This window comes from Pinus tabuliformis, chromosome Q, assembly GCF_031772625.1.
Source record: "Pinus tabuliformis cultivar Carrire ecotype Pingquan chromosome Q, CPIR1, whole genome shotgun sequence".
Taxonomy (NCBI): domain Eukaryota; kingdom Viridiplantae; phylum Streptophyta; class Pinopsida; order Pinales; family Pinaceae; genus Pinus; species Pinus tabuliformis.
The window spans coordinates 1132150249-1132438606 of record NC_142296.1 but is presented as its reverse complement, the minus strand read 5'-3'; the positions used below and the strand labels follow the sequence as shown (position 1 = coordinate 1132438606).

Genomic DNA, 288358 nt, shown 5'->3' with positions numbered 1-288358 from the left:
ATCTTCTCAGGTTCCTTTGGTAGGACTTCATGTTGAATAAAATATTTCACCCATCTAAACACCACATCATGGCTGTACACAACCTTCCTTGTTTCTGGGTTCTAAAGCTTATAACCTTTTAAACTACCTCAACTTCAACAGTAATTTTTGTGCCCCTAGTTCGATTTGCAGGTTACTCAAAATCCCACATGGAGTATATGTTCTTCCATCAAAAGCTTTCAACGTGGTTGGTGATCGTGACAACGGCGGTGAACCAAGTATTTTCCAGCAACTCATGGACATAATGCAAGTAGATGCCCCCTCATCAATAATAGTCCAGTGAACATTCTTATTGAGAGCTTTTACTTGAATTAGGAAAGCTAACTGCCCTAATAACTGTGGTGTATATCCCGCATGGTTAAAAACCACAAGATTTGAATCTGTAGGTTCTATTCTACCTATTGTTGAAATCCTTGTTGGTTGCCACTCATCGTCAAATGGTTATGAGTTGCAAGGTAGAAGGATCAGTTTGTATTGGTTGAGATACAACAGTTTGAACTTGTGACTGTGCTACAGTAGTAACAACAGGTGTAGTAGGAATAGCTGACACAGTTTGCATTGGTTTTGTTGGATACAGAAGCCTTGGTTGAACTGGCATTGTTGGTTTCCATTGACAAACTCTAATTCGGGATTGACCTGAATACTGTGATATATTACCATATGGTAGTCCTCCGGAATAAGGAGGATACGGTGAATAAGCATATTGCTCTCCATATGGTGGCAATCCAGTATTTAATGGATACATAGGTCTTTGTTGACCAGATTGCCCAGCTTGATACTAATACAGAGGATCAAATTATTGAGTTCCCATTAGAGAAGAACTAGGTAAAATTCTGGTTGAGGACATGGGTGATGACCATGGTGTAGAAGCAACCCCTGAGTGGGTTCCAGACAATGATTTGTAACCAATTGGGATGGACGATTCACCATACAGGTGCGACTCAAGTGTGGTAGAAAACATCGAAGAGGTTGCAACAAAAGATTCTATTGCAGCTGCATCAGATGATACAGTCTAAGATGTTGACAGTTGTTCAGCCATAGTTAACTGACCCAAAAGTTGTCCTAAAGAATTGACGGGTACTTGAAAAGAAGCAGGATCAAATGGAGCGGAAAAATCAGGAGTATGAGGGTAAAGATAAAGCCCAGTTCCAAAGTGAAACGGGGTTCCAGGTGTGGAATCTTCTTCCAATTCCTCCTCTATAGCAATTAAACTTGGTGGAAGAACTTCACCGTCAGGTCCGTAAAATATTTCTAGTGTTGATAAAGTTGAAGTTTCAATAGTTACTGATGTTTGAGGGGTAACCAGTTGATCATCTTCCAGTAAAGTAACAACTTCTGAATGTTCAAATTCGAAGTCCAGATGTTCAGGTAAATGAACAACAGTTTCAGAAAGAGGTTCCTGAACAACTTCAGGTTCAGATGTAACTTCTGTTTGAACTGGGATAGATTCTGGATTAACTTCTAGTTGAACTGATTCAAGTTTAGAAGTACTTTCTTGTTGAGCAATTTCAAGTTGAGGATCAACTTGTTGTTGAACAACCTCGGTTACTGTTTCACTAGGATCAATGCTAATGTCCTCAAGTAATTGTGAAACTTCTTCTTCAGAAACAAATGGGCCAGAAATAGTTGGAGTAACTGGAGTCTCAGTACTTACCGAAATAGATGATTCAGGTAATTCAAATGAAGAACTAGGAGTTCTTGATGTACTAGACTCAGTTAAGCGAGACCGCTTTACCCGAATTGGTGTCACTTCGAGAGGCAAAGGCGGTTTGCTCGTTGTTCTCCACGAATGACGAGGTAGGGGTTGATGTTCCTCCACGATTGTTGATTAATTTTATTATCAAAAAAGAAATAAACAAAAAGGGGTATACTAGGCAAAAGGTTTACCAAGCAACTGTGAACTGCAGAATACCTCCTGGAGAACCAAGAAGTACAGGCAGGCAATCTCCCTGAATGTTGTGTTCGATGTATCACAATTTACAAGGCCGCTGACTTAGTTACTTAAGGATGGATAGTAACCTAGAGTTGTCCTCCCGTATATACCCGAAGGTAAATGGAGGCCCAGTCTGTATAAGTGTTGTCTAATGCAAAACTGCACAGTGAGAGCATTCCCATATACTTTACGTATTGTAACACTGCCCTATATACCCAAAGGTACGTGGATGAGCTACGATATACTCATGTACGTGGAATGAGGTATCACACTCGGGATGTATTACAGACAAGTTAGCGACAACTACTTTGTTTTACGATGTCGGAACACGTCTCTAGCCTAGAACCACTAAATGTTCTCGTTAATGACAATGCTCCATTAGGTAAATTGATGTTTATTTTAAGTTGATCTTGCTTAGGAATTTTCCTTTCAATTTCACCACGTGATGTATTATGAAATTCCTAGGAATGTAACTCTCATGATAAGCATTCTTTCCATTCAATTTAACGATGAAAATCCTAGCTACTTAGGGATAGAGCAATCAGATTTCTTTTGATCAAAGAACAAAGAGCACAATCTAAATGCAATTTCCCTACACTATTCCTATCAGCGCACACAAACTTTTTCAATGCAACATGCATGTATTTCTTTTCGATTCCCTTAATGTGAATATGAACAAAAATGAAATATGCACATACAATCAATCAATCTTTCATATGAACGAAGACTTTTACAATTGCTCAAATTCGAAGGAAGAGAAGACTTTATGACACTTTATGAAGATTAATCAATTATATTCTAACTTTGTCTATTGATCGATAATGACAAAGAAAACATGAAGAAAAATTAATCATTCCTATCAAAGTTGGGCTAGATCATGAGATAAACACCCTTTTTTTGAGACATAGCATTCATTGATCAATCAGCAAACAATCAAACAGAGAAAATTTGGCAAAAACTCTTTCCAAAGGTGGGAAACTGATCCTAGGAGGATCAGCACAGCCCAGAGTGGGAGACAGTGTGCTTCAGAGCACTATCCCTAAGCCAGGGATGCTCTGCAGTGCACTATGTCCCTCACAAGCCTGCACTAGTGGCAATAAGCCATTTCAAGAGGCAATTTGACACAGTTTTGACCAATTTTTCAATGTAAACAGCTGAATTACAATCGATGAACACAAATAAAGTCTACAAGGATGTCTTAGGAGGTGGATAAGCTACTAGGAAAGAGGATTCATCCCTAGTATGGTCATCAATTTGTTTTGGAGAATTTAGCATCTATGGATAAACACTAATTCACTAGACAAGTAATTGTGCCTAGAACAATAGTTTAAAGTGTTTTAGTCTTTTCCTATAAGAAATAGATAAGAAGAGAGGATAGAAGGCCTACCTGTAGTTCCGCTTTCCTCTCGTCTCCCTTGTATTGATTTTTCGCTTGAGAAGTACCCTATAAACACAATAGAAGATGAAAACTGATCAACGCATATGATCCATTGAATACAAATGAAATTAATCATAAGCAATTCACACATATAAGCATTATGAAAGAACACAACATATGGAAAAAGGTTCAAACACTTTATTAGATAGAATAAGGAATTACAACCATCAGTGTCTGATTCAAAGTCATTCCTCCAGCTTGGATCCCATCCACATCACATCAAAAGAAAGACAAGCTTGTGGCATCACATAATTTGCTCCAAAGTCAAGTCTCATAGCAGCATTATCTCCTTAGAATTCAACATAATCTAGCCCCTGATTACCTAGATGAGTAGTCAATTTATAGGAAGATGAAGGAGGTTTTGTCATTAATGGTGACATTGAATGGCCTTCCATACTTAGAATTAGTTCCATGGAGGAAGGGATGAGAGGATAGGATGCTCCTTAACTCATTCCTCATCCATTTTTGAGCTCATAGGAGTTGATAAGACAGGGAAACTTCTAGATGACTCCAAAAGATAAGAATATTCCCCAAACCCTATGTGAATTTCTCTCATTCTCGCCTAGCACAGGTGAAAGGAAGCCTAAGTGCTCTGCAAAGCACCCTAGCAGTGGACTCAACTGCTCTGCAGCACACCTTCATAAGGGCTTACCTGCGCTGGTCCCTCTAGAGGCAATTTTTGGATGTCTTCAAGTCATGAAACTGTCTGGGAAGGAGGAATTCAAAGGATTGACTTGTTTAGGGCATGAAACAACTAAATTTAGTGTTTGATGAACCATAAAACACTTATCTAAATGTTGGGATTTGATGTGCCCAAACGGATCTGTAACACACCTTAGTCGAACGTGGCTAGGAGGTTCTCTCGAGTATTGTTTTCTTCCTTTTTGGGCTTGAGGGACAACTTTACGAAAAGGGGCCTTTTGGAGTTTTCTTTTCTGTGTATTTTTCAAACTCTCTAAAGAATAAAAAATATTCTGAGTTTCACCTTTGTCAGACTCGTTAAAAGATTAAATGACATAGGACTTGTCATTATGATGAGACCAAGCTTATCCTTCCTAAGGCTCATTAAAATTTACTAGGTAGGATCCATCCAAAGGATGGGCTTATATTACAAGCATATGATATCCCCTTCAAGCTTGTGTTTCAAAAATAACTGGGGTACTCGCCAAAAATGGGGGGGGAATTGGAAGTATTTCATCAGTTGTATTCTTCAATTGAGGTAGCATGTCACTCTTGAACATTGACACTCATCTGTTGTTCGTGTCAGGTTTTGGGACATCCTCACTCTGTCACTTGCCTCCCTTGGTTTTGGGTTATCCATTTTAAACCTCTCATATGATCTCTGCCACGTCACCATGACCTTTGATCCTATGATGTAAAATGTTACCAAACTTCGAAGTCGTGTCATCCACATGTTCAAGAAAATTCTTCCTACATGTACATTGTCTGGTCATATGTCAACATCTTGGATTTCTCTCATTCATTATGTTTCCCATTTTGTGTCGATTATGACCTTCCTTCGACAGATCACTTTTTTCAACTTCATCTCATTATCCAGGAAGTTGATCTAGAAACTCCCTTCCAGTACCTTAGATCTTGCATGCCTCAATGGCAAGTTCTTCGCACTCGACGACAGGTTCTCATCATTGGCCTTCAATCGAATGATTTCACAGGTGTTTGACTTCAGTTCCTTATTCACACTTCGTGAATTGTATTGATAGTACCTTGAGAGCCAATGTCACAGTTCATATCCTTAGCCGGTAATCAAGTGATTTTCTAGCATGTTCGATTTCAGCACGTCTATTCAAATGTTAGAATTTGTACTTTTATCGGGTCTTGTTGGAGCGCAAAACCCTGGGCTTAGATCACAAAAGTCTAGGTTGCGAGGAGTGATGAGTCATTATGATTATATACATGATTTTTTTAGACGGATGGTTGCGACCATGCCATGGATATAATTTTTTATCCCCTCAGTCGGATGGCTGCATCCATCCCGAGGATTCATGCACATGATCCTTTTCTTGATGGATAGGCTCGCCTATGCCATGGATTCATGTATTTTTATATGCCTCTCTGGTTTATCAGACATGACTATGTGTTCGGATATGTGTACATATGTTTGACTTGCAGGTTTTCTGATGACTATATCTGATTCCTTGCATCTACTCGTAAAACATTTCATCCCTCACTCTTGTTTGACCTTCATGCTTTAGGGGGCATATATTACATAATAATTTGTCACTGTCCTTGTACTCCCTGTTCCTTGATCTTGTAAGACCTCTATAGTAAACATTGTGTACTTCCCTATCATGAAGAACATCTCTCTGAGTCACTTTCCATCTGGAAAACATTTTCCCTTTAATCATTTCCAGAGACACTTCCTTTAAACCTAGTGTTAAAGGCTGACGCTATCCCTCAGTTTATTCCCCACGCCAATTTGCTGAGAATAAAACTGAGCCCCGCACTGATCAATGTTATTATCCCTTTATTACTCGCGTCGATCCTCTTTTAGAAAGTATTTAAAAATGGAGTCGAAGCTTCCAGGTCTAGAAGCTTCGTGAACGGAAGTCTGGTAAATGGTTAGTCAAGATAGAGCCAAGAGAGACTGTTTGGGCTCCTTTCCCCTATTAAAAGGGAACTAACCCAAGAGATAAGGCTTCTTCCCATCATAAGAGGAACCACATCCCCTCTATCATGCCTATATAATCCCCTGTTATTTCAACGTCAACTAGTCTAGAATGGAAGGGCTGGAATAATCTGCAAAAGCTTGCTAGTCTTAGCTCTTAGTTTATGCTTGTTAAGAGCTTGTTAAAGGGAGAATAGCTTGTAGAATGTTTTGGTGTGAACAAGGAGAAAGAGACCTTAAACTCCCATGATTGAGGTGTTTGAGGAGATGTTAGAGTGATGCTTGGGATCCGGACCCATCGAAGGAAACCTGCAACGCTAAGGCGAAGGTTGTACTTTCCTTTTTGTCATATTAATACAACTGATATTTTGTTTCCTATATCAATTGCAATATTGTATTTGGTAGCTTAAGACTCCTTAGCCTCTTAAGTAGATTGAACTCTATTGTATGCTATCATGTGTGCATTGGTTTCTTGTCTATTTGTTTCAGGTGTTTGATTAACAAGTAAGGAGCTGATCATTGGAGCAAAAACACAAGGACATCATCGAACAAGGATAAGCGATACAAGAGGTAGGATTTTATCCATTCTCAATCTAAGGGAACTTATGTTAGATTGTCTTGTTTGTGGCTAGACCCACTCTCTTGGGCTAGAGGGATCATCTCTGCCCGCAGAACCACATACCTCTGTAAGTTATAATGAAATTGTTCCACATAATCTTCCATGCTCTTGTCCTCTTTCTGAGTAATTTTGAACAACTCCTCCTTCAAGTTTCTCATCTAGCAATAATCTATGTTATTTTTCCAAGAATGTATTTTTCATGTCCCCCATGTCCGGATAGTGACAAATCCAAGTCCCATAAACCATCTCAATGCTACACCTTTCAGCGTTGCAAGAAACAGTTTTAATTTCTGAGCGTCTAAAGTGTAATCATAACTTCTACACAGAACATCAAATTCAAACAGAAAAGTGTTAGGATCTTCTACAGTTAATCCTTGAAAAGATGGAAGAACTGATAAAGGGATATTTTTCATGGGGGCTTCTCCCCTTATGTCACCTATTGGAAATTCAAAGGTGGTAATAGTGTCATCTGTCTTATTGTTATTGTCCCCCATTGATTTTTCTCCTAATTCTTCTTTTGGTGAAGGTTCTTCTAGAGATTGTTCAGATTGATGGTCCACGGATAAATATTCTTGTGATGATTTCTCAGAGTGTTCAAGGGCTGGTTGTTTTACTGCACTTCCTAAATCAGGGTATTGGAAAGTGAAAGAATGTTGTTCTGATTCTGACTCCTGGTAATTCCCATTGGTTTCCCCTTGTCCTTCTAATCCAAAGTCTTGAGTACTAGTCTCTCCTTGTTGTTCCTGAATTGCAGTATTGGGAGATTGTAGACTGGTTTGAGGAGGATGGGGTCCTAGAATAGAGGAACCAAAGATTCCTGATTTTGATACAGATGTAGTAGCTTTTTGTGGCCCTGTTTTCCTTACGTCTCTATGTGATGTTGATTGTTCCTTCTCTGCTTTTGAGATCAATTCTTGAATGTATGTAGTCCTCCCTTGATCAATATTTTTCTTATTCTTAGGTCGACCCCTCTTTCCTGTAGGTTTATTGTTATCTCTATGGGTTGCTTCTTTTCCACTCATACATCCTATACATGGACCCAATGTATAATTATTTTCACTCTCTAAGTGTCCTAATTATTGTAGGGGTGAGCCCACTCAAGTATGTTAGAGCGATGCGCAGGTTCTTACCTCTCGTCTTACCACCCAACACCTGCAAAATTAGAGACACACTGTGAAAAAAAAAAAAAAAAACTCACTAACACACCCTAAGTGTCCTAATTATTACAAGGGTGATCCCACTCAAGTATATTAGAGTGATGTGTGGATTCTTACCTCTCGTCTTACCGCCCAACACTTGTAAAATTAGGAAACACAAAAAAACTCAAAAGAAAAGCGTTGGATGATTGTATCGCTACAACCTTCCCCGACAACGACACCAAAATGTTCAGATCATTTAATCGCTTTTTAATTTGATTGAACCACAATCATTTAATTGTCAACCAGGGTAAGTCTTTTTATTTCAAAGGTGTATGCATTGTTTGTGCCGAGACATAACAGCCAGAGAAAGAAATGTCGTTGAACACAATTGTATAACTTAAAGCACTCATGCAGAAATTAAAAAAACACACTACAGGAATGAAACCCACTCATCACACTTTGTGTTTTTCTCACAGAATAGGCACACCACACATTACTTATGAAAGTGTATCAACTGATTAAATATTGTAGTTCTAGCCGATCATGTGTAACAACAAATAACGAAATTGAAAACAAAAGTGCATATGTGCTACAATTTATAAAACGACAATAATAAATCCACGATAAAATAAAGAAAATAAATTAATCTACTACTGTTGCAATCCTTACTAAAGAGGAGGGCCCTTCCTCCCTAGCAAGGTGCAGGGATAGAACGAAAACTAGTTAAAAACTCAACACGAGATCTGTGTGAACATCACCAGATGTGTTTTGTATTAGAAATGACTGAAAGTTACAAGATAAAAATGTCGATATTGTTCCTGTGTTGTAGTTCCATTTTTATGGGACCAAACCCCTTTTTATAAAGTTTTACAAGTCCCAAAAATTAGGAAATAGATCAGTCTTGAGAATCTCACGATTCCCATGTTGATCAATATTAAGAGTAAAATAGAAATCGTTACAAACAGTTTCCAAATAAAAGACCTATCAAAGTTACACCATCTTCTACAATCATAACTGCTCAGATCCTTTAACCGCCCGTAGATAATTTCATCATTCTCAACAACTGTCTTTTAAGACAACAATCACGGCCCTTGGCAATTGCGGTGCAACAACATCCTCATGGTGCAACAACAACTTCAAGGTGTAACAACAAAACTTCAAAATGTAACAACAAATCTTCGGAGTGTAACAACAAGTAACAACAATAGTTGTTCATCCCTTAGTCCTTAGTATATGGGCAACACCTGAAAGAAAAATAACCAAAAGACCTCTTCCACAATTACCCTAGTTAGTCATCCCAAAAAGACATCACTTCATTCAATATTTAACAAAAAATGGAAAAATAACATGTTGGAGAAAATATTGCTCTTATAACTAGGGAAAGTGGCATTTGTGACATAAATTTCATAAGTTTAAAGAAAGAAAATTATCAAAAATAGGGAAAGAGGTGTCTAAGATATGCAAGTACACCTATTCTCCGGTCTAAAATTCCTTAAACAACATGTTCTGATCTGCATAACTCTTTGTTCTATCATGTTCTGCTTTCAAATTTTTCTTGATTACCTGCATTTCTTGTTCCGTCTCTGCCAACATGTTTGGTCCAATCAACACCCTATTCATAGCATCACTCCAATTAATGGGAGTATTACAACTCCGCCCATAAAATGCCTCAAACAGACTCATCCTCAATTACTCCTGCTACCCATTGTTATAAACAAACTCAACCAACAGAAGGTACTCCTCCCATCTCCTCTCCTAGTGCATCACATACATCCTCAACATGTCCTCCAATATACTATTGATGTTATCTATCTATCCATCTCTATGCAGATGATATGTTGTGTTGAATACCAACTCTATCCCTAAACCTGCAAACAACTCCTTCCAAAACTTGGAAATGAACTTAGCATCCATGTCTAACACAATCTTTCTTGGAACACCATGCAACCTCACTACATCTCTAATGAATACCTGTGCCACATCACTAGTTGAATACGTAGACTTCACTGGAATGAAGTGCGCTACCTTTGTCAACCTGTCTACCACAACCATGATGGAATCATGTTGTCTAGATGTCTTTGGAAAACTTGTGATGAAATCCATGGAAATGACCTCCCACTTCCACTCAAAAATCAAAATCTATTGTAGCAGTCCACCTGGATGCTTACACTTTGCCTTCACCTGCTGATAGTCCAAACACCTAGCCACAAACTCTGCCACTTCCTTCTTCAAATTCAGTGAATGATAAAACTTCTTCATTGTTCAATGTCTTATGGTATCCTAGGTGAGCTGAATATGGTTTTGCATGAAATTCTCACAAGATAGTCTTCTTGAGTTCACTATTGTCTGGCACATATATCCTGCCCTTAAATATAATGAAACCATTTGTTGTAAGACGATAGTCTACATCCTGACCACTTGTACCCTATTGTAATTTGTGCATAATCTCTATATACCTGTCATCTTATTGACCTGCCTATAGGATTTGATCCTATAAATCGTCCCATAGGAGCTCATAAATGTTATATGATTCACCTATACTCTCCTGGTAAGAGCATCTGCAACCCTGTTTTCCTTACCCGTGATGTACCTGATCTCAAAGTCGAACTCACTAATCATGGTCAACCATCTAGCTTGCCTGGCATTCAGATTTGGTTGGTCAAACAAGTATCTCAATCCACTATGATCACTCATCAATACGAACCTCCTGCCAAGAAGATAGTGCATCCACATCTTCAATGAATGGATGATAACTACCAACTCAAGATCATGTGTCAGATAATTCTGCTCGTGCTCGTTCAGTTTTTATGACTCATAGCACACTACCTGTCCTTCTTACATAAGCACTACACCAAGTATTCTCTTGCAAGCATCTATGCACACCACAAATTCTTTGTCTAGATCTACAATCTTTAACACTGGAGCATGAATTAACAACTGCTTCAATTGCTCAAAACTTGTTGCACATTCCTTGTCCATTCAAATTTCTTACCTTGCCTCTGCAGTGACGTAATAGGATATGCAATGTGAGAGAAGTTCCTAATGAACCTCCTATAATACCCTTCTAGACTCACAAATGATCTTACTTCATCGACATTTCTAGGAGCTACCCACTCCATGATAGTCCTTATCTTCTCTGGATCCACTGTTGTGCCTTCCTTGGAGACAAAATGTCTCAAGTAATGTACCTTTGTCTGAAAGAAACTGCATTTACTAAGCGTAGCATACAACTAATGCTCTCTCAGCAATCTCAATAATGTTGCTAAGTGCTCGTCATGCTCTTCCTCATTTTTAGAATATATCAAGATGTCATGAATGAATACAATAACAAACTTGTCCAGATAAGGACACAACACACTATTCATCAAGCACATAAAGGTATTTGGAGCATTAGTCAAACCAAATGGAACCACAACAAAATCATAATGCCCGTACCTGGTCCAGAAATCAGTCTTATATATGTCCTCTTCCTTAATGTATACGTCATGATATCCTTATATCAACTCAATCTTCGAGAACATTGTTGCTCCCTTCAACAGATCGAACAAGTCATCAATCCTCGACAATAGATACATGTTCTTGATGGTCAGTTTGTTAAACTGGCTATAATTAATGCATAGCCTAAGAGTACCATCCTTCTTCTTCACAAACAATACCCGTGCACTCGAACGTGATACACTTGGCCTAATGTATCCCTTGTCAGGCATTTCCTTCAAATGTAACTTCAACTCTACTAACTTTGATGTGCTCATCATGTATGGTGCCTTTGATGTTGGTGATGCCCTTGGTACCAACTCAATGGAAAAGTTCACTTCTCTGTGAGGCGACAACTCTAAAATATTTGTTGGAAACACATCTTGAAACTGCTGCAAGATCGAGTACTTGCTCATTACCTCTGCATCCTCAACATCCTTACCTTTATCACTAGAAATATGCACTACAAATAACACACACCCTTTTCTACGACAATGCTTTGCCTGCATAGTTGTCAACATTCTAATTTAGGTTGCCTCCTTCTTACCCTATAATATCCTTTGTTCTCCATTGTCATACAAACACTCAATGGCCTTGTCATAACAATCCACTTTGGTCGTATGGAGATACAATTAGTCCATACCCAGAAGCATACTATGTGATCCCAACTGTGACACATTCAAATGTGCTAAGGTAGGCATACCATTAAAATCAAATGCTCAAGCTATTACCTAGTGATACACTCTCTTCTTTGTACATGTAGCCAACTTCATTAAACAAGATTCTACATGCACTTCTTTATTTAAACCACACTTATACACCAGGTAAGGACTAACATAACTATAATTAGATCTAGGGTCAATCAAAATGGAAACAACTTGATCAAAAAGCTTACCATCCATATCGATAACAGTTGCCTAGTGGTTTTCCTGCCTGTTATCCAGTGCTACATAAATCCATGGAGTGTTCTTCCCAACATCCCCAACTGTCTGTGCTTATTGTGCATTGTAAATTTGAGGCCTACCACCTTGATTATGTGGACAATCCCTCTTAAGATGCTCCTTACCATATGTCCAACACTACAATTGTCCTATACCATCACCTTTATTTTGCTTCCCTTCATGTTGTGACCCATTAAACTTCTCGTAAGGTGCAACATTTTCTTTCTCACCTGCATCCTGAGGCCTTGTTCTTTTAGGTTGCCATCTACCATTAGACTTTTCCTTCCCTTTCCAACCTTGTTGATATTTTTTCTTGCATTTTGACTGCTCGTAACAATGCTTCAATTTCCCAATAACTTCCTCAAGCGACCAAGGCTCATCATACTCAATCCGATCTCTAAATGCTAATGGAAATCCACTAACAAGTATCTAAACTTTGGCCTTCTCATCTTTAAGATACAATACATACCTCAACAACTCTAAGAACTTGGTCATGTACTCCTCATATGTCATTGTTCCCATCTTTAGCTCTTAGAACTTTTTGGCTTTGCTTTCGTAGTACCTCTCTGACAAGTACTTCTTCCTGAAAAGTCTCTTGAATTCATGCCAACTCAACCTTTTTGTTCTAATGTCTCTAACCCACTTCACATCTTCCCACGAGATGTTTGCTTTCCCCTTGAGGTTGAAGATAGTTATTCTAGCCTTCATATTCTCTGTGTATTCATGCAACTCAAAGAATTTCTTCATCCCAAGTAGCCATGCCTCTACATACTCTGGCTTCTTCAAATACCCATCAAAGGTAGGTGCCTTTGCTTTCTTGAACTCATCTAAAAAATATCTATTGTCACTCCTCCTATAAGGATGATAACAATGACAATCATAGTGCCTATCGAAACCAAAACTAGAATATAACTTGTGTCCATCACCCGTCTTATCTAAAGTATACAAGAACCTGTCATCTATGATCATGTCATCTCTATCTGACATGTTCCCACCATGAGACTTACTTCCATATGCCCCACTAGTCCTATCCTCCTGCCCATGGTTGATCCGAAGTGGTCCCTGCCTCTGCAATTCTAACAAACTTTGAAGGATTACTGCACTAAATTTTTCTTGTTTCTCATGTGCCTGAATGATTATGTCATTCTATGCCTTACAAATTCTTATTTTTGCCTTCTTGCTTCTCAATGTGTCTAATAAGTTAGAAGAATACCAAACACCATGTTGCTCATCTGATCCATAGGGAGATCCTCGTGAACTGTAGTCTACCATCTTGGTAGTCATATTTGATCTCCTTCCTGCAAGTATACCATGTCATCTAAACTAGAACATATTATAATCGACATACCTCAGTATAGTTCAAGGGAGGATATCCCGTCTGCAAGATCAAACATATTAGCACGATAGATGTATAATCATAATCACATCAATATAAACATCATTTCAAACATTATCAATGCATGACCATATCAACCACATACCATGACCTCATGCATGACAACTATCACCATGTCAATGTATGCAAAATCAACATATGTAAGACATACATGCATACACAATACATACAAACACGGACATGCATAACCAGTGCATAACCGACATATACTCATGATAAGCACATCCAACATCAACACCATCAAATTTCACATGGCGACACAAATGCAACCATGACCACCACCATGCATACATAACAAGTACATAGACCACAACATAAGGATCACATATGCAACTGAGATGTATGCATGACCATCACATCGCCCATCCAGTCCAAAGGGTGAACCATGCTCTGATACCACTCTGTAACACCCTCCTCCCACATTTACCCAAGTTAACTGGTTCGTTGGGGTAAAAGTGTGATGAGAAGCTACTATGATCTGATTCAACTACCCGTGTATATTTAAGGAAGTGGAACCGACAAACACAACCTATCTAACTTTCTACACATGTTATAGAACCTTCAGGAGCCAACCAACCCTTCCAGGTGACCAAACCATGAGGTAACTTGACATTTACTGACCTAGAGCCTCATTTGCTCCCATGACATGGGAATGCATGTGACTGGGACCCTCTAGTCGCTCCCACAACAAGGACATGCCAACAACTGTGAACTTTTTCAGCTAGTTCTGAGCTAGAAACCCCAGATTTTGTGCCACTTTTTCAGGGCTAGGTCTCAGGCCACTGCCCAGAACTTCATGAAACTTCCAGAAATGAAAATTAGCATCGGAACAATGATACTAATGCAAATAATTAAACAAATACTTGATCTAACTCCTACTATCCATGACAAACATGTCACAAATATAGAATCTACATGTCATATCAACAGATCTGAGCATAGGGGTCTCATACTTATCTGAAAATCAATAAGAAGCATTGATGCAATATCACAATAGTTGCATTATCATCTAATAGGTCATGTATTCATTTTACATTCCTTTACTGATCAAAACATGATGAGAGACATACATCATCATTGTCATAAAACATACTCATAACCAACATATAACCAACAAAGTTATCAAGGATATAACAACCATAAAATCCACATATAAGCCAATACATTTATGCATGAAATACCAAGGAGAAAGAGATCTTATTAATGAGTGTAAAATCCAACTAAGTATGGGACTTCCACGAACCACCCAACCATAGATTAGTTGAACCAAATCTTTCTTTCATCCAATCACCCCTGTGCCATATTCCAAGCATGAATGTAGGACTCATAACCAAAATCAACTAGGACTTCCCAAGGCTACACTGCCTAACCCTCATCAAGAGAACCAAGCTTTACCGCAATCCCCATCAGATCACTAAGCCCTAAACAAGCATGGATGCCACCAAATTTCTCCACGTATATCATGAGGAATTCACTTATCTCCTAGTCTCTAGGCTTTACCGTACATCCCGCCATACAACGATCGAGGATCCCTAGGCATAATTGATACTCCAACCTCTAGGATTTATCATATATTTTGCCATTTACCGGCCAAGGATTCCTAGGCTTGACCAAGGGCACCCACCTCTATACTTTACCGTATATCCTGCCATTCACCGTAAGATGATTCCTAAGTCCACCGAGGTAACACAAATCTGGCTTTACTACAACCCACAGTTCGGTTCAGGGGTTACTAGGCCATGTGTTCTTTCTTTCAAAGACCACCTCACTCAATTTCGAAACCATCCGACAATCTAGCTCAAACAAATACAAGAGAACTCATTACACCATGACTACCCAGAAATGGCAAGGCAAGGTTGAAGAACATTGTCACACCTAGAAAAATCCATGCCAATGACAGCAAGAGAACCAAATATACATAAGCATGTACCATGCATGCCAAATCTAGCAAGGAAATCACACATATAAATTGATACCTGCAAATAATCCCGATGTAGCTGCTTGATCCTTCTCTTCCTTGCTTGATCTTTGCTTTCCTTTGCCTTCTTGGTCCTTCCTTTGCTTTCCTTGATCCAATGATAGAGTGTTCCAAGAAAAAATCTAAGTGTCCAAGAGTGAGAGAGAGAGAATAGAGAGAGAGCTCCAAAACTAATTTGAAAAAAAAGGTTACAAACTGATCCTTGGAAGTCTTTTTATTAATGCAGCCTCTATTTTCTTCATTTTTCCACTATTTTCCTTCATTTTCCTCTTACATGCAACTTGTGACCTTTCACCTTCCTTTTCTCCTCATTTCCATTATTTTCATCAATGAAATGCCAATTAATTCCACTTTTCCTTTCCAAAGCCTTTGCCAATTTCCTTATCCATAATAAAGCAAATGAACACCCACACTAGGATGTTTTGCCCAACACTCAGCTTGGAATACGTGTCCCATGACCTTGGTCATTATTTTTCCTTTATTAACTTTATTTACATGGAATTTTGACCAAGGTTGTTACAATATCCAACATGTACATAGCACCATCTATACCCAGCACTGCATATGCAATATACACACAACACCATATGTACAACATGCACATACTATCATATGTACACAATACTACATATGCTACATGTACACAACACTAGTACTGCACATCCTAAGGCCACACTGTCCTTACCAAATGACCTTGCTTCTAGTGTCTTATCCATGCTTGTCCCAGTATGCTGCAAAGCACACTTCTTTCATTCCGCTGATGTATCCCTCAGCATAGCTTGTCCATAACATAGACATAGTATAATCACATAATATCAATTCATAACCACATGATATTGACCTCGTAGGTTTTTCAGGACTACTCTGCCCACTTGATTCCTCATAGCCAGGAACCTATTCATGCCATTCACCTACATAAGCAATCATTCCTCCAAAAGAATGACCCCTGACAACCCTATCAGTCAGTGACATAGATACATACATACATACATATATATAAACGTTAGCATACAACAATCATGATCTTGTCAGACAATGACATACATACATACATACATATGTACATATAAACATTAGCATAAAAACAATCATGATCCATGACGACCCTATCAAACATGACATACATACATACATACATGTATACATATATAGACATCAGCATAATCATGATCACAACATAATTACTAGATATCATAAGGTCAAGGTTAAGAGAACTCCCTTTATCCATGCACAACATTGAGAACAACAATTCCCAACATAGCCAAGGCATCTGACGCCTCAAATCCATTTACTCTACCTTTCATATTACCTTTCTCATGATTGCTCTGCCATTGTCCATTTACCCCAATGGAACCAACCAATCCAACTGACTATCATACTCTTGCCTTCAATTGCCCTTATACATGCACCAAGCTTCATCTAAGCCTTACATCACCTGTTGGGTTTCATTCAACTCTTCCCAAGCTCCATTAACTTCCTCCTTCCCAATCAATTCCCAAGACCCTCAAAACATAAAGGCAATAATAAGAAACAAACAAGGAGAAAACCATGAAAAACCAATAGCAATACGACACCACAAACAAAGTGGTATGGCCATACACTATACATAATCAAAACTACAAATCAAGTGAAAACAAAGCACAAAGCACCAAAATCACAAGACTCTCAACAGAAACCATGACTCAATTCCCATGGTTCCCAAGCTTCCAAGGGAAAGCTCAACCTGAGCCTTCTTCAGGATTTCATAGCAATCTCTTTTGCCATACAATTCCCTGCATCATATTTCCATACACACATAACTGTGAGCGTATAAATAAATATTGCAATATACCAATTATCTTACCTTGTTGTGCCAATCATGTTGCCTTGTAACCGAACATATCCATGTCATCTCTCAAGGGACTCCAATTCCCTTGACGAATCCAACCATAGCTAAAAACCATCTTAATATATCTGTCAAATACATGTTTAGGAATATAACATATATCCACATAATATCAGACAAAATCTTATTTAGGAAGACTTCCTGTATTCAAAGTATTCATTCATTTGGAATTGTGGTTTCCAAGCATAGCCAAAGGAATTCTCACCCAATTCCTTTCTTTTACCCTTTTCTTGTTGCAATCAAGTCTTACTATGTATTGTCACATCACCCAACTGTTAGTTATATAAACACATCAACTATTACCTTGTCACACTAATATCAACCATGTTGCCTTACAACTATTCACATAATTCAATCGCACGTTCCAAAAAACAAGAAATCATGTCTATTAATTTGAAATCAACTTTTACCAATACTAACAACCATGTCATAATCAACTAACAGTCATTAATCATAATACTACAACTAACACCTGCTTGCACTCAAATACATATCATCTATCTCACCACATAATGTGTTAGTATAACCGTCTTGAAACAAGATCATTCCTTCAAGCAATATTATAAACACATGCTCATATCATGCAATTAATCAAACATTCAAACAACTTGCAAACATACTATGTTAAATAAATCAACTAGATGACATAATCAAACTCATACCTTAATGTATCTCAGGGGAGGCTATCTTGTTTGCACAATCAATCTAGATTAACATGATATAACTTCACAACACATCAAATCAAACATAAATAAAATCATGATAGCCATGACAGTAACTAGCTAACATGTTCACATCATAAGCTCATAAAAAATTGTCATTCATGCATAACAATCACATATGCACAATTAGTCTAGAATATTACAACACAATATCACAAATATGTCAGCTCATACCTGAATACCATAACCATAACCACTTGTACAGGCCAATCCGGATCAACATGATACATATAACTTCAAGATCTCAAATTCAATAACCATACTCATCATGCATATGACCACAATGCATACAACAAGAAGTTACTATCATTCATGACTATACAACACATCTTCATATGACTATATTGATCAACTAACATTTATCATACATGTAACCATAACAACAATATAAAGAAAAGAATATAAGTAACTGTAATTCTTATAAAAACCATTAACCACATACCTGCATGTCAAACATACAAACCTATATGATGATATGCTCTTACCCCGAGGTCCAGTGATGCAACCTCGCTTTGATGATTTGCATCTCTTACTTCATCTAAGCCAACACGTCAACATCATAACATACCAATAGTATCACGATGACACAAAACCATAACAATGATCATCACAATGTATCTCTTACCTACTGTGCATGCATAACCATGACCATGACCATGACAATGTATGCCTAACAACATATAGACATTGACATGCATAACAAATGCATACACAACCGACATGCATTCATGACAAACACATCCTAACAACAACTTCATCAACTCCTAAATGTCAACACAACTGTAAAAATGACCACTACCATGCATCCATAACAAGCACATAGACAACCTTCATGCATGCATGACAACCACGTTTCACCCATCTAGTCCAAGAGTTGAACCATGATTTGATACCACTATGTAACACCCTCCTCCCACATTTACCCAAGTTAATCAGTCTGCTTGGGTAAACATGTGAAGAGAGGCTACTATGATGTGATTCAACTCCCCATGTAGAGTTAAGGAAGTGGAACTGACAAAATAAAACCATTATGGCCTTCCACACATGCTACAAAACCTTCAAGAGCCAACCAACATTTCTAGGTGACCAACCCCTGAGACAACTTGACATTTTACCGATCTTGACCCTCATTCACTCCCATGAAAATCCATGCATGCGACTGAGGCCTTCCATTCGCTCCCACAACAAGGCATGCCAGCGATTGTGGAAATTTTCAGCTAGTTTTGAGCCAGCGACCCCAAATTTTGAGCCACTTTTTCAAGGCTAAGACTCAGGCCATTGCCCAAAACTTCATGAAACTTTCAGAAATGATAAATAACAATGGAATAAGGATACTAATGCAATCATTGGTACAAGTACTTAATCTAACCCTTATTAACGATGACAGGCATTTCATCAAACATGTCACCAATATGTAATTTTCGGGTCATAACAACAGATCTGAGCATAGGGATCTCATACTTATATGAGATTCATAAAGAAACATTGTTGCCATATCACAATGGTTGCATTATCATCTATTAGGTCATATATTCATTGTACATTTATTTGCAAATAAAAACATGATGAGATCCATACATCAAGTCTGTCATAAAACATACTCATAACCAACATAAACAACAAGTATATAACAAACATAAAATCCACATATAAGCCAATACATTTACACATGAAATACGAAGGAGAAATAGATCTTATTAATGAATGAAAAATTCAATCAGGTTTGGGACTTCCACGAACCACCTAACCATAGATTAGTTGAACCAAATCTTTCTTTTAGCCAATCATCGTCATGCCATATTCCAAGCATGAATGTGGGACTCACAACAAAACCAACCAGGGCTTCCTCAGGCTTTACTACAATCCCCACTAGATCACTAGGCCCGAACCCTCATCAATACAACCAGGATTTACTGCAATCACCACCATATCACTAGGCCTTAAACAAGCATGGATGCCTCCGGATCTCTCCACCTACACCATGAGGAATGTGGATGCCTCTTAGTCTCTAGGTTTTACCGTATATCCCACCATTCATTGGTTGAGGATTCCTAGGCCTACTCGAGACTCCAGTCTCCAGGCTTTACCATATATCCTACCATTCACTGGTTGAGGATTCCTAGGCCCGATCAAGTTGTTGGAATCACGATTGTCGTTAGACCAAAACCCACAGGTATTATTCAACGATTACATCACCAAAGATAAGGATCCATGAGAGGCGGTTAGTCCATGTCACAAAACACAAGGGGAGCGTTGATTTATCCAATGCCCAGCAATCTTCCCCCAAATGAGAGCCGGGTGTGTATCGAACTCGTGACCTATGCTCTGATACCACTTGTTGGGAATCACGATTTTCGTTAGACCAAAACCCGTAGGTATTAGTCAACGATCGCATCACCAGAGAGAAGGATCCATGAGAGGTGGTTAGTCCATGTCGCAAAACACATAAGGAGCATTGGTTTATCCAATGCCCAACATGATACTCCACCCTCCAGGCTTTATCATATATCCCGCCATTCATTGATCGAGGACTCTTAGGCCCACCGAGGTACACAAAATTTGGCTTTACCGCAATCCCACCTTCTCCAGTCCAAGGATTCCTAGGCCTTGTGTTTTTTTTCAAAGACCACCTCCCTTAGCTTCGACACCATCCAACAATCCAGCTCAACCAAATAAGAGAAACCACTATCACACCATGGCTATCCGAAAATGGCAAGGAAAGGTTTAAGATCATTATCACACCTAGCAAAATCCATGCTAATGACAACAAGATAACCAAATACACACATGAATGTACCATGAATTCCAAATCTAGCAAGGAAATCACATATGTAAATTGATACCTGCAAGTAATCTCGTTGTAGTTGCTTGATCCTGCTCTTCCTTGCTTGATCTTTGCTTCCCTTTTCCTTCTTTGTCATTCCTTTGATTTTCTTGATCCAATGTTGAAGTCCTCCAAGAAAACTCTAAGCGTCCAAGAGTGTGAGAGATAGAGAATAGAGAGATAGCTCCACCATAGAACTGTCAAAAGCTTGTGAACTGATCCTCATAAGCCTTTTCTATCGATAAGGCCTCTATTTTCTTCATTTTCTATTATTTTCCTTCATTTTCCTCCTCACATGCAACCTGTGACCTTTCACCTTCCTTTCTCCTAATTTCCATTATTTCCATAAATAAAATGCCAATTAATGTCTCATGCCTTTTCAAAGCCTTTTCCATTGACTTTGCTAATTTCCTTTAGCTAGAATAACCGAAATGAACACCCACTAGGACGTTTTTCACAACATTCAACTTGGAATAGGTGTCCCATGACCTTGGTCTTATATTTTTTTTTAAATTAACCAGGGTTGTTACAAAGATAACATGCACGAACATCCTTTCAAACTTCTAAACTCGACAAACATTAAAAAAAAAAAGCTGAAAAACTTACGGTTCGTGAATGAGCTTGTTAGGTATGATTCCTCCAATGATTGAGTGATAACATTGTGTAAAACAGATGGAGGGTGCGAAGGTTGTTGAAAACATTGATTTTCAATTTGCACGGTCAAATGATGTGGATCCTTGAAAGATAAAGGACTATCTTGATCATGATTGAGACTAGCCTCAAGGCTGCGAGAACTTGACATAACCGTCAATGCGAGCTGAAGTGCCTCGACAACTTGTCGTAGTTTCAAGACATCGGATGGTAGATCATTAAAAACTGGTGGCTTAGAAATATTGTTTAAAATAGCAACAAGAAATGATAAAAATATAAATGCTAAAAAAAGCATTTCAATATATACTCCAACTCTGTTGAAAATAGCAAAAAATAGAAATGCTAAAAATTGCATTGCTATAAATAACATTTCGATATATATTCCAATTTTGATTTGTCCTTGAATCAAAATTGAGAATTAAAATTCGAATTTAGTCTTACTAGCTGTTTGAAAAATAATTAATTAATTCATCTTGAGTTAACTAGTTGGAGAAATTCAAACATGAAGCCTTTGTGAAGACATGCAACAGTTATCCCTTTGATTGAGGAAGTTATCCCTTAATTAAGGAGATAACGATGAGTTGTAATTAGTTAGCTCAGTTAACTGAGTTAAGTCCAATTAAATTAGTTCCAAACTGTTTGTGGAACTAATTGTGAGTTCAGTCAATTAAAGCATGCATGCATGCAACTAGTGTTCTCCAAATAACTGAATAATCTCTTATAAATAACTCATGCATGTCAGTTCAGACAAAGACCCAGTTGAGATTAAAGACAGGGACATTGTACTACCAGTTGGAGGAATTTTCCTATAAAGGAAACTCATCCATGCAGAAGGAATTCATTCCTTCAGGATTGCGCAGTTTCTACAGAGGTTAAAGCAGTGTGTGAGGTGAGAATCACACAGGTTACCGCTGGAGGACCTAGGAGAAACTGCGCAAGGAAATAGGAGGCTTGGAAGACTGAAGGAAGGCATATGTGTTGTCTATTTTGTCTATGAGCAGCAGTGAGGGATTGTACTGAGAGATGGATAGCTTGAGAGCTAAAGCTTTGTGTAATCCTGAGATATTTCCACTTGTATGATAATACAGATAGTGAGGTTTTTAGCTGAGGCTTTCCCCAGAGTATTCTTCTGTGTTTCATGTGTGATTGAATCTTCTTCTTTGTTATATGTGTTCTGTTTGATCTTGCTCAAAATCGATTAAGCTTCCACAAGTTTGATTGTAGAAGTAGATTAAGTATTTTGCTTTAGTACATTTCATAATCAGTTTAATCTACAGTGAGAATTTCTAAATGGTATCGGAGCAAAGGTGATCAAAGCAGAGAATAATATACAAAGAAGTTCGAAGTTCTTGATTGTAGGTACAAAATCGATCTCTTATCACATCTCAAAGTTCACCAATGGCGTTCAGTGGCTTGAGACTGGAGTATGCCCTAGATGGCAGCTCGAATTACATAACATGGAAGGATCGCATGGAAGCAGTATTAGAGGATAATGGTTTGAAGGACTTCATTGATCAAGAAGTCCCCAAGCCAGCAACAGTTAATGACCAAGAATTGGCGGAATGGAAGAAATGTGTGGCGAGAGCGAGGAGGATTCTTCTGGAGGGAGTTCGAGACCATATTGTCTCGAGTCTCCATGGAAGGAGACTCCATTTTCAATGTGGAAGACATTGAAGGACCCATATCAGAACAACAACGACCAGAGGAAGTTGGCACTGAAGGACAAGCTTCGGAAAATCAAGTGTGAAAATGGCAACACGATCTCTACATATCTGAACAAGCTCACCACTTGTAGAGATGAGCTTGGAAGTGTAGGAATCACAACAGCTGATAATGATATGGTGAGTCTTGCTCTCCTTGGTCTTCCTAAGAGTTGGCATAGCTACCAGGACTCAATGAATGGAAGAGAGAAACTGTCGGATTAGGAACGATTGTGGTCAGATCTCATGCAGGAGGAGATCAGAAGGAGCACCAGAGATGGTTCTTCATCCAGGAGGATGAAGAAAATCTGGCCTTAGAGAGTAAGGAAAGGAAAGGGAAAGAGAAGGATTCTCATCCCAAATCGAGTTCTTCTCATGGAGGGAAGAAGATTGACAAATCTAAAGTGAGATGCTTTAATTGTCATGAGGTGGGCCATTATGCAACTAATTTTCCATTGAAGAAATCCAAGAAGGGATCCTCAGAAGGATCTGAAGGTGAGGCATTGGCCTCTCAGTTTGAATTGGATTTTACCCTCATCGCATGCATGGTTTCATCGATGATGGGTTGTGGTTGGTTTCTTGACAGTGGAGCCTCATTCCACATGACCAACGATAAGAGTTTATTCAGTACCTTGGAGGAGAAGGACCTCCAGATGCGCATAGAGATGGGCAATGATGGAAAGTATTGTGTTTCAGGTGAAGGTATGGTTGTGTTTCAGAGGGAGCATGGAGCTCCTCTCACCCTGACTGATGTGAAGTATGTGCTTGGACTGAAGAAAAACTTGGTATTGATCGCGATGGTGGAGGACAAAGGCTATGATGTTGTCTTCAATAAGGGAAAGGTTTTCCTTAGACACATCACCACAGGTTAGGTGAAATAGATCAGTTCATGGATACAGAACCTGTATGCTCTTGAGGTTCAAGATGCATGCAAAGCCTTGAGGAGCAAGGCAAATGTTAGAGACTTGGTGGTTGAGAGGGAGAGTACATTACCTCTCAACATGCAGCGCCAGAAGAAGTCTCAGAAAATTGTGGAGGAGCCACAATTGGAGAAGTCAGCAGAGGGATAACATGCAACCATACCTCCAGGTGTGAGGTGGGGCAATGTGAAGTGATAGTCCCAAGAAGGCTGAAATAAGGGCAAGATTCTTGAGGTACCCAGCCTCTTTGATTACACCTTGCTACCGAAGCCCCGACGAGGAGTAGCGGGATTAGCTGAGTGGGTAGAGACAGATGTGGATGGAGTGACAATGGGAGCTTCAGCATCAAAGGGTGTTTCTAGCCCAATAGGGAGGTCAGTTGGGAGATCAATTACTTACTTCTTAGTAACTGAGTTGCAGTGCAGCAGTGGGCAGCATGATGCAACATGATGAGAGGAGGTGCAGTGCGGATGTAGTGCTGGGAGAAAGGACCTGCAACAGCACAGATGCAATAGGAGGAATCAGTGTGATTGGTGCAGTCAGAGATCAAAGTGACAAAGGCTAGAGCAATCAGATACTAAAAAGCATAGAGGTGCAGAGTTTTCAGTTGACAGAGGCAATAACAGTCAGAGACTTTGATGACAGAGGCATCATTCTGATTCAGGTTGGATATTTTTTTGTTTCTAGAGTTGAGCAACAACACTTGAGAGAAGTGTTGCATGCAGAACATTCCAAAGGTTCAGGATCGGGATCGAGTTGAATACCTTTCTTGTTGAGAGGGAGTGTTGAAAATAGCAACAAGAAATGATAAAAATAGAAATGCTCAAAATAGCATTGCTATAAATAGCATTTCGAGATATATTCCAATTTTGATTTGTCCTTGAATCAAAATTGAGAATTAAAATTCGAATACGGTCTCACTAGTTGTTTGAAAAATAATTAATTAATTCATCTTGAGTTAATTAGTTGGAGAAATTCAAACATGAAGTCTTTGTGAAGACATGCAACAGTTATCCCTTTGATTGAGGAAGTTATCCCTTAATTAAGGAGACAAGGATGAGTTGTATTTGAGTTGTAATTAGTTAGCTCAATTAACTGAGTTAAGTCCAGTTAAATTAGTTCCAAACAGTTTGTGGAACTAATTGTGAGTTCCGTCAGTTAATGCATGCATGCATGCAACTAGTGTTCTCCAGAAATCTACATATGCTCTCATAAATAACTCGTGCATGTTAGTTCAGACAAAGACCCAGTTGAGATTAAAGACAGGGACATTGTACTATCAGTTGGAAGAATTTTCCAATAAAGGAAACTCATCCATGCAGAAGGAATTCATTCCTTCAGGATTGTGTAGTTTCTACAGAGGTTAGAGCAATGTGTGAGTTGAGAATCACACAGGTTACAGCTCGAGGACCCAGGAGAAACTGCGCAAGGAAATAGGAGGCTTGGAGGACTGAAGGAAGGCATATGTGTTGTCTATTCTATCTATGAGCAGCAGTGAGGGATTGTACTGAGCACTGGATAGCTTGAGAGCTAAAGCTTTGTGTAATCCTGAGATATTTCCACTTGTATGATAATACAGATAGTGGGGTTTTTAGCTGAGGCTTTCCCCAGAGTATTCTTTTGTGTTTCATGTGTGATTGAATATTCTTCTCTGTTATATGTGTTCTGTTTGATCTTGCTCAAAATTGATTAAGCTTCCGCAAGTTTGATTGTAGAAGTAGATTAAGTATTTTGCTTTAGTACATTGCATAATCAGTTTCATCTACAGTGAGTATTTCTACAAATATGCATAGCAAGAAAATCAGAGTCGTGACCAGATGATTTGAAGAAAAGATCACAACAACCATGATCAGAAAGTTGAACATTGAAAACAAAGGCATCCTCTTGATTTGATGAATTGTAGAGGGGAAGATTGAAAACAAGAAATTTCACCCTTTTTCTCTTCAGAATGATCATATGATTGATAGGAAAGACCTGGAAAAGAAGATTCTTCCTCTCCATGTTCAAATGTAAAACTTACATTCCACGAGTTCTGAGTATGATCATAATTAACATCGCCATAAAATGTTTCTTCAAAATATTCAACAGGTACGACATAATCGTGGAAAATGTCAGGATAATGAGGGAGAGGTGAACAAGGAGAAACATCAACTTTGCATCACAAATTCTTGTTCAGGGATAGAGTCTCACAAATAATCATTGTAAAAGATATGCAAGTTGGTTGGTCAACACTAACTCCATCGTGAGTTTGATTCTCATGAACATCATACAACATGATTGAAATGGTGAACACAGCAACTCACAATCGGGACAACCAAAGGAACAAGTAGATGGAGGGCGAGGAGAATAAACATCACCAGAAATATCATATCCACAATCCAAACTTGCGTTTAAATTATATGTGAGGTGGGAGATCAACAACGAACTCTTAAGTTCTCCAACCTCAACCTACGTAAATGTAGTTGTTTGATGAGAGGAAGACGAAGATTCACTTGGAACAACAACTTCCTTCGTCACAAATTTAGGAGATCCATAACAAGTATAAGTTGGGATACTTCAAAAATATTCATATTCTTTCGAATTCATTGAAATATGAACAAGAAATTTGAACTTCTCTTTCATTAAATTCCAATCAATACCATCTTCAGAAAATTCAAAACATAAATGAATAAAGCTATTGTGAAAATCATTAAGAGATTCATGAGGCGATTTTCTTAAATGCATGATTTTCTTGAAAACATATTTGTAATTGTGGGTTTCAACCCTGTACAAAAATTACCTGCATACGAATTCTAAAACAAAAAACAAATAATGGAAAGAACATAAAACATAAAATAGATATACACAGAGATTTTCCATGGATCCCAAAACTGATACTACCAGATTGATTTTTGATTATATTCCTTTCAATGTTACAATACATATATATACATGTCGAAGCATCCACAAACCCCAATCTATTAACCCTGGATTAGAACATAATCGTAGTTCCCTTGACCGGATCTACAAAAATACCATGGAAAGAAAACCATCATGCCCAAAACCACATGTGAAAACCATGCACAAAACCGTAGGTAGGTTCACCCACCTAATATAGGGTCCAAAAAAAAATTCCCTAGGGCTTTGCCCCAGACCCCATAGAAGGGGGCTACATCCCCCCTCAAACCCCCGTGTAACCCGTGCGCACGTGGGGCTAGTCGTGGAAAGAATATAACACACAGCCAACATTCTCCCACGTGTTGTTTTCTTTCCACAAGGGGCCAACAAGAGAGCTTACTCATTGGTCCAACCCTACAACACCCATTGTTTCTCTACACCAAGAGAACTTCTCAATGCTCACAGACTTTGTCAATGCATCTGTCGTATTCTTAAAATTGTCCACCTTTTCCAACAACACCTTTTTGTCCTCAACCATATCCCTTACAAAGTGATATTGAACATCAATGTGCTTTGTCTTTGAATGATAAGTGGTGTTTATTGCCAAGAAAATTGCACTTTGGCTGTCACAATCTATCCTTATAGTTCGTTGTACTAACCCCATACTTGAACACAATCTATGCAACCAAATTGCTTCCTTTCTTGCATGAGTGGCTGCCATGTATTCTGCCTTTGTAGTTGAAAGTGCCACTACAAACTATCTCTTGCTCATCCAACTGACTGCACCTCCAAATAGGTTAAACACATACCCAATTGTAGATCTTCTCTGATCTAGATCCCCGGCCCAATCTGCATCAACAAAGCCACAAATGTCCAATACTTTGTCCAATCTTCGTCTTCCTTGGGAGAACACACCATAATCACTAATGCCACGCAAATACCTGAAAACCCACTTCATTGTTGTCCAATGCCCCTTCCCTGGTTTTGACATAAACATGCTCAATACTTCCACTGCATGTACAATGTATGGTCTAGTATAGACCATTGCATACATCAGGTTACTGACTGCACTTGCGTATGGAACACGGGACATGTCCTCTTCCTTTTCTTATTTCTTGGGACATCGTTCAGCAGATAACTTTACACTGACGGGAATAGGAACCTTCAATGGTTTATTATCCTGCATATTAAACCTCTGCAATATTGTCTTCACGTACTTCCTTTAGTTTAACCAAAGCTTCGTTTTTTCCTGTTCTTGTTTAATTCCCATGCCTAAAATATAGTTTTCAACACCAAGTTCTTTCATGTCGAATTTGGAGGACAATTGGGTCTTCAATTCCTGGATAATTTCTTTGTTATTTCCAAACACCAACATATCATCCACATACAAGACCAAATAAATAACATGGTCACCAATTAATTTAAAATACACAGAATGATATACTTTTCTTTTGGTGAAGCCAAGTCCCCGTATATATGTATCAAATTTCTGATACCACATCCTTTGTGGCTATTTTAACCCACACAGAGACTTTTTTAACCTACATACCAATTCTTTATTACCCTTCACCGCAAAGCCTTCAAGTTACTTCATGTAGATCTCTTCTTCTAGATCCCCGTGAAGAAATGTTGTCTTCACATCCATTTGTTCTACACCAAAATCAAAAGCAACAACAATAGATAAAAGTAATCTAATAGAAGCTACCTTTGCAACAAAAGAAAAAATATCACCAAAATCAATTCCTGGCACCTGGGAATAGCTTTTTGCTACCAACCAAACTTTGTATTTCTCCACCTTGCTTTCTGCATTCATCTTCTTCTTAAACACCCATTTGTTGCCAATGGGTTTCCTTCCAGTGGGTAACTCCACCAGATCCCAAGCCTCATTTTTGTGCAAAGATGTCATTTCATCAACCATGGCCTCTTTCTAGAGTTTTCCATCCTCTGAATCTACTGCTTCCCTGACAGTTTTGGGATCATCATATGTAATAGATAAAGCAAAATTTGAACAGAAAGTAGATGGACTACACCTTTCTGGCTCCCTTCTTTCTCGAACTGATATTCTCACAGCTCGAGTTTGTGGCTCTTCATCTTTTGATTCCTCTTTTGTTGTAGAGTCTGATTCCTCCTCCTTTAGCTCAAACTCTATCTTCTCGGGTTCCTTTGGTAGGACTTCATGTTGAATAAAATATTTCACCCATCTAAACACCACATCATGGCTGTACACAACCTTCCTTGTTTCTGGGTTCTAAAGCTTATAACCTTTTAAACTATCATTATACCCAATAAGGATGCACCTTTCAGATTTACTATCCAACTTGGTTCTTTTCTCCTTTGGAACATGTACATATGCATCACATCCAAATACCCTCAGATGTGAAAGAGAGGTTTTTCTTACCAGTCCATACCTCTTGTGGAGTCTTATCCTCCAATGTTGATGAAGTGATCTGTTGACCAGGTAACATGCAGTCTCCACTGCCTCTACCCATAATTCTTGTCCTAACCCGGTACCACTGAGCATTCTTCTTGCCTTTTCCATAAACGTCCTATTCATTCTTTCTGCAACTCCATTTTGCTGAGGTGTGTATGGAGTAGTCTTCTGTCATGCTATACCACACTTCTCACAGAAATCTTCAAATTCCTTCCTGTGAAACTCTCCACTATTATCTGTCCTCAACACCTTTATCTTCTTCTCTGTCTAGTTTTCCACCAGAGCCTTAAATTCTTTAAACCTATCAAAGACGTCATATTTCTTCCTGAGGAAATATATCCATGTATTCCTTGAGAAGTCATCTATAATGATACATAGTACATAGACTTACCCAGTGATGGAACCGACACAGGTCCAAACACATCACTGTGCACAAGCTCTGATATTTGTTTCACCCTCTTAGCACCAGAGGGGAAACTCACCCGATTTTGCTTCCCATATACACAATTTTCAAAGAAATCAAAATCCAGAGAGAAATTAGACATGTCTTCTACCATACCATTACGATGAAGTATTTGAAGGCCCTTCTCTCTAATATGTTCAAGCCTTTGATGCCATAACATGGTCTTTTCTCTAGAGACTACTATATTTTCTTCTCCACTTTCAAGGACCATAGAACTGTTGCACCCATCAATAACAATGCTACCCTGAATCGTATACAAAGTTTCAATCCATACTCCCCGCATCAATTCCAGTGCTCCCTGAACCATCTTGCAGGTATCTTTCTCGAACACTATTTTTACACCTTCATCATCCATCTTGCTTATAGAAATCAAATTTCTAGCCAATGCAGGAATATGCAAAACACTTGGAAGTGTTATAACCCTTCCACCTTGCAACTTCAACTTGACTTTTCTGTCACTGATGATTCTAGCTTTCCTATCATCCCCTAAGAAGACATCACCGCCATCATATTTATCATACTCGCAGAAAAAGTCCCTATGGTGAGCGATGTGAAAGGATGCACCTGAGTCAATCAACCATGTCTCGTGATCTACATGTGTACTTGAAGAAGAAGCCAAGTACACATCCCCACCTTCATCTAAGGTGGTTTTCACCTATGCTGAATGAGAATCATCAAATCCCCTTCCTTTCTCAGGAGCTTTAGATCTACAGTCCTTTTTGAAGTGCCCCTCCTTTCTGCATTTCCAGCACACCTTTACATGCTTTCCTGGAGATTTAGATCTCCCACTCAAGGATTTATTTTTGCTTCTGTTCTGGGATAGTCCTCGTACAGACAAGGCATCACCATTATGTCCCTCCATATTTTTCCATCTCATCACCTCCGACAGCAAGGATGAGACTATTTCATCAAACTGCAAGGCAGTCGGATTGCTACCTATTGCAACAACTAGACTATCCCACGAATCTGGTAGAGAACACAACAAACTGATGCACTTATCTTCATCTAAAATTTTTATATCAATAGATAACACCTATCTTACTACATTATTAAAGGCATTCAAATGCTCTGTCGTCGAGTATCCATCCTTCATCCTCAGGATATACAGCTTTTTCTGTTAATTCACCAGAGACTTAGATTGGTACAAAGTCCCTAACTTGTCCTACAAATCCTTCGCCGAAGCTTCCCTTGATACATTCAATAATACTAAATCTGAGATACACAACTATATTGTGCTCTTTTCCTTTTGATCCAACTTCTTCCAGTCTTCATCGGACATTGTTGTTGGTTTAGTACTCGGATCTACCGCGATCCACTGATCTTTATCCACCAACAAATCCTGCATCTTTAGTTTCCACAACTCAAAAATCTGGCCATTAATTTTTTTGATCTCTATCTTTCCACTGCTCATCATCTTCTTTCACCACAAGAATTGATCTCGTAGATCTCCCATTAACAAGTTCTACCATAGACCTGACCAAAACCCCTCAGCAACAAAGGCGTCTCATTGAAGCCAAAACAATTATGATACCAAATGTAGGTTTTAACCCTATACAAAAATTACTTGCATACGAATTCTAAAAACAAAAAATAAAAAATGGCGAGAGCATAAAACATAAAACATATATACACAAAGATTTTCCTTAGATCCCAAAACCAGGACTACCAAATTGATTTTTCATTATATTCCTTTCAATGTTACAATACATATATATACATGAAAAAGCATCCATAAACCCCAATCTATTAACCCTAGATTAGAACATAACTGTAGTTCCCTTGATCGGATCTACAAAAATACCATGGACAGAAAACCATCATGCCCAAACCCATGTATGAAAACCATGCACAAAACCATAGGTAGGTTATTCCACCTAATATAGGATCAAAAACAAGAATTCCCTCGGGCGCTGACTTCGACCCCATAGAAGGGGGCTACCACCCTCCCCCCCCCACCCCGTTGCGCCTGGCGCAACGAACAAGGGGGGATGTCGCCCCCCTTGTGAACCCCACGCGCATGGGGCTAGTCATGGAAAGAATATAACACACACCCAACAGTAATCATACTTTTCAAAGGTGTGGTAGATCTCTTTAACAATATGTTTGAAAGAATGTATAGAAGCTGTTGGAAATGTGTAACATCATTCCTTAACATGCGCTTTGAATGCAAGAATGAACAACCTATAAGTAGTATCTTCACAATGAATATTGTGTCAAGTGCAAAATTTAAGAAAGTGAGCAATGTGCTTGATAATGGTTGTTCCACCCTCGCCATCAAACTTAAAATTTGACAAGTCATTAATTATCCCCCATGGGCACATTCAGATTTGCAATTTTGGAAAAACATGTCGGGGTTAAGATATGGGAAGAAGCCATTAAAAGATAAGGAAATTTCAAAAAGACTTCATGGGCTCAACTTGTCATCTGGCCCTCCTTCTAGCGCCATAAATGTTGACAGTGCTGGACCCGCCAACACTCAGGTGGTATCCTCGATATGAAGTCCCAATAAGATCTCACACCATTTGGAGTAGGAGCTCCATCCGAAATATGGCTTGGTTGTCGTAGTAGTGGGTTTGAATGATGTGGCTGCAATAACGTTTAGAATTGTCTATTAATGACTTGGGGAAATAAGTGTGTGAATATACGGAACGTTAAGTGTGATTTATGAAAGATTCTAACACAATGAGGGGAAAATGAGTGAGCCTCTTAGAAGCCTGTAATAGTACGTAGCTTGAAAGGAACATACAAGCATAAATCGACATCATGAGTTAGCCTACAAAATAGGTCACAAGTTAACCATGACGGACATAAACTACAACACACATTCAACGAGATTCTTACTAGTGCAAACGAAATAGTTCATAGTGTTAGCATAAGTAAAACAACATACATTGCAAACATTACAAGAATAGTCCTACTATATTCATAACATAAGCATGAAAACGTGCCAAATCTAAGCTTTTATTAAAGTGAAAGTTCCAAGCATAAATATACCATTGAGGAACCGCTAGTCCCTATAGTGGAACATGAAGTCTACACCTGCTCCTCCAAAGAAAGATACTCCCCCTATGCTACGAAGAAGTCAAGGCTCTCAACAAAACTCCCAAGCTCCTAATCCTAAGCTAAAAGCTTGGCTCCCAAAATCCTTATACATGAGTTATGAGGACATATTTATAACGAAAGGGGCGATTATTCATCTCCCTTTCATGACTCTTGGGCTTCTCTCATGACTCTTCAACTTCATTACAAAATGACTCTTCACATTCCACAATTGACACTTGGAATTCCACTTACAAACTAATTACAAAAGAATATTACAATATACTCGTACCCATACATGACAAAATTGGGTAGAGACAACTAGATAGCGTAAAGATACAACTAAGTCAAGCTTGAGTTTGGGGAAACTCCAGCTCAACAACTTCGACTTGTAGATTCTCAGTCACATGACGGTGCTAAGCTTTGTACTACGCAATGACTTCCCCAAACTATGCGATGGGATTAAGCTGGAAGCAGACTCTAGCCTCCATGGCATTTAGGTACACTAATTTGGAATTGTTCTAAGTTTCCTTCTTTAGTAGGAGTAACATGGTATTAATCTAAACAGGGCCACCAATGTACTTTTTCATGTTCCGCCTGTTCACTTCAAGATCTTCTTTGGCAGCGATCTGTATGAACTGATCTAAGTATTCTTCAACCTCCTGCCTGACTTGATTCCTATGTTTGGCTTAAGTGAGTGAGCCAACTAATGGGATCTTACGCGATTTCACCATGAAATCCACGTTTTTATACAATAATGCATATGAGGTCTAAATATTGGCGATGAACGAGGCGGGTTGTTTGTTACTCTGAGTGATCATCTGCACTTGTCCTTTCTCTAGCTCTTCTTGTTGCCTTGTTTTCTTTGCCAGTTCAGATGGTGCCCCTTTGTATTGCGTTGACCACTCATGCACGGTAGCGATGGCTATATGGACAACCTTGAGGGCTTTAGCATTATCCTTACCCTTCTACTACATGTCATACAAGCTGACAACTTCTTTATGCATGGTGACAAGCTCCTCATAAAGGCTTCGAATGGTTTCTTCCAATGTCGATATTGCATGAATCTTCAGTTGTTGATCCAATAAGTCTAACCAATTGAATGGTTTTCCTTCATTCACAATATGATTCAGCAAGAATGGCCACCTTTCGGGGAAGGTCTCAGTACTCTGTTGACCATTGATCCTGCAACATAGAACTATCAAGTATTGATAAGCCTTCCTAAGAGATTTTGTCTTGTAGGTGTTGGTGGGTGTCTGACAGAACTTTGTTTGATTTTTCACCCAGCCTTTGACAAACTCCTTTTTGCTCAAGTAGTTGGTGGATACATAGAAGTAAGAGTCCATGAGTGATTTTGACTCCAAAAAATGATACATGAGATGGTAATCCGATGCAAGAAAAGAAGCAAGCCTTTGCATGTTGTAATTGTTAAGAGTCATAGTATTGGAATCTATCTGAGAAATTATCACACATGGGAAAGCCAAGTACCTGCATGCAACTTTGTATAACCCTAACCTTTGGAATTGATATACACCTGTCGATCTTCAAGATACGCTTTGAAGCTTCTTGCTAAGAATGCCTCATTCACTTTGTTCCATGTGATGTATGACTCTTTCTCTATAAACAGTTGAGTATCTGAGAAAGCTGACAAGTTCACTGGAGTACTCTCAATTGCCTCCCCAGTGTTGCTTTTTGTAGTCTCCTTTAAGGCAGATCTCTTAGGGGCCATAATAATAGTGGTTGATGAAGAGAAGTGCTCAAAAACTACAATACCTGTAGGAGGAAAATGCACTCATGGAAAACATGAATTAGCTTGAGCAAAATTACTCACAAAGCAAGATTAAGGCAATAACCATAAGACTGAAGGGGACAATTGTGCAATTCCTGAGTTGGGGGTAGGGACTCGCTCCAAGAACTCTGGATTCAATAGCCAGGGGAGAAACTTGAGGTTTGAGACTACACAATGCATAGTCTCAGCCTGGGCAAACTAAGGAAGAGACTATGCATTATGCAGTCTCAATGGCCAAGGGTGAGGCTTGAGCCTTGGAACTGCGTAATGTACAATTGGGCAAGCTAGGGACTGCACATTGCATAGTCTCAGAGGCCAAGCACGAGGCTTAAGCCTTGGACTTGCGTAATGTCCAGTTGAGTAAGACAATTATTGGCCAAGTGAAGGGCAGATCTGCCTGGAAAGAGGATGGGAAAGTAGTAGATCTGAGTGATAGTGTAAGTTGGAGTGTAGTTCTAACTAAGGAAAGATAGATTAGTGAACATCAAGTGCAAAATATCAATATGCAAAGGGAAAAAAACATGCATAGGGAGTCGTTGAAATGATGATCACTAATGGGCATAACAAGAAAGCTTATGTGACACTTGTAAAAGGTGAATGACGGACTAAACCAACACTTGTACAAGCTAATATAAGTTAAAACAACAGTAACCATGACAAGAAATAAACAAAACAACACTCATATAAGTGAAACGAAAAAAAAGAAACAGAAAAAAAGACGACAAAAGCTAAACTCACCTAGAAAAGTGCAGCAAACACTACTGAAGGCTCCTTGATCTCCTTGGGAAGACTAGAGATCCAAGATCAAATGTGAAAAATGAGCTCTAGGAGCATATATTATATAGATCTAGGTTGGTTAGGGTTTATGATGTGCATGCCTAAAATGAAGGAAAAAGTGACACTTGGCAAAAGTCCAAAAATAACAACTTGTGTCATCCTTCGGGAAACTAATTATCCACTCCCTATTTTCTAGGGATTGCTTTTGCTTTTTTCTTTTTTGGGAAACCAATCATTCACATTGAAAAGAAGGATTGCACAATTCCCAACCACAAGGGACTGGGAAACTCCTTGACTCAATGAATTGCGCAGTTTTTGAGCTCAAGGGAAGCTTTACACAGTTTCTCAACTCAAGGTCGGATTGTCTCCCAAAATTGTGCAGTTTCATAGCTCAAGGCTGGCCTACATGTCTAGATTGTGCAATTCAAATCCTCAAGGTTGGTCAAAGCCACTCAGCCTAGGAATTGCGCAGAAGTATTCCCTCAATTGTTGTCGGATGCATGTACCGGTGAGATGCCCAGTTCTCCCCAAAACTACGCAATTTCTCCATGCATTCATGGCAACGTTTTCCGAGAAAAAAAAAAGGTGAAAAATAATCCCTAAAAAATGGGGAACTATTTTTAGCAGTTGGAGTTACACTTGAGTTAATTTAAGAAATTGTCACCATGTGTCACTTTTTCCTAGATTTATGGCCTTCGTGTCATAAAACCTCAATCAATCAAATCTATTTAATGGACGCCGTGAGAGCTCATTTTCACATTTGATCTTGGAGCTCTGGCATTCCCAAGGCATCTAGGAACCTTCAACACAATCGATGAACCTTTTTTAGGTAAGTCTTGCTTTTCTTGTCTTTCGCTGCTTTTTCTGATGCTTTTGTTTCCTTAGCTTGTGAGAGTGTTGTTTACCCATTTTATTCAATGACCGTTGGCATTTTGATTTGTTTTAGTTTGCAAAAGTTTTGTTTAAATTTTTGCATTACCTTTCCTAAGTGTCGCATGCATAACCCATTTTTTGCACTAACGGTCATTGTTGCGACGACTCTCCCCACAAGCTTCGTTGTTCTTTTGTTTGACTAATTCCTGCATTTGTTTTGATTTCATGCATCACCATTCACTCAGATCTACACCAACCTACACTCACGCATTCAAATCTGCTCGTTTTCATGTTGCCCTTGGGCATATATGGTTGCCTTGGCCTAGATCTAGCTCTTCTCCGCATGCACTATGCATTTCTGGATTTCAAGGCTCTGCCTTGGCTCCAAGAATTGCACAGAGGTTGCCAGTGACTAACTCCACTACAAAATGTGCAGTTCCAGGAGCCAGTCCTAGAGTCTTGCCCACTGGGATTGCGCAATACACAGTCCCAGCCAGCATCAAAGCCAGACTGAACTCTGCATTCAACAGTTCCAGTCATCAGCAAGCCACACTAGACTGCACATTGTGTAGTTCCAACCATCATCACCTCTCACTGGCAGCTGGGACTACACAATGTGAAGGTCCAGCTGACAATCCCTCACCTCTGAGACCCATATTTGTGCAATCTTGCCCAGAAGTTACCAAGTTTGTTGCACGGTCTATGTTGAAGTTCTTTTTTATTTTAAGCTAACATTTTCATGCCATGAGTGTCCTCTTTGTCTCTGGGTACATAAGTTGTTGAGAAAAGTACATGTAGCATGGCTTAAAAGAGAGCTGAATCAAAGGATACCGTTGAGAGTAGTACTGGAAATGTAGTTGAACAGGTTTTAAGGAACTTTCCAGTCTATGCAGACACACAACTATTTATAGAGAAGGACATGAAGATAACATGGCAGGAAATTAAGGACATATTTGCAGGCAACTTCAAGGAAGATCTGGAAGATCGAGAAGTCTATGTTAACACCCACAAGTCAGGTTTGTATAAGGTTGCTTGCAGGTACCCTGCCTTCCCATGTGCGGACATCATTCACTGGATTGTCTCACATACCAATCCCAGGACGATGACATTTAGCAGTGCGAGTGGAAAACAGTTTCCTACCTCCAGGATGGAAAACTATCATCAAATGTATCACTTACCATAACTGGTGAACCGCATGGATGCGCTCTTCTATACCCCCAACAATAATGTGAATACTAGAGACATCATGAAGCATTGGGTGAAAGATCCATCGAAGTTCAAGTCGACACCCAATCGGGTCTACAAGAATAAGTCACTCAGGAAGGCCTAGCAACTCTTGAGAATCTTTGCATGTCACTTGTATGGTCAAGAGAGCACGAAGACATTTCCACATAATTGGGTGGTTGTTTTGGATCAGTTGGCAAATGAAGGAAGTCCAATCAACTTGTCGGATATGTTGTCTCTTCAGCTGAAAATGCATGTGACTAATTCTCAGAATTCGCCTAAGGATGAGCAAGCGAGATTCTATATGTTTGCATACCTACTTGATGCAATTTGTGCCCAGCATCAATTTCCTGGCATGGGTTGGATATCGACACCATCAGAGAATGTTGTGAACATTTATTGCAAGTTTCTTTTTTAGTGCAGTTACTGAGGAGTTATGGCGAGGCTATCTGACCATTTCATCATCCTAGTTTATAAGTTGGTCTTTGAGAAGAATCTGTTAGAGTCGGTCTAGTAGCCCTCCATCAGCGATCAAAGCTCTTTGCATTTGCATAGGTAGGTGTCTCATCAGTGTCTTGCATTCCATTAGGCATGCCATAACCCTGATGGAGGAGCTGATGTCTTTATTCCCCTTTGGGCACTGCTGGATCAAAGTCATTTCAGTCCTTAATCTCTTTCAGGCTTGTCTTGTCTTGTCTTGAAGTCAAAATTCTAGGTCTAGGGTTTTGGTCAAGTTTGTCTTCAAGGTCATGTCTCTGAAGGTCAATAAGTGCTCAACAAGCCAGAGGGATGATTTTAAAGGTGTTTCTTCGCAAATTTCTATCTTGTACAGTTAATTTTCACCTTGGATTTAAAAACTTTGTTTTTAAAGCCAAGGTCATTTTTCAAAATTTTGTAAAAAATGGTAAAAATTCACAAGGCTTCAAAGGACAGCATGTAACCTTGGCTCCCTTGCCAAGATCCCTCAGATTCTATCCCTGCAAAAATTATCAAAGAAAAGCATCAAATCAATCAGTTTCAGGACAAAAGGAAACCAAAAAGTCAAGTTTATAAAGTGTCAAGGAAAAACATTATAAAATGGGTTTGGGCATGAAATTAATTCAAATAAGGTTATAAAAGTCCCAATCTCCCTCCATCGAGCCTCATTGTGCATCTAAGTCATAGAGCAAGCGATTGCAAGAGAGATTGGGCGAAATTTGTGAGCTGGACAGGCGCGCGACCCGTCAGTGGCGCGCGACCCGTTGAGCGCCCTCCACCAGTGCAAAATTATAACGGGCGCGACCCGTCAGAGGCGCGCGACCCGTTGGGTGAGGCGCGCGACCCGTCAGCGCCCTCTTTGTAAAACCGCCTGCAAATTCACCAAGGAGCCACAAATCGCCAAACTTCGTAAGGTAGGCCCTCAATCTTAAACAATTCTTGCTTGCCATGGTTAAAGGAAATCATGATTGCATTCTCAAAGGCCTTCATTTGCAAATGAAAAGCTCCACTTTGCTTTGGTTTAAAGTTGTAAAAATGGCTTGGGTTTATATGCTGTTTTAAGGTATCCCCTTGTTATCATTTTCTCCCCATTTCCCATTTCTTATTCCTTGTCATTCCATGTAAATTTCCTTTCCAAATTTGTGAAAGAAACCTAAACTCTACCCCTTTTCCCTAAGAAATAAAAATCAAACCCTAAACCCTACCTTCCATAACATCCTTGCAAATGAAATTGTATGATGATGTTGATGTCATGATTCCTCTCTTTAACCCCTGTTTCATATATTTTTCCCAATTTCCCTTCCAAGTCTCCCTTCCCTAAAATTTCCCTTGTGCTACTTGTCCCCTTGAAACAGCATTTCAAAACAGTTAAAACAACAGATTTCAAAGCAGAAGCAGCAGTACATTTCAGCCACTTTGCCCCTGAAACCATGTCAGAAACCGAAACCGACTATGAGCAAAGTGATGACCGTGAGTCAACACCAGAAGTTGAGCCTGCTCCGGAACATGAAAAACCACTATTGAGCCCGAATGCACGTATGCAAGGCAAAGATGAAAGTGCTCCAAAGGCGGTTGGCCAAAGCACAAAAAACGAAGAAAAAGGTCCGACCCCCTCCACATCTTGGCCGAGGCTTCCTTGAAGGAGCATGGCACTAAATAGCTCAGCCACAGCACAAATCCCAAGAAATTTTGAGCATTTTGGGTAAATTTTGGTTTTTTCAGGCAATTACAGGTTTTCTCCATTAACGGGTCTCACCCCCCGCGCGACCCTTCATCCTGGCAACTCCATTTTGCAAAAACTCAGCATTTATAGATTTTTCATGAAAAGTTACACATGCTCACCCATTGCCAAGAGATTTTATGAAGTTTTGGGCCTCCAGAAAGTCAAAAAACAAGCAAAAAATGACTTTCTGCCACATTTTTGACACACAGAAAGCAGTCTTGGGAGATTGCAATTGTGGAGGGGCAAATGACAACCAAATTCAGAAATTCCAGTTGGGTTGGAAAGTAGACTCATAGACCTTTCCAACAAGCCTACTCTTGCCTCATTTGGACACCTGGAAGTGCCCCAAAAGTGCTCTCAAAGGCGCACGACCCGTCAGGATTTGGCGCGCGACCCGTCAAGCAAATTTCTCCAAATTTCAATGTACAGCTCAGAAAAAACGCAGTTTTGTCTATGTTTGACTTTTTGGAGTTGATTTTTATCCTCCTTGTTGTAAATGATGTGATTTTATGACACTTTTACACTTATGTATCTCTTCTAGAAGATTCATTCATGAGATAGGTGAAAATTAAATGAATGAATTGGTTTCCTAGCTTATAGAGGCAAGTTGTTTTGACTGCCTAGATTTTAGTGCTCAGTTTAGAATTGGTTGAAACAGCTCCTAGAAGGATAAGCTCGACCCCTAGAGGCAAGGAAAGGTGTTAGCTTGCCTATATTATGATTTTTCTTAGTCATTTTCAGGGGTTGGAAGGTTGGACTCTTGAGGGAGAAGCTATCATTGTATTATTCACTGTATCTCTGCAATTTTTGGCTAAGGAAGACCAGGGTTTTGCAGTCCTTTTTGGGATTCTTGTGGTTACATGTATTGATGGTGTGTTTCTCTATGTACTTGTAAGTGTGTTATGTGAATCATTTCCTTTCTTTTCCTTCTGCACATTAAACAAATGAAGTGTTAAAGTAGAATTCATGACTGTCATGCTCTGCTTTTAAGTTTGTTTAATTTCAATGTTTTCTACTGTTTAAGGAGAATTCAAAGTTATTGTTTGCTCTCCTTAGCTCCTCACCTGTCTTTCTCATCCATTCACCTTAATCTAAGGCATCAATATTGTATCCTATCTCGCCCCAAAGAACCCCCTGCAGAAACTGTGTCCTATCCCCGCACCCAAAATTGCCATCTCCTCAATTTGCCACCAAAAACCCTAAAAATCCCAAATCAACCCTTTTGATCAGTTTAATAGCCTAAAATCAGTGTTACCCTATTGGTTATCTCGCCCATTGAAGATCTTTATCGAGATAGACCGGAGAGAGCCCTCTCCTGCCCCGTAGGGCTAGCTACGAGGCTAAGTGGTTTGATGTTGCCTTGAGGTTTACCTTTCTCAGCCTGAGGTGAAATTTCAAGCGCTAACAGAATCCACCTTGCATGTCCCAAGAAGCGATGCAAGCATTACTTAACATTGTAGATTGGTATGCCTCACCCAATAGCACCCTCATCAGGATGTTTGGTAGAGAGAAGCCTCCGCATGTGCTACCAAGGTTTTTCTACGAATAAGTTGGTCTTGCAAGAGGTTGCATATCACATCTCCACAGGGTTATCAGCAGGACTGCAAGGGAGGAAGAAGGAACAATGGCCTGCTTTTCCTTTACGGATTGGGTTGTACGAGATCTGGAGCTTGAAGGATGCATATGTCGAGGAAAAGGACTTAGAGAAGTTTGAGTTTGGCACCAAGGATTTCAATTCGTACGATCCCCACTGCATATGAAAGAACCATTGTGTGAAGGTGTATTATCCATGGTTCCATGGGGCATGTCATTGGGCAGAGGAAGATCCCTGGAGGTATTGTTACAATTCCTCTAAGATTAATGAACCGGTCAGCATGGCTATAGAATGGAAAGTAGCTCTGCAAGAAGCAGCAACATTGGAAGTAGTAACAACAACAACAGTGAGCAGCAAACTAGCGCAGGACAAAGGTAAGAGGAATATTTTTTAGAACCCAGAGGCTGAGCAAAGCTACAAGTTCAGAGAAGATCCTCTTGTATAAGGAGAGTAGAATGGAGGAAGAGGGAGAAGAAAAGGCTGGAGGACGTAGAGAGGAAGTTGCAGGAAATAGAGAAGAAGCTGAAAGAAGAGCGGGAACTAATAAAGAGAGAGAGAGAGAGAGAGAGAGAGAGGAGAAGTAGAAATAGGAACAGGAAGAAAGGCAAGGCGTAATGACATAGAAAATTGTGCCTATACAGGTTGAGATGACAAAGCAGCTAGCAGGTGAAGAAGAGGTTAAGCAGGTGAAGGTTCAGGAACTTGCTCAATATATTGAGCAGATGGTTGAAGCAACAGACATGGAGTTGGAATAGGAGCCATATGACCAAGGTACCGACCTCATATCAAGAACATCTGAGGTCACACCTCAGTCTCCGCCACCTCCAGAATCAAAACCAATCCTAAGCAAGCAAGGAGAGGTTGTTCTCCTTGATGATGATCTCGTGATGGATGTGTATAATCTATCATTTGATGAGTCACAACAAACAGGCATGAAGAAAGCAACTATCGAATGATCATGCGTCACCTGCACACATAGAGGAAAGGGTGATTATGTCAGATGTTAGAAGACATCCAACTGCCATGGACGATGCTTTTAAGGCTTATGCAGAAGCCACAAGTTCAATTGTCAAGTTATTTTTAGCAGAGAATGATTGGATGGCAAAGGACTTGTAGGAGGCCAGACAGAGAACAGAACAGTCCACAGGATCCATTATGGCAGAAATGAGAAAAGCGATACTTGTTGAAGTATCGACTCTTGAGACCACCATGCAGAAACTATATCACAAATTTGTCACCGTGCACAAGGCGGTTTTCCATCTATATGGTTTTCAGTAACAATGCATGAAGATTGTCCAAACTCTCAAAGACATACACGTTGCTATTACGCATGTACAGGAATGGACAATGAGGTACAAGGGAGCCTCACTTTACTTGCATAAGATAATGAAGCTGCAGGAAGAGCTAGACAAAGCATGGATTCAAATGTTGATCCAGAACTATGAACAACTCCCTCCACTCATCACTAGCATTGAGGCTTCCTATACACGGTTGTTCAAGAGTCTAGATATCATAGTGAGGACACACAAGATCCCTTCAATTGGATCACTCACTCAAGCCATGAAGAAGAACCAAGTCCTGCAGAAGGTCAACAGGTACATGGAGTAGTTATTGCAAGAGGCCACCAATGATGACTTGCAGATGAGCGCAGAAAACATGTAGAAGTACATCAGTGGGCCAACCACACTCAGGACAATGTTGTGCATGCTCAAAGATGAGTTGGACAGGGGTTCCAGAACCATATACTTAGAAGCCATGGAGGCAAGAGTCTGTTTCCAGAAAGACATCACCAAACAGTACGGGGACAAAATAGCGCAATACCAAGCTTGGTATCAGTTCATCATCGAAGACCATCAAGAGGATGTTGTCGAGTTGGTCTTTCCCCAAGCTTCCGAGTGATGATGTTTGTCTTGTTAGGCTGACTCAAGCCTATTTTGTCCCACATGGGTATATGTGGAAATTGTATTACTATTTGTAAACATATTGTAAGTGAAATTACAAGTGTCATTAGTGGAATGTGAACAATCACTATGTAATGTGAAGAGTTATTTGTAAAGGAGTTGAAGAGTCATGAGGGTAGTCAAAGAGTCAAAGGGGAATGTCAAGGGTCACCCCACCTTTTGCTATATATAGAACCTCATAAATCATAGTAAGGGCTTTTGGGAGCCAAGCTTTTGGCTAGGAATTGCTTAAAGAAGGCTTGGAGAGTATTATGATGAGCCTTGGCTTCTCCACAACATAGAGTGAGTAAATCTCTTTGGAGTAGGCGGTGTGGACTATAATGTTCCACTATTGGCACTAGTGGTTGTCAATGGTGTATGTATGGATGGAACTTTCACTTAATAATATAACTGAGCCATCACATTTTCATGCATATGTTGTTATTATAGTTGGACTATTCTGGTTGCTTTAGCAATGTATGTTATTTAACTTACATATTTGTGTATGAACTATTTTGTATGCATGAATCATGTTGAAGACATGTTGTTGTATTAACCCGTCACTTTGGTTTGTGGACTATTATGCTTTCCAACTTGTGATATCATTCCGCTCGTGTGTTGTTGAGGCTACGTACTATTACAAGCTTCTGAGGGGCACACTTCATTTTCCCCTCTGTGTGTTAGAACCCCATGCATCTCACTTGACTCATTGCAAGGTGTCACACTTGCTTCTAACAAAGTTATCATACCTACCTCTGCGTGCTACCACGTTCAAGGCACTACTTTACTACCCACTGTTGGGACTCATACTCCAAACAGTCTAAGGACTAGTTGGGACTTCTTACCAGGGAGATCCCTTGACATGTTGGTGGGTCCAACACCGTCAACATTTCTGGCACTAGAAGGAGGGCCAGATGACAAGTTGAGCCCTCAAAGTCTGTTTTGAATCTCTGCACGTCATTCATGACTTACATTACAATCTCAAATTCGACATGTTTTTCCCATGCACATGATTTCTAAGTGTCGAAGGATGTCATTGATGACTTGTCACAAATTAAATACAACGGTGAAGGCGGAATAACACTGTTAGGACACGAAGTTGCCTTATTAGGTTTTTGTGATAGGAATGAATTCCCCTCGAACGACATTGCCTGTGGGTTGTTCGCTTATACGTTCGAAGGGCATGTTAAGCAATGGTGTCTCACATTTCCCGTAGCCTCTATTCACTATTTTAATCATATGATTAGAGAGTTAAGCAGTGTTTTATTCCGTTATGTGCGTAAAGCACTTAATAAAAAAATTCTGGAATTACGAAAAGCACCTCATGAATCTATTGTGCAATTTTGGGATTGCTTCTATAATATTCCTTTTCAAATCCCGAAAGATGAAATTGATTGGAAATTTCTCAAAGAAAGATTTCAGTATCTTCTTCATGTATCTGAAAATCCACATGAGTTAGAATCATTCAAACCCCTCCTATCATACCTCGATGTTAGAGCTTTCAAATCTAAGATGGAAAAGGTTGCTGTCACTAGTGACTCTTCATCCTCTTCTAATCAAACAAATCTAGCTCCGCAGGACGAGGTGGGAGAAGTTGCGAACCAATCTGTTGAACTATCACTTCCTCCCACCCCACCTCCTCTATATATCTGCGCATATTTGGACTGCAACCCTAATGGTTGTCATGTGATCTCCTCCTCTCAACCTTTGTCCTCTAGTTCTCATGATCCTCTGGATTTTATTGTGTTGTGTTCACTCATTCCAGACTCCACATCTAATGTTCACGACGATCAAGTTGTCGATGGAGTTAGTGTTGAGAAGCCAACCTGTGTTGTTATTTTTGATGAGTATGTGAGGGAATTTGAAGAAGAACCTGCGATGAAGGATGACCTCCTTCTGTCTGCACCTCATCCACTCTATCCTGACATCTTTTGTGATCATGTTATTTATGATTTTTCTTGTGAAAATTCATACACCGATGTTTCTACTTCCAAACATTCACAAGACACACAGGATGTCAGTCCATTAATTAATTGCAGAGAGGATGAATATTTATTTCCAAATCCATCCAATCTGCCATATTTCATTTCTGGAAATTCAGAGGGTGAAAGATTATGTTTCTCATCAACCCCTTTGCATAATTCATCAAATCATGAGGATGTCGATGCACATCTCGAATTTTTTGATCATGGCTATCGTGATCTTTTTACTCAGTCATTTGATCACGATTATGATTCACTTATTGTTGATCTTTCTAAGCCACCAGTCTTTGATGAAACATCTGTTGATGAAGTTGAAACCCCTCAAACTGTCAAGGCACTTCAACCCGAGCTGATGGTTATGTCAGGTTCTCGCAGTCCTGAGATCAGTTCCATTTCTGATCAAAAAACTGTTGAATCACCTTAGGCTCCTCATCACCCTCTCATGCACATTGAAAATCAACTTGATCTACGGATTCCACATCCTCCACTAGAATCACACGATCCTATCACTCATGCATTGGAGGAATCATACGTAGCAAGTCATGTTGCGAAATGAAAGTTTTCTTCTTTCTGCATGTTTGCTCGTTTGTCAAGGTTGAAAGAGTGTACATGCTTGTTGTCTGCGCACAATGTGATGCCACACCATGGTACGTCTACAAAGTGTTTATCATGTGCTTTTACTCTTTTCTTTTCTGTGGATGCATTCAAACTTTGAGCATGTTGGTTTTCATTGTTTTATCTTTCTTGCTTGCTGGTTTGCCTAAATATCTTTCTTGTCAACCATGCCTTCACCTACATGGGCCAACCAATGTGTCGATGGTTGCATTGGAAATATCACTTCACGTGAGTAGGCCCATGCACTATTTAGCTTAGGAGTAGGAGTAGTGTTTGCTTTCCTATTTTCTTTTTCTTTCTCATTTTTCTTTTGCTTTCATGTTACTGCTTCCCTTTGCTTGTTTGTTTATTTGTCTGTTATGCACCCGTAGGATTAGCTTCCTATGAAATCATGTTTGGCTTCTTAAGACAAGCAGGGTGAAATACAAGAGGACTTGTACGACTATCAACTTTTGGTTATCTATATATTCCCTCTCCTTATGAAGATCTTGATTTCTTTAGTCGATGATACCTTGATGGAAAATACGTTCCTTTCAGAGTGACTCTTGGTGAAGTCAAAACGCTTGCACTTTTAACTAGTACCGCCTACTCTAATCAATTTTCTATTTTCGGTTAACCCTTGTCAACTTAGTAAAGTAGATTAAGGTGGGGGGGGAATTCAAAAAGTATGTCAAAGGTATATATAACATCCTTCTGTGAAGGGACAACCTCTTATGCTCTCAATAAGTTAGGATCCCTCTTCTACCTCATGAATTAAATAAGTGCTTATGCATAATTCTTTGAAAAATGAAAATGAAAAAAATAAAATAAAGGCGAAAGAAGAGAAAGGCTTCATGTGCAAAGAGGTGAGGCAAGTAACTCAAATGGGGTACTATCTAGGCTCATTGGCAGTAGAGCAATGCTTGTGTTCTTAAGTGACTCTATCGTGGCACTGTCCAAGCGTGCTGGAAGCGAAGCAACACCGCAGATGAAACTTGAACTCTGACAGTCTATATTACTTGTGCATCAATATACCCCTCATCCTAAATCGAAACAACTCAGTTGACTTGGCTTGGTATGTGTGCTAATCGATCAAGAGAATGGTAGGATATGTATGTTTAACTCAAGCTAGTGAAAGAACCATGACGATCAAGGAATTGAACAATAATTTTGGAAGAGTTAAACTTTCTTTACACGAGACAAGGCCGATATAGAGAATTGGAATTCTACCAGTGTATCGCCAATGTTGTAGCAGCTACAATCACCCTCCAAAATTTGCCTATGCTTAGTTTTGGAGCCTCCCTACTCAAATCTTAGCAGCTTGTCTTACACCACCCAGGTACTTGTGCCTTCATTTGAATTTTATCTTTCGCTTTACAGCTTATGTTTGCTCGCTTACTTTGTTGTCTAACCACAACCTAAACATGTGACTTGGTTGCAATTCGGTTCTAGCATTGCCTTGACGATCTGCACAATCTTGGAGGGCAACCAACCTTGCTCTCACTAAGTGCGCAGTTCAACCTAGTAGTGAGCTTCGGCTCCAAAATTGCGCAGAACCAGCTGGTAGCTTGTCTTCAACTGGGAAATTAAATTTTAAAAAAAGGAAAAAAAAAAAGAAGAAGCATCCCTAAAAAATAGGGATCTAGTTTTAGCAATTGGAGTTACACTTGAGTTAATTTTAGAAACTACTGCCATGTGTCTCTTTTTCCTAAATTTTTGGCCTTCGCATCATAAATCCTAAATCAATCAAATATATTTAATGGACACTGCTAGAGCTCATTTGCACATTCGATATTGGAGCTATGGCATTCTGAGGCATCTAGGAACCTTCGGCACAGTCAGCGCAACTTTTCTGGGTAAGTCTTGCTTTTCTTGTCTTTTGATACTTTTTTTGTCGCTTTTGTTTCCTTGGCTTGTGAGAGTGTTGTTTTACCTATTTTATTGAATGACTGATGGCACTTTGATTTATTTTAGCATGTAGAAGTATTGTTTTAAGTTTTGCATTGCCTTTCCTAAGTGTCGTATGCATAACCTAGTTTTTTCACTAACGGTCATCGTTTTAGCAACTCTCGCCACAAGCTTAGTTGTTCTTCTGCTTGACTAATTCTTGCATTTTTTTTTATTGCATGCATCACCATTCACTCAGATCTGAACCAACCTACACTCATACATTCAAATCTAATCATTTTCATGTTGCCCTTGGGCAGATTTGGGCTACCTTGGCCCGGATCTAACTCTTCTCGACATGCATTGTGCATTTCTAGATTTCAACGCTCTGCCTTGGCTCCAGGAATTACGCAGAGGCTGCCAGTGACTGGCTCCAACTGCGCACTGTGTAGTTCCAAGACCCAAACCCAAAGTCTTGCCCACTGGGATTTCGCAACATGTAGTCCCAGCCAGCATCAAAGCCAGACTGAACTATGCATTGGGTAGTTCCAGTCATCAGCAAGCCACACTAGAATGCACATTCCACAGTTTGAGCCATAATCATCTATCACTGGCAACTAGGACTGCGCCATGCACAGATCCAGCTGATAGTCCCTCACCTTTGAGACCCATATTTGCGCAATCTTGCCCAACAATGTCCTAATTTGTTGCATGGTCTGTCTTGAAGTGATTTTTAATTTTAAGCTAGCATTTGCATTCCATGAGTGTCCTCTCTATCTCCAAGTACATCAGTTGTTTAGCAGATATTCACCAGTATAGGAAGCATGGATTCCAAGAGAGCTGGACCAAAGGATACCGTCGAGAGTAGTATTAGAGATGTAGTTGAACAGGTGTCAATGAACTTGCCAATCTATGCAGACACACAATTATTCATAGAGAAGGACATGAAGACAACATGGTAGGAAATTAAGGACATGTTTGCAGGTAGCTTCAAGGAAGATCTGGAAGATTGATAGGTCTATGTCAACATCCACAAGTTAGGCTTGTATAAGGTTGCATGCAGGTACCCTGCCTTCCCATGTGCGGGCATCATTCACTAGATTGTCTCACATACCGATCCCGAGACGATGACATAGAGCAGTGCTAGTGGAACACAACTTGCTACCTTCAAGGCATAAAACTATCATCAGATGTATCACTTACCACAACCAATGAACCACATGGATGCACTCTTCTATACCCCCAAAAACAACGTGAATACTAGAGAAATCATGAAGTGTTGGGTAAAAGAGCCATCGAAGTTTAGGTCGATACCCAATCAGGTCTACAAGACTAGGTCACTCAGGAAGGCCTACCAACTCTTGATCATCTTTGCATGTCACTTGTGTGGTAAAGAGAGCACAGAGGCCTTTCCACAAAATTGGGTGGTTGTTTTAGATCAGTTGGAAAATCAAGGAAGGCCATTCAACTGGTCGGATATGTTGGCTCTTGAGCTAAAAGTGCATGTGGCTAATGCCCAGAATTCACCTAAGGATGAGCAAGTGAGATTCTATATGTTCGTGTACCTGCTTGATGCAATCTATGCCTAGCATCAGTTTCCTGGCATAAGTTAGACATGGACACCATCAGAGAATGTTGTGAACATTTATTGCAAGTTGTTTTCTGAGTGCAGTTACCGTGGAGTCATGGTGAGGTTATCTGACCATTTCATCATCCTAGTTTATAAGATGATCTTTGAGCAGGATCCACCTTGCATGTCCCAAGAAGCGATGCAGGCATTGCTTAACATTTCATATTGGTATGCCTCACCCGATGGCACCTTCATAAGGATGTTTAGTGGAGAGAAGCCTCTGAATGTGCTACCAAGGTTTGCCATGGATAAGTTGGTCATGAAAAAGGTTGCATGTCACATCTCCACAAGGTTATCAACAGGACTGCACAGGAGGAAGAAGGCACCATGGCCTGCTCTTCCTTTGCGGATTGGGTTGTCTGAGATCTAGAGCTTGAAGTATGTGGATGTCGAGGCTAAGGAATTATAGAAGTTTGAGTTTGACACCAAGGATTTCAATCCGTACAATCCCCACTACATATGCAAGAACCATTGTGCGAAGGTGTATTATCCATGGATCAACGGGGCATGTCATTGGGCAAAGGAATATCCTTAGAGGTATGGTTACAACTCCTCTAAGATTAATGAACCGGTCAGCATGGCTATAGAATGGAAAGCAGCTCTGTAGGCAACAACACTACAGGAAGCAGCAACAACAACAAAAATGAGCAGTAAACCAGTGCAGGACAAAGGCAAGGGGAAGGTTGTCGAGAACCCTGAGGCTTAGCAAAGTTACAAGTTCAGAGAAGATCCTCTTGTTGAGAGAGTATCTTTGGAAATAGAGGCAAAGAGGCAACAACACATAAGGAGAGTAGAATGGAGGAAGAGAGAGAAGCAAAGGTTGGAGGATGCAGAGAGGAAGTTGCAGGAAACAGAGAAGAAGTTGAAAGAAGAGCAGGGGCTAAGAAGGAGAGAGAGAGAGAGAGAGAAGCAGAAACATGAACATGAAGAAAGACAAGGTGCAATGATAGAGAAAATTGTGCATATACGGGTTGAGATGACAGAACAACCAGCAGGTGAAGAAGAGGGTGAGCATGTGCAGGTTTGGGAACTTGCTCAGCAGGTTGAGCAGATGGTTGAAGCAACAAACATGGAGTTGGAATGGGAGCCACAGGACCGAGATATAGACCTCATACTGAGAACATCTGAGGTCGTACCTCAGTCTCCGTCACCTCCAGAATCAGAACCAGTCCCAAGCAATGAAGGAGAGGTTGTTCTCCTTGATGATGATTCGGTGATGGATGTGTACAATCTGTCATTTGATGAGTCACAACAAAGGATTGTACAAGCACGAAGAAAGTAGCTCTCGAATGATCACGCGTCACCTGCACACATAGAGGAAAGGGTGATTATGTCAGATGTTAGAAGATATCTAACTTCCATGGTTGATGCTTCTAAGGCTTATGCAGAAGCCATGAGTTCAACTGTCAAGTTCTTGTTAGAAGAGAATGATCAGATGGAAAAGGACTTGCAAGAGGGCAGACAGAGGACAAAATAGTCCGCAGGATCCGCTATGGAAAAAATGAGAAAAGTGATACTTGCTAAAGTATATACTCTTGAGACCACCATGTGGAAATTGTATGATAGATTTGTCACCACGCACAAGGTGGTTGTCCATCTATATGGTTTTTACCAGCAGTGCGTGAAGATTGTCCAAACTCTCAAAGTCGTACACGCTGCTATTATGTATGTACTGTAATGGACAATGAGGTATAAGGGAGCGCCATTTTACTTGCATAAGATAATGAAGTCGCAAGCAGAGATAGACAAAGCACAGATTCAGATGTCGATCCAGAACTATGAGAAACTCCCTCTGCTCATCACTAGCATTGAGGCTTCCTATGCACGGTTGTTCAAGACTCTGGATGTCTTAGTGAGGACACACAATATCCCTTCAATTATATCCCTCACTCGAGCCATGAAGAAGAACCAAGTCCTGCTAGAGGTCGACAGGTACATGGAGCAGTTGATGCGAGAGAGCACTAGCGATGACTTGCACCTGAGCGCAAAAAACATGCATAAGTACATCAGTGGGCCAGTCACACTCAAGACAATGTTGCACGTGCTCCAAGATGAGTTGGACAGAGGTTCCAAAACCATATACCCAGAAGCCATGGAGGCAAGAGTCTGTTTCCAGAAAGACTTCACCAAACAGTATGGGGACACAATAGCGCAGTACCAAGCTTGGAATTAGTTCATCATCGAAGACCATCAAGAGGATGTTGCCAAGTTGGTCTTTCCCCAAGCTTCCGAGTGATGGTGTTTGTCTTGTTAGGATGAATCAAGCCTATTTTGTCCCACACGGGTATATGTAGAAATTGTATTATTATTTGTAAACATAATGTAAGTGAAATTCCAAACTCTGAAAGACATACACGTTGCTATTACGCATGTACAGGAATGGACAATGAGGTACAAGGGAGCCTCACTTTACTTGCATAAGATAATGAAACTGCAGGAACAGCTAGACAAAGCATGGATTCAAATGTTGATCCAGAACTATGAACAACTCCCTCCACTCATCACTAGCATTGAGGCTTCCTATACACGGTTGTTCAAGAGTCTAGATATCATAGTGAGGACACACAAGATCCCTTCAATCGGATCACTCACTCAAGCCATGAAGAAGAACCAAGTCCTGTTGAAGGTCAACAGGTACATGGAGTAGTTATTGCGAGAGGCCACCAATGATGACTTGCAGATGAGCACAGAAAACATGTAGAAGTACATCAGTGGGCCAACCACACTCAGGACAATGTTGTGCATGCTCAAAGATGAGTTGGACAGAGGTTCCAGAACCATATACTTAGAAGCCATGGAGGCAAGAGTCTGTTTCCAGAAAGACATCACCAAACAGTACGGGGACAAAATAGCGCAATACCAAGCTTGGTATCAGTTCATCATCGAAGACCATCAAGAGGATGTTGTCGAGTTGGTCTTTCCCCAAGCTTCCGAGTGATGATGTTTGTCTTGTTAGGCTGACTCAAGCCTATTTTGTCCCACATGGGTATATGTGGAAATTGTATTATTATTTGTAAACATATTGTAAGTGAAATTACAAGTGTCATTAGTGGAATGTGAACAATCACTATGTAATGTGAAGAGTTATTTGTAAAGGAGTTGAAGAGTCATGAGGGTAGTCAAAGAGTCAAAGGGGAATGTCAAGTGTCACTCCACCCTTTGTTATATAAAGAACCTTATAACTCATAGTAAGGGATTTTCGCTAGGCATTGCTTAGAGAAGGCTTGGAGAGTATTGTGATGAGCCTTGGCTTCTCCACAACATAGAGTGAGTACATCTCTTTGGAGGAGGAGGTGGTGTTGACTGTAATGTTCCACTATTTGGGTTAGTGGCTATAAATAATATATGTATGGATGGAACTTTCGCTTAATAATATAACTGAGCCAACATGTCTTCATGCATATGTTGTTATTGTAGTTGGACTATTCTGGTTGCTTTAGGAATGTATGTTATTTAACTTATGCATTTGTCTATGAACTATTTTTTATGCAATTGTATGAATCTTGTTGAAGACGTGTTGTTGTATTAACCTATCACTTTGGTTTGTGGACTATTCTCCTTTCCAGCTTGTGATGTCATTCCACTCATGTGTTCCTTTCAGGCTGCATACTATTACATGCTTCTAAGGGGCACACTTCCTTTTCCCCTCTATGTGTTAGAACCCCCATGCATCTCACTTGACTCGTTGTAAGGTCACACACTTGCTTCCGATAAAGTTATCATACTTACCTTTGCGTGCTATCATGGTCAAGGCACTACTTTACTACCCACTACTGGGACTCCTACTCAAAATGGTTTGAGGTCTAGTTGGGACTTCTTACCAGGGAGATACCTTGACATGTTAGTGGGTCCAACACCTTCAACACCTGCCTTCAAAGATTGCATAGTTTCTGGAGGGAAGACCGACAATGTTGCAAAGTCAAGTCAAGAGATATCTTCTGTCTGAAAGGTATCAAGCTGGGATCAAAACAACACATCACAAGCACGACATGAAAACATAAGCCCTGATCATAGCATGAATACTTAACATCAGTAAATGATAAGTTCCTGTGGATATAAGGGAGGCTCCAAAATCAAAGCATGGGCAAAATTTTGGAGGGTGGTTGTAGTAGCTACAATAGATTATTAAACCACAAACAACACACCTTCAAAGAGATAAGTACCAATGCCACCGAAATAGTTCAATTTCCTTAGTACATATGATTGAAACATACATAACAAACATCTAAAGAATAGTCCTAAGACGTTCACAATACATACATCAAAATTTGTTGTCTCATTGAGCTTAAATTATAAGGTGAAAGATCTAACTACACAGTTACAATGGTGAGGCACTAGTTCTAGTGGTATAACATTAAGTCACTTCTTGCTTCTCCAAAAAATAGTTTTCTCTCCTATGCCAAGTAAAGAAGCCAAGACTAGTTTTCTAAAGCTTAAGTCTCCAAAAGCTCTTTGCTTGAGTTATGAGGTTGCTTTTATAGCAAGGGGGATGACCTTTCATATCCCTATAACTCTTGAATTACCCTCATGACTCTTAGACTTCTAATGTTCCATTTGGACTTCTAAACAACTCTTGAACTTCTAATGACTTTTGGACTTCTCCTAAAGACATTTTGTCCATATATGACTAAGTGACTTTTCATATTCCACATATGACTCTTGGACTTCCACACATTACATTTTGTCCTTTTCTTGAGAATACATCATTACATTCCACATGATGATGTGGCATGACACATGGACACATATTGACCATTATGATGACACTTAGATAAATTACAAGTCGATAATGATGACATGGACTTCATGATGAGGTGGCAATGCCAAGTTGTCTTCCTTGCTGCTTCATATTGCATTCTTGATGATAGATATGATTTATGCTTCATCTTCATGAAGGATCCACTTTGTTCTTCTCCTTCACCCTCTAAATGGTCTTTGATCAATATTAGAATCTCCTGAGTCATCATGCAATGTCTTCTTTCTGTCTCGGTCCATGATCTGCTTCATGTCTCCATGATAACTTTCTTTTGTTCTTCTTCTTCGTAAGTGTTTCTTTATGCTTTCTCCTTGCTATCTTCTCTTGAGCATCACCTTTTCATGCTAGGAAGGTAATCCTGCCAATGAAAATAATTCATGACGAGGAAAAATCAGTCTAAAAACATATATTCTATCACTACCTAGCTCATGGAATGATCTGCTCATGATAGGCCTGTGAGAGGGTTAAAAGAAGAAGGCTTGATTAGGAGGGCGCAATCAAACTCATCAAGGCTCACAAGAGGCCTTCAAGGTGCACTTGTGCACTCAAGGAGGAGAGAGAAAACTTAAGGGTGAAGGGCACAGGTCCGAATCATGAAGGAGAATCATTCACTGGTTCAAGATGCGATCATGCGCTCAAGGAAGCTAAGGAGGGCGAAAGGGCGCACACTGAGGGATGAAGGGGTCAGGATTCAATCCTTCCAAGTGTGGTCATGCACTCAAGAGGAACAAGCAGGGCGCACACTAAAGGGATGAAAGGGTAAGGTTTTGAGTCTTCGCAGTGAACTTGTGTGCTCAAGAGGAACTAGGAGGGTGTAGTTCTTCAAGTCGAAGGAGTGCGCTCAAATGAAGGCTTCAGGCTTCATGATTGCGCCGTGCGCTCTTTAAGAGAAGGATGAAGGCTTCGTGATTCAAGAGTGTGCCATGCACTCAAAAGGAAGGATGAAGGCTTCATGCTTCAAGAATGTGCCATGCGCTCAAAGGCTTCAAGTTTTGTGAGTGTGCCATGCACTCTAAGGGAAGGATTCGTGCTTTGTGAGTGTGCCATGAGCTCTAAGGGAAGGCTTCATGCTTTGTGAGTGTGCCATGCGCTCTAAGGGAAGGCTTCATGTTTCATGAGTGTGCCATGTGCTTTAAGGCTTCGTGCTTTGTGAGTGCACAATTTGATTTTTAAGAGACAAAGGATCCTTCGTTGTTTCGAAGTGCGCTTCCTTGTTCTGAAGTGCGCTCAAAGGGTCCTTGTTGTTATGAAGTGCACTTTTTCACTGAGAATTTGAAGTGAGATTTGTTGTTTTGAAGTTCACTTCATTGTTTCGAAGTGCACTCAAGATTGGGAGGGCACAATTATCTCCAACAAAGGTTGTTTGTTCATTTGGAATGCACTTTTCACCGAGGGAGGCAACACAAGGCTAGGTGACTTATCCTTAGGAAGTAATAATGCACTATGAGAGGGAGGAGACCTTAGAAAAGACTTAGTGCACAAGTATGGGAGGAAATATACATCAATGAGGCTCATGAATAAGTTGTGCTCATCACCTAGTAAGAGGGTTAATGCCTTTAGAACTTGCACTGGGCTGAAGGACGAAGAAGAGCTCTCAAAATGGCTAAGTGTGGGATCATCAGAGTAGGAGAAATAAATGCATCCTAATACGACTCCAGCAGATTGCACACATAAATGCCATCAATACAAACCGACAGAATGCATAAGATGCATGAACAATAGTCACACCTTAAAACAAGAACAAAGAGACACCTATTTCTAAGTGCGACAGTTGAAATGACACATCACAACACTTAGAACACAAGTTACGATAAAAGTGACGACCATATCCAAAAGGTGCGCTAAGCTGTAGGAATGTGTCTAGTGCATATTCCAATGATATGTAAGAACATATAATGCAAAAGAGTGCATCAAAACTAACTTCGGTGATACATAAAGGTGTGACACATGCAAGAGTGAAAACACAAAAGCGACACCCAGGACAGGAGGAAAACATGAAGACGACACTTGCAAAATGTGAACAACCTTAAAATATACACATGCGAGAGCGAAGAGAACATGAAAATGACACTTGTTAAAGTAAAATCAAGTCAAAATGACAACTACGAATGTGAAAGCGAAAATGTGTAAAAGAGGACAGTTGAGAAAACTCACCAAAATAGAAGTACAAACGTAACAAAGTTAGGGAGTCTGTCAATAAAAGTGTGGACTAACTATCGACATGAATTGAACATCACACATGCATTGTCTTCATGGATGGTGCTATACTTGTCAAAGCTTGCATAAAGAAATTGTTCTCATGATCTCACCAAAGACTGTACATGTGTGTGAAAGTGACTTGATAGTTTAAAACGAGGAAGAAGACTTAAACGCTTTTCAAAACATCAAACGACCATGGAGTAACCATAGAGTGACAGATCGTACGATGCTCAGTCGGCTCCAAAATTCAAGTGTCAGAAAATTTTTGGAGGTTGTTGATCATAGCAACAACATGAATGTTGCCCTCATCTACCTAAACTATGGTCTGCATCGTGTTCTGAGTGACGACTCCCCCTTGATGGGAGCTCCCTTCTACATGTCCATATCTTGGAAAGAGATGCTCAACTCTCGGAGGCGATAAGTGAGAAGTGCCTAATATGGTCTCTACCCAAGGAGGAATTACTTGATTTGTTATGATTTCTTCCTCATCGACATTAATTTCTCCTTCCTCGTGCTCTTCCATATTTGTTTTCGCATTTGGAGCCCCTTGATCCTAGTTATTATTACCTTGTTCATTTTCTTGTAAATTTAGCAAAGCATTAAACTAATTAGTTGAAGTAGAGGATCCATTTTTGTTTTGAGAGGGTTGCTGCTTATTCACATTAGCTTTGCCCTTGTTGTTGCCTCTTCTTTGTACCTTTCAGTTTTCTCCTTGATATGTAGGTGGATCCGGTCCTTTGCTGGCCGGGGCATGCAATCTTTGGCGAAGTGTCTGTATTCATGGCAGTAACGATACTTGAAGGGGATATGTTCATAATCCATTGTTTGGTAGGCTGTCCACCCTCCTAGGGTTATATTTATCTTTGAAGGCAACCCTTTTTCTAAATCTACTTCTACACAATTTTTTTCACACATGAACTACGAGCCCTTTGGTTCGGCTTGATCAAGATATTTCCCAACCCCATTTCCTATTGCTCTTAAACAATCATAACTCCAAAGGGACAAAAGGAGATGAGGAAGCTTAACCCATATAGGGATCACTGTTGGAATATCTTCATTTGGGTTAAAATATAGATACCATTGATTCAGATACATTCCCTTGGATCCGAAAAAATATGGCCCGTTTTGTAAAGATTACATCCCTATCCTCCTTGAATTCAAATAAAAACGCAAAAAATCCATTACCACAAGTGTAGAATCAGATACCGCCTTTCATTTTCGGCTTCCAAGATTTCTCTATCCAGTATTCCATTGATCGGGGAGACGACCACAACCCCATGAATTTCCCTACCAAGGCTCGATGCGAAAAGGCGAGGGTCATTTTGATTGCTCCATTAGGGACAACTATGAAAGGGATTGCTTCAACCCGCTTAACAAATTTTGACTAAGCGTCCTTAGGCTTGGGACGATTCGCCAGAGTAGAGATTTGAAGGCCTACACCTCATCCTGTGTAGAGGAAGGAGGGGAAGGAGGAGGGGGAGCGACCCCTCCAGGGATGTCATTGCAACGCAAATCAAAGTGTTATGAAGCCAACTATCAAAATAGAAGAAGAGATAGATCAACGACTTCAAAATTAGTGTCTTTGAGGTGGAAACCTCTTTTATATTACACAAATGAACAATTCTTTGATGATTCAAATGACAAAACCTCCTTTCTATATATAGGAGTCTAAGGGGTCACAATATAATTAGAGATGACATAATAATAATAATATAAGGGCACAATGATAACAATAGTGGGCTTCTATAGGGTATAATAATAACAATATGGGGACTACATGAGCACAACAATAACAATAAGGGGGCTACACTGACAATAACAATGAGGGAATACACTAGGATTATAGGGACCTAACATGCCCCTCTCCTTCAAAAAAGTGTTGTCCTCAACACTTGAGTAGTTATGGATGTTTATGTATAAAATTATCATCCTCCCATGTGGAATCTTCAACGGGTAAGTTCTTCCACTTGATGAGATACTCTGAAATTGATCGATTTTGTAGCTGTCAAGTTCTTGTTTCCGTGAATGCTTTAGGTTCCAATATGATTTTTCCTTCTTCGTCAAGTTTTGGCAATATTGTTTGAACTGGGAGCTTGTCACATATAACCTTCTTTAAGCATGAAACATGGAAAACTGGGTGCACTCGGGGAGATGCAAGAAGCTCCAATTTGTATGCCATAGTACCAACCTTTTGCAACACCTTGTAAGGACCATAATACTTTGGTGATATTTTATTATCCTTCTTAGCTTGCTTGAGGGACATTTTTTGTATGTTTGTAGCCATAAAAAATCCAAGTCGCCTACATCAAAACTTTTTTCACTGCAATGTTGATCTATATGTTGTTTCGTTCTATTTAGTGCCAAAGTGAGGTCATCCTTTAAGAGTAGGAGAACTTATTGTTGATGCTCGATGTGATATTCCAGTCCTTGAAGCTTAGAATTTTCTCTTAAAGATGATGTGATGGACAGATTCATTTATTCTTTCTATGGGGTTGGTTCCTAGTGTATATCCTCTTCTTTTGACGTTTCTTGTTCCTTTTCTTCCTCCTCTTCACAATCTATGTAAAATAATTTCTTCTCAGCACACTTATGACCTTTAGTGTATTTGCTATCACAACTGTAACAAAGCCCTTTTGCTCTTTTTTCTTCCAGTTTTTTCGGTGTCAACGTTGTAGGTTGTGGAAGGCTAGGAGCAACAACACCTCCATCTTTATAGCTAGGAGCAACAATGATACATATGCTTCAATATGCCCCTTGAATCACTTCAAACTTATTTTTCAAACAAAAGTTATGCAAAAAATATACACATTTTTCTTGCGTTTTAGGAGCTCGATATTACAGCTGTTGTATCTCTGTAATTGAAAATCTCCAAGATTTTAAATTTCTTCCCGTGGTAGCTCTCTGAGTCCTCTTTCGAACTCCAAAAGTCTGATTGAGATTAGATTCTTCAAGAAAGAGTTATGCTAAATCTCCCACGATGACCTGATTATGGACTATTTTAGTAGAGCGATGTTGTACAGGATGCCACGTGTCACTGTTTCAACCTTCGGCCTTGAAATTACTACATGAAAAACTATACTCAGTGCATTTTCAAACACTTTTTACAGAATTCAAATCCGATGTCTGAAACAAAAGTTATGATGATTTTCCCTAGGCCACCTTTTTGAGATAGAATTTTGGAGCCCGCACAAACCCTAAGTTCCTCATAACATATCTCTGAAAATATAGCAAACCAAGATCTAAAATTTTTAAACGAAGTTCTCTGAGATTTTGGCTCCACGTGGTAAATTTTTTAGCTCCCGAAGCCTCGTAGAAAAAAAAATATAGCGAAAATTCCAATATGACCTGTTTGAAGGAGCGAAACCCTAGAATCCAAAGCTCTCACACCAAATGTTATGCAACCAACTCACAAAACAGAAGAAGAGATAAATCAACGAATTCAAAATTAGCTTCTTCGAGGGGGCAGCCTCCTTTACATTATAAAAATGAAATTATTTGATGATTCAAATGACAAAATCTTCTTTCTATATATAGGAGTCTAAGAGGTCACAATATAATCAAAGTCGACATAACAATAATAATGTAAGGGCACAACAATAACAATAGTGGGCTTCTATGAGGCATAATAATAACAATGTGGGGACTACATGGGCACACCAATAACAACAAGGGGCTACACTGACAATAACAATGAAGGGAATACACTAGGATTATAGGGACCTAACACAAAGGCACACGCGATCTCAGAGCATTTTTTAAAAAGAAATATTAATAATGAAAAAAAAAAAAAATATTTCAATTTCATCAACTTTATATATACAAAGATAAAAAATTGAAAATAAACAGACCCTTTATATTTTTATATTTCTACAAGATTGATATTAATGTATGAGAAATGATAAACTTCTTTTTTTTTTTGTTAGTCGAAGGTCTTCAATTATATTCTTATCAAAATAGGTAGTACAATCTGTGTCTTTATGGCTCCCCTAGCCTCATTCTGACCATACTTGTTGGCGAGGGGAGCCAGAGTATTCAAATATATTTCCATTTAACCATTATTTATGCCAGGCTGATGCGCCTTAAAAAGGAGGCAAAATGAACATAAAAACTGAAAGCAACATATCACGGAGGTGGCTAGGGAGGAATCACAGGGGTGCAACAAGAAATTCAACTCTTTCATGCATGTGAAAGTCAATATGTTTTATACAAGCTTCTAGGCTGTGAAGGCGATCATTGGTACAATGTTGGCTTTGACAAATGTTGTCCAAACTCTTTATTATACATGTCACGGGTATGGTATTACACATTCAGTTTTGCCTTTGACTGCATATTAGTTTGTCTTTGACAAAAAATTTATGTCGCTTATCCATAGTTTAACATTAGGAATTCAATTTTTGTTATTTTTTATTATTATTTAAATTTATTTATTTTTAAGATGACTTTTTTTAAAGGGTGGTTCACAGACATTGGGTGACCGCTCCATCCGCGGGAAAATCCAGGCAAAACAACCCGAAGGGATCTACCCGTCAACCAAACAAGCAAGGCCTAGTCCTAAGGGTGTCGAGGAGATTTGACCCTGTGACCTCCCAATTGGCGAGGTACTTAGCAATGGGAACTCGACCAACTGAGCTAATCCATGGGGCTATTTCCAATTTAAGATGACTTATTATTATATTAAAAACATATTTTAATAAATTTAATTAATTATATATATACAAAATAAAACACATAAATATATAATAAAAAATAAACATATATATGTTAATATAAACAATATTAGTTAATCATATTTCTCATCTTTTAATGATGATATTCAATAATACAATATTTATTAAGCAAAGTCTTTCGGTAGAAATCACATAAGAGAAATTTTTGGCCGACGCGTTTCGAACAAACAAGTGTGGTTCATCATTAGGACCAAATGAAGAGGGAGACCATGGCAACGACTTAAATAAAGAGCAATGTAGAGACATAATTTCATGTAATGACTATATTTGAACAATAATATTTAAATTAATTTATTAATATATTAAAAACAAATATTTTTGGCCGACGCCTTTCGAACAAACAAGTGTGGTTCATCATCAGGACCAAAGGAAGAGGGAGACCATAGCAATGACTTAAATAGAGAGCAATGTAGAGACATAATTTCATGTAATAACTATATTTGAACAATAATTTCTAAATTAATTTATTAATATATTAAAAACAAATATTATTAAGTGACTATTATATTAAATGGCTAGTTTTTGAAAAATAATATTTAAATAATGATATTAATTTATTAAAAAATATTAATAAATAATGATTAATTTTTGAAAAATAATATATATATATATATATATATATATATATATATATAATCAAACTCTAAACAAAGAAAAAAATCAAAAATTATAAAAACGAGTCAAAACCTTAATCGAGACAAGATCATTTAACAAATAAAATAATTAATAAAAATAAAATAAACAAAAATAAAAATAATTAATAAAAAAATAAAAAAATATAACAAAAATATATATATATATATATATAATTTTTTAATTTAATTAAACTATATTTAAATTAAAATAAATACCAAGTAACTCTGGTTTATTATTATTATTTTTTAATATTTTGATTTATCTTAAAATCATTTTGCCTTTTGAATATTAAAATATTGAATCCAAGACCATCTTCCCAAAAACAATTAGGAATGTCTAATTTAAAATAATCACGACTTAAAAAAAAAGTTAATATTAAACCATTATTCCCAATGTTTAAACTTCTGTCCATGTGAGTTCAGAAGTGTTTGTAAGGTGTCTCGGACAAACAACGGTTTTTGGAAATACTTATCAGGCTATCCTACTAGGTATTCATTCACGCGTCCACTGTATTTTGGAACGCCATACTTGTGAGCTTTTTTGGGACAGAAACAACGAACCCGAGAGAAGATAAAAATCTATTCTTTGAAGATTGAAGGCTAGCGAGGGATACTGTTCTTGATTCCAAGGTAAACAATGTATTTTTACTGAATATTCAAAACCCTGGTATTCCGAAGCACGATTGACGCGTTTTCTGAATGAAGATTCCCTTTTGAAAATTCAGAACTTTAGTTTTTCTTTGCGTTTGGTGTTGATCCACTCCTCCTGCTTTGGCAATTAGGTTTAAGTTGCAGAGTGTTTGGTATTCATTACGCTTCTACAAAGCATACACAGTGAACCATCAAGGTTCTATCAGTCAATACGTTAGTTGGCATATATTAAAGGCACAGGAGGTATTATAACATGAAAAAAGGGAAATATGGACGATAGGTCAAGAAATATTCTTAATAAAATAAAAAAAGATCACGAAGATGGACTGAGATCTCTGTTGGTTTGTGGGTTATTGAGATCATCGTTGCCAAATCAATAACTTACCTTCAAACCAATTCGGGCATAGAGTGTTGGATATAAATTGGCCCTATAAGACATAAAACATTAATTCAAATGGGTTGATATTTCTTTCTCGACGAGTGGAATAAGTGATATCCAGTTACTTGAATTCGCTCAGCCTTATAGAGATGAATTCCGAACGTATAATCTTCAGCTAGGACAAGGTTATTCGAAAAATATATTGACTCTTGATATTGGTGTCAAATTGAAAATGCTAGCCATAGTCGGCTATGTAGGGAGGGGTAATCCCCTGTGTGTGCCAGCTGATATATGATCATTGATTATACTACGTATTTCATGTGTTATAATGATATACAAGATAGATTAGAAAAGCCCCAATGTGAAAAACAAGAAATTGCACCTTAACACAAAGATAAATTGCAAAGGTTGAAGTTTACTTTTCAGATTAAGGGAAACAGAGGTAAAAGCAGAAATTCCTGCTGAAGATAGAAATCGTACTTGTGACATGAAATGAAATGATATTTGATATTTTAAGGTCCACGAGACTAAAAATAGTCTATGAGACCATTAGCTCTCTGTTTTTCGCTTTTTGCAATTCAATCCTTTTCCGATTCAAATTGATGATGAGCTGTCCCAACCTTCCAACAATCATTTCACTAAAAAGACAATGCCAAGAAACTGATGGTAACATGTTCTCATAACTTTCTCTGATGTCTTTAAATGCATCGCATTCCAAAATGAAATGTTTTTCCGATTCCACAGCCCCATACGAACAAAATGTACACACCCGTTCTTCCCAACCTTCTTTAGGCCTTTTCCACTGTCTTGATTCACACCGAAGTTGATGTGAGTTGGTCCTTAATTGAGCAATAAGAACCTTTGCCCTCCACGAAATGCTAGCTCCAATGAACTCTTTTTGTTGTAGATCACACGTAGGGTTGAATTCCTTAATGTAATATTTCTTCTTTCTACCCAACTCTTTTCCCCATACCTTTTTACGAAACTTTTCCATAACAAAATCCTTTAGCTCCTTGCTATTTGTGGGACAGGCATTGAGGTAGATATTCCATTTTTTGCATCCATGTGTAGTTTTGTTTCATCCATGTTTTCTTTCTTCCAGTCATGCCTTCATTGAAGATAATATTAGGCCATCTACCTGCTCTCATTTGCTCAATTCTTTTTAGATATCTTATGAGCCGCACCATAGCAATTGAAATTGTTGAACTAGTTCACGGAGATTAAGTTCAGGAACTAAATCAATTATAAACCTTTCCCTGGGTCATGTCTAATTGTCATTGATTACGAATGGCTCAATGAGGAACATGCAGGGCTTGTCGATTCTAAGTCTGAATAGTCCATTACATAGGTTTCTCACTTTTGGCTTTGAAAAACATGCAGGATTCTTGTGCCTTTGATCTAACCACTGAACTGATGATATACCTTTACATGCCTAGATATTGCAATATACAAAGTCATCAATAAACTATAGCTTTTTCTTTCACATTTCATGGTCAAGTTTTGTGCTTTTTTATATCGATTGGATCTCTTTAGTCGGAATACTGATATTCTTTGATTCTCTCTGCCCACATATTTTTTATTATTGTTATGCTTTTAATCGATTTGCTTGAATTTGGTGAGCTAATTTTGAATTTTTTTAATAATTTCCTTCTAATTGCATATGTATTCTGGCTAGCCATTCTTGCTTATTTCCCTCTTCACTCAATGTATCAAGCTTGTGGCCGAATCCTGTCACTGGCAGTTATGCCTGCAAGCAAATATGGAAGCATTCGTAGTAAACAATGTTTGCTTCTTTACAGGGCTTTAGTATGTAATCATTGGAATTTTGGCTATCGTTCATGTCCGTTTGACAAGTGATATTAGTGTTTACATGTTAAAATGCTTGGAAGTGAAAAATGCTTGATATTATTTCCTGTTTTACTATCATATGCAGGTGTCTCATTTGCTTCCCGTACTTTACAACTTTGTGGTAACTTATATTTATCACAGTTTATGCCAGCTTCGTCTGAAGCAAGGCAAGTGTCTTTATCCAGCATTTAAGATATTTCAATGCCACTTGAATAATCTAGATTTCTAGTAAGTTTGTATGATGGGATGTTTCACATCAATTTCTATATCATTACATTATATTTGAATTTGACTGACTTACCACAGTTAAACTCTGAATATATATCCTTTTTAATATATGCTGAAATAGATCGGTCTTGAAGTGCGTTGGTCAAAATGGATGGATCAGCAGCTGATGGGGGCGAATCCACTTTAGTTTGTGTCCGTTGCAGCAAACCTGCTCGGCTTCAGTATGTATATATTGTGTGGGATTCCGTAAGGGTGCATTTTCTAAATTGCATTCATAATTTGTGTGGACTCATAATACACATTTCATGTTTGAACTATAATTTGACACAGTGAATGTACTAGGTTGATTATGATCTGTTTGCTGTATCATCCTGGATAGAAATTGTTAAAAAGAGGTTTTTGAAGCTGTGAATCTGTTTGGAAAGAAAATTGTATCGAAGTGCTTATATCTGCATGGTCAGGCCAATTAAATTTGCATGTTTTGGGCTATTGCTTTGGGTATTCATCTCTAAGTATTGTGAATGGCATGCCCTCTTCTATTCAGTCTGCCTTAGATATATACGAGGAATTTATTGCGTTTTTGATCTGTTTTAAATTAAGTTTTCTTTTCCGTGGATACAGACACAAACTTTCGTATTCACTTTTTCTTCTAGGGCATGTAGTGCAATGCCAAACTCTTTTCCAAATCACCATATTTATTGCCTTTCTCTTTCTCAAATTTATTTTTAATTTCTTTCAACCCATTATTTATCTATATTGAGTTTACAATAGAGAATACAAATAGCGAAAAAATGAGATAGAAACTTTTTGGAAATTTTATAAATATGGTTATGAGTTCCAAGCACAATCATTATTTTTTGTCCATTGTTATTTCATAAAAAAATAAATGTATTTATATATTTCTATCAATGCTCCCCTCCTTTGGTGTTGGAATATTCTCACGTGCCTCTTTGGTAATTCGTGAAATAAACATCCTGAGGAAACCCACTGGGCACTTCCCTTTATTTCGAGGATGTTACCTAGGGTAAACTGGATTATGCATAAGTTCAAGGCTTTGTCAACACAGGTTTCAAGGCTGTTACAACAATATACTCATTAAGAGCTTAACATGTCGTTGGGGAATTGAATCTCTGGGTGGGGAGGATAACACTCCTTACAACCACCTGGGTTAGACACAATTGACCTTTGTTTGTCAATTGGCCAAAGAAAGAAATGCAGTGCTTGATTGATGATTTTATTAATTGCGAAATTCTTGCATAATGGAGCCAATGGTTGTCCTAGTTATTGATCTAATCACTAGTAATCAACATAACTTGAATATAGTAACACATCATCAGATTGATGTTACATTATCCAACTTTATATTCTAATTCTGAATACCCAAAACTAAATGTTCATTAGCTCGAACAACACACTTAATGGTCATTTGATTGGCCTTTACATTGAGCGGATTCGAAAGTTTTACAAATTTATCTCTGCTGGGAGGTTTATTGAAGATATCAGCAATAACATGATCTTTAGATGGACAACACACAGATTCAATTTGGTTGTAAACACCATTGTCTGATTAAATGATGTTGAAATTCTACGTTTGGCATGTGCACGAAAAAACTGGGTTCTTGGCCAGGTTTATCACACTCTGTTTGTCACATTAAAATTACCTTGCTTCCTTCTACTGAACCTGCAAGTCCCTAAGTAGCCTTCTTAGCCAAATCACTTCCTAAGCTGCACTGACTGCAACTTTGTATTCAATCTTATGAATGAAAGTGCAACTATGGGCTGCTTTCATCCTAACCCATGAAACTTTTCCTAAATCAATACTAAATCCTTTTTGTTGCATTTCAATGGACCCTTTAAAGTGCGCAATCATCATAACTGCAAATATGGGATACATTTTGATGTTGATAAGATAAACTAAACTACCAACTGGCGTCTTATGTAAGTTGGCATCCATAGATGATATGTTACTTTCAGCGGACAATTTCAAATGTCTTCTGAGGGAGGGGGTAGAAGAATCCTTACAGTCCACCATTCTGAACTTCTCTAGAAGTTTTCTCACTTGCCTGTGAAAAAAATCAGTTTTGTCTGCAAAATTTTAGTTCCAGAGTCCAGGCAACAATATTGAAGCAAACCAAGATCTTTCAGCTCAAAAGCCCTATTCAATTGATTTTTCACTTGATTAATTGGACCTAACTGCCAATTATAGTCAAACCATTAACATACACTGACAACAATTTCACCATCTTTTACCTTTATATGCAAATCTGAGTATGGACTCCTTAAAGCTATCATTTTGAAGATGGTAATCAATCTTGATATACCAAGCCCTTGGAGCTTGCTTCAAATCACGCAAGTTCTTGATGAGCTTGCAAACATGTCTTTCTTTACCTTTACAACAAAATCTCCTGGTGGCTACTTTCATCTAGCTTGTGGTGGCTGTTTATGGTGCACTTTTTTGGGTAAAAATGCCTTAATTGTACATATTAATAATTAAAAGAAGCGTTTTTGATCAAAAAACTTTGTGGTCATCGCATATACAACTTTTCAACAAGATTTCCATTCAAGACGACATTCTTAACATCCATCAGATGAAATTTTCAGCCAAATTATGCTGCAAGAATTAGAACTAACCTTATTGTAATTAGTTTGGTTGTTGGTCCAGATGTCTCCTTATAGTTGATCCTTCTTGTTGAGAATAACCTTTGGAAAACACTCTTGCCTCGTGTTTATCAATGCTACCATGATGTTTTCTTTATTTATTATTTTTTTAACACTGAAAACCCATTTGCAGCCAATTTGCCGTGCTCCTTTTGGCAAAATCGCCAATTCCCAGGTGTTTTTTTTGCATCAAGGTATCATAATTAACTTGCATTGGTCCTACTTTCTTTCATTTTTCATCTGCTCCAACAAAACATGTGGATTCTTGAGTATTCACTACCTCTCCCATTAATGCAATATTTTACCTGGAGAAAATCTCTTGGCTTGGGAGACCTCTTTGGTCTAACTTTATCTACTTGAGTCACTACCTTTTCTTTGGCTTCTATATTATTATGATGATATCAGTTGGGATATTTCTTACTAGTTCTTGCCTCTCCAACATGCTGTGAAGCACTAGGTCTTTCTTTTGACAATACTCAATCACCATTAACATCTTCATAATTCTTGGGAGCATATATCCCATCATATTTCTATACTAGTAGACAAACACGTAGTAGGTGACTGAACAAAACTAACATCTCTCCTTTTCACAAGCTTCTTTGCCATTGGATCAAATATACTTGGGAGTTGACTTTGGGAGAAAAGGGATAATTTTCTGTAAAAATTCTTCCTTTAACTATTACTATTTGCAAAGTATGTTACTATGTACACATAGGATATTGTAAGGGCCACTTGGATGGCCACCACAAACTAGAGTAATGTAGGGGTAAGGGTCGTAAAAACTACCAAAATTACCCTAGATTATCTAAGAAAATTTATTACAACACAAGTGGAGTGTCCCCAATAAGATTGCCATTAGGGCACAAAAAGGAATAATATCAAATATTATGAAGATTTATTTAAGCCGTTGCCAAAATTAGCCCTACATTTGGAGTAGGATCATCCTTAACATTTTTGGAGGCCCCCCTCCCATGTTCTGTTAGCTCCACATGAGGTATAACATCATCTTGACCATCATTTTCATGTTGTTTCTCTTTCTTACAAAATGCTAGCACTAGAGTCAAGAATTTGTCATTTAATGTTTGTTTAAGAAGGCTACGTGGTCAACCTTAACAAAATACTCTCCTCTCCCCCACAACTCGATCAAATATGCATTCATGCCTCCCTTCACTCCATAGGGAATGTCTAGATAAAATAAAAGGGGTTTGGAAATTAGTGAGAGGCTTTTTGCTTATGGTGCATGGCACCTCTCCCTAGTGTTATAGCCGTTACAAAATCTAAATCTCTCCCTTAGTTTAGGCTAAGGGAGCTAGTATCTTTTATGAGAGTGAGATGTTGAGTATAGTTCTCATTCCTCTTTTGAAGAATCTCCGGGCTGGGAACCATGATGATTTGACCAAAGTCTTGTCTTTGCATAAGAGGATAATGACTACCAGATTGAATACTTATTTGAAGAGAGGCCAATTCTAAATCCCTAGCCATTCCAATTTAGGAAGGATTGAATAGCTTCCTGAGCCTTGTTTGTGCTTTGAGCAACAAAAATTGCTTTATTTGGTCAGCAACTAAAGTTTGTAGATTTAAAGATGAACATGATGTTAATTTCTAGCCTCAACAATCTAGTTAATTACTTCCTAGCAGATCATATCTACTGAATAAACAACACGACTGAGATTTTAAAATGTAAAATATAACAGCGGAAGCAAAAACAATACACCAATCTCAAAAACATGCACACACAAGATTTTTAGTCTTCAAATCCGCTGTTTAAGTCTACAACATTCAAGGGATCCCTTTTTGGGATAATGGGCCTCTGAGGGAAAATACACATAACAAGAAGTTGGAATTCATTCAGCTGATCAAACTCTTAAATTGTCCTTTGATCTGCTGGTTGATCTGGATCCTTCCCTTGCTGTCCCTTGCACTCTTACTTGAACCCTGCACACTTGAATGAAAGTCCTCCACCCAATCACTGAATTCTCAATCTCATTGCATCTTGTGGTCAAGATGTGTCATCTTCCTTAGCCTAGCCTTCCTTTTATTAGTTTGAGTTATTGATCAAATCCATAACCCTAGTTTCCAAAGTGATTGGCAATTGAGATTAGATCTCAACATCACTTGAGATCAATAGTGGAGATTCATTTAATTCACTAATGCAAATAACCTTTGCATTTCATTAGATTAACTCACTTTGTCTTATAAAAGTCGATTACTTAAATAATTAAGGTAATTGCTAAGTTTAAGGGTCAATTAGGTGACTTCCACATGCCTAGACACTTAGGTTTGTGTGGAAGTACTTGCTCGAGTTACTGTCATAAACACTGTTGTACTTGTTTTTCGTAGGCAGTTCTTGGCTGCAAAAAATACGCTGAGAAACCAACTCGACCAGTCTTTAGGTTCAAGCTGGCCTTTGAACATGAGGGGGCGCCTTCAATTGTTACGAGGCTTTGTTTAACGCTGTTCGCTATCACTGGACAACAACCTATGAAGCACAATAGCCAGATTTATGATTTATTTTGTGTGGTTGCTAATGATTGTCCAATTTTTGTTTAATCTTTGTTTATGAATAAATCCCTCTCTTGTAGAGTCCTTGGTCAAAGTTCCAACATCCAATTTGACAAAAAAAACATGATTTTTAAAGGATTTGATAGAAGAATATAAGGGAATTCATGATAATTAAGCAGTCATATTGAATACTTAATCAACCAGATAGAATGGATACGTGTAGAAGATTTCTACAGCCAAACAAAACACATTCAAGAGATGACAAATGACAACAGTTAAGAAATGTAGAGGAATTAACCAAGACAAACAGTCTAGTTAATTAATCTCTTTAAATGATTATAACTTTGCAGGGGATTTCAGAGAGATTGACACTCAATCTATTCTTACCCAGATCTCCTATGTTACTTTGAACATGTGCATAAATAAGGTATGAAAGCACTAGAAAAATATACAGGAAACACAATTTTTGTCAAGAACTAGAGCTAGAATACTTCAATTAGGATATCTATAATATTAGCTTTACAAAGTGATAGGGTTTTGGCATCAAAAGCCAACCCCTTTACATTACAATTAAAATAATATATAGAACATTACATTAAGCTGACTGTGTCTAGCTTTTGGAATAAAAATCTGAACAATAAACTAAAAATAAAAAGAATCTCTGAAAAACTGCAGGAAATTTGGAGTTGTTTGCAAGTCTTCTGCCTTGAACTCTTGAGCTGCTTAAACTGTCTGTTGGAAAATTGCACTTTGATCCCAGTTTGTTGATCTTTTGCTGCTAGGTGTCCTTTGAATGCTGATATCTCTGCCTCTAAATCTGAATAAGAATGACTGCTGATCTTCCTCCTTCAAATGCTAAAATCATGTCTATAATCTGGTTGACTGATATTTTTTGCTAGGTGTCCTTTGAATCTCCAATGCTTGAATTGACCAATGATTTTATGTCACTTTTTAAAGTGCTTCACCATTGTCGTAAAATATTTGGGAAGAAAATATTTTCCAAATATTTTGATAAATATTTTCCAAATATTTTGCTTAAACCTTTTAATTTATATTTCTCTTCTTTCATGAATTTCATAAATGAAATTCTCAAAATATTTGCTCAAATAATTGCATCCCTTAAATCCATCCATTGTTTGAAATCCATGTCTTGTTTTGAAATCTATCTTGTTTTGCCTTGAATTTATATATTTATGAATAAATAAAATTCATAAACATATTTTTTAAACCATCAACTGATTTCCTTCCCATAGATTTTAAAAACCATGTCTTGTTTCTCCTTCCCATGGATTTTAAAAACCATGTCTTGTTTTGCCATGGTTGGTAAAATATTTTTACTTTACCCTTTTACTCTTGTAAATTTTTTTGGATAAGTATTTATCCAAATTTCATTTCCTGTGAATTTATCCTCTTTATACCATAGCAAAAACATTTCTTTCTTCTCTGTCAAAATTTCGTTTTTACTCACCCTCCTTTTGTTTTCACCTGTAACCTCATTTGCATAAATATATGACCTGTAAAAATCCTTTCACCTTAGTGGCATTTTACTCAACATCCCATCTGTAAACTCATTTCATAAACATATGAAATTTCCCTTATTTCCTTTCCTGCCACATTTTATAAAATTTGAATGAATATGAATAATGGTTTTCGGGGGGTGGGGTAGGTAGTAAGTGGTTTAGGAGGGGGGTGGTCCGAAATGAATGAGAGGAGGACAACTGTAAAAAGCAGTAAAGGTGAAACGACTTAAACGACTTTTCGGGGGGGAGGGGGTAGGTTAAAAGTCGAATAGGCAACGCCCTCCGAAAACTATAGATTTGCTATTGATTTGACATTGCACACATCTCGAGGCATTTAAATTACGGTGGTTTAATGTTTGAAGTGCGGGGTGGGACATAGGCTTATTTTGACTTTTTGACTTGGCTGACGTATATAATAAGGTTTTTAAATATGGTTTCTATAGTTTAGAGGTTGGGTTTGTTATTTTTTAACTAAGTTTTAATATTTTAAATAAATAATTTTATAAAAAATATACTTATATATATTTTATAAAATTGAATTTTATTTAAAATAAAAACTATTAAAAATAACTCGGAGACATCTATAAAAACCTCATTCACTTCATGCTTTAGCAATGGAAAGTGTTAGATGGAATGATATTTAAAGGAAGGTATTTGTCAAGGTAAGGATAAAATTGAAGGAAGGTGACAAATAAATATTAAATTTTTTGTAACTTCTAGGGTATCAAAGCAAGTTACAACAGACACTCCTTACTGAGAAAGGCACTTCCTGAAGAATCACATAGAAATGACTTTCCCTTCCCCTTCTCCTTTTTCTTCTCTAGGCACTATGATGCATAGTGCCCATTCTTGTGGCAAATGAAACATTTGAGCTTGCTCAAGTCCTCTTTCTTCTCTGGTTGAGAGGTTGCACCCTTACTGTAATCTTTGGAACCCTTCTTGGCCATATTGACCAGGGCCAAGTTCTTCTCTCCATCTCCTTGCTTGTTGGCCTTAGATTCCTTGAGCCTCTTCATGGATGGAATCATCCCAAAGCATCTCATAAGTTGGAAGTTTATCCCAAGCGTAAATTCCCTTGACAAATGGTTCCAATGACTTGGGAAAAACATTTAGTACCACATTTACGAGCTCTAAATCCTCCACTTTCCCCCTAATAGCTGTAAGCTGATCCCATGCCTGGGTGATCCTCATGAAGTAACTGGTAATGCTTTTAGACCTTGATATCTAGATGGATCTGAGCTTATTTCACAAGATCATCTTCTTGTTCATGTTGTCACTCTGGAATAGGCCCATTAGAGCCTTGGACATCTCCTTGTTTGCCTTCTTCTTTGCCAAGTGAGGGATCAAATTATCCTTCATGACATTGATGATGATCTGCTAGGCTTTAATGTCTGTTTTGTGGGCTTTCAACTGCGTTGGATTTGTTGGCTATTGAATCTCCTTGTCAACAATCTTCCGAAGGGTCATTTTCTTTTATTAGCAAGGTAACCCTTGCCTTCCGGGGTAAGAAGTTAAATGTTAAATCCAACCTAACCTCAAATCTCAAATTGGTTGTTGCCATTTCTAGATTTGATAATTATTGCCTTGAGCTAAGTCCTTCTAGCACCCACAAGAATAAAAATGAGTTTGCTAGTTTACAAATATGTTAAGATCTCCTCATGGATTTGTGTTTCAGTCCTTTGAAACACCCACCAAATTATTTTCTGATCGGTATAGTCTTCTCTCCCTTTCAAGAGTGACCTTTGCCAATCTTGCTAGCTGCAATCTAACACTATCCTTCGTACATGCTATCACCATGTTGTTACAACGCTTGTAAAAACTAGTATGACTATTAGGTGATGGTTCTGGTGCTGTACATACCACTCTGTACACTGTGCAGTTGTGCAAATCTTTGTAGCACTTCCTAGTTACGTATGGCCTTGTTCAACTAGCCTTGAATTGTTCCTGTGTTGTAGGCGGCTTGTACTATGTACCTTTTCATGTACAATGGTTGCCCTAATCCGGTTGTGGCCAATGGCTTAAACTTTAGAGTATAACTACTGTGGCTCTGACAAATGGTTGTTGTAGCTATATGGTTTCCCGGTGGCTCCTTTTTTTGGTATCCCCCACATCCCATATCACTGCGTTCCCTTGTGCAACTCTAGCGGCTCAATCCCTTTTCTTTTTCGAACAATGACTAAAACATTTGCGAACTGTGTTGAAATTTTTCTTGCCCTTCACAACACTTTATATATTTTTATTTTTTACCTATAGGCCACAAATTGCTGTACAACTTGGCCTATTTATTTTTCGTTTTGTCTTTACCTTTGCTGTGTACACCGTTGCATTGCTATATGACTGTTTTTTTGGTTGCCTCATAAGATCATTGGCTCGTGTCTAGATGAACTTGTCCCGTGCGACTCTTGTATAAATTTGGCTTTTGTGCTTGTGTGCAATGTTTAGTCTTTAGAGACTATGCTCTAATACCATGCTAATTTCTAACTCCAACAACCTAGTTAATTACTTCCTAGCAAATCCAATCTACTAGATAAAAAGCATGGCTAATATTTTAACGTGTAAAATATAACAACGAAAGCAAAAACAATATAGTGTACACCAATCTCATACACATGCACACATAATATCTTTTCCCTTCAAATTTGTTGTTTTGTTAAATAAAGTCTACAACATACAAGGAATTCCTTCTTGGAATAATGGCCCTCTAAGGAAAAATACATACAACAAGAACGTGCAATTGATCTAGTTGATCAAACCCTTGATTTGTCCTTCGATCTACTAGCTGATATGCATCCTTCCCTCACTATCCCTGCCAGTGTTGCACGAAGCGCCCCCCCCGGTTCCAAGCCCCGAAACGCGTCCCGTACGGAAGCACCTAGGAAGCTTGGCCGGAAGCGGCGCTTCTGAATTCGGAAGTGCCGCTTCGGCTTTTTTAGCCGCTTCCTGGAAATTTGGAAGCGCTGTACGGAAGCGCCACTTCCGAAGCGCCGAAGCGCGCTTCGGGTGTCGGAAGCGTGGCGCTTCGGAGGAGGAAGCGTACGCTTCCCAGACGCTTCCGTACGCTTCCCAGACGCTTCCAGAAAAGCTTCCGGAAAAGCGTTTAGAAAATCGTTTTTTTTTTCAATTTTTTTTTAAATTTTAGGTGAGTTTGCTTGTTGGGGGTGGGTCCACCTTGGGTTAGGGTGACGAATGAAGGCAAAAAAAATATAAATATAGCAGATGCTCCCTCATGGTAATGTTAAATTCTTAAAGTAAAAGTGACATTCTCCTTTATTTTTCATTTTCATCCTTTTACTTAAATTTTTAACATTACCATGAAATGACTCTAGGATGTTTGAGAGTGGTTCCAGCCTCATTGGACTTCATATGGAGAAAATAGAATTTCATATCCTATTCAAAATTCAGCAGACTTAACAGTTTTCAAGTATTCAGGATCAATGGGATTGTGGCATTTCATTAGATTATATCAAGTATGAAGGTATGCGATTAGCATTTAATCAAGAGCACCAAGCCCTATATGTACCCTGGTGTTGGTGGTGTTAATTGTTGAACTCCTTTGTCACGCGGCACGCCCTTAGCAAAAAATTACCTTTCAATCAAGTCAAAATCATCGATCAAACATGTTAAGCTTTTTCTACCATATTTTAAGTCTTGAATTAGGTAGTTTGATCAAAATTGGGCAATGTTGACTAATATCCCTAGACAATCGAGGTAGAGGCAAAGGCTAGACAAGAGGAGAAGAATCTAGATTCTAGATCATTAATGTACAATGGATGTTATATCTATCTTGATTTATGCAAAAATATGCATGTTTTCATGTCTTCTACAATTAATTTGGTATTTGGGATGTTTGTTTTGAGTATAAATGCAAAAAAATATAAAATATATATATATATATATATATAGCAGACGCTTCCGCGGACGCTTCGCTTCCTAGATTTTTGGAAAATGACGCTTCGGCGTCCCCGCTTCCAAAAAACGCTTCCGCTTCGCTTCCGCTTCGTGCAACATTGATCCCTGCGCTCTTCCTCTAACCCTAAACACTTATGGAAGTCCTTCTCTACCCAGTCACTCAGATCTCACTCTCATTGTGTTTTCTGGTAAAGATGTGTCTTCTCCCTTAGCCTAGCCTTCCTTTTATAAGTTTGAGTTATTGATCGAATCCACAACCCTAATCTCTAAAGTGATTGATGGTTGAGATTAGATCTCAACATCACTTGAGATCAACAATTGAGATTCATCTAATTCACTAATGCAAATAACCTTTGCATTTCATTAGATTAACTCACTTTATTTTATAAAAGTCAATTATTTTAATAATAAAGTAATTGTTAAGGTTAAGGGTCAATTAGGTCACTTCCATATGCCTGAACACTCAGGCCTTTGGAGAGGCACTTGCATGAGCTACTCTCATCAACACACAACTTCTTTCTAGAAAAAGTTCCTTGACTAATACACTTATTCAAAAGTAGATTTGAGGCATCAATTCCTTTTAGGGTTTGGATTATCCATTTGGAACCTAAAGCTACAACTCGAGTATGAGTTTTGAAGATCCCCATCGCACCCTTATATATAGGACTGAAATGATTCCAATTAACTCGATGAAAGCTATTACTTCCTTTGATATTTGCTGAAAGAAAGCACTAGATTGATGTTTCCGTTCTTTGATATGCCCTAGTAGGAGTAAAGATGAGTTGCAACCAAAATTTTGTTGCATATTTGAAACTTGTTTCATTTCTAAGGGTTTAGTTAGCCATTTTCCATTAATTTTCCCACTCTTTGAATAAGCATTTTCCATAAATATTTAAGCAAAGCATGATAAGCAAAATGGATTACTATAAACTTGAAAATTGACTTGGTTGAAGCCAACACTGCACTTGGGCTGATAACGAATTAACGGATGTCATAGCGACTTTGCTTGTAGCATTGAGTTTTTGCCCATTGAATTTGAGATTAGAAGTTATATAAAAAGTTTGAGGGCATTCCATGGTATTTTCCACATTTTTTTCTCCTCAAGGATGGTCAGGAAGGAGTTATCTACAAAGTGCCCATTACAATTTCCCCAATTTTTGGCTGGTTAGGGGATACCCTTGATGGATCCTTTTCTTACTTTGTGGGCAAGCAAATATGCTAGAGCTTTAACTGTGATCACATAAAGGTAGGGCACCACAAGACATCTTAATAAGATTGAAGAAAAAGGTGCTCCTCTTATGAACTTGCATTTGTTAATGGATAAGCAGGCCAATGCTTATGTAAATATAGTTTCAATTGCAACTAGAAAGAAGGGCCCGAAGCACTCATGGCAATTTGAAGGGCTGTTCGACCTTTTCATAAGTCTTTTCAAAGACGATTTTTATAAAAGATGTCAAGGCCTAGGAAACTGGTTCACTCCATGCCTTCCCGAATCTGTATGATGTTATTTGAAATACATCATCCTGTTAGAATTAGTGTACCAAGGACAAGTGTTCCTAAGGCTTGGTGTCTAGCCTAGGAAAAAGTGTCCAACATGACCCCCTTGACTTAACTTTATGAGAAATAAAGTTAAAGTGACTTTATGAGACATAAAGTCATAAAGTGGCTTCATGAGACATAAAGTCATAAAGTGACTTTTTGGGATAATTAATGAAAAGAGAATGACTTATGGGTCAATGAGAGATTAAATCCCCACCTTGATCTCAATGGCTAAGATCTAATATCAACCGTTACGTCTTAGGGTTAGGTCTCTCTTCATTATGAGTGAACAAAAAGGAAACTCAAGGGAGGAAAAGGCACTATTTACATGCATTCTTCATGAGCTTTGGAGAAGAGGAGAAAAGGAGGCTGAGAAAGCAAGTACAGCAGGAGAAGAGCACATACAGCAGCAGGTACAACAAGGAGAGGGCACACATTTATAGGCTGAGCAGAGCACTGAAATCGATGTTGGGGGCAGTCTGGACCACATTAATTGCTGTCAGAAGCAGCATGGGTTTCGAGGAGCCTGGGTGTGAAATTTGAGGAAGTCTGACAGCATTTATTGCAGCCTGTCAGTCAGCAAACCAGTGCAAAAATTAAGGGAGACCAGTGCGATTTTTGAGGAGATTCATACTGCTGGCACAAATTTCAAAGGGGCTGTCAGGCATTAATTTCTAAGCAGATCTGCGCACAGAAATCGAGATTGCCAGGCACAGAATTCAAGGAGGCATCTACAGCACCAAAATCATGGAAATCTGGGCACGATTTCCTAAAATAAGTCTGCATTAATTGCTGTAAAAAATTCTCTGACAGAAATAAGAATCCCCTCTCTCACTGGTTTTCCCTTCATGGTTTTTCCTGGGTCTGTTGACCAAAATCTCGAGTAAATTTTTTTGTGGGTTACTTGTATCAGTGTTGCAAACATCTCTATTTTATCACAATAAAATCCCAAAATCGCAATATTTTGGCCTAGTCGTTTTTGTCAATTTTTACCGATATTTTGGTGGTATCTTAATTTTGCCGATGTTTGCCGATTTTTACTGATATTTTCCCTATTTTTACGATATTTTGGTTTTCTGGACCCTTGCTGATTTAATCCCCATGCTGATATTTGCAACACTGGTTTGTGTGTTGTCTCAGGCAAAGTTAAAAAGTAGAGTAGGTTCACGTGTTTCAATTTTGTAATATTCATGTTTATTACAGCAGTGAGCAAAACATGTGGTTTGGACATTAAACATGATGTGACTACACTAAACTTGAAACTCGATTGGGTCTTATGTCAAAAATTTCTTACACTTCCTCTAATAAATCCATTTTGTTCTAGGTGAATAATCTTGGGTAGAATGGCTTCACTCCCAAGGCCAATGCTTTGGCCAAGATTTTGTAAGATACATTTAAGAAGCCCATTGGTCCTCAATTGGTGTTAAGCTCGGGGATGGAACAATGAATTTCCTTGTTGATATTGGTCCCTAATGATTGCCCCTTGCAGCTTGCTTGTAAAACTGGAGCAGGTCTAGGCTAACAAAATTACTAGTTACCTTGTAGAATTTAAATGAAAAGCCATATACAAAATTGCAACTGTGAACTCATTCAAAGTCAACGACTACTTGCACAACCTTGTGTAGGCTTTTGAAAGTTTACCTAGGTCCATATCTAAGACATGTTTGCATGGCCACCCTATGTTCTTTGGTAAGGTCATGTGATTGAAACTATTTTGTACTAGGTGATATTCTATTCTTGTGACTGAAACCATTTTGTCAATATCCTCTTGTTTGGTATATATCCCATTTGGTGTTTTGATAGAATACATTTTCTGTATAGCTATGGTTTGTTCAGCCTAGGGAGGAATAGAGACTTAGAAAAGTTTTAAGATGTTCTAGGGGAGATGATAAGATATAGAGGACTGGTAAACAGAGAAAAGGGTTAACCATTCTAGGGGACAACGTAATAAGGCTAGTTTTGGGAAAAAGAGAAAAGGTCTAGTTCTTGTAGGAAAAGGAGGAAGAGGTCTAGGTCTAGTTCATAGCATTGTTTTAAAAAACGGTTGAGTTGACTCCGACTCGGCCGAGTCAGACCGAGCCAATTCCTGGCCGAGTCAGCTCGGTGGCCGAAACGGATCGGCTGGCCGGGTTGTTACTGAGCCAGTCATTGACTCGGTCAACTTGGTAACAACTCGGCCGACTTAGTAACAACTCGGCCTGCTCGGCTCTTTGACAAAAATCCTGAAGCACATTTGTCAAAAGTTGTTTCGCCTCCTACATATCAATGGTTGGGTTGTCGTTTATTGCATATTTATAGCCCTAAAGTAATCTATCACTTACAAGGCTGAAGTATGGTTATCCTAGTGGCATGAATTAGAAAACTGAAACAATGCATTGAGCCATACAATGTTTTTAAAAAGGCAAACATTCTGGCAATGGACTAATAAATACATATTTACCTCTGATTGTTCTGGAGCTTGACCAGAATTAAATCAAGGGTTTTGAGACTTCATTAGGGCCAAAGAATTGGTATTATTGTTGTTGTAGTCTAGTAATTGTCTTAGGTTGAGGCAGAAAAGGATCCTGGCATTGGTGGCTAAGTATGAACTTTGTATTGGACAGTGCACTGGGGGCCATTTTGATATAATGGATATATTCATGAGCCTACTTTGATCATATGTTGTCTTCTCTCTATATTCTAAAGCTTTGTGTTTGGAAATATGAATGAAAATCTTTAAAATTTTGTTTTTTGTTTTTTTGGTTTTTTGGTTTTTTTGTTTTTTGTTTTTTTGTTTTTGTTTTTTGTTATGTTTTTTTGTTTTTGTTTTGTTTTTTGTTTTTGTTTTTGTTTTTTTTGTTTTTTTGTTTTTAATAAAAAAATAAATATTTATGTATTTTTTACAACGACCGAGTCATTGAAATCAAATCGGTCGAGTCAATACCGAGTCGGAGCCGGAGCCGACCCTCGGCCGTTTCCGAACCGGAGTCTGAGTTTTATAACATTGGTTCATAGTATGCGGTCTATTCATGCAAGATATGCTTATTTTCTGTTACGTGTATAGTGCGTGTGATTTCTGCAACTAATGAAAGGTCATGGCTTATGGGGACCTAGACTCCATGTTAGGGAAATTTGAATTGGGGTATTGACTATTTGCATGCTTGTTAACAATGAGAGACTGTGGGTTAAACATTCTAGGTGGAGCTGTATTTCTTTTGAAGAGTTTTGGCGCAAGGGTTGTTCAGTTTGGTGGAGGAATATGGGCTTGGAGAAGTTTTAAGACATTCTAGGGGAGATGATAGAGGATTGGTAAGCAGGGAAAGGGGTTAACCATTCCAGGAGACAATGTTTTAAGACTGGTGTTGGAACAAGAGCAAAGGTCTAGTTATTGCAGGAAAAGGAGAACAAAACATAGGATGCATTGTCTTCATGCAAGACATATTTATATTCTCTCACATGCATGGTGTGTGTGATTCATGCAACAAATGGAAGGTCACAACTTATAGGGAGCTACGGTATATGTGGGTGAAATCTGAATTGGGGTATTGACTGTTTCCATGCTTGCCTAATTTGACTAAATTACTCTTAAAATTTCTTGCTTCTTTGAAGATATATACTTGCACAAGATGTGGAGAGATATATGTAATTGTTGATAAATGATGTTGAGGTGTTGGAACAAGAGAAAAGGTTTAGTTATTGCAGGAAAAGGAGAATAAAACATAGGATGCATTGTCTTCATGCAAGACATGTTTATATTCTCTTAAATGCATGGTGTGCATGATTCATGCAACAAATGGAAGGTCATGGCTTATAGGGAGCTACAGTATATGTGGGGGAAATCTGAATCTTATTGACTGTTTGCATGCATGCCTAGTTCGACTAAATTACTCTTAAAATTTCTTGCTTCTTTGAAGATATACTTGCACAAGATGTGGAGAGATATATGTAATTGTTGATAAATGATGTTGAGAAGGTGATGGCATACTGTAGCATGTGACGTTGTATAACTCATTGTTATAAATATCTCCGATCTCTCCCAATTTTTGCTTTCTCTTCTGATTTTTTTAGGCTGCTGATATACTGAATTTTCCTGGCTTGCTGATATTTCTTCTATAAGCTTCTTTCCAGACCCTCAGTGATATATTCCGTAAAATGATATTTGCAACATTGATATAAATATACATTGAATAGTCATATGACTTGTATAAATTTATTTATGTATTTATTATTGTCTATTTTTTATATATTATTATGTGATTTAGCACAGCGGCTTATTAGAATTTAACGTTAAACATTGTACTTGGTTAGTGTGTGTGATTTTTGCAACAAATGAAAATTACTTTTAAACTTGTATTTTTTAAGATTTAGGTGGCCTTCGTTTAAATTATTCAGCCATTCTGTGTTCAGTTTAATGTCTTGTTTTACTTGAGTATCTTCATTGAATTGAAATCAATCCAGAACTCTGTTATGTCTGATATGCTGACAATGTGCTATGTGATTGGATTTTTTGCAGGTGTCCTAAATGCGTTGAACTAAAACTACCACGTGCAAATGCTGCTTTCTGGTTCGTATTTCCATTTGATTTGTTGACTCTTTGGACATTCATCATTTTAATGTATTGTTTTCTTAAGTATTAACATTTATTTTCTGAAAAAAGAACTCTATATTCTGATAAATTCAAATTAGAGATAAAAATATACATCAGCATAACCTCTTGGTTCTTGTCGGAAATTCAGAAAGTCTGTGGTCATTACAGTCATCCAGGAAACAGGACAGGTCGAAATGTAAGACTTCATCTCTCAGTTTCTGAGAACAACTAAAAAGACCCATATTGACACATGGAAACACACTCAACAATCCACTGCTTTAGTTAAATCATCCTTTAACAGATCAAAAGATAGATATGGCAGATTCAGAAGAGAGATCCCCCCCATCCCTCAGTTTCTGAGAACAACTAAAAAGACCCATATTGACACATGGAAACACACTCAACAATCCATTGCTTTAGAGCAAGCATCCTATAACCGATCAAAAGATAGATATGACAGATTCAGAAGAGAGCTCCCCCACCTGGCACCCTTGAATTTTCACACAACCAGTGATCCTTCGTGCAAAGAGAGAGCAGCCTTAGAAAAGAGTCCGCTTTTGAGTTGAGTTCCCTCAAAATTCGAGTGAAGGTGATTAATTCAAACTGGTTTTTGATCTCCAGAGCTCTATTCATGATAGGTCCTAGAGCCATATTTGTGATCTGACACTTGCCATTAGCCCAGTCCATTAGCAATTTGGAGGCACCGAGCACTTGTGAGTTCTTGATTCCTTTATCTGAAGCTGATTTCATCAAAATTAACAAATCTTAAAACTCAGCTCTATTATTATTATTAATTTTTGTTGGCTGGACCCACAGGGTTTTGAACCAGTGACCCCTTCACATAAGGAGTGCCTTAACAGTACAATCCATCACCAACTGTTCTGCATCACATTGGTAAAACTCAACGCTATTATTATTTCAAAGGACAGCGCCATAAATCCAGAAAGAAAATGACATTTGTCCAGATGAAGATAACCCCTGCTCCACATATACCTGGAGTTCCTTGACAGGCACCATCAAAGAAATCCCAGGCTATAGAAAAATCACTGACAGATTCCTTTAAAATCCTGGATATCTTTTGTTTTGGAGCCTTCCAATTGTCTCTATAAGACAGTGACCAGTCTAATTTTATGGGACACCAGATCCATAGACATTTCTTTTCCTTGGAAGATTATTTTATTTCTGAATAACCATAAGCTCTACAGAACAAGGCATGGCTCTACGGGCCAAAACAGATTTGTCTAAAGTCCAGCCTTCAAAACATTCCAGCCAATTATTGTTATCCCATGTGATGTTTCCATTAGTGATCTGCAGCACCTCTTTCCAAATAGATTTTGACGATTCAAGTGACTGTCCTTGTCACATTTGTATGCTAGTCCTTCACTATCTAAATACTGTTGAAAACACAAATTTCAGTTTTATTATTGTAGGATGTGTGTAATGGTTAAGCTGGATATGAAAATATTGGAAATATCAGTATTGTTAACTCGGACACAGTATTTTATATGCAAGAATTATCAGTTCCAACAAGATAATTTCAAATATGAAAGGAAAATTATGCTTTTAAGACTATTTGCAAGAATAATATGTTGTGTGTAGGAATACAAACTTGTCCCTTGTAAATTCTAACATTATAATTCCCAAATGCTTTGAACTTTTCTATAATTAAAGTACAATAGTGAAATACCATTTAGAAGGAAAAAATTCTAAACAGTTTATTAAATATTTTCCTAAATAACATTTAATATATAATTTAATTTAACTGAACTGGTGATTTGGTTTTACAGTTCTCAGGATTGTTTTAAGGTGATGTGGAGCTCTCATAAATCTGTGCATACAGAGGTGAGATTTCCAGCACTTAGGGAAGATAGCCCAGAAGAGCAGATATCTGCAGCACTTAGTAGAGGCTGGTTATATTGCTTAAAAAAAGGCCAGACTCGAACTGCTCGACTTCCATATTTTGACTGGCCAGGGTGTGTATATGAGTAATACTATGCTGTTTTGTCAATTGACAATGGTTTTTAATTTTATATTTAAGTTGTATTTGAAATTGATTGTGGCTACACTAAAATGCAGTCCAAGTATCTGAATAGAAGAGTTTGACTTCCATATTTTGACTGGCCAGGCTGTGTATATGAGTAATACTATGCTGTTTTGTCAATTGACAATGGTTTTTAATTTTATGTTTAAGTTGTATTTGAAATTGATTGTGGCTACACTAAAATGAAGTCCAAGTATCTGAATAGAAGAGTTTGACTTCCATATTTTGACTGGCCAGGGTGTGTATATGAGTAATACTATGCTGTTTTGTCAATTGACAATGGTTTTTAATTTTATATTTAAGTTGTATTTGAAATTGATTGTGGCTACACTAAAATGCAGTCCAAGTATCTGAAATTTGAATAGAAGAGTTTGTCATCTCAACTCTGGTCCCGAGTAAAGTGTATAGCCAGGTTTTTTGGAATCAAAGATATGTCATTGTCCCGAGGGATATTATGCCTAAAATACAGTTCAAATTGAATACTGAAAGTCTGAATTTCGTTCCAATTGCTTAAAGATATAAAATTTTATAATTGTTGAATACCTTTTAGACATGTTTTCTGTAATCTTCTGTCTGTACAAGTTTACAAAACGTGGAGTTTTGTTCTTCACAATCAGTTTTTAAATGTCGATTTAAGAGTTCTATGAATGATGAACAGCTGGTATATAAGCGTAATTATTATTTCTGGAAATATCTCAGCTATATTTTTTTGAAAATGCATCATATATTACATTAAAAACTGAGATACATTTACATAAGGTTTGTTGCATCCAGAAGACAAGCAGCAGTTTCACAAGAACTCACAGTCTATATAAACAAGGAGAGCTAGCTTCCCCGCTTTGGCCCTGTTACCGCTCAAACTAGCAGGGGTCCTAGGAGGGGACCCTATAGGGCAACTACTAGGTCAAGGGCAACAATGGAGCGATAGCCCACTGTCACCTCAGTTAAGGCTCCCTGCTCTTTACAGACTTTCACCAGAGACCTGTTCTATGAGGAATCACAAGATGAATGGATCAATGGAGAGATGATGGGAGATTCTGAAGGCCTATTCACAAGAGAGACTCTATAGTATAGCTTGCTTGCTTTGGAAGCAAGGTGATGGGCTCTCTAGGAAGGGCTAAGAGGGCTTTTGAGGATAGGGTTTTGGAGTATACTTTGTTAAGGAAGCCCCTAGTTTGAAAAGGCCTTGTGAATGCTTGGATTCTAAGTTCTAAGTGATCTTTGTGGAATTGGAGTCAACAAGTTGCGGGACCACCAAGGGCCAAGTGGACTTGAAATTAGGTCAAGGATATGGAGCTGATCAATCAAGGATGTACTTGACCTAATTGGGGAAAGGAAGAGGATCAAAGAAGAAAGCTTGCTTTGATGATTTAGTGCTATGATCCCAATGAGTTTACTAGCCAATGGGAAACCAAGGGCAAGAATTGATCTTCGAGCTAGGGCTTGAAATATCTCAAGATCCCACTGTCGGAATCTCGTGAAATTTGGAGGGCTTCTTGAGGATACACCAGTTTAGTTGTGGGCAAGAGATTGAACTCTTTTGATGGCTAAATCGTGAGAAACATGATGCCCTAGGTGACCTATGGAGGCTAGACCTAGACAAAGAGGGGAAGGTGAGAAGAATTCTCTTTGAAAATGAACACCTACGGAAGGATCAGTGCCTAGTCCTTTGGGGAAGATGGAGTCAAGATGAAATTTGTGATTTAGAGGAACTACACCAAATCAAGGAGCCTCCTAGACAACTTCTCATGGCAATTAGGGCATGAGAGTAGTTGTTAGAAGAATTTATACTTCAATTTGCAATATTTGATGACTTATCAAGACATGTTTAATAAAAACAATCTCTAGGAACATTTACCTTTTCACACATGATACATAAGACGATGCAACACTACAAAAGATTAAAGTTCCACAATTTCGCATAAGAAAAGAAACAAATTTCAGATCTAGTATAGTGAAAATCCCAACAACATCAATGTTTTAAAGCAAATAACAAGAATAGACATGAAAATATTACTTACATGTGCAAAGAGTATATCCAATCACCAAAATTATGCCAATAATGAAGCTCCAAGACAAGAGAGAGATATCCAAACATCAAAATTCATCCATTACATCCAAAATCCTCCTCCAAAAGGGATAGCGAAAATCTCACAAGAGATAAGAACCCAATCCAAGTGATGATGATGAAAGTGAATCATCTCACTTCTATTTATACACGCTCTAATGAATTCATTTTAGTTAAATTGGCCTAATTGAGCCCCTAAAATAAAATAATGTGCATAATAACAATACTTTTGGTGACAAGCCCACCAAATAGCTCAATAACATAATAAGAAGCCTCTCAAGAGGGTTGAATGATGAACAAAGTGAGTCGTTGGGCCTTTGAGGAGGCCTAATGAAGTCCAAGGGGTGCCATGATGTAGAAATGGACTCCAAACATAGTGGACAAGGGGTTGGCCCCTTGTTTTCCAAACAAGAACTTGTGGTGCTCCCAAGTGGGTGTGGGGGCACAAGGATGTCCTCATGGGTCTCCAAATGGATCAAATATGCCTGTAGACCATCTGTAAGGGTTGGAGTAATGACATAAGCCCTCCTTCTACAGCGGGAGGCATCTTGGAACATTTGCAAAGTGTATGGTGCAATTGTGGGGCCGGTTGGGCATGGTGAACCAAGTGCATCATCCTCATGCCAAAGGTGGAACACGAGCAATCGATGAGTGCTGCTAGGGATCCATGAAATAATATCTGCTATGGTGGAGGCCCATGGCTCTCAACGCTCACCCTACAAGTGCCAATGTGGCCCTTTGGAGGGCTAGGACCCCGTATAGGGAGACCAAGCCCCAAATGGAGATTCACTTGCAATCTTGCATAAGATCCAATGCGTCCCCTTGCCCTCCAATACAACTAATCATTAGAATAATCAAGTAAAAGAGCTTACAAATCTTGGAATCAATGGAGCACTTCATGGTGGCATGCCTTTCCATAGTGGGCTTTGGCTTGTACATGAGTTACCCCGGCCTTTGTTTTTCCATCCTTCTTCATATGCCTTTTGCCTTTTATTGATTTTTATGAGAGCATGATGTGTAATATGTAGCAGTGGATACCCCTTTAAGGTGGGGCGGTTCATCGTCCATCGGGGGTTGGGACAATCATGGGTTCCTTAATGGTAGAGGGGGCTCATCTAGGGCCCGTAGGAACCAGTGTGATGGCCATGGATAAGGTGTAGAGCTCATGTTTTGCTTTTGCCCACATACTAAATTTGTATGTCTCGACCATCTTTTGCATTTTGTGGTACATTTCCTGTTGAGAGTGGCCAAATTATTCTTTTTCTTTTATTTTTAGCTGCATTAACCTTCGGGGCATCCTTCTAGACCCAACTTAAGGTGTGGACAAGGGCGAGGGAGAGGGGGAGGCTAAACCTGTGGACCCAATGGAAACATGTGGACCTGGATGGGAAAATAGATGAATGGGGCTAAAATGAGTGGAAGGGGAGTGATGTAGGTGGTATCGAGAAGCGGGACCACACAACCAAAATCGGGATTTCCCATGTAGTGCCAACCCTAAAGCCAATGGTCAGTAAAGGAGATCCCACAGGACTAGGATACAAGGGTAACCACGAAATCGGGTAGTGGAGACAAGAATACAAGCCTAACCCACTCTTTCTGCCAAATCCCCCCACCAATCCATGCCCAAAAGTGTCCATGACAAGTAAGGAAAATTACTCAATTATACTAATGAAAAGCCATACCTTTGGGGTCGGGAGGCCCACCTTCAAACATACATTCATGACAAGTGGTCGAGGGACCACATAGCTGGCTTAGGTGGTGGAGACGATGGCACATTGAGCTATCTGGTGGTTGTAAGGGGTTGTTGGTTGCCAGCTGAGGACTATTAAATTTAGGTATGTTCTATGCTTAGAGCAATTTGTTTCAATTTTCATAGTTAGCTCAATATCTTTTCCAGATTAGCAATCACATCAACATCAAAGTAAACTGTAGATAGAACATAAACATAAATTGCAGAAGACAAGCCAAGACAAGAGGACACAAGATGTGGCGCTAGCCAGAGACAAACCCCAATGTGGGGAAACCCTTGATCAATTCTTCTTCTATGTTCTTCAGTAGTTCAACAGAGAGAGAGAGAGAGAGAGAGAGAGAGAGAGTACATTTACAACACAAGTCAACACTTTGACTTTGTATATCTACATGAGATCAGTTGAAGACGTGCTACTTCAACTGATTCTCCAAGGTGACTCCTTCACCTATCATAGTGTAGCATCTTGTCAACTTACTGCACCTCTCCGTGTTGCACCATGCTGCACTTATCATCACAGTGTTGGACCTAATGACCATGCTATGCACTTCATGTTGCTGCTCCTGTCACTGTGCTGCTCCAATCATTGAGCTGCTCTTATCACGGATCTACACCCAATGTTGTACTCATCGCTGATTTGCACTCAATGACTGCTATGCTGCACTTCATCATTAGTTGCACCTATCACTGTGTTTCACCCGATCATACACTCAAGGCATACTCAATACATCATCATCATCATGCTGCAATACTTTAGTTGCTCTTATCAAACAATGTCCACTTTGCTGCAAATGTATATCAGCCTTAACTGCTTGCTATGGCTTGCAGCGTAGCAGGGAAACTAGGCTATAGCTATTTAAGACTGCCTTATTTATCTTGCTGTTACCAAAGATATCACTGCTGTCCATCTAGACTTTTATACGCTATGATGAGGGCTCCTCTTGCTGCGGCTAGGGCTTTATTGACTAGCTGAGATAGGGCTGCACAAACAGCTACATTTGTCCTTCATGTGCTGCGGATTATGGCTGCACTTTACAATGGCTTGATAGCAGATTAGGGCTCCTCCTTGGACAACAGATTAGAGCTCTTCTTGGCTGCGGATCGAGCTTCCTCAAATGCGGATTAGAGCCTTCCTCCAAATAGTGGATAGGGCACATCCCAATTGTGGCTAGGGCATGAACTGCTGCTTGATGTCTCCTCCTAGGACTGTGGCTAGGGTTCTTTAGGACTTCTTTTGTAGCGTATAGATGTTCCCTTAGACAACTGATAGATCTCTTATCAAACTGCGGCTAGGCATCTCCTTTACCTGTGGATAAGGAGATTCCTTTGATCAGCGGATTAGGGCTCTTTTGTAGAGTGGTTAGAACCCTTTTAGGACAACGTATAGGTCACAATTAGGCTCCTTCCTTCACTGCGTCTAGGGCTTCTCTGTGACTGTAATTTAGGGCAGCGTATAAATTTCTCCATGGCTGAAGCTTGATCTTCATTGGGGCAGCGTAGACTTTATTTCCATGCCAGTGTAGGCGTTTCTTCATGATAACAGAAGGGATTCTTCCATGGCTGCATTAGGTCTTCTCCATTAGAGCAACGTAGAGCCTATTCTCCCATGACTGCATTTAGATCTAGGGCATGTTATCTTAGGGCAGCGTATATGCTAGGGCACTCCCTCTCATCAAACCCAAAACAGGATGAAGAGGGATCACAAGAGTGAGTGAGTATCAAATGACTTAAAGTCCTCTTCTATTTATACTAAAACGTTGAGCACAAGTGGGGTTTATTTGGTAGCTGGCCGACCTTGACGAATTGTCCCATAACACAAATAAATTCATATCTCCATGAATACTTATCGGAATTGGATGATCGTTAGATAAATCCTACACCTCTCGATGAGAGGGATCCAAGAAAAATATCAGCTTCCATTAATAAGATGACCCACATGGAGTTTGGCCCTAGTTGCCAATTTTAACAAGGACCGATTAGGAAAATTTTTCTCCTATATACACTACCCACAGGCAGTGGGTAACATGCCCCAACTTGAAGACTATCTACATCTTTCTAAGAAATGGAAATTTTGGCTGACATTTGGATAGCCAAATCCAGTAAATCCAGATTTCTCTTTTCAGCTGAATGGAGTGTTCTTTTCATGAAAAGTTGCTCGATGGCATCTTTTCCAAAAGAAAGAAATACCTATTGGTTGGATAATATTCCACACTCCCACGTGACTTAGGCTCTTCAAATTCATCTTCATGGAATTTGGCATACGACTCAAATGGTGCAACTACCAATTCATGATCACTTATGTACAAGTTGCTTTCATATAAGTTACTAGGATTCCGTATATTCGGATACATATCTGGATTTGGATCTCGACCTGGATATGGATCCACTAGTTTTTGGAAAAACCAAGATCTGGATACAGCAAGAAACGACAAGTACAATCAATATATATTTTCTGAGTTTAGGCTTCTGTGACTCATAATGCTTTAATTAAGTTCTTCCAGAGTAATCACATTGAACAATTTTGGGTCGATGTTTCGAACCAGCCAGTGTGGTTCATCATGGTCCTGATGATGAACCACACTAGCTGGTTTAAAACATCGACCCAAAATTGTTCAATGTGATTAATTCGGAAGAACTTAATTTAATTAAAAAAATATATTTTTATATTTAAAAAAATTAAAATTTACATAAAAATAAAAATATACATGAATTTTTAAATAATAAAATATATAACTATTATCTATAATATTTATAATACTTACCATTAATAATACATAACTTCTCTCTCTCTCTCTCTCTATATATATATATATATATATATATATATAAGATTTTTTTTAATAATTCTAATTCTAATTATATATATTTTCTATGTGGTTCACAAACCTTGGAGATTAGTGACTGCTATGTCCACAGGATATTTGTACTGGGCAGATCCACCCAAAGGGATCACTTCTTGACCACTCAACCATGGAGTGATCCTGAGGGTGTCGACTCTCGAGAGAATTGAAACCACGACTCAACCATGGAGTGATCCTGAGGGTGTTGACTCTCGAGAGAATTGAAACCACGACCTCTCAATAGCAAAGGTGCTTTAATAATGAGGACGTGACCAATTGAACTAACCCTCGGGGCTTCTATATATATATATAATAATTTTAATATATTAATTTATAATATTATAATTGTAATTAATAATATATAATAATTATAATATACAATATATAACTTAATTATAATGCATACAAATCATAATACGTAATATTTAAATTAATTAATATTATAGTAGTTAATAACTTATAAGAGGTAATAATCAATGCTGACTGGGATAGGGCTTGCATCACTATTGCGTCTTGCAAACTTGGGATCCCATGCCCTGCAACTCATATTCCTGTGTGGATAATGCTATTCAACCCTTGATTTCAATATTCAAGAAAGTGGAATTCATCCTTGTAACTATTTCTTCAACCCACATGCGGAATAAAAAATAGCTCTGGTTGGCACTTGGCCTTACTTATTACATTGGCGACATTTGAGAACTGTTAAAACATGGGCAGGAAATCAATCATTTAGAGAGCAGATTTGTCTTCATGTTCTCTTGGTTCTTGCTAAGCATCAAATAATGAAGTCTTTGAAGAACCTAGAGTGCAAATTCCCCACCCAAAATCACTCTATGTGTTTCTGAGACATGTAATTCCTCAACCAATTGTAATTTCATGCCCTAACTACCCTTGCAGTGTTCTGTAATTGTGAACTCTCTATGTATATGTGGAAAATAGTATATGTTGAAATTATTGTTGAAAATAGTGGGTCAACACACGTCATTCTCATGGATGGATCTTGGCTTGATTGTCATGGATCCAAATCTATATCTGATCCGAGGATCTGCGGATCTAGTCCCCAGGCTTGACGTGTCCGTTTGCATAGGCTTTCATCTTGTTTATTGTTGGAAGCTTGATAAGATGCAAGGTTTTGATTATTATGCTCTTTTTCAAGAGGAAGAAGTTCTTGCACTCTTTGGGTGGCCAAGAAACCTTGCTCTAAATTTCATGGGTTTTGACTTAAAAGAGGTAACAAAACTCTCAATTAAAAGCCAAGGCGTAATTTACCAAAAGATTTCTTGGTTAGAATAAAGGATTGGCCTTATCATATTCATTGATAAATCTAACATGAAACTTGAGAATAGTTTTATCTTCTCTCTTCTTGATGCATCAAAACTCCAAAAAAATCATCTTGCACCAGTTGTAGGTATTCAACATCCATGATCAATCATGATCTTTCTTCAATGGAGTCGTCAATGGATGTTGTTAGGTGGTGATCCGCTCTTGTGTTCTGGAATAAATGTTCAGGTTCCTTAAGGCATGGAACAATGCCTTGTGGGTGACTAAATCTTAGAGAAATTTTCTTATAAGTATGATTCAATTGGAGTTGCTAGGTGAGTAAAAATAAAATATAACAATTAAACAAAAACTCACCAATGTTGTTGGAATAACCAAGGATTGACAATGATCCTTGTCAACGACGCCAAATTGTAATCACTAGAAATTGCACCCTTGCAGCTGGTATTATTGAATGATAACTAATAGACAGATAGCCCAAAGGTCATGAGTCGATTGTCTCTCTGTTTGGATTTGGTGCTTTTCCAATCTTAGGGGGCCATCCCTAGTTTCTCTTGCACTAAAATCATCTAAAAATATGCATGTTAGTATAACAAATTCACACATGTAATTAAACAACCAGGGATTTAGAAGATTCATAATTGAAAATATATGCGAGAATTTCAACATGTAATCAACAAAATAGCAGAGAAAAGTGAGGAGTGAATGCACTCTAGGTGATTAATAAAATCAAAATAGAGGCAAGAGACTAACTACACCACTTGAAACATGAGATATATCATCAAGTTGAAGAGCTGCGAGAAGAGCATTGTCAAACTTTGCCTTTGTATTGATCAAAAGACTAGTTGCATCATGGAGATGGAATACAATATGGATCACAATAACATGCCTTGCACAAAGTATAGATAAAGAAAATAAGAAGAGAAGATACAAAGATGAAGCATTGTTGATTGCTCTTAAAGAAATTGTGCTAAAAATGACCGTTTTCCCTCACTTTATAGATCTTTGATCGTCCTAAAGGAGGTGCCTAACTCATAAAATGTGCCTTCCCTAAGTTCTAACTCCCGATGAAGTAAAGTGAAGTGAAGCAAAGGCCATGCGACTTGCTCATGTAAGAGCCATGCTTCCTTTATGAAGTGAAATGGAGTGAAGTGATCCCATTCACTGTAATGTCCCCATTTTCAGTTTCCCTTATGATGTAGCTAGGATGGATTTCTAGGGTTGGTGACAGCTTGGTCATGGGAGCGAAATTTCGTTATTAATGGGCTTGGAGGGTTTTGGAGGAGTTTTATGGCATTGGGTGGGGATCACTCGCAACACTTCATCATCAGGGCCAATTCCGCACAATTTATTCTTGGTTCTGCTTCATTTTGACAATTTCTGTAAAACAGGGTTATTATTGAACATATTTTAATTAAATACACTTAAGGGCTTATTTTGGGAAAAATATTTGATGAAACACCTTAGTGTAATAGCTCATTGGAACTGAAATGAAGAGATCTGCAGATGGTGAAAAGTGACTTTTAGTGGCCAGTGAGATTGTAAAGGCGGATTAAGGAAACAGGGAAACTAAAAAGGGGAAAATGCTTAATTGAGGAAAAAGGCCAAGTGACTAAAATAAAATTAAGTCACTTAAGATAAGGGTAAGAAGAGAAGCTTCTAGAGCGGGAAATAAAATAATTAAAAAATGCTTCGAAAAAGCAAGAGAATGATCCATCAAGCCTTTAAAAGGAGGGGAAGCAAATCATTTGGCATATCTTGGAGTTGTGATACTTTCTTGTTGGAAAGGTTATGGGAACGTGGTTTTCAACTTTGGTAAGCCCTAGTACAAAAACCCTTGGGTTTCCTATTGTGAGATGGACGCAAACCCAACCCGCTATTGAGGATATATTATCCAGAAATCTCAAGGAGCTTTAACAACATTATTGGAGATCAGATTTGGAGTAGATCTGAAAATTGGAGTGAGGATCATCCAGATTCTCTATTTGGGCATTCTTTCCAGTTGCAGTTTATAGTGGGAGGCTAGCATTGCAGCAGAATTTTGGAGGCCATCTTAGCTATTTCCCAGCTCAACGAATTGCAAATGTACTGGCATATATTGTAGTTAATATAATAAAGCTGACATTTCCTGCATGTGTTTCTTGTTTATTTTGAGTTGCAACGTTTTCTGGGTTTATTATGTCATAAAACTTATTTAGTTTTGTGGCATAAATTTTGCAAATTGAACGGTTTTTAATTGAAGAAATTTATGGCGTAATTTATGAAGAAAAATTCTTGAAGTCTATGACAAAATTATTTCCGGGATATTACAGTGGTATCAGAGCTGGTTTTCCTGCCAGCCCTATGGTTTCAAGAACAGTTTTAGTCTATTATCAGTGCTAGTGTTGTGCCACCAGGAATCCGATTTGTTTGTGCAGGCTAAATTCTTAATTTACGAAGGCCACAATTTTATTTGATAGTAGCCAGATTCTCCAACTAAAGGGGCCAAGTTAATTATTTTTACGAAGGCTAAATTTAGCGTATAACTGAAGGAAAAAGCGACCAAATCTCAAAGATGACGAATACAGTAATTGACAGAGGCCAAGTCTGTTCATGAGAAAGCCACTTTCAAAACCAAGATTGTTGCTAAACTCTAGCTGCTAGATCAATCGTCATTGAGCCTGCACAGATCAAACTTATTCTTATCATCAATTGCAGATCATGTTCACGTATGGGCCACATTGAATATTCGAACTGCCAACCAGGAAGGGGGCCGTGTTAGTACATATCAGAGGAATGACGAGATCGAAAACAGAGCCAGCCTGAATTCTCAAGTCTGTATTTTGCGGAGGCGCATCCCTATCACAATGTTGGGCCAAATTTAATATTGTTGAGCTGTATTCATAATTGGATTGGGTCTGAGATTCAATCGAGTTCATGCAACCAAACCAACATTCCATTGAAGCTGAGTTATTACAAGCCAAGCCATATTGAAATTCCATGTAGAAGAATTAGGGTATGCAGGACGTTCAGAATCATCTGGTCGCTGAATTGGGATCTTTTGTGGATGTAATTGCTACCTGTGCATTCAACTGCAAAAGTTTAGGAGTACGATCTGGAGGTTGAGTATGCCTGTGTGTTAGAACAGATACTTGACCTGTGTGGCCGTATTTAATCAGTGCGATTTGATTCGCTCAGGGTACCATGGGCCAAGGCCGAGTTTATTACTCGATCGGGGCCGGATTCAATTTATTGTTTGTCAGAGGCTGAGTCCAAGGCTATGTTCGTGGTCTCTATTAGGAGCAAGGCAATCAATTTTGTGGTCGAGCCGCCATTTCAGAAGCTGAGTTGGAGACTGTGCACGTGATCCCTACTGGGGCAATCACTTTGTGGATGAGTTGCCAAATTTCGTTGTTGGCGTTGAGGTTTGAATGAAATGTGAGCCGATGAGTTTATGATGTTGGTCATGGTCAAGGCTAGTGTGCGTTGCTGTATCAATAGGATCTAACCTTGCAGAGTGTGAATGGTTGTAGCAGAATGGCCTTGATTGTATGGAGGCCGAGTGCGATGGCAACTTTGATGTACAAGTGATGGCCATATGTCAAGTGGCTGTGCGTTAGGCAGAGTGAGGCAGTGCAATTTGAAATCTGAATTATACACCTATGCATAGAGGAATCCTTGTACCTGCAACAGAGTGATCTACTGTGCGCATAACGAAGACCATATGTTTTGACTAAGTTATGAACAGAGAAAATACCAGTGCGCTTAGTAGAAATGGCTATGGTGCAAATGAATGGTGCGCATTGAACCTTATTTGAGTGCTGGTTGATCAGAGTGTGATCTGGTGTGTTTTCAATGTGTTGTGGACTCAAATAAGCATAGTGCGTTAACAATGTTGCAAGATGCATTTGCTGTTGGTTGCTGTGCATACCTGTAGCATGAACAAAATTTGATGGCTGAGTATTGGTTGGGTGTTAAATTTGAATAGTGCTGTTGCAGGGTTTCATTGAAGAATACATTGTTGTAGTTGTGTAATGCATAGTATGATTGATGTGTGGCTGTTGTAGTTACAGGAGTCTGTTCAGTGATGTCATTGGAGGCCGAATTCTGTACCTTGGCAGGCCCAATTTGGTGTCAACTTTAGCAAAACTAATTATGGAGTTGAACTGTTAGCAAATTACTGAATTGCATAGACGAATTTGGTTGGAGGAGTCCATGAGCCATACCTATTTAGGAGGTTCAAGTTTATACTGGAGGATGAGATTGCTGTAGCTACAACTTCTCTGTCTAGCTAAGATTATTTCTCCCTATGGGCTGAATTGATAATGAGGTTCATCTTGTATCCATGTATTGATTTTTGTCTTAATGCATGTTGCTGGGTTATTTAAAGCTTAGCATCAAAACCATTAACAAAACAAAGAACCAATCAATGAGAAAGCCCTACAGAAGGTTGTCAATTGTGGACACGTATATGCGAAGTTAATATTTGTAAGGCTGTGTTTATGGGTATTGAAATCAGAATAGTGTCCAAGGATGTATATAGTGCTAAATAATGGATGAAAAAAATGAAACAGGCCTTAGAAGGCTTCATAAATATCATAAATAGCACGAGTAACTTAGAAAGAAGATTGAATCAGCGCCGCAATGCATCACTTGGTTCTTTATGTTGCAGTGCTTCTTTGGACTAAAGAACAAAACATAACAACATACCCTTTTCAAAGGGGGTACATTCTATCCTACAACTGGAGCAGATAAGGGATTTGCAGAAAGAACTGGAGGTAGGGAATTAGCTTTTTGCACTTGGGTCAGATTTGAAGAGCATGAAGGCGACTGAGGAAATTCTCCTTAATCTGGGGAAATTAGATTCAGACCTTTCTAAGGTGAGCCAATTAGATTTGAGGGTTCTAAATTGGGCACTAAAACCCACAATGCTCACCTTGATCCAACAAAGATTCTTGGAACACACTTCTGAAGGGTTCAGACTTACAGTTGTCTCCTGTCCCACTGTGATTACCAGAATAACTTCACTTATGCTCCCTTATAATGATGACATGATGAGGGATATTTTCCAGCTGATAGAAGAAAGTTTTTAGGGACCGCATGACATCGCGAGTCATACCTTTGGAAAGGGGTTCAAGATTTTAGAGATCATGGTTGGAGTTATGGGTGATCATGAGGCCATCTACAAGCTGCTGCAGTCCAGGTCGTTGGACATTTGGAGGAAGGAGCATACTATCTCACTTGCTGCTCATGAATTAACAAAAGGTTGGCTGAGCAAAATATGAGACTCTTTAAAGGGCAGTTGACCAAGGAGGAGCTAAGGAGGAAGCGAGTTTGTGCGTCTAACCACTCGAGCGAAGATGACAAGGATGTGAAGGTTCAAGCCAACAACAAGAATGAGCTAAGGAGGAAAGGTCTTTGCTTTATCTGTAAGGGACCATGGGGGCCAACCACACATGCTTGAGTGATATAGAGGAGAAGATGGAAATAGATCAGGAGGAGATTCTTTCTAACCCTTTTGATGAAGATTCTTCTTCTATAGACGAGTCCATTGATTTTCACGAGGATACCTTTGAGGAGCATGAGCAATCATGTGAAGATATTGATAGCAACTCACCTATACATCCATGTTTGATGGTTGAGAATGATGAGAAACAGATTGATCCCATGTGTGAAGAAGGCCAAGGAAAGGACACTCAGGAAGACTTGAGGAATGAACTGCTATTGATAGTCCAACATGGAGAACATGTAGAGGAACATGAGACAAAGGAGGAGTACGACATTCATAGTGTGCATGATGAGTCACCTTTGAGGAGCCAGTTGGAGGCTCAAGTTGAGACTGTGGTTGCGGCGGAGGTTGAGTATCCATCTTTAGGGCCGACCCTTGATGAGGTGCAAGTGGACATAGAGGCATTCAACAAGGTTTTAGAACTTTCAAATGGTAGCCACCAGGAGAAGATTGAGAATTTCAGGGTCAATCTTGTGGCATTGAAACAAAAGATATAGGAAGTCTGAGGCACCCTCTTACAATAGAATAGTAAAATTTGGGAGCTTAGAGTGGTATGGGCCGAGTCAATAGTCAAGCTGTCTCGCATTGAGGGGCAACTAAAGTCCCTAGCAAGGCAGTAAGAGGAGTTTACTTGGGAGTTTTAGAGTAGCCCTCTTCAGGAGTATATCGATAGTGCTTGTAGTGTTACCAACCCACCTCTGTATATTAGAGAAAGGGGCAAAGTATTTTAGATGCATTTATTGGTCGATCGGTAGTGCAACGAGAGTTGACCTTGGAGCAACATCAACATAGTGGACTTATTCCATATGCAGGTATTCATGCATTTGATCCTTCCCACGGGATGGATTGGTAGGAGATTATGAGTTGGTATCCTATTGATGGGGTGATTCTTGGGAGAATATTTTTGGCCAAGGGTATAGCACAATAGGAGCCCTTAGGTATGGGTGATGATGATTGGCCATGGTGGCATTGAGATCCAGGTGGATCTATTGATAGCAGGATGAGTCAGAGATTGGTTTGGGATCCAAGCATTGAGGGATCCATTCATGGTTGGTTGGCACAAAGGCATGATGTCGTACAATGGTTTGTATGGGTTTTTGGTATCAGTGTGGAGATGCATCCATATTGTTCAAATGTGGATTGCTTGAGGGCAAGCAATCTTGGGGCGGGTGTTGTACATTGGATAAACCGACGCTCCCCGTGTGTTTCGTGGCATGGATTAACTGCCTCGTGGATCCTCATCTCTGGTGATGCAGTTGTTGACTAATACCTGCAGGTCTTAGTTTAATGGCAATCGTGATTCCCAACAAGTGGTATTAGAGCATAGGTCACGAGTTCGATACGCACTCGGCTCGCGTTGCGAGGGAGATTGTCGGACATTAGATAAACCAACGCTCCCCATGTGTTTCGTGACATGGAATAACTGCTTCTTGTGGATCCTTACCTCTGGGGATGTGGTCGTTGACTAATACGTGTAGGTTTCGGTCTAACGACAATCGTGATTCCCAACAGCTGTAGGATTTGTAATGTCCCCATTTTTATTTTCCCTTATGATGCAACTAGGATGGATTTCTAGGGTCGGTAACAACTTGATTATGGGAATGAGATTACGTTATTAGTGGGTCTAGAGGGTTTTGGAGGAGTTTTATGGGGTTTAACAAGGATTGCTCGCAACACTTCATTATGAGGGTCAATTCTGCATAATTTATTTTTGGTTCTGTTGAATTTTGACAATTCATGTAAGACAAGGTTATTATTGAGCATATCTTAATTAAATATGCTAAAGGTGTCATTTTGGGAAAAATATTTGATGAAACACCTTAGCGTAATGTTGAAAATTTGGCAGCTCATGGATGAATATCTAAAAATAGAAAGCCTAAAGTATGACTTTCCAAAAGTAATAGATCGTCTTGCATCAATTGGTAATCAAGTATTGTTGATGGAATATTCCTTCTAACCATCAATCAGTCCTAGTAGTTCAATTTCGACTTAATCATCAATATTATCATTAATATTATTATTATTATTATTATGATACTATTATATTATTATTAAAAAAAATTCAAGTCACTTAACCATGGCTCTCAATAATGTTCTCTTACACTCTCATTATTGGCATGGCATATTCCTCTTACACTCTCATTAATGCTCTTACACTCTCTTACACTCAATAAAAACAAGTCATAAAAGATTCTTTATACACTCTTTTACGCTCTCATTAAAGCATGTCATGAAAGATTCCTCTTACGCACTCTTTAATGCATATGTTACACTTTCCTTCTTAATTGCATAAGTGCCAAAGGCATGCGTACCTTCTTAATGACATGACATTTCCTAAATGGGCATATGTTACTCTCCTCTTGGCATGCGAGTTACCCCTCCTTAATGGCATGGATTCGTTGCTCCTATATTTGCCTCATTCTTTCTCCCCTCACTACTTGTGCATTGTGAAAGAAGAATTTGAACTTGAGGGAGAGTTGGAAAGAGTTGAAGAAGATTGTGAGAGAAAGACTTGGAGAGTAAGAGTAGAACTTGGTAAGCCAAGGTTGATTCAGTGTGTGCATCTCTTGCTGCTACCATTGATCTTCATGCTACAACTTATTAAAATTTGGGTGAACTTACTCATTCTCTTGATCTCTCATTATATCTTATATCTCTATTGAACAATTGATTTCTAATAAAAGAAGAATTCGGTTGGCTTTTCCTCGGAGGTTGGTGCAACTAAAAAGAAAAGAAAAAGCATAATTGGCCACATTCAATAGCAAAATGTACCACAAAATGCAAAATATGGCTAGGACAAACACATTTAGCACGTGGGCAAAAGCCAATACATGAGCTCTACTCCATCATCATGGCCATAACCATAGTTCTTACAGGCTCTATGAGCCTCTTTCATCATATGGGAACCCATGATTGTCCCAACCCCTGGTGGGCAATGAATCACCCTACCTTAAAAAGGGGTATCCACTGCTATATCTCACACATCATGCTCTTACCCCTTGAGCCCCAACTAGTTAATTAAATAAAAATCATAAAAAGGCAAAATGCATATAAAGTATGTTGAAAAGTGTAACTAGGTTCAGTGTTCATAATGACATGTAATTATGATTTTATGTAATGAGATGTAAAGAAGAAAAATAAAATTATTGTATTGCTTTCCTCATGGGTTTCATGAGCAAGGGATTTTATTTTTGAGTCAAGACTCCCATTGAGAGTCTTTAGGAATTATTTGTCAACTAGTCATAAAATATTAGAGTCATTGTCATGTAATGAAGTCACGTTACACTTTGTAAAAGGTCAAACTTGTCTATGTAAAGTATCCTCCAAGACCTTGTCAGTTATCACTTATCCTCTTCAAGTCGGCCTACAACGATGGAAGAACTTGCTAGAAGAAGTCAAACTAACCACTAGTAATCATGTCGGCCTAAAAGGACATGTTGAGGTGTATATATAGCCACACTCGGCCTCACTTAGAGGCAAGCAAATCGACAAGCATTCGATCAAGAAGAAGTGCAAAGATGAGGCCAACAATAGAAGTGTGAAGAAGATATAACAAAAGAAGGTTTCTTCTAGGGATAATGAAGCAAGGATTCTTTTGGGTATAGCAAAGAAGAGATTCTTCTGGGTATAACGAAGAAGAGATTCTTTTGGGTATATCAAGGAAGGTTTCTTCTGGGGTCATCAAAGGAAGTATTCTTCTGGGGTACTCGTTTTGGGTACAAAAGAAGGACCAAAGGCATCAAGAGAAGATCGAAGGAGAACTTATTGCTGCATAGAAGGAGGTCGAAGAGAAGCAATATAGAGACTAGGGTTTCTGATCTAGAGACAAAGATTCTCTAGAGATAGCCGAGTAGAGTAGTGTGAAGTCTAGAGACCGAGATTCTCTATTGGAAGCTGAAAAGAAGCAGTGTGAAGGATAAAGACTGATTTTCTCTAGAGGAAGCCAAGAAGAGCAGTTTAAGATCAAGAAGAAAGTTGAGGAAGGGAAGAGGCAGAGCATCAAGGTTAGTGACAAGGTTCTTGGGAGGATACTTGAGTCAAGGGTCTTTTTCATGGTCTTGGTACTCACCAATTGAATATTTAGAAGAAGAATTTTGATTGAGTTTCGTCTCAAAAGGTGACAGGTTTTGGCCCTGGCTGACAAGCCTACATACTGTGTCACTTGTCTTTTATTGTGCATATTGTTAATTGTCTTGATGAAAAGAACACAATAATAACATAATGAAAAAGACTATAAGCTAAAAAGTAAAAGTATATCACAAGCAATTGTCAAGTAGAGAAATCTTTTAACTATTCATACTCTAGATTTCTCAACATTGTATCGGAGCTAAGGTGTTGAAGTCAAAGGAAGGGCATCTAATCAAAGAAGACACTCAAGAATCGAGTGTCAAGAAAGACATCAAAGCAAGTTGAAGGTTATCAAAGCAAAAGATCAAGATATACATTAAAGAATCAAACCCTAGATTGAAGAAATCTACACCAACAAGAGTTTAGAAACCATCTTCAAGAAAGAAGGAAGTTGAAAACATTCAAGAAGGATCGTGAATCAAGCTCTCTCTCATCAATCTCTCAAGAAGCAAATCCTCTATCAACATCAAGATAAAGGAGGAAGCAAGTATCAATTTCTCAAGTAAGTCTATGACTATATTCATAATAACAATATGTCTTTTTGCAGGGAAAGCAATAAATTGGTTGGGGCTACAAATTTCCTTGCATGGAAGAAAATGACGGACCTAAATATCATTGAGAATAAGGTATCACATCAAGGGATCAATAACCCAGCCTCCAAAGGAAGATACTCAAGCACATGCTAGATTTATGAAGGGACAAGTGAGAGGCCAGAGGATTCTTATAGAATCTATAAAAGGCTCTCTAATCCCATATGTATCAAAGTTGGAGATTGCAAAAGCTATATATGAAAAATTGGTAGAATTGTTTTCTGTAAGTACTACAGGAGAAGTAATCTCATTAAAGAAAGAACTCTACAAACTAAAGATGTCCAAGGAAGATGGAATAGCCTCATACTTCATGAGGATATTAGAAATTCGAGATCAACTACAAGAGCTAGGAGAAGTCATGTTTGATAGAGAGATGACCATAGTGGTACTGAATGCACTGCCGGAAGAATGGGGTAACTTCACTTCAAGTTTATATGGGAAGAAAGGGACTACTACTCCATTTCAAGATCTATGGTCACTTTGTAAGATTGAAGAAACCAGACTGAAGGCAAAGGTTGATGTTGGACCAAATGAGCAGAATCAAGCATATGCTGCTATGGCAAGAAGAAAAGGGAAATTTGGAAAGTTTGGTCCTCAAAAGAAAAGGAAGAACATTGCTAAGATAAGATGCTATGGATATCAGGAACTTGGGCACTATAGAAGAGATTGTCCTAAATGTATAAAGGACAAAAGGGATAGGGAAGAAGCCCATATTACTGAGGAAGTGAAAGAACCTGAGACAAAGAAACTAAGAAGGAAGAAGTGAAAGATCTCTACTATGACTGAGATGATTTTCTTCAAGGTACTTTCCACTTGTAATTTATAGATAGGAAGCAATGTAAATAAGATAGGATGCATCAGATTATAGCATCATGGTAGAAGCATTAGAAGTAAGAGCTCTTGACATGAGAAGAAGAAAGAATCTCTGGAATAAATTCTATTGATTACAAAGAATGAGGGCTCTTGGAGACCTCACTGAAATCTCAAGTATAGAAAGAAGTAAAGGTCATCATCGACTGGGATGATCATACAATAGTTAGGAAATATGTGCTGGGTGAGGATATGAAAGATCCTCAAGTTTCTCCGATGGAATCCTTATCAAAGGATTCTCCGATCTAGAAAGAAAGCAAGTGTTTCATCAGGAATTCCAACTCATGGGATTCAAGGAATGATGGTATGCTGACATAACAGTGAAGCAGGGTAAAACTTGTTCGTTCAAAGGAAGCTACTACACTAAGTTTGGATGACCCAAAGGAAAGATGAGGTATGTATGCTTACATAGATTATTATGAAAGTCATGTCATATGGTTGCAAATAATATGGATCACTATTTCCATCTTGGGAAATATGATCAAAGAAAAAGGGGATCTCCTCCTTCGAAAGATTGCAAAAAAGCATAAGTCACACTAGATGAAATCAACATAATATGTTCTCATATGAATCATGAGGAAGCTGACTACAATTAAGGAACTCTAATTGGAAGCTCCTGGGAATGAAGTGTGTGAAAAGAAAGGAAGAGATCGTAAAATATGCAACAATTCAACATTCGAGACCAAAAAGAGTTGACTAGAATATCTCCCAGAAAGATATGAAGACTCGGATAAGATGGAGACCCTTGACAATGAATATCTTTGGAGATGTGTCAACATGCATACATGATGCTGATACCTACATGAAGATGTCATGATAAGAGACCATCACAAAGGTAATTTTGATTTAAGTGTTCATTTTGTATTTTTAAACTAATATTTGGATGGGATTATGTAGGACTGCCAAAGGGAAGATCTGTGGATGACTTCTAGGAAGACCATATAGAAGGATGTAAGATCCTTTCGAAAATATGACATGAAAAAAGCAGCATGACATGAAGCAAAGCCAGATGGAAAAACTGATGAATCACTTTCTGATGAAAGGAATGAGGACATGACTGACTCATGAACGAAAGTGATGGATGGTCTGTGCCCTATGAAGAAGTCCCAAAAGATGAAGACTCCATAACGAAGAATAAATTCGTGACATCAAAGGAAGGAGCTTTTCAAGCAGCTGGTTGTTCCATGATCTCCACATGAGAAGCTGTTGTAGGTCCCTAGTTAAGAGGGAGCCTGAAAAGAAGTTTCTTACTTGGAAGAAACTTGGAAATTCCTAAGCCAAGAGGGAGATTAGGTCCTTTCCTTTTGTACATTCCTTTTGTAGGAATGAATCTATTCCTTTATTGGAATATGTCCTTCTATCTGAGAGGGAGAGATAGACACGTCATTCCGGTCTTCACCTAGGAAGACATAATGGAGGATTGGGTAATTATTTGTTATCCTATACCCTTTGAGGATGAGATAGGCCATCCAATAGAAGAGTAATTGTGGAGGACCGATATTCTTTGAGGGCTGGGGAGTCCAAGATAAGAATAGTCCTCATGAAACACACTCTGAGTACCTAGGTAGGGGATGTTGCGAGAGAGACAATGATGAGACTGTCTATAAATCATTGGTCTCGCCAACATTCAACTCAGATCTTGTGGAGAGATGGAGTTGTTAGTCAAGGCCTTGCCATGTAACAATGCTGGTTGATATGATGCTATACAAATGAGTTACCAATCCAAAATTCTTCTTATGAGAAATTCTTCAGATTGAGAATGTCCAAGTACCATTATGAATACCTCCCTAGTTAAGAGGGAGCGTTGAAAAGTGTAACTAGGTTCGGTCTTCATAATGACATGTAATTATGATTTTATGTAAAGAGATGTAAAGAAGAAAAATAAAATTATTGTATTGCTTGCTTCATGGGTTTCATGAGCAAGAGATTTTATTTTTGAGTCAAGACTCCCATTGAGAGTCTTTAGGAATTATTTGTCATCTAGTCATAAAATATTAGAGTCATTTGTCATGTAATGAAGTCATGTTACATTTTGTAAAAGGTCAAACTTATCTATGTAAAGTATCCTCCAAGACCTTGTCAGTTGTCACTTATCCTCTACAAGTTGGCCTACAACTATGGAAGAACTTGCTAGAGGAAGTCGGCCTAACCACTAGTAATCATGTCGGCCTAAAGGACATGTGTTGAGGTGTATATATAGCCATACTCGGCCTCACTTAGAGGCAAACAACTTGACAAGCATTAGATCAGGAAGAAGTGCGAAGAAGAGCCCAACAATAGAAGTGCGAAGAAGATATAGCAAAGGAAGGTTTCTTCTGGGGATAACGAAGAAAGGATTCTTCTGGGTATAGCAAGGAAGGTTTCTTCTGGGGTCATCGAAGGAAGTATTCTTCTCGGGTACGCGTTTTGGGTACAAAAGAAGAAGGACCGAAGGCATCAAGAGAAGATCAAATGAGAACTTATTGCTGCATAAAAGGAGGCCGAAGAGAAGCAATATAGAGACTAGGGTTTCTGATCTAGAGACCGAGATTCTCTAGAGATAGCCGAGTAGAGCAGTGTGAAGTCTAGAGACCAAGATTCTCTAGAGGAAGCAGAAAAGAAGCAGTGTGAAGGATAGAGACCGAGTTTCTCTAGAGGAAGCCAAGAAGAGCAGTTCAAGATCAAGAAGGAAGTTGAGGAAGGGAAGAGGCAAAGCATCAAGGTTAGTGACAAGGTTCTTGGGAGGATACTTGAGTTAAGGGTCTTTGTCATGGTCTTGGTACTCATCAATTGAAGATCCAGAAGAAGAATTTTGATCGGGTTTTCCTCTCAAGTGGTGAGAGGTTTTGGCCCTGGCTGACAAGCCTACATATGGTGTCACTTGTCTTTTATTGTGCATGTTGATAATTGTCTTGATAAAAAGAACACAATAATAACATAACGAAGAAAAGACTATAAGCTAAGAAGTAAAAGTACATCACAAGCAATTATCAAGTAGAGAAATCTTTTAACTATTCATACCTTAGATTTCTCAACAAAGAAGGGTGGAAAAATCAAGGCCGGAGCACCTCATGTACGACGATTGCTCCCTCTTATACATTATATACCCAACTGTGGGCTTCCCTTTTACTAGCTACCTTTGTACCCTAGCATGTGGCCCAGGGCTGCCCCTTCTCATTTCCTACTCCACTCATCTCTTTATCACATGCCACCACCTTTTAAATGATGTACCTTGCACATATTATCCCCTTTAGAAGTAGAAACCACCTGATGTGATACTTGGTTAACCCCATTTGGAGTTTGGAGACATTAGCACATGGTAAAGCCCATTATGGAAGGGCATGCCATTATGAAGTCCCCACTTGTTGTCCATGGTTTGTAAGCTCTTTTACTTAATTTTTTGATGACTTGTTGTACTGGAAGGTTAGAGGACACATTGGATCTTATGCAGGATTGCAGATGGTCTCCATTTTGGGTTTGGTCTCCCTATATCGGGTCTTAACCCTCTAAAGGGCTACATTGGCACATGTAGGGTGTGCGTTGAGAGCCATGGGCCTCCACAACAATAGACAACACTTCATGGATCCCCAAAGATGCTTAGAGATTGCTTGAGATTCACCTATTGGACAAGGAAGATGCACCTGTTTCACCTTTGCCCAACCATCCCCACAGATGTACCTTGCACTTGGCAGATGACCTAGGACTTGTAGGATGATTTGGCATCACTTACACCATCATCTGAGCCCTTACATATGGTCTACATGCATCTTCGACTTACTTGGAGACCCCTGAGGTCACTTGTGTGCCCTCACAGCCATTGGGAGCACCACAGATCTATTATGTGGAGAACAAGGGGCCAACCCCTTGTCCATTGCTTTTGGAAGTCCAAATCATCATTTTGGCACTTATGGACTTCATCAGTCCTCTTAGAGAGCCCAATGACATGCAGTATTGATCATTCGACCTCTTAGGAGGCTTATTATTTTATTTGTGAGGTAGTTTGGTGGGCTTGTCACCAATAGATAATTATTTTCACATTGTTTTAGTTGATGGCTAATGTAGGCTCAAATTAGGTAATTCGAACTCCTAATGAGTGTATAAATAGGAGAGACATGAATTCATTTGTATCATCACTTTGGATTGGATCATTCTTCTCTCTTGAGAATTTTGCACTTTTTCTTGGAGGATGAATTGGAGCATGGATGAATTTTGATGTTTGGATTGGAGTATCTTATCTTGGAGCTTCTTTATTGTCAAATTGTTGATGGTTGGATATGTTCTATTACATGTAAATGCTATTCTTGTTTTACTTTTGTCATATGCATTGAATGGGATTTTTGCTATACTAGGGCTAATTGCTACATTGCGAAATTGTGGAATTATTGTTTCTATATAGCACCTCTCAATGTATGGGCCATGTATAATGAATGAAATCTCCTAGGGATAATTCTACTAGTGAATTTATCTTGACAAGCCATCTCTTTTTGCAAAGCGAAGTATAAAAGCTTTGAGGTCACTTCTTCTTGCCCTAAAGGCCAAACAAAGTTATCCTTAAGGCCTCCTTGATTGAAATATGAAGTCCTTTCTCATCGTTCTCCTAGACTCCATTCTCCCCAAGGGATTAGGCACTGGTGTGATCACTCAAAGAGCATTTTTCTCCACCTCTTCCTTTTCTCTTCTAGGTCTAGCCAAGTTGGGTCACCTAGTTTCCTGACGAAATATCCATAGAAAAAGTTTGATCTCCTAGCCTCTACTACGCTGGTGCGTCCTCAAGGCCTCCTCCAAATTTGAAGCCATTCCGACGGTGGAGTTGTGAGATAACCCAAGCCCTAGCTCTGAGACCAAAATCTGGCCTGGTATTCCCTAGGCTAGCACCTCATAGGATCAATTTGACACTTTTAATTGGAAATTCTTTCTTTGATCCTTTCCCCTTCCGTGTCTGTGTTAAAAACATCATTGGTTGCTAGATTCTCTCTCCTTAACCTATGCAGGGTCCACTTGGTCCGTGTGGTCCGATACCTTTGAAAAGTCAATTATTCAAGAGCCATTTGGGAAGTCAAGTTCAATAAGGATTTTAGGATTGGGAAACTCCATTACAAGGCATATTCCTCTAACCTAACCCTCAAATCCTCCTTATCCTAGAAATCTTTGTACCTTGCTTGAAGAGCAAATAAGCTCCATCCTTAGCCTCCTTCTAGGAAAAGGATCATTAAGGTCACTTCACATGTGTTTGTTGATTTGTCCTTCACAAGTGATTTTCCATATACCGGGTCTCCTCCCATCGATGAAAGTCCGTAAAGAGTAGGGAGTCTTAGTTGAGGTGACAGTGGGCCCTCGGTTGTTGCCCTTGACCTAGTAGTAGCCCTTCAAGGATCCTTTTATAGGACCCCTGTTAGTTTGAGCGGTAACAAGGCCAAAAAGACCAAGTCATCGACAGATAGGATCAAGGAAGTCAACACTTGATGTAGAGGAACACATTTCCTTCTTGGATATGCTTATGGAGGAAAAACTCGAACTCATCAATATAGATCTTAGAGAGGGTTGGTGAGAGGGGGTACCCCTGCTTTACCCTGATGGTACTTTAGATGAAATCGAAAAGTTCGTGTGCCATCCTAAGGCATCCCAAGACTGGCTCATATAGTATTAGATATGCTAATGTTGTGGAGTCTGGAATAATGCCTCTCTTAGTACCGTGTCAAATGCTTTCTAAAAGTCTACAAAGTAGATGTAAACCTTCGAAGAATGATGGTGAGCCTCCTCAATAGTGGCTCCTATTGTGAAGATGTGATCAATCGTTTAGTAGTTGTGGTGGAAACCTACATGTTCTTTAGTCTTGAGATGACGACTCTCTAGCTCCTTAGAAACCATTGGTATAGGATGGCAGCGTAAAGCTTAGAGAATCTATGACTCACCATGATAGTTCAGTAGTTATTTGGATCAAAACTGCTCGCTGATTTGTGGATGAAATGAATAATGTGTTTGGTGTAGGATGGGGGAAGCTCGAACATACCTCATGATTTGATAAATTAGCGATATGGGAATCAAGGGACTGGATTCCATGCTTAAGGAATTCAACTTGGAGCCCTTCCTCTATTAGTAGACATAGCTCTAACTGCTCTCCTAATGTCCTGCTTAGATAAAAGGTGGCAAGAGGGGGGGTGAGTGGAGGAGACATGGGTGGGAGGTTGACTAGGAATATCATAAAAGGAGGTGGCGTGGGAGACATGGTCTGGGGGTCAAGGATAGGTGAAATGGTATGGGATTGAGGAAAAAGGGCATGCCAAAAGGCTTTTAAGGAGTGGAGGTTACAATATGTTTTGTGGGGGTGAGGGGAGGAAGATGGGTTGTGTGTGAGGGTGAGACAAAGTTGTTTGTGGAGGGATTTGCATTCATCATCAAACCACCGATTCATGGAACAAGAGGCAAGGCTAGATTCATGTGTGTGACAAAGAGTAGAGTGGTTATAAGAGTTTAGGGTTGTTTTCATGAGGATCAAGGAAATTATCTCATATTTGGTTGTGGCTGTCTCCAATGACCTTAAGTGGGAAATGGGGAGGAATAACTCCTTAAGGTGGATGGTGTATGATGCAACATAATCCCTATTGAAAAGGAAGGTGGTGTAGGGGGTTGGTAGGGTGGGCTTGGGGGTTGGGGAAGGGGGATGAGAAGTAGAGAGGGACAAGGTGAGGAGTGCATGGTTTGCTAGGGGAAGGCGGGAAATTGAGAGGTGTTGAATATGTGGGAGGTGGTCTTGGTTGTCCAAGATATGGTCAACCACATTGGTCACCCCACTGTTGGGGAAGCTAAGCCTGAAAAACAAGGGAGCTCGTTCAATATTAGTAAGCCATAGGATTTGCCCAACTACAAGAGGTTTCTCCTATAACTTGTGTGGGGTCCATTCCTGTATTGTAAATTCCTATGAAGACCCACAAACCCTAGCTCTAGCTCTTGGAGGTAAAGTGTTTCCTCAAATTTATCATGAAGGGGTACCTTTTAGTATTTTTGGTGCGAGCATTGATGTCACCGAGAAGGCTGACCTCCCCAAGAGTAGAATAGTTGTAGATGTCTTCATAAAGATTGAGGAAAGGGTCTTTCTCAATCTCACTATGTATTGCAAAATGCGATGAAGCTGGGGGCAAGTAGCTAACTGCAATGTAGCTGTCTTGGAGAAGGGAGTTGTTTTTATGGCATTGAACCCACAAAAATTTAGCGTGCTCATTCAATGACACCATAATAACCCTACCTTGGAGGGAGTCTCGTATAAGACACACCAACCTCCCAAACCCTTTGATGTTGTTAGATCTAGTCTCCTGTCAACATGACCATGCCTAGTGGTACCCATGGATTGAGGTAGCACCTGATTGGGGCTAGCGTGCATCTCTGTGAGGAAAAGGAGGTCGTTGGAGTTGATCACATCATGAAGTGTACCTCATGATGACCAAAATGCACCATTACAATTCCAACAACCAATGGATATTGTGGGCTAGATTCCCTGGACATACCCCATAGTTGAAGGACATTGTTATTTGGCACAAGGGTGGGAGTATCCCAGAGGGGCTGAATCATGGATGACGACCTTGAGATCACAAATAACTGCTCACTTCCCTTCTTTGCTTGTCACGACAACAAAAGATGGAGAGGGACCCTCTAGAGTGACAAATGAGCAATGATATCTACCGTGAATTTTGCAATAAATGGGTTAATATAAAATAACAAAATTGGGATAATTTCTCCCAACAAATACCCTATTTTTTTCAATACATTGTCTGTGCATTATGCTGTTAACTCCATCTCCACACCAAATTGTAACACTTAGCTTAGAGAGGCCATAGGCATTTGGTTGAGATTCTCTAGGTAATTGAATTGAGCAAAGCAAGGTGCTTTACAACTTGTCGGAGAGATGTTGGTGGAACATACACACAATAATAAAATAAAATGGAAAAGACATGATGTTTGATGCTTAGTATGTCTTAGGTTAAGATGGATCTATGCTTATGTATTTTATAGCTTCATTTTTAGGTCATCCATGGAGATTGATGTGATTTCTTTCTTTGCCTTTGTTAGTTGTAGGCTCAGAATAGGAACACCATAGGTGCCCCTATAAAGCATCATACTTGATGTGATAAGTATTGACCTTGTTTTAATCACCAACAAAGTAACAAGTCGTAATGTGTCAACTTGGGACTGGTGGAGTCAGCTTGGTCTATTGGTGAAATGAGTTCTGTCTATTTTCAACTATTTAGGGTAGGTCAACTTTTGTCCAAGTCATACCTGTTGGGTCCAGGTAGTTGACTAGTAACTGAAAGTGTATAAAGGCATTTTTTTGTCATGTGCACAATTCATATTCATTTCTCTTGGAGTTTTCTGGAAAATTTCTGAGACAAGCATTTCCAACCTGAAACATACCAGTGAGGGTTTTCCCGATTTTGACATTTGCATGTCGACTAGAAGTTGTTATGTGTTGACCACTACGTGTCAACGACCCATAGCAGTACACCCCCTTTTTTCGCAAAAGGGATGGCACTTGATCGATGTGTCCGTGCCATCCAACTATCGTCATCAGCCTGATCATCATGTTATAATGTAAATCCATTTTGCATGTATATGATATAAATAATCTCAGTAGAACCGTGACATGTATGTAACAACGTAGGTAAACCTACTTTTTTAGTGACGATCTCCATTCTGAGAGGTTTTTTGTCTCACCGATCCATTCTCAGATGATCGACAAAGTTTTCCCCTCCAGTCTTACCCCAAAGTTGGAATGGATTTTGTCGCTAGGATCTTAGGCAAGTCCTAGTGTTCTAGATCGAGTCTATGTAAAAGTAATTTGGGGATAATCCTAACTATTTGGTTAGATAATTTTATTACAAATTGCTTGGTCTGCTGGATTATACTTGTGTCGCAGAAATGGATAATCTGTGAGGGTCTATTACAAATGGGTTTTCCACCTTATGATGTAAAAAATATGAAAATCATGATGTAAAGTGTCTTGAGGGTTGGAAAAATAATTTATCCCCCCATAGGTTAATTAATTAAATTTTCTGGCAAAAAATTAATTAGAATCCTAAGCCAGAAATTTAATTAATTCTAGGTCCTAGGTAAATTTAAATTCTCCAAAGGCAAAATTCGTCAGTCTTAAAAAAATAATTTATCCCTCATAGGTTAATTAATTAAATTTTTTGGCCAAAAATTAATTAAAATCATAAGCTAGAAATTTAATTAACTCTAGGTCCTATGTAAATTTAAATTTTCCAAAGGCAAAATTCGTCGGTCCTAAAAAAATAAATTTTAAAAGGTCTTGGGTCTAAAGTAAATTAATTATTTTGATAAAGTCTAAATCTTTGATCCCTCGGGTTAAGTCAAAGTCAAAATTTTGGGGAAATTAACTCAAAAATTCTATTTCTGAGTTAATTAAAATGCATTTAAATAAAAATTTCGAATTTCCTCAATATTTGAATATTTCTACGGATGAGATTAAAAGAAATTTTAATATTCATCAACGGTTGAGATTGCTTTGATGAGGATCACTCGAACTAGCCGTTGGAGGATTTATCTTTAAATAGGAAGTCATTTGTTAGTCGATCCATCCCATCTTTGAATCATGTGCTTAGTAAGAAGCTTTGGTGTAATTTTTTTTCTGGATAATAAAGAAAGACTTTGGGGTTAAATTCCGCTGGTGTTACTCTTCATGGGAATACTATATGATGTGTTATTTTCATGCATAATTTTTTCTAAAGCAATTGATGATAGCTTCTAAAGACTGATTTGAGTACAGGCATCTTACTCAGTCGCCGGGGTTTGAATAATAATTTAAATTTTGAGGGCATCTTGCTCAGTCGCTGGGGGTTGGATTGAGTTTAGCAGGGAAATCTTGATTTTAGATCCTCGGGCGTTAGAGCCCAGCTAAATTAATCCTGGGCTTATCATAAGATTTTTTGCTTTATTGATGCATGAGGGTTTCGAGTTAGCACCTCCTTTAAAATTTAAAAATCTTTTAATTTCTGTGCAGCATAATGATAGATCTTCCTACTTAGAGCCTTCAGCATGTAATTATTGTAATTCCACTAGGTTTTTTATTTTTTATTTTTATTTTTCAATTCTAATTTCATCATTGTATATATCGTTTTTGGGTGTTTCGTTTTTTTCATTATAGGTACAAATCCGAAGGAGAATTCTTGTTTGAAGCCAGATCTAGGCCCTAAAGGGTTAGATCTGGCCTAAATATTATTTTGCAAGGACATTTGTTTTAGAACTTTTTTACAGTCCAAAGGGTTTAAAAATTCTTAGATCTGGAAATTTTTATAAGGGTTTCAAGGCCAAATCTGAAGCATAAAAATATATTGCCGTGAAATTCGATTTTTCTGTGTTTATATTGGGTTTTTTGTGGCTACCGTTGGTTGCCTAGGTTGCTGCCTGTGTTTTTTTTATCTTTTTGTTGCAAAAATTTTTGATTTCTTTTAAGAAAACCCTTATCCCTCCATTATTCCAACCTTCATCTTCCTTTGCTGCCTGGGGTTTTCCAACTGCCTACTGCAAATTTCGAATTTCTTTGCTGCCCTCGAAGCTTCCCTCTGTACCCATGCCCTTTGTTGTTCGCTGCCTAAACCCTCTTCGCAGACCTGCAAATCGAGCCCTTCCTCCAAACGCTCCCTATCTCCCTGCTCTCCCGTGTCCAAACCCCTTTTTGTGACCCTCTTTTCCTCCATTTTGCTTGCAAAAAACCCTTGTCGCAGCTCCCTCAGCCCTGCAAGATCGTCCTCCCTAATTGGTTTGAAGTCCATCCCTTCTTTTCCGCAACTCACATCTCCTCTGCTCTCATCCAACCTGCAAAGCCGCTCTAGTGCATCCCTCCTCACTGCCCGAGCTCCATTTCCCTTGCTGCTCTCTCCTATTCATCTTGCATTCATTACCCATCAAGCTCGTGAGCTCCTCCTTCTCCTCCTGCGGCTTCATCGTTGCAGTCCCTCAACCCAGCTCGCTGCTCTTGCCCGAGTTCCTCCCTCGAGCTGCTCCCTTTCGCTGCCGCCACACCTGCACACACAACACACAAATTCGATTTTTCCCTTTTGTTTCATATGTATGAGTTAGGTTTAGGTTTGTTTCAAAAAGAAAATTCGATTTCATTGTATTTGTTTTACTTTTCAATTTGTTTTATTTTGATTTAATTTTAATTGTTTTGTTTTGCATTCTTTTTTGTCTTAGCTTATGATTTTATTTTTGTTTGGATTTCATTTATTTTATTTTATTTTGATTTTGCTTAAAACATTCAAAAACATTAAAAATCATAAAAACATATATATATATATATATATATATTTTTTTTTTTTAGTTTTCATTTTTTGTGACTTTGAAATTGCGAATGCAATAAATCAAATGTAAAACTTAAACTTTCACATTTAATTTTTTTTAAATTTTTATGTGGCCTACAGACCATTAAAAATTTAAATTTAATTAAGTTCTTTTGAGTTTTATTTTTGGTCACATTATTATTTTTTTTTAAAACTTTGCTTCATAAGCTTAGCACATTAAAAATTTACCTAAGGGATAATTAAATTCTAAATCTAAAGTTCCTTGGTGTCTTTTTTGGTGTAAATTTTTAAATTTTGTCGTATTGATTTCTCTATTGTCAAGCGCGATTAATGTTGTAGAATCATACTTAAAGATTGACTATAGGAGAAAGATAAATTCTCGATCTGCCTTATTGAAGAAAATCATTTTAAATCTAGAATCGTATACTGTTTAAGCTTCATAATTCTTCATGGTATTTAGAATATCTTGCATGATAAAGTTTTGGGCATTTACATTTAATCGTTCATGATCGTCACTTTCATCACATTTATAAATTGCTCTGGATAACTTGTTTTTATCTAGTTTATGGTTAATTGAATATAAAGGCACTGGTCTAAAATCATTTTTATCTTATGGTTGTGTCTTATTTTATTAGATCTATCCATTTCGGTAACTAAGACTCGTTTGCATTCATCAAGTTGTTCATCTTTAAGTCTCCTAGAGCCTTTGTTCCATAGGCTATCTTCATTCATTCACCTTAGGGACTACCCCCCTTGACTTGTCTAGGAGAGAGTCTAAACGGAGTGAGTAAGGATGAGAATGACATCCCTTACTCTGAGTGTTGTTGCAGTGCTTAGACACTTTGTGCGACAACAATATGTATTGTTTATGCCATATTTCAAATTTTGTCATATGAATCTGTGATTTCAGATCTGGCTCTAAACTTTGAGTCTGCACTATTGACATTTGACATTCATGAATCATGTTTAATGTTGGAATTTCAAAGTTTAACCCGTTAGAAATTTTTCTTGTATCATCTGGTTTATTTCTTCCTACTTGTTTAATTACTTAACAAGTTATTTACCATGTAAATACTGAAAATAAACACAAGTACAGTATCAACATCTACAAATCATCAACTGAAAGAAAATAAGCACACAAGTGACACCGTTATTTTTGGACCAATGTCCTCAGAAAAACCCAATGTGGCAAAACTGGTGCAACTATTCAGAGGGTTATATTATTATGCAATTTATTAGAGTACAACTGGGTGCCTAAACTGGGTCACCCGACAGAGAAAAATATACGACAACAATGCTTCTATATCCGGAAATAGGTATTCAGAAAACCTGTCCCACGAAACCCTCTCCGGCTCAACTGAAGCTTAGCGCTGGCCCTTCCGGCCTCTACGTCAGCCTCCTGCTGACCTGCGTCAGCCCCAGGACTCTCTGCGTAGCCTTTGCGTCACTCCCTCTACCCTTTGCGTGAATGATGTAGTCTCTCTGGGCTCTACGTTGCCTCATCTGGGCTTTGCGTAGCCTGGACTGACTATTGCTTTGGCTTTCTCCGCTTCTGTGCTGGTCTCCTAGTATTGTCCCTGCCTCTCTGCCTCGTACTCACTGCCTCTCGCCGCTGATCACTGATTCACTTTTGCTTAGCAACCCTGCTCTAGCAAAATGAATGACTTATTACTCTGGTCTGTTCTCCAACTAACCCTCAAGCATCTTCTTATACTTTTCTCGTTGGTCCATTAACGGTCGAGATTAAATCTCTAATCAATGGCTAAGATTAGATTTGGCTTGATCCATGACTTTTGGAACCTTCTAACCCAGTTTTATATTAATACCTATTAATATTTTATTTTTCCTAAGTTTCGATTTAGGAACTCCATTAAAAATATTAATTATTTTAATGTCTCCCAAACCGGTTAGAATCTGCCCAAACCATTTCTGGGTTTTGGAGATCTCATGTGCTTTAGCCTCCACCAATTTTCATGGCTAGAGCACATCCGATGCTACCTGAAATGAACATTTAACAAGTCATACTCCATGGTGATGTTGTTTCTTTTTGAAACTTCATGGATGAATAACGATAACAGATATAGTTGTTGATTGCGATTTTATCATGTGCATTACTACATTGTATGATATACTTGGTTATTTTTGGATATGCTATTATTGCATTATATTTAATGTATTTGCATGGTAATCTTTCATATATAATCTATAAAAACTTTTGTTTTTCTTGAAAATCTATAGTTTTTGTATTTTCATGGTGCTAAGTGTTTTCTCTGTTGATTCATGAGTTTTTGCCTAGTTTGAGTCAGGTTTGACACTCCATCCAAATTGAGTTTCAATCACAAGTCGAGTCTTGTGACTTTGGTTTCTAGTGGGTATATATCCTGTGAAAGCTGTCGAGACTTTGGCATATGTTACCCCTTGCATGTTCAGTTCTTGATGATATTTCTTCTTTCTAGTTTGCTCCAACATACCAAATGGACATGCATGCACATCACATATACAACAAAATATGGACTTATTTAAAGTTCAAAGGCTGTAATTTGTACGTCTGGGCCAAACTGGGAAGAAGTGGGTACTGCAGAACCATAGCCGCTGGTTGAGGTTCTCCCCATCTCCTCCCAAATTGAAAAGATAATTTACAAAAAATCCCCAAAGAAAACTGAAAACACCCTAAACTGCAAAGGTGAAATTCCTAAGGACAACCCTGAGAAACCTTGGCCTTATAATAGATAAAAGCTATCCCACAGCTATCTATGGAGAATTATCTGCAGTGACAATTGTGTATAATTTTGGAGTAAACAACAAAGGTCTTTCAAATTTCCATCACTTGTATTTTCTTCCTTGACTCTCATCTTTGAGGTGAATAATAGAGTGGTCGCTAGAAAAGATACTTAGATACACCCAGACACTGCACAGCCTACTGACTGCAGTGTGCACTCCAATTTCAGTCCACCTAAATTTTAGAGAGCATCAGAGGCCAGTATATACCCACAACTTTCCAACTTCAAACCATTAAATCCATGGAACCTTTGTGGTCTCTTCTTTTTGAATATTTCTTTATTGATAAAGCTTGTTTTCTAATGCTTTTCATGGGAACTTCAGGTGTTATTATCCACATTATCTAATTTGATTTGAAGTCAAACATTTGACATGGATAAGTCTTCCGCATGTCTAAATCACACCTATGTAGGATGGTGAAGTTTGTTTAGATTTCATTAATGCAGATTGCTTTTACATGCATTTGTATTGCTGAGTTTGAAAGTGTCATTCTAGAAGAATATAGTTGCTTCAAACCCTAACAATGTCCTTTATGGATGGACAGGCCATTGAGACCTTATCCAATTTCCTCTAAGCGACTTGTTCCTGATAATATTGCAAAGCCGGATTGGGCACATGATGTACGTATCTGTTATGTTTGCCACCAAGTTTCTGATTTTTTATAAAGTGTTATGTTGCTGATGCTTTTTGTACCATGAAAACATTGTATGTATGCCCATTGGCTCGTGGGGGCATATAATTCTGAATAAGGAACTCTACCAATGTCTACCAAGACAATTACTTGTTTTGTTCCTTGAATTTACATACAAAAATGGAGTGGAATAAGTTATCTGCACTATTCTTACGTCAAGTCCATAACATTAGGAATTCTTTCAGTGAGAAATGAGACATACTAACTGATTTTTCTATGTCAGTATGTTGAGTCCGGTGTTCATTGTATGAAGCAAATTTCAGGCTAATTGTTGAATGACTCTATTATAGGGAATACCGAAAGTGGAGCCAAAGAGTGATTTACAAAATACAGTTGAGGTGTGGAGAATATTTAGCTGTTACTATGAGTTATGGTGAATTGTTTTTGTTATTTTCGTTTGTGCTGCTAGAACTAAAGCAGTTTCTAAATTGTTCCTGAGTTCTTGATGAAAAGCTGACAATGTGTATTTGGGTCATCTTTTTTGAAGATTAAGACTCCAGAACAGATAGAAAGGATGAGAGAGACATGCAGGGTAAGTCAAAGCTTCTCTAGAAAACAAGTTTTGTTAAATATGACTTTTATTGAAGGAGGTTAGGACATGCTCTGGTTTTCATGTATACATTTTGATTCAGTAAATTGTAAAATCATTTCTTGATTGTTTAAATGCTTCTATTATATTGTAATTAATAAAGAAAGAGGATTTTTACTTTTCGATATATAGGTAGATGCATGATTGTATTTCAGATTATGAGTTTTCACTGTGCTTTCCAATTAAAAAACAATAGTGCAGTTAACATTACAGGTTCTGAAGGTGGTGCTAGTGTAAGTCACTGAAGTTATTGGAATGTTTCCTCCTAACATTGACAGATCAAGTAATCTTGAGATAGGTTGTAATGGCTTGGCATGGATGCAGCCTACAAGTCGCCATGCTATTTAAGATGATAATTTTCTTTGACTAATATGCTTTGATGTTTGTTGATTGGACATCTGCATCAGTTTCTTTCCAATCTAGTCCAAAATATATCAAACGAGAATTTAGATGTCTCATGTAGATGAAATGAATGAGAGAAAATTCATTTTTTGTAGGACTCCTAGTGAGTCCTTGGTCTGTGCCATATCTCTTACTGTTTTAGCAATTTCTGTGATGTAAAATCTCACAATGTTTAATTGACTTGTATAAGATCAATCTTTTTACATGGAAGCTCTCATATTTTCTTTTGTTTAAATTCTCATTGCTCTGAAACAATTGTACACAATTTGCTTGTTCTTATGCCAAGGTTATCTGTTACATGGTTGAACATGGGCCTAAAGTATAACGAGTATATAGTTTGTGCATTATTGGTGAATGTAATATTTTTGTCAAATTATGGGGCCAATTGTTTTCCAACTGATATTGACCAACATAATGAGTTGAATGCCTGGCATAAGGGATGGCTCAAAGCGATTTGACACATTATAGGATATCGATTTATACTGCTCCCCTTTAGAGGTTTGTAGTGTAGTTACAGATGGAACATTCTACATGGACCACGACAAATTTTTTCACTTCCATTACATGTAATAATGCTAGCTTGGTATGCTGTTACTCTTGAAGTTTGAACCATTAATCTTAGCGAGTTTGAATATGTTATCCCTTTTTTGGTATCTTGATTGGCCCTTTTGGTAGAGAAATATTTGTTTTCTTGTAGTGATTTCATCTTTGAGGTGGCATTCATTGGTTCTTCAGTTATCAATGGAGTCTGCATGTATGCTTGTGCCACCTATAAGAGATGGTTAAGTTTTATATGAATTTGGAAAGATTTTGTAAGAGGTATCAAATACAATGCTCTCCATAGTAATCACTGTCTTTGCATAATATAAAAGTGAATAAATCTCTTCCTAAAGTTGATAGAGAAATTTTGGTGCCTGAGAGTGGGAAGATGGAAATATGCACATCATGTCTTATAATTCAAGAATGAAAGAACCACAAATGTTATAACATAGTTTATGAATAACAAGATAGATTCTGTTTAACCGAATTGATTGAGTGCAGTGTTTTCTAGTGGTTTTAATTTTATATTCATGATATTGAAATAAACATGTTTGTGCATGGGATTATAATAATGATATTGAAATAGATATGGCTGGTGCATGGGATTAGAATAATTTAACAAGGAGTGCTTACAAGCAAAAATCACGATTGAATGAAAAGTAGCATATTGTTATTAATATAGCACATTGTTTGCATATGTAAAAGGTGGTCACCCAAAATGGAGGTACAATGAGCAACACTAGTGGTGATATTTCATTTTTAAAATGGTGAGCCATTCCTCATGCTAAAGTTCTTGGGGTGAGTTGACACAAGGATGTGTGGTCTATCACCGTGCTTGCTTGGGATGAGTTTGATGGTTGCAAGTTAGGTGAAATGATAGAGAATTAATTAGAGTAATGTTACGATAATTGAGCACATAAAGAAACCAAGAACTCAAAAGAATTCTTTGTGTTGTATTTTATAATGAGAAAGTGAAACCCGTATATAGGATTACAAGCAATTCGAGGCAATGAACTTTATGAATGTAGGATAGAATGATAAACACAATAAAGTGAAATAAGACATAAAAGCATAAAATAACTTAAATTCAAATTGAATTTATTAAAAACTAAATCTAATATCTAATTGACCATTATAAGCTAATATCTACTTTAACACCCTCTCTTAATGGTCAAGCTACTAACTACACCAAGCTTATCCTGGAATTTTACATATTTTTCAAGACCCAAAGACTTGGGGAGATTGTCTATGGTTTGGTTTGTGGGACAATACTACAACTGTTGATTTTGGGTAGCATCGGATGTGCTCTAGCTCCGAAATTTTGTGGAGGGGCTAGAATAAATAAGATCTCTAGAACCTAGAAATCGTTTGGAGAAATTCCACTTGGATGAGGAGTTATTAAAATAATTAATATTTTTAATAAGTTCCTAAGTCTAAACTTAGGAAAATAAAAATATTAATGTGTATTAGTAAAAATATGGGTGAGAAGGTTCTAAGTGACGAGGATCAAGCCTGTTTTAATCTTAGCCGTTGATTAGAGATTAGATCACAACGGTTGATTCATCAACAAGAAAAGTATAAGAGGAGTCCTGAGGATTAGTTGGAGACATACCCAGAGATCAAAGAGTTCTATTTTTCTCGGGCGTGGTTTGCTGAGAAAGTCGAGCTAAGTGATCTGAGTTGAAATGAGAGGGGTAGTTCGGCAGAGGGACTTTAGTCCAAGGCCGAGAACACATAGCAGAGAGGCAGAGTAGTAGCAGGAGAGACAACACAACTATAGAGAGGGGACGCAAAAGCTAGAGGGGCTGACGTAGTTCCTTAGCGGCAGCGATGGGGTTTTCTGTGGGGCAGAGAGCAACAGTTCATCATATCGACTTCTGAGCAAGAGAGGCTCACTCAGAGGGTGACACAGCTCCTAGAGGAGGTGACACAGTTCCAGTGCAGAGCTTGGAGAAGCCATCGCCGCCCAGCACTGGGAACAACAGTTGTCATCTATGGGGTTTGATCAGTTGCTGGAATTGTCAAAATATCTGTCTTTGGATAGAGGTACCTTTGCCAAGTTTCGGAGGTAGAGGAGCAACTGCAGGAGTGATGCAGAGCCAGAGGAGTGATGTAGAGGCTCACGCAGTGCCTGCGTCAGCATTTCGAGCTTGCAGAGGGTGATGCAGAGCTAGAGAGGATCCCACGCAGTGACTACGTCAACTCTCTGGGCCAGCGTAGAGCCTGAGACGTTCGAAACAGTCAGTTGCCGGGGCTGAGGAAGCAGAGTAGATTTGATTTGAGGAGCTGGTGGGACGCTATTTCTGTTGGTGCAGAACAACGTCTGTGGAGACAGAGCCGAGGTAGAGGGAGTCACTGCCTTGACAGATTTCTAGCAAAAGAAATCTAGATCTGGGTTGCAACAGCAAAGGAAGATTGGAGAGGAAGTGATTCGACAGTTGGCAGGAGATTTCCATGAAGGAAATCAGGACTCAGAGGGAGTCTAGATGAGCTTGTTCCTTAGAGGATTTCTAGCGCCAAAGAAATCCAGATCCAAGTCTTGCTAAGTTGACATCAGGAGAGGGAGAAGAGAACCAATCCTATTTTTAAGTAGAGATGGCAATGAATGGGTTGAGGGATCAGGACAGATTGGATGGAGCATTCAATTTTGTCATCTGGAAGGCCAGGATCCTGGCGATCCTAGACAAGCATCGTATCAAGGACATCACCAGGGTCAGATGCTTCAACTGTGGGGAACTGGGACATCATGCCACTCAGTGCTCTCGGAAGAAGGGCAAGGGGGAAGCTTCTGAATCGAAGGCTGCTCTAGCGAAAGCGGATAGGGAAGGCGAGGATGACGATTGTTCCATGAGTGCTCATGCACCTCTGGAGAAGAGGTAGGGCGACATCGAGTTGTAGTCAAGAGGACTACATGGAGTGTTGGAAATACTGAGAGGGGGGTGAATCAGTATTTCTTTTCAATTGTTACTTTTACTAGTTAGATCACTTATATTTAGAACACAAAAATGAACAATAGAAGTAAACGCTTTTATTAATATAATCTTTATAATGAATCAAGTACAATATGGGTAGGGCTCCAACCCTTGATGAAGACACCCAGGCTCCAACTTGGGATGTGCCAAGCACCTACTTGGACTTTAGTGAGGCTCCGACCTCTAGGGCTTCGACCCTATCTTATCCAACGCACCAACCTTGAGTTTAGGAGTACCAACTCCAAGGACATCAATCCTCAATCTTCCAGGCTCCAACCTGCATTTGCGAAGCACCGACTTGGACTTCCAAGGCTCCAACTTTGTCAATTTTGAGGCACCAACCTCAAGGACTCCAATCCTATATTTGCTTTAGGCATCGACCTGGTTTCTTGAGGACTCCGATCCTCTAGGGCTCCAACCCTATCCTTCAAGGCACCTACCTTGTTTGTTCGAGGCTCCAACCTTCAGGGCACCAACCCTCTGGGCTCCAACCCACTGCTATACTTTGTCTAGATATGTTTGATAGTAATTCACGACTCCCATAATCTTCTTCACTGAGTTCTGTCAATCTATAATTACGCCTTCACTTAGTCTCCACGCTACATAATCAATGACAACCTTGTCTCATAGAAGGTGTCACCATTGCTCTTCATTATATCCAAGCAAAATCTCTAAGTCACATCATGATGACTAATACATCATGATCTTCAATAGTCTTCACACAACTTCAATGTGTCTACAATGAACTGCACTAAGCTTTGCACAAAAACAACTCTCTGTTTCAAGCCTCTGTTCTCACTGTCACAGTAAATGCTTCAGGAGTGACTGCTTCAGGAGTAACTGCTTCAGGAGTGACTTCTTTAGAGGAGTGACTGTCGCGGTTTCATATTGTGCGTTCAATTAAAAAACAACCTTGTTCATACTCAGATAATCTTCTTAGATCTGCAGAGCGTCCTTTTGAACTGTTATCTGAATCACTGTCAAACACAGGTCTGAGCATTTCAATAAATAACCTAGTCAACAGACTGCTCGACCTTCAGCTTCCTTCTTCTTCTGCTAGACCGTGGGCTTCCTTCTTCACTCGCTCGACCTTTGGCTTCCTCTTTCGTTCGCTTGACCTTTGGGTTCCTTTCTTCTACTACCTCACGTTCACGAGTTGTGAACTGTCCTTCTTCTCTGTGATAGATGCCCGATTCACCTGCTTGAAGTGAAGCGTTTTAACTTGTATTTATACGAGTCTCACCAATAACCAAAAGACAGGTTCATTGGGCGGAGAGGCTGACTTATGAGTTCGCATATTAAAAATTATATCAGAGGGCCTTTTCCCAATTATATCATAAAATTGTTTATTTACAAAAATCATATAGGAGAGGCTATACCCACATTACAATAGATGTTTGGCGGTCCCCACATGCCACGTCATTGCTTTAATCCCGCAATCGCAATTTCATAAAAATCGGAGGTCTTTCAAGTTGTGCAATGCTCTGTCTTCCGATATTAACATTGCCGATGCCCCTATTTCCGACGGATGTGATATTCCAATAAGCTTCTTTTGATAACTCAATCGGGTCCACAACTTTATCACAAACGACGGTTTTAACATGTCATCCCTTTTGAACTTTGCGATTCAACGGATGCGATATTACATTAAGTTATGTCATAGTGGTGTAGTCGGGTCCGCAATAATATCGCAATCACAGTTTTTAATGTGACATCCCTTTATGAATTGCGATATGAAAGTTCCAATAGGCGGATGCGATATTGCATTAGGGTTGTTACCATAAACTGTTCGGGTCCGTATATTATATCGCAATCAAAGTTTTAATGTGACAAGCCTTCATAACTTGCGAAGGTTTCGATACAACGAATGCGATATTAATTAGGGTGTGTTATAATGGGACCATCGGGTCCGCAACTCATATCGCAATCGGGGATTTTAGTGTAACAACAAGGCTTCAAGACTCGTGATGCGGTGGATGCGATATTTCAATAGAGGCGTATTGTAACAGAACCGTCGGGTCCGCAAAGCTCCTCCGATTTCACTGTTTTCTTCCTTTAGCACTTACTCTTGGGTATATGCGATAAGTGTCGTTGTTCTTCCCTTTAGCACTTACCTTTGGGCATATGGGATATGCTCCGATAAACTGCTTCTCTTGCTCCAATAGGTCTTCCTTTGACTTCCGATAGCTCTTCTTTGATAGCTCCTGTTCTTGACTTCTGATGGCTTCCCTGATGGCTTTCGTCCTTGGCTTCTTGCTCCTGTTACTTCACGGATCTGCTTCTCCTTGGCTTCACATCATCATTTAGTATCCCAGAATATTGCCATGTTGACATCAATGACAATCTAGATCAACAATCTCCCCCTTTGTCATTGATGGCAATATTCTTCTTCTCTCCCCCTTTGACATCAATGGCAAAGGAGTGCACAAGGACTCCCCCTGTCGAACTGCTCCCCTTGTCATGGTGCTATTTTTTTTTTACTTAAGATAGAGAGATTGCTGCCTTATCATCAGCTAGCACATTATCTGTTCTTCATGTCTCAAAATAACTACTTTATCATGGCTTCAACAATGCTGCTCCAAGAATGTCCCAAACAAACGTTTAAAGTTTGCTTTTAACCATGCTCAAGTGTGGGCAACGATGCCTTAAAGATGCTCCACTTCAGTGCTTCCAAACAGACTCCAAATAGCCACACACCAAATGTCCAAGTCCAAGTTTTTATGCTTCTGCAATCCGAATTCTGTTGTCTCCACAATCAGAATTAAGAGGTCTTCATAGTCTGAATCAAGAGAAAATGCCACTGAAATTGTTTTTCTCGCTATCTCTCTTCAGATCCGAGTTCCTTTGTATCTCTGTGCTTCTCCTTAAGTCATTGCCATCCAATATTTCAACATCATTGCATTCTGATGAAATGGTGAGAGGTTGTGCCTTACTGTTGCTATTTTTCTAAGTGACCAACATCAACCTGAGCTATATTTGACTGCACGACATTCTTCTTTCTATAGTCCTTTTGATGAACCATCTTTTCCTTGTGTTCTTTGCAAGTTATCTCCATTAGCAGATTTTGATATCAATCTGTGACTGTCTTTTAAATTCTTTCTACTGACTAACAACTTTTTGCAATGCTTCAATTATGTTAAATGCTGCCAACTTCTCTTGCTTGTGTAGTGAACGAAACATTCAAGCTCCATTTCCAGATGATCTTTTTGTTTGAGGGTTGCATCTATTTGTGTCCACAATTTACCTGTTCTCACATCTTATCCCTAAGTCGATACATTCAACTTCTGTAATAACAACAACATAGCTATTTTCCTTATTAGCATTAGATGGCCTTCTCTGTTGCTCCAATTTCTGCTTAGTGATCAAGTGAAAAAACATCTTCAACAACAGTCCATTGGATAGTTAAGAGATCATGTTCTTTCAAAGGAGTGTTCCTGAGAAATGATCCATCAAAGAATTATTGTCAATATAGCTCATCAAGGATTACATAAGGCCCATTCACAGATGGCTTCTGCAAGAATGTTTAATCATCATAAGATCCCCCTAACTGTATGCATGATCTTCCTTTTGGCAGAGTCTCCCCATCAAATGCTTAGATTGTCGAAGATCAGGTCAACAACATGTGTTGTTGGTTGGAGAGTTCAGGAGACTTTCGGATCCAATTTGTTTCTTTCTCCATACTTGTGTAACTTTCTTATCTAGCATAGTTCTAGCTTGAGTAGGTGCCCAAATCAAGTTACAATTACGTGCCATATGACCAATGTTATGACACTTGAAGCATTCTATGTTGTTCATGAATAAGAATTCATGACTTCTTCTTGCGAAATTGCTTCTCGGAGATTGACGGGGATCATTATAAGCCCTACAATCTTTTGCCATGTGTCCAAAGTTTGTACAAGAATAACAATAACCAAGAAATAAACTTTGGTACCTGGGAGATGGAGATTTCCTTGATGTACTTTTGAAGCCTTTCTGCCTTGGGATTCCTTGATAATATTCATCACCTTTTGTATTCTTGACATCATCTGCAAGTCTTCTTGGAGCGGGATTTCTTCCATTGTTGCCTTGACTCTTCTCCTTGCCTTTGTTGGAACTGGGAGCATTATTGTTTCCATTAGGCTTCCTCATGTCCTTGTTGTTTGAAATATGGTCACCCTTGCTTGAGGATTCACCTTCATAGCCAAGACCTGATTTATCAAATGGAGATCTTTGATGGCTAAGCATGTCATCCAAGGCTTGAGAGCTCTTCAAGATTTTTTCCATCCCTTCAACCTTTTTCCTGAGGGAGACAATCTCTTCTTCCAATCTTTCGCAATCATTATTCTTCTTAGCAAGTTGTTTCTCAATCTCTTCCTTAATACGTATTGCTTCATTTGCTTCTAATTTAAGGGAGATGATATCTGACTTCATTTTGAAGATTTCTTCATTTTCCTTTGCTAGAATGCTCTCCATTTCTTCCTTGATCCTTGTAGCTTTACATGTTTTGGCCTTGAGAAGGTTGATGTCAGATTTTAATTTGAAGATTTCTCCATCCTTTGCTTTTAGTTGACATATCATGGTGTTTCTCTCCTTTTCTGCTTCATCAACCTGTCCTTCTATGATTGCCAATGCTTCCATTGTCTTCTCAGCTCCTTGTGCTTGTTTCCTTGCTTCTTCTAGTTGTGATCTAAGGGAGGAGACCTCTTCCTTGTATTGACCAATCTCTGCTTCAAGTTTGTTCAAGCTCTGGTGCCTTTGTTCAAGGTGGCTTGACAAGTTATCTTCCTGTTTCTTTGATTTATCCAATTGATTTGTCATGGATATGACTTCTTCATGATGCTTTCTTTTGCTTTGATGAAATTCCTTCTTAAGCTTGGCAAGCTCTTCATCCCTTTCTTGTACTTGAAGCTTGACAAGGTCAACTTTCTTCCTTGTTTGGTCTTGGTCACCAACTAGTGCTTTCTTATTAAGTTCCTCGTTTTACTTTTTCAAATTGATAATCTCTTCCATGGCAGCCATAAGTTTAGTGAGGAGATCTTCTTCAAAATCTTTTTTATTCTCTTCATCTTCTAGTTCTTCTTTAGTCTTGATGTCATCATTCTCATTTTCAGCTTCTATGATGGGTTATGGATTTCCTTCTTGGTTTCCATCATTTTCTTGACTAGTGGTCATGGTCAATGCTCTTTTTGAGTGAAGGTCATGAAGTTTGCCCCATATACCCTTCGCTGACGAACATTTTCCTAAATTGTTCTTTATAGAATCTGGTAGCCCATTCAAGATTGCCTTCATTGCTTTTGCATTGTACTCCTTGGATTCTCCATCCATCATGCTATCAACAATCACTGATTTCTAGATTTCAATGCCTTGAGTCTTTAAGAAATTTCTCATTCTTGCTTCCCATATATCAAAGTTTCCATTGAACCATGGAGCCTTCACAAATTGATTGACTTCTATTTCAATGGTAGAGGGAGACACATCTTTAGGAGGATTGGAGACTTTCTTCCTTGGCTTCGCCATTTGTGTTCTAATGATCAACCTTCAAGCTGTTAGGCTTTGAGTGAAGGTACTGGCTCTGATACCAATTGTTGGAAATACTGAGAGGGGGGTGAATCAATATTTCTTTTCAATTGTTACTTTTACCAGTTAGATCACTTATATTTAGAACACAAAAATGAACAATAGAAGTAAACGCTTTTATTAATATAATCTTTATAATGAATCAAGTACAATATGGGTAGGGCTCCAACCCTTGATGAAGACACCCAGGCTCCAACTTGGGATGTGCCAAGCACCTACTTGGACTTTAGTGAGGCTCCGACCTCTAGGGCTTCGACCCTATCTTATCCAAGGCACCAACCTTGAGTTTAGGAGCACCAACTCCAAGGACACCAATCCTCAATCTTCCAGGCTCCAACCTGTATTTTCCAAGCACCAACTTGGACTTCCAAGGCTCTAACCTTGTCAATTTTGAGGCACCAACTTCAAGGACTCCAATTCTATATCTGCTTTAGGCACCGACCTGGTTTCTTGAGGACTCCGATCCTCTAGGGCTCCAACCCTTGTCAATTTTGAGGCACCAACTTCAAGGACTCCAATCCTATATCTACTTTAGGCACCGACCTGGTTTCTTAAGGACTCCGATCCTCTAGGGCTCCAACCCTATCCTTTAAGGCACCTACCTTGTTTGTTTGAGGCTCCAACCTTTAGGGCACCAACCCTCTGGGCTCCAACCCACTGCTATACTTTTTCTAGATATGTTTGATAGTAATTCATGACTCCCATAATCTTCTTCACTGAGTTCTGTCAATCTATAATTATGCCTTCACTTAGTCTCCACGCTACATAATCAATGACAACCTTGTCTCATAGAAGGTGTCACCATTGCTCTTCATTATATCCAAGCAAAATCTCTAAGTCACATCATGATGACTAATACATCATGATCTTCAATAGTCTTCACACAACTTCAATGTGTCTACAATGAACTGCACTAAGCTCTGCACAAAAACAACTCTCTGTTTCAAGCCTTTGTTCTCACTGTCACGGTAAATGCTTCAGGAGTGACTGCTTTAGGAATAATTGCTTCACGAGTGACTTCTTTAGAGGAGTGACTGTTGCGGTTTCATATTGTGCATTCAATTAAAAGACAACCTTGTTCATACTCAGATAATTTTCTTAGATCTGCAGAGCATCCTTTTGAACTGTTATCTGAATCACTGTCGAACACAGGTCCGAGCATTTCAATAAATAACCCAGTCAACAGACTGCTCGACCTTCGGCTTCCTTCTTCTTCCGCTAGACCTTCGGCTTCCTTCTTCGCTCGCTCGACCTTCATCTTCCTCTTTCGTTTGCTTGACCTTTGGGTTCCTTTCTTCTAGTACCTCACGTTCACGAGTTGTGAACTGTCCTTCTTCTTTGTGATAGATGCCCGATTCACCTGCTTGAAGTGAAGCTTTTTAACTTGTATTTATACAAGTCTCACCAATAATCAAAAGACACGTTCATTGGGAGGAGAGGCCAACTTATGAGTTCGCGTATTAAAAATTATATTGGAGGGCCTTTTTCCAATTATATCATAAACTTGTTTATTTACAAAAATCATATTTGAGAGGCTATACCCACATTACAATAGATGTTTTGCGGTCCCCACATGCCATGTCATTGCTTTAATCCCGCAACCGCAATTTCATAAAAATCGGAGGTCTTTCAAGTTGTGCAATGCTCTGTCTTCCGATATTAACATTGTCGATGCCCCTATTTCCGACGGATGTGATATTCCAATAAGCTTCTTTTGACAACTCAATCGGGTCCACAACTTTATCACAGACGACGCTTTTAACATGTCATCCCTTTTGAACTTTGCGATTCAACGGATGCGATATTACATTAAGTTATGTCATAGTGGTGTAGTCGGGTCCGCAATAATATCGCAATCGTAGTTTTTAATGCGACATCCTTTTATGAATTGCAATATGGAAGTTCCAATAGGCGGATACAATATTGCATTAGGGTTGTTACCATAAATTGTTTGGGTCCGTATATTATATCACAATCAAAGTTTTAATGTGACAAGCCTTCATAACTTGCGAAGGTTTCGATACAGCAGATGCGATATTAATTAGGGCGTGTTATAATGGGACCATCGGGTCTGCAACTCATATCGCAATCGGGGATTTCAGTGTAACAACAAGGCTTCAAGACTCGTGATGCGGTGGATGCGATATTTCAATAGAGGCGTATTGTAACAGAACCATCGGGTCCGCAAAGCTCCTCCGATTTCACTGTTTTCTTCCTTTAGCACTTACTCTTGGGTATATGTGATAAGTGTCGTTGTTCTTCCCTTTAGCACTTACCTTTGGGCATATGGGATATGCTCCGATAAACTGCTTCTCTTGCTTCCGATATGCTTCTCTTGCTCCGATAGGTCTTCCTTTGACTTTTGATAGCTCTTCTTTGATAGCTCCTGTTCTTGACTTCTGATGGCTTCCATGATGGATTTTGTCCTTGGCTTCTTGCTCCTGTTACTTCACGGATCTGCTTCTCCTTGGCTTCACATCATCATTTAGTATCCTAGAATATTGCCATGTTGACATCAATGACAATCTAGATCAACATGGAGGGGGCAGGATCCTTGAGGTGCCCAAAATCTTGGATCACATATGGCTACGACAACCCTTAACGATAGTAGCAGAATGACGGGAGTCAGTTGGTGTGAGGGATGATGGAGCAATAGTGGCAGAGCTAGAGTGCCAAAGTCTGAAGCAACGCAGTGGAGTGTTGCAGCAGTGCGGAAGGCACAGAGCAGATACAACAACAACGCAGTAGCATCAGAGGGGCAACACAGATTAGTAGCAGTAGCTTCAACATTAATGGGCATCCAGACTGACTAACATGTCAGCTTTTGGGTGGCTTACTTCTCAACAACTGAGTTGCAGTGCAACAATTAGCAATGGCAGTGCTTTGGGCAACATGATGCAACATATTGAGAGGGAGTTGTAGTACGGATGCAACAGTGACAGTGGCAGTGTCATGGGTAGCAGTACAGATTGCAGCGGTGCAGTGGATGAAGGGCAGCAGGCCAAGCATCATCAACACAGAGGACCGATGCCGTGGATCAGTGTAATACTTCTATTGAGAAGTGTTATTAGAGTACATTTGTGATGAATATAATTCATAACAAGTAAATAAATTAAAAAAATGTAAATATTAAATAATCAAATATTGATTATGTTAAATAGTCATTAAGTTAAGTGAAAAGACATGCCCAATCACGAAAAGACACTTGCTTAGGTATATATATATGCGGGTCCTCATTGTAACATTCAATCACTTGTACAATTTTATATATTAATAAATTATTGTTAAAATACCTCTCGTGTATATTTAACATTTAAGTCAACAAGCTATCAATTTTGATGCTTCAGTGGTATCAGAGTCATGGCGCACAATATAATCATGTGGGTCTTTGAACGTTGTTCGCTGCACAATGTGCCGTTACGTTCACGTTCTGATTGCGTTGAACAATTTAGTAAAATTCAAGAAGCATTTCAGCGTTTAGAAAAATCATTTGCAGGAGTTAAAGCATGTCGAAAGGAAATCAATAATAAGGAAGATAATAGCAACAATGAAGAAGATTTTGATCAGAATGATGATAATGAGGATGAAGATGAGGCGGATAAGGACTATCGTGAGAAACAAGAAGATGAACAATATCATAACAATGAGGAAAATGTTGAAGAAGACATTGATGATTCTGAAGATGGAAAAACTTTAAGTCATGAGGTGTCTATATTGCCAAAAGGAACTACAAAAAACACATTGGCTAGAGATATTAAAAAAAGTCGCAATTTGTTGCCTACTAGCAAATTTATTCAGCCTAAAGAATCTATGCAAATAGAGTCTGTGAAGTCTGAGAATGATTCAGATGATGATGTTCCCTTGCATGTGAGGTTTCAGGTAAAACAGTCGACAAAACCACCCAGTGAAGGCTCCCTTATGCGTGGTGTTGACTCTGAGGATGAGAAGCCTTTAGCGTTAAGACACAAACCAAAATCTCCCAAATCAATGAAGCCAAATACCTTTAGAATGGTTGTGACAGACATAGCATCAGCAATAGAGGAATATCATTGCAAAATTGTTGAAAATCCTCCTATAGAGCAAGAAGGACGGTTGCATAAGTACTACAGATTTGCTAATGCACTAGAGGAATTCCACTGCAAAGATAAGGATATGTTAGAGCTTGTACAGGAGGAAATACTAGCAATCAAAAATAAAATGATGGACATTAGTTTCAAGATCAGCGAGGACGAGAAGGAAAATCATAATGCCTTCATGAACATCAATCCTGAATCAGTAACTGAAGCTGATACAAAAAATGGGCAGGATTTATTACGACGTCCTGTCAGACTTGATCATGCTGCAGACTGTGGAACTCCTACATCGAAGCAGAATTGGTGTAATAACAGTAACCAACAGGAACAAAAATCTGCTTGTGCTGCTTTTGTAAGGGGGTTTTCTGATTTCAGTTACAGGTTTACAAGATTTCAAAACAATTCCTCTAATCGGCAGATCCAAAGTTCGAATTGTTGGGAGCAAAGGAAGAAAGAGGAGGTGCTCTTCCTTATTGTAATGGAACCTTCATTTGTTATGCCTCTTGAAAAGCGGAATTACGAATGGGATTTCCAAGAGCCCAATGGTAGAGAAAAAAATGTGCTAGTACATCACCTCTGGGCCCACCACCTCCTTTGAAAATGGGACCCAATGAAACAATTTTTCGTATACTTTGTATTGGATCAAATATTGGAGGTATAATTGGCAAGGGAGGCAGCGTTATAAAGCCAACCAGACAAGAGACAGGTGCAAAGATCAAAATTGAGGGTGTTCTAGACTGCGAGGAGAGAGTTATTGTTATTGTAGCTCCAGAGAAGGATATAAAAGGAGACAAGGAAAACCACATCAGAAGCTCAGGAAATCAGATATCCACCACGATGCCACGCCGCATAGTCCAATCTCGTGAAAGCCACATAAACTTCGTTAATGATTTACTGAATTTCATTTCCTCCATGGGATTCAAAGATCTTAGAGACATGATAATTGACAACGATTTGCATTCGATAAAGCCCGAGGTATTGTTACTCGTTGTTTGCACTTTTCATAGCATGATGCTCGGTTACAGGTTGCCCGAGAAATTGAGACAAGGGCTCCATCTCTACGGGGATGAATACTATTATGTTGATGAAGCTAAGTGTCAAACAACCCTCCGATTGTTGCGTCCGTCCAATCGATGAGGAGCCGCACACACACACACTGATTAAGAGGGGTTGCTGCCCCCCCGCTATCAAGCGTTGTGCCCCAAGTTCATGCGTCATACGTTACGGTGCCTGGTGATGTATCACACCTTTTAAAAGGATTATGGCGTCGATGGTTCAATCCCTCAGCGATGATTAACTCAGACGACAGGTGAACCCTCCGCAATGTGAATCCTCTCGTGGCGGCGTTGACCAGACCACCACGCATAATCGCAGCAACAAAATTATAGGTACATTATATCACAACAATATAATTTAATTAAATTTAATTAAAAAATATTAATAATATCATTAAAAAAATAGAGTTATTAAAAAAAATTAAAGTTATTTAAAAAGAAATTAGAGTTATTTAAAAAAAATAAAAATAAAAAAATTGATAGTTTAAAAAAAGAATTAGAGTTATTAAAAAAAATAAAATTAGAGTTACAAAAAAAAAAAAAAACGATAACCTTGGATTCAAGACAGTGTCACCAAGCGAATTATTTAGGCAGAGGTGCTAATGGCATCGAGTTACATATGCCAAGATGACAAATGCAAACTGAAGGAAACTGCCGACAATAAGCTTTGAGGACAAAGCTTTTGAAGGAAGGGGCTATGTTATGAATATAATTCATAACAAGTAAATAAATAAAATAAATGTAAATATTAAATAATCAAATATTGATTATGTTAAATAGTCATTAAGTTAAGTGAAAAGGCATGTCTAAAAGACATGCCCAGTCACGAAAAGACACCTGCTTAGGTATATATATGCGTGTCCTCATTGTAACATTCAATCACTTATACAATTTTATATATGAAAAAATTATTATTAAAATACCTCATGTATTTTTAACATTTAAGTCAACAAGCTATCAATTTTGATGCTTCAACATTTCTCACTAAGAGGGAGTGTTGATTTTGGGTAGCATCGGATGTGCTCTAGCTCTGAAATTTTGTGGAGGGGCTAGATTACATGAGATCTCCAGAACCCAAAAATTGTTTGGAGAAATTCCACCCGGATGAGGAGTTATTAAAATAATTAATATTTTTAATGAGTTTCTAAGTCTAAACTTAAGAAAATAAAAATATTAATGTGTATTAATAAAAATATGTGTGAGAAGGTTCTAAGTGATGAGATTAGATCATGACCGTTGATTCATCAACAAGAAAAGTATAAGAGGAGGCTTGAGGGTCAGTTGGAGACATACCAAGAGATCAAAGGGTTCAATTTTTATGGGGTGTGGTTTGCTGACAAAGTTGTGCTAAGTGATCTGAGTTGCAGTGAGAGAGGGGTAGTTCGGCAGAGGGACTTCAGTCCAAGGCCGAGAATACTTAACAGAGAGGCAGAGCAGCAATAGGAGAGACAGTGAAACTCTAGAGAGGGTGACGCAGAAGCTAGAGGGGCTGACGCAGTCCCTTAGAGTCAGCGCTAGGGTTTTCTGTGGGGCAGAGAGAGCAACAATTCAGCATATCGACTTTTGAGCAAGAGGGGTTCATTGGGAGGGTGATGCAGCTCCTAGAGGAGGTGACACAGTTCCAGTGCAGAGCTTGGAGCAGCCATTGCTGCCCAGCACTAGGAACAACAATTGTCATCTGTGGGGTTTGGTCATCTAGTTGCTGGAATTGTTAAAATATCTTTCTCCGGATAGAGGTACTTCTACCAGGTTTATTCTCTGTTGGGTGAGTTGGATTTGGTACCCTAGTTGTATTCAGAATTCTGTTTAATAATATAAACCCTCTATATGCTGCACCGGTTTCCCGAATTGGGTTTTTCCGGGGACGATTGTCCAAAAATAACGGTGTCCCTTGTGTGATTGTCTTAGTTTATTTCAGTTCACGATATGTATGTATGTGTAGGCTGCAATAGTGTTTTCATCGCTGTTTAAGTAATTAAATAACTTGTTAAATGTAAAGAACAAGTAGGAGATGATAAACCAGTGATTGCAGTAGGATTTCTGATGTGTGATTCAGAAATTCTCACAACAGCTTGAGAGATCCATCCTCTACGGGTTATCTAATAGTAATGAAGTTGCAATGTACATCAAATGTTTGGTACACTTGTGGAAAACTGGATTCTTGGCAAGTTTGATCACCCCTTGATTGTGATCGAGCTGGGATGTTGGATTTGTTTGCTACATCCACATATTTGAAAGCATCATCCTAAGCCAAGCTGCCTTACATGCCCTTTTCACTACTCCTTGATATTCTTCTTTTGTTGATGAAAGGGCTACTGCATGTTGCTTCTTGTTGGTCCATGTGATTGCACCCATGCCAAGGATGAAAACATATTCATAAGTGAATTTTCTATCATTGATAGAACCTGCTCAATTCTATGTCACAAGGTTCGTCAAACTTTAACCTTGAGGTTCAAATTTTAGCAAACCTTGAAAAAATTTTGAGGTTCGACGAACCTCATCGAACCTCATAGCCATTGACCAAGTCCATAGATCAAAACTCATAACTTCACGTCAAAACTCAGACTTGTAATTAATCATTGTGGTTTCCATGTCTGTGAAAGCATTTTTGATGTTTATTGATGTTGATTTCTTACTATTTTATCCTATAATTCATTATATATATAGACGAACCTAATGGCGAACCTCATAAAAAATTTCGAACTCAAGCCGAACCTAATCATTGTCAAACCCGAACTTGAACCCGAACGATGTGACATTGGTTCAATTTGGATCTATATACCCACACATATCAGGGTATTTTCTTTTACTATAAAGAATACCAAAGTCAACTATCCCTTTCACATATTTGAACACTTGCTTTGTTGTAATATAAATTATAATGCTCTACCTTTGGTGCTGTCATGAATCTGAAAATGAAGCTAACAACAAAACTTGAATTAGGTCTAGTGGTTGTAAGATATATCAAGCTACCCACTAGTTGTTTGTATTGACCCATTAACCGCCTTAGAGGTCAAAAGTTTCGACACTTTCTCCATAGATGTATACGAGATTTTGCTTTCGCATTCTGAACCTGTCAAGCAAACTCCTGGAAGATTTTGTCTGTGAGACAAAAATACTGCTACTTGTTTGCCAAACTTCTACACCTAGAAAATAGTGTAGGGGGCTTATATCATTCATGTGAAAAGTTTTGCTCATATTGGACTTAATATGTTCTATAACACTTTCCTCACTAGTAATAATTATATCATCTACATATATGACAAGAATGATGATATCATTGACAACTCTTTTGTCATACATATGGGAGTCTTAGGGACTCTGCTAGAATACTTGTTCCCTCAACTGTACGTCAATCTTGATGTACCATGCCTTGGGTGTCTGCTTTAGACCATATAGAGCCTTCTTTAGTTTGCAAACTAGATTATCCTTTCTTCAAACTTGAAAACCCTATGGTCGATACATGTAGACCTCTTCTTGTAAATTTCGATTCAAGAAGGCACTCTTCATGTCTATTTGAGGTAGCTTCTAGCCAAACTATGCTGCCATGTCTAGTACATGTTGGATGGTGCTCTTCTTTGTTGTAGGATCAAAGGTATCCTCATAGTCAATGCCTTCTCAGTAAGATAACTCTTTTGTGACCAACTATGCTTTGTACCTGTTAAGTACCGTCTGCCTTGTACTTGAACCTGTACACACATTTGTAGTTAATGGTTTTTTTTTTTTTCTAGTGGAAGAGCTGTCAGGTCCCAAGTATGGATTGTCATCAAACTTTCATGTTAAGTTGCCATGGCCTTTACCAATTCAAGTCTCCCTTTCACTTCCTCAAACAACTGTGGCTTATAGATTTCTTGAACATTGACCATTGAAACAAAGTTGATCATATTTGGTTCTTGTTTACTTTTTTCTTTTCGATGATCATCCCTTGATCATTTCACCTATCTAAACATCTTCAATGGTCTTGTGCCACCACTTGGGTTTCTTCCCGGGATCCTCTACATCCCCACTCATATCTGTGTCACTTGAATGCTTATTTTGGCTACTCGCATCGAAATTACTTGCTTGCAAGATTCCTTATGTTGAGAATCTTTCCCCCATTCACCCCTTTAGGTGGAGCCTAAAGCTTGACACCTAAATCCTTAGCCACCACTAGTTGCTTTTTAATTTTGAACTCAAGAGAAGCGTTGAAAGGTCCAACTTTCTCATCAACAACATCATGTCTACTAAAGCTCACCTTATTGGTGTCAATATCATCCAACCTGTAGGCTTTGTGATTGTCATTGTACCTTGTTCTCATCAATTTTTTACTCTTTGGATCTAAATTGGTTCTCTTTTCATCTGGAATCCCAATGTAGGCAATAGAACCAAAGACTTTGTGATGGCTGGCTTTGGGATTTCTTTAGACAATGCTTCCTCTAGAGTCTTATGTTTCATTGTCATGGTTGGAGGTCTATTTAGCAAGTATACTATTGTGAACATTGCTTCAATCCAAATGTTATTTGGAACACATTTGTTCTATTGGCCAACTCTATGATAAACTTGAACATTTTCTGTGGAGTGTAAGTGTAGTGAATTGTCTTTTGATCCCATGTTCAACACTAAATTTATTGAATTCTTTGGAATAGAATTCACCACTACTATCAGACCTAAGAGAGGTAATGTGGGAACCTGACTCTTTTGGTACTAAACTCTAAACTTTAGAAATTCATTAATGTTAATTTTAGATAACAATGGTATGTTCTATGCTTTAGCACAATTTACTTCAATGTTCCTTTAGCAGCCCAATGACAATTATTTCCAGTAGCAATCACATTAACTTAATCACATTGACAGTAAATGCAGATAGAACATAAAAACATGTATAGAAGACAAGCCAAGATAAGAGGGCACAAGATTTGGTGGATGCCAGGGAAAAACCCCAATGTGGGAAAAACCCTTTGATCAAATCTTATTATTATTATTCAATAGATCAGCAAAGAGGGAGGGTACAAATATCAAATTTACTTGCCCAAAACAGCCCTGTCAAAATCAGCAGTCAACTGCAGCCCTAACCAGAAAGTCAACGCTAGTCAAATCAGCACCTAAATGTCCTCCAAGCAGCTCAGTCAACAGTAGTGCAATTCGGCCTTCAAGGAGAGTCAAAGTCAGCCCAAAACAGTGTGGTCAAACCCAGTCAAAAGAGAGAAACAGTGCTGTAATTTTCTGCAGTCAAATCTGAAGTCAACCCTGGTCAAACTGTCCCAAACACTCCGATTTATGTGCCAATAAATGCGGCCTCAAAAGATCGAAATTCTTCCCTGAAAACCGAAGTCAACAAAGTTCGAATGAGCCTTGGTCAACGCTGGTTTGTTCCTCTGAAATTCGGCATGTTCTGTCCCAAATAAATTTGGCTTCCTGCCACATGTGCAAAGAAGAGAGAGGCTGTCCTCAAGCTGTATGAACCAATCAAGAGAGAGAGATGTATGGTGTGATGAGTGATGTCCAAATGGGACGAGAGGTCACTCCTATTTATACAATTTATTGAGGGTGTGGAAACACATCTATTGGGCTTCTTGAGCCTACATTTGATTGAGGCCGACCTTGACAATTTGTGCATGAGAGAATAAATTCAAAATTCCACTTTTGCTTGTTCAAATGAGATGATCTTTATATCAAAATTGGACTTCTCGAAAAGAGGAATCCAATGCAATAATCATCTCCATCATATGAGCTGTCCTAAGGTGGAATTTGGCCCTAGTTGGAATTTTAACACTCCCTCTTAACTAGAGAGAATTCCACCTGCGAATCCATCCTGTCATCATCATGCCATCCTGTCATCACTACTTTGCTCTGCTGAACCATGAAGTAATAATGAAGAAGTGATCGAGAGCGAGTCACAAGATCATACCACTCTCCATTGACAAAAGTCAGACCTTGATCTCGAATCAAGTTGTTGAACACCATGCATCCTAGTCATAGGGATTGCGGCAGTACACGATGCGTCCATCGGTAGTGCTATGGTCCCTAACCACTTTTCCCAACTCATTAGCCAGATGAGAGGTACTTTCCATGAGTTCCGGACTTCATGTGTAGGATGTGTGCTTGGGCATCAACAAGAGAAGGTGAACCACTCATCCTGCTCATATGCCATAGGAGAAGGTGAACCACTCATCATATGCATATGAGAATTGTAGGGGAAGGTGAACAACTCACCCTACATACATGTGTTCGCAATCGTAGGGGAAGGTGAACTGCGCACCCTACACACATGTCAACCATCATGGGGTATCACAGGGGAAGGTGAATCACTCACCCTGTATCTAGCGCACCACTAGGGGAAGGTGAACCATTCACCCTATGGTCGCTCATAGCTCCAAGAAGTACCCCAAGCCCTAGGAGCTCCTAGAGCTCAGTGTCCAACTCATACGGGACCCTGGGGTCGTTCCATGACTCTAAGTCTCTCTCGGAAGGTTAAGAATTTGACCTTCCCCAAAGGCTTCGTGAGAATGTTTGTGGCCTGCTCATCCGTCCTGATGTGTTGGGACTTGTTACCTTATTGCTCCCCATTGTACCATATCCCGAATAAAGTGGTACCTGATATCAATGTGCTTGGAGTGGTCGTGGAACACAGGATTCACTAATAGGAGAATCCCACTCTGGTTGTCGTAGAAGATCACAGTGGTATCTAGCATGTGCTCAAATAACTCACTGAAGAGTTTCCTCAACCAAACAGCTTCATAATAGGCCATACTCGCAGCAATGTATTCGGCCTCGGTGATGCTTAAAGCAACTGATTTCTGCTTCCTGCTCATCCAAGATATAGAAGCAGACCCCAAAGAGAAGCAACACCCAGACATGCTCTTACGATCCACCACACTGCTAGCCTAGTTAGCATCTGAATATCCATGTAGCCTCAAGTTCCCGACAATGTATCTCAGACCATAGTGGATTGTGCCCCAGATATACCAATGTTTTAAGACTCCGACTCCGACTCTGACTCGGCCGAGGATCGACTCCGACTCGGACTCCGAAACGGTAATGACTCGGCCGGCTCGATTTCAGTGACTCGGTCGTTGTAAAAAATACATTAAATATTTATTTTTTTTTATAAGAAAACATAATTTTAAAGATTTTAAACATAATTTTAGAGATTTTCATTCATGTTTCCAAACACACCTACAACTGGAGCCCTTGCTGGCTGTGAGACTGAGGATGGTGGATTGGGATCTGCATTCAACTGAATAGCATGTTCAAGTTCAATTGATGTCTCGATATCTAAATCTAAATCAAGATCCTCATCAAGATCAAACTCTGTTGGACGGCTCTCCACTACCCAATCTCATGTTGGATCAATGTCTTCCAACACAATGGGATCTGAATCAGGGCTTTTGTTCAACAAATGGTTTCATCTGATCCGGAGGTTGTATTGGACATAAACTAGATCATTTAACCGTTTTTTATCCAAACGGTTTCTCTTCTTTGTGTTACTTGGGAGCAGGAGCGAAAATGGGAGCGGGAGCGACATTTTCAAAAGCTCCTGGTTTGGGAGCGAATCCCAGAGGAGTTCGACAACCAATGTCACTAACATCAAGGTACATAGAGGGATTGGTGCTCTTGATTAAATAAGAGTTCCATACCCTAATACATGACAAAATTCAATGGAAACATTGCAATCCTCCAATCCTGAAATCCTGAAAAACTGATAAGTCTGCTGGATTTTGAATGAAATCTAAAATTCTACTTTCTCCATATGAAATCCAATGAGGCCGAAACCACTCTCAAACATCCTGAGTCATTTCATGGTAATGTTAAAAATTTAAGTAAAAGGATGAAAATGAAGATTAAGGAGAATGTCACTTTTACTTTAAGAATTTAACATTACCATGAAATTTGAATAGCATATCAATAGTAGAGAGCATTTGAGTGTGTTAAATAGGGTTTGGGAGGGGGAATGGACCCCAAATGACATTTAGCAAATTCATATAACACCTTGGAGTCCAAACCAATCAGAAATCACCTTAAAAATCCATTAAAAAAATATTAAATTGCTGTTTAACGTGTTCTGGGCCGGCTTTTTGTGACTCGGCCGAGTCATAACAGAAACGGCCGAGTTGGCCGAGTCAGCCATGACTCGGCCGAGTCATTGAATGACTCGGCCGAGTCATGGCTGACTCGGCCAAACGTACCGTTTCAAAGGCCGAGTCATGGCTGAGGGTATCGGCTCGGATCAACTCGGCCGTTTCGGTATCGAAACGGCCGTTTTTTAAAACAGAGAGATATACCTCAAGATATTCTTAGCAGCAACACAATGAATGTGACGAGGCTCGACCATAAATTGATTCAACGTGTTCACAACAAAGCATATGTCAGGACGAGAGTTTACCAAGAACATCACGACCCCCACAAGTTGATGATACTCAGAAGGGTTCACTAATTCGGGCCCAGTAGCACTTCCACATAGCTTCTTAAAGTTGAGTTTCATCGGAGTAGATACAGATTTACAATCCACCATCCCACATCTTTCAAGGAGCTTCACAATGTATTTCCCTTGAGAAAGGAAAATCTCACTTGGCTTTTTCCAAACCTCCAGTCCTAGGAAGTAGTGCATCAGTCCTAGGTCCATCTTGAACTCGGAAGCCAACTCCGTCTTGCATTGATGAATGAGAGGGTCATCACCTGTCAGAAAGAGATCATCCACATACAGGACCAGAATGAGAGGCTTGTCCTTTTCCACCTTGAAGTATAGGTTCAGGTCAGCATTACTCCTTTTAAATTCCAACGTCATAAGATAGCTATCAATCCTCTCATTGCTTCAACCGATAGAGGGCTTTCTTCAACCTGCATACATGTGTCTTACGATTTTGAACTTCGAACCCCTCGGGTTGTTCTACAAAGACTTCCTCTCTAAGTGAGCCATGCAAGAAAGGCAGTTTTGACATCCATTTGGTGAAGGCTTCATCCTTGCGAGGTAGCAAGGGCTATGATCGAACAGATGGTGGTATATCGGGCAACCAATGCGAATATCTCATCATAGTCTACTCCTTCCTTTTGAGAGAAGCCTCGAGCAACGAATCTGACCTTGAACTTTTCAGCGCTTCCATCAACTCTATGTTTGATTTTGTAGAGCCATTTTGAAGTGACCACTGACTTTTCGTTGGGTCTAGGAACCACATCCCATACATCATTCTTCATGATTGACTCATACTCCTCGTTCATTGCGTCCTTCCAAACTTGGTGTTTCACGGCTTCTTCAAATGTACATGGCTTAGATTGTACAAGGGTACTCATGGCAGCGAAGTACCCTTGATACCTTTTCGGCTTCTTGCTTTCCGGAATGTGCCCCTCGGTGCAATGTGTTTCTCAGCATCTTCAAGAGTACCTTTGAGCCACAAAGGTCTTTTTCTTGAAGTAGAGGGCTCACTAGGAGGTGGATTAATGGGATATAATGGACCTTCCACATCGGGTATCAGGTCATTAGACGGAGGTTCATCCTGCTTTCCTGCATCATTATCATCATCATTGTCCTTCCTAGGGATAGGAAGATCTCAGACTTTTCTAAGGGCAAAATCTTCATCGAAAGTGACATCACAATTTTTTTCTTCTTCCCTTTGTCCAGGCACATAGATTCTATATGCCTTCGAAGTTTCATTGTAGCCCACAAAGGTTCCTTTCTTCCCAGATGCATCTAGCTTGTTTCTTTTATATTTCGGCACATGCAAATATACGGGACAACCAAAAATTCTAAAATGAGAAACATCAGGTTTCTTACCGGTAAAAACATCTTTGGGTGTCTTGAAGTCCAATGCTTGATTTGGGCATCTATTTTGAACGTACACAACGGTGTTGGCAGGTTCTCCCCATAAGAACTTCGATAGACCTTGATCAAGAAACATGGCACGAGTGGCTTCTATGATAGATTGATTCTTCCTTTCGACAACTCCATTTTGCTCAGGGGTATATATAGTAGTGGTCTCCCTCTTAATCCCAACTTCTCTACAATAGTCAATGAATTCATTTGACTCATATTCGGTCCTTAATATTTTGATCTTCTTCCCTGTTTGATTCTCGACCAAGGCTTTGAAAGAGCGAAACCATTTGAACACCTTGTCCTTCTTCTTTAAGAAATAGATCCATGTTTTGCAAGAGAAGTCATCCACAAAAATTGCATAGTACAAATATCCACCCAAAGATGTTACGGGCAACATACCTGATAGATTAGAATGGACCAATTGAAGAATATCGATAGTTTGACTTTGACTTGAGGGGAATGGTCCCCTTGTATGTTTTCTAGCTGCACAACCCTGACACACACCTTCATGATCTAAGTTGAATTCAGGCATACCTGTGACCATCTTCCTTACATCAGGTAAGGCTTTGTAATGAAGGTGAGCAAATCTTCGGTGCCATAATTCAGATTGAAGAGAAGTATCACAAGTCATTGCTCCTAACAGACTTCGACTTCCTCCAACCTGATAGAGACCTTCAATCCCGAATCCAAGAGTGAATGCATCTCTTGGGTTCCTTTGCCAAACACAAACCTTCCCATCAATGAATGTCACCTTGAAACCTTTGTCTTCCATCGCAGAAATAGAGACCATGTTCTTTTTCAGATTAGGTACATACAAAACTTCTTGTAATGAAGAGTCCGACCTTGATTTAAGTGAAGAGTAACGATCCCAATTCCTTTCACAGGATAAGTGGCATTATCCCCAAGTATAATCTCCATATTCATCTTCTTTTCAATCAAGTTTGAGAGAGCCTCTTTGTACCCAGTGAAGTGCCTTAAGGCACTACTATCAATCAACTAATGATCCATTGTATCTGGAGGAGAGGCGGTGGTGAGGGCAGAAATAAGATAAAATTCTTTTTTCTTTACAACATTAACTTCTTCATACTTGGAGTTTCTCGACTTCTTGGGAGGACAACCATTTCCATTTCGAGCAGTGGGAGCATTCCTCTTTCCTTTGTTTTTGAACCTGTTGTTCCTTTGATTGTCGTTCCCTTTGAAGTTGTTGTTATTGTTGTCATCATCTCTTGGAGTATCCTTCCTGTGAGGACATTCTCTAGCGAAGTGGCCAAACCTATTGCAATTGAAGCATCTTCCTTTTCTTCCTTCTTTGAATCCCAGCTTGAACCCTTGACCTTGTCTTCTTGGACCAGCATTGTTCTTCCTCTTAGCATGAGTGAAGAAGGCGATAGGATTGTTTCCATTTGAGGGCTTGTCTCTTTCCATCATCCTTATTTCTTCCTGAGTGCATCTAGCGAATAATTCATCAAATCCTAGAATCCTGTCATTGTTGAGGATGGTAGTGTTGAACACATCCCATTCTCTTGTAAGGCTTCCAAGTGCAATAAGAGTGAGCTCCCTGTCACCAATGAATTCCCCAATAGATAGGAGATCATTCTTGATCTCGGTAATCCTCATGAAGTAGGATTGAATGGATTCTCCTCTATCCATCTTGATGTTTTTCAACTTGCTCTTAAGAAAGAGAACTTAATTTGCATTATTTACTTTGAACATTCCAACCAGCTTGTCATACATCTCCTTAGATGTTTCCAAATCAGAAATATAGGAAACCAAAGGCTTGTGAATAGAATCAACAATAATTTTCTTAGCTTTAACCTCACCTTTCTTGTACTTTGTTTGTGCAGTTGCGGATGCATTTGAAGGAGGCTCCACTACTCTTCCTTTGACATAGTCCATGGCATCATTTTCTTCCAAAGTCAAATCTAGAGACATCTTCCATGCATGATAGTCGGATTTGTCCTTAAGCTTGCCCTTGGATTTGAAGTAAGATGTAGTTGTCATTGGGATTAGTTCCAAGTTTTAGTCCAACAACTTCTCTCAGTGATTGCTTTTCTTCACTCTTGCTTGGGTTTTGTATTCACCTAAGCTTTGATCCCATGTTAATTTTAGATAACAATGATATGTTCTATGCTTTAGCACAATTTACTTCAATGATCCTTTAGCAGTCTAATGACAATTCTTTCTAGTAGCAATCACATTAACTTAATCACATTGACAGTAAATGCAGATAGAACATAAAAACATGTATAGAAGACAAGCCAAGACAAGAGGACACAAGATTTGGCAGATGCTAGGGAAAAACCCCAGTGTGGGGAAAACCCTTTGATCAAATCTTATTATTATTATTCAGTAGATCAGCAGAGAGAGAGATAGAGTACAAATATCAAATTTACTTGCCCAAAACAGCTGTCAAAATCAGTAGTCAACAACAGTCAACTGCAGCCCTAACCAGAAAGTCAATGCTGGTCAAATCAACACCTAAATGTCCTCTAAGCAGCTCAGTCAACAGCAGTCCAATTCGGCCTTCAAGGAGGGTCAAAGTCAGCCCAAAATAGTTTGGTCAAACCTAGTCAAAGGAGAGAGAAACACTGCTGTAATTTTCTGCAGTCAAATCTGAAGTCAACTAGAAGTCATTACTGGTCAAACTGTCCCAAACACCTCGATTTATGTGCCAATAAATGCAGCCTCAAAAGATTGAAATTCTGCCCTGAAAACCGAAGTCAACGAAGGTCAAATGAGCCCTGGTCAACGCTGGTCTGTTCCTCTGAAATTCGGCCTGTTCTGTCCCAGAAAAATGCGGCCTCCTGCCACACGTGTGAAGAAGAGAGAGGCTGTCCTCAAGCTGTACGAACCCATCAAGAGAGAGAGAGATGTATGATGTGATGAGTGATGTCCAAATGAGGAGAGAGGTCACTCCTATTTATACAATTCGTTGAGGGTGTGGAGACACATCTATTGGGCTTCTTGAGCCTACATTTCACTGAGGCCGACCTTGACAATTTGTGCATGAGAGAGAACAAATTCAAAATTCCACTTCTGCTTGTCCAAATGAGATGATCTTTATATCAAAATTGGACCTCTCGAAAGGAGCAATCCAATGCAATAATCATCTCGATCATATGAGCTGTCCTAAGGTGGAATTTGGCCCTAGTTGCCAATTTTAACAATTAAGCACTTTAGATATTAGTTTCAAAAATTATACCCACATTTCTCTATTGTAATCATCAACAAACAAGAGGAAATACCTAGTAGTGGTGATTGATGCCATTTTCATTGGTCCACAAATCTACACATGAACTAGTTGAAGGACTTTTTATTCTCTCCATGCTTGTCCTTCATCAAATGGTGCATTGTGCTGCTTTTCTGCTTGGCAAGCTTTGCAAACTCCCTGGATCTGTTGCTGAGTGTTCGGAAGTCCATCTATCACATTCTCAATTGAGAGAGTTAGGTCGAAATGATGTGCCTGTACCCCTGATGCAATAGTGTACTGATATCCAATGCACTCTTGGATGCTAGTGCATGATTTTTAACCTTTCAAGTACACTAGTTTGAACAATTCGTGCTCAACACCAAGAGCAACAATCTTCTTAATCTCCTTGTCAACTATGTAGCACTTGTGATTGCCAAAATTGACATATGGTTGGGGGCAATGCTGCGTAATCTGGATTCTGACTAAAAAGAATTTTAAGCTCTATATTTGACACGTAGTTACAGTGAGGAAGATTAGCATTGTTCCTCCAAAGAAAATTTGAACATTTCCTTTGCCAATGACTCTATACTTCTCCCTACAACTGAAGATTTCTGAATCCTTGGAAGAATAAGGTGTGTAATCTGTTAACAAGTATTGCGTGTTGGTGAAATGATGTGATGCACTTGAATGATGAATCTATGAATCAAGCAGATAACTTGGGTTAATATGTTTGTGTTGTGGACATAAATGCATAGATGGCAGACTCCTCTGTATTGTTTGTGGCGTTAGCTAGTTGCTGAGGAGCTCTCTGATTGGTTTTTTGGTCAGCTAACCTTTCTTCTTGGTCCATTTGCTTTTGCCCTTTAAGTTTGCAGTAAAGGCCTACTTGGAACCCTTTGTCTTACTGCTATTGCTGAATTGTTTCTTCCATCTGTCCTGCTGTAAGAGCTTATTGCAAAGATCATCAAACTTCATGTCAACATTTGTAGAAATATTGTTCAAGGTCTTTATAAAGTGCTCATAAGGATGCAGTAAACTTTTGAATGTGATTGCCGCAATGTCTTCCTGCTCCATTATCCAACCAATGGCCATTAATTGTTCTCGGATATCTTTGAACTTGAGCAAATGCTCTTGGCGGGATGCATGTTCATACATCATTATAAAAGATAACATGTCCTTCAGAAATAAGTCTCTTCCGTTGCCCGATGTCTCATGCAAATCTTTTCAAAATTTTCCAGATTACAGAGGAAGTCTTACATGTTACCTCTGGAAGCATCTCATCTGTCACAAATAACTTAATCAACATTACAACTTCTATGTCTTTCTCATCAAACTTATCCTGGTCGTTATCGGCAATTAAAGGCTGGGTAACTTTACCGAGGACAATATTTGCTAGGCTCCTGTACTTGAAAATTGTAAAGCATATGTAGCTTCCATGTGTTGCAGTTCTTGCCTGTGAACCTCTGACTCCATTCGAGCATGATGTTGGATAAAGATGTCATAGTTTTGGTTAAAATAACTTAAGAATAGAGTAATATGATGAAAAAATTGCAGATCTATAATAAATCTGCCCCCAAACAGCCCAAAAACACACAGGTTTATGTAAATCTGCTAACTATCAGTTCAAAATCATTCAAATCTATTAATAAATAGCACCAAAACAGTTACTCCTTAGATCTTCTGAAAAATAACAAATTGGTAGCCAAAACTTTCGGATCTGTAAATATTGGCAACAATATAGGATAAAAACAGCTTCAATCTGTTAACAATTTGTCTATACTGTCAAGAAAATTGGGAAATAGGATTAATATGGGCTGTAAATTACTTTTTACAGCATTTTTCCTAGTAATGACATACAATTCCATATGGATTCTGTGCCAGATTCTGTATGACTATTCCATACAAAGGCTGGGAATGGTGCCTGAAAATTGGTGTATGATTGCTGAAAATGGAGTTCAATTTATAAAAATTGACTTAGTTTTGGAATTAATAAATGAAATAATACCTAGTTTCAGTGTAACTCTTTTATTCTTTTGATGTGCTACACTTGTAATCCCTCGATCTGTCTCCTCCAGCAACAGTCCTTAGGTGATCCCTCGATCTGTCTTGTCCAGCAACAGTCCTTAGGTCATCGCTCCAAGAAGTACCCCAACCCCCCTGGAGCTCCCAGAGCTCAATATCCATCTGATATGGGACCCTCATAAGAGGGTCTCTCCATGACTCCAAGTCGTTCACGGAAGGTTAAGAATTTGACCTTCCCTAGGGGCTTCGTAAGAATATTGGCGACCTAATCACCAGTTCTAATGTGTTGGAGCCTTATTGCTCCCCGTTGTACCATATCTCGCATAAAGTGGTACCTGATATCAATATTCTTGGAGCGGTCATGAAACATGGGATTCTTAGAAAGATGAATCCCACTTTGGTTGTCGCAGAAGATCACGGTGGTATCCAGCGCATGTCCAAACAACTACCAAAGATTTTCCTCAACCAAACAACTTCACAGGAGGCCATACTAGCAACAATATATTCGGCCTCAACGATGCTTAAAGCAACCAATTTTTGCTTCCTGCTCTTCCAGGATATCGAAGTAGAACCTAGAGAGAAGCAACATCCATATGTGCTCTTACGATCCACCACACTGCTAGCCCAGTCAACATCAGAATAACCATGGAGCCTCACATTCTCGACAGTGTATCTTGTCCATAGATGATTGTGCCCCGAAGATATCTCAGAAGATTCTTGGCAACAATCCAATGTATGTGATGAGGCTTGACCATAAACTGATTCAATGTATTCATTGCAAAGCATATGTTTGGACGAGAGTTCACCAAGTACATCAGGGCCCCCATGAGTTGATGATACATAGAAGGATTTCCTAAATCGGGCCCAACAACACTTCCGCATAACTTCTTGAAGTTAAGTTCCATCGGAGTAGTCACGGACTTGCAGTGCACCATCCCAAATCTTTCAAGTATCTTCACAATATATTTTGCATGAGAAAGGAAAATCTCACCTGGCTTTTGCTAGACCTCCAACCCTAGAAGTAATGCCTCAGTCCTAAGTCCTTCATCTTGAATTTTGAAGCCAACTCCCTCTTACATTGATGAATAAGAGGGTCTGCACCTGTCAGAAAGAGATCGTCCACACAGAGTACCAAGATGAGAGGTCTATCATTCTCAACCTTAAAGTAAAGGCTCAAATCAGCTTCACTTCTTGTAAATCCTAGCTTCATTAGATAGCTATCGATCATCTCATACCAAGCCCGGGGTGCTTGCTTCAAACCATAGAGGGCTTTCTTCAACCTGCATACATGTGTTTGACGATCTTGAATTTCAAACCCCTCAGGTTGTTCTACATAGACATCCTCCTTAAGTGAACCATGCAAGAAGGCAGCCTTGACATCCATATGGTGAACATTCCATCCTTGCGAGGCAGTAAGGGCTATAATCGAATGGATGGTGGTGTAGCGGGAAATCGGTGCAACTATCTCATCATAATCTACACCTTCCTTTTGAGTGAAGCCTCAAGCAAAGAATCTGGCCTTGAAATTTTCAGCACTTCCATCAGCTCCATGCTTGATCTTGAAGAGCCATTTTGAGGTGACAAAGGATTTGTCCTTGGGTCTAGGGACCACACCCCAAACATCATTCTTCATAATCGATTCATACTCTTTGTTCATTCCATCCTTCCAAACTTGGTGTTTGGCAACTTCTTTGAATGTGAAAGGCTCAGATTGCACAATGGTGCTCATTGTAGTTAAGTACCCTTGGTACCTATTCGGCTTCTTGCTTTCATGAAATGTCCCCCTTGGTGCAACATGTCTCTCGACATCTTCGAGAGTCTCCCTAAGCCATGAGGGTCTCCTTTTCGAGGAGGAGGGCTCATGAGGGGGTGGATCAATGGGATCCATTGGTCCTTCAGCATCGGGCATCTGCTCATCCTGCGGTTCTCCTTGCTTTCCAGAATCTGCTTCTTTGTCCTTCCTTGGAAGAGGAAGGTTACTAATCTTCCCAAGGGTAGCATCCTCATCGAAAGTGACATCATGACTTATCTCCACTTCTATTTGACTAGGCACATAGATTTTATTTGTCTTAGAAGTTTCACTGTAGCCCACAAATGTTCCTTTCTTCTCAGAAGCATCCAATTTACTTCTCTTTTCTTTCGGTACTTGAAAATACATGGGGCTACCAAAATTTCTAAAATGAGAAACATTAGGTTTCTTATCGGTGAAAACTTCTTCGGGAGTTTTGGAGTCCAATGCTTAATGAGGGCATCTATTTTGAACATACACGACATTATTTGCAGCTTCGGTCCATATGAACTTCGAAAGGCTTTGATCATGAAGCATGGCACTAGTGGCTTCTACGATAGAACGGTTCTTCCTTTCAGCAACACCATTTTGCGTAGGAGTATATGCGGTAGTAGTCTCCTCTTAATGCCAACTTCTGTACAATAATCTTTGAACTCATTTGATTCGTATTCGGCTCCATTATCGGTCCTCAAGATTTTGATCTTTTTCCTGGTTTGATTTTCGACCAAAGCTTTGAAAGAACGGAACCATGAGAATACTTCGTCCTTCTTCTTCAAGAAATACGTCCAAGTCTTGCGAGATAAATCATCCATAAAGATGGCTTAATATAAATATCCTCCCAATGAGTTCACGGGCATTGCACCAGATAGACCAGAATGAATTAATTGCAATATGTCAATATTCTCGCTATCACTTGAGGGGAATGGTCCCCTTGTATGATTTCCTTCGGCACACCACAAACACCTTCATGTTCTACCTTAAATTCGGGCCTTATAATGTAGATGAGCAAACCTCCGGTGCCATAATTCGGATTGAAGTGATGTGTCGTAGGACATAGCTCCCAATGGACTTCCTCCAACTTGATATAGGCTATCAACCTTGAAGCCAAGTGTAAATGCATCTTTGAAATTTTTATTCCACACACGTACCTTTCCATCGATGAATGCCACCTTGAATCCTTTGTCCTCCATCGCCGAGATAGATACCAGGTTCTTCTTTACATCGGGTACATATAGTACTTCTTGTAGATGAATGGTATTACTGTGTTTCAATTGAAGAGTAACATTCCCAACTCCCTTCATGGGATAGGTGGCATTGTCTCCAAGGATAATTTCTAAATTTGTATTCGTTTCAATCAGATTTGAAAGAGCTTCCTTATACCCGATGAAGTGCCTTGAGGCACCATTATCAATCTACGAATTTTCCAAAATGTCCGGAGGAGATGCAATAGAAAGGGTAGATATAAGATAGAATTCTTTTTTCTTGTTATCAACAACATTAGATTCATTATACCTGGTGTTTCTTGATCTCTTGGTAGGGCGACCATTTCCTTGATGAGAAGCGGGAGCATTCCTTTTTCCTTGGTTGTTGAATCTGCCATTCCTTTGATTGTTGTTGCCCCTAAAATTGTTGTGGTTGTTGTTGTCATCATCCCGAGGTGTATTCCTTCTATTAGGACACTCCCTAGCATAGTAGCCAAACCTGTTACAAATGAAGCATCTTCCCTTCCTTCCATCTTTGAATCCCGGTCTTCCTTGACGTTGCTTCTCTGAACCTGCATTGTTCTTCTTTAGCATGAGCAAAGAATGCAGTAGGTTCATTCCTATTTGAAGGCATGCCTCTCTCCATCATGCTCGTTTTTCTTGAGTACATCTAGTCAACAATTCATCAAAACCTGGAATCTTGTCATTGTTGAGGATAGTAGTGTTGAACACATGCCATTCACGAGGGAGACCTCCAAGGGCAATGAGAGTGAGCTCCCTATTAGCAATAACTTCTCCAATTGAAAGAAGATCATTTTTGATCTCGGTAATCCTCATGAAGTAGGATTGGATATCTTCACCTCTTCCCTTCTTTATGTCCTTCAACTTGTTTTTGAGAAAGAGGACTTGGTTTGCATTGCTAACTTTGAACATGCCAACCAACTTGTCATACATCTCCTTAGATGTGTTCAAATCGGAGATGTATGCAACCAAATGCTTGTTAATAGAATCCTTGATGATCTTCTTAGCTTTGACTTCACCCTTCTTGTATTTTGTCTTAGCAACAACCGGTGCATTAGGAGGTTCTGAAATCTTTCCCTGCACATAATCCATCACATTTTGCTCTTCTAATGTCAAATCAAGAGATATCTTCCATGCATGATAATCAGACTTATCATGAAGCTTATCATCAGACTTGAAGTAGGATGTGGAAGTCATCGAATCTTGTCTTTGATTAGTGATTGCTCCTCTTGGTGATTGCTCTTCTCACTCTTGTTTGGGCTTTGTCTTCACCTCAGCTTTGATACCATGTTAATTTTAGGATAACAATGGTATGTTCTATGCTTAAACAATTTTACTTCAATTTATTTATTAGCCCAATATCGAAATTCAGTTTAGCAATCACATCGACATGATAGTAAAATGCAGATAGAACATAAACAATAACAGTAGAAGACTAACCAAGACAAGAGGACACAAGATATGGTACCAGCCCGAGACAAACCCCAATGTGAGGAAACCCTTGATCAATTCTTCTTATAATTCTTCAAAAGTTCAGCAGAAAGAGAGAGTACAATGTATAATATTCACTTGCCCAATTATAGTGAAAATCTGATCAGTCAAATAGCAGAAACAGAAATCCCTAACCAGAAAGTCAATGCTGGTCAACAGGGCAGAATTCTTCCTCAATTCAGCTCGGTCAAATCCAGTCAACTTTGGCCTCCAACAGCAAGTCTAATCAGCCCAAAAACAGTCCGAAAAAGTCCAGTCAAACCTGGTCAACAAAGGTCAACGCTGCAGCCAGCCCTAGCACAGTCAATGCTGGTCAAACAGGAGTCAAAGCTGCCTCGGATTTTGTGCCCAGAACTGCGGCCTGCTCAAACAGAAATCCTCCACCCAAAACCGCACCAAAACAGGTCAACGCTTGGTCAACGTAGTCAAAAACAGCCTCTGCAATTTTCGGTCAAATCTGGTCAACGCTTGGAACAAAAAACCCTTCCTTCCCTTCGCACGTGTGGAGAGAAGCTTCAGATTTTTGTACCCAGTCAATGAAGGAGAGAGAAGATGTGAGTGAGTGAAGTGTCCAAAATGAGGAGGCATCATGTATTTATAGGCAAACGTTGAGGATGAATAGACGTGACTATTGGGCTTCTGAGCCTACATGAGTTTGCTGGCCAACCTTGACAATTTGTCTATAATCAAAATAAATTCATAATTTCACTTGTACATGTCATAATGGGATGATCTTTAGATCAATCCTACACCTCTCGGAGAGAGGAATCCAAGAAAAATATGAGCTGCCTCATATGAGTTGTCCAATGTGAAGTTTGGCCCTAGTTGCCAAATTTAACAAGTATCCGGAGTCCCAGACACCTTATCCAGAATTTTGTAAGAAATTGACATTGCTGTATCGACATCCATATTCTGGTATCTTAGAAAGAAATACAAATATAACTCTTGTCCACCTAGTGCAGGCATCATCCCTTTGCTGCTTAATATATGTTTGGTTTATAGTTGTGTTTTGTGGGCCAGCTGGCCCAGGCCATTGATAAATTTGTGATGTTCATGAGTACTGGGGACAACCATTTGAGCTAATCCCTTGGGTTATTAGGCTAAAGATGGATATGTACATATTTTGATAATTTTAATTGTTAAAGGAAAATCGTTTTTTTCACAAATATTTTGATCCCCAATTTCAGATTATTGGGCTTGACTAACATCAGTCGTTTGATGATTGAGACCTGCCTTGTAAATCTCTTAGCTTCATCATAAATGGCCTATGTGTTTTCGAGGATGTTGAAACTTGAACTAATTAGAGAAGTTGATGTCTAGTTCAGATACTCATATAAACCCTGAACCACTGTTTTGGATGTCTCTGGTTTCTATTCACTTAACAGTAGAAAATATGAGTTTACTTGAGACATATTGTAATATTTGGAAGAGCTGGAAATAACTACAGTGATGAAATAAAAATTGTCTCCAAAGTTGTGATATGCATTGAGTGTCCACAAGTTGATAATATGATTTACTTTGCAAATGTTTCATTATACTGCAACAACCTCTGCATGATGATCCGAGGTTTCTTGATGTCTAACATCTAATGCTGGTTGCTGCTAATGCAGTATTCACCTTTTGAATGGGGCTGTTCTATGGCTACTGTAATGCGGTAATATACATTTAACTGGCTATGAGTATGAACTCGCCTATCACTTATAAGTTATTAATCTATACTACAGTTCTTATGTATTATGAAAATCTGTTATTCCTGTAATCAGTTTTAAATGATATGCTAAAACAGATGTTCTTTTGTAACATTTTGATTCTTTTGAAACAGATCGTTCATTTAGGGTATATGGTGACATGCTCTAATATCCGTTATAGTAACATGTTATTGGCTAAGAAAATTTTCTCATTTTGCACAGAGTGTATTCTTCTCTTTTGTTTGAACATTACTTTTTCAGCTGTCAGACAATGGTTGATGTTGAAAGTCAAATTATGCATTCAAAAAGTGTCTTGGCATTTTGGCTTTAGATTTTTCTTACTTCACAATTTGCTACTGTGTTTTGTTGATTGCTTTTTGTGGATGGGTTAAAACAGATTGCCAGAGAGGTCCTTGATGCTGCTGCCAGAGCTGTCAGGCCAGGAATAACCACAGATGAAATTGATGAAGTGGTCCACGAGGCAACTATTGCTGCCGGTGGGTGAAGTATACTGTCTTCTAATGTTGGATTTACTGAGTTACGTCAAGAGAGTCAGCTGGATACAGTGCAATAACAAAACAATCAAATGGCATTTCTATCTATAAAATCTTCTTCTGTTATTCAGAAGTTATTATATATGCTCTGTCCTTGGAAAAAAATCATAATTTCCTTCAATAAGGAAGAAATCTACATTCTGCAGATGCTTTACACATTTCGTGATTCCTCATAAGGAATCTCATATCTGAAATTCAAAAAGTTTCATGGCTTAAGGCATATAACAGTCCAGTAGATTACATTAAAAAACATCCTCCTAGGGATCCAAAAATAGTCTCCTATCATATATAAGGATCTTCTCATATAAATGTCCATATAACCAAAATACCTGCAAAGCAGAAACGCCAAATGTAGTCTGATATTCCTCAACATATGAACATGTCCATATCCAGAATCAATAGTACTGAAACAACAAATGGAAGAGCTGCCATCAGTGCCACCCCATCAACAGATAAAAAACTAGAGTGTGAAATATTTAGAGGATCTGTCCTCATTAATCTCCTAGACATGCCAAACTGTTAAATTATAGTATGTTCTATGCTTAGAGCAATTTATTTCAATTTTCACAGTTAGCTCAATATCTTTTCCAGATTAGCAATCACATCAGCATTAAAGTAAACTGCAGATAGAACATAAACATAAATCGCAGAAGACAAGCCAAGACAAGAGGACACAAGATGTGGTGCTAGCTAGGGACAAACCCCAATGTGGGGAAACCCTTGATCAATTCTTCTTCTATGTTTTTCAATAGTTCAGCAGAGAGAGAGATAGTACATTTACAACAGAAGTCAACACATTGACTTTCTATATCTACATGAGATCAGTTGAAGACATGTTGCTTCAACTGATTCTCCAAGGTGACTGCTTCACCTATCATAGTGTTGCATCTCGTACTCATGTTGCACCCGTCACTGTGCTGCACCTAGTCACTGAGCTGCTCCCATCACCATGCTGCATCATTCATCATCATGCTGTCTCCATCATGTTGTACTTCATCGTCTCGGTGCTGCACCCAAATATCACTGAGCTGTTCTCAACATCATTGATGTCACCTACATCATGTTAGTCCTTGATACAGTCAACAACTCAAAGACTGCAGTGATCCAAGAGAGGTTCCAGCACTGCCACTGATTAGTGCAACCCTTAAAGTTCTATGCTGCTGGCTATGGCCTGCGGCCTAGCTCAGCAGCAAGATAGGTTTACACACAGCACCCAAATATCTTGACCCTTGAACAGCTTATCCTTGAGGCTGCACCACTGTCAAATCCATGCTGTCTAAGCTCCTTCTATGACTGCACCTAGTCACCGTGATTCTATACCCAAGTCTGTAGTATATACCGAGACTGTAACAGCATGTGTGTCTTTTCTTAGGACTGCACATAGGTGCCCTTATTCAAGCCTGTATTGAGCCTTCTTACACAGCGTTAGGGCCTGTCTTTTAGGCCTCCATTATATAGTCATAAGTCCTCCTATTCTCTGCGGCTAGGGCATAATATGACCCTCCTAAATCAACGTCTAGATGACAGTCATAGACCTGCGTTTTTGTCCAATCCTTGCTGTGATTCTATGACCGTATTTAGGGCAGCGTTAGAGCTGTGTTCTTTCCAGCGTATGAGAGGAATAAGGCCAGCAGATAAGGCCTGCGTTTAACCTCCTTCCATGACTGTGTTAGGGACAGCGAAGTCCCTCTTCTTGCTGCGTATAGAACAGCGTATGGGGTTTACGTTATGCCTTGTGATAAGCTGTGTATAGAGGACTGCGGTTAGGGCTTTTGTGGATCTCCCTTTAGCTGTGTTCATGACTGCGTTAGGTGCCTCTTCTTGCTGCATAAAAATCCTCATTGACTGCGGCCTAGGGCACCCTTAAATGGTGTGGCTAGAAGCCTTCTCTAGTTGCTCCTTAGATCTGCGTAGAGCTTTCTCTTTTGACTGCGTCTAGATGTTCCTCGTTTAACTGCGTCTAGGGCATCCTCCTTACTGCGGCTAGGGCATCATCCTTACTGCGGCTAGGGCATCATAAGACTTAGGCCAGCGTATACTCTTAGTATCTCTCCTCCCACCAAAACCCAAAGACATGTGGAGAGGAAGAGATCACAAGAAGAGTGTGTGTCTAAATGACTTGAAGACCTCCTCCTTTTATAGTAAAACGTTGAGCACAAGTGGGGTATATTTGGTTGCTGGCCGACCTTGACGAATTGTCCCATAACACAAATAAATTCATATCTCCATGAATACTTATCGGAATCGGATGATCTTTAGATCAATCCTACACCTCTCAATGAGAGGGATCCAAGAAAAATATCAACTTCCATTAATAAGATGACCCACATGGAGTTTGGCCCTAGTTACCAATTTTAACACAAACACCCAAATCAGCTGCAATACTGCTTTGGAGAGAGCATTACCCTCTCCATTTCTTTCCCTCTAAACATTTTGAGAAGAGAAATCGTTAAAAACATATCTGAAAATTTGAATATCATCATAGATGGCCCAGGGCAGATAATCTTCCATATTGCTAACACCCAGCACCCTATTTATCACCACCATAGTGTCACCAAAATCAGAATTTTTGTGTAATGTCCCGTTTGGAAAAATGTCCTCAAACACCACTAATTTCTATGAGTTAAGTGAAGTATTCGAGTGAGATATTTTGTCAAATGATTTGTAAATAAATTGTTGTAGGTGTATTTCTGTGTTAAATCACATAACAAATAACTGTAGCACCAAATATATATTTGCAAGGACAGCCCGGTCTAAGAGAAGAGGTTACATGGATGCTAGCATAACATTTAACACTTAAATATGAATGCCACAGCCCCTTCAAACTATTATTTCTTCAATATAGAAACCCAGAAATATATAAATCAGATGTGCAAGCATTATACTGTCATCATGTAAACAAGGAATATCCACAAACTCTGAGGCAAATCTGATTTTTAATTAAGAGCATAAATTCAAGTTTACAGTGCCAATTGGAGTACCAAGTATCACATCTGGAACAAATGCCAAACTGATAAGGAAACCGGATCTGATGGTTTCACTGATTTGCTAGGGTATGTAGGGAACCATTCAGCCTCCTTTGATAAGCTGCTAGAGCAAGCTAAACTCAGTTTGGAGCTGACTGTAAGTATGCACCAGGTGGCCCTCCTTTTTGGAAAAACGCACAAGCTGCCAGAGGATTACAATTTGGCCCAAGTGTATCATTCAATTCTAGACTGATTGTAGTTATATATCAGTCAGCTCAAAAGGAAAATGGCATTCGGTCTTCTTGATCTGAAATTAATGCCACAAGACCCATCAATTACACCACATGACCTCTTTAGATTTTTGGTGCTCAAACAATGTGAAATTGGTCTCCTCTGCTCTGGTGGTCTCCTTTATAAATTCAGTCCTGGCACTAGAATTTGGAATACAAACTCACCCTTGCTTCCTTAAAATTTCTGAGCATATTTAAATCCGGAATTTGCAAATATGGGCTCCTCCTTCACCAGTCTATCCTCTAGCAGATGTGATAATAATTCAGCCCTTACTGTTGATCATAACCTCTTGAATTATACAATTCAAACTTCAGATTTGGGAATATTAGATGAGGAACTTTCATGGAGGAAAGATACATAAATCAGCCCTCTTTGGAAGCAAAAATCAGCCTCAATAGTTGATGATCAAGCAATCTGGAAAGGCACAATTTATTTCTGTTATGAACACAGATCTGAAGTGAACAATTCGGCCCTAGCAGAGGCAATATTTCAGCCCTTTGAACCTTGGAGAATGAGCAATTCAATTCTTGTCTTGGAGAGTTCGGCCTTGGATATTATCTAGTCCTGCAACCAAACAAAATCACAATGCTGGAGGCCCTGTAAACAATTAATTCATATGCTGAAGATTCTCTGCAATATACACCAATGGAAGATCTGAAATAATCTTCCCCCAAAGCTAACTAGGGTGGCACTCAAAGTCCACCGAAATTAGCTAATAAGTTTCGCTTGAAACTCGCTTGAGCTTCTTCACAATGTCAAATAGAAATGATAGAATAGAATCCCTTCCAATTGAGTCCAATCCTCTATTTATAGTTTTCCATTGAACCTCCTAGCTTCTAGACTCTCAATTTTTCCCTTTTATTTTATTGGTGGGGTCCATTTTCCACTAGGAGACCTTTTGCTGCCATTTCAAATTAATTGGTAATTTACCTCCTCTATAAAATAGTATTTTGCCACCATTCTCCAATAAAATAGTAATTTTCCTTTAAAATAATATTTTTCTTTTCTCCAATAAAATATTATTTTGCCGCCATCCCATTAAAATAATAATTTCTCCCTTCTTTCACACAATAATACTTCCCCTTTTTAATATTGCCAAAATTTTGCAAAAACTCCTATGTGATTTTTTCATGCACAAAAATTAGGAACATGACATTTTGTGACCCGTTTTAAAGCTAAAAGAGTAAGCAACAACTTCAGAGCCACCAATACAACAAAATTATTTATATCTTTGTCAAGCCCTCCCTTAAACTTTATGACATGAGAATTGCAAAAGAAAATGCAACCCCTCCTCCCTATTTTGACTCATCCACATTGTCATATTCATGCAGTTCCTTACACTCCACCCTCTGAGTATAAATTCTGTGGAATGAACAAAGTTCGTTCTTAAGAATATATATAAGAATACAAGAATATATACAGAATATATATTAAATGTTTTGAATAAGAATGATGTTACAAATGAGAGTGAGGGACCTGCTTAAATACTAGGCATGTGCCTCTTCATGGAAAGTCATGTCCCATTTAGACATGCCTCTTCAACACTAATTACTAATTAACTGATCATTATTACAATTATCATCATTATTTATATTTAATATATTTTATTCATAACATTGCCTTCCCCTTCAAAAAGATTTCTCCTCGAAGATTGCTGATGAAAAGGTTTGATTTCTTTTTTTGTTTCGAATGTCTTCTCGTTTCACAACTGTCATCTTTGTTGATACAAGTTGATATGATCCTCTAAGTGATAAACAAAAATGTCGCACTAAGAAGGGATTAGACCATCCTAAATTAATCTTCTGTGGAATCTTGCGGTGACTGGAAACTTGTGATGAATTGTTATCACATGAGTGGATTGCACTGACATTAGTATTTTTCGAAACATCAATTTGTTGTTTTTGTTCTAAATACGTAGCTTGATTGAGTTGTCTACTCGCGTGATTCAAATGTCGATAAGGAATTCTAGTGATTTAATTTTCCCTTATCTTGTTTGTGTTGTTTTCTTGATTTATTTGAAGTACTTGATTTCCTTTAGTTATGGAAGTTGAATGGTTAATTTCTGGATCTTCACTTGAATCTTTTGTTGTTGGAACGACAAATTCTGATTACATCTTTACTTCAACTAGTTTGTCCTTTTCTTGAGTTGTGATATTGACTGGATCAATATTTGTTGTTTTTTTGTCAACTTGAATTTCTACATTTGATGCTTCCTTCTCGATAAGTTGTTGTACCTTGTTTTCTAATGACTTCTTGTCCTTCTTAAGCTTCTTAATTTGCTTCAGTTATTTTTCATTATGGTCTTTACGCCGAGAAATTTCTTCATTTTTGTCAGTGGTGATCTTGTCAATTTCTCTTTGCATATTTTGTAGTACTTTTTTACCTTCTTGAAAAATTATTTTTGAAATATCTTGTATGTCTTCTGGTGTTACTGAATTTGGCTTCAATGTAACATCCTGGAGTGTTATTTTTTTCTCCCTGTAGAAAAATGTTAAAAGCTTCTTTTTCGTATTTAAGACGAATAATCCTAGAGTTTCCATTTAGGGTGAACCCAAAATGATGTCACCTTGATTGCTCCATAGGTTTTGAACTGAGAATTGTGATATAAATGTATAATCCTCAATGTTTAACTATAAATTGGTTATGTCATATTTTTGGTTGCCAAAACAGTCCAATCTTTTGATTATATTTGACTTCGGAATCACTGATTGGTTTGCGATTTCAGGCGTTATATAATTTTTATCTTCGGTAGGTGAGATAGCAATAATGACATCTTTTCCCGCAATAGACCTTTTAATTCTAAATAGCATTGAAGCATAATTACTTGAAATTTATGGAAATCCTCCTTCCTTCAATTTTGAATTAGATGCCATTTTGCTTGTCAAGATGAACTCCGTCAATGATGCTTTGATTATAAACTTTATATATTCTTTGTATGAGATACCCTTGCTTGGAAATATAACAAGGTCTTTTTTTATTTATCTTTTTAATTTTAGTTTATATATATATATCAATGTTCCACCAAGGTTCCGGGACGAGGGAGCGAGGGGGCATGGGAGTGGCTTATGCAAAAGCTCCCCACCATTTTTTAGGAAACGTGGGGGAGCGTCAGGGTCTTAAAAACTTATAAATATAAAATATAATTTATTAATTGAGTCCACTATGACAATTGGGTTTGAATTGAAAAGCTGCAAAGCATGATCATTGATATGAATATCATTATCTAATATCATATAAATTTAAAATTCTAATTTATAATCATACATCATACATTATGATTAAAGTTTAAAGTTTAAACCATATTGATGTTCCACTTCCTACTATGAACATTGAATACTGAACAGTGAATATTCAATATTGACATAAAATTATAAAAGTCAAGTCTGATACATCATACATCAAGAGTCCAAATTTTATAGAATTATAAAAGATTAAAGTCAAGTCTGATACATCAAGAGTCAGTTGTGCGTGTGAGGGTGTGAGGTCTCAGCGGTGCATGTGAGGTCTCAGGCTTCAGCTGTGCGTGTGTGGGTGTGAGGTCTCAGCTTGCGGCTTTATAACATAATAAAACTGAAGTTTGAAACAATGAAACCCTACGCTTAAGTGTTAAGAGCGTTAGTTTTAAGGTTAATTAAATTTTAGTTTTAAGTTAATTAAATTTTAGTTTTGTTTTAAAAATTAAAACGTGTTCTCGTCCCCCCTCGTCCCCCTTTTCGGAAACGCCCCCTCAGGAAAGGGAAACGACCCCCTGGCACGTCCCCCTGAGTTTCCTCATTTTTGGGAGCGTGGGGAAACGACCCCTACTCATCCCCAAGTCCCCGGAGTGCAGGGGAGCGAGGAAACTAGACCCCTAGGGGGGAGGGCGAGTCCCCGTGGAACACTGATATATATATATATATATATATATATATATATATATATATATATATATAACACAAAGGATGATGATTGGAGCAAAATGCAGAATCGAAGTCGATGGTCAATGAGGAAAATGGTGGGGAACAAGGCGAATATGCCGATGGTTTGATCGGGAAAATGATAGATCGATGACAGTGGCAGAGGTTGGTCTTATACAATGGAAACGATGAAAACAACACGGGGAACAACTACGAATCGACAGTTGGTCAAAGGTCGTGTCGGAAGTTGTGGCTGTTTGGTGCCTTCAAATTGGATCGTGATTGGTCTACGATGGAAACAATAGGAATGGAGCGCAGGCGAGGTAGAATGAGTGGAAGACACGAAAAGAACAATCACTAGGGGCATGATGAATAAGAAGACGACAAGAACGAATGACCTGCTGGACTGGGTCGAAAAGCGGCGATGGCGGATTAGGCGTGGTAGAGAATTTTGATAGCGGTGCAGTAGGGAATATGAGGGCGACCGATGAGTTATAGAGAGAGTGCACAGGTTGAGTAGACACAGTGGAATGAGCATAAGTGACAGCGACAATAACAGAACAATGAATGTTTGTGGGTCGGACATTGTGGTTTCATAGCGACAGGGACTGGTTCTGATGGCGGCAAGACTATGATCGTGGCTTGGAAAGGCGGAACAACGGATTGTGCGGGTGGTAGATAACGGTTTTGTAGTGGCTTTTTCAGCGGTAGCTTGCGACTAGTTGAGGAAACTGACGATGACAGCCACTCGAAAGAAAATGTAGCCTAAGTCACCAGGTTCGTGTTCGTGTTCGAGTTCGGCGACCTTGAAATTAGAATAAAGTTCGGCACCTAAAATTTTGCCGATAAAGTTCGACATAAAATTCGACATATAGAAATTTGAAAAAAAATGTATATATATAAAAAAATCAATTTAAAGTCAAATTTAAAGTCCATAATGCACATTGCAAACACATAAGATTATTGCTCAAACATTTAAATCATTTCCACATAATTTTATAAACCATGAAAGCGAGTGCCAATAAAGAACCAACTTCCATACATAGTAAACAAGGTGAGAAATTCATCATAGACATTGGCACCCATATCAAATTCAACAAAACCATGGGCCATATCAGATTTCATATATTGAAAAACAATTTGATAAAAAAGTATTCAAAATATATAAACTCGAAAGTTTAAAGTAGCTTGGCAGTTTTAGAAAATTGTTCATGCAAAAAGTAAACTAGAAATCTAAAACAGGAACACAAGTTTTATTCTTGATGTTCCTGTGGCCCACTTGTTATATCAAAAAGTTCTATATCATCAAGAGCAGTAGGAGCTGTGAATCCGCTAGATGCTTCAACATCAGATTCATCACTCAATTCCCTGTCAATGTCACTATCAATGTAAAAATCAGCTTCATCCCTTGATGCATTTGGAACAGGATCGATCCACGGAGTAGAGGAATTGGATGACTCTTTAGCCACATTTTTCAAAGCCAACTGCAAGTTACTACGAACATAAACAAGATCTTCTAATCTTCCAGATAACAATCTATTTCTTTTCTTGGAATGGATGTGGTCAAAGGAACTCCGATTCCTTTCACATGATGATGCACTTGATCCCCGGCTTAAGATACAAATTGCGAAATTTTGCAATTCTGGTGCCCCTGAACCATAAAATTCCCGCCATATTGGTGGATCACTTCTGCTCCTATCATACTTCGCTGATTGTGTTCCAAATAACCCTTCTTCTAACTTGTATGCCCTCAACTGACTTTTGACCAAACTTGCAATTTCGGGATCTTTATTTAGCTTCTCAATAGCCTGGATAAGTCCATTCATGACTTCTTCATCCCTATATCTTGATAACCCAAACAATCTAGGGTCCAAATAGCATGATGCTGCATGTAATGGACTATGCATCATCTTCCATCTTTGATCAATTAAATCCCATATGTCCTGGTAATCAACTTCCACATTATTAAAAGCACTTGCAATGGTCTCTTTGCAATGATCAATGCTTTCATAAACAAAACCCATACAAGGTTTGTCACCATCAACCATGCGGAGCACATTAACAATTGGGCCACATATTTTTAAAACCTTGTTTGCATTTTCCCAAAAGCCATTTTTGAGCACTATTTGTTCCACATTTTTCCTCTTAGTTTCTTTTGAAAGGGTAGATCTTTCCCACTCAGTATTGCAAAAAACAACTCTTAGGCTTGCTTTTTCCTCAACAACTCTTTTCAGAGTAATATAAAAAGTGGCAAACCTTGTATCACAAGGCCTCAACAACTCTTTTGATGCATTCTTCCTATATATGCTCAAAGTGAGACGATGGTTGATGATGAAGTTTGCAATTGTTTTGGCTCTTCGGATTGTCTCATTGACCCAAGGAAATTTGGCTAAGTCATGCAACATTAAATCCAAGCAGTGAGCTGCACAAGGGGTCCAATAAATGTGATTATACTTTTCCATAATCAACTTCCCTACACCAACACAATTTGATGCATTATCTGTAATAACATGGACCACATTTTTCTCCCCAACCTCTTGAATTGCTTCATCCAAAATTCCAAAAATAAATTCTGATGTCTTCACTCGATCCATTGCATTTACTGCCTTCAAGAAAAGTACCCCTTGAGGACTATAAACAAGCACATTGATCAATGGGCGATGACACAAATCTGACCAACCATCACTCAAAATTGTGCATCCTGTAAGCTTCCAAGACTCTTTAATCTGAACCAACTTTCCTATCACTCTGTCTTTTGTTTTCTTTAGCAAAGTTGTCCTTAAAGCTTCAGATCTGGGAGGAACATAGCCCTTCCCAAAATCAATGGCCTTTTTAATTACATTTTTAAAATATGGACTCCTCGCCACATTAAAGGGAATTGCACATGCATAAAAGAATTCTGCAACAACATCATCAACTTCTTGTCTCTCAACAGGTTTCCAGAATTGATTTAATGTTTTGGTTCCACCTATTTTTACTTGAGTAGAACTTGATCCACCAATGGTTGAGATTGAATTAATGGCGTCGAAGGAAGACATGGCAATCTCCCTCTCAATTCGCTGCCTCTTATTTTCCCTTTTGTCTTTTTCAATCTTTGAAGTGAAATAATCTTTCTCCACTCTGGTTTTTTGTTCATCAGAGATATTAGTGCAACCTTTAACACCACCTCCACTTCCATTGCCAATACTGAGAAGTTGATGCAATGCTATAGTTAAAGAGCTAGTGAATTGATGTCCACACAATTGACACAAAAGATTTTTCCCCTCTTTTTTGACAAAATTCCATGCTACAGCAGTTGATTTTGGGGGTGCCATTGAAATTTGAAGGTTTTGAACTTTTGATTGTTGAAGACTGAGGTGAAGGCTTGAAGCCTGAAATCTCTGCAATTTTTTTTTTTAATTTACATTTTAATTAGTTTTATATTTTTTTTGCAGAATGAAATTATGAAACTATAATTTATAAAATAAATTTAAAGAGTCTGGATCTCTCAGGCTGAAGCCTGAGAGTCCAGACACTATATTAAAAAAACTAGTAAATTGTAATTTGTGACTTACTGATAAATTGTATTTCACTGATAATTTGTATTTAATTGATAAAAAAATGTGTATTTTAATTTTTGACTTACCTGTAGGCTGGAGTCTGGACAGTGCGGCTTGCTGAAGGTTGCTTGAAGGTGGCTCACTGCGTTGTCAGTGGTCACGACTCACGAGAGGGCCGAGGCTGTGTTACTGTGTATGCGTGCAAGCTGCAACGTCTCTATTAGTGGTCACGAGAGGGCTGAGCTGTGTATGCGTGCAGGAGAGGGTCGAGCTATGTATACAAAAAAACAAAACAAATACACATCTGTGTATGCGTGCAGGAGAGGGCCGAGCTATGTATGCGTGCACGAGGCCGAGTTGTGTATGCGTCGAGCTGTGTAACAAATGTCAAAACTCGTGGAGAGCGATGCCGCTGTGCTTGTCACTGTGTTTTGGTTTTATGAAATAACAAAAGTCAAAACCCGCGAACACTGTAGCCTGTCACTGTGTTTTGAGTTGTGTAATAAAACAAAACCAATCCCACGGCATACATAAACAACGATTTTTTTTTTAAACAATGAAAAAACAAAACCCTAACTAACACGGGCCCGCATAAAATTTCATTTTTTTTAAAACTGGGAAAAAACATACCCCAACGAACTCAATGGTGAATTTAATGGCGAAATTTAATTCGAAATTCACGAAGTTCGGCGATTAAGTTTGGGGGTTCAAGTTCGGCATTTTGTTCGGCGAAACTGATCGAACAAATTTGAATTCGGTTGAAGTTCGACGAATTTCGAATCTCTAGGATTAAATTCGCTGAACTCGGTGACTTAGAATGCAGCGGGCAGTGCTGAGCACACACGGCTAAAGACAATGATGACTAAACAAAACTAGCGACGATGTTTGAACAGGGTTGCCTCGTGGTGGCTCTGCGTGTACGAAGGCAATGGACCGTAGAGGCAGTGACGACAATCGAAGATCGATAGTCTCTTCACGGCATTGACAGTGTTGTGTCGGTAGTGCACAACTGCTGTAAGGGGTTTTAACGACGACTGCAACGATGGCTATGGTGGCGTAATGATGATTGCAACGATGGCTATGGTGGCGTGACGACGTCTGCAACGATGGCTATGGTGGCATATGGTGATCAATTTTTTTAGGAGGAAGGCAGGCAAGCTGCAGCAACTAGGGAAGTTGTTGACCCTCCTTTTTGATATATTTATATATCAATTTTTTTTACCCTTTTATTCTTTTAATTTTTTTAATTTTTTTTATATGATATTTTTTCCTAATATATATATATATATTTATTTATTTTTAATAACATTTTTATTTTTATTTTTTTATGGCCAAGGGTGGAGAAACTCCAAAAGCTTGTAGCGAAACGCTTCAATGACAACAAAGTTGATGAATTTCAATGGTCAAGGACTTGGATCAGACTGGATTTGTGCAGCAGTGAGCGTCCAGAGGATCGAACTGTTCTGATACCAAATGGAACGAACAAAGTTCATTCTTCAGGTTAAATACTCCAGAAGACTTGGAATATGTAAATCTCCATTGAGGATACAAGAATATATATTAAATATTTTGAATAAGAACCATGTTACAAATGAGAGTGAGGGGCCTGCTTAAATACTAGGCAGGTGCCTCTTCATGGAAAGTCATGTCCCATTTAGACATGCCTTTTCAACACTAATTACTAATTAACTAATCATTATTACAATTATCATCATTATTTATATTTAATATATTTTATTTATAACATTTTGTTGTAAAGATTTTTATACCAAATCAATTCGTCTTCAACATCATTATCCTAACATGGCTTGATCTAAGTTTAGCAACGTAATTCTCTCAGACCACCTCTTCTCTTCCCATTAGATGAAGATTGCCAACGGATTTCCATTCCTGCTTCCAGATTGTTGCAAGTTTTGGGGAAGGTACCTGTCTTAAAAAGAAATTGCATTTCCATTGTGGGCCTTTATTAGATTTTGAGGCAGCTTGAAACCCTCCCCACAACCAACCCAATGATCTTCACCAACACACACTCTTTCCCATTCCTGATCTTCCACACAAACCAATTCCCTATCAAAGGAAAGGCTAGAACTATAACCTTCCAAATATTAGACAGATTATGATATTTTTTGTAAAGATTTATGGTCTTGCTAGTGTATCACGCTCTATGTATTTATAAGTAACAACATGACACTAAGGACCTTTACATGAGATTAGCCTTCAAACACATCTGGCAGCTAATTTTTTTTCAAACAAATTAATATTCTTAAATCTCACCCCCAACTCTTTTGGTGCAACAACAACATGCCATTTGACCAAAGGAATTCCTTTTTTTCTCTCTATGCTCTGACTACAAAAATCTAAAACAAATTCTCCTTATTTTCAAGCACCCTTTTAGGAATGGAAGCTAATGACATCCACTAGATTGGAATGGCTTCTAGTACTGATTTGTCTAAGGTAAGCCTCTCACCCCTAGATAACCACCTATTACACCACACAATTAACCTCTTTTCCACTTCTAAGCCACTAGCAATCATTCACCGCATAGCCATTGGTTTTGAACTTTTGAGGTGAAATCCTAAGTACTTAAAACCATTCTGAAGATCAATCTACGAAGAAGGAAACAACTAAATGAAAAAACCTAACATTATCCTCATTTACCACAGAGAAAGAAATAGATGATTTACTTAGATTAACTTGGCTTCTTGTAGCAACACAATTATCAATAGAGGTCTAAAATCTCTTCTATGTTTTAGTTAACTTTAGAGCATCTCTTCTCCACCTATGACAAATTAAGAGAGTTTCATCAACAATAGAAGGTGAGACAAGAACAAAGATCTTCCTAATTTAATTCCTTTTAATGATCTAGTCCTCCTTGCCTCATGAAATGCCTTGCTGATATCCTTTGTTACAAATTACAATAAGGATTGGAAGTGGGGATAAAGGGCACCCCTATCTTGCTTGAAAAACCTTGGGGCTGAAAAATAAAGCGTACACAAAACCCCAAGTCGATCAACATCAGTCTCAAGTACAACCAATTAACCTGATCATATGCCTTGGATAAGTCCAATTTCACCACCATGGATGGTAATTTCTTAGTCTTAATAGAATGAAGACTCTCACTAGCTACACCAATCACCTCATGAATTTGTCTCCTTGTCAATAACCTAAACTGCTCTGTTGAGATAGATATAGATAACAACTTTTTCACCCACAAGATAATTATCTTGGCTATAATCTTATATATGTAATTGTATACAGATATGGGTGTATACTTCTCAAATGACCTAGGGTTATCTTTCTTTGGGATGAGGGCAATGGATGTAGAATTAAAGTTAGTTGTCATCTTTCTAGATAATCTTGATAATGTAGAATTTGTTTCTAGAAAGAAACAAATTGTCCACCCATTTGGACTAGGGATTATGTCCTTTTGGTATTGTGCATTACCTTTGGAGCTCATCCTTTGATACTTCTTTGAAGAACCTTGCATTATCCTATTCTTCCACAAATCTTGGAAAAAAATGAACTCATTTTTACCACCTTAGCTATAGTAACCTTAATCTCTTCCTTAGAAATGCCCTCAAATTGGTTTGTCCTGAGTTGAGCAATATCCCCAAAAGTTTCGGCTACATAACCATTGTTCTTCTCTATCACCCAAATAGAATTCACATTTTTTCTATGATTTGTGTATTGATGAAAAAACTTAGAACTCTCATGCCCTTTTGAAAACCATAAAGCCCTACTCTTAAGCCGCCAAAATCCCCCCTATTTGCTAGTAGCTTGCTTCTCTTCTTCTTGAAAGGCTTCACATGAGCTTTAAAAGCTTCATCAGGATAACCTACTAACTCTCCAATATATAGGGACTCCAACTAACATTCCATAGAAACAATTTCTTGATCATCCTTAATTCTCTTTTGATGAGCTCACTCTGTTGTTGCTTGTTTGATATACTTTAGTTATGCTTCAAATTTTATACATGATGATTCTCTTAGCGATGTTTTAAAATGAACCCACTTCCTCTTAATGAGATTGATAAAACCCTCTTCCAACCATGTTGTATTGAACTTAAAATGTTTGGGGGGTTTTGTCCTTGCCTTTGCCATTTCTAGAAAAATTAGCATATAGTTAGAATCTCTCCCCACACCTATCCCTCTCTTAACCTAAAGTGATCACGCTCAATAGAGTCAACCAACAGGATCCTATCAAGTCTTTTAGCAAGTCTGTTAGCCCCTACTCTATTATTTCTCCATGTGGAGGATAGTTTAATAGGTCCCACATCTAGTAAACCCACATCTTTCCAATTTCATCAAAAGCTAGTCTGACAAGGGATTTGGAAGGGAAACAAAGTCCCAAACTTGATTCTAAAGACAAAATTAGAGCATTTTGAAAAACTCCTCTTTCTTCCTGCAAGTAAACCCCTAGAATGACCCACAAAATCAATTGAGATAGCTAATACCCCAAAAGATTCCCCAATTCACCAGTAAATTTGGATCCCTCACTGATGGTTCCTTGAAGCAATATCCCTCATCCATAAGCCGTTCTGGTGTTTGTTTTTTTAAGGTGCTGCCAACCCTTGAATATTCAAGGACATACAAATCTTGACCCACCCTACTCAAGGGCTTGGTATACTCTAATGACCCCCCTAAATGAGTTCTATTTTCATAACTTAATTTCCTTCTTTTATGCAAAATCATCATTTTATGCAAAATCAAAAGAGGGGAGTCATTTATAGAATTACCCTTTTCTTTAGAAGCTAATATTTTGTGAAGAGTATCCTCCTTGTCACCCGGACTTTACATGAACCCTCCATGCCTATTTACACTAACACTTGCTTTGGAGGTGACAAGGGAGTCTCGACATTTGATTGCTCTACTTCATCAATCGCTTAAGGAACACGACATGCTCCATTTGTTGGCATATTCTCCCTCTTTTTCTGCCATAGAATTTTGCCCACTTCCTTGAGAATCATATTGGACCCACGACTTTAGAGCCTTCACTTTGATTCTTTAACCCACGTCTTCTCATTGAATTTTAACTCACAATCCAGAGCTAAATGGTCATAGTTATGGCACATAGTGCAGTGAAAGCGCACACCAACATAATTGAAAACCTGAATATGAGTGAGAAGGCCCTTTCCTAATACAATCTCCTCAGCTAAGCCCTCATATAGGTCCATATCCACCAACATTTGAGCTATCAACAATGCATTAGAGTCCACCAATCTCATATTAACTTGAGTAGATAACTGTAGAAGAACCTAAGGAATTATCGATGTCCTTAAAAACTTTAGATGTCTAGAAGTCTTAAGGAGAACAAGGAGTTTTACCCACATTGGATTAATATTGTTTTGTTTTAGCTTTGCATCGAAGATATGGCTCCTCCTTTTTGATAGATAAAGGTGAAGAACCCCACTTATAGTGGGCATTTAGAATCTTATCTGCATCCATTATAGATGGAAATATAAATTCTCCCAATCAATGTGCATCCACTTTTTCAAAGAATCTTGCATATGACTCTATCATGGAATCTATAATGTTCCTAAACAGGAATTTAAGTGATAAACCAGTTAAACAAACAGTGCAATAGTGGAAAATTAAAAACATTTAACAAACACCCATGAAACACTGTAATACTGGAACTGCTGAGCCATATATTATGAAATATGAGAGCATGAATACAATATATAAATGGAATAGTGCACTTGGGCTTGTCTCAAGGACAAGCTGGACCAAACCCAGGTGGTAGAATAGTTGGAAAGATGGTTGTTTAGTTGCTGCTCTACTATGCTCTACATTGTCCTAGTAAACTGTTGATCTGCTGATTTCGGCTTGATGGAAAGTGCCCAAAAACTGCCCAGAAACTTATGCCCATCTAACCTTTAGATTCCTTGGACAAAACCCAGAAAAATCCATAAAGGAATTTCTCTGATTTTGACTTTGGATTTTGGGCCTCTTGAGAGCTGCTCTCCAGCTACATCTGCTGACTTTCAGCCTGTTGGAAAGTGCCCAAAAACTGCCCAAAAAATTCTGCCTTTTTAGCCTTAGACTCCTTGGACAAAACCCAAAAAAACCCAGAAGGGAATTTCTCTGATTTTGACTTTGGATTTTCGGCCTCTTGGGAGCTGCTCTCTGGCTACATCTGCTGACTTTCGGCCTGTTGGAAAGTGCCCAAAAACTGCCCGAAAATTCTGCCCTTTTAGCCTTAGACTCCTTGGACAAAACCCAGAAAAACGCAGAAGGGAATTTCTCTGATTTTGAATTTGGATTTTCGACCTCTTGGGAGCTGCTCTTTGGCTACTGCTGCCAAATTCGATTTGCAGGAAATAGCCTGCAAATCCACTTGGAAACACCCCTCAAATGCTGCTTTCCCCTGTACTATCTGATCCCTTGCTTCCCGGATGGTCCTTGGCCCTAATGGCTGCTCAATCAAGCCCCACGAATTTGCTGTTGGAGGCCATTGCGCAGTCTCTCTGCCCAGAAATGTATACTGCTGCGTGTACTGGCTGGTTGGCTGCAAAACACTGATAAAATACCCTCAGTCCTCCACCTTCCTTGCTCCCGAAAACTCCCAACAAGTGAGGGGCCTCTTGGCTGGCTAAATCAACCTCTGCGTATTTCTGGCTGCCCAAAAAACACGTAGTCCCTTCCTCTATATGGCTGGTTGAGCTGTGAATCACTGATGGAAAATCCAACAATCTCTGTGGAATAGCTTCCTTGGGGCGGGCACGGATGGTCCCCCGAAGTAGAGGTTGAATTTTCCTTGTGGAAGACTCGTGGCTAAACAGCCAGTAGACTCGCTAAGCAGCAGAGCGTACAAGAGTGAGTTTGTTTGTCAAATATTCAAAATGAGAACAAAATGGGAGCTAATCTCTCTTTATAACTCCTTGGCCCCCCTTACCCTCATGTGGGCCCCTCCATCCACCCATTCGATTTTCCCTCCAAGCATATTGAACGGCTAATTCAAACTCCTATGTGGGTGGCCCCCACATTCCAATAGCAGCTAAATAAATTCGATTTGGCCCCTAAGTCCCTAAGTCGAAAGTGTGGGGCCCTCTTCCTTAGTAAAAAACATGCAAAATTGTGTAGCAACACCCTATTACTAATGTGTTTGAGAAGGGACATGACAAAATATCCCAAACTAAACCCTGAGTGGATATATCTTCCACCTGATGCATTTTGACATAATGTCTGTGTCATGTGAACTAGTTTCACCTGGTTCTTTTTTTGCTTTGCACACCTCTTCCCACACTTGCTCAAAACCTCTCTATCAACTCCCCTCTTCTGAGCTGCACCCACACCACCATTTTTGAAAACTCACCTCCTGAATCTTGCATAGGGCTGCCTCCTAATCGCCAATCTCAATCAGCCAACACACATTCTCCTGATCTTGAGGACCAACTTCACCACCTACCTATGGCAAGGAGCTGTAGACTAGATCTATCCTTAGAGGACTCACCTTTCACAGTACCCATAGGATGGAGCAAATGCCAATCTGAAAGGGTCTCTTGGACCTTCTAGATCAGGACAGGTTCATCATGACCTTTGTAAATTGCATTAAGGCATATTTACCACCCCAATAATGTCAAGCTGGAGGAATTGTACCATAGTCGATCCACTAACGTTCACAACTTTGTCAGAGTCTTGAAACTCATGCCTCTTGCCTGACTTGCTCCTATCCCTCTGACATAACTGTCCTTTACCATTGGATGTAATAGCTTGGCCACTTAGAGAAGATTTTGACTTTTACAAGTGGGTCGTCAGAGTAATCAAGTTCGTTATCATACGTTGTTAGAGCAGCCCTGGTATGACCTTCTTCCACTAGCAAAACCTGCAAAATTTTGGGTTATAGCAAGACGTTAAATATTCAAATTGTACAATTTCTAGTTCATTACTTGTCTTAACACATTTACCTGCTTCACTATACATCTTATTTAATTTACTATTGCTTTTGCAGGTGGATATCCATCCCCATTAAACTATCACTTCTTTCCAAAGTCTTGCTGCACGTGAGTATCAGATTTGGGTTGTTTATGCTCTTATTCCCTTTGTTCTTTGTGCATTGGGCTTTAGCTTTGTTGGATCATTGGATTTTGATGGTTGTCACTCTTTCAGAAACTTTATGGTGATCTTGATTTTCTGTCTTACAATGTGTGTGTGATCTGATTTATTTCTTATAAAGTGTGCTGTTGGATGTGCAGATCTGTTAATGAGGTTATCTGCCATGGCATCCCAGATGCCAGGTACAGTTTTTAGAATGTATCCATGTTTGAATTGTGTATATGTTTTCATGTTTACATATTATTAGTGTTTTTATATGCACTTTTAGCTTGTGGTTGTATGTTTTGCAAAGCTTCTGCTTTGTTAGTAATTATTGTGGAAAGAGTTCACTATATTTTGAGTCCAAATTTAGCATAAAGGATAGTGTGTATGGGACTCAGGAGATGGACTCTAACTAGGAGGATAGAGGCAAGGGCCCAAATATAATTATGAAAAGGTATTTCCTAGGTTTAATAATTCAATTCCTACATAAGCATGGCCATGTGGAGGAAGCTTTTTATATCTCTGCCAACATTTCCTTGGTAGATGCCAACATTTAATAAAGTTTGTAAAGTCAGTTTCAGATGAGTATAGATTTTTTGACATGATTTTATTTTGTGAAAGTCCTGTGGCCTGCATATCTCTTTATATGAGGAGATCATTTGATTCGTCATTTATTGCAGGTTTGCCTGGACATAGGCACATTTAGTGTGATACTTCACTAATGAAATGGTTACAAATTAGTTGGGTTTAATTGCCTATTGAGGGAGTATAAACTTAGAACCATATTTGACTACCTAATACTGAATAGTCAAGGGGTCTCTATAAAATATATGTACTTTTCACAGTTGTCATTTTGAGACATGCCATCTAATTTTATTGACTGTAGGAGATTGGAGGAAGGTGATATTGTGAATGTGGATGTAACTGTCTATTACAATGGTGTCCATGGTGAGATATTGCATCTTCTTGCATGCCAATATATGCTATTATATCCAAGGTAGATTTTGGCTTATGAATGTTGACAACATTCTTAAATCCATATCTTGTGAACTAATGTGCAGGCGATCTGAATGAGACTTTTTTCGTTGGAAAAGTTGATGATGCTTCTCAACATCTTGTTCGGTCTACATATGAGTGTTTGGAGAAAGCGATAGCTATAGGTATTCATCCATTAGCTCACTATGTAATATTCATGAGGGACCCATATATATTAGAATGATGGCAGTTTGTTACTTATTATGTACTTTTGTCGTTTATTTCATGATTTCTTTATGGTAGGGCATTGTTATGACTAAAATATTTAATGGTTTTTGACTTTGAAGTAGCCTTGGTATTGCCACATCGCTACTGTTGTTGGCTGTAATATCTAGACTGATTGATCTGCTTTGTTCACTTGTAGACATCAATGATATTTTCTTATCTGATCCATTAATCTGTTAGAACCATCAATATGTTTTGTGTGCCACCATGAAGAGAACAAGGACTATTATGTAATTTTAGGGGTCTCTGTGTTATAGTTAGATGGACTGTGAGTGACTTTTGTGTCATTATTTTCTGAGACATACAAAAATAGGGGGTCTTCTTTTCTCTTTGTCTGAGCCCTTTAGTGAATTTCAAATTCCTTTGTTGTTCTTTTGGTTCTTTAATCATAAAATGTGTGTAGAAATTTCTCATTTCCCACCCCGGTTTTCAGTTTCTCCTTATTTCTCCCATATAGTTAAATGCCCTTTCCCATAACCATACATTTAACAAGTTGGAAAAAATAAATTTGCTGAAAACACAAATTCTGGAAATTTTACAGAATGCTGGAAATTGCAGAAATAAAAATCAGCAGTAATAAACAGCGATTAAAACAAATTTAAACACTGAGATTTTTGGTCAATGTGACCCTAGAAAAACCCCCTACAACTCTTGGGAAAAATCAGTTTGAGAGCTCTTCTTTATTTCTGGAAAATGCCTTTTTACAGTAAGAGAAATATTCAGCGAAAATCAGCAAGCAAACTTTTACAACTTCTCTCAGCCTTGCTGAAAATCCTCCCTGCTGAAACTCCGCTGTACAGACTTGCTGAAACTCAGCCTTGCTGAAACTCCGCCCTGCTGAAACTCTGCCCTGCTGAAACTCCGTTGTACAGACTTGCTGAAACTCCGCCCTGTTGAAACTCCGCTGTACAGACTTGCTGAAACTCCGCCCTGCTGAAACTCCGCTGCTGAAACTCCGCTCTGCTGAAACTCCGCTGTTGAAACTCCGCTCTGCTGAAACTCCGCTGCTGAAACTCCGCAGCTCACTGTCCAGAAATCTCCCTTGCTCTCTTGCTCTCCTTCTCTCAATCTGCTCATGAAAGAATTAATGACCTTTTCCTCCTTTAATCTAACCCCAAGTGACTTTTGGGTGATCCCTAAATCCAATGGCTGAAATAGATTGAGATCTAAGGCTGAGATTAAATGCTCATTTAAATCTCACTTTTTATTTTTTAATTCACCTCACTTTAATAAAGACCCACTTAGTCATTTATTTCCAAAGTCACTTTTCCTTTCTAATTTTTCATTGACTTTATAAAAGTCACTTTAAAATTAGACTTAGTAACTTTATCACTTAAAGTCACTTTTAAATTAGATTTAACTTTATAAAATTATAAAGTCACTTTAGGAGAAAAATTAAATTCTGTTGGACACTTTTCCTTAGGCCAAAGATCAAAGCCTAAGGGAACCACCTGTCCTCCGGTACCAAATTTCAACACTCCCTCTTACCGAGGAAGGTGTTCCTCACCACACCCATCTTGTCTCTGAAGTAGACATGCTTGCCCCGTGGTAAGGCTTTGGTAAGAATATCTGCAACCTGCTCATCAGTGGAAATATACTCAAGCTTCACAGCTCCCTTCTGAACATAGTCTCTGATGAAATGATATCTGATCCCGATATGCTTTGACCTGTCATGAAATACTGGATTCTCCGTGAGTTTAATGCAACTGTGATTATCACAGTAAATCACTGAAGGTCTCAACGGCTGACCAAATAAGCCAAACAACATCTTGCGAAGCCAGATAGCCTCACAACTAGCTACACTGGCTGCCATATACTCTGCTTCCGCTGAACTCAGTGCTACTGACTGCTGCTTCCAGCTGAACCATGACATTACTACTGAACCCAACCCAAAACAACACCCTGAAGTGCTCTTCCTATCAGAAGCACAACCTGCCCAATCAGAATCAGTGTATCCTGCCAATCTCACTCCATCTCCCTGCATGTAGTCCAAACCATAATCCACTGTCCCCTGCAAGTACCGCAAAATGTGTTTTGCAGCCACCCAGTGAACCTTCCTAGGCTCACACATAAACTGACTCATCGTGTTGACTGCAAAACAGATATCTGGTCTAGTGTTGACCAAATACATCAAGGAACCAATCAGCTGCCTGTACAATGTGGGATCCACCAACTCGGAATCCGAAGCATGAAGCTTCTTCCAGTTGGTGATCATCGGTGTCGACATGGGTCTACAATCCTCCATGTGGAATCTGCTAAGGATGTCCATAATATACTTCCCTTGCCCCAGGAAGAAATGCCCCTCCTCCTGCCACACCTCCAAGCCCAAAAAGTAATGCATCAAGTCGATGTCCTTCATCTCAAACTCCGTCGCAAGATCTCTCTTGCAGTGCTCTATGAGTCTCTCTGCACCTGTAATGAACAAGTCATCCACATACAGCACCAGAATGAGAGGCTCCTCACCAATCACAATAAAGTAAAGGTTCAGATTTGCCTCACTCTTTGTGAAACCCATCCCCTGCAAATATGTATCTATCTTGGAGTACCAAGCTCTGGGAGCTTGCTTTAGGCCATAAAGGGCCTTCTTCAGTCTGCACACATGGGACTCCTTCCCATGCACCTCAAAGCCCTGTGGCTGCTCAATGTACACCTCCTCCTGTATGAAGCCATTGAGAAATGTAGTCTTCACATCCATCTGGTGGATCTTCCAACCCATCTCTGCTGCTATCGATATAATGGAGCGGATTGAAGTATATCGAGCCACAGGAGCGAAGGTCTCCTCATAATCAACTCCCTCTACTTGGGAGAACCCTCTAGCCACAAACCTCGCTTTGAATTTCTCAATGCTGCCATCTGCAGCATGCTTTACCTTGTAAAGCCATCTGGAAGTAACCACGGATTTGCCCTCAGGCCTCGGCACCACCTCCCAAACATCATTCTTCATGATAGAAGAATACTCCTCTTGCATGGCCTCTCTCCAGACCTGCTGGCTAGCTGCCTCCTCATAGCTAGAAGGCTTAGAGTCAAGGACGCTGGTAACCATCGCCATATAGCTACAAAACCTCTCAGGTGGTCTACTCTCTCTGACCGGCCTCTTCGGCTCAGCAACAGATGAGACATCTCTCAAGGTGTCCTGAAGCCACTTGGGCTTCCTCTTCCCTGAGCGCACTTCTCCCACCGGAGAATGAAACTCCTCCTCCTCATCATCATCAGGAGCCTGAACTCCTGACTGTCTGTCTGCTGTCCTCCTGCCTGCACCTGAACCTGTAGAAGCTGAGGTACTGTGTGAACTGTCCATCAGTGGACTCCCTAGTGAACTGCTCTGCATGCTGCCCAGAGCACCACCCCTCTGGCTCGGTGAGCCACTGCTCACTGACGGACCTGACATCCTTGTAGATGTACCTCCTGATCCTCCTGATCCCTGCCCACTGGATCCCTACGACTGACTCAACTGCTGCTGAGGGTCTGGCTGATCCAGATACTCTAACTCCTGTGACCTCCTAAAGGCCCTGTCCTCCTCGAACTTCACATCCCCTCTGACAACAACTCTCCTCTGTGCAGGAATGTAAATCCGAAAGGCCTTTGAGGTCTCACTGTAGCCCACAAAGATACCCTTCTCTGCGGTGGGCTCTAGTTTGGTCCTCTTCTCCTTGGGTATATAGGAGTATGTAATGCATCCAAAGATATGAAGATGACCAATATCAGGTTTCTTCCCAGAGAAAGCCTCCTCCGGAGTCATGTGCCCCAAGGCACGATGCGGACTCCTGTTCTGCAAGTAAACAGCTGTGTTGCAGGCCTCTGCCCACAAGAACAATGGCAACCCCTGATCATGTAACATGGCTTTGGCAGCCCCTATGATGGATCTGTGCTTCCTCTCTGCAACCCCGTTCTGCTGGGGGTTGTAAGGAACAATGAACTCCCTCCTAATGCCTACCTCCGCACAATAGTCAACAAACTCTCCAAGGGTGTACTCTCCTCCATTGTCCGACCTCAGGGACCTGATCTTTCGACCTGTCTGTGTCTCCACAAGAGCTCTGAACTCCTGAAACCGCTTGAAGACCTCACTCTTGGTCTTCAAAAAATAAATCCAGGTCCTCCTGGAGTGATCATCAATGAATAAAACATAGTACTCATATCCACTCAAGGAAACATGAGACATCCGACCGCTCACATCGGCATGAATCAAATCAAGTATCCCAGTCGCTCTGCTGTCACTGCTGGGAAAAGGGGATTTGGCAAACTTGCCCATCGCACAACCTCTGCAAGTATCAAAGTGATCAGTACTGAAATCTGGCACACTTGTAGTGATCTCCCGCAATGTCCTCAAGGCTCCATGATACATATGTCCCATCCTGCGGTGCCAAATCTCACACAGCTCAGAACTGCTAGCTCTGCTGTCGGTACTACTGCTCATTGCCAAAAGGGGCTGGAATGCAAACTTGTACACCTTTGCATGGCGTACACCTATCACTCTAGCTGAATCAGCTGGAGTGCCCCTGGGATACATCAACCCCTGTCCTCCCTTGAACAGTACCTCATATCCTCTGTCCTCCAAAGCTGAGACGGATATGAGGTTCTTCCTCATCCCTGGCACATAAAGAACATCTGACACTTTCAAGGGAGGTTTGGACTCCCTCTAAAATGTCAGTGTCCCCACCTCGACTGCTCTAACAACTCTGTCATCACCGAGTACTACCTCTATATTAGTGCCACTCTCTGAAAGCTCTGAGAAGTACTCACGGACTCCTGTCATGTGACGTGAAGCCCCACTGTCCACATACCAGATACCTGAAGATGCTCCGCTAATCGAGGGAAAAGCATGCTCCCTCTAAACCTGTGTGGCAGGTGATCCTGCACTAGAAGACTCACACGTAGTGAATGCAAACTCCCGGTCAAAACGACCTGCAAAGTCCTCAATCTCTGCTGAAGCTGCCACGTCCTGGTTCTTCCCCTTCTTTTTCTTCTCCGGACACACAACTGCATAGTGTCCCATATTTTGACAATTCCAACACTTCACCTTGGAATAGTCCTTCTGTGTGTTCCCTTGTTTACCTTTACCTTTGCCTTTGCCCCCACCATTGCTTGTGGAAGCCTGCTTTTTCCCTTTGCCTTTCTTGCCTCCTGCCACCAGTGCTACATCCTCATCCTGCTCAATTGGCTTGGCTGCCCCAAGCTGACCTTTCCTGATCTCTGTCTGAATGCAATCATCCCAAAACCTCTCCCATGTGGGAAGGGTCTCATGTGCACAAACCCCATCAGCAAAGTTCAACCATGAACGGGGGAGGCCATTCACTGCAATCCGCACCAACTCAGTGGGTGGAATGGCCTCTCCAATCGCTGCCAACTCATCTCTCACATTAGTAATCTTTGTGAGATATCCAGTGGCACTATCATTACCCATCTTAATGTTCTTCAGCTTCTCCTTCAGGACCATCTTCCGGTTCTCATTGGTACTTTGGTAGAGATTGGACAATGCTGTCCACATTTCATGGGCATTGCTCTTTCCTCTCACATGAGGAATGCAATGGTCTTTGATTCCGTCTAGAATCAGCCTTTTATCCTTGTTGTTTTTTTTATTATAAGCTGTCAACTGAGTAGCATCAGTAGGCACAACAACAGGGTTCTGTGTGGTATGCACCATGATATCTCAGACTTCTGCCTCTTCAAAGATACTCTGCATTCTCTCATTCCAAACGCTGTAATTTGTATGCCCATCCAACCTATCCTCCACCTTCAATCCCAATGACATCCTGCTGTCCTAAAACTGAAAAATAGCACTGCTGTAGTAAAGATAAAACTGCTGTTTATGAAAAAATCAGCTTGCTGGAATTTTCTGAGTGAAAAATCAGTAGCTGTAATTTTTCCTTTTGTTGTCCCAAACTGTCCTTCAGCACTCAAGCTCTAATACCATGTAGAAATTTCTCATTTCCCACCTCGGTTTTCAGTTTCTCCTTATTTCTCCCATATAATTAAATGCCCTTTCCCATAACCATACATTTAACACGCTGGAAAAAATAAATTTGCTGAAAACACAAATTCTGGAAATTTTACAGAATGTTGGAAATTGCAGAAATAAAAATCAGCAGTAATAAACAGTCATTAAAACACATTTAAACACTGAGATTTTTGGTCAATGTGACCCTGGAAAAACCCCCTACAACTCTTGGGGAAAACCAGTTTGAGAGCTCTTCTTTATTTCTAGAAAATGCCTTTTTACAGTAAGAGAAATATTCAACAAAAATCAGCAAGCAAACTTTTACAACTTATCTCAGCCTTGCTGAAACTCCGCCCTGCTGAAACTCCGCTGTACAGACTTGCTGAAACTCAGCCTTGCTGAAACTTCGCCCTGCTGAAACTCCGCTGTACAGACTTGCTGAAACTCAGCCTTGCTGAAACTCCGCCCTGCTGAAACTCCACTGTACAGACTTGCTGAAACTCAGCCTTGCTGAAACTCTGCCCTGCTGAAACTCCGCTGTACAGACTTGCTGAAACTCCACCCTGCTGAAACTCCGCTCTGCTGAAACTCCGCTTCTGAAACTCCGCTCTGCTAAAACTCCGCTCTGCTAAAACTCCGCTGCTGAAACTTCGCAGCGCACTGTCCAGAAATCTCCCTCGCTCTCTTGCTCTCCTTCTCTCAATCTGCTCATGAAAGAATTAATGACCTTTTCCTCCTTTAATCTAACCCCAAGTGACTTTTGGGTGATCCCTAAATCCAATCGCTGAAATAGATTGAGATCTAAGGCTGAGATTAAATGCTCATTTAAATCTCACTTTTTATTTTTTAATTCACCCCACTTTAATAAAGACCCACTTAGTCATTTATTTCCAAAGTCACTTTTCCTTTCTAATTTTTCATTGACTTTATAAAAGTCACTTTAAAACTTAGTCATTTATTTCCAAAGTCACTTTTCCTTTCTAATTTTTCATTGACTTTATAAAAGTCACTTTAAAATTAGACTTAGTGACTTTATCATTTAAAGTCACTTTTAAATTAGATTTAACTTTATAAAATTATAAAGTCATTTTAGGAGAAAAATTAAATTCTTTTGGACACTTTTTCCTAGGCCAAAGATCAAAGCCTAAGGGAACCACCTGTCCTCCGGTACCAAATTTCAACAATGTGAAACGATTTTATTGATGAGGGCTGTTGTCTTGTAGGTTACACACTGCCAAGAATCAAATATAGACGTGAACACAGGAAAGGAAATAAAATTATATTAATGTCCACAAATGATCAAAATAGGTCGATGTGATTCAAAAGAGCAGGGAGTAATGGAAACAATAGGAGTGTGTAATGAATCTCCTAATCAACCATTCAAACAGAATGTACACAAGATATTGGGTAACTAGGGAACTTTGAAGTAGGCAATATAAGATGGAACCCAAGGAGAGAAACCATGGAAAATAAATTTCAAAACAGTTGTGTAGAAATAGGAAAATAGAACAAACAACTTCCTCTAACAAGGTGGGGAGGCCCAAGCTTCAATGTGCCCCAATGTTGGAACAAAGGGAGCATGTGGACCCTAAGCAAAGTTTTCTCTTCCATATGGTATTGTGAGGGTGAATATCACAAAATGGAACCGAGCAAAATACATATCGAAACCAAAAATCATAAATATTTACGTTGTAAATGTCCTCTAAAGACCAAAAATAATCACACTATAGTCTACCATCAAATCCGTCTACCATCAAATCCGACTACAAAATCATCTAAATCTAGATCCTCTACATTCTTTGCATGGGTATGTTTGACATCTTGACTTGATGATCTTGAAGGTCCAACACCAATGTCCATACTTTGTGGCAGCTGAATTATTGCAAATCTTCTAGAATAAGCCCATCCATGATTGGGTTAAATCCTCTGGGATAGCTGCAAGGATTCTGTTTTTAGTTTTAGATTTAGATTTTTTAGAGGGATGGGAATGAATTGATATGAAACTGGTCAAATTAATCGATTTTCACCTGTTCTCGACAAAGCCGGTGCAAACTAGTTTGAATCATTGGTTTACATGGAAACCTACAAACCTAAGTCACTTGACACATCCCCCCTGGTGGTTCGTATCCTTCGTGTTGGACACGATACGATGATGAAACCTGCCCAACACAAATTTGACTCGTGTCCGAGATGGGGCATGTGCCAAAATCGTGTCCCAATTTTTTGAGACGTGTCCTCAAAAAAGGGACCATGCACATTGCAAAAAGCTGGTTTTGGGTCGATTTTGCTCATTGTTGTTTGCTGTTTTGGAGCTGTAGGAGTGTGTGAGCAACTAACAAAGGAGGAAGATGAGTTTTGGAGGAGATTCAAGGTGCAGGTAAGTGGATTTCCCTTCCAATTTTTTTAGTTTTGCTACAACAGTCTGCCAATTCGTTTTTGTTTACATGCACAACCTTACAACAATCCATTTTTCTTTATATTCACAACAATCATGGCTCAATCGAGGGCAGCATGAAAGGGGCAAAAGAAGGGGAGGATTACCTCTATTGATAATGCCCCCTCTTTCAATTTCATTAGGGTCTGCCAGTATTCCATCTGTTGGAAGTGGGGCTGCAACAATAGCTTCAAATGTTGAGAGAAACATCATTTTAGCAAGACAGCAGGCTCAAGAACTGAAATATCCCTTGTAGAAGTATGCTACAAGACATTGAGGGCTAGGGAGCAAGTTAAATAGAGGAGGCGATGTTCTTTGGACACACAACTCTTTCAACCATCAATTCAAGAGCACCTATTTTTGTGTGAAAGGGCATTTGTTGGGCACATATTGTGGAATTGGAGTATGTATAAGAATGAGTTCATGTAATAGGAAAGAACTAGAAAGAGAGGCCAATGTTGGTCTGGAAATGGTGGTTGCAACATCTAAGAAAAACAAGAATGGGGATCCCCTTGCATTCTTGAGGAAAAACAATTATCCATTTGGGAGTTCTAGTGGGAGTGCAGGTCAAGCGGCAAAAGTGAGGGCACTTGATCCAATGGACAAGATATTTTAGCAAGAGAGGCGAGAAGAGATTGATCTTACCATTACCTTTTTTTTCCTGTCTCAACTTCATATCATTTAATATTGCACGATCACCTTTATTTATTGAGATGCGTCAAGATCTAGCTTAAGGGGCTTCACTGCGGTATGTGCCTCTTGGTTTAGAGAAGCTTAGAACCACATTGCTGGTTAAGGCAAAGGAGGTGGATAAAATGCTTGAGGTATGCTACAAGACATTGAGGGCTAGGGAGCAAGTTAAAGAGAGGAGGCGATGTTCTTTGGACACACAACTCTTGCAACCATCAATTCAAGAGCACCTATTTTTGTGTGAAAGGGCATTTGTTGGGCACATATTGTGGAATTGGAGTATGTATAAGAGTGAGTTCATGTAATAGGAAAGAACTAGAAAGAGAGGCCAATGTTGGTCTGGCAATGGTGGCTGCAACATCTAAGAAAAACAAGAATGAGGATCCCCTTGCATTCTTGAGGAAAAACAATTATCCATTTGGGAGTTCTAGTGGGAGTGTAGGTCAAGCGACAAAAATGAGGGCACTTGATCCAATGGACAAGATATTTTAGCAAGAGAGGCAAGAAGAGATTGATCTTACCGTTGCCTTTTTTTTCCTATCTCAACTTCATATCATTTAATATTGCACGATCACCTTTATTTATTCAAATGCGTTAAGCTCTAGCTTAAGGGGCTTCACTGGGGTATGTGCTTCTTGGTTTAGAGAAGCGTAGAACCACATTGTTGGTCAAGGCAAAGGAGGTGGATAAAGTGCTTGAGCCTATTAAATCAACATGGCCAACATCTGGGGTTAGTATTCTTTCTGATGGATGGACAAATGCAACATGGCACTGTTATGAATATAATTCATAACAAGTGACATAAATAAAATTAATGTAAATATTAAATAATCAAATATTAGTTATGTTAAATAGTCATTAAGTTAAGTGAAAAGGCATATCTAAAAGACATGCCCAGTCACGAAAGGACACCTGCTTAGGTATATATAGGCGGGTCCTCATTGTAAACATTCATCACTTATACATTTTATATTAATAAATTATTATTATTAAATACCTCTTGTGTATTTTTATATGGGTTTGGGCAATAGTGTTTAGCAGGCATTGACCAAATTGGAGATTAATGAGCCAGTGATAGCGCCTGCCACTTTTGATGATGGTGATACTCTTGAGGGGTCATCCTCCACACCAGCATATGCAGAGATTACATTGGATACAAAAGAGGAGGATGCAAAAGAGAGCAGTGGTGGTAGTGATGTTGATTTTGATGTTGATGAGTTATAGCCTATGAGATTATTCCATCTCGGTCTATGGTTCTAGTATCTTAAACTACCATGTTTAATATTTGCTCTTTGCCATTTGCATTCTAACTTAGTATCTATGACTCAGTATCTATGTAATACATTTTGATTTTGATGACTTAATGAGAAAACTACAGTTTATGGTTAATTTCTTGTGTTTGTCAATTTATTGTCATTGATGTAGTAGTAAGTACTAGTTGTATCATTGATGAATCATGATTGTATGCATAATGTATGATTGAATTTGTATCATCATCATGTACATGTTTTAGTTTCTAAATTGAATGTGAATATATATATATAATGTGTCAGCTGTGTCATGTTTCAGGGGATCGCTCTGTCATGTATTGGATACTCGTATTTTTGTGTCCTTCGTGTCCCCGTGTTAGGTGAATTAGCTACAAATTGATTGGAACTGGCTTATTACACTGAGTTTGATAACATAGGGTTAGTCTAAGAGATTACCTATAATGTCTTGACTCTCACCTAGTTTCTTCTAACATCCAAGGTTCAATGGCTCTGAGAGGAGGAGAGAAACTTAGTATGCACTCCTTCATGTGAGATTTGTGTTTAAAGAAGGAAGGAACAAAGATCTACCCCACACAGATAAAAAAAAGTTAAAGAGTGAGCTTGCCTATGATCTATTTTGTAGGTGCATTTACTCTAATTAATGCACCACACTATGCAGTGATTGTACTCTTTACTTGTGTTCCTAGTGGTCATTACAATTATTTATTATTCACTTGTCGTGGGTTATTATAACCAACATTGGTGGGTAGTGTGTAGGTTTGTGGTCCCTTGTTTTATGGGTTTGGTTGAGACTAATCTCAATTACACTCCTTTATATTTAACACTTTTCTTTAGTTGTAAATGATCGTATGAGATTTTCTTATTTCTTTTATTGGTATCAAGAATATTTGCCAAATTTCATGTTTTGGGTTGTTCATGTGTTCATTGTGTGTTTTAATTTCCTTATAGACCTAGCACATGACAATCCGTTGACCTAGCAGATTATATATCTACTGAATGAATTGCACAACTAGATTCTTAACTTAAATCAACAAAAGAAAAAACATAACCAATCTCACAAAAAATTGAAACAACAGATTCTGCCCAATCATATTAGTTCATCATAAATTGATTTAGAACCTACTTGAGCTCCCATCCTTGGATAATGGTCCAATTGAGAAAATACAAATACAACAACTGTACTTGATCCCGCTGATCAAGCCTTGGCTAATTTGGATCCCCTTGCTGCCCCCTTTCCTTGGGTCCAACACACTAAAGTATTAAACCCCTCTTTGAGATGCCACTCTCAATCTTGTGTTGTTATGTGATGTGTCTTCTCCTTTCCCTTAGCCTTGCTTTTGTAACATTTCGTCGACCTAAATCCCTAACCTTAATCTCCAAAGAAATTGACGGCTGAGATTAGATCTCACTTCACTTGAGATCAAGGGTTGAGATTAAAACATAATGGCTAAAGTATTTTACTTTACTTTTTTTAACGTTTCTTTAGCTCAATAATCCAACACAATAATTATGTTCGTTTTCTAAGTTAGACTTAGGCTAAGTTAAAAATGCAACTTGCTCACATTAGAGCAAGTGTCCAAGGATGTTAGGATATTCCGACACAGGAAATAATTAAGTACAACTTGGTCTAGTGTATAGTTAGGTAAAGTGTGTTTCTTTAGTATGTACTTTTTGTAACTTACAATCTGACGGTCAAGATATGTTCTAGACATGAAGTGATCCGGCGGTTCATTCTCTCCTTGGTATTACTGACACTTGATCCGTGGCTTAATATCTGATTGGTCCATGATCTCTATTTAAAGAGCATGGAGGGTCATTTGTTAGGTGACCATTCATGAGAGAAGCTTATGTAAATTTTCTTTAAATAAATTGCTTGAAGTGGCCGCGTTGGCTCAGGCTGTGGTCTGTTTCCCTCTTTTGAGGGTTTTAACCACGTCAAGAATACTGTGTACCGATCTATGATCTGTTTGTGAGCAGTGTCCTTTGGTGTTCTATCTAAGGAACTTACCCTGTAAATTCCTACGAAGGAGACTTTGGGCGACTTTTGCATGTCTAGACACTTAGGCCTATGTAGAAGTACCCACCTGAGCTACAAACATCAACAATGTGAATATTGGAGGCTCTCCTTCCCTAATAGTTGTAGCCATTCTAAACTGTTGCATGGTATTGAAGCTATGGGATTGGGTTTGCTGACTCTGCCCAACCATGACTGCTTGTGTTGAAGCTCTTTGTGGAGATCAAATTATTTTGACCCATCTTATGGGGACATGAAGAGTTGTTGATTGCTGAGTTTTGTTTTGAAAAAAGTATGATTTGAACTTCAGCTTGATTACATGGCATTTCAGGTTTGGTATTTTGCACATTTGATCTTATGCATATTATTTCAGGTTTGGTATTTTGCACATTTGATCTTATGCATATTATTGTTTGTTTTAGATCAAGGGTTTCAAAGCAAACTAGGGTTTTCTGCCATTGAGTTGTTACAATATTTTTTTGCCCTATAATCTATGCATCTTTTCTTTAGGGATGAAAATTTTCAGTGTTTTTTTAGCTATTTGTTTAAGCTAAAACAATGATTTTTTCTATGTCATTTTCCTAATTTTCTCTTTGATGAATTTTGATGTTGTTTTGTTGTTACATGATCTATATATAGACAAAGATTCAAATTTTGCAAGAAACTTGAACATTTACAAACTATTGATATATCTTGATTCATACATGATAGAAATTCAAGCATACAACTAGTTACTAGTTATAGATCAATGTTGATCAATTGACAATCATACAATTAGACCCATAAATTATAGTTTTGTCATTGATGTGGGTGGCATCTCAACTCGATCATCATCATAAATAAGAGCATTCTTTAATTTCTCTTAAATCAATACCTTTTCCTCAATAATATCCTCCTTTGGATTGTTGTTGCAACTTTTCTAGATTTTATCGATCTTTGACTCCTCACAGTAATGAGATACCAATCACATGTTGTAATGCACATCAACGAAGCTTTTTGACCGGTTCACATTCGATTTGTGTATTTTGACATTATGGATGAAACTGTAAGTGCTCCAACCCCTTTGTACGGAAGAAATTCTCACCACCAATGAGAGCAATTGCCCTACCAAATGTTGTAGCTGTTGGGCAACATACCATCCGAGAGAAGTTGGCTTCCCTTGATCTCTATAGGTATGGTTGGTCCCAAAGGCACCATCGTTAGTGGTTTGGTTGGCTCTTTATGGTATCACGCTCCTCATTAGGGACCGATTTGTCTAATGCATGCATATAACTAGCTTGAACCTTTGGATATTGGCGTGGTTTTCTCTTCACCCTACTACTAGGTGTTGGTGGTGAAAGCCATGATATATGATAGTATTTTAGTGTAAGCACATATGCTAAGGTATGTAGTTGAATATGTAGTATTTCCTATTGTTTTTCCACCTCTATATGAATATGATTATACAATTTCACATCTCCATGCTGAAAAATATCCTTAATATTGCCTAGCATGGTGTCCATTTGCTCATATACCTCCCCAATGTTTGATTGATCTAAATATGCAAATCAAATCATGTTATAAATTGGTTTGGGGAATTGCAAAAAATACCTAATCTATGAATAAAAATGATTGTCAAGAATAGTCTCCTTTGCTACATTAGCACCATTTCTATTAGTGCGGAAGTCATCCCATGCATCACACATCAACATAACACCCAAAGCTTGTCTCATCCTCAATAGGCACGTAAAGGTGAGGAAATAACTACCAAATCTAGTCTTTGTAATATTAAGTAGTTGCAACCTATAGTGTCATCAAAGTAATTGACCCTTGTATTCTAGGTGACGAATTTGATTAGTTTCTCCCCTCTCTTATACAAGTCATTACTCTATCCATATTCTTATGCTTGACAATATCATGCATCAAAAAGTTCAATGTCTGCACCAAACACTTAGACCAAAGGACGTGTGGATGAACCTACTCAATGATTTTTCCTACTCCCTTACAATTTGCTACATTACCAATGATTACTTGAATCACATTAGAATGGCCAACATTATTAATGGTTTTTAGTAGGACGTCTAAAATGGTTTGAGTAGATGAAGTGAATGATGATGAGTGTTGTGTTTGCAAGAAACACTGCACCATTAGTAGAAATGCCAAGGACCTTGAGCAAATGTTGGTTTTGTAACGTTTGTCCCACTGTTAGATACAATGAGTTTCATAGAGTGCCCACTAATTTGTAAACCATGCTAGAGCTCTTTGAATATTTGTCGCCATTGCCTAGTAACACAGTTCTAGTTTTTTTCATACTTTGGGCCCTTGTATCCATTGGAGGCTTTGTTGATGGCCTAAGTCACTTGTCATGGAAAAACATTGAATGTACAACACAAGCATAAAGAGGCCACACCACTTGTACATCTACATCATCCTTACCACAATATTAAGGAAATCTACTATTGTTCTTCTAGATTGACCCCTTGCATGACCTAAGGTTCTAGTAGCATGAAGGGATGTAGATATGTTGCCACCACATCTAGGTGATGCTTTTTCATACATGGGGCCCTTGTATCCTTTGAAGGCTTTGTTGATGCCCTAAACCACATATCATGGCAAAACATTGAATGTTGCACCACAAGCATAATGAGGTTACACCACTTGTACATCTACATCATCCCTACCACAATATTAAGGAAATTTGTTATTGTTCTTCTAAATCCATCCCTTGCGTGACCTAAGGTTTAAGTAGCACGAGGGGATGTAGATGTGTTTCTAGCAGATCTAGGTGATGCAACAGTTCGAAGCTTTTGTTTTTTACTGTACATTCTTTGTGTCGCTTCCTCTATGTTGATGTATTTTGTCTTTCTTCCTTTGATACCTTAGGGTGAATTGAGATCCTAATGACCCCCTTTATACTCATCACATTCTTCAGTTCCCCCCAAAGTTGTCACCTCACATGCGTATATGAATTGATATAAGGTTTTTCTTGATGACGATCATGATGATATAAAAATTTAATGGTTTTTATCCCTTCGTCAAGTTTTTTCACAAACCTCCACAAGGGTGACAATGAAGTTTTTCCACCTTCATCTCGTCCCAACCTTTCTTCATCTTCATATAATGGGTCACTATGAGTAGGACCACTATCTTCTTCTTCCGTCTCATATCTATTCCCATCAAGACCATGAGAATAAAAAATGGAACCATAAACCACAAGATCATTTTCCTAAAGTCTTACATCAATAACTTGTAATCAAATGAGGGAGAAGAAGGAATGAGAAAAGGTAGGAGAACTGGGGAAATCCACAAACAAACAATACGAGGATATGCAAAAATCTACAAAGAATGGGATTTAGACTTACCCCATTAGCTCTCTAACTATTTCAACTGTAGGTGGCAAGCTTTGTTATTTCCCTGAAACTCTCACAAATCTACCTTCCTCTAAACCTTGCAAGAAGACCAAGTTACCCACTCTAAGCTCAAGAAAACGAAGATGAAAGTAATGAGGAAAAGAGTGGAGAAGAAGCTCTTATGTTTCTCTTTTCAGTTTCTTCTAAACCTTAAACCTCCCTTAGGTCCCTCCTTGAATAAAATGGTAAAAAAAATATTTTTCCTAGTCCACGAGAGTGTCTAGGTGCCTCAGGGAGTGTTTAGGGAGCATCACCCTCCCCATAGTGGTAGGGAGTGACCTAAGGAGCTTCAAAGCATTCTCCCTCAACGCTATCGCTTAGAACATGGTTTGAAGGTGGGAGTGGTTCTCGCGAAGATGCTTGTGGTAACATTGGTCTCAACTAGCCAAGGCTTGCAAATTATTGACTAAATGGACAAGTAGAGGTCCCTGTTACCCACCCAAGGAGGTGACCCCTAGGAGAACTTTTCTCCTATTCTATTTAGCTTGGCAACCAACAACCATATGTGATCTATAGATAACTAGCCTTAAAGACCCTCCATATGTGATCTGGTTACTACTTTATGACATCTAGCTTGCTTATCAAATGACAACGAGGTATCAATTATAAGGTATGTTAACCGTGCTTGTAATCAAGTGCTTTCATTTAATGTTTAAGAGCATATTATTATGTGTCACAGATTGAATTGGATGATTGAGCACTTTTTGTTGTATCCATGTTCTCATTCTTCACTTTGGCAGTTATCCTTTGCCCCTAGTCCAGTGTGACCTTCTTTGACAACTTTCTTTCCATTGTCCAGGAAGGGCACACCTATGAGGCACTGATTGATGTTGCGTGGCCATGGTGATCCATACTTATCACTTTCCATCTTCCCTTGGTTGCATGTTTCAATCTTTGGGTTGATTGTTATCTATCATCAGTATTGGTTCCCTGATTTCCTCATTCTTGAGTAGGGGCCCAAAAACTTTTCCCTAAGAGGTTGATGTAGCAGAACGAAAAGAAAAAGGATGAGCCATAATGATAAAATGGAAAATATTGGCTGGAATAATTGCATGGAAAAAAGCCAAGCTTGAGCTCTACCCTCCTCATTAGCCCTCAACTACTTCTAGGCAAATGCATGAGCAAAGCCAAAATAAAAGGAACTTTGATACCATCTTTGAAGGGTAATTCATGCATAAATAAAGCTTGTAGCCCAAGCTATGCAATGAAAAGAAAATCATTAAAGAAAAAGGCACTTAAGAGGGATGGTAAAAATAGGTTGAGAAAAGGGGTAACTTAGGTCCCACGATTGCTCTTTCTTCACATTATAGTGCTAAAAAATGATAGTATTTCATAACAGGCATATAATGGTGGCATCCTCCATGAAGTAGACCCCTACCATACTGTTGAGAAATTTAGGGTAGCTAGATTAGGTGATTTCTCTTGCTTTGATAATTGCTTGTGATGTATTTTTACTTAACTTGATTAGCTTCCTCTTACACTTGATTATTATTATTAGTGTTCTTTATCATCAAACAACTACCAAACAATAAAATCAAAGAGAAAATAGGTCACAAGATGTAGGCGGTCAGCCAGGGCCAAAGCCACTTCAACTGAGAGGAAAACCCACAAGAATTCTTCTCTTTTTATAGAACTTCAATTGATGAATTCCAAGACCTATGACCCTTGACCAAGACCCTCCAAGATCAAGTCAAACCAAGATTCCATCAACTTCGGCAATTTCGACTTGCCCAACAGATTCTTCTGGATATTCAACTTGCTCAACACATTCTTTTGCAACTTCTATATGCCTAGCAAACTCTTCTGCAACTTCGACCTGCCTAGCAAATTCTTTTGCAACTTCGACCTGCCCAGCAAATTCTTTTGCAACTTCGACCTGCCCAACAAATTCTTCTGTCCAACAAATTCTTCTGCCCAACAAATTCTTCTTCCCAACAAATGGAGAAACCCTAACATGAGAGGGAGAGAGGCCCAAAAACTTCGATCTAGTTCTTCTCCTTCCTTTGTTGCCTTCCTCCAGCTTCTATCTTGAGAAGATCGAACTTGCTTGAGTGAGAGTGTGTCTTCTAAATGAGGCCGAGGTCTTCTTTATATAAGCTTCACATAGGATTGAATTGCTTTCTTTAGGCAGACTAAAAGTTTCCTTAGGCCGACTTGAACTTTGTGCCATGACGAGGTCTTGGAGGGTCTTTTGACTTGATTATGACTCAATAAATTTTTCTTTACAATATGTAACATGCCCAAATGGGTCATTCATACATGACAATGACTCAATGACTTTATAACAAACCTAGAAGCACTCAATGGGTGCTTGACCTATAAAATAAATTCTCTTGAGCATGAAACCCATGCCTCAAGACTTACAATAATAAATTTATTTTCTTTTCATTAAATACATAAAATCATAATTACACGTCATTATGAAGACCAAACCTAGTTACATATTTCAACACATACCATTGTTCACTTGCACTTGCTAATTGATGGGTTGAGTCAGGAACTGTTCCTCCCATATTTAAGCATGGTAACTTGTTTACAATCTCTAAGCGAGAAAGACATTTGAAGGTGATGCTTGTGTGAAGTTCACTTGTGGCTTTTGCATTAAATATGGTCCACTGTGATATTTTATGGTTTCTCTATCTGTGATGATTATCTCACTTGATTTTGAGGGTATATTTCAGATTTCTTCTCTCATGTATAGTTGTTATCTCTTGAGGGATTAATTGAGACTTATCCAACACATCAAAGAGCACGTTTGACAACCAACCCCACTTGTTGACCCTTTAGGGCACCATAGTTAGGATGTTGACCATTTTGAGAAGAGTGTTGAGTTTGGGATTGATATAGCATTGATGATGACCACCTCTTCTCCCTCTAGAGGCTAACACACTGCTCATTGAAGCTAGGATGTTGCCAAGAAAGATAATGTACCGTAGAGACCACAGTGTTGAATTTTTTGTAGCTATGGTTGGTATTCAAGTTGGCCCTAAAAAGAAAATGAAAAGAAGAAAATTTAAAATTTAAAATTGAATTTATTTTGCCTCCAAAAGTCAAGTTGACTCCTCCAAAAGGTCAAGTCTATCCAACATGTAGACACACCAATTCAGGCTCATTTTTATGACTATATATACCCTAGTTTTAAAAACCAGTTCAGTAGAAACGAAAATTGGTCAAAACGACCGGTTAGCTTCCTAGGATATCAAACTGGTCCATTAAATCTGATTGGTTGGTTGGTCAGGGTCGACTGGGTACCAAATCAACTGATTTTCGTACCAAACTGGCCAGTTCAGCGGGTTTGGTATTAACCGACCGATTTTTGTAAAATACCAGTCAGTTAGGAAGCCACATGGTTGGGCATGTTCATGGGACTCCAAGGTGGTTTTTTTAGCAAACCATGGTAGGTTCCCTTCTAAACCTGCCCTCCTAAGCTTATAAAAAGATGCCTATGATCCTATTTGCCTCACACATTTGATTTCTAGTGTTTGTGTGCATATGAGAGCTTGGACATTTCTACAATAACGTTGAGTTTTGTAGCAACAACAACATGTTTGGATGTTCTTTGTGATCTTGGAGCTAGTTTGGAGCTGTTTAGTGGAGTTGGAGGTGTTGATCCCAATGCAAATCTGGTAGTTGAACCAAGCATTGAAGGATGCGAATCAACAAGACCAAGCATGGCACATGGTGACTCATGAAGGAAGTAATAGTCGTGCAGCTCGACGAAGTCGTGCTTCTAGTTCTGCTAGGCCTAGTGTTGTTGCTCATGCTACTACTAGTACTGTTGTTGAGGTTGGAGAGGAGTTTAAGGAGTCCTCAAACTCTGAGTTAGACGATGTTTATGTAGCTCCTGTTGAAGATCCCATGTGTAGTAATGATGATGAGTTTGATGAGGATTGATATAGCATTGATGATGACCACCTATTCTCCCTCTAGAGGCTAAAACATTGTTCAGTGAAGCTATGATGTTGCAAAGAAAGATAATGTACCGTAGAGACCATAGTGTTGAATTTATTGTAGCTATGGTTGGTATTCAAGTTGGCCCTAAAAAGAAAATGAAAAGAAGAAAATTTAAAATTTAAAAGTGAATTTATTTTGCCTCCAAAAAGTCAAGTTGACTCCTCCAAAAGGTAAAGTCTGCCCAACATGTAGACACACCAATTCAGGCTCATTTTTATGACTAGATATACCCTAGTTTTAAAAACCGGTTTGGTAGAAACGAAAATTGGTCAAAACGACCGGTTAACTCCCTAAGATATCAAACTGGTCCATTAAATCTGATTGGTCAGTTGGTCAGGATCGACTGGGTACGAAATTCGCTGATTTTGGTACCAAACTGGCCAGTTCAGCCGGTTTGGTACTTGACCGGCCGATTTTTGTAAAATACCAGTCAGTTAGGAAGCCACATGGTTGGGCATGTTCATGGGACTCCCAGGTGGTTTTTTTAGCAAACCATGGTAGGCTCCCTTCTAAACCTGCCCCCCTAAGCTTATAAAAAGATGCCTATGCTCCTATTTGCCTCACACATTTGATTTCTAGTGTTTGTGTGTATATGAGAGCTTGGACATTTCTATAATAACATTGAGTTTTGCAGCAACAACATGTTTGGAGGTTCTTTGTGATCTTGGAGCTAGTTTGGAGCTGTTTAGTGGAGTTGGAGGCGTTGAACCCAATGCAAATTTGGTAGTTGAACCAAGAACTGAAGGATGTGAATCAACAAGACCAAGCATGGCACATGGTGTCTCATGAAGGAAGCAATAGTCGTGCAGCTCGACGAACTCGTGCTTCTAGTTCTGCTAGGCCTAGTGTTATTGTTCATGCTACTACTAGTACTGTTGTTGAGGTTGGATAGGAGTTTAAGGAGTCCTCAAACTCTGAGCTAGATGATGTTTATGTAGCTCCTGTTGATGATCCCATGTGTAGTAGTGATGATGAGTTTGATGAGTGATCATGTCGATAAGTGATTTTAGTAGGCTAGTCACCATTTGTCTTCCTCTATGGACATCAATTTGAGTGAATGGACATCAATTTGGATCATTCAATGGACAATATATTCTTTTGTTTATCCATATGAAGGGGAGAGAGACATAGTAGACCGAAGTTTGACCTCCCATCTGATCTATTTTCTGTTGACTTCACACATGTGGGCAGAGGACTGAAATTCTGGGCAATAAGATGAGTTTTTGGGTAGCAAACTGAAGTTCTGTGTAGAAGGCCGAAATTCTGAGCAGTAGGCCTGAATTCTGAGGAAGGTGCAGGAGGCTGAAATTTCAGGAGGCAGAAATTTATCAGTTGTTCAACAGGCTGAAATTTCTCAATTTGACTAGGTTTGACCTGGGCTTGTTTACTGGACAATTTGACTTTATTTGCCTGAAAATATCAAATTGTATCTCTTGTTGAATTGAATAATTTCTCTGAGAAAAGGTTGTTGGGTTTTTCCCTAGTTAGGGTTTTCCTAGGGTAAAATTTTGTGTCTCTTGTGTTTGGTTGTCTCTTTATGATCCTATTGTCATTATTGTTTCTAATGTTGAGATATATGTAATTACTCAATAATGAGTGTGAACATGAAGGATTAAATTAATAAATCACTGGAAGTAATTATTAGATTAGGTGGTCTTGAAAATCAACACACAGGATGCCCCCAAACTAGCCTTGCACCTTCTTGATGGATGTTGCCATGTTCCTAGACCAATTTGATGATGATAATGATGACTTAAGATTCCTCAGGAAGGGATAGTAGACCTTTCTTTATGATGATGTCATTCCCTAGCCTTGTGACGTCGCCATCATGAGGCCTAGACTAATGATGCGAGATTAGTTTATGGTGATATCTTGATGAGGAGGCTTTTGCTGGATGATTGGACACCTTGTTGACAAGGAGATGGCTTTGAGTGAGGAGCGCTTATGTGACCCATCCTTGGAATCTTTTGATGGAGATCTTCACTTTTAGAGAATGGCGTCACCCTTGGAGGCCTTTTTACTCACACTTGTGTGTTAAAAAAAGGCTAATTGTTATGTTTTATAATTGAGAGGGCTATATTTTAGGTTGCCTTGTGGCCTACATAACTTGTAAACCTTAGCTATTTTTTGCTCTAAATCGACATGGTTGCCCTTGATTTAGGAGGATCATTGTCACACACACTCATTTATTTCTCTTGTGAGAGAGTGTGCACTAAAGGATAATGAATTATCTTGGGGATAATAAAATTTCTTGAAGGATATTCTTTTGGATTGATGAAGTGATGCAATGGTGAATTGTGTTATTTTTATTATGAGTATCTTCTTCCATTTTGCAATGTTGTAGATTTGTGATTTCTGTGAAGTTTTCATGATATGTTGAATATTTCATGGCTCTAAAATCACCTTTGCAAGATTTGTCACCCAATATCCATCAAGGAAACTTAGAACAACATTCCTTGACCTTGTATCTCCTATTAATTGAAAATTGCTAGGGTTTGATTGAGAGGCTTCCTCCTTACTCACTCCAACCAAGGTCTTGCACCTTTGACCTCACCCCTTGTTTGACTTCATATACCTATGATTGGTAAGGCACTAGTCCCTATGTGTCAATCTTATAAATTTTTTATCTTTTCCTTTTTCATGGTAAACTAGGGTTAGGTCTTGTATCTCTTAAATTGAATAAAGAAAAATAATATTTTTGTGCATTTTCAGTTATAATTCTAGTGCTGATGTCTAGGGTTTCATAGTTGTTTTGTGCACTTTAGTTGTTGAAAATTTGGTTTGATCTTTTCCCTTGTTTACCCTTTTAATAGCGTTTGATACTTTATTGTTTGTCATTAGTTGTGGGCTATTTTTATTATTGCTGTCATAAATTTTGCATGTTGTAAATTGCCTTTATTTTAAAGCCCTATTTATAATGACAATCGTTTAATTAAGGTAGCATGTGTTTGGAATTTATTTGAGCATCTCTAGGACTTATCTTAGCTCTTTAGACTTCGGCATAGGTTCTTTGAACTTGCTACCTCGTTTCACTTGAAGCCCTACCTTAATGAATATATTTCCAGGGCATCTAATTAGCAGGTTTATTAGAGGGTATCTAACCCGAGAGTCCTTGGGTTACTTAATCTTCAAGAATTGTTGGGGAAGGCTCCCTTGTGGGAATAATATCCATCCACATAATAGTAGGGCAATAACCACTAAGGTGACAATAGTGGCTAATCTCATTGTTGCCGTTATCTTGGATTGCCTAGTGAGGTTTTTGCACTAGGTTGCCAGATTTTGTGGTAACAGTTATTGTGGCCAACTCTAAGTCAAGAGCCTTACACAAACCCTCGTGCATAGACAAAGAGGGAGTAAACAACCCTTCACCTTAGAAAGTACACATTAAGGGAACTTGGGAATTTGCAACACTTGCTAATCAACTAGATGCTAAACCTTATTTGAGCTAGAACAATGGGTTGCAGTGTTGTATATCATTGGAAAAGACCTTCATGCACTCGTGGGAAATACATAAGAGCATGTTGCGATCATGTGAAGACATGGTGGAAACTTTATAGACACCCTTTCTTTTGATCATTAGGCATTTGGATGGAAGAGTCAATTATAGCTTTGTCGACTACTTTCTTTAGTTTGGTGGTGGTGTAGATTTGATCATCTATGTCCAAAGATGCCAAGTTTGTTGGGTAGAGTAGAGTGTTCCTATTCAACAATATTTCCTTAAATTTGTGCACACCTTACAACCATTGTTGTTGAATTGGTATTGGCATGTAAACATGTAGTAGCATACATGTAATTAGGTGGAACTATGCAAAAAGTTCTGCCATACTTTTTGACTCTTGGTTGAAGGAAACGGATTTGGTGAAGTCTTGCAGTGCATTCAATGTTTCTTGTAGATAGCTCACATATAGTGTCTAATCATTGTTTTTTTTTAACTTGTAATAACATCTAACCATAGGTTTTGCAGAGGAAGGTTTTGTTGAGGAAGTACCCATAAAGGATACTTATGCAAGAAATGTTCCCATAGATAACTTTTGCATGGATGTTGCTTTTTGTTTGAAAATATGGAGACTTGAAACTTATAAATGATTTTCCTTATCTTGATAATTACTTGTGATGTTAGTTGGTCTTTAATTACTTATTTAGTTTTGTTCATCAAGTAATTACCAAAACAATAAAGGTCACAAGAGACATAGTACACAAGATATTGGCTCCAAGCCAGGGAAAAACCCCTCCAAGGGGAAAACCTAGAAAGAAATGCTTCTCTTCTTATAGAATCTTCTTCCAAAACCCAAAGACCAAAGCCAACAAATCCTCCAAGCCCCAATTCAGCGCCCATCAAGATCTATTTCAAGACAACTTCCAAAATTTTGATACTACAACTTTGCTACTACAACTTCAACCCCTGCAATAAAATTTCGGCCCTGCAATTTCGGCCTCCTGCAACTACTTCAAAATTTCGGCTTCCTGCAACAGGCAGCTTCACAAACCCTAGCGAGACAAGAGAAAAGAGAATCTTTGGAAAACTTCGACTTCTGCTCCTCTTCTTCTTTCTCTAGCTACTCTCTCTCCTTCGCTATTGCAGATCAAACTTGTGCTTGAGTGAGTGACCAAATGAGGTTGAGCTCCTTTGTATTTATAGCCTTTCCTGAGGGTCGAACAGGCCTCCTTTAGGCCAACTTGGTCTAGGTCTTATACATGGCTTTTTCTTGACAAAATAAAAGTTTTTCTTTATTACAATGAGTCCAAATGGGACTATGACATATGACTAATAATATTCTTTATCCTAAAAAGACCTAGAAAACCTAAAAGCACGAAGAACATGCTTTTGAGTCAAACTTGAGTATGAAATCCATACTCCAAAAATAAAATAATTTATTTTTCTTTCTTTATAAAGAATATACAATGTCATGATTACAATTAGGTCACTATGAAGAGTGAACCTAGTTACAATTTTCAACACTCCCTCTTAACTAGGGAAGTTTTCATAATCTGTCACTTGGTACAATGAATCTTAATCTTGAAGCATTCTCATAAGAAGAGTCATATTGATAAGCCATCTTTGTCAAGCATCTTTTTCATAATGAACACTGTCCTTGAAGGCCTTAACTAGACAAGCTCACCTTTACTTATTGAGCTGCCACACTACCTCTTAAGGCACATACCCCATTTCGATGTCCACAAGTATCTCCTTTTAGGTCTATTCTTATCTTGGATTCCGAAACCTGGATCCTCAAAGAATATCGGTCCCCTTCGACTACTCTTATCTTGGATGCCCTATGTTATTCTCAAAGAGCATTGGTCAACAACTTCTTTTCCTAGATTCTTCAATCCATAAGAAGTTCCAATTTAGATGCTTATCCAATCCTCCAGACTCCATTCTTTCTTTATGGCCTTCACTAAGACTTGCCGTTGTTAGTCCTAGTCTAGTGCATGGCACATAAAGACAAGAACTATCCAATATTACTCCCTCTCAATTAGGGAAGAGATATCAACCAAACTAAGCTTATCTCTTAAATACTCAAGCTTCTTATTTGGTAATGCCTTTGTCATTATATCTGCTACCTGTTCATCAGTAGGTATATAGAGCAACATGACCCCTCTTGTACCAAACTCCTGATGATGTGATACTTGTTGTTTATATGCTTTATTCTAGAGTGAAACACTAGGTCTTTTGTTAATCTGGTACAACTCTCATTGTCACAGTGTATATTAGTAGGGTTGAGTGGTTCTGCAAACAAGTTTGATAATAACTTCCTGAGCTAAACCGCTTCCCGACAGACTTCACTTGTAGCAACATATTTTGCTTCAACACTGCTCAAAGAAACTGTATCTTGCTTTCAAGTTTTTACTCATCTATGAAACCATGGTAGATCCAAGGCTGAAACATCCTCCAGTTGTGCTTTGTCCATTTGTCTCATTGCCTCCCCAATTTGAATCTGTATATGCCACAAGTTGGATTTCATTCCCTGTATACTAGAGGCAGTGATGTATAGTTCCATGTAAATACTTGAGGATATGCTTACTACAATCCGATGATCATGTTTTGGCTCCATTTGAAACTGACTGAGGACATTTACTGCAAAACAAATGTCTAGTCTAGTGTTCACTAAATACATCAAGGACCCAATCAATTGTCTGTAGCATGTAGGATCCATCGGACTAGATTTTAAACTACTCAACTTCTTTAAATTGGTAATCATAGGAGTCATAATAGGCTTGCAATCCATCTTGCCAAACTTTTGTAGAATCTTGATTACATATTTACCTTGACCAAGATATATCTCACCTGCGTTTTGCCAGACTTTCAGTCCCTAATAATAATGCATAATCCCAAGATCCTTCATTTCAAACGTGGCTGCTAATTGCTTCTTGCATTCCCGAATACGATGCTCTACTCCCGTAGTAAGTAGATCACCCACATACAAAAGTATGATAACCAGTTCTCCCTGGGCCACCTTGATGTATAGGTTTGGACTGCAGAACTCTTGGTAAAACCAAGTCCTAATAGGTATGCATCCATTCTTGCATACCAAGTCCTAGGTGCTTTTTTTAAGCCATATAGGGATTTCTTCAACCTGTAGACATGGGTCTCCCTCTGATTTATTTCAAATCTTTGAGGCTGCTCAATGTAGACCTCCTCATCAATAAGTCCCATTCAGGAAAGTTGTCTTGACATCCATTTGATGGATGTTCAATCCCATAGCAGCAACCAACGAAACAAGCGATTTTATTGTTGTATACGTAGTGGTGGGAGCAAAGGTTTCCTCATAATCAATCCTTTCTTTCTGTGAGAAGCCTCTTGCTACAAACCTGGCTTTGTATTTATCAATGCTCCCATTTGCAACATACTTTATCTTGTAAATTCATTTTGAAGTGACAGTAGATTTGTCACTTGGCCTAGGGACAATTTCCCAAACGTCGTTCTTCATGATTGACTGGTATTCTTCCTGCATAGCATTCCTACACTATTGATGTTTAGCTGCATCTTCATAGGAGGAAGGTTTCGCTTCAATAAGCTTTGTCATGTATGCAACATACCCTGAATACCTTTTCGGTCTTTTACTTTCTCTGGAGGTCCCTAATGTCGTATGTCCTTCTGCATCTTGAAGAGTAGTTTTCAACCAACTAAATAGGCCTCTTCTGATTTTCTGGAATGATTACTTGTTGTATAGGCTCACAAGGACCTTCAACGTTTTCTTGAGTAGATGTTTTCTCTTGACCATCATTGTCCCTAGAGATATCCTCAAAAATAGGTATCTCATCTTCATCAAAGTCAGCCGAGACATTATTTGATTCCTTGTAAGCTATGCTCTCATCAAAGATGACATCCCTGCTTACTTCAATTTGGTGATCCTCCTTAATATAGATTCTATATGCCTTTGTTGAAGCACTATACCCGAAAAAAGATGCCCTTTAGACTGGTAGGATCTAACTTCTTTCTATTGTCCTTAGGTATATGAATATACACAGGACACCAAATATTCGAAGATGATCCACACTTGGATTATTTCTTGTAAATGCTTCTTGTGGAGTCATATTGTTGAGAATTATGTGAGGACTTTTGTTCTGCAAGTAAACAACTGTCATGCATGCCTCTCCCCATAGGAATTGAGGGAGATCTTGATCATGTAGCATAGCCCTGACACATTCCTCAATAGTTTTGTTCTTCCTTTCCACCACACCATTTTGTTCGGGATTTTATGGAACAATGAGCTCCCTCCTAATCCTTGCGTCCTTGTAGAAAGCTATTAGTTCTTTTGAGGTGTATTCTCCACCATTATCTGACCTCAAAGTCTTGACCTTTCTCTCGGTTAAATTCTCCACTTCATTCTTGAATTCCTGAAACTTTTCGAATACCTCATCCTTATTCTTTGGAGGTATAACCAAGTCTTCCTTGAGAAATCATCAATGAAGGTTACATAACACTGATGCCCACTAGGAGACTTGATTGCCATTGGTCCACATACATTTGAGTGTATGAGATCTAAAACTTCCTTAGATCTTGTATAACTCCTTGTAAATGGTTTCTTTATGTTCTTGCCTAGATCACATCCCTTATAGGTTCCTTCATGTTCCTCCTTCAATTTGGGGATGCCATTGACAATATAACTTAGAGATGGAAAAATCTTGTAATGAAGGTGTCCATACCTTCTATGCCATAGTTCGGAAGGACTCACATCCAAGTGGACTAGGGCTTGAGATAAAGGTGTAAAGAGTCTATATAATGTCCCTTCACGGGTCCCAATCACCTTAACTTCATTCAGTGTTAATTGGGAGCGGGAGCGAAAATGGGTGCGAGAGCGACATTTTCAAAAGCTCCTGGTTTGGGAGCGAAAATGGGTGCGAGAGCGACATTTTCAAAAGCTCCTGGTTTGGGAGCGAATCTTGGAGCGATTTTTATATAATATATATATTTTTTATATTTTGATACATATATGTCAACAAAAATATGTAGAATGATGAATTAGATAAAAAACATAAAAAAACATAGATTGATCATTGAACCATGTAACATCAATCATCTAGAAGTTATAATCTTCACCAACCACGTCCACAAGTTAGTAACATACAACATATTGAGTCTTGTGAATCATGATTCATCAATATTAAAGTTTCAACTTCAAGCTTTCAAAATTGAAAATTCAATATATAACATTTATCATCATTGATCACCAAAATTGTACTTGTAAGCTAAGTTTAACCATTACAAGAAATAATATCTAACATGAAATGAAATGTTATAAAATGAATTATGAAATGAAATGAAACAACTTTCACGAAGCATCATATTCATAATTCAGAATCATTATCAATGAGTTATAATTGCCAACTTCAAACTTCAAACTTAAATTGTCACAGTCATATATTGTTTATAAAAAATATCATTATGATATGAAAGAGTCAAGACTCAACAGTTATGAAAACTAATAGAAACTAGAAAAGACTAGTAAACTGTAAATCTATTATCTACTACTTCATGTGGCCCTTGCCACGAGAAGTGTCTGATGTATGAGCAGGTCGTGATGGTCTTCTAGGAGTCTCCTCCTGCACAGACCGATGACTAGAACTAGAAGGCACATGCCCTCCATGTGAGGGTGTAGATGGAGGCGGCGACAGCACAGGAGCAAGACTCGGAACTCGAGCACTGCTACTAGATGGTGGAGGTGGCATGGTTGTTACTTCATCTTCCTCTCTCATAAGTTCCGCTTCCAGTTCTTCAAGATGTATAGTGCCATCCTCCAAATTATCACCCTCTGGGTGGTTGTCCCAAATTTTATATGTTGGATCCTCATAAGCCTGATCACAGTAATGACTCAACAACCTTAAGTTGTAGTGCACATAGACCAAGCTTTCTGCCCGGTTTTCATTGAGTCTGTTTCTTTTCACATTATGTATGAAGCTGTAGGTGCTCCAACACCTCTGCAGAAGAAGTATTTACAACCTGCGAGAGAACTTTTTTTGCCAATTTTGGCAAAAGTCCCTGACTGCCATATGATTCCTACCATGTGAGAGCATCAAATCTGTCTCTATCTTCCATTGCATGAAAGGTACCAAACCAACCAGTGCAACTGAAGTATCTACCTAATTCAAGACGCACACTAGCACATTCCTCCTTGTCAGGTATCAACTTTTCTAATGCTTACAAATATCCTACAGATACCTCTTCATCTATATGGGGTTTGACCCTAACCCCACCCCCTGGTGCAGGTTGGCCCAACCAAGATGTAGAGTAGTATTTTGGCATAAGGATATACACAAGCAATGTAGTGGAACATTTAAGTTTATCCCACCGTATACACACACAATCGTGAATCAGTTTATACAAGTTGGGATCATTGTTATGAACAATATCCTTTATTTGCCCCAACATGGTATCCATTTGCTCATACACCTCGCCAATCACTGGTTTATCTGTATCTGCAAATTGAATCATGTGATAAACGGGTTTGGTGAAATCCAATACTTGCCTCACACGTGCCCAAAACATACCATCAAGAGCGGCCTCCTCCACCTGTTCAAAACCTTGCCTGTCAGCTGCATTTGTAGCCATTTACTTTAATATCTGCCAGTGTGGACTTGATACCATGCTAGCCAATTACTCTCTTACCTTCAAAAGGCGCCTGAAGGTGAGGTAATAACTACCAAATCTAGTCCTCACAATCTTCAACAACTCCAATCTCTAGTGACTGCGGAAAAGGCCATGGGACCTGGGTATTGTTATGATTTGTAATAAATTTTATCATTTGTTTGCCTCTCTTGTACAAATCACAAATCCATTTGTATTGTTCGTTTTTGTTCTTAACAATATCATGCATCAAAAGGTTCATTGTGTGAACCAAACACCCAAACCAAAATATGTTGGGGTAATTATCCTCAATAATTGCTCCCGCTGCCTTACAATTAGGAGCATTATCATTGATGACTTGGATGACATTGTATGGCCCAATACGCTCAATTGTTTCAAGTAATGGTCCTGCTGCCTGCAATGTTGATGTCGGTCTTGAACTTGTCTGAGTAATCATGTGCTGAAAGAAAGATGGCACCACTAATAGACACAACAAGAACATTTATCAATGGCTTGCCTTTTACATTTGTCCATCCATCAGATACAATGGACACCCCATGGTTAGTCCAAGAACTTGTCATTCTATTCAAAGAATGTGATATTTTTTCTTTTTCATGATCAAGTCCAACGGTTCTTGCCTTGTCATACCCAGGGCTCTTGTATCCTTTAGGGGCATCATTTATGCATAGAGAAACCTGTAAACTTTTGAATCCACATCATTCCTACACCCTTCATCAAGGAAATCTGATATGCTTCTACGCCTTAAACCTGGTGACCCTGTGCGTCCATATCCACTGCCTTAGGAGGATGCTGAAGAAGTTCTTTGTGCATGTGATTGTGAGCTTGGTTCAAAGAAACCCTTTGATTTTTTAGATTTGTATTGGGCTTCCTCCTCTTCCTTTATGTATTTGGCTCTATCTGCTGCTGACATACCTGAACAAGTTTTGATTCCTATTTGTTTATCTCCATCCCATGGCCTTTTCCTGCAGAGGTGCTTTCTGGCACGGGTGTATGAACCTGTGTAGTTATTATTGCAATGGGGGTAATGAAATTTAGTGGTTCCACCCCCTTTCCCTGCTTCAGTCCTATTACCATATTTCTACAATGGAGTTTGGTCTTGTTTAGTTTTTTGAGCTGACTCATGTTCACTCTCATCCAGCTCCTCCTCACTGGGGTTTTCATCAAATCCACTATGACCCCCTTCTTCATCCCCTTCTTCATTTTCAACCCTCCTTTTTCTACTCTCCAACACCATAATAACCAAAAAAGGAACCAAGAAGAAGAAAATGCCAAGAAATATAACCATGATGTTTGAATCTGCAAAAAAATGGAATGGGAGAAAAAAAATTATTTATTTATTTAGTAATGAACATAAAAAAAAATTGCTAGAATAGAGCCTACCTCTTTGGCCTCCAATCTCCCCTCCTTGCTTTCTCTTGCTCCTTGCTCCTTGCTCCTTGGCACTTGCTCTCTCCTTGCACCTTGCTCCTTGGCACTTGCTCTCTCCTTGCACCTTGCTCCTTGCTCTCACTCTCACTTGCTCTCTCTTGCCCCTCACTCTCTCTTGCTCCTCACCCTCCCTTGCTCTCACTCTCACTTGCTCTCTCTTGCCCCTCACTCTCTCTTGCTCCTCACCCTCTCTTACTCTCCTCTTGCTCTCACTCTCACTCTCTTCTAAAATAATGAAATTGATTGGAGGGAGGGTTTATTTATATTCCCTCCCTCCCTCCCTTTCCTCCCTTCCCTCCCTTTTTTCCCCCAAAACCAACGACCTTTTTTTTTTTTTTTTTTTAAATTTTCCAGCGCGATTTTTTTTTTAATCCGCGTGATTTTTTTCACCAACTGGGAGCGTGAGCGATCGCTCCCCGACTGCTCTTGGGCTATAAAAAACATTCCCTGAGCAACAAGAGCGATCGCTCCCTAATTCGCTCCGAAAATAGGCAGGGAGTGGAAATTTTTTTACGGAAGCGAGCTCCCGACCTGCTCTCGAGTCGCTTTCGCCCGGAGCGCGGATTGGGAGCGGGATCAGGGGGGGGCTCCTCCGCAACACTAACTTCATTAATGCTAGAGCCCTTACCCCAAAACAAAACCTTGTCATCAACAAAAGCAATTCTATCACCCTTATCCTCTAGACAAGAAATAGAAAGTAAGTTTTTCTTCAAACCTGGAACATATAAAATGTTGTTGAGGTGAATGCTTCCACTAGACTCGAGCTCCAATGAAGTAGATCCAATGCCTTTCACTGGATAGCTCTTGTTGTCTCCAAGTTCAATTGAGTGAGATGAGTTTCCTTTAGATAGGGTTTGGAGTTGATTGCATTCTCTCGTCATATGTCTAGAGGCACCATTGTCAATAACCCATACATTCTCGTCCTTGAAAGTGTCAGATAAAGCAGGGAATGAACTTCCAATTGATGCTTCCTTCTTATTCTTGGAGATGATCTTAATTATGCAATTCTTGATGGATGTTGCGAGATTTCCAAGGAACTTGAAACCCTTCCTTGTTATAGTGCTAACTAAACTGTGATCTTTAGTCTCCTTCTCGAACCTTAGCTCTGATACCATGTTGGAGAATCTGGAGACTTGAAAGTTATAAATGATTTTCCTTATCTTGATAATTACTTGTGATGTTAGTTGGTCTTTAATTACTTCTTTAGTTCTATTCATCAAGCAATTACCAAAACAATAAAGATCACAAGAGACAAAGTACACCAGATCTAGGCTCTAAGTCAAGGCAAAACCCCTCCAAGGGGAAAACCTAGGAAGAAATGCTTCTCTTCTTATAGAATCTTCTTACAAAGAGACTTTTAGGACCCGAAGACCATAGCCAACAAGTCCTCCAAGCCCCAAGTTAGCCCCCATCAAGATCTCTTCCAAGACAATTTCCAAAACTTCAATACTGCAACTCCGACCCCTATAATAAAATTTTGGCCCTGCAATTTCGACCTCCTGCAACTGCTTCAGAATTTCGGCCTCCTGCAACAAGCAACTTCACAAACCCTAGCGAGGCGAGTAAAAAAGGGAATCTTTGGAAAACTTCAACTTTTACTTCTCTTCTTCGTACTCCAACTACTCTCTCTCTCCTTTGCTATTGTAGGTTGAACTTGTGCTTGAGTGAGCGACCAAATGAGGTTGAGCTCCCTTGTATTTAATATTTATAGGCTTTTATGAGGGTCGAGTGGCCCTCCTTTAGGTCGACTTGATCTTGCTTTTGGGCCGACTTGGTCTAGGGCTTATCCATGGCTTTTTCTTGACAAAATAAATACTTTTCTTTATTACAATGAGTCCAAATGGGACTATGACAAATGACCAATAATATTCTTTACCCGAAAACCTAAAAGCACGAAGAACACGCTTTTGACTCAAACTTGAGTATGAAATCCATACTCCAAAAATAAAATAATTTCTTTTTCTTTCTTTATAAAGAATATACAATGTCATGATTACAATTAGATCATTATTAAGATTGAACCTAGTTACAATTTTCAACACTTTTGCCCATGACAACCCTGATATCGAGTCATAAATGCATAGTCTACAAATGTAGATGCAATCGACTTGGTCCTCGTAGAGGAATTTTGACACGTGTTTTGAGGCAACCAAATGTCTCCACATCGTTACGAATATAGGTGGTGCCAATACTTCAAAGCATTATCATGAGCCATGGTGGGAAAAGTATTTTAATATTTAAACAGATGAGGAGGTCAAGTTGCTCGATGACACAATGACAAAATTGTAGCTCTGCTCTGAGAATACACTGATCTATTTGCATGTAGCTTCACAAAAGTGAAGGGAGTTGTTGGTGAGCTTAGAGAAATGAAGTTCGAGCTAATTTTGGGCAGCCAACTAATCAAGAAAAGGCCTTATCAAATGAACCTACATTATAAATATCAAGTCAAGCAAAACATTGATAAGATGTATGTAGGGTTGATTTTTGGATCAATCCAATGTGATAAAAGGGAGGAAAATATGCGGGATTTTCATGTGTGTTGACTAACATGGACTTAATGAGGCTTACGCCCATGATCCCTTATTAACTCCTTTTAGTAGTGAGATTGCGGAGAAGGTTGTAGGGAATGGGGGATATTGCTTTATAGACAAATTTTTCGTGTTATCAAGAAAATAATTGGATCAACAAGGAAGATAAGAAAAATATGGCTTTTGTGATGAAATGGGAGTCATATGGATTCAGTATCATGATTCCCTTTGGACCAAAAAATGCATCTATTGTTTTCTCCACGGTGGCCATTATTATGATTTATAAATATATTTGGATGATTGAATAGTTTATAGCTTGCTTGAAGATCATGAAATGAAGCTGAAGCTTAAGTTGATGATAGATCAATGTAGTGATATGCCATTGTTGTTAACTATCGGGAAATGTATATTGTGTAACCTGCTTGTTCTGTTGTTGGGGCAAGGAAGGATTATTTGGTGGATCCAACTAAGGTAGTGATTATTGTGAATTTACTTAGCACCTTGGAATGTGTTGACACTGCGGTCGACATTGGGATATACAAGATACTATGGTAGGTTTTTCAGAGGCTATGATTGAGGTTGTTCGATTTGTATGGATTGAGGCTTGCAAAGTAGGGTTCATAGAGCTCAAGTAGCAAACAATAACCTTTTTGATTCTAGTGTTTCTAGAATGGAATAAAATTTTTCATGTCCTTGTTGATTCAATTGGAATAACATTCTGTAATGTCTTGGCATAGCTCGAGGAGGGGATGTTAGATCATATAGTCTACTTCTCTAGTAGGAAATTGTCATGTGTTGAGGGTATTACACCATCACATAGAGGGAAGAATTAGGAGTGATATACGCACTACAAAATATTCAACATTAATTGTGCAACCACACATTCAAGTATTTTATGGATCATTTGAGATTAGAGTATTTGGTCAATAGGTTGATTTTGGAAGGTTGCATTTGCAAATGGTTGTTGTTGTTGTTAAGTTTTGATTTTGAGGTTGTGGAAAAATTGGGGAAGTACAAGCCCCAAGGGTTAGCTCAATTGGTCAAGTCCTTGTTGTTAAAGCACCTTTGCTATTGAGAGGTCACAGGTTCAATTTTCATGACAACCTCGAGTTTAGGCTTTGTGGTTGAGCCGACAGGAAGTGATCCCTTTGGGTGGATCTTCCTGGTACGATATTCCTTGGACGTAGTGGTCATCGATCTCTGGGGTTCGTGAACCACACGGAAAAAAATTGGGGCAGCACAATGTTGGGATTTATCATCTTTCTAACTTCAAAATGGAGAAACCCCGGGGACAATTGATGAACTACAAGATGATGATCTCTTCAATGTAGAAGTCATCTCAAACCATGAGACCCATTTTGTGCCCCAAACACAAAACTAGGGTCCACATGATGATTTGCATGGAGATTTAGGGGCCAAACTCTAGATCATGGTTTTTAGAGCCCTCTACACTACTTTGGCACTGGAGGAGCCCAACGCATGCCCAAAAAGGGCCTACGCATGCAATATGTCAGCATTTCGGCCTCTTTGTGGCTTAATCGCTATGTTTCTATTTGGCTATGAGGTTGGCTTGTAACCTCACTTAATATTTGCCCATTATTTTATGACTTGAGGGGCTTGTAGGCTAAAATTAGAGATCACTGGACATGTATAAATTAGAGAGATCTCATTTGATCTCTCTCATCATCACACTTGGAAATTTCAGACTTCTTGAAGGAACTCACACTTGTTTCTTTGTGGCTGTTGGAGATTCTTGGAATGCATTTTGATGTGTGGAAGCTAAATTTCGATTGTATTTGGAGCTATACATGTTATCTTGTAAGTGCCTATTGTTGAAGATTTTCATTTTGAAATTGTCTAATGTATGGAATTGCTGCTTCTAGATTATGCTAATTTGTGCCCTAATTTGTTGAAAATTATTTTTAATGGCTATCTAGTTGAGAATTGCATATGTTATTCATTGTATAACATGTAATGAATGTTCCTAGTGGAGGAATTCTTATAACTCTCCATCAAACTAATTTTAATTTTAATGAAATAAAAGAAATATTTTGTTTGTAACGTTGCAATGGTACATCTCTCAAATCTACATAGTTTGTCGTACATAATTTAATTATAGCACCCCTAGTTGGTTAGGGGGTTAGCCACCTAACCTCTGTATTCAACACTTATCATTACCTTGAGGAACACATATTTAACATAGAAGGGGACAAAGTATTAATGACTCCTTAATTCACTTATTGAGCGTTACGACTCTTATCACTGTTATTGTGAATGACTAACTAGACACTTCTAGGAAGGTCATGGCAGCAAACAGTCAAGGAGGTTGATATGTGAAGGATCTAATTAATCAACTTGAGCTTGATATTGTCTCCTAAGAAAACTTTTTATAGACAAATATTTGTCAGTAATATTGCCTTTATAATTGATAGTAGATGAATTGATAGTAGATGAACACAGTGTCTTAAACTTGGATCCATGAAGCATCTAAAAGGATCAAATTTCTTGAGGTGTAATTTTTTTTTATATATTTAATATGAAGGATTAAATGATAAATAAATTTACACCTCAAGAATCTGATTTCTCTCTTATATACATGTTTTTGAGGCTGCCCTATTGTTGTATTTCTTCTTTACTTCATTTATCCTAGATTTAGCTTTGGCATTTTCTAGGAGTTGCGTGTAACGAATAAAATATATAAATAATATATATATTGTAAAAGATAATAATCATAAATAATAGTTAGTTAAGCTAGTAATTAGGTTGAAGAGACATGTCTAATAGGACATGACTACTCTTCATGAAGAGACACTTGCTTGGTATATAAGCAAGCCTCTCGTTCTCATTTGTAATTCATTCTCATTCTTATTCATATATTTAATATAAAATATTTGTATCCTCATGAATATCTTTATATTCCAAGTCTTTTGGAGTAATTAATTTATAGAAGGAACTTTGTTCGCTTCATTTCGCTTCATTTGGTATCGGAGCCACATTGGCTGATCACCAGGGCTTTGGCTATCAACCTATCATCAACCTCTTTGGCTATCAACCTATCATCAACCTCGTTACTGCGTATCATCAACCTCGTTACTGTCATAATTGAAGGGTTGCGCAACATATTGCGAGATTGTCCATTTTTTAGGTCTTTGGCCATTATTTAAAAAAAAATTAATAAAGAATAAAGAAGAAGGGTATATAAAAAAAAAAGAGGAAAGCAAATAATATATTCTGAACAAACAAAAAAAAAGTGAAAATAAAATAAAATATATATATATATAAAAGGGTTTTACATTATTTGTAAAAGTGCATAATAAATATAAGCAGGAATCTTTGCAAGTATATTTAAAATTTTCTACGTGGAGAAGCCCGTGGTTTTAGAAACCAGTGGTAAGTTTTACATTTTACGTGGAGAACATTAACCGAGGTTTTAGAAACAACCCATGGTAATTGCCCATGGTATTTTAGAAACCAATGGTAATTGCCCGTGGTTTTAGAAACCAGTGGTAAGTTTTACATTTTACGTGGAGAACATTAACCGAGGTTTTAGAAACAACCCATGGTAATTGCCCATGGTATTTTAAAAGTAAAAGATATTTTGATAATATTGGAGAAAAAAAGGTGTGGTCTAAATAATTTTAATCGTTCAAATCTAAAGATCTAAAGATTGTGATCGTACCAAGAGTCACGTCTCATCCAAATTTTTTGAGAAAAAAAAATATTATTATAATTATAAAAAATGATACTATATAAGCCTCATATAGTTACATATAAAAGGAAAAGTGGGTCTCAAAAAAGTATATATAAATTTTATATAATTATAATTTTATAATATATATAAATTAAAATTATATAATATATATAATTTATAATTATATATATTAAAAAAATAATTATTATATAAAATTTTTATAAAAAGAGAGTTAAAAAAAGAAGAAGAGAGAAATTATATAATAAAAAAAAAGGGAGGAGAGAGAATATATCATATAAAATTAAAAAAAATAATAGAAATAAATAAATAAATAAATTGTTGAAAAAAAAGAAAAAGGAAGATAAAAGAAGTGAAAAAAAATGGAATCTCTAAGAAATGAACAAAAACAATTCCAAAGAGATGTAAAACAAGAAATCACAATACTTAAGCAACAATATGCTGGACTTGTGGATATGCATTACAAAGAAATAATGGAAAAGGACGAAGAAATTTCTCGTCTCAAGGACCACGTCGAAAAATTACTGGCACAAGTGAAGAAGACTAAAGTCTCAAAGAAAGAACTCAAGCAGCATTTATCAGAACAAGAAGAGGAAAATTTACATTTAAAGAACCTTAATAAAAATTTATTAGAACAAATCAGAGATCTAAAAGATGAAAAACTTAAAATTCAAAACACTGAAAATAAGGTTGATGAATAAAAAACCAAAGAACTTTTACGTCTGAGAAATCATAATCAAAGTTTGCTCAATCAAACTAAGAAACTTAAGGAGGATAAGAAAGCATTAAAAGATAAGTTGGAACAAGTCACTCAAGAAGAAGTATCGAAATCTCCAGTCACAACAGTTCAAGTTGAAAATAAGGGAACGAATACCGATCCAGTGAATATGACAACTCAAGAAGACAAGTCAGTTGAAGAAACGACACATGTAGATGTTGCAGTTCAGACAATGAACATCCCCAGTGAATGTTTCATAACCAACTCAACAACATCTTCGCCAAAAGAAAGTATAAAAATGGCCACATGCCCAATAAGGGAAAGTCAAACCAAAAAAGTCCCCTATTGGCATCCGAATCATGAGAATAGACAAATCAACCATGCTACGTATCGGGACCATTTAAACCAAAAACAACAAACTAATGTTCCAGAGAATAATGACATAACATCAATTCCATCTTATGCTAACAAGTTGTTACAAAATTCCGGTGATCAGAAATATATAGAAAAGATTAATCTGGGATGGTTTGATCCCTTCTCAGTGCGACAATTTTGTTTGTCACTAAGAAGATCATATCAACTTGTATCGACGAGGATGACTATTCCGAGACAGAAAGACTTTCGAAGCCAAAAAATAGATAAAGTCTTTTTTATCGACAAGCTTTGAGGACAAAGCTTTTTGAGGAAGAAGGCAATGTAACGAATAAAATATATAAATAATATAAATATATTGTAAAAGATAATAATCATAACTAATAGTTAGTTAAGCTAGTAATTAGGTTGAAGAGGCATGTCTAATAGGACATGACTCTTCATGAAGAGACACTTGCTTGGTATATAAGCAAGCCTCTCGTTCTCATTTGTAATTCATTCTCATTCTTATTCATATATTTAATATAAAATATTTGTATCCTCATGAATATCTTTATATTCCAAGTCTTTTGGAGTAATTAATTTATAGAAGGAACTTTGTTCGCTTCATTGCTTTTGCACTCCCACATTGTACTCATACTGGATATATATCCTTCAGTCCCATTGACCTACTTTTGGGGTCATTCATTGGACATTAATACAATTATCTTATGTTATCTTATCTCAGTGTTTGATAGATCTGGGTTTAAGATGGTTCTATGCCCGTTTAATTTTAAATTTGATCCCTCTTAGTGCTTGATAGATCCAGGTTTAAGGTGGATCTGCACTGATATAATTTTGTTTAGATGTTGTCACTGCACGGTGCACATATGTATGTGTGACAATATATATGTCTTACTGGGTTTCAGAGCTTGTGGCTACTCTTGGTGTAACAAACAATAATTACCAGACATTAACAATGGAGCATTTAATATATTGGAAAATTTATCTCAATGCTTTTTGCTTCGTACTTTCTCCTCACGAATTCTGTTGTTGATTTCCTTTTGAGTTACTGCGTCTGTCCTTGTTCTTAATGACCCCGACAGTGTATGAGTTGTGTACTTATGTGCAATTCATATTTCTTTGGTGTTGGGTTTTTCAGTTTTGTTTGAAGTGTCTGGTTTCAGACAAGCAACTCCTTCTCTTTGTCCAGAGCATTCCCTCTTTCAGTCATGTTGCCACATCCAAGTGCTTCTTAAACTGTTTGAGGTTCTGAATCCTCCCAATTCAAGGAAAATGTTGCATGGTGCCTCTCTTGTGGTTTGACCTCTCTATTGATCTCCAAAGCAGCAGGGGTTGCCCCACATCCAATAGTTGATCTTCATGTTTATATGCCGATTATGCACCTTCCTGTGATGTAGCAGCTTATTCCTCCCAGAATTCATCTCACCCAACAATCCAAATGAGTACTTGTGTATGCAACAATCCAGTTCCTGCATCACTGCAAGCAAATTGGGAAGGGCCTACAGCTGCATCGACACCTTCAAAACTGAAGATTAATATTTCAACATTTTTCAATTCAGGTTTTGCATCTGTTGTTCCCAGTCATTACTGCTATACATATTCACTCGTCTTCACTCTATATGACATCCCATCTCTTTACATTCTTATAGTTCACTAGGTCATAATGCTGACGGCCTATTGGGTCATAACATATTATGTTGCACTTCACAGTGTCATCCAATTTTGTTTGTTTCTCATCCATATTATGTGGAATTCCAAAGGTCCCCAAATGTTTTATTCTGAGCTTCTTTTCCATGCCATATCTCAAGGGGTTTTCTTCTGCAATGCTGAAGTGGGTAGCTTGTTCTGGACATATGCTATGTCAGAAACTGCCTCTGCATGGAAAGAGTTCAACAATCCAGCACCCTTGAGCATGCACCTTGCACTCTCAACTAATTTTTATTCTTCCTCTGTAATCGAATTCTGCTGCAGGGAATATAGGATAGTATACTTTAGCTTTACCCCTTAAAGTGTGCAAAACTTCTTAAAAACTTTTGATGCATATTCATGGCACACACTCGTTCTTGTATGTAAACCTTCTTAGGCATCATACTGTTTCTCTGAAGAGGCCTTAAATTGTTTAAAGGCTTCCATCACATTTGACATTCTGCAAGAAATAATCAAAGTATTTTCTTGAAAAGGCATTTGTGAAGGAAAGGAAATATTTTACTCCACCATGTGATAACGTCTCTGTCAGTCTGCAAGGTCTGAGTGCACAAACTCCATTTGCCTTCTGACTTGAGACGTTCTATCCTAAAGAAAAGGATGTATGTCCTACTTTAGGAAATCACAGCCTTCAGAAATGTTTAACTTGAACAAAAATTCTATCCAAAGTCTTCTACAAAGTCCTAATTGTGCACCCATATGTCTAGACCTATGATGTCAAGTATCAGCCTTAGTCATTTATTCTGTGCATCGACTGCAATCCTTAAAGGGTACTTGTGGCACTTCTGCACAAAGCTTGTACAAGTCACCGTTACTTTTTCCTCCAACTACAACTGTCATATGCATCCTTGACTATTCAGTAACCTGAACTAAGCTGCACAATGTGATGTTCCTTTTCTGGTGTTCCTTATGGCATGGTTAGGATGGGCTTTCTGAGTTGGGGGCAGACAGGTCAGAGGTGCAAGTTGGTGTCATCGGCGGGCCCAGGGGCTTTTGGAGGGGTTTTGATGAGGTCCGATGACATTCGCTTGGTATATTCCATCATATGTTCAATTTTCTTTTCGTTACGTTGCATTACGACAACTTTCAAAAAAGAGTTATTAATGGGCCTGAGTCAATTAATTACGCTTAGGATGGCATTCCGGGAGGAATATTTGGAAGAACACCTTAGTGTAATAGCTCATTGGAACGACAACGAGAAGATCTATGGGATGGGATAGCTAAAAGTGATTCTCAGCGCCCTGAGGAGGCATGGTGGCCAATTTACCATTTTCCCTCATTAAAAATAATATTTTAATTAAGGGAAATGTGCTCAATGATTAAAATAATAATAAAATAGGAGCTTCTAGAGGGGTCCATCATATCTATAAAAAGAGCAAGAGGAGGCCATTAGAGGACATCTTGGATTTGATCTTGCTTCTTGTGTGAGAGGTTGGAGAACCTGGTTCTTTACTTCATTGGTAGCCCCAGGACGAAATTCCTCGGGTGATTCAGTGAGATTGCGCTAGTACCCACCTCCCCTTGGTGAAATCATCCAGAATTCACAGGAGAGCTTAGTAGTTGCATTTCAGCTTAGTTTTGGACGACCGGTTTCAGCATTGGAGCAGATCAGTTTTGGAGACCAGATTATCTATCTCAACTATTTCAGTTATATCATCATGTACACTCTTTCAGTGATTTATTACAATGAAAGCTGAGATTATTTCTGCTCATTGTGTTATTGAATTGCATCCACTTTATTGGTTATGTTTTACATGGCAATCTTATGTTATTGAATGGTAATTTTACGGTGAAATTTTGGTTGAGCTGATTTTATGCAAATTTAGCCAAATATCTCGTTTGGGATATTACAGTGGTATCATAGCTGTGCATCCTGCCAGCTTGAGGGTTTATTGTAGATCAACTTCGAGGAAATATCACAATCAAGGGTTTTTGATAAGATTGTTGAAGACATCTTCTTGAAAGCTATGTGAAATTGTCTAAGTATTCGACGATTTCAATTATTAGCCAAAAGAGATTCAACCTAGGCCAACATTATTGGTCGAAATGTTAATGGGGCCAAATTTATGAAGTTAATTATTTAAGGGGAGCCACCATTTAGAATCGTGTCAGTGCTTAGAGGGTCGCAGTCAGATACTCGCAGTTAGATACACCAGTGATTTCAGTGAGTAACACCATAATGTACTCCATCATATAATCACAGGTGGGTGAATCATTCGTTCAGCAGAGGAAGGCCAACAAATTGTGGCTGTTGGAGAAAGTCGCTGTTGATACTGTGCTGACAAGCCTACTAAGAGATCGTGACGGAAGAGAGGCACATTGGATGTTGCCTAACTGGTGTTAAAGCCTCGTTCAAATTTTTCGTGTAATCGAAGTTGCAGTTGGAATGAGTTGGCTATCTAGAATTGTTTCTGTTGGGAAACGAGGCCACTAAAAGGGCCGAGTTCATATTGTAAAGTGGTAGAATCTGTCGAATCACACATATCCCTTGTTGAAATTTCCTTCCATCGTAGACCAAGAACCTACTTGTTCTTAAGCCGAGAGCAATTCCCAATTGGAGTGCCTTGTGTGGATTGATCAAAGTCGACACATTGTTGAAAGGATGTGACTGTTGGTATAGTCTAGTGCAGAAATCAAATTGAAGTGCTTTTGTTTGGAGGACAACGCATCGGTTGAGACAGAGGCTGAGGACCAGTATTGAATCTCTGATCGAGGACCCGAGGCTTTTTTTTTTTATTCCATCGAACTGCCAAAACAGAGCCAAGACGAGTTAAACAAGACTGTGCGTGGCTACCAGAGTAATATTATATGACCTCCAGGGCCGCATTACCACATCCGCAGTGGTGTCAGGCCACGATTACATCGTGAAGGAAGGTCAGTTGGATTTTTTTGATCGCGGGCTAGTTAAAATTGGCCCCTGCGCAAATCTGAAAGTGACGACTACTTGAGGACGCATTGCATGAATCAGTCTATGCGAGTCAGGAGAGAATTAAAAAGCTCATGATGAAATTATTAGTGTGATGAGTGTAGGGAAGGGTGTGGTCGTGCACTTTATTGTGCGTTAGAACAATTTTATTGTGGATAAAGGGGCACTAGCTACCATATTCTTTGCTAGCTGGGATACAAGCACATATCTAGACTAGGAAAGTTCGAATCTTGTTGAAATCTTGTGCACCATTTTAGTGACTACCTGTAGGAAAGACAAAAGTGCGATCTAAGAACTGAGGAAGTGTCGTTGAATTTTGTTGAGCATGTTCTTGTGTAGCTGTGTGTTGGACAAAATACAAGTAGCAACACGACATCAACGAATGAATTGTTGATTTGGGGTAGCATCGGATGTGCTCTAGCCACAAAAATTGGTGGAGAGGCTAAAGCACATGAGATCTCCAAGACCCAGAAATGGTTTGGGCAGAATCTATCCGGTTTGGGAGATATTAAAATAATTAATATTTTTAATGGAGTTCCTAAGTCTAAACTTAGGAATAATAAAATATTAATGGGTATTAATATAAAATTGAGTTAGAAGGGTCCAAAAGTCATGGATCAAGCCAAATCTAATCTTAGTCGTTGATTAGAGATTTAATCTCAATCGTTGAAGGACCAACGAGAAAAGTATAAGAGGAGGCTTGAGGGTCAGTTGGAGAACACACCAGAGTGATCAGTCATTCTATTCTCTAAAGCGGGGTTTGTTAAGAGAGATAGAATCAGTGATCAGCAGCGAGGGGCAGTGAATACATAGCAGAGAGGTAGAGTTGGTACCAGAAAGACAACGCAGAGCCCGAAGAGGTTGACACAGAGGCAGCTGGGTGCTACGCAGAGGCAGCCAAGAGTTGTGCAGAGCTAGGAGAGGCCAGTGTGTGAGACGCAAAGGGTCTAGGGGCTAACGCAGAGGCTAGCAGAGCTAACGCAGGGCCAAGAGGCAGCGTTGGAAGGATTTCGTGGGACAGACTGGGTGCTGGTGAGTTGGGTAGGGTGACACAGTCCCTATCAGAGTGACGCAGAGTAGTGGGAACTGTAATTCTTACTGTGGGATTGTTCATCCGGTGATTAATCAGCCGGAATATCTGTCTCCGAGGAGAGGTACTACTGGCGAGGGCATTCGCTGTTGGGTGAGCCATTTCTGGCACCCTAGTTGTATTTTGAAAACTGCATAATAATAAAACCCTCTAAATAGCTGCATTGATTTTCCCGCATTGGGTTTTTCTGGGGACATTGGTCCAAAAATAACAATGTCACTTGTGTGCTTGTTTTCTTTCAGTTGATGATCTGTAGATGTTGATACTGTACTTGTGTTTATTTTCAGTATTTACATTGTAAATGACTTGTTAATTAATTAAACAAGTAGGAAGAAATAAACCAGATAGTACAGGAAGAATTTCTAACGGGTTAAACTTAGAAATTCCAACATGAACTTACCAGATTGAGTGATTGAGTTAGAAGCACACTACACTGCCAAGTCTCTGTCAATTGAAGCAATAGAAACCTTGTGCGTGGAGTATGCAGGCGATTCCAACTCAAGGTCCATTATTTCATATACTTTGTTGTTCCTCATTGTATTGACTGTGTATACATTTTGGATGATGTGTGGATTATTGACCATATCATTGTTGTCCAATACATATGTTGTGCCCTAGCTTGGTAGCATTATTAAAGTTCTTAGGGCTAGAAATGTCTTTGAGGTATGAATCACAACCAAAGTTTAATTGTCATATGACTGAATGTTAGGTTGCATGATACCTTATATCACAAAAGTCTTAATAATTACTTAGAGATGCCATACTGCTGCAATTTTTCATGAGTGGCTGAGTTGTTGGGTGTCTATGTTGGACATATGTTTGTAGATAGGTGTATGGCCCGAGTCTTAGATACGATTATATCAAGTTGTATATGGTTGAGCAAGAGGACATGTTTATTAAATTATTGACTCGAGTATGTCATCAATATTGATGTAATATCCTCACAGTTGTGGGTATGAGTCAAAGTCTTTAAAGTCAGTCAGTCATAATGATGTAATTGTCATAAGAGAGGTATTGTCACCATCATTGGACTAAACATGGATCAAACCTTCATGGACTCGCTTCGCAAACTAGCAACAACCATCAACAAATCCTTTTCTAAGGGGATACTCACTTTGCTACAACAAAAGCAGCCACAAAAAGAGCATGATTTGGGACACAAAATTTATGCACTTGGAACAGATTTGAGATGCACGGGGGTTACAACAAAGGCCCTTCTCAAGCTGGAAAAACTTGCTTCACTCCTTTTTGAGGTGCATCAGTTAGATGGCAAAAACTTAATTTGGGCTCTAAAACTAGCCATGCTTGCTCATACAACACAAATTTTTGGAGCATCCTCGTATAGGAGGCAAACTTCCAATTGCCTCTTGTCTTAGTAGTGTCATGATGCTGACTACACCCAAACCTCCTTACAATGAAGACATTATGAGGAGAGTCTCCACACTGATAGTGGAGACCGTTCATGATTTGGATAGCAGTGAGGGACCTACCTTTGGGAAGAGGCTAGAGATTTTAGAAGTCATGGCCTTGTTTAGATCTTATGACCTCATGTTTGACCTGGAGTGTGACGATTTGATCTTGCAGATGTTCCAATGCTTCTTTAGCATTAGGAAACATCAACTTAATACTATCATAACACACATGCAATCCATTAAGTCCTCATGTATGGGAGGCGATGATGCCATTTGTAGGAGGCTGAAGTCTAAGTTGTTGGCCATTTGGAGGGAGGAACAATTGGTTTCACCTTCTGCTTATGAAGTAGTCGAACGATTAGTTGAGCAAAACATTGGACTGTTTAGGAGACGGTTGACCCAAGAGGAGTTGCAGCGGATTTATGGTGACCAACCATGTAGTAGGAATGAGCTGAGGAGGAAGGGTCTTTTCTTCATTTGCAAGGAACCCTGGGGACTTGACCACTCATGCTTGAGTGATGCAGAGGAGATGACGGGGGTAGAGCATGAGGAGATCCCTTCTAACTTTCAGGGTGAGGATTCTTCTTTGGATGAGTCCATGGGTTCATTCGAGGATGCCTCTAAGGAGCATGAGTCATGTGGAGTTGTTGACAGCAGGCCAGATTTATATTCAGATGTGTATGGTGAGTAGACAGTGGATCCTTTGGGAGACATTTAGGTTGATGAGTCACCAATGATGATTCAACATGAGCAGCATATGGTGGAGCATGAGTCAGATGAGGAGGATGTTGTGCGCAGTATGCATGATGAGCCTTTTGGGGAGGGCCAGTTGGAGGCTCATCTTGAGCCCGTGATGGAGGAGGATGAGCAACCACCTTTGGGGTCAACCATTGATGAGCAGCAGACATATGTACAGACAGCTAGTAGGGTGGCAGTATTTATAGACACTTATGCTCAAGAGGTGTTGGATTTTGACAGGACAGTTTTGCAGGAGATTGGTGGACTAGAGGAGCGTGGAGTTTCCTACCTAACGAGGGAGATGGCAATGCATCCATCTTTGGGTCTACCCATTGATGAGGTGCAAACAGTTGTAGTGGCAACCAACAAAGATGTAGCATTTTCAGCTAGTAGCCCTCTCCAGAAGTGCATAAACAGGGCTTGTAGCGCAACTTGCCCACTTTTGCCCATTATAGGGAGAGGGGCATGATTTCTTGGACCAGGCAGAGCATTAGGAGTTGAGCATGGACCAGTATCAACCTAGTAGACGTATTTCTTGCATGTGTCCATACATTAGATTGGCGGGAGATCATGAGTTGGTATCCTATTGATGGTATGATATCCTTAGTCAGGGGCATAGTGGAGCGGGAACCCCAGCATCAGGAAAATAGGATTGGCGTTGGATTGAGTCAGGGGTTAGACTGGAGAGAGGTGATGAGTTGGGCAACAACCATAACTAGAGACAGAGCACAACTAGAGCCATGGGATAGGGATGTTGATGAGTGGCCATGGTGGCATTGGGATCCGGGAGGATTTGTTGATGGTAGGTCGAGCCAGAGTTTAGTCTGGGATCCGGGAATTGAGGGATCTGTTCTTGGTTGGGTGGCACGGAGGTATGGTATCACCCAGTGGTTTGTATGGGTTCTGGGTATTGATTTTCAGTTGCACGAGACTGCTAGATTTATCGACAGATATGGATTACTTGAGGGCAAGCAATCTTGGGGTGGGGGACTTGTGATGCGTGTCTTCTCTTCGCCTTGCCATTATTTTCCATATATTCTTTGACATTATTTATTCTCAATAGTCGTTCTTTCTTATGTATTGTCTTATATAACATGCTTGTCTAATTGGTCTAGGAAGGGAGTGTTTCTAGCCTCTAGCATCATTGGTGTGCTGGGGTATATTATATTCTCATGGTTTTGTCAAATCTTTTAGTCTGCTCCTGATCTAGGCAGATATTGGTGGCCACCCACCTATTGCACTTGGATTCCCAACATTGTTTCTTCTTAGTTTTTTTAAATTCTAGCACAACTTTCTATTTTTGACAGTTTTTGGGGTTCCAAATTTTCGGGGTCGTTTTGGGGTCCTAAATGATGTTTTTTGAGAAAACAAAAACATTTGAAAAGTGCCAAAGTCTATTTCGTAGGTTCTTTTTTTGCCTTCTTGTGGAGATCTTTGAAATGAGGTATAATGATAGTCAAACAAAGATCATTTGCCAAATTTACGACCTCGGGAAGTTGGTGTTCCAACTTACCCCAACAGGGCCCAAAACCGTTGGCAATTCATCTCCTAGGGTTAGGGTTTCACACTTCTTTATGATACAAAGGCCTCTGAGCCTCATTGAAACACAATTCAAAAGGCATGTAGCCATCACATCTCTTCTCAGAGGCCTAGTTTGTTCCATTCTGCATGTAAAAAGTTTTCAGTACTTGTTATTAATTAATTGAAATTCTGTTATTCCATCTTTGTGTTTTGTTTAAATTTGTATTTCATTTTGTTCCTTCATAAATCCAGACCAGTGGTATCAGAGCGGTCTGCTCTTTCTCTGTTTTTCTGTGTATGTCCCTAACAAGGTTGTGGTATTAGGAGTTGGGACTTGAATTGGTTGAGCCCTTGTAACACTGTCACTGACACTGGCGACTTCCCATGGCAAAAGAAAAGAAAGACGAGGCAGCAGGAGATCCTATCAAATTGTTTATCGAAGAAGCCCTTGAGCGGCAAAGGAACGAGATGATGGACAACTTTGCCTAGATACTTCAATGGATGCCAATAGGCGACACATCTTCATCCAACAGTCACTTTGCAGGCGCCACCCCCTTCAAGGTACAAATTAATTTTGATATCCCTATATTCAAAGGTCAGATAGATGCACATGTTGTATATAAATGGTTAAATCTGCTGGAAGGTTATTTTTTGGTCCATAGTTTCTTTGATAGGGAAAAGATTACATTTGCACTTAAGATTTTTTGGTCCATAGTTTCTTTGATAGGGAAAAGATTACATTTGCACTTCTTAAGGCCATCCCCCATGTTAAGCACTGGTGGGAAACTTACTATGAGAAAAGGGCAGAGGAACCCTCTCTGTTTACAGCTGCACCCTCTTGGAATTGTTTTCGAGACGCTGTCAAGGAACACTATTACCTTGTGGGGAGCTATGAAGACAAGTGCATACAGTGGACCACACTTCGACAACAAAGGGACCAAGATGTGCATGAGTTAATAAATATTTTTCATATTCTATGCACAATGCTGGGTATCAAAGTCTTTGAGCTATGTTACCGGAAATGCTTGATGAATTTGCCAGAAACGCAAATCCCCATTTTCGAAACAGAAACAGATACGATCCTTGTCTGACACGCTATGAAAATGTTTTTGTGTCGTTTCAAAAAATCAGAAACTTCGGATTTGGAATTGGATACATTTCCAAGGGTTATAAATTTTTTTGGACCCATTTCTGGATTTTGTGATCGGAATCCACCCTTAAAATGTTAAAAAGCGTGAAAATTCGTATAGCCATAAATAAATAATAAAAATGAAGAAATTAGATTTGCAAATAAACTCACTATAAATGCAGTCCCATAACATCTCTTCTAAATCTTTAGAAACAACAACAGTCCATATATTTATCAAGGATTCTTACTAAGAAAAAAAATTAGATGTTCAAAAATACTAACAGAAGGGTTTGATGAATGTCTTCGTAAAGAGATTAATTTGAGCAATTAATTTTGAGTTTGGTTAAGGTTTTGTTAATTGTCATTGATTTTGCTCTTGATTTCATAAATCCCTCCAATATAGAAAATCTTCTCTAGCCAATCTTTTGCCTGCATATTGTCAAGAGACCAAGCCGGCGTTGAGAAGATTGAAATGTTCAAATAGGTCTTGACGAAATATCCCAATGATCCCATGGGCCTTTCAATTTCCATGCAAGGAAGATAGATACCATCTGCCATGCATGGCACGGTCTTTGAAGGAGTTGGACCAGAAAGCACAAAGGCTATAACATTTCTGATTACATTACTAATGATGATGATAATACGTTGAATGTTATAATAACCACTAATAATGATGACAATGTTTATGCTGAATTGATGATGATGATTTGTTTATGTTGAATTCATGATGATGATTATGTATTTTTAGATAAAGAATCTAGATTCGAAAAGATGAATGGTAATATGAAATTCTTATTTTGTTATATATTATATTTGTGCGTGTGTCATCGTTTCCTTGTCGTATCATATCCAAATTTTTTGAAAATTTGTCGTATTCGTTTCAGTGCAACTTAGACTCTGAGTGACATATGGTGCTCAAGTACCATGACTTTCTGCACAAATACATTCAAGAAGGAATGGCGTTCTTAGACATCTCCTCGCCTGGTGTAGCATACTGATATGTTGCGAAGGTTGGAAAAAAATTTAAACAAAAGAAGTGCGACTTTGGATCGACGAATTCGAAGCAGGGCAAGAGTACCACCAAATTGAAGAACAAAGGACAGAGCCAAGGTGGAACGACCCAGGGCAACCCATCGAAGCCACAAGCAAAGAATGGCACCACGAAGACAAAGGACACAAGAAAGTGTTGTGAGTTCCATAGGAGCCCCACCCACAACATAAATGAGTGTTGCGCCAAGCAGTCATTGGTGGTCGAGCTAAAAGCTTCAGAGTCTGATGCATGTTCTGATTCTGAGCCAGAACCTGACAAGGGGAACGACAAGGGGAAGCAGATTATTGACGCAAAACCCAGTGCCACTGTTGCCACCACCAAGGTCCAGAAGACTGAGCCTGAAGATCTAGAGGAGGGGGAGTGTCTCTTCCACTCATAGATGTGGGTGAAGGGTTCTCCGTTGCAGTTCATTGTCGATAGTGGGAGCCAAAAGAACCTCATCTCAGTAGAGGTCATTAAGTGGTTGGGCTTGCCAACCACACCACACCCACAACCATATACCATCAGGTGGCTCCACCAAGGACGAGATCTCCATGTCAGCCAACAATGCTGCCTTCCGTACAACATCAAGCCCTTCGCGGATGAGGTACTATGTGATGTTGCTCCTCTTGAAGTTTGTGATGTTTTAATAGGTCGACCATATTTGATGGAAGCGTCATGTTGTTTATGAGTCCACAGATTGATGACCTTCTTGACCAGCTCAAGGGGGCCAAATACTTCAGCAAGATTTGGGAAGAGCACTTGCAACATATTAAGTAGGTCCTTCAAATCCTGTGGCAACAAAAGCTATTTGCCAACCTGGAGAAGTGCTCCTTTGGCATGGACCAAGTACAATACTTGGGCTACATAATCGATGAGCAAGGCATGCATGTGGATTTGGCTAAGATCCAAGTCATTCGATATTGGCCAACCCAACGATTATGACAGAGCTTCACAACTTCTTGGGCCTTGCTGATTTCTACTGGAGATTCGTGTCGGGGTTCTCTCATATTACTTAGCCCTTGAGTCAAGTTACCAAGGGTGGGGCAAAAGTGAAGTTTTTTGGTCCGATGCACAACAAAAGGCTTTTGTTGAGTTGAAACATTGCCTTTGCTCTGCACTAATCCTCACCTTACCAGACCTAGAACAACCATTTGAGATTGAGATAGATGCCTCAGATTATGCTATTGGCGCAGTCCTCACTCAGTAAGGGCAGACGGTGGCCTATCACAGTTAGATACTCTCTATATTGTTCGTAGGTATCCCACCTATGATAAGGAGATGTACTGTATTGTGCATGCCTACTGACAATGGAAGCATTATATTCTGGGGAAGGAGACGATCATCCACACAGATCACCAACCTCTTCAATTTATGCAGACACAAGGAAAGTTGCAGAATGATCGCCTTTAGAAATGGTCCACATACCTAGAACAATTCCATTTGAACATAAAGTACAAGATGGGAAGCACCAACCATATCATGGACTACCTCATTCGACCCCCGATTGTGGCACTAAGTACAATTCTTAACTCTTGCGGGCACGAGACCTCTGAATGGCCACCACTATATGAAAGTGACTTGGAGTTCGCTGCCACCTACAAGATGCTAATGGATGGAAAGCTAATTCCAGACTTCGACCTTCAAGATGGACTATTGTGTTATCTAGGACATCTTTGTGTTCCTTCAAGCGAGCGTGCCAAGCTGATTTGGGAGGCGCATTATAGAAGGATCGCATGACACTTCGATGTTGAAAAGACAGTGGAAGCATTGCAAAAAAAAATTATTAGCCAAAACTACGACAAGATGTTGGAAAATATATCAGATCTCGTAGTCCCTATGCCATTGCCAAGCCAACTATTAAGAAGCAAGGCTTGCACACTCCTCTGCCTACTCCTAGGCGACCTTGGAAATCTATCTCCATGGACTATATGTCTGGCCTCCCTTCTACCAAGCATGGTAATGATTGTGTATTTGTGGTCGTCAATAGATTTTCTAAGATGGCTATATTGATGGCCTGCAAGAAGAGCATCACAATAAAAGACACTATCAAACTCTTCTTTGAGCGAGTGTGGGTTCATTTTGGGATTCCACAAACCATTGTATCAGATCGGGATAATAGGTTCCTGAGCACATTTTGGTCGAACTTCTGGTCGTTACTGGACACTAAGCTCACAAAGTCGACTACATTCCATTCGCAGACTGATGGCTAGACAAAGGTTGTCAATAGTATGATAGTGCGCATACTACGCATGTACAACTCCGAGCATCCACAAACATGGGACAAGAGTCTTCCTATAACATAGCTCTCCATAGCTTAATTGGTCACAACACCTTTCAAGCGGGCATGGGATTTCATCAATTATGTCCCATTGATGTCGCAATGCCTCTTGCGACTACACAGGCAAAATCTGCAGATGTTCAGTTCGAAGTTGATAAAACCACTAGATTTATTGAACACATCTAGCACATCCGCCAGTAGGTCCATGATATCCTGGATAAAGCCAATGCCAAGTACAAACAACGTCATGATCAACATCGGGTGCCACATAAGTTTCAAGTGGGTGACAAAGTTTGGTTACATTTGCAGAAGGAACACCTTACTAGAGCCCATCGGAAGCTTCAACCACTCCGATATGGGCCTTACACCATCACCAAGGTTGTGGGTGACAATGCTTTCGAGCTTAGCATTCCCCCATTCCTGGCTTGCGCCCAGTGTTCAATGTAGACCGCCTCTGACCGTACTTTCCACCATTGCTGGACACATCAGACATTGTTGAGCAGTTGAGACCAACAGAGCTCAACCTAGATTGCATTGAGCATGCCACAACTGACCGGATCATGGACACACAAACTAAGCACACTTGCTAACAAAGAATCTAACTGTATCGGGTTGTCAAAGCCAGCCAGTTCCTGCACCAAGGCAAGTGGCTCACCAGGGACCAAGTTCAACAAAAGTTTCCCCATCTCATGGATACGCTCAATGCAATGGGGACCATTGCTTCCTAAGGGGGGAGGACTGATCCAGGTGGCTATTGGTGGCCACTCGCCTATTCCACTTGGATCCCCAACATTGTTTCTTTTCAGTTTCCTTAATTCTAGCATAACTTTTTATTTTTGGCACTTTTTCGGGTCCTAAACTTCTGCAGCTATTTTGAGGTCCTAAAAGACGTTTTCTGGGAAAACGGAGAGACTGGAAAGGTGCTAGAATTTTTTTTGAGATAGTCTTTTTTTGCCTCCTTGTGGAGATCTTCGAAACAAGGTATTATGATAGTCAAATGGAGATCATATGCCAAAGTTACGACCTCGAGAAGTTAGCGGTCCCACTTACCCCAACGGGGCCCATAACCGTTGGCGCTTCATTGCCTAGGGTTAGGGTTTCACACTTCTTCTTTATGATAAAAAGGTCTCTGAGTCTCATTGTAACACAATTCAGAAGGCATGTAGCTGTCACAACTCTTCTCAGAGATAAGCTACGATTGCCTGAGCTAGTTTGTTCCATTCTACATGTAAAAAGTTTTCAGCACGTGTTCTTAATTAATTGAAATTTTGTTCTTTCGTTGTATTTTTGCTGAAAATACTGGGGGGGTGAATCAGTATTTCTTTTCAATTGTTATTTTTTCCAGTCAAAACATTTATATTCAGAACACAAGATGAACAACAAAAATAAATGCTTTTATTAATATAATCTTTGCAATAAAATAGATACAATATATATATATATATATATATATGGTTCCAATCTGTTGCCAAGCACCAACTTGAACTTTTGTGAGGCTCCAACCTCCAGAGCACGAACTCTGTTTTGTCAAGGCACCAACCTTGGACTTAGGAGCACCAACTCCCGAGACACCAGTCCTTCTAGTTCTAAGGCACGAACCTCAAGGGCTCCAACCCTCTGCTCCATGCTACAACATCAATGGCAACCAGTCTTCATATGAAGAAGTCTTTACAACTCTTCATACTGTCCATGCAGAGTCTGCAAAAGTTATCTCATGATGATATCAAATAGCTATCATGATCTCTGATAATGTCTCCACACAACTTTAGTGAGTCTACTATTAGCTGCACTAAGCTCTGATTAACCCAGCACTGGTCTGAGCTTTTCAAAGGTGAATCCAATCAACAGAGTTGCTTGTCCTTCGACTTCCTCCTGTCCTGCTGGACCATCGGCTTCCTCCTATCCTATTGGACCTTCGACTTCCTCTTGTCCTGCTGGACCTACCGCTTCTTCCTTTCTTCCAGTTCACCAACTTTAACCACTTTTTTTCCTTGTTACATAAGCCTGATATGCTGACCTCTGGCTTCCTCCTTGCTTGCTTGAGCTTCGACTTACTCAACGCTTGCTCGACCTTTGGCTTCCTCAACGCTCGCTTGACCTTTTGGCTTTCCTCCTTCGATCGCTTTAGCTTCCTCTGCGCTTGCTCGTCCACCTATGCTTGCTTGATTCTTCGGCGTCCCGGTCCATGGCTTCCTCTATCTATTCGAGTGTTCCAATACTCACAGGACACGTAAATTCAGAAGAGAGGCCGAATTACAAAGAAATGTTGCATATTAAACAATATCAGAGAGGCCCTTTTTTCTTTAATATTTATACAATAGATTCAATCATTATTTACGGAGGATTTCATTGGAGACGCTGTACCAACAGAGAGGTCCCACATGCCACGTCACTATCCAATCACAATCGCAACTTTCTGGAGGTCCTTTATAAGTCGTCCCTATACCATCACCAATGGTTGATTGCTCTTACTGGATGCAATATTATATACAACTCTATCGCAATTAGAGGTTTGCACATAACATGGCTAATTCCCCTTCTGCCGACGGAGCGGATGCGATTATGTTATTAACTAGTTGTTAATAACTCTGTCGGGTCCATCGCCTTATCGCAATCGGCAGTTTATATCGTTACACTCCTTCAAGACTTGCGATTGAAATGGATGCGATATTACATTAAACAAAAGTTAATACACCCGTCAGGTCCGTATATATATATATATATATATATATATACATATATATATATATATATATTGCAATCGGCAGTGCGGCGGTGTCAATTCTTTTGAACATTGCGATTCAACGGATGCGATATTTCAATAGGTCATATTATAATGTTGCAGTAGGTCCGCATACATATCGCAATCGGTGATTCAGGGGTGACAGCCCTTATGATTTCATTCACTTTAATATCGGGACTCATTCAACCCTTATAAACCTTCATTAACCCTTAGCCGCATATATATAACCTTCCCACTCTTTATCATTGGTTATATAGAATTTAACCACATGAAATCCTTATATCCGCACTATTTCTATTATAATGTTTATATAATAGAAATACACAATAATCATGCATAACTTACCTTTTCCGCCTTTTTACAGCCTTTGCACATTTTCCGATGTTTACCTTTATCAGATCAATCCTCCACCGTAGATCTTACCATCCCATCTGACGGCTGATGTTACACCCGACCAACAAAGCTGCTCGGTGATCCTGCACCGTAGATCATAACCGCATTTGATCCAACGCTCGACAACTATATCGGGTGAGCTACATGCACGAGGATTACCCGCCCAATAAAGCGGTTTCCTCTCTCCTCCGACGTGCGACGTGTCAATCGATAAGTGGAATCGGGTGCTCACCCTTCAATACCACTTACCACTTCTACCTCGCTCGAAATACCACTCCCTGTTGCAAAATTGCTTTCCTCGCGAGTTAACGCCCTCACATCTATGCCATGCGATGACCATTAGATCTGTCGATCTATCGATCGAACGGTTCTCGCTTACTTCGGGTTTCCCTCTGTTCCTCAGCGGCTTGATCTGGACCATTGATCTCTGAGATCCAACGGCCCTTGTGCATTCAATCTTCATCTGTCTCCTCACTTTGACTTTAATTCATTTCTTGATTTCTGCCGATATTATATACTGCTCCGCTCTTATCTGCTCTTGGCTTATCGCTCCTATGGCTTCCGATACACTGCTCCAATAGATCCTCTCTGATATTCCTCCGATATCTCATGATATGGTTCCTCTGTTAACTGCTCTTCTGCTGGCTTCTCCTCTTGATGCGTGTTCCTCTTTGTTCCTTCTCTTTTGATGACTTTTTCCTCTTTGCGGGACTTCTTGGGCATATAATACATACGATACTCCCGATATGGCTCCTCTTGCTCCAATAGGTCTTCCTTTGGCTTTGCAATGTCTTTCAATGAACTTCTTTGATAGCTTCATACCTTGATGGCTTCTGATATCATTTCCAATATGCCTCTCTTGCTCTGATATTCTGCAATATTCCTTTGATGTGTTCCTCTTCTGATGGCTTCCCTGATGACTTTGCTCCTTGGCTTCTTGCTCCTGTTTCTTCATGGATCCGCTCTGCTTGGCTTCACATCATTGTATACTCATCCAGAATATTGCCATATTGACATCAATGACAATCTAGGTCAACAATTTTTGTGTTCTGTTTAAATCTGTATTTCATTTCATTCCTTCATAAATACGGATCAGCTCTGTGTTTAGGTTTTCTTTTCTGCAATTTCCTATATTTCATAGTGAATAAGGTGCAAACTAAAGCTCTGCTTTTTTTATAATAATCATTGTTAAATTTTGTAAATTTGTGGTCATTTAAAACTCATATTGACTGGTTTTTCTTCTGATAGAAAGATACTTGGCCTTGATTGACATTCTACATTAGCAACTTGGGGTATATTGCACTCTGGAATGCCAACAATTTTTGGAGCTTAACTGTCATTCCATTAGGTTGTGTTCTACTACAGTGTGTAATGCCAACACGTTTTTTAACTGTTCGAGCCTTTACCAGATTGTGAAGAATATAACTATGGCTGTTATCTCAAGAGTTCTGCTCTGAAGTTATTTGAAGCAATATATTCTGAAATTTTGTAGACGGTTTATGGTAGTCCTATTTCTGCACCAGATAACTATAAAGGAGATTGTAGAAACAGTTCTGTTGAAGCAATTCAGTATTTTAAATTGATAATCTAGCTGAGAAGTAAAGGACTGTTTGATGGCCAGTGCCAGAAATTAGATGACATCTTTGAAATGTCGCTTTTTCGTATTTCAGTTTGGTTAGTCTCAAGGCAAATTATTTTGAATCCCAGCATGTCATATGTGGGGACATTAGTCGGAGAAAGCAATTTATATCTCTGGATTTGGTGTAATATATAAAACATTGCTACATCTCTACAGGACATTCTGTAAAACATGCTTAATGGAATAGATAGATAAAATTAGGCATCTTTAACAAATGACTTTTGCTGATCCCATGTCTTGGCTGATATGTCTCATGAGTTACTTTTGGGATTTCCTTTATATTCAGTGTTCTCTCTTTGTTTTTGCTTCTTGTATTGGTTTTAAATTGTTAGTGAGGATAGTCTCAATGCTACTATTGTTCTTCCTTTGGGAGCTTTTGGATGCACTATTTTCTACTTTAATCTCTCGCTATTGTGGAATTCACTTTTTTGTAACTATAAAGAAAACTTAAAGCTGACTTTTTAGTATCTGCTTTGAAATAATTATGAAGTGCATTTCTAATGATGTATGGTTGTGCTTAGTTTTCATTGAAGCTCATTCACATTTAGGAGTTGGTTGTACATGATCTGGCTCCAGCTATACTATTTTAGAAAGGATGGCCTTCTATGGAATGTGTGTGGTGTAGGATATTTTAATTGGCTTTATCCTACATTCTGCTGTTTATTTGTCGTTCTCAGTGAAACCGGGAGTAAGATTTCGTGAAGTGGGAGAGGTTATCAGTCGACATGCTTCAATGTCAGGGGTTTCTGTGGTATGGGGATCTTCCATCTGGTTGTTAACAATGAACATACTGTTTTGGTTTAATCCATACGTTGCATGTATATGTAAGTGTTTATTCTCTTTTAATAAGGCTAACATTGTGTGGGTTCTGGAATAGGTGAAATCCTATTGTGGGCATGGTATTGGCGAGCTCTTCCATTGTGCACCAAATATACCTCACTATGGCCGTATCCTATTTTTTTATGATGTTTGGCACTCATTAATATCAGAATCTACTTGTTTCAGAACAAAATTGAGTCCATAAGCCATGGATCTAAAATTGTACATGTTTGAAAATACTTTGAGCTTTCTTAGTATGTTAAATATAAATATATGGTGTTGTAAATGTGTAATGTTCTTCTCTGTTAGTAATTACACCATACAGAAATCTTATTACAGTGCTCAGGTATTTCGGGTGAGCTTATTGACAACTTGACGACAAATAGGAAATAAAGCTGTGGGTATCATGAAAGCTGGACAGACATTCACCATTGAGCCCATGATCAATGCAGGTTTGGCAATAGGCATATTGGTTGAGTTATTTTTCATGTTTACCATCTGTAAAATGATTTTAGGTTGTAGCTCACATGAAAACATCATTACCACCTTCATAGGAGTATGGCGTGACAGAATGTGGCCAGATGGATGGACTGCTGTGACAGCAGATGGCAAGCGGAGTGCCCAGTTTGAACACACCCTTTTAGTGAGTAACATCTCATTTCATCATTTCAGTAAGGATTTATATGTTCTTTTATTGCCTGTTGGAAATTGTTGGTGGAGAGGCCTGAGGACTTCTGTTCATCACTTATACAAGCATCTCCGTTTAAGATAAGAGATCCTTGTACACCCTTGTAAGTTGCAGTGCTGCATATGTTATCAATGTTTATTGTCAACTGATGAACTGGATATGACTAATTAATATATAATAAATCAGGAAACAATGAATGGGACAAAAATTTGTCCTGAATCTGGTAAATACTAGATACAATCTAAAGCCTGGAGTGGTATTGTTAATTTTAGGTATGTTCTATGCTTAGAGCAATTTATTTCAATTTTCACAGTTAGCTCCATATCTTTTCCAGATTAGCAATCACATCAGCATTAAAGTAAACTGCAGATAGAACATAAACATAAATCGCAGAAGACAAGCCAAGACAAGAGGACACAAGATGTGGCGCTAGCCAGGGACAAACCCCAATGTGGGGAAACCCTTGATCAATTCTTCTTATATGTTCTTCAATAGTTCAGCAGAGAGAGAGAGATAGTACGTTTACAACAGAAGTCAACACTTTGACTTATCTAGATAAGAGCATAGATCATTTCTAAGAAGATGATACATGAGATTAGTTGAAGACACGCTGCTTCAACTAATTCTCCAAGGTGACTCCTTCACCTATCGTTGTGCTGCATTTTGTCATCATGTTGCACCTCACCGCGCTGCACCATGCTACACCCATCATCACTATGCTGCATCTCATCACACTTCATTAATCATGATTGTACCCATCACTGTATTGCATTATGTGCCATTGCTGCACCATGTTGCCATCCTGACCTATGTGTTGGCTGCACCTTGCTTGCTTGTTGCCCCTTGCTTGCTTGTTGTCCCTAGCATGCTGCTTGTTGCATGCTAGTTGTCCCTTGCATGCTAGCTGTAACATTGCATGCTAGCTGTAACATTGCATGCTTGTTGTATTTGCTGCTAAGTACCATACAATTGTCCCAATGCTAGATAGTTGTCCCTTGCATGCTGCTCTCCTTCGAAGACAGATGCTCTGGCTGTTTCGGCAGTTCCGGCTGTTATCGGCAGTTCCGGCTATTCCCGGCAGTCCCAGCAGTTCCAGCTTTTCCGGCAGTTTTGGCTTTTCCGGCAGTTCCGACATTTCCGGTTTTTCCAGCTTTTCCGGTAATTCCGGCTTTTCCGGCAGTTCCATCTTTTCTAGCAGTTCCATCTATTCCGGCAATTCCGGTTTTTTCTGCTTTTTCGGCTTTTCTGGCAGTTCCGGCTTTTCTTGCTTTTCCAGCAGTTCTGGCTTTTCCGACATTTCCGGCAGTTCCGGCTTTTCCGACAATTCCGGCTTTCTGCCCTCTGGATCAGGGCAACGTTATTCCTTAGGATCTCTCCTCCTACTAAAACCCAAAGACAAGTAGAGAGAGGAAGAGATCCCAAGTGTGTTGAAATGACTTGAAGGCCACCTCTATTTATACTAAAATGTTGAGCACATGTGGGGTTTATTTGGTTGCTGGCCGACTTTGACGAATTGTCTTATAATGCAAATAAATTCATAACTCCATGAATACTTATCGGAATTGGATGATCTTTAGATCAATCCTACACCTCTCGATGAGAGGGATCCAAGAAAAATATCAGCTACCATAAATAAGATGACCCACATGGAGTTTGTCCCTAGTTGCCAATTTTAACACTCTCTCTCAACTAGGGGGAACTCCATCCGTTGATCCATATGTCTGACTATACTATCTCTGTCATCAGTGGCCTGCACTGCTCTGCTCTGCTCTGATCTGCTGAGCTCTGATCTGCTGAACCATGAAGAAGAATTGATCGAGAATGTCTCATACCATTATCTACTGACCCGAAGTCAGTTTCATCTGAAGAGAGTGTGTCACATCACTCTTACTGACCCGAAGTCAGTTTTATTGATCCCAGATCAATATCACAAGAGTGTCTCAAACCACTCATACTGATCCCAAATTAATGTCACAAGAGAGTGTCTCAAACCACTCATACTGATCCCAGATCAATGTCACAAGAGAGTGTCTCAAACCACTCATACTGATGCCAAATCAGTTTCATTGATCCCAGATCAATGAAGGTCATCCTAGCATAGGGAGTATGGTAGATACAACGATGCGTCCATCGATAGTACTACTATGGTCCCTATCCTCATTTCCCTACTCATTGATCAGATGAGAGGTACTTCCCATGAGTCCCAGACTGCATGGGTAGGATGCCTCAATAGGAGAACTAATCATCCTGTCCACAGGAGAACGAATCATCCTGTCAGTGGATGCCACGGAGAACTAATCATCCTGGCCCACAGGAGAACTAATCATCCTGGCCCACAGGAGAACTAATCATCCTGTTCCATAGTCGCCACGGAGAACAAATCATCTTGGCCCACAGGAGAACTAATCATCCTGTTCCACAGTTGCCACGGGAGAACTAATCATCCCGGCCCACAGGAGAACTAATCATCCTGTTCCACAGTTGCCACCAGAGAACTAATCATCCTGGCCCACAAAAGAACTAATCATCCTGTTCATAGCGCACCACCAAGGGAGGGTGAGTCGCCCTGTGGTCGTATGTTGCTCCAGTAAGTACCCCAAGCCCCCTAAGCTCTCAGAGCTCAATGCATGCAACATGCAGGACCCTTATAAGAAGGTCTCTCAACGACTCCAAGTCATTCGGGAAAGTCACAGATTTGACCTTTCCCCGGGGCTTTGACAAAATGTCTGCGACCTGTACATCAGTCTCAATGCGATGGAGCCTCCTCGCTCATCGACTTACCATATCGCAGATAAGGCAGTATCTGATGTCTATCTGTTGGAGCAATCATCGAATACAGTATTCCTCAATAATCGAATCCCCCCTTTGGTTGTCACAGAGAATCACAGTGGTATTCATCATGTGTACAAACAGCTCACTTAAGAGCTTCTGCACCCATGCAGCTTCACACGAGATCATACTCGTAGCTATGTATTCGGTCTCGGTGGTGCTTATAGCAACTAACTTTTGCTTCTTGCTCATCCATGACATCAAAGCAGAATCCAAAGAGAACCAGCATTGAGAAGTGCTCTAGTGATCCTCCACACTGCATGCCCAATCAACATTCAAATAATCATGCAGTTTCATATTTCCGGCAATGTATCTCAATCCATGAGAGATTGTGCCGCGAAGATATCTCAGAAAATTCTTGGCACGAATCCAGTGAGGCTCAACCAAATATGAGCTCACCATGCTAACTACAAAACATATGTCTAGACGGAAGTTCACCAAGAACATCAACGCGAATGAATTTATGAAACTCAGAGGCATTTCCCAAATCTGGTCCGACATCACTACCATATAACTTTTGAAAGTTAAGATCCTCGAGGTAGTCACAGGCTTGCAGTTTATCCTTCCATATCTGGAATTCAACTCCCTCTTACTTCTACAAATAAGAGGGTCTACACCTATCAGAAATAGGTCGTCCTCATAAGGTGCTCGTATGAGAGGTCTATCATCCACAACCTTCAAACAATGGTTTGGATCGGCTTCACTCTTAGTGAATCTCAGCTTCATCTAACAACTATCAATCATCTCATACTACACCCGGGGAGTTTTGTTTCAAGTCATAGAGGGCTTTCTTCCACCTGCATACGTGAGATTCCTGATCATCAATCTCAAACCCCTCAGGTTGTTCCAAACCTGTGGACTTGCTACATGAGGGGAATGGTCCCCATGTAAGATTTTCCCTCGGTACATCTCAGACATGTACTTTCATGCTCTTTTTGAATTTAGGCATCCCTGTCACCATTTGACTCACATCAGGTAGGGCCCCATAGGTAGACCTCCAGTGTTATAGATGCGATATGTCAATTGACATGATCCCCAATGGACCATCCTGCAACTTGATACAAATTGCCAACCCTAAACCCATGAGAAAAAGCATCTTTGAAAATTATATTTTTTAACACGTACCTTTCCATCGATGAATGCCACCCTGAAACCTTTGACTTCCATTTCCGAGATGGACACTAGGTTCTTCTTGCGATCAGGTACATAAAAGAGATTCTGTAAATGAATCAAGTTACCCTTATTCAATTGAGAGTTAACATTCCCTACACCCTTTCCGGGATAGGTGGCATCGGCTCCAAGTATAATCCCACGATTGTTTCCATCTCTACCAAATTAGAGAGTGCACCCATCTATCCGATGAAGTGCCTTGAAGCACTACAATCTATAAGCCAAATTCCCAAAGAATCTGAAGGAGAGGGCCAATACAAGATAACGCTTCTTTATCTTATCAGAAACAACATTTGATTCTTCATACCTAGGGTTCCTTGCTTTCTATGAAGAGTCGGCCATTTCCTTGATGACCTGCATTACGTGTCATTCCTTTAATCATTGAAGATGTCACTGGAATGATTGTTATCATCATCAAGTGATGTGTCCTTGCGATTTGGACACTCCTTTGCATAATGGCCGAACTAGTTATCTGCCTTTCCTTCCACCTTGAGATCTGGTCTTCCAATGAAGTGATATTTGGGTAGGCCATATTTCGCTGCACCATTCTAATAATATTCTTTGCTTCAACTTCACCCTTGATGAATTTGAAGAGGGATGAGGAATCCACTGATCCTTTTGTCCTTTCCCAATTGTCTTCGGTGATTGCTCTTTCACTCTTGCTTGGGCATTGTGTTCACCTCAGCTCTGATACCATGTTAATTTTAGGTATGTTCTATGCTTAGAGCAATTTATTTCAATTTTCACAGTTAGCTCCATATCTTTTCCAGATTAGCAATCATATTAGCATTAAAGTAAACTGCAGATAGAACATAAACATAAATCGCAGAAGACAAGCCAAGACAAGAGGACACAAGATGTGGTGCTAGCTAGGGACAAACCTCAATGTGGGGAAACCCTTGATCAATTCTTCTTATATGTTCTTCAATAGTTCAGCAGAGAGAGAGATAGTATGTTTACAACAGAAGTCAACTCTTTGACTTATCTAGATAAGAGCATAGATCATCTCTAAGAAGATGATACATGAGATTAGTTGAAGACATGTTGCTTCAACTAATTCTCCAAGGTGACTCCTTCACCTATCATTGTGCTGCATTTTGTCATCATGCTGCACCTCACCGCGCTGCACCATGCTGCACCCATCATCACTATGTTGTATCTCATCACGCTTCATTAATCATGATTGTACACATCACTGTACTGCATTACGTGCCATTGCTGCACCATGTTGCCATCCTGACCTATGTGTTGGTTGCACCTTGCTTGTTTGTTGTCCCTTGCTTGCTTGTTGTCCCTAGCATGCTTGTTGTCCTTAGCATGCTTGTTGTCCCTTGCATGCTAGCTGTAACATTACATGCTTGGTGTATTTGCTGCTAAGTACCATACAATTGTCCCAATGTTAGTTAGTTGTCCCTTGCATGCTGTTCTCCTTCGAAGATAGATGCTTCGGCTGTTTTGACAGTTCCCCGCAGTTCCGGCTGTTCCCGGCAGTTCTAGCTGTTCTGGTTGTTCCTGGCAGTTCTAGCAATTCCGGCTTTTTTGGCTTTTCCAGCAATTTTGGATTTTCCAGCAGTGTCGACATTTCCAGCTTTTCCAACTTTTCTGGCAGTTCCGGCAGTTCCGGCTTTTCAAGCAGTTCCAGCTTTTCCAGAAATTCCTGCTTGTCTGGCTTTTCAAGCAATTCCGGCATTTCCGGCATTTCTGGCAGTTCCGGCTTTCTGCCCTCTGGATCAGGGCAACGTTATTCCTTAGGATCTCTCCTCCTACTAAAACCCAAAGACAAGTAGAGAGAGGAAGAGATCCCAAGTGTGTTGAAATGACTTGAAAGCCACCTCTATTTATACTAAAACATTGAGCAGGTGTGGGGTTTATTTGGTTGTTGGCCGACATTGACGAATTGTCTTATAACGCAAATAAATTCGTAACTCCATGAATACTTATCGGAATCGGATGATCTTTAGATCAATCCTACACCTCTCGATGAGAGGGATCCATGAAAAATATCAGCTGCCCTAAATAAGATGACACACATGGAGTTTGGCCCTAGTTGCCAATTTTAACAGGTATAGAGGAGTAGATGGACCATTTTCCATTTAAATTTATTTATAGTTCATGGCAGACACTACTGTGCAACTAATGGATAGCAATGGAAACAACAATAGTTTTACATATGTAAAGGGACACTACCTTTCCATGCATATGTTTAAAGATAAGCTTCATATGAACATTGAATCATGCCATATCTTTCTTATTACATTTTAAAACAAAATAATTATTTTACTCATTGTATTTGCCATTAAGTAGTGTTAGAGCTTACATTTGTTGTTTGTTCACCCTCAGATCATTTCTGTGCTTCTTGCCTGGTATCCCTACTCTCATCTGATTTGCATTCATTGTCTTTTCCATGACAAATTGGACCCTTTCACCTTCTGTCCCACATGGCTATGCTGCCATGTTTTTTAATTTCAAATTTTTTGTGCTTTATTTATTAACCTATCACCTCTTCCTATGTTTGTACTCTTTCAAGTTTTTTATTTCTCTGTTGACCAGTTTCTAGCTACATTTTTTCACCATCAACTGTACATTCCTCCTTATTTGGCTCCGGTGATATTAGTTTAGAATGGATCGACTTTTATGCAGTTTTGGGTGTGGTGTAGGACATGACTTTATCCTATTTTCGAAAGTGTATTGTTTATTTATCAAAGATCAATGAAATAGGGAGTGAGATCTTGGTAATGGAATAATCTTGTATCTATCTTATTACACTTTAATATGAATTCTTATTCTAATTGGTGTGTCACAAAGCCCACAAAGTGGCATTAGAGCTTACATGTGTGTGATCTGGATTGCATCTTATATTATTTGCTGTCTATCTTGATGTTTTCGGAGTGGAAAAAAACTGGAGGAATTGGCTTGTAGGGTCACTCTAGAGCCATTTTGAGGCATCCAACGACATATTTTGGCGTCAAAACTTCCTTAGTTTTAGCTCAGACCCCTTGATGCTGATATACACTTAGAGACCTTTCAATTTGAGCTCATATACAAAAATTATGCCTCTCGCAAGTTGACTTATTGTGATGACCAGCATGGTACGAGAGGATTTCATGTCAACACTCGTTATTCATGCATATGGGGTTAGCCATGTGTGGACTTTCAAGAAGATTTTAGAAGGTTTAAAACTGTAACTCTAATTGAGGGTTGAGGAAGTCAAAACCTTACCGCTAGACGTCTATCAGGCTATGTTAAATACCGGGCTGTAGGAGGAGTGGGGTTTCCATTTTGTCATTGTATTTCTTCCATAGTTGAGTAGAGTGACCTCAACTTCTAGTTGGGTTTTCTCCCATATGGGTTTCCTAGGGTAAAATCTGTGTTTATTTGAGGATGTGCGAGTATTTTTTTGCTCTCTATTTTTCACATTTCAAGTATTTCATACATTTAAGCACAAAACCAATAACTTAAGAATCTAAGATCTAAAGGAAATTAAGTTTCATAGTAAATATTTTAGTATTTTATTAGACCTGTTGTGACAAATTGTTCTAGTAGGATATCCATGATATTTTACAGATCATATTGGTATTATAGTAGTTTTCTTTGGAGTATTTGTTGGAAGTTACAGAGATCAAGGAAATGGTTTTAGAAGAAAGTCTCAAAACCCTAGCCATGTTTGATGATTTTTTTTACAATATCCTTCGAGATCCAGTAGAAGAGAGATTTGCGAGTTTGGAATCACAAGTGTTTACATCAATAACAATATAAACCTCCTCATGTCGACTCTAGCAAGCAAGCTTGGACTGTTCAAAAAGGTCAAAGGTTCTAACTTAGAGATTGGATCAATGGGGAAATTGAGAAATAATGAAGACCCATAAAAGGAGATGAGGAAAGAAACCGAAAAAGAGCAACTGAGTTCTGGTGCCATTAACCCTTTACAGTCTCTATTAAATATGGAAGCAAAAGTGAATGTAAATCCATTCCAAAGTTAGATTGATGCATTAAAACTAAATCATTCGTTGCAACAACTAGAAGTTTATTTCAACATTGACCATATAGATGAAGAACAAAGATTTCATTTGCCAGACTACAGTTAGAGGGCTATGCTTTAACTTTGTGGGAAAACCATATGGAAACAATTAGGTTGGAGGGTGATCCACTTGTAACTAGGTGAGAGGACTTCAAAACCCTCATTAAATCTTTATTTCACCCTAGCCCATATGTAGAGGACCAATGGATTTGTTGGCATTACTTTAGGTAGAGCCAAGGGAAAAGTGAACTAGAGTGTATATCACTGGATTCAGGAAAATGGTTGTCATGCTTGATCTCTCTCAAGTACGCAGATGTACTCCTCAAACATCTGGGGAGGTCTATACAATAATCCACAAAAGCAAGTGATTCTTTTCAAGTCGAGAACGATGGATGAGGCATGTGTATAGGAAAAATATTTGGAAGACATAGGCCATAAGAAAGGAACACCAAGCGGTTCCAAGTAGAAAGAGCACCAAGATGCTTCCAAGGAGGAGAAGTGGAAAGTGAAAGATAAGAAGATGATAGCCACCCCACATTAGTGTAAGGATCATAACAACCATTGTAACCATTGGCAATATTGATGGTCACATTGATGGTCCATAGTTGAACCCAAGGAACAATAAGAAGGATACATAAAAAAAGAATCTTCTAGCCATTTAGTTGAGCAATCAGGCTAAAACCAACGTTGATGTGGATGAGATGATTGTCTACACACAAGTGTAGAAAGAGGTGAATCTGAGTAGCCTTCATCACTAGGAAGAGGAGATGACCAAACTCTTACACATCAAGATCGCAATCAAGAAGACCAAGATAGACGCTTTGTTTGACTCTGGTTCACAAACTAGTCTCATAGTAATGAATATGGTTAGCAAGCTTGGATTGGAGGTTTGCAATCATGCTAGCTCATATCCATCGGGGTGAGTATGTTGAAGAATGTAACTAGTGTCGATCTTCATAATTGTATTTGAGTCATGATGTAATACATTTGTCAAAAGAAAGAAAAATAAATTTTATTATTAAAGTAATTGACTTATTAAAGCATGGGTTTCATGCTTGGGTCAATGTTTTTATAGGTCAAAGTCTCCATTGAAGACTTCTAGGGTTTGTCTTGAGTCATTAAAGTCATTGTCATTTTTATTAGACCCTTCTTGGGCTTTTGTTCCATGTAAAAAGATTTATTTTTGAGTAAAAATAGTCATTTGTCACCTCCACACCAAGTCAGGCTCGACCCGCATCAAGTAGGCCTGGGAAAGGGCAATTTGACCTCACAAGAAGCCTATATATTGAGAAACTCGACTTCATTTGGAGTGCATCATCTAAAGTTCGATCTCTAAGAAGCAGTAACAGAAAAAGAGTGTGAAAACATAGAAGAAGGAAGGAAGAAGCCGGAGAAGGACAAAGTTTGTTGGGAAGACCTAAATCGAGTTTTTGGCTATCCTTCTCTCACACGTGGGAATATTTATGGGCAGTTGCTGGGTCTGAAAATTTGTGTCTACTGCAGGTCCGAAATTCTAAAGCCGGGGGTTGAAACTCTGCATCTGGGGGGGGGGGGGGGGGGGCGAAATTCTGGACTGAGGTTGTTGCTGGGAAGCTATCACTTGGAGTATTTTGTCAAGATCATCTGTTGCAGGGAAGGGATGACTTGGGGGTTTTGAGAAGGTCTTTGTCTAGGTATAAGAAGTCTGGAAAGTGTCTCATCTTGATTTGAAACTACTGAAGGAAGAGTTTGTGATTGAGTTTTCCCCTAATAGGGGTTTTGCCCTGGCTAAGCGCCTACATCTTGTGTCTCTCGTTCTTGTGATCTTCATATACATATAATTTTGGTAATTGCTAATTAAGAATTAAAAGAAGCCAAAACTATTGAAGGAAGAGTTTGTGATTGGGTTTTCCCCTTATAAGGGTTTTGCCCGAGCCGAGCGCCTACATCTTGTGTCTCTCATTCTTGTGATCTTCATATACATATAATTTTGGTAATTGCTAATTAATAATTAAAGGAAGCCAACATAGTTCACTAGTAATTATTGAGAAATAAGAATCAAACCCTAATTCTATAAGCATTGATTTCTCAACATGATATCAGAGCTAAGGTCAGAGAAGGTTGAAGATCACTTTGTTGGCTTGGAAGAAAAGGTTACTTCCTCTATGGCAAGATACTTGAACATGGGATTCAATATCATAAGAACTGCAAGAAGCTGGATTGGAAGGATCATCTACAATCTATCTAGGAAAGTCAAGAGTGAAGGATTCTTCGCTACACTTATAGGTACTCTTGATGATGACAACACATTGATCATTGATAGTGGAGCATCAAGACATATGACGGGAGAAAAATGGACAACTTCATACTCTATCAAGGGAACCTTCATCACATGTAGTGGAGGTAGGAGACAACAATAGTCATGCAGTCAAGGGCCTTAAATCTACATCATTGAAGTTGGAAAATAGAGCAAAGCTACATCTCAACAACATACTTTATGTCCCAGGTTTGAAAAAGAATTTACTTTCAATTTCTTGTTTAGAAGATAAAGGAGATAGGGTTGCGTTTGTAGATGGAAAAGTTTTGGTTTGGGGTAAAGAGTCAAGTATTGAACAAGCAAAGATTATTGGAGTTTGTGAAGGAAGGTTATATAGAGTTATAACTCCATCTCCTCAAGCCCTAGGTCACATGGAGATCAACCCTATCGAACTTTGGCATAGAAGATATGGGCATATTCATTACAAGATAATACTCTCTCTTAGTCAAATGGTAAAGGGCATCCCCAACATTAAGGGAGATCATGAAGGAGTATGCAAGGGATGTGCTTTGGGAAAGAATACAAGGAAACCTTTTACTAGCAGTGATACAAGGTCTAAGGAAATATTAGACCTCATTCATTCTGATGTGTGTGGGCCAATGTCTAACAAATCTCTTGGAGGCCATCTCTATTATGTGACCTTCATTGATGACTACTCTAGAAAGACATGACTCTATCTTCTCAAGACAAAGGACGAAGTATTTGAAAAGTTCAAGGAATTTAGATCCGAAGTTGAGACCTTAACCGAAAGAAAGATAAAAGAAAGAAAAATAAATTTATTACTGTAAGTCTTGAGGCAAAGGTTTCATGCTCAACAGAATTTATTTTATAGGTCAAGCACCCATTTAGTGCTTTTAGGTTCGTTACAAAGTCATTGAGTCATTTTTAAGTATGAATGGCCCATTTGGGCATGTTACATATTGTAAAGAAAATTTTATTGAGTCATAATCAAATCAAAAGACCCTCCAGGACCTTGTCATGGCAAAAAGTTCAAGTCGGCGTACACAAGTGGACAAGTTGGCCTAAAAGGAGTAATTCAACCCTATGAGAAGCCTATATAAAGAAGACCTCGACCTCATTTGGAGACACTTCACTCTCACAAACAAGCTCAATGATAAGGATAAGAAGAAGTGCGGAGTAGAGGAAGACAAAGGAAGGAGAAAAAGTCGAGCTATTTTGGATTTTTTTTGGGCTACTTCTCTCCACACGTGCGAAGGAATTAGGGCACATCTATGTTGTAGGAAACGTGGGGTAGGAGGGCGTTTCCGTACGGAAACGAGTACGAAACGCTGAAACGCGTTTGGTACGGCCTTGAAACGCGTTTCGGGCCGTATTGCCACGTTTCAATTTCCAGTACGGCCTGAAACGCGTTTCAGGGCCGTATGACCCACGTTTCAGCATTTACTTGTGTTTATTTTTATTTTTATTTGTTTTCTAATCTATTCTTACGTTATCCTAGTGACTTTTAGTTGCTTCTAGATCCCTGTCTAAAGTTATAAAAGTGAACTTTTGCCCTAGTGTTGATATGCAGTTCATGGTAATGTTAAATTCTTAAAGTAAAAGGATCTTTCATTTTCATCCTTTTACTTAAATTTTTAACATTACCATGAAATGACTCAGGATGTTTGAGAGTGGTTTCGCCCTCATTGGATTTCATATGGAAAAAGTAGAATTTTAGATCTCACTCAAAATCCAACAGACTTATCTGTTTTTCAGGATTGGGGGGATTGCAATGTTTCCATTGGATTTTATCATGTACTAGGGTATGGAACTTGTATTTAAGCAAGAGAACCAAGCCCTCTATCCAGGGGAGACTCCCAATAATCAATCAAATGTAGGGTACTAGGGTATGAAACTTGTATTTAATCAAGAGCACTAAGGTCGTTCGACTATGTAGGAGGAGACTCCCATTCAAGCACGAGACAAGAAATTAGAAATTTCTTGTGGCTGATTTTGGATATTTCTATTTTCATTATGTGATTATTCATGAGTAAATGTGACGTAAATTTAGATACTTATAGTTTATGCATTGACAATTGACAATTTTATCATAATGTAATAAATTAGAATGTATCATATATGCTTTATGATTGCACATATTTCTTAAATGTCCTAACATATATATATATATATATATATATATATATTCGCGTTTCCCCGTTTCCAAAATTTGGGGAGGTCGCGTTTCGTATCGCTTCCCGTTTCGGAAACTCGTACCCGTTTCCCCGTTTCGTGCAACCTTGGGGCACATATTGTTGCAGTGAAGCCGAGTTGCAGAAGTGAAGTTAGGTCACCAATAAGAGTTATTGTGGAGGCCGAATTCTCTAGGAGAGAGAATCTACCCAAGCGAAGAAGAGAAGTTGGAGTCTCTGGGCAAAATCAAAGTTGCAGTTTCAAGTTGTAGTTTCTGGGCAAGTCGAAGGTGCAGCTTCTGGGCAAGTTGAAGTTGCAGTTTTTGGGCAAGTTAGAGTTGCAGTTTCTAGGCAAATCGAAGTTGCAGTTGCGAAGTAGGTCGAATTTGCTGGAAGGAGAAGCTATTCAAAAAGGAAGCTTTGACTTGGTCTTGGAGGGGTTCTTGTTCAAGGGTCTAGGTCTTGGAATTTGTCAATTGAAGATTCTATAAGAAGAATAATTCTTGTGGCTTTTCCTCTCAGGTTGGAGAGGTTTTGGCCCTAGTTGATCGCCTATATCTTGTGTCCTTTGTCTCATTGTTCTTTATGGTTTGGTGTCTGTTTGATGAAGATAAACACATAATAATAATCAAGTACAAGAAGAACCTAATTAAGAAAAAGTAAAAAGTCTTCACAAACAATTATCATAATAAGAGAAATCATCTAATATCTTTGCCCTAGATTTCTCAACATGGTATTAGAGCTAAGGTAACAAGTCAAGGAAGGGCAACTCAATAAAGGACACTCAAGGATCAAAGTTTGGGAAAAGTATCAAGGAGATTAAAGCATCAAAAAGATTCTCTCATCTCCAAGGCATTTCAAGGACAAGGATCACGTCATCATCTTAAAAAAAGTCAAAACCCTAGTTCGATCAAAGGATCATTCTTGGGATCCGCACTCAATCATCACCTCAAAGAAGGAGACCTCAAAGACGCTATCTCTACTCAAGAAAGGAAGGACATGGATTTGAAGCATCTTGAATATTAATCATCCAAGGATAACTAGATCAAAGGCATTGCCATCATCAAAGATATCAAGGAAATCACCCTCTCTTTGAAGCAAAGGATTTCATCTCAAAAGAAAATCGTTATCCTAAGAAGATCATCCAAGAAGCAACAAGACCAGTGTTGCAGGAATCGCCCCCCCCCCGGAGGATCCAAACCCGGAACCGCGGTTCGGAGCGAACCGTCCCGGAATCCCTTTAGGAATCGCGATTCTGAGGAGGAGGGGGCGCGGTTCCGTCTTTTAGACGCGGTTCCTGCCATATAGGTTGCGGCCACCCCGGAACCGCGGATCCGAGGGCGGTTCGGGCACGGGGTGGCGCCAAGCTTCCGGCCCGGAACCGCACGCCACCCGCACGGTTCCCAGGCGATTCCGGAAGCAACCCGCGGCATCATTTTTTTAACTTGATTTTTTTTTAATTTGTTTTAACTTGAGTCTTAACTAGCATGAGGGGGTGGGTTAGGTTGGTTTAGGGTGAGTCTAGGGTGACTTTAGAAAAGAATAAAGCCCCCATTCTCTTCTCATTTTCTCACTTTGAGTTTATGAGAGTTGGAGAAGAGAAGAGAGGAGAGGAGAAGAGAAGAGAGGAAAGGAGAGGAGAAGAGAGGAGAGCTTGGAGGAGTGAAGAAGGAGGAGCTAGGAGAAGGAGGAGGAGCTAGGAGAAGGAGGAGGAGCTTGGAGCAAGAGCTTGGAGGACTTCATCTACAAGAGCTAAAGAGGTAAGTTCAAACCCCAAACTCCCTTGTTTTTTTGAAAAAAAAATTGTATTTTTCTCCTCCCTCTCCTACTCTTTCCCATTGTTTCTACTTGCTCCTTTATTTACAGGTTGTCCACCACCTATATCCATATTCCAAGATGGTGTTCTTTTGGCTTCTATGTATCATTCCACTCTTGGTTTTAATGATGGCAAGGGTGAGGAATAGAGGGGAAGAGGAAGGGGATGAACTTGGTCCTAATAGTAGTGACCCAATGTATGATGAGGAGGAAGGGTTTGAAGAGGAAGGGGATGAACTTGAAGAGGACACTGAAGCACAAGATGGGAAAGGTACATCAAATCCCTTGTGGACCTTTGTGACCAAACTTGAAGGGGGAAAGGGTGGTGGATCTTACAAATGGATGTGCCCTCATGGTTGTCATGGAGGAAAACCATATACGGGTTCATATACCCGTCTGAGGAGGCATCTTTGTGGGGTGCTAGACAGTGATGAAAGAAAGGGTTCCGTGGGGGTAAACATTTGCCCAAACATTTCAAGTGAACAAAGACAAAAATACATCAAATTAGAGATGGCTGCACAAGGAAAAAACAAGAAACAAAAAACTCATTCTGAATCAAGTGCAACCTCTAAATTTGGTAGTTGCCCATCTCCTCATGGTACTTTTGCAACCTCTGGAGGTAGAAAAACAATAGGGGATTTCCTTAATGTTACTGGGAGGGATGATGTGGATGGAAAGATAGTCCGTTTTCTTTGTGCTTGCGGTGTACCATTCAATGTGCTTCGCTCTCCCTATTGGCAAGACATGGTAAAGGCCATCAATGAAGCCCCAAAAGGATACAAGGCCCCCAACTATGAGAAAGCTAGAACAGTGTTATTAGAAAGAGAAAAAGCTAAGGTTCAAAGAGCTTTGACACGTTTTACACATGAGTGGGTGGATTATGGGGTATCCATTGTATCAGATGGGTGGACAAATATTAGAAACCAACATTTGATAAATGTTCTTGGTGTTTCTTCTAGTGGTGCAGTATTTATTGCATCTCATGACTCCTCCTCCATCAGTGCAACTGCACAAAACATTGCAGATCTCCTATTGAAATCAATCAAAGATGTTGGTCCGAATAATGTGATTCAAGTGATCACAGATAATGCAGCAAATTGTAAGTTAGCAGGAAAAATTATTGAGCGTACTCATCCACACATCTTTTGGTCTGGGTGCCTGGTTCACACATTGAACCTTTTGATGCATGATATTGTGAAACACAAAGATTGTGGGTGGATTGCTGAGGTTTACAGGAAAGGGAAGCAGCTCATTAAATTCATCACAGGGCATACAAGGGTAAACTACTTCTATGGCACTTACTCCAAGTTGCAATTGCTTAAAATTGCAAAGACAAGATTTGCTAGTTATTACCTCACCTTTAGGCGGCTAGTGAGGGTGAGACAAGCTTTAACTAATCTGGTGTGTGCTGAAACATGGGATGAAATTAACAATGACACAGATGGTGCTAATGAAGTCAAGGACATTGTTCTTGACAGTTACTTTTGGTCACAGGTTAAATATGTTTTGCAATTCACCAAACCAATTTATTACATGATCAAGTTTGCAGATTCAGATCGACCAGTAATTGGGGAGGTGTATGAGCAAATGGATAGCATGTTGGGGCAGATTAAAGACATTGTTGAGCCTAGAGATACCACCTTGTACAAATATATTCGTGAAGAGGTGGTAAAACGATGGGATAGCCTAAATGTTCCATTGCATGCATTAGCATATGTTTTGACACCTAAATACTATCATCCATCATGGCTTTCAAAACCAGCACCTGGGGGGGGAGTCAGGAGAAGACCACACCAAGATAAAGAGGTTCACGAAAAATATATGGCTGCATTGAGTAGATTAATCCCTGATGAGGAGGAGGCTGCATTGGTACGGAGACACGTGAGCAACTATACGAGCAGCACTGGTCCATTTTCGAGCATGCATGCAATTCAAGATCGAGAGAATTTTTCTGCTCTTGAGTGGTGGAACATGCATGGAGGGCCTACTCCACTTCTACAGAGTTTGGCATTGCGGGTGCTATCACAGGTGGTAAACACTTCTTCTGCAGAGAGGTGTTGGAGCTCTTATTCTTTCATCCACAGTGTTAAAAGGAACAGGTTGAATTTAGACCGGGCAGAGAGCTTGGTTTATGTTCATTACAACTTGCGATTGTTGTCCCATTACTGTGAAGATGCAAAGTCTAATAAAGACTTGTTGACTTGGGACAAGAATCCAGAGGAGCCCAATTTGGAGGATGGAGTGTTGCGACTAGAGCAATTAGAGGATTCTCTTATCCAGGTATGTCCATTGTGGTATGAATTTTCCAATTTTCCCTTATAAAGAATTCATGTTTTTAATTTTTTTGTTAACTAGTGTTTTTTGTTTGCATGAATTTTTTGAGCGATTCTAGGATGATGACACGGGTGTTGATATGCCACCACCCCCACCCCCATCTGGTCCCTTGGTTTCTACTAGAGGAGGTTCTTCTTCATCAGTTCCAGTGCCACGACTTACACAGGGACCATCTTCTTCATTGCCACCACGTGGAGGCCCGCCATCACGTTCTATTCGTGGTGGAAGGAGGAGAGATTAGTAGATATATTCACAATCTACTTCTTTTTGTCATAGATTACTCATTAGACTTGTAGACTTGTGAATTTGAATTTTGAACCTTTTTGGCTTGGCGGTGACCAAGTGACATATTTTGTAAACATTATTATTTGAATTTTGGACATGACAAATGTTGACAGTTGCTCACTTGCTAGATAAATCATAATATGCTCTATGTTTTATGTTTTATAATATGCTTAAATGTTTTATGTTTTATAATATGCTTCAAAATTTGATGTATGTTTGTAATAGCTAGAATATAGATGATTGTTGTACATACTAGTAACTACAATGGAATCATGGATGCCATATCTATCTTGATTTATGCAAAAATATGCATGTTTTCATGTCTTCTACAATTAATTTGGTATTTGGGATGTTTGTTTTGAGTATAAATGCAAAAAAATATTAAAAAATATATATATATAGCAGACGCTTCCGCGGACGCTTCGCTCCCTAGATTTTTGGAAAATGACGCTTCCGCGCTCCGCGCTTCCGCTTCGCGCTTCCGCTTCGCTCCCGCTTCGTGCAACATTGAACAAGACATCATCAAGAAGTCATCAATCATCATCAACAAAGGGATCAAGTTGAAGAGTTCATCTTCACTTGACAAGTAAGTATCTTTATTTCTATAATTAAATCTAGTAAAATGACTTCATTTTGCAAGGAGAACAACAAGTTGGTTGGGTCATCGAACTTCCTTGCATGGAAAAGGATGATAGGTCCTCGAGGAAAATGAAGTTATTGATCATGTCAATGGCAAAGTCTCCAAACCATTTAAAGGGAAAGCACTATCTAAATATATGAAAAAGGATCTAAGGGCTCAAAGGATTCTTATAGAGTCCATCAAGAATTCCTCATCCCCTATATAGCAAAGTTGGAGACATCAAAAGGGATATATGATAAGCTAGTAGAACTATTCTCTGAAAGCATGATAGGAAAAATCATATCACTAAGATCTGATCTATACAAATTGAAAGCATCAAAGGATGAAGGGATATCTACATGTCTCACAAAAGCATCTCAAATAAGGAATCAACTTCAAGATCTAGGAGAGATGATATCCGATAAAGAAATGATTACCATTGTTCTAAATGCTCTAATTGATGAATAAGGAAACCTTGTATCAAAGGCCTATGAAGAGGAGAAAGTTATCCCATTCAATAATTTGTGGTCACTATGCAAGATTGAAGAAAACAAGTTGAAGGCAAAAAGTGATACAGGATCAGATGAGCAGGGTCAAACATTTGCTGTCATGTCAAGAAGCAAAGGGATATTTGGCAAGTTTGGTCCTCAGAAAAAGAAGAAGATCAATATGATGCAGATCCAATGTTATGGATGTGAAGGATATGGGCACTACTATTGAAGAATCAAGGGCATGGTAGTGTAGTGTGATTCTTCATTACTTGATAACAATTTGTGGAGTCTTTTTACTTATCTTGTTAGCTTATGCTTCTTCTTCTTCTTATTAGTGCATATGTGTGTGCTTCATCAAACTAGTACAAAAACATAAAAACAAGAACACAAGATGTTGGCTCTCTGCCAGGGCCAAAACCTCTCTTCTCTTGAGAGGAAAACCCTTTGATGAATTTCTCTTATTGAAGCTTCTATTGATCAATGCCAAACCCTAGACCCTTGACAAAGAGATCCTCCAAGCACAAGTCAAGTCTTCACTCCTTTCTGCACCATGTACTCCGGCACTTTGTTTCCCAGCACTTCGTCCTCCTTCCTCTGGCACTTTGTTCTTCTTTCAACTTCTTAGTAACCTTGTTGTACTTGCTCTAGAGAAGGTGTCTTTCACTTATGATGATCCCTCACTCTCCAACCAAAGAACCTTTTCTTGACTGTCAAGGGAGGGTTGTTATGACAGCAGAGGCAGCCTCCTATTTCCTCGCACATGTGACTGTAATGGCTTTTAGGACAGCCCTATTTCCTTCGTTCTTCTTTCTTACTTCTTCGCTTGAGTGAGAGGCACTCTAGATGAATGTACTTGGCCCAAACGATGAAGTTTATAGGACTGTGGTAGAGGGCTGCTATAACAACAGAAAGACCCTCTCTTCCTTCGCACATGTGACTGTTTTCTGCCCTAGAAAACAGTCCTGCACCTTCGCTGTCCCTCCTTTCTTCGCTGCACCCTTAGACCTTTTCCTTAACTTCCTTTGTTCCTTCTTCACTTCTTTCACTTGCGGATTTCAGAGCTCAAGTTATGTGTTGTATGAGGAGTGGACAACCTCTATAAATAGAGGTATGTCCCTCCTCTTTAGGCCGACTTGTAGAGTAGACTTCGGATGGAGTTGTATGCTTGAATGAGCTTCTTGATGGTGCCATTGCTTGGAGGAGACTTGTGACTTTGCTTGGAGATATTCTCTTGACCATAATACATATACATACAAGGTATAACATGCCCTTAATGTCTTCAACTTATTCTTTTGACTATTTGACTCACCTATAGCACTTTAAATAGTGTTGGACCTATTTCAATGAGCAAGAAACTCATTGACATATATTATAAAAATAATATTTCTTTTTCTTGAATAAATACAAATATCAAAAGTACATTTATGAAGACCGAACCTAGTTACCTTTCCTTCAACAACTACAAGAGAGACTGTCCTAAGGTCAAGAAGGACAACAACAAACGAAGAAGGGAAGAAGCCCATATCACTGAAGAAGCTGAAAAGAAGAAATTCAAGGAGGAAGTAAAAGATCTCTACTATTATTGAGATAAGTTTTCCTCACCTAGTTGTTCTCAAGTTTCTATTTTCTATTATAAATTATAACTATCATGTTAGGAATCATTAGAAGCATGATAGGATGCATCATGTTAGGAGATGACATCATAGAAGCAGACAATTGAAAGCAAGAGCTCGTGACATCGTCATAAAGAAGCATGGAAGATAGGTGAAATACAAGTCTATGGTTATCACCTATAGAAGGATGTAGCTCTTGGTGACCTCATTAGAAGCATAAGTAGTACTTATGGGAAAAAGAAAGGCATCTAGCATAGAGCTCACCATACATCATTCAAAAGTAGCTTTTGCAGAATTAGGATGATCAAAATCCTCTGTTGGAATCTTCATTGGAAGGATCACCTACTAGAAGAAGCAAATGTCTCGCCGGGAATTCCAACTTGTATGGGATTCATGGGATGATGATATAATGTCAAAAGAAGTGAAGCAGGTCAAGGGATTGAAGTTTTTTCAATCAAGGAAGCTGCAAAGATGACTAAAAGAAAGAGATGAGGTATGTATGCTTGTACTTGATAAAATAGAGTCATGTCATATGGTTGCAGATATCATGAATAAGTGTTCTACCTCAAGAACATGATCAAAAGAAAGGATCTCATCCTATGAAGGCATGGTTCACACATCGACTAGATGAAATCAGCATAATATGTCCTCATATGAAATATGAGGTGGTTGACAAAGTTGAAGGAACTATGATTAGAAGTTCCTAGGAGGAAATGTGTGAATAAAGAAAAGAAGAGATCATGAAAAATGCAACTATGGAGAAGGCAATGAACATCCAAGGACTAGAAGATTTGACTATGATATCTCCATGGGAAATATATGAAGATCCTGATAAAGTCTAAAAAAGAAAGAGACCCTTGACATTGTATATCTTTTCAGAGATGTGCCAATATATATGTAGGATGCTAATGCAAACAAGCAGATGTGATGATGAAAGGCCATCATAAAAGGTAACTATGATTTTATGTTCATTTTGATTTTTGAATAACATTTGGATGGGTTGATACAGGGCTACTGAAAGAGAGTTGTAGATGTCACCTGCAACTAAGCACTCATGTGGTTGGATAAAAGATCCTTAAGGAAACATGACGTGGAAGAGGTAGTGGCATAAAGAAAAAGCCAGATGGGGACTAGAAGATCACTTCCTGACAGAAAGAGGGATGACATAACCAATATGACTTGTGAAGGAAAGTGATGGATGGTCGATGCCCTACAAAGATGAAGGCTCCATAATATTGACGATGAAACTCATGACATTGAATGGAGGAGTGCTACAAGCAGTTGAAGGTCTTGTTGCCGCTCAAACTAGCAGGGGGCCTAAAAGGCGATCCTAAAGGGGGGTCCTAAAGGGACAACTGCTAGATCAAGGGAAACGATGGTGACATAGCCCACTGTCACCTCAGCTAAGACTCCCTACTCTTTACAGATTTTCATCGATGGGAGGAGCACCGGTATATAGAAAGTCACTTGTGAAGGATGAATCAACAAATGGATGTGAAGTGACCTTAATGATCCTTTTCCTAGAAGGGGGTTAAGAATGGAGCTTGTTTGCTCTTTAAGCAAGGTACAAAGCTTTCTAGGAGAAGGGGGTGAGGATTTAAGGGCTAAGTTAAGGGAATATGACCTGTAAAGGAGTTTCCTAATCCCTAAAATCCTTGCAAAACTTGGATTCCTGAGTTGTCTTGGAAGAATTGTCTTTGATGAAAAATGGGACCACACGGCCCAAGTGGACCCAGCCTAGGTTAAGGGGAGGGATTTTAGCAACCAATGATGATCTTAACCTAAACAAGGAAGGGGAAAGGATCAAAACAAGAGTTTTCACTTAGAGGTGCCAAATTGATTCTATGAGGTACTAGCCTAGGGAACACTAGGGCAAAGTTTGGTCTTAGGGTCAAGGCTTGGGATATATCGCAATCCCACTGTCGAGATTTCTTCAAATTTGGAGGAGACCTTGAGAACACACCAGTGCAATACGGGCCAGGAGATCGAACTTTTTCTATGGCTACTTTGTTGGGAAAATGATGCCTTAGGTGGCCCAGTGTGGCTAGACCTAGAAAAGAGGGGAAAAAGGTGAAGAGAAAGAGGTTTTAAGGTGATCACCTTATCGTGGATCAATGCCTAATTCCTTTGGGGATATGGAGTCAAGAAGAATTATCAGAATGGATCTCGTTTCTAGGTCAAGGAAGCTTTAAGGGAAACTTCGTTTATCATTAGGGCAAAAGGGGAGTGAACTTAAAGCATTTATACTTCGTTTGCAAATCAAGATGCCTTGTCAAGATAACTTCGATCTCTAGGAAAATTCGTTCAACAAACATGGACCATACATAGAGATATGCTATATAGAAACATAATTCCACAATGAAGTAGTAAATGCATGCAACAATTAGCCCTAAAATAGCAAAAAACCCATGATCAATGTATGTGACAAAGTAAAAGAAAGTAGCGTCAAAGTTGTACTTACATGTAAGAGAATATATCAAACCATCAATACATTTGCCAATTAAGAAGCTCCAAGATAAGAAAAAAACCCATGATCAATGTATGTGACAAAGTAAAAGAAAGTAGCATCAAAATTGTACTTACATGTAAGAGAATATATCCAACCATCAATACATTTGCCAATTAAGAAGCTCCAAGATAAGAAAATGCAATCCAAACATCAAAATTCATCCATGCTCCAATTTCGTCCACCAAGAAGGAAATGCGAAATTCTCAAGAGAGAATGATCCAATCCAAGTGATGATACAAAATGAATTCATGTCTCTCCTATTTATACACTCATTAGGAGTTTGAACTACCTAATTTGAGCCTACCTTAGCCCATCAACTAAAATAATGTGCAAATAACTATCTTTTGGTGACAAGCCCAGCACACTAGCTCATAAACAAAATAATAAGCCTCCCAAGAGGTCGAATAATCAATAATGCATGTTGTTGGGCTCTATAAGAGGCCTGATGAAGTCCATAAGTGCCAAAATGATGAATTGGACTTCCAAAAGTAATGGACAAGGGGTTAGCCCCTTGTTCTCCACATAATAAACATGTGGTGCTCCCAATGGTTGTGAGGGCACACAAGTGACCTCATGGGTCTCCAAGTAAGTCGAAGATGCTTGTAGACCATCTGTAAGGGCTCAGATGATGGTGCAAGTAATGGCACATCAACAAACAAGTCCCATGTCACCTGCCAAGTGCATGGTACAACTGTGGGGCTGGTTGGGCAAAGGTAAACCTGATGCATCTTCCTCGTCCAATAGGTGAATCTCGACAATCTTTGAATATCTCTAGGGATCCATGGAGTGTTGTCTACTGTTGTGGAGGTCCATGGCTCTTGACACACACCCTACATGCGCCAATGTAGCCCTCTTGAGGGTTAGGGCCCCACATAGGGGGACCAAACCCAAGATGGGGACCACTTGCAATCTTGCATAAGATCCAATGCGTCCCCCAGCCTTCCAGTACAACAAGTCATCAAGGAAATCGAGTAAAAGAGCTTACAAATCACGGACAACAAGTGGGGACTTCATAACGGCATGCCCTTCCATAATGGGCTTTGGCATGTGCTAATGTCTCCAAGCTCCAAATGGGGTTAACCAAGTATCCCATTAAGTGGTTTATACTTCTAAAGGGGATAATATGTCCTAGGTACATCCTTTAAAATGTGGTGGCATGTGGTAAAGAGATGAATGGAGTAGGGAATGAAAAGGGGCAGCCCTAGGCCACATGCTAGGGTACAAGGGTAGCTAGAAAAAGGGAAGCCCACACTTGGGTATATCATGTGTAGGAGGGAGCAATAGTGGTACATGAGGTACTTGGCCTTGATTTTTCCAACCAGAAAAACTATTTATTGACATCCAGAATGTCGATAAAGGAACTTTCATGTCTAAGGAATCTAAAAATAACATGCACACAAGTAAAGAATCCATCCATGACCTCAACATCAAATAAGAAACCACAAGAGTAAGAAAATGTGGGGTTCAGGTAGATCCCTGCCACATGAATGGGACGATGGAGTGTATTGTTCCATTTCTCATCAATCGCTGCACATATGAGTTGTTGTTTGTCAAATCCCTCATCCCCCTTATCATCATAGTAGCTGCGAATGGATTCTTTGGCCCTATCCATGGCCTCATACAAGTATCCCATTGCGAGCTTATCTCCATCAACTAATTGAAGAACCTTTACCAAAGGTTCAATAATGCTACACACTTCCTACACTCCTGACCAGAAGCTTTCTTGGTATGAAACTAGCCTGCATATGGCCTCTCCCTCTGGTTTGCGGCTATATGACAAAGCATGCCACTCCTCTAAAAGAAACATTCTCTTCACATTCCACATAGAATTCAAGAGGGATTGAAGATATATGAAGCTAGTGGCAAACCGTGTAATGGTAGGGCGCCCCAACTCCTTATTGTTGGTGAATGTTTTAATCAAATGAAGCACAGGTGCATGGTTATATATAATTTTTTTAATGTTTTTTGATGATTCAACAATATCCTTGAGAAAATGATTTTTTCCTTTGGTCCTCCAACATAAAGTCAATGCAATGTGCAACACAAGGTGTCCAAAACAAGCTAGGACGCCTCTCCATAAGCATCTTGCTATTAGCAACATAATTTGCAGCGTTATTTGTTATGACTTGGACAACATGTTGTGGACCCACCTCCTGAATGAACATGTCCAACAAATCACATAATAACTGTACATCTTTGATATAGTGCATCCTGTATGTGCCCATGAGCCCCTAAACTCCTCCAATCTCTTAGTGCATTTGACTTTTTCATTTTGAAGAATACACCTTCGAAAGTCATCATAGGAAGGGGCTTTGTACCCCAGGCCGGCAATAGCAATAACATCAATCGTGGGGTGGAAAAATGGATTGTTCCTGGCAATGCTGAAACAAACATCATTCCAAAGAAGACACCTACCCAACAACTTGTCAGCTTCTTCCTTTTTCCTTTTTTTAAGAGTTGACGTGATAGATGGTTGTCCACCAGGTGTGGTTCTAGGAACAAAAAATGATGAGGCAATTGTGGGGTTGACTGTAGACATTGATGCTGAAGAAGAACCAGTACCACTCACAGTCACCTCCCAATCCCACCACTCCACCCCCTACCATTTGACTCTTCAGAGCTACCTTGGTCATTTTGGTTATCTCTATTTCTTCCAATGATTTGAGGGCTCTACGGTTGATTTTGGATTTATATTTGAGCAAAGCCCTTCTTCATGTCTAGGAATTTGTGCAAGGCAGAACTTCAATCTATATACCCCCCTGTCATATGCTGCCCACATAACTTGCAAGTAAAATTTGATTTGTCAAACCCTCTATCAGGTTCACCAAATTCCCACATAGTGTCCAATTTCCTTGGCATGTTTGTAACTTTGTTGAACTCTTGAGTTTTAATGTAAGATTGAAGTTCAAACAACCTAGGAAACAAGAAGAATTGCAAGTTAAACTAATGAAGTTAAAATTTAACATACAACATTTTGAATTTTTGACCCCAAAAAAAACCCTCAACTCAATGCAACAATAATGGCAAAAAAAGCACATTCAAAGCCAAACAAAAATCATGCAAAAGAAATTAGGGCACAAGAAGAGCTTAAACAAATAAAACTAACAATCAAGATTTTGAATTTTTGACCCAAAAAAACCCTCTCGACTAAATGCAACAAAAAATAACAAAAGAAACACACTCAAATCCAAGAAAAAATCATGGAAAATATATGGGTGACTAAAACCCAAAGAAAAACAAGGAAAAAACAAAAAAATAGGGCAAAATTTGATGCCCATACCTGAAAACCGTGCCCTGCTAAAGAAACTTGGTCCAACCTCATTTTTTTTCTTGTGATGCTAAATTCCTTCACTTTTCTCCTCTCTTGCCCTTGTAGATGAGTTCTCCTCCTCCTTATCTCTCTCTCACCCTTGCCCTTTGTTTGCAAAAGGAATGACAAAAAGCCCCAAAAAAAGTGTTTAAAAACTCGTTGTCCACCAGCCCCACGATTTTTACTAGTCGGATCGTGATTTTTTCAAAGCGAAAAAATGGTTCGAAGACCAGTTTTGGTTTTTGAAACTATGTTTGGAGGGTCAAAATTCTATTTGCAGCGAACAATTTGACCTTTTGAAGGGTATTTCCTGGATTCCCATCATTTGCTTGTTTATTATAGTTGGTTGAATTGGAGATATTGGAAGTCATTTAAGTGTGCATTGTGCATTGTGCATAGTGGAGGCTACTATTTTTGTTTCATAGATTTTCTTCCTTTGCATTTTTTCAAAATGATCAATCATCAAATGTTAAATTATGGTATGTTCGATGCTTAGAGCAGTTTACTTATTTTCTTCTTATTAGCCACAGATTAGCAATCACATATACATTAAGTAAAGTGCAGATAGAACATTAAACGATCAACAGAAAACAAGCCAAGACAAGAGACACAAGATGTGGTGGCTAGCCAGGGACAAACCCCAATGTGGGGAAACCCTTTGATCAAATCTTCTTTTATCTTCAATAGTTTAGCAGAAAGAAATAGTACAAAATCATATTTCTGTAATTTTATATTAGCAACAGCAAACCCTAGATCAGCAGAAGTCAAACTTGGTCAAACGAGTTGAAATTGACCTCCAATATGCATGGTCAATTTCCAGTCAACTAGCCCTCGAACAGCCTGAAGAAATAGCCCTTGAACAGCCCCAAAAACACAGTCAAACTGTTGTTGATTGAAGTCAACCTGCTGTCCAAAACTAGGGCAGTGGACGCTAGTAAAACCTATGGACGAATTGCCTCGATTTTTGTGCCAAAACCTGTGGTCTGCCTAGAAGAGGCAGCCACACCAAAACCGCACCCTTGATGAGTCAATGCTTGGTCAACACAGGTCAAAGAGACCTTCAGCAGCTTCAGCGTCCTCCTTTCAGCGTCCTCCTTGCCCTAATGTGTCGTCCTTCTTCCCACGTGTGAGCTGCTCCTTGTATAACCCAAAGCTAAGCAGAGAGAGAGAAGAATGAGTGAGGTGAGATGATGAGAAAATGAATCAACCTCTCTTGTATTTATATGATTCACTGGGCATGTGTGCCACACATTTAACTGTTGGTCGACCTTGACAATTTGTCAAGTAAATACAAATAAATTCATATCTCCATAAATACTTGTCGGAATCGGATGATCTTTAGATCAGTCGTACACCTCTCGACAAGAGGAATCTAGGAAAAATATCAGCTGCCATAAATGAGGTGACCCACATAGAGTTTGGCCCTAGTTGCCAATTTTAACACTCCCTCTCAACTGGAGAGAACTCCATCTGCAATCCGTCTGATCGTCGCTTCTATTCCAACCATCAAATGCACTGCCTTGCACTGCTTGGCCCTACTCTGTTCGAACTATGAAGAAGAAGAAATGATCGAGGATGTATCATACCATCCTCCACTGACCCGAAGTCAGTCTCAGAGTGTGTCATACCACTCTCATTGATCCCAGATCAGTATCATTGATCCCAGATCAATGGAGGTCATCCTAGCATAGGGAGTACGGTAGATACAACAATGCGTCCATCGATAGTACTACTAATGGTCCCTAACCCCATTTCCCTACTCATTGATCAGATGAGAGGTACTTCCCATGAGTCCCAAACTACATGGGTAGGATGCCTCGACAAGAGAACTAATCATCCTATCCACAGGAGAACGAATCATCCTGTCCAACAGTTACCACAGGAGAACTAATCATCCTGGCCCACAGGAGAACTAATCATCCTGTTCCACAGTCGCCACGGAGAACTAATCATCCTGTCCTATAGTCGCCACGGGGTGTCACAGGGGAAGGTTGAACCTTTCACCCTGTACATAGTGCACCACCAGGGGATGGTGAGTCGCCCTGTGGTCGCATGTCGCTCCAAGAAGTACCCCGCACCCCCTAGAGCTCCCAGAGCTCAATACATCATACTTGACCCTCATAAGAGGGTCTCTGAACGACACCAAGTCGTTCTCGGAAAGTCAAGAATTTGACCTTTCCCAGGGGCTTCGTCAAAATGTCGGCGACCTGTTCATCTGTACCGATATGTTGGAGCCTTATTGCTCCCCGCTGCACCATATCCCGAATATAGTGGTACCTGATATCGATATGCTTGGAGCAATCATGAAATACGAGATTCTCCGATAAACGAATCCCACTCTGGTTGTCACACAGGATCACGGTGGTATCCAATGTAAATCCAAACAGCTCACTGAAGAGCTTTCGCAACTAGACCGCCTCACAAGAGGCCATACTAGCAGCAATGTACTCTGCCTCGGCGGTGCTCAAAGCCACCGACTTCTGCTTCCTGCTCATCCAAGATATCGAGGCAGATCCCAAAGAGAAACAACACCCGAAAGTGCTCTTTCGGTCCACCACACTGCCTACCCAATCAGCATCGGTATATCCAAGTAGTCTCACATCTCCGGCAATGTATCTCAACCCATGAGTGATTGTGCCATGAAGATATCTCAACAGATTCTTGGCACCAATCCAATGTGTGTGGTGAGGCTCAACCATATGTTGACTCAACGTGTTGACTGCAAAGCATATATCCGAACGAGAGTTCACCAAGAACATCAATGCTCCGACGAGTTGACAATACTTGGTAGCATTTCGTAAAACAGGTCCAGCAGCACTACCGCTTAACTTCTTGAAGTCAAGCTCCATCGGGGTAGTCACGGGCTTGCAGTCCACCATACCGAATCTCTCCAATATTTTCACCACGTATTTTCCTTGAGATAGGAAAATCTCCCCTGGTTTCTACCAGACTTCCAGTCCTAGGAAATAGTGCATCAGTCCTAGGTCTTTCATCTCGAACTCAGAAGCCAACTCCCTCTTACATTTGAGAATGAGAGGGTCTGCACCTGTTAGAAAGAGGTCATCAACGTACAACACCAGTATGAGAGGTTTGTCATCTTCAACCTTAAAGTAAAGGTTAGGGTCGGCTTCACTCCTAGTGAATCCCAACTTCATCAGGTAGCTATCGATCCTCTCATACCACGCTCGGTGTGCCTGCGTTAGCCCATAGAGGGCTTTCTTCAACTTGCACACATGAGATTCTCGATCATGAATCTCAAATCCTTTGGGTTGCTCCACATAGATCTCCTCTTTGATTGAACCATGCAAGAACGCCGTCTTGACATCCATCTGATGTAGGTTCCATCCTTGCAAAGCAGCAAGGGCTATGATCGAGCGGATGGTGGTCTATCGGACAACATGTGAAAATATCTCGTCATAGTCTATACCTTCCTTCTGAGAGAAGCCACAAGCGACAAAACGAGCCTTATACTTTTCCGCACTTCCATCAACTGCATGCTTTATTTTGTAAAGCCATTTCGAAGTGACAACTGCTTTGTCCTGGGGTCTGGGGACCACATCCTAGACATCGTTTTTCATGATGAACTCATATTCCTTCGTCATAGCATCCTTCCATACTTGATGCTTGACAGCTTCTGCGAATGACGAAGGCTCATTTTGGATGATCGTGCTCATGATGGTCAAGTATCCTTGATACCTAGTCGGCTTCTTAGTTTCCCAAAAGGTTCCCCTGGGTGCAACGTGCCCTTCAGCATCATCAAGTGTCACCCTTAGCCATGAAGGCCTCTTCCTAGAAGAGGAAGGCTCTTGCGGAGGGGGGTCAATAGGATCTATAGGTTCTTCCACATCGAGCATTGTCTCGTCTTCCTTTTCCTTTGGTTCCCCGGTGTCAGCTTCTTTAGATTCCCTTTGAGTAGGAAGATTGTCAACTTTGCTAAGAGCCATATCTTCGTCAAAGGTGACATCATGGCTAATCTTGATTTCCCTTTGACTAGCCACATAGATTCTATAGCCCTTAGTGTTTTCGCTATAGCCCACGAAGATTCCTTTCTTTCCAGATGCACCCAATGTATTCCTCTTCTCCTTCGGCACATGAAAGTATATCGGACTTCCAAAAATTCTAAAATGAGATACGTCAGGTTTCTTCCCAATGAACATCTCTTCGGGAGTCTTGGAACCCAATGCTTGATGAGGGCATCGGTTTTGCACATATACGGCGGTATTCGCAGCTTCGGCCCATAGAAACTTCAGAAGTCTTTGATTGTGAAGCATAGCACGGACAGCTTCCACAATCGTACGATTCTTCCTTTCCGCCACACCATTCTGCTCAAGAGTATATGGTGTTGTAGTCTCCCTCTTAATGCCAGCTTCTTTGCAAAAGTCATGGAACTCATTGGATTCATACTCAGTCCCATTATCAGTCCTTACGATCTTGATTTTCTTTTTGGTTTGATTTTCGATCAAGGCTTTGAAGTGACGAAACCAAGTGAACACTTCATCCTTCTTTTTCAAGAAGTATATCCAAGTCTTGCGAGAATAGTCATTTGTAAAAGTAAGGTAATATAAATATCCTCCCAAGGAGTTCACAAGCATCATACCAAATATGTCTGAGTGAACCAACTGCAATATATCGGAGGTCTTGCTTTGGCTTGAGGGGAATGGTCCCCTTTTGAGCTTCCCTTCGGCACATCCCGAACATACACCTTCTTGCTATACTCAGAAGTCGAGCATCCCTATCACCATTTGTCTTGCATTGGGTAGAGCTTTATAATGAAGGTGAGCAAACCTTTGATGTCATAGTTCGGACTGAAGTGATGTGTCACAAGACATGACACCCAGCGGACTTCCTCCGACCTGATATAATGAATCGACTCGAAACCCAAGAGTGAAAGCTTCTTTAAAATTCTTTTTCCATACACGTACCTTGCCATTGATGAAGGTTACCTTGTAGCCTTTGTCTTCCATTGCCAAAATGAACACCGAGTTCTTTTTGAGATCAGGTACATATAGGACTTCTTGCAAATGACTTGTATTACCCTGATTCAATTGAAGAGTGCATTCCCTACGCCTTTAACGGGATATTTTGCATTGTCCCCAAGAACAATTTCCAAGTTGGTCTCCTTCTCTATCAAATTAGAGAGAGCTTCTTTGAAACCAGTGAAGTGCCTTGAGGCACCACTATCAATAAGCCAATTTCCTAGTGTGTCCGAGGGAGCAGTAGTAGAGAGGGCCGCTGGTAGACAATATTCATCTTGCTTATTGTTAACAACATTGGATTCACACCTGGAGTTTCTTGCCTTCTTGAAGGGTTGTCCCCTTCCTTGATTTCCGACATTTCTTTTACCTTTGCCATTGGACCTTCCATTCCTTTGATTGCCTTGAGAGTGATTTTGGCAATCATCATGGTGTGAGTCCTTTTTATCAGGGCACTCCCTCGCATAGTGGCCCATTTTATTGCAATTGTAACATCGTCCTTTTCTTCCACCCTTTCCTTTGGATTTAGCCCTAGAATTGTTTCTTCTTTTAGCGTGAGAAGAAAAGGCAAAGGGATGGCCTTTAAGTGCAGGCATTTCTTGCTCTTCCATTCTTGTCTCTTCTTGAATACATCTAGCCATCAATTTCTCAAATCCTGGGATGACATTATTGTTGAGAAGAGTAGTCCTGAATATATACCATTCAGGTGGCAGTCCTCCAAGAGTTGTGATAGTCATTTCCCTGTCAGGAACTACTTCCCCAATAGATAGGAGATCATTCTTGATCTCGGTGATCCTTAAGAAATATGCTTGCATACTCTCATCTTTGCCCTTCTTAATTTCCTTCAGCTTATTTCTAAGGAACAAAACTTGATTTGCATCATTAACTTTAAATAAACTCACCAGTCTATCGTAGATTTCCTTGGAGGTTGTCAGCTCGGAAACATAGGCCACCAGGCGCTTGTCGATAGAGTCCCAGATGATCTTCCTTGCTTTGACTTCTCCCTTGGACCACTTGCTTTTGGCGGCAGCGGATGCATTTGATGGAGGCGCAACAATATTGCCTCTCACATGGTCCAACACTTCCTGATCTTCTAAAGTCAAATCGAGAGACATCTTCCATCCATGATAGTCAGACTATTCACGGAGCTTGTCTTCGGTGGGAAAAAGTGTTGAGGACCCCATGAAGTTTTTAGGATAGCCTTGCCAACCTTCTCTTCGATGATTGCTCTTGCTTGGGCTTTGTCTTCACCTTAGTTCTGATAACATGTTAAATTATGGTATGTTCTATGCTTAGAGCAGTTTACTTCTTTTCTTCTTATTAGCCACAGATTAGCAATCACATATACATTAAGTAAAGTGCAGATAGAACATTAAACGATCAACAAGCCAAGACAAGAGACACAAGATGTGGCGGCTAGCCAGGGACAAACCCCAATGCGGGGAAACCCTTTGATCAAATCTTCTTTTATCTTCAATAGTTCAGCAGAGAGAAATAGTACAAAATCAGAATTCTGTAATTTTATATCAGCAGAAGCAAAACCTAGATCAGCAGAAGTCAAACTTGGTCAAACGAGTTGAAATTGACCTCCAATATGCATGGTCAATTTCCGGTCAACTAGCCCTCGAACAGCCTGAAGAAACAGCCCTTGAACAGCCCCAAAAACACAGTCAAACTGCTGTTGACTGAAGTCAACCTGCTGCCCAAAACTAGGGCAGTCAACGCTGGTCAAACCTGTGGACGGATTGCCTCGATTTTTGTGCCAAAATCTGCGGCCTGCCTAGGAGAGGCAGCCACACCAAAACCGCACCCTTGATGAGTCAATGCTTGGTCAACGCAGGTCAAAGAGACCTTCAGCAGCTTTTGCGTCCTCCTTTCAGCGTCCTCCTTGCCCTAATGCGTCCTCCTCCTTCCCACGTGTGAGCTGCTCCTTGTATAACCCAAAGCTAAGGGGAGAGAGAGAAGAATGAGTGAGATGAGATGATGAAAAAATGAATCAACCTCTCTTGTATTTATATGATTCACTGGGCATGTGTGCCACACATTTAACTGCTGGCCGACCTTGACAATTTGTCAAGTAAATACAAATAATTTCATATCTCCATAAATACTTGTCGGAATCGGATGATCTTTAGATCAATCTTACACCTCTTGACAAGAGGAATCTAGGAAAAATATCAGCTGCCACAAATGAGGTGACCCACATGGAGTTTGGCCCTAGTTGCCAATTTTAACATCAAACTATCATGTCGTACATTTTTTAATCTGCAAGTTAAAGTTTTGGACATTTGGCATATGAATTGACGATATGCCATATTGTGATATTCCATACCAATGTACTTTGGTAGTTTGAGTGTGGTTTATGTTCTTATTATGTTTTCCCTATTTTGAATGCATTGAAGATTCTCAACATGGCAGTATTTTTCTCCATGCGATCTGCTATTTCTTGCAGGGACTTGAGGTTGGGCAACATTTTGATGTGACTAATGTAGTCTTTCATATTATTTCCAATATTTAAATGTGTTCTTTGCATTTTTGTTGTGGGAATAACTACTATGCTCGGAGGTCAATAAAAGAACTGTTTTGAGAAAGAATCCTTATAGACTTCATGTTAGAATGGATGCTGTCCGGGTGGCTTCATTTAGAAGCAGTTGCATATCTCTTACATATGTTGACCTTTACCTGTCCAGAATTACTTCCAAATGAAGGCAAGGTTTAATCTTCTGGTTTCTTGTTCATGGGGGTTTTGTCCTACTGTGAAGGATATTCTAAAATAGCCCTTAAGTTGAATCCATTAAGCTACAAAGTATGACAATATACATATAGGAATTCAATCACTACCCCGTAAAGATTCTCTATTACTTGTTGTGTCTTACCTACAAACTGTTACAGCTCTGAACTTGTTAAAACTATTGGATTGGGATAAACATATGAATTATTCATTAGTCTTTCCATTCTTATCTAAGTTTCCCTATTCAAAATCTGTGATTCTAATTTTTAATCACTCCCACCATACCAGTTACAGTATTATTTTATATTTCTAGAGTTCCAGAGGATTGTTTGGGCAATCCCAAATTGGTGACTTCCCAACCCAACTTATAAGTGTGTCCTGTCTCAGCCTACTTCCAAGGATTGGGACACTCAACTGCCACAGTCACACTGGACCTGTGATCCAATCTCTGATCAGCTTATCATCAATTCCAATAGTGGCAGCAAATGCATTGTAGCCCATCTAATCTAACATGCAATTTATGGATCTAGGTGTGATACCTAATAGCAATCACAATATCATAGATTTAAACTCAATTGTCTGAAAACTTGAATTCATAGAAGCAATGACAATGATTGCCTCTAGAGGATTTTCTGCACATATCTTCTGCCGAGGACTTCTGACTTGTTTCCCGTATGATTTATTCATACTCTGAATTGCATTTCGATCTGCACTTCATTGCAAGTTAATTGGATTGGTAGCTTTTGTACAGGTGTTTTTATGATATATCTCTACGATCTTTTTTATAATTTTATAATTTTTGTTGTGAATCTGAAGGAATAGTCAGAATTTTAATAGTAGTTACGTCCTTGTTTGAATAATGAATTGTAGGTAACAGAGACAGGAGTGGAAGTACTCACAGCACGCTTACCCAGCTCTCCAAATGTGTTCCCCTGGTAAAATCATTTAAAGCTATTCTGTTGCTACAAGTGAAATTGAGCAGTGATCAAAGGTTACAGTGCTGCTTCTTTGGGTACAATGCTGCTTCTTTGTAGCATCATTGTTTATACAGCCATAATTTACAAGCTATGATGACATTGGATGTTGAGACCCTAGTGAGGCAGTTAGTCTGAAAATGCAAAGATTTCTCTGGGTACATTCCCAACAACAAGACATCTTAAAGTAGCAATGGATGATTCCCTCAGATTATCCTTGTCGGTATTGCAGACTGCATATTTTCTTCAACACAATCACCAGAATACAGCATTTTAGTGCAAGATAACTATTTTCCAAATAAGAGAAAGTTTCATTGTTCTCTAATATTTTTTTTCTTGTTAAATTATTATTTTTCAGTCATGACCCTATTTGATATCAGTTACAATTTTAGTTCACAAATTTGATGTGTATAAGAGGAGTTAAATTTTTCTGGTATGTTTTTGGTTAAATCTTAATTCAATTTTAGTTTTTTACCTGTAACTATTTGACTTCTACCTTTTACTTTTCTTTGAGAAAACTAAGCTTTCAAGACCCTTTTATTTTTATTCAGAAAATACTTTTAAATAATAAAATGCAGGGCATGTGCAAGGATAAAAACCATGACATTACAGACCCTAAATTTTCACTTTTTCCCATGGATTACTTGACTGACACTATTTTTCCCATAAAATCTTGAATCATCGAAATGTTCTACAAATAAACGACGTATAAATTAAATTGTAGACAATTTACTTTATCACTTACATGTAGACAATCGGGGTAACGTTTAGTTCTGTATGTCTAGATTAAGGGATCTTATACATGATAGTACTCTTGGTGTGTGGAACCTATGGGAGAAAAAGTGTTTAATGTATTACGGGTGCCAACTTGGGGCTAAAATGATTTATGGAACTGTTCAAGGCTTTTAACCATGTTTATGGAATTAAAATAATGAACTAGTATTGTAATGAGATCAAGTTAATTATGCTAAGCATGCCATAATAATATACCACGATTCTCGTGAAAGTAGAGAATCATATATTTCCATGCTTGTGTCTCGCTTCATCGAAGAACTTAAATTATGCAGAAAGGGATGACATGACATCACGCATGGTGTTCAATCATGTGCAGTGAAGGGTGAGGTATAGTTAATGTTTTAACTTTTAATCCAAATCTGCTTTTGCAGAAGTGGTTGCACAACCAGTGAATGAAATAAGAAAGTTAATCTAACCAAGAGGGATGATTGTGATTTCATCAAATCTATGATAAACATAGTTTGTATGATCCACTTGCTCTAGACCCAAAGCATTCATGACATTAATAGACATAAGATTAGTTGCAGATCTAGGACAAACTCCACGGTTGATGTTACATTGATCCATAATTCCCATTTAGCATTCTATGTGATAATCATGTTGTATTCTATTCATATGATGAGTCATCCAATTTATTAAATAAAATAGGTGCATCGCTGTAGGGATTTGTATACAAATATGACATTTTGTATGTTCATCCATGTGATGATATACATTTAGGCATGTGTGTCATATGGTCAAGCCCATATCCTGTCATGATCTTATTTGTGTAGATGTTGTATACTTAATGGGGGATGGAAATTGTAACATAGGCTCATCATTTAATAGGGGCATCAGAGGCTCATTAGCTAATTCTCATGAGGGCTATCATATGGTAAAATGATGTACGTGTATCGAGTCTTGAAGTGTGATATTGACTATAATGTGATCCATATATTGAGTATAACATGATACCATATTATTCGCTCCATCCATTGCATTTGTGTGTGATAGATATTTCTCTAGCAATTGATATTGGAGCACTCGACTTCTGCTGTAAGAAAAACGTGTGAAAATTGTGTGTGAGAAGAGCTTGTGTGACGCTAGGCCATTGGCAAGGCCAAACAAGCATAATCGTTTGCAAGAGAGCAGTGGGCAGGCCAAGGGTGGGCTACCATTTTTGTTCAAAAGCGTTTGCTGTGCTGAAATTGAGATTGAGTATTTAAGAGTAAAGAAATCTCAACGCTGTAGAATGCAGATTCAAGGAATCGAAAGCTGCTACAATTTGTCACCGGTGACAAAGCGAGAAGTCCTTTTGAAGAGAAGAGAAACGTGAAGGACTGACAACCCATAAGTGGAGTTGTTTTATCAAAATTTAAGCTCACGATTGCCTCCAGAAGGCTCAAAAAGCCCTGAAGGGTATTTTGACGCTGAACTTTTCACGCTAGATAAGCATTTTTGATATTTTTTTGAAATTGTTTCCTGAAGGCAAATGAAATGTGACGTTTTTACTATTTAAAAAATTGTTATTGCAATGGATTTTAGCTGAAGGAGGGAAGCCGTGCATCCCTGATCTGTTTTCTTAGCAATGACGTGTCTCATCTGTGACCTTATAGTAGATTGAGGATCCCATCAATAAATTTCCGAGGGTTTTCCTAAGTTTTGCATGTGAAGCAACTTTTTAAAGCAAGGAAAAATATTATTTGTCTGTGTATCACTTTCGGAAGTAACAAGACCTACATTGGGATTCTTATGCCCATAATATCTGAAATGGGTTATGACGAATTTTGATTTCACTGCTGCTTGAAAGAGATCTAATTGAATGAAATGGGGGAGGTGGTGGTGCTGGAGGAAGAGAGAGAAACAAAGAGAAATCCAACTTTTAACGATGCATCCGATGGATATGTGACAAAAGGTTTAGAGAACTCAACGCATCCGATGGATATGTGAGAAAAGGTTTAGAGAACTTAATGGATTTAATGTGTTATTTCCCTGAAAGCCTATTATTTAATGTATTTTTTAATTAAGAATTAAGAATTTTGAAGAAATTGTTTTATTCCTAAAAATACATTTGTCCATTTGCAGTGGTCGTGTCCTCGTGGATTAGGAAGGGCCCTTTTTGGTAGAGGGACATTATATAGCTCGTCTTTCTATCGTCTTTCTATCATTTTTCTCTTTTCTGGTTCATTTTTCTCTTTTCTGGTTGGCTTGGCTATCTCGTCTTTTTGTTATTTTTCTCTTTTCTGGTTGGCTTGCTCAATGTCATGACAAGTTCATTATAGCTTCCCACTAAGTTGAATAACTGTAACTATGCAGTTAGGAATAAGAAATCGAAGACCATTTTTATCACTAGGGACTTATGGGTATGGGAATTTGTAATTGATAGATTTGTGATTACTTATTTAGGATGATCTATATAAATTCTCCAATTAGCGCCTTCCATCAAAATTTCTTGGGCCTTTTTGTATCTCATTTTCTGCAATGGCTCATCAAGGCTCAATTTTAATGATTTATCCAAGCTTTCTTTGATAATTACTTCCATTGGAGTTTCTTGGTCACTTTTCATGTCTTTCTTGGATGGATTTTCTAGGCTTGTTTCCCATTAGGATTTTACGGATAGATATCCTTGTTCTATGTAAGTGACCCTTTTTCAAGATGAAGCAAAAAAGGGGCTTGTCAAGTAAGTGGATTAACCCAAACAAGTCAAGAGAATGTATATATGTTGGTGTGTGTGTCATCTTTGCAAGTGACTCTTTTTGGGGACAAAACAAGCACAAAACTGAGTTACTAGGTTGTTAAATTAACCCATGATAAGAGAATACACATATATATATGTATCTATGTTGGGAGTATATGATCAAAGATGGGTTGTAGTATGAATTTTTGGGGAAAAAGGTATGGAAGATTCGTTTTGGAAGTCTTCAAAAAGAACAAGGGTTTGGATTAGAGACACCACATTGAATTGACATAAGTTTCTATTATCATTTTAAGTGGGTTTTTGTTCCTTCAACTTTAAACCTTGGATATATATACGTGTGTGTGTGAGAGAGAGAGAGAGGGAGATTTTTACTATTACATTTTTATAGAGTTATGGTGTTATATGGATAAAGGAATGGTGCTATGCTTATTTTTATAATAAATGGGATATTGGGACTAATTTACTATCCAACATTTGGGGGCCATTGCAACTTAAGACTTCACACCACAGCTAAAAGAACCATACGAGTAAAATAGATCATGATGGATTTTCTTGACATGTGAACTTTGATAATTATATTGGAAGGTGAGTCAGATAAGAAGGATTAGATTTTCATTGTGGTTAAAGCAAAGCACAAAAAAATTACCACCACAAAGTATCGTAATCCACAACCAAACCATAGCACATTGGATCATACAATCAAGAAATATAGATGAAAGAAACATTTTAGAGAATCAATGCAACATCACAATAATTAGAACACAAAGCATCTTGTGAGGAGCTTTCATAGTCCTCACATTGGAGAACCAAGGAGTTGAAAAGCTTGAGAGACTTGACAGTAGAACCCTTAATGAAACCAACAGTACCATAGCCAAGATTTTTATCATCATGACAAATTTTTTATTATTCAATGGGCCCACAAATGTAGTCAACGCATATATTTATCCTTGAATCACCATTGGGAGTCACTGATGAAGTTAAACCAATGAATAAATGAGCCATGTTCAAAGGTACACTTAGAGGACTAGTATTAACATGGTATTAGAAGTGTGTAAAACAAAAACACATGGCTAGAGGTGGTTGTAAAATTCATTATTGTATATGTACACCTAGAAGATAAATCATTAACATTTATACAACTTAAGGAGATGTGAAAGAGGAAAGAATTGTCCTCTATGATGCTCAACTCAAAAGATTTGATTGGATGATTTGAGTATGATGTATTATAGGCACATAATATATTTGGGTTCATCTCAAAGTTACTTGATACAATTGGAATGCATGTAAGGGAAATTAACTCGAAATGTCAAAGGGAAGTGGTATATGCATCGATTTAGATAGAAGGGGGAACACTCATCAACAATAGACATAAAAGGAAGTAGAAGGAAGAGTGTGATGAAAGAATAGAAAAATAGAGGTGAAATTGAATATGATAAAAATAACAATGCATGCCTAGGACAATACATGAACAAAAACTTAGGGAAAGCCAAGAAGACAAATCATAGAATTTGAACAAATTCATTTTTTGTTGAACCCATAATAATTGTGTTACTCTTGGCAAAATTGCTTTGAAAATTTGAGGAACCAACAATGACCTTACAAACTTAGTTACCTAAGAGAGCATAATAAAGAAACATTCATAAACAACATATTCAACTAACGATATGATTGTAACATATTGTAGGTATACACAACTATGGTGTTCTTTTAGTAAATGGAAAGATGCAGAGAAAAAAGAATAGATTTTACCTAAGTTTATTGAAAAAATGATACATTATAACCACAGTAGCCAAATAAATAGTAGAATACCACAAAATATTATACCTTTATCGATGGAAACATTTTTCACTTGCTTTTCTAGGGGTTAACCTCCAATTGAGTATAACTTCGATTACGATTAATTTCACAAGACACCTCATTACATTATTTTCACTTCATTATATAGTTCTATCTACCTCCTAGGAACATTCTAGAGAAGGAATTTTGTAGTAGGTGGAACATTCTAGTAAACATTCTTACAATTATTGCTTTCACACTACTAAATGGGCTTGGTTTACTAGAGATGGTCTTCATACATACCAATCGATGTATATACTTTGGGGATTAGGGTAGGAATATAACATATTGTTATGTATCCAAATAAGAAATGGTGCATAAACATTAGAAAAGATAGATCAATGATTAGATAATAAGCCACTTCGAGGGGGAAACCCCCCTTTACATAACATAAATGAACAATTATTGGATTATCCAAATGAATGAACTTCTTTGGTATATATATGAATCTAAAGGGTCAAAATATAATTAGGGCCTACATAACAATAATAAAGAGGGTACAACAATAACAATAGTGGGCATATGGAGCACAAAAATAGCAATATGGGGGCTAAACTAGTATTATAGGACCTAACATGCTCCTCATTCAAAAAAGTGTTGTCCTCAATGCTTCAGTACTTATGGATTCTTCTATATAAAAATATTTATCCTCCCATGTGGAATCTTCAGCAGGGAAGGTCTTCCACTAAATGAGATATTCTGAAATTGATTGATTTTGTAGTTGCCAAATTCTTGTTTCTATGATTACTTATGGATTCTTCTATATAAAATATTTATCCTCCCATGTGGAATCTTCAGCAGGGAAGGTCTTCCACTAAATGAGATATTTTGAAATTGATTGATTTTGTAGTTGCCAAATTCTTGTTTCTATGATTACTTCAGGCTCCAATATGATTTTTCCTTGCTCATCAAGTTTTGACAATATAGTTTGAACTGGGATCTTGTCACCAATAGCCTTCTTTAAGCATGAAACATGGAAAACTCTAATTTGCATGTCAAAGAATCAATCTTTTGCAACACCTTGTAAGGGCCATAATACTTGGGCGATCATTTATTATTTTTCTTAGCTTGCTTGAGGGACATTTGTTTGTATGCTTGTAGCCGTGAAAATACCCAATCACCCACGTCAAAAATTCTTTCACTACGATGTTGATCTACCTGTTGCTTCATTTAATTCTGCGTTAGAGTCAGATTATCCTTTAAAAGTTGGAGAACTTGTTGATGCTTGATGTGATCTTCCATTGCTTAAACTTTAGAATTCTCTCTTAAAGATGGTGTGATGGATGGTGGATGATATCCATAAAGCACTATAAATGGGGCCATTTTTGTTGCAGTATGGGTGTTATACCATCATTCTGCCATAGGTAACCACTTGACCCATTTTGTTTGTTTATCAGATACAAATCAACGAAGATATCCTTCCAAACATTTGTTCACACCTCAGTTTACCCATCAGATTGAGAATGATAAGATGAGCTATGAGCTAATTGAGTACCAAGACGAATAAATAATTTTGTCCAAAAATTTCTAGGGACAATGGGATCTCTGTCACTTACAATAATCTTTGGGTTTGCATGTAGTTTTTGAATTGTTTCCGCAAATGCCATCCAATTAACATTCTTCACTCCGAATTTGTTTTTGGTGTCTCTTTGTGAGAGCGAAGGTTGTTGCACTTGGTCCTGTAATTCTGATATATCATGTTGCATTTCTTCTTCATGTGTCATAGTATAACATTTTGAGGGCATAATGGGTGTAGATTTTTTTGTTGGGAAGCATTTTAGAATCAAGTAATGATATCTATGCTTCACTATTCCTTTTGAATCACTTCAAACTAATTTTTCAAATAAAAGTTCCGCAAATTTTAAAATACACATTTTAAGATCTTGATTTTGAGCTTGTTGATAAGACTGACTTTGAAACAGTTGTATCTCTGTGATTTCGATTGCCAAGGTCTGAAATTGTGTCTTATGGTAGCCCTTTGTCTTCTTTCCAATCCTACCAGTCACAAACTGAGATTGGATATTTCAAGATGAAATTCCAAATCTCCCACGGTGACCTGATTATGAAATGGTTCAGTAGAGCGAGCTTGTACGATATGCCACATGTCACTATTTTAACCTTCAACCCTGAAACACACACAAAAAACTATAGTCCATTCACTTTCAGACACTTTTACGAAATTCAAATTTGATGCTCGAAGAGGAAGTTAAGAAGATTTTCCCTGGGACACCTATTTGAGAGAATTCTGGAGCACGCAGAAACCCAACTTCATTGGACCATACCTCTGAAAATATAGTGAACCAAGGTCTGAAATTGTAGCCAAATATCCATCAAGATTTTGCCTTCATGTGGTATCAATTTCACGACTAGAAGCTTTGTAGAAAAGAAGTTATAGCGAAAACATCATGATGACCTGTTTGAAGCAGCGAAGCCCTAAGATCAAGAGCTTTGATACTAAATGTTATGTATCCATATCAAAAATATCATAGAAACATAAGAAAATATGCATTAATGACTAGATAATAAGCTACTTCTAGGGGGGAACCCCCCTTTACATCACTATAAATGAACAATTCTTGGATGATTCAAATGACAAAACCTCTTTGGTATATATAGGAGTCTAAAGGGTCAAAATATAATTAGGACCTACATAACAATAATAAAGTAAGGAAGCAACAATAACAATGCTGGGCTTCTATAGGGCATAACAATAACAATATGGGGGCTTCTATGGGGCACAACAATAATTGTTGTATCTCTGTGATTTCAATATCCCAAGGTCTGAAATTGTGTCTTATGGTAGTCCTCTGTCTTCTTTCCAACCCTACCAGTCACAAACCGAGATTCAAGATGAAATGCCAAATCTCCCACGATGACTTGATTATGGGATGGTTCAACGGAGCGAGCTTGTACGATATGCCACGTGCCACTATTTTAACCTTCAACCTTGAAACTCACACGAAAAACTATAGTCCATTCACTTTCAATCACTTTTTATGAAATTCAAATCCGATGCTCAAAGAGGAAGTTAAAATGATTTTCCCTGGGACACATTTTGAGAGAATTCTGGAGCATGCAGAAACCTTAACTTCCTTGGACCATACGTTTGAAAATATAGTGAACCAAGGTCGAAAATTGTAACCAAATATCCATAAAGATTTTACCTTCATGTGTTATCAATTTCACGGTCTGAAGCTTTGTAGAAAAGAAGTTATAGCAAAAATGTCATGATGACCTGTTTGAAGCAGCGAAACCCTAAGATCAAGAGCTTTGATACTAAATGTTATGTATCCAGATCAAAAATATCATAGAAACATAAGAAAATATGCATTCATGACTAGATAATAAGCTACTTCTAGGGGGGAACCCCCTTTACATCACTAAAAATGAACAATTCTTGGATGATTCAAATGACAAAACCACTTTGGTATATATAGGAGTCTAAAGGGTCAAAATATAATTAGGGCCTACATAACAATAATAATGTAAGGAAGCAACAATAAAAATAGTGGGCTTCTATGGGGCATAACAATAACAATATGGGGGCTTCTATGGGGCACAACAATAATAATATGGGGGGCAAACTAGTATTATAGGGACCTAACACATACCCTTGCCCCTAAAAAAGAAACATTAACCACAAGATTGGAGATGAGAGACATATGGCATCTTCAGTTGGTGAAATCTTCTTTTGTATTAGGACCTCCTAGATAGTGTGCTAATTGAGACAACTCTCTCAATTGTCGATGGTGACCTTGAGTTGCAACCAAATTGAAACTTTTTATCCACCTTTAGAAGGCTAGTTTCAATATAGTTACAATTAGATTTGACTGCTTTCTTTAAGCATGATACATGAAGGATTGGATGAATGCTAGAGTGATTTGGAGGTCCCAATATGTAAGTCATTGTCCCAATACATTTGAAGACCTCATAGAGGCCTTAAAAAATTGGAGCAAGCTTCTTGTGGTGGTTGTCTTTGAAGGAGGTATACTTATAAGGTTGTAGAGAAAGGGACACTTTATCCCCTTCTTCAAAACGGTATTTGAAATGTTGTTGATAAACCTATTGCTTCATCCTATGTTGGATCATTATCATATTATCTTGAAGAGTGCAAAGCATGTTAGCTCAATTTGTGAGGGTTATATCAACCTCCTGCACCTTGGAGACTCCAGGTAAGTAGGATAGAATTTATTGTGGTTTTTTACCATAGACAACCTCAAAGGGATTCATTCGAGTGGAAATATGATAAATGGTAGTGTATCACCATTCTACAAGGGGTAATCACTAAACCCATTGGAATTGTAGTTTTGAAGTAAAATACCTAAAGTATGCTTCCAAAAACTTGTGAATAACTTTAGTCTAACCATTAGTTTTGGGGTGATAAGTAGTGATGAGAGACAACTAAGTTTCTAGAAGTCAAAACAATTCTTGCTAGAAATTGCTAGTGAAAGTGGGGTCATGGTTAAACACACTATATTTCGACATACCATGGTGATGGGACCTAATGCCCATAACCACTCAACACCCAAAAAAATTTCACAAACCCCTATTTCAATAACAAACATGTGGGTTTTCAAGGATTAATCACCCATTAGAAGCAACATATTTTCACAACGACCTTCACATTTTTTGGAACCAACATTCACAATCATGGTTTGGATATTGTTAACATGGATATAGAGTTGTTTCTCTTGGGCTACACATTGGTGAATGAAGTTATGGGTGCTACAACTATCAATTAAGATAATGAAATTGTGATGTTTGATGTAGCTAATCAATTTGAGGGTTTAGGGCACTTAAATACCAATCAAAGCATGCAATTTGATCAAGGGTTCCGTATCCTACATAATAGAGAGAGGAATGTTATTAACCAATTATGACAAAGGCTCTTGAGGAATCACTACCTCTTACATTAATGTCTAGGAAAATATCTCTCTTTATAATGGCAACAAAGAATGGACTTTAAGTTGATACTCTATCATTTCAACGCAAGTTAACTTGTGGATCTTGAGGGATGGAATAATTGAGAGGGTTGGTAGGGGGATAAATAGTGGGAGGAGGATGGGGAATAGGTGTTGCCTTTTTGTTTTGGGCATTCGCCACCTTTTGGGCTTCCTCGGTTCATTGAGAGGCTTCCAGCCAAGTGGTAGGACATTCTCACAACCCTTTTTGTCACCCTTAATGTAAATATTATGATATGAATTGATCATGTAAATTGATGAGTGGACTGAGAGAGAGGACACACATTTAGAGTTGGAAGGACGAGCTATTTCAGAATGGCTTGGGGAAGTAATTATTCTTTAAATGTTGCAATTAATCCTCATCCATATCCATTAGGGGAATTTTGAGGTCTAAAATGGGTCTCCTAAGAAAAATTTACAACCAAAATAAACTTAAGAACCAATATGATTCAAGATGATGATGTCAACCATGGGGAATGATTCACTATTTTTGGAGTAAAAAAGTAAAAAGATTAAAAAATAATAAAACTACGTTTTCAACACTTATTTTCAACTTATCTCCCTAAGGTTTTACTCAAATTTCGAGCGAGATTACTCGTTGAATGCAAAATTTAATTCCTTATCCAATGAGTACCTATGTTGCATACTTTTGATGGACCCTATTACATGAAAAATGAGAAATACATGAAAAAAAAATGATTCCAATCATATTTTTCATGTATTTATCATTTTTCGTGTAGTAGGGTCTATCGAAAGTATGCAACATGGGTACTCCTTAGATTAAGAATCAAATTTTGCATCCAATGAGTGTTGCCACTCGAAATTTGAGTAAACCCATAGGGAGATAAGTTGAAAATATAGTTTTTCTTTTTTCTTTTTTCTTTTTTCCCTCTAAAATTTGATGATGTAATTTAATCTTATTTTGTTATTTCCACTATTATTTAATAATTTCCTTAGGAGGCCCATTTTAGACCTCAAAATTCCCCTAATGCCTGCTACATTGTACAAGAATTAACATTGGTGTATGGGTGTCAGAGGAAAGAGGAAAAGCTAATCCCGTGGGACAATTGGCATTGGTCAACACACAAAGAAAATCAGGGAAGGATGGAGAGAAGAGACACTCTCACTAGGAGATTATTATCAGACAGACAAGAAGAGAGTGCAAACAAATTAAGAAACTTACGAGAAGACCAAGGCATGGTGATTACATTGCAGTGAGAAGTATGCAACAACAATGCATGAAAGCACTGGATAAGACTCAGCATATGGTCAGGCTTGAGAGTTAGCAAGGAACATTGCAGAAAGGCGAAGTTGTGGTGTTGGAAAGGTAGGGTGGCCGTGGACTCTGGATTCTTGCATAGCAGGTGGAGACACTATTTACTCTGGGTCTTCTCTTGGTTTTCACAAATGGAGACATCGAGGGTGGACTCTAGATTCTCGTGAAAGTTATCATTTGGAGGCATGGTGTGCTTTGAATTCTTGTTGGATTGCGGGTGGAGGCACATGGGCTCTGGATTCTTATAGTATAATCAGGTGGAGACACTAGGCTTTGGATTCCTATAAGTGATTGTTGGGTGGAGACACTATGTGCTCTAGATTCTCATGTTTTGTGAATGATTAGTATGAATTTACCTTGAGCACTTTACTTCCTAGACTTTGAATCTGACTCAAGTGTGTTTAACTATAAGAATGGATAGCAGTGCAGTTAGCCTATGGTTGGGAGGAGAGTTGAAGTCCCCCTTTCAGTCGTCAGTCATCCAATCACTAAGATAAGTTTCTTACTTGTAACTTATGTATGTTTATGCAATATCAATGATGATTATTGTTATTATGTGGTAACATGTATATTAGCACTATCAATGAGGAACTTGTATTCCTGTGTGTTGCAATGTGATGGTTTGTGAATGATTTCCATGGTTGTAAGGGACTTGCAAATCCCTATAATAGAGATATGCTCTTGATTGGCAAGTTATTTATTTATGTTCATGTTAATTGTTGGGATAACCAGTTGATTGTGGTTGTGTGTGATTTCCATTGTATGTACCATGTGAATAATGGTAAATTGATCTCATTGAACTGTGTGGTTTGCTTAAATCCACGAGTTGTATGCTATGATGGAGAGGGAACCTCCATGGCTTAGAGCTTATGAGCTTTGTTGTTCAATGCTATTTACGACTTGCTAAGGACCATGTGGGACTCAGTCATGCATGTTGGTTGTAGTCCAATACCAAAGTTTTGCATTACAAGTGTCGGAAGGGGTTGCGTAATGTCATTGAAGCTCTTGAGACTTCAAGTTTGGGCTTGCTTCAAGTAAGCTTGTATCCTAGTTGGATGAGTCTTGATAAGTCAAAGTAAGAATAGTGATCTATGAAGGCACTGAGATAATAGAGCATGAGATGGGAAAATTCTTGTTAGCTAGCGTCAAATATTTATGTCGCATTGCGTCGGGTGAACTGAGAGATTGTTTGTAGGAGGCGCAGTTGACAAAGATTGCGAGATGGGAAACTCCCCGTCACCTATTGCTATTATTGTTTTCACGTCGTGAAGGTGTGACCATTGGTTCGTCCATGTTGGGAATGTTGGCATTGTGAATAGAGGGCGCAACTAAGATCTTCGTTCAAAAACGAGAAATCACTACTTTGCATAAAGGTCTAGGACCCTGGTGTGACCCAGGACCTAAGTTGAAAACACATCTTCGAGGAATGGCACATCATTGAATGACGTCACCCTGGCATCAAAGTAACATCAGTGAGAGGATGTGGGAGTGGGTGACGTGGAGGTTAGTTGACACGTCACCAGAAGACCCATGAATATGTGATTGTGGTGACATTTGGCATAGGATTTCCATGCAGCAATGATGTGGTGTCTCATGTGGATAAGGGCCACATCATCGTGAACAATGGGACTGTGGAGATTTTGTGGTTCCATTTCATGACAAGTTGCAAAGATGATAGGACATGTAGAGTAAATGTAAGGCGTAAAATGGATATTCTCTCTATTACTTATGGAATTGTTCATGGCATGACGTAGAGGTTAGAACTATGTACGTTGAAGAGGGAAAGGTGTGGTCTTATGAGAGTGCTAAATGGGGATCATTTTGTTGGTTGCGGGAGTAAGTCTGTCACAATGCTAAGCTTAGGGATAAATATCCGTAGAATACTGGCACAATGGCATGGTGGTGCTACTACACTATGGCAAAGCAGGTGCCACACTAGACTTCGTGTGAGGTGGAAATGCCACTTGTTTTCCATGTGGTTGACCATTATTGATGTGGTAGGGTTGTGGGGTATGTTGACCACTATGTGTCAACGCCCCATAGCAGTACACCATTTTTTTCGCAAAAGGGATAGCGCTTGATCAATGTGCCTGTGTCGTCCAACTATCATCATCAGCCTGACTTCCAAGATGTTATGTAAACCCATTATGCATGTGTATAATGTAAATAATCTCAACAAACCCGTGTCATCTATTGAACGACTTAGGTAAACCTACTTTATAATGATGATCTCCATTCTAGGAGGTTTTTCGTCTCACCGATTCATCTTCGGATGATCGACAGAGTTTTTCCCTTCAGCCTTACCCCAAAGCTGGAATGGATTTTGTCACCAGGATCTTAGGCGAGTCCTAGTGTTCTAGATCGTGTCTATGTAAAAGTAATTTGGGAATAATCCTAACTATTTGGTTAGATTATTTTATTACAAATTGCTTGGTCTGCTAAATTATACTTGTGTCGCGGAAATGGGTAGTCTGTGAGGGTTTGTAACGAATGGGTTCCCCCCTTGCGATGTAAAAAATATGTAAATCATGATGTAAAATGTCTAGTGCATAGTCCCTCATAATTAGAAAACCATGGCTAAACATTTGAAGGTTGGAAAAATAATTTATCCCCTCATAGGTTAATTAATTAAATTTTCTGACCAAAAATTAATTAAAATCCTTAGCCATAAATTTAATTAATTCCAGGTCTTATGTAAATTTAAATTCTCCAAAAGCAAAATTCGTCGGTCCTAAAAAAATTAAATTTTAAAAGGTCTTGGGACTAAGGTAAGTTAATTATTTGGATAAATTTTAAACCTTTGATCCTTGGGGGTTAAGTCAAAGTCAAAGTTTTTGGGAAATTAACTCAAAAATTCTATTTTTGAGTTAATTAAAATGCATTTAAATAAAAAATTTGAATTTCTTTAATTTTTAAATATTTCGACGGATAAGATTAAAAGAATTTTTAATCTTCATCAACGGTTGAGATTGTTTTGATGATGATCACTCGAACTTCTTGATCAGTGGTTTTCATTGATGTCAACCCAAACGGCACTAAGGGCTACCCCGATCTTGCATGGGCATTTTGACATGAAAACTTACTCTATTCTGAGTCAAGGATCTCGCATATGGATTCTACTCATCAAGATGTTTCCATTGATATATAGCACGCCAAGTAATTCTTCACAGTTTGAGAGACATTCATGTTTGAAGTTAGTAACCCCGGTAAGTGGGCTAAAACCTATGGGGTTGTAGCATGGCACTCATAATTGGATGTGATCATTGAATAGTCAATAATTAATAATAATAATAATTGCTCATAAAATCCCTCCAATGTTCACTTGTTGAGGACCCTCTCAACTCAAGACATTCATATAAATAATGACCCTCATATCCTCAGCTAGTAGGGATTTTGTGGCTTCAAACAGGTCATTGTGGAAATTTTGCTATAAAAAAATTTCTGCGGGGCTTCAAAAGCTAAAATTAAAACCCATTTGGTCTGAAATCTTGATGAACCTCGTGACCGAAATTCAAATCTTGGTTCGCTATATTTTCAGAGATATGATCTGAGAAAGTTAGGGTTTTTGCAGACCCCCAAATTCCATGTCAAACAGTTGACGTTGGGAAAATTGTCCTAACTTTCTCTTTGAGCATTGGATTCAAATTTTGTAAATAGTCACAGAAATAGGATGGGCTATAGTTTGTTAAGTAGCGTTTTCAGGGCCGAAGGTCGCAACAGTGACAGGTGACACTTCGTACAAGTTTGCTCTACTAAACCAATATATAATCAGGTCATCGTGGGAGATTGGGCATAACTTTTTCTTGAATAATCCAATCTTAATCAGGCCTGTGGGGTTGGAAAGAGGACTCAGAGGGCTACCACGGGATGAAATTTCATACCCTAGAGATCTGAAATTACATAGACACAACATATTCAATATCGAGCTCTTAGAAGGAAAGAAGAAGCATACATTCAAGGATCACTACAGTGAGGACCACACATCAACAATCAAGGGTAAGTCTCCTACATCAAGGTATGTATGATTAGTGTTTACATTTGAAATATGAGTATCGTCTCTAACATATGTTTTTGCAGGACAGCGTAAGTACATACAGAGTCTCGGTTATATCTCTATGTCTCTATATGTCACAGTTAGTTTTGATACCACATTTCAGATGTCCTATTCTTGATACTACACATTTGATGCTACATATTCTTAATGCTACACCAAGTCTGCTAAATCTATATGATGTTGTAAGTTCATGTTACTTGTCTTGTCATAGTTGATAGAATGGTCTCTGTTGTTATACTTAGAACTTGGTCCATCACAAGTCTAGGGTTTGTCATCAGTTTTTATTGTATATATCTTTAGGTCAATTTTGGATATAGCCTTGCATAGAGTCCAGGCCTATATCAAGAGTGGGAGTCTTTGTCTACTGTTGCAACAAGTCAACAACAAAAGTGACGAGCACACTTCAAGTACGCATTATAATTTTAATTTGTATTTATTCATTATTATGCACTTACATGTGTTTTGCAGGCAGAGGTAAGTTGAAGGGTATTTTGTTTTGTTTTGGGATTGGTTTCCCTGGGCAAATTTTGCACGCAGGTAGAAGAAGATTCAAGTACAACTTCAAGCAAGAATTCAAGAGCGAAAGTATCAAATCAAAGGAAGCATTGCAGCGGGACATCCTTTGAAGACATGACAACCATCCGTATATTGTGAAGAAGTGTCATCATTGGAAGAGTTATTATTGTAAAAGAGTCAATCAGCCTAGAGTCGAAAAAGCATTATTGGGAGGTATAGGAGTCTTTGTTGGGATGATGTCATGGTTGGGTTGTAGGTCATAGTGTGATTGGGTGTTCGGTCAAAATCATTGTAAATCATATTGTATCATGGATCGTTGTCCCTGGTATGGGAATCCACACTCTTGTCTCATTTCAGTCATTATAGGGTGGCAGGGAGGTGTTAGGCTGGTGCATGAAGTCGCCTATAGGTTGGAGCCTGTGAACACTTCAAGGTGGTAGGTTGGTCTAGGATGTTGGGGCATCCATTCAGTTAACTACTGAAGAAACCAGGGCGTTGGGGCGTCCTTCCAGTGGGAGTTGGAGAATAATGCTTTTCTAGAATTCTAGGAAGTTGTTGCTTTCATTTTAGTTGGGGCTGAAGATTAAAGAATTTATTAGAAAAGTGTTCGGTGGTTTTTAACCTGGAGGGGGTTTTCCACCTAAAATTCTTGTGTCTATTGTGTTCTTTTATTTATTTTTATTACTACATAAACATTAATAATAATTGAATATTAACTAATGCTCTAAAAATATTTAAAAGTGCTAATTGTTAAGGAATATTGATTCACCCCCCACCCTCCCCTCACAGTATTTCCAACAGAACTAGTTGTTGGAGGATCTATCTTTAAATAGGAAGTCACTTATCAGTCAATCCATTCGATCTTCGAGTCGTGTGCTTAGCAAGAAGCTCTGGTGGAATCTTTTTTTTAGATAATAAAGAAAGACTTTGGGGTTAAATTCTGCTCGTGTTACTCTTCATGGGAATATTGTAAGATGTTTTATTTCATGCATATTTTTTTCTAAATCCATTGATGATAGCTTCTGAAGAGTGATTTGAGTACAGGTATCTTTCTTAGTTGTTGGAGTTTGAATAATAATTTAAATTTTGAACGTAATAGTAGTTATCTCTATTTTTCTAAGTTTTATTACTATTATTCTCTCTATTTTTAATGCTTAGATCGAGTTTTGCAGGGAAATCTTGATTTAGATCATCGGGCGTTAGGGGAAGTTTTCAGTTAGACCAACCAACTCACGATCTGTGTTTCCTGAAGAGCCCAACTAAATTAGCTCCGAGCTTATCATAAGATTTTTCTTTGTAATGCGTGAAGGGTTTCAAGTTAGCACCTCCTTTTAAAATTTAAAAATCTTTTAATTTTTGTGCGGCATAATGACAGATCTGGTTACTTAGAGCGTTCAGCTTGTAATTATTTAACTGGGTTTTTGGGGTTTTTAATTTCATCATTGTATATATCATTTCTTGGTGTTTTTTTTTCTGTCATTGCTGGTACAGATCTGAAGGAGAATTCTTGTTTGAATCCAGATCTAGGCCCTGGAGGGTAAGATCTGAACTCAATATCACTTTGCAGGGATATTATTAAAAAAAATTCCAGTCCAAGGGTTCTAAAAATTTAGATCTAAGGATTTAATAACTGTTTCGAGGGCCAATCTGAAGCAAAAGAATATATCATTTTAATCAAAAAAATTCTAGGAATTTTTTTTTTGAGTTTTATGGGCTATCATTTCTGCTGCTGCGTTTTATCTTTTCTATAACAAACTTATTCTTTATGTCTGCGTTTTGGGGTTCCTCCCTCCTCTGTGTTTTACCAATTCACGAAACCCTCTCCCTCGAGCTTTCTCCATTCTTCCTACAAAAAATTGTAGTCCCCGCAGCCTCCTTTGCTGCACCTACAAAAAAATTCATTTCTCCCTCATCCTCTCCTCAAACGTTGTCTCATTTCCCCTGCCCAAGTTTCCCTTCCTTCCTCTCGAAATTTGAACTGTCATTCCTCCATCATTGTGGCTCGATATGCTCCCTTCCTCGTTGCCCGACTTCTGCTCGAATGTATCCCTCCTCGAGCTCGTCCTCCTCACTGCTCCCTACGCATCCTCATCCCCGCACCTCCCCCTCATCCTTTGTCCTGTATCGAAACCTTACTTCCATCCTCTCAATCCCCTCGCTCGAGTTCCTCCTGCCTCTCCTCTCGCCTTGCTCCAGTTCCTCTCTGCTGCTATCCAAATCTGCATATGCACAAGCAAACAATTCATTTTCATTTTTTTGGTCCTTGGGTTAGAGTTAGATTAGGTTTGATTTGTTTACAATTTTCCCTTTACATTTTTTTTTTTCTAACTTTTGTTAAAATTAAAAAAGAAAGAAAAAAGATTTTAAATTTGGGTGTGCGATTTGATTTTAGTTTGATTTTGTTTTTTTTTTTTTTAGAAATTAAATTTCATTTTATTTTATGACATTTTGATTAAGTTGTTAGTTTAATTTTTAACTTTGATTTTTTTTAGCTTGAATTTCGTTTTTTTTCCCTTTTTTTAAAGAAAATTAAAAAACTAAAAAATAAAATGTTTTGAAATTTTTGTGACTTTGAAATTGCGAATGAAATAAATCAAAAGGAGAATTTGAGCTTTCACATTTAAAAAATTAAGTTTTTATGTGGTCCATAGCCTATTAAAAAATTAAATTTAATTAAGGTCTTTTGATTTTTATCTTTGGCCACATTAAAAAATTAATTGCCACATTAAATTTGCTTCATAAGCTTAGCACATTAAAAATTTACCTAAGGGATAACTAAATTCTAATCTAAATTTCCTTGGTGTCTTTTTTGTGTTAAGTGTAACATTTTAAGTGTAAAAATTTGTGATATTGATTTCTCTATTGTCAAGCGCGATTTATGTTTTAGAATCATATCTAAATATTGACTATAGAAAAAAGATAAATTCTAGATCTAGGTTATTGAAGAAAATCATTTTAAATCTAGAATCATTGCTTAGCAGTTAAATTTCATAGCTCTTCATGGTATTTAATTGCTAGAATATCTTGCATGATAAAGTTTTGAGCATTTACATTTAATCGTTCATGATCGTCACTTTCATCACATTTATAAATTGCTCTGGATAACTTGTTTTCATTTAGTTTATGGTTAATTGAATATTAAGGCATTGGTCTAAAATCATTCCTATCTTGTATTTGTTGAAAATGCAACAAGATGATGGAGCTTAGTGAAAAGAAGTCGTCTTCACTAAGTGGGCCCGCAGGCTATTTTTGGCGCAAAGTCTATTTTTAGACTATGTCTATTTTTAGACATATGGATCATGGTCTATGAGTTGCAGAATGCTATTTGTGGATGATTGGTCATGTTGGTAAAATAGATAGACTTCTATTTTTAGACATATGGGCGAAGTCTATTTTTAGACTGCCAGGCTAAAAATAGAACAGTCGAATATTATTAGCTCTTAATAATATTTGGACTATAAACATTATCTTATCCTCTTGGAGCACTTCAGTTCGAGCTACGGATGTGGCACATGCAACTGACATAAGGAAATACGCTTTTCCTATGGGTTAGTTGAGCTATTGCATGATGGACTTCAGTTAGAACTCAAGTGATTGAGTTTGGTGGAGTTGATTGAGGAGTTGATGGAGTTGTGTTCAGTTTGACTTGGTTGAACTAGTTGTATTTAGTCTAACTGCCAAATACACTAGTGATGAATGATGTGAATTAATTATTAATTAATTCACTAACTATTAACTCATAAATCAATTAAAGAATACATCAGTTAACTCAGTGCATGGATAGTTCAGTGGAGACAGGTGTTAGAGGTGGAGACTACTATCAGTTGTGACTATAGCTGTGCATGAGATTTGCACAATCAATGATGGAGATTTCTAATGAAGATTGCGCAGTACAAGCCAAGGAAAATGAGCTTCGATCATTCCTATTCTCACATTGGATTGCGCAGTAGAGGCAGGCAAACAGCGGAGGAGATTTGAACCTGTGACTTGATTCAGATCTAAGCTAGTTTGTGTGTAACAGGTGGAGATAGTACTGAGTACTTTTGAGGAGTATTGTATTGTTACATGTTTTCTATCATTATAATATACAGATAGTTGGGGGTTTTCAGTTGTATGCTTTCCCCAGTACATACTGTGTTAATGTGCGCATGCGATTGATGTTTCATTGTTTTTAATTCCGCAAAATTGATGATCAACGTAGAGGAGGTTATGTATTATGCATGCATTCCGCAAATAGTGTATAATCAGGATAATCTATGTGAATAAGTGTTATATTATTCAAATTTCTACAGTATTGTATTTGTCTGAATTGTTTGATCTATCCATCTCGGTTAACCAGGACTTGTTTACATTCATCAAGTTGTTCATCCTTAAGTCTCCTAGAGACTACCCCCTTGACTTGTCTAGGAGAGAATCTAAATGGAGTTAGTAAGGATTAGAGTGACAGCGCTTACTCTGAACGTTGTTGCGGTGCCTAGACACTTTGTTCGACAACAGGGTCCAATCCTCAAATGGGAATAACTTTCAATCTAGAGGTCGGATTGATCGCCAAAAAGCTCTCAACAAGTTGAACACGATGGTGTAGACATAAGTTAATTCTGCTAACTTTGGTGAATGAGGAATTTTGTAATTCCATCTTCATAATAATGAACATGGAAGTTGGATTAGTTAAAAGTAACACCTCCCACTCAGTTGGGATTAGTCTAATGGGGTGGGAGGGAGTGTTACAGAGTGGTATCAAAGCATGGTTCAACATTGGACCTGGATGGGCTCGAATATATATAGATTTGGAGCTTTGTTACAGAGTGTAGTAAATTCTTGTGATTGTTGTTGTGTGCAATGCATGTTGCTTTTATTATTATGATTATGAATTGCATACTAGCTTGAAATATGTTGTTTCATATAGCCTCACAACCATATTCTTTTAGAAACTTTTCCAAGGTGGTAATGAAAATGTTCTATTTGTATTATGGATTGGCTAATATTTATGTATGTATGATAGCACATAAGGAGACACCAGGAATGAGTAGCATAATCGTGTGGCACATCCCTAATAAATTCCGCCAG

At 38.9% G+C, this 288358-nt stretch overlaps 1 protein-coding gene across 4 annotated transcripts; it reads left to right on the top strand.

The window, feature by feature from the left end:
• Nucleotides 1–62306: 62306 nt before the first annotated feature.
• Nucleotides 62307–267537, top strand: LOC149223534 (methionine aminopeptidase 1A-like). Of its 4 annotated transcripts, XM_089385860.1 has the most exons (19): nt 62308–62532; nt 62685–62796; nt 64866–64947; nt 65130–65229; nt 81629–81679; nt 83491–83676; nt 117367–117442; nt 117804–117851; nt 118001–118045; nt 154288–154387; nt 173087–173138; nt 173331–173372; nt 174059–174120; nt 174234–174332; nt 232248–232321; nt 232448–232517; nt 232776–232841; nt 232944–233032; nt 267073–267537. In XM_089385860.1, exons 4-19 carry the CDS (start codon nt 65156–65158, stop codon nt 267139–267141), a joined length of 1203 nt encoding a protein of 400 aa, XP_089241986.1. In that variant the 5' UTR covers nt 62308–62532; nt 62685–62796; nt 64866–64947; nt 65130–65155; the 3' UTR covers nt 267142–267537. The 4 variants fall into 4 exon arrangements, with proteins under 4 accessions (XP_089241987.1, XP_089241986.1, XP_089241985.1 ...); XM_089385859.1 differs by lacking the exon at nt 62685–62796; XM_089385861.1 differs by lacking the exons at nt 62685–62796; nt 64866–64947 and having other exon boundaries at nt 62307–62532.
• Nucleotides 267538–288358: the final 20821 nt, after the last annotated feature.

Excerpts from the sequence above, each read along its gene's own strand:
- LOC149223534 (XM_089385861.1), top strand. The coding sequence starts at position 65,156 with ATGGATGGATCAGCAGCTGATGGGGGCGAATCCACTTTAGTTTGTGTC. Across the intron at positions 118,046-154,287 it reads GGATGAGAGAGACATGCAGG|ATTGCCAGAGAGGTCCTTGA; the intron begins GTAAGTCAAAGC and ends GGGTTAAAACAG. Across the intron at positions 174,333-232,247 it reads GGAGAAAGCGATAGCTATAG|TGAAACCGGGAGTAAGATTT; the intron begins GTATTCATCCAT and ends TGTCGTTCTCAG.